The sequence below is a fragment of the Phyllobates terribilis genome, unplaced genomic scaffold (genome assembly GCF_046119375.1).
Source record: "Phyllobates terribilis strain yellow unplaced genomic scaffold, ASM4611937v1 Scaffold_7__3_contigs__length_470593459, whole genome shotgun sequence".
NCBI classification, from domain to species: Eukaryota; Metazoa; Chordata; class Amphibia; order Anura; family Dendrobatidae; genus Phyllobates; species Phyllobates terribilis.
In genome coordinates this window covers 421,778,130-422,066,487 of record NW_027362767.1, presented here as the reverse complement: position 1 = coordinate 422,066,487, position 288,358 = coordinate 421,778,130, and the positions used below count along the sequence as shown (strand labels likewise).

The window sequence follows — 288,358 nt, the reverse complement described above, 5'->3', positions numbered from 1 at the left end:
GTGTGAGGGAGTGGAGTCAGTACCCAGATGTAGTTGCTGACACCAGTCCTCCACTGGTTTCTTAGAGCCGTTACCTTCCTCTGGTTGAGATGGAGGCAAGGGTTCCACGGCCTGTACAGAATTCTGGTTTATGGTGATCAATTTAGCTAGCGTGGCATACCAGGGCAGGTGTACTTCTCTCTCACAGATATTTATGATGCGAACGGGCACCCTCCCATGGCGTACATCGACCACCCCCCGTGCTGTCAAAATGGTGGGCCTACTGTCTGAGTAGACGGGTTCTACCATTGCTTGGTAGTCTCTACCTCTTAGACCAATAGCTGCCCGGCACCAAATCATCATCTCACTTTTTGGGGGCATGGCAATAGGGAACGGGTCACACATTCTCACGCTACCTATCTCACCACCAGATAGTTCCACCTGTTGCCGCTTCATCAGTGCCCGGATCTCTTTTTGGAGCACACGCTGCTGGCCGGAACTGGCGTTCTTGGCAACCTGCTGTAAAATGAGAATCACCTCTGCAAGACAATTTTCAATTACATTGGTTCCCAGGGTGATTCTAGGGTGACTCTCATGACGGTCTATGTCCACTATAATCAGTCCTTGTGCCGCCAGTTCGACTTTACCGATTTTAATGGTCACCTCCTTGAATCCCACCTGCGGCACGGGCTGACCATTGCTGGCGATGATACTCAGGTCGTCGTCTGGGTAGCGGGTTATGTCCGAATCATTCCAGTACTGCTTGAAGAGCACGTACGGGATGGTGGTGACCTGTGACCCAGTGTCTAGTAGGGCACTCATAGGAATGCCATCCAGTACCACAGGCAAGATTGGACGTCCCCCTACGTATTTATCACGCCAGTTTGATGGGCCTGATGGTCTTATGCCTGGGGGTTGGCCCTCTACCCCAGGTTGTGCCCGTTTAAATGACAGTACCTTGCCACATGTCCGGGTTGATTGCAGCGGCGGCAAATAGGTCGTCCGTCCTCGTTGTATCGATCGCTGGGTCTTCCTCTGGCCGGTGGGATCCTCCTTGGTCGGCGCCACGGGATGTCCTCCGGTCCGGATGCCAGCTCGATCTTCCCTGCAGTAGAAACCTGTAAAGACTGCACAGTTCGGGGTTAGCGCGGCAACGCTTTTAGTTAGCTCTTGGACCTGATGGTGCAGGTCTGTAGCCGGGTCACTGTTTAAAGCCTGCGCATCAGCTCCCACAGGCCCTGCAGACAAGGGCGCCGTCTCCTGGTGATAAGTGATAGCAGGGCGCCTGTGGGTCACAGCGCCACCTGGTGCCGGTTCTCGGAGCACCCGGATGGCTCTGTCCTTGAACTGTGCAAAGTCCAGGTCAGGGTCCTGTAAGGCCATTGCCCGCAACTGGGTTCGGTGGGCATTGCACAGTAGACCCTCAATGAATTGTTCAGTCAACAGCTTATCTTCATTTCCCACGCTGTCAGGGTCTGCCTGCTTAATGGCTCTCAGGGCCTCTTGTAGGTTTAGAGCATAGTCTCTTATACTCTCATGTGCCCGTTGTTTGCACCCATAAAATCTTAGTTTTATTTCGGCTGAGGTGCGGGTGTCAAATGTGTCTTTCAGCCGGGTTAGTATGTCTCTGACAGTCCTCTTCCTCCCAGGTGGCCAGGACTTTACCTCCCTTTGGGCTGCCCCGATTAATTGGGCCACCAGGATGCTCACTTTTTGCGCCTCCGTGAGGGGATACACCTGGAAGAGGCTATCCAGCCTTTCTCTGAAGTCATTTAGAGTATGTGACTCCCCTGAGTACTGGGGTAGCCAGGCTGCCCCCGGGATATAGGGCATGGTGAAAGGCATGACCGCAGCAGCGGTGGCGCTGGCGGCGGCTGTGGCGGTGAAGCTCTCCTCCGTATCCGACATCCTCCTCCCCCCTAGTGGACCGTGGCCTACCTTGCGATGATCCTCTTCCGTAGGCCGCGGCTCCGCAGTGGATCGTCAGGGTTGAGGACCTTCCGTCGCGCTCCTGTGACGTCGGCGTCTGCTGGGCTCCTTCCAGGACCTTACGCAACGTCCGGACGTGAGGCGGGGCTTCAGTTCTCGCGGGCTTTCGGAGTCCACGCCCCTCTTCTTCCCGTGCGGCGCCCTCAGGATGGCGTCCAATGGCGGGAAAACTCCACGAATGGCGGGAAGAAGGCAGAAGATGGCGTCGGATGGCGGGAATCGGCTCCAGATGGCGGGAAACGACTCCGGACGGCGGGAAACTTCACCACAGGTAAGTATAAAAGTCTCTTTTTTCAGGTACGCAGTACCCGGTGGTTGCGGGCACGTAATCCTGCCGACTACGCCAAAGTTGACTCACCCCCTGGGCCAGTGCTGTAGTGCGGCGCGCGTGCGCGCGGGGGGATACCCGGAGCCGGATCCGATGGGGGTAGTAGTCTTCGTGTGGCGGTGTCCCGGTCCGCGCCCAGGGTGGTCAAACTAAGTGGCAGTTATTGGTATGATGGTATTAGTGTCCGACTACGCCACCCGTTGAATGCGGTTATGAAACCGCCGCTGCAGGGCAGACCGCTGAGGCCGGTGGTATAGGTGTGCAGCAATGTTGATATAACCCCCAACGGGAGAGGTATGGCCTCAGGGCAGCGGATGTGGGTGATGTTGGGAGTGATGGTGTGGATGTCCCAGCACTAACGGTGCGACAAGAAAGCACGGAGACGCGAGGGTACAGTTCAGGGCCTTTACTGATGGTACAAGGCAAATTCCCCCGGGAGTACTGGCTAGTAGTTGGGGCCTGGTTAGTCTGCGAGTAAGCCGGAGTTCCCCTGGCCAGGTGGAGTTGTAGGCCTTCCCGTTAGTCTGTACCCTTCCTGGCTACCCTGCTTTCGGCGGTTACAAGTAGCCCACGTCCCTGGGTATACCGTGTGGTGCTCACCCGTATGGCTGGTGACCTGGGGCCTCCTGTTAGCCTCCGCTCCGGGATGGCGGTGCTGGTCCCTTCGTTGTGACTGAGCCTCCGGGCTTTTATGGCCAGAGGACCTGGAATCCCCTGCCGGATGGATTCTGCTGCTGGGTATATTTTAGTCCCCACAGCCCCGGACTCCTGTGTCCGGTTTTAGTACCTTCTCCCAGGGCGAGCTCTGCACAGCTCCAGCCCCTGGCGCTTCTCCTTGGCTCCTACAGAGCTCCTGATGTCTATCTGTCCCTGTTTCTGCGTGTCCAGACCAGACTCCGTCTCTGTCTGGAACTCCTCTCTCTAACCCTGCCTCAGCCCCAGTTTATGTAGGGGAAGTTCTTCCCCTCCCAGGACTGGGCAGGAGGTGTGGCATGCTTAGGATTCCTGCCCAGGAGACCTCCCACCTGCTCACAGACGTAATACTGCTATTACTGTGGAAACCAGACCCCTGGGGTGCCACAATTACACCAAAAAGGCAGCACCTTTACAAGATCTCCTGGTAGGACAGTCCAAGAGAGGTAAAAATCCCCCATTCCAGTGGGGTAAGGAACAGGCTGAATCCTTTGCAGTAATGAAGGAAGTCATAACTGGTGAAGAAATCCTGGCTTACCCTGACTACAGCCAGCCTTTCCTGTTGTACACCGATGCCAGCAACGAGGGACTGGGAGCTGTGTTGTCCCAGAAGCAAAACGGTAGAGAAAAAGTAATTGCGTATGCCAGTAGGAAGCTTCGCCCTACTGAGAGGAACCCGGAGAATTACAGTTCCTTCAAGCTGGAGTTCCTGGCCTTGGTCTGGGCTATCACTGAAAGATTCAAGCATTACCTAGCCTCAACTAAATTCACAGCCTTTACCGACAATAATCCCTTGACGCACCTGGGGACAGCCAGGTTGGGAGCCATGGAACAGCGTTGGGTAGCCAGGTTGTCGAATTATCAGTTCACAATCAAGTACCGTGCAGGTCACAAGAATACCAATGCTGATGCCTTGTCAAGAATGCCCCACCAGTCGGACACCGAGGATGAAGTGGATGATCTCGAAGAAATTGAACTGCCTGCTTTCCACAGAAACGGAATGGTCCACAAGCAGCACGCCTCCAGAAGATGTCATGGTAGGATGCCAAACCCTCTACCTCATCACAGCTGGAAGGAGACCCAGGACAGTGACCCGATTGTCAGCCTCATCAAAAGACTGATAACCCAAGAAGGTTCTCACCTGGAGAAGGATGCTCCCCCACAAGCCAAGCACCTGTGGAATGAGAGAAGCCGGCTGTTCATCAACAGAGAGAAGCTGTGCAGAAGGTATTTCAACCCCAAGACCCATGAAATGCTGTGGCAGATTGTTGTACCTAGGACAGATATCCAGATCGTGTTAGAGGCCTACCACAACCAAGCAGGTCACTTTGGCTGGAAGAATCTGGAAACCATGCTGAAGGACCGGTTCTATTGGGTTGGAATGCGGAGTTTCATAGAAAGGCGGTGCCGGAATTGTGGACCCTGTAGCCTCAGAAGGAAAGACTACAGCAGCCAGAAAGCACCCTTGCAGTCCATCAAAACAACCCAACCCCTGGAGATTGTCGCTCTGGATCACGTCAAACTGTCACCCAGCAAATCAGGCTACTCCTATGCCCTGACCATGGTAGATCACTATTCCCCGTTTCTGGTGGTAGCCCCTGTCAAGGATCTGACAGCAGAAACTGCAGCAAGAACGTTCCAAGCCTACTTCTGTAGACCCCATGGGTACCCGGACAAGGTGCTAACAGGCCCTGCTTTTGAAGCTGAGCTATTCAAGGAATTCTGTCACCTGTATGAATGCAAGAAGATCCGGACTATGCCATATCATCCGCAAACCAACGGTATGTGCGAGAAAATGAATAACATCGTCATAGATCTGTTAAAAACCCTTCCTTTGGAAGAGAGGAACCAGTGGCCAGAAAAGCTACCTGACCTAGTGGACCTGTATAACCACATACCCGTGAGTTCTACAAATTGTACCCCAGCGTACCTTATGAGAGCAAGACCTGGAAAATTGCCCATGGACCTGGAGCTCGGAGTGGTAGAACCTACTGCAGATATGTCCATTGAAGACTGGGACACAAATCAACAAGAGCAGTGCAGGAAAGTACAGGCCTGTGTTGAAGACAGCCTAAACAGAGTAAGGGAAAGGCAAGAAGAACAGTACAATAAGCATGCACCAACAGAACCCTTGGCACCTGGAGAAATAGTGCTAAAGCGGAAAAGAAGAGGTCACAAGCTCGATCACCAGTGTGAAAGAGAGCCCTACACCATGTTAAACTCCAGATTTGACAACAGTAAAACCTGCCTGATCAGTAAGGATGGAGGTAAGATGACCGCAACAGTCTCAAGAGACCACTTGAAATTGTGCCCAAGGTCTACTGAAGACACAGGAGGAAGAAGCACCTCTTGTAATACCGGAGAAACCCGAGGAAGATGTACTTCATACAGTTCTAGGAGACTTCCCTGCGGACTGGCCTCAACTTGACGGAGCAGTTATCATACCAGTGATACACTTCTATCAGCAACCAGAAGAACCTCCACAACCAGTAGAACCTGTAAGCGCCCTAGAAGAACCTGCTCAGGAACAGTAAGAGGAGGATCACCAATTGAAGCAGAGCCTGAAGGCCCAGTAATCAGTGTACTTGCCAGTCCCATAGAGAGTGTAATGCACACGCCCGGGCTGAGCGGCGTGTGCGTGTGATTCCACTGGACCGTGCCGGAGAGTGAATGCCTAGAGGGGCGTAATTAGGTATTCACCCGATCCGACCAGGGTCGCACGACGGCATACGACGCCAGTGCACCAAGGAGGAACCGAGCAGAGGGACCAGGTGCTACTCCAGGACAGACCCCGGACACGGCTGTTGACCCACACAGGGGAATACAGGAACAGACAGGTTAGGCTGGCACACAGACTGGTGGGTATATGTGTCCTTTGGAAGAGAGGAACCAGTGGCCAGAAAAGCTACCTGACCTAGTGGAGCTGTATAACCACATACCCGTGAGTTCTACAAATTGTACCCCAGCGTACCTTATGAGAGCAAGACCTGGAAAATTGCCCATGGACCTGGAGCTCGGAGTGGTAAAACCTACTGCAGATATGTCCATTGAAGACTGGGACACAAATCAACAAGAGCAGTACAGGAAAGTACAGGCCTGTGTTGAAGACAGCCTAAACAGAGTAAGGGAATGGCAAGAAGAACAGTACAATAAGCATGCACCAACAGAACCCTTGGCACCTGGAGAAATAGTGCTAAAGCGGAAAAGAAGAGGTCACAAGCTCGATCACCAGTGTGAAAGAGAGCCCTACAGCATGTTAAACTCCAGATTTGACAACAGTAAAACCTGCCTGATCAGTAAGGATGGAGGTAAGACGACCGCAACAGTCTCAAGAGACCACTTGAAATTGTGCCCAGGTCTACTGAAGACACAGGAGGAAGAAGCACCTCTTGTAATACCGGAGAAACCCGAGGAAGATGTACTTCATACAGTTCTAGGAGACTTCCCTGCGGACTGGCCTCAACTTGACGGAGCAGTTATCATACCAGTGATACACTTCTATCAGCAACCAGAAGAACCTCCACCACCAGTAGAACCTGTAAGCGCCCTAGAAGAACCTGCTCAGGAACAGTAAGAGGAGGATCACCAATTGAAGCAGAGCCTGAAGGCCCAGTAATCAGTGTAATTGCCAGTCCCATAGAGAGTGTAATGCACACGCCTGGGCTGAGCGGCGTGTGCGTGTGATTCCACTGGACCGTGCCGGAGAGTGAATGGCTGGAGGGGCGTAACTAGGTATTCACCCGATCCGACCAGGGTCGCACGACGGCATACGACGCCAGTGCATCAAGGAGGAACCGAGCAGAGGGAACAGGTGCTACTCCAGGACAGACCCCGGACACGGCTGTTGACCCACACAGGGGAATACAGGAACAGACAGGTTAGGCTGGCACACAGACTGGTGGGTATAGGCAGGCACGACTGGTATGCAGGCAGGCGGGTATGCAGGCAGGGGGGTACAGGCAAGCACGGCTAGAGTGCAGACAGGGAGGCGCTAGCAGGAAGGAACACAGGCAGGATAGGACCCAGTACACACTGGGACTCAGGAACAGAACCACAGATGTGGCGGACAAACACAGCAGAGTGAGGCCGCCCAGAGAGGCGAGCGAGAGCAGGGCAGGACGAGACCGCCTAGAGCGGCGAGCGAGAGCAGAGCAGGACGAGGCCGCCCGGAGCGGCGAGCAAGAGCAGAGCAGGACGAGGCCGCCCGGAGCGGCGAGCAAGAGCAGAGCAGGACGAGGCCGCCCGGAGCGGCGAGCAAGAGTAGAGCAGGACAAGGCCGCCTGGAGCAGTGAGCAAAGGCAGAGCAGGCTAAAACCGCCGGAGCGGTGAGCAAAGGCAGAGCAGGCTAGAACCGCCGGAGCGGTGAGCAAAGGCAGAGCAGGCTAGAACCGCCGGAGCGGTGAGCAAAGGCAGAGCAGGGGGGACAGGGCTCAGTTCACACGGAACAGACAGGAAGGGAAAGGCAGAACCAGATACCCACAGGGTACTTGCAGTGAAGTAGCGAGTGGACCACAAACTCACAAACGGGAGTACAGTGACAATGAGCAGGAGTTAAGTACGAGTTCAGACTCTGCAGATAAAGGAAAGGTATGGACATAGAGAAACACGGGAAAACAGGCTAGAAGAGTATACAGACAAGAACAGACACAGTAGCAAGATACAGGAGCGGGTCTAGGAATGCAGCCCCTAGAAGGCGGGAGGAACAGGCCAGGAGCGTGTTCAGACAGGACAGACAAGATACAGGAGCGGGTCTAGGTAATCGGCCCCTAGAAGGCGGGAGGAACAGGCTAGGAGCGTGTTCAGACAGGACAGACTAGATACAGGAGCGGGTCTAGGAATGCAGCCCCTAGAAGGCGGGAGGAACTGGCTAGGAGCGTGTTCAGACAGGCCTGGAAATACAGCCTCCAGGATAGGCAGACAAGAGAACACAGAAGGGGACCTGGCACATTCAGAGTGAAAGACCACACTGAATGAAACACAATGCTCAGGCATGGGTTAATTGGAGCAGCTGGTTTAAATACCAGGTGACAGACAGCAATAGGCTGAGGACGCACAAGGGGTGTGTCCGCAGCAGGTACAAACAGCATGAAGTGATCGGGCGCCGCCCTTAAGCTGCAGACACAGAGGCAAACAGACAGCATGGAGGGAAGCCAGAGAGACATTCTGGATTGGAGATCAAGTGTGCGCTCTTGCACAGTGGGAGATGGACCACTATGCAAGGACGCCGCCAGGTATGTTACAGTACCCCCCCCTTATGCCCCCTCTTCTTCAGGCCTGCCAGAATGTTCCGCAGGGAATTCGGGGGCCAATCCTTCACTACAAGGAGATCACTTCCATTGTCCACCGGAAAAACTGGTCTCCGCTGGGTAGCTAGGATGCTACCTCCTATCCAGCCATCCTCAGCAACAGACGAAATGGGTGGAGTACCAGGAACAGCACACAAGGAAGTCTCTCTCCATATATTTTCAGGTGGCACCCCAGAGGGTACAGGAGACAGCTGGAAGTCCTCCACCGGGTTGGAGGGGTGCAGAGACTTGGTGGTAATCTCTGCTTCGAGGTACATCTTGTCAAACTCACAGGAAGAAATAGACGGGTTATCAGGTACAGGGTGAGAAAAAGTCACTGTCTCTTTGTTATCTGATGGTACCCTGGAGGATTCAGGAAACAACTGGAGGTCCTCCACCGGGTTAGAAGAATGCAGAAGCTCGGGGAAAACATCTGCTTCAGAGTACACTAGGTCGGACTCACTGGACGAAGCAGGCGAGGTATCGGGTGCCGAGTATAGGAAAGTCTCTGTCCATTCACCACCAGGTGGCACCCCGAAGGGTTCTGGAGATAACTGGAGGTCCTCCGCCTGGTCAGAGGGGTGTAGAGACTCATGGGTAACCTCTGCTTCAGAGTACACTAGATCGGACTCACTGGACGAAGCAAGCGAGGTATCAGATCCAGGATATTGGAAAGTCTCTGTCCATTCACCACCAGGTGGCACCCCGAAGGGTTCAGGAGACAACTGGAGGTCCTCCGCCTGGTCGGAGGGGTGTAGAGACTCGGGAGTAACCTCTGCTTCAGAGTACACTAGGTTGGACTCACTGGACGAAGCGAGCGAGGTATCAGGTACAGAGTATAGGAGAGCCTCTGTCCTTTCGCTACCAGGTAGCACCCCGAAAGGTTCTGGAGACAACTGGAGGTCCTCCGCCTGGTCAGAGGGGTGTAAAGACTCGGGAGTAACCTCTGCTTTGGAGTACACTAGGTTGGACTCACTGGACGAAGCGAGCGAGGTATCAGGTACAGAGTATAGGAGAGTCTCTGTCCTTTCGCTACCAGGTAGCACCCCGAAGGGTTCTGGAGACAACTGGAGGTCCTCCGCCTGGTCGGAGGGGTGTAGAGACTCGGGGGTAACTACTACTTTGGGGTACCCATTGTCAGCCTCACAGGACGGAGCAGACAAAGTATCGAGTACCGGGTGTAGAGAAGTCTCTCTCCATTTGTCATCGAGTGGTATCCCGGAGGATTCAGGAGGCCACAGGGGGTCCTCCGCCAGGTAGTAGAGGTGCACAGACTCGGAGGTAATCACAGCTTCGGAGCATCCTTGGACATGCACACTGGTTAAAGTGGGTGAAGTATCTGATGCCGGGTGCAGGAAGTTCTCCTGTGTGGAGTCTGGATGGGCAGTAGTCTCTTCGGGCTGTAGAACTGGTGCACTACCCACGCACAATACCAGTTGGGGCTTCTCCGGGATACAGGGAGATGAAGCTTCAGTAGGGACTTCAAGGTTGGGGTCAGGAGGTCTCAGGGAGGACAGACCCTGGCGTGACGGCTTGCCTCTACGTCTAGCACGTCTGGACTGCCTCTTGAGGTTGGGAGAAGTATTCCGGAGAGCGTAGTCACCCTGTGAGGATTCTGGGTGGGCAGTAGTCTCATTGGGCTGGAGGACTATTGCGCTACCCACACACATTACCCATCGGGGCTGCTCCGGGATATTGGGAAGTGAAGCCTCAGCAGGAGCCTCCGGGTTAGGATCATCGAAGACCATTAGAAAGGCCACCAGGAAGGCCTGAAGGTCCAGGAGGATCGGATCCTGTGCTTCCCATAGGGGGTTGATCCATTCCAAGGCATCACCCATTAGGTAAGACATCATAAATCCCACCTTAACCCGATCGGTGGGAAAACAAAGAGGGTAGAACTTGAAGTGTAGCAAGCATTGCTCCACAAATGCACGACTCTGTCTTGGATCCCCATAGTACCGTGGCGGATCCGCAGGAACGAGTGCAGAAAGCTCCATCTGGACGGGTGCGTAATTCGCCTGGAACTCAGCTGAAGAAAAAAAAAATATATATATTTTTTTAAATTTATTTTTAATGCACGTATTCACTGGAAAAACGTCTCAGAGAGCGAAGGCCGTGGGGCTCAACGGGAACCATGGCCTGAGCATGCTGTAATGCACACGCCCGGGCTGAGCGGCGTGTGCGTGTGATTCCACTGGACCGTGCCGGAGAGTGAATGCCTGGAGGGGCGTAACTAGGTATTCACCCGATCCAACCAGGGTCGCACGATGGCATACGACGCCAGTGCACCAAGGAGGAACCGAGCAGAGGGACCAGGTGCTACTCCAGGACAGACCCCGGACACGGCTGTTGACCCACACAGGGGAATACAGGAACAGACAGGTTAGGCTGGCACACAGACTGGTGGGTATAGGCAGGCACGACTGGTATGCAGGCAGGCGGGTATGCAGGCAGGGGGGTATAGGCAAGCGCGGCTAGAGTGCAGACAGGGAGGCGCTAGCAGGAAGGAACACAGGCGGGATAGGACCCAGTACACACTGGGACTCAGGAACAGAACCACAGATGTGACGGACAAACACAGCAGAGTGAGGCTGCCCAGAGAGGCGAGCGAGAGCAGGGCAGGACGAGACCGCCTAGAGCGGCGAGCGAGAGCAGAGCAGGACGAGGCCGCCCGGAGCGGCGAGCAAGAGCAGAGCAGGACGAGGCCGCCCGGAGCGGTGAGCAAGAGCAGAGCAGGACAAGGCCGCCCGGAGCGGCGAGCAAGAGTAGAGCAGGACAAGGCCGCCTGGAGCGGTGAGCAAAGGCAGAGCAGGCTAAAACCGCCGGAGCGGTGAGCAAAGGCAGAGCAGGCTAAAACCGCCGGAGCGGTGAGCAAAGGCAGAGCAGGCTAGAACCGCCGAAGCGGTGAGCAAAGGCAGAGCTGGCTAGAACCGCCGGAGCGGTGAGCAAAGGCAGAGCAGGCTAGAACCGCCGGAGCGGTGAGCAAAGGCAGAGCAGAATAGAACCGCCGGAGCGGTGAGCAAAGGCAGAGCAGGCTAGAACCGCCGGAGCGGTGAGCAAAGGCAGAGCAGGCTAGAACCGCCGGAGCGGTGAGCAAAGGCAGAGCAGGCTAGAACCGCCGGAGCGGTGAGCAAAGGCAGAGCAGGCTAGAACTGCCGGACAGGTGAGCAAAGGCAGAGCAGGCTAGAACCGCCGGAGCGGTGAGCAAAGGCAGAGCAGGCTAGAACCGCCGGAGTGGTGAGCAAAGGCAGAGCAGGCTAGAACCGCCAGAGCGGTGAGCAAAGGCAGAGCAGGCTAGAACCGCCGGAGCGGTGAGAAAAGGCAGAGCAGGCTAGAACCGCCGGAGCGGTGAGCAAAGGCAGAGCAGGCTAGAACCGCCGGAGCGGTGAGCAAAGGCAGAGCAGGGGGGACAGGGCTCAGTTCACACGGAACAGACAGGAAGGGAAAGGCAGAACCAGATACCCACAGGGTACTTGTAGTGAAGTAGCGAGTGGACCACAAACTCACAAACGGGAGTACAGTGACAACGAGCAGGAGTTAGGTACGAGTTCAGACTCTGCAGAAAAAGGAAAGGTACGGACATAGAGAAACACGGGAAAACAGGCTAGAAGAGTATACAGACAAGAACAGACACAGTAGCAAGATACAGGAGCGGGTCTAGGAATGCAGCCCCTAGAAGGCGGGAGGAACAGGCCAGGAGCGTGTTCAGACAGGACAGACAAGATACAGGAGCGGGTCTAGGTAATCAGCCCCTAGAAGGCGGGAGGAACAGGCTAGGAGCGTGTTCAGACAGGACAGACTAGATACAGGAGCGGGTCTAGGAATGCAGCCCCTAGAAGGCGGGAGGAACAGGTTAGGAGCGTGTTCAGGCAGGCCTGGAAATACAGCCTCCAGGATAGGCAGACAAGAGAACACAGAAGGGGACCTGACACATTCAGAGTGAAAGACCACACTGAATGAAACACAATGCTCAGGCATGGGTTAATTGGAGCAGCTGGTTTAAATACCAGGTGACAGACAGCAATAGGCTGAGGACGCACAAGGGGTGTGCCTGCAGCAGGTACAAACAGCAGGAAGTGATCGGGCGCCGCCCTTAAGCAGCAGACACAGAGGCAAACAGACAGCATGGAGGGAAGCCAGAGAGACATTCTGGATTGGAGATCAAGTGCGCGCTCTTGCACAGTGGGAGATGGACCACTATGCAAGAACGCCGCCAGGTATGTTACAGAGAGATTGAGGAAGTTCTATGACTTACCTACATGTAGACCTGAAAGGTTAGCAGATAGTGTATGCACAAACACCAGTACCGCCCCAGTGCTACGAAGATCCACACACAGCACACAAGGCCAAATCCCTGCCAGGTTTAGGGATTAAAATACAAAATGCCTAAAGTATAAATAGTTACCAGTTGGGTATTACCTACTGTTATTTATGTGTATGAACTGCAAATAATATGTGTGCATTAAGTTACCCGTAAGGGTATAAAGACTGTAGGTTATGGACGGTGAATAGCCGAAAAACTTTCCATTGTAAATAGTTGCACTTATCGAAGTGCCCCTTATTTGTTGCATATAAGAAGACCACAGAACAAAAACCCGTTTGGCGTGGCCGAAGACGTGGTCCAACACCTGGATCACTTATGCCCTGTAGCCACGCCCAGGGCCTACGTTGAGGGTTTTCAGGCGGGTCCCTCATGTTACCCTTGTTACACCTTCATCAGCGAAATGGACACCTGGTGGCGGGACTTATTGTAACATTGTTGTTGTAGTTATTATTGTTATTACTATTGTTACTTGTTGTTACCTGTTTAAAATGCTTCAGTCCAGGAGTACTGAATTGTACTAGGGGGAGATGTGGCACCCTGCTACCACAGGTACCACAGGACCCAAAAAGGTGCATGGATGGACTTCTCCACAAGAGGCCCTCACTACAAACAGACATCTCCACCCTTCCACCTCAAACCACCAGAAGGAGCCCAGTTAGGGATATATATATCTGGAGGGTGAAGTTAGGCAGTGAGTCTGAGAGACAGTGTGCTGGCACTTAGACCAGTGAAGAAGCAGCACGTGAGCTGCTGTGTACTGAGGGCCCCGAGTGTGGCCGGAGGCAAAGAGGAGAAAGGAGTTAAGGGGGCAGAGGAGCATCACAGGCTCACCCCAGAATACAAACTGGACAGCGGGTCCGCGCCTACAGGGTCCTCTACACCCAGTAGGGATTACCGTCATACCAGGAGGATTACAGATCCCTGTTCGACCTGAAGCTAAACCCTTTACAGGACCAGGAGCCACGAAGGCCCCAGCGTCCAGGGATAGTGGTTGCCAGAGAAAGGTCCTACTACCAAGCGACAGGTGAGAGAGCGACACGACACCTAAGCTAGGCCCAGTTGCAGGCTGGCCAGGAGCTTAGAGAGAGGGAGAAACGGACCAGGAGGCCTTATACCCGCTCACTGGGGAGAGTCCAGAAGTGTACCCTTCCTACCGAGTACCCTGGACCGTACCTGACATCTGCACCAGTAAAGGTACTGAAGTGAATCTCCTGTCTCTGTTAGTTACTCCTGCTGCGCCATCTCTTCTGCACTACAACGCCCAGCATCACCATCTGCACCTACACTGCCCTGGGGCTGTGCTCTGCCTGTGGAGAGCCGCACCAACCCAGCTGCCCTAACACCAGCCCCGGAGGTCTGCAGCAGCGCTGGTATCCATTACCAGAAACCACAGGTGGCGTCACGAGACAAAAACTGTTACCGACCAAAAAACCCTTTTTCAAGAGAGACCCCAGAGTACGGCCCGGGAGCCGACTGCCGTGACATCCTAAACGAGGTAAAAGGCCCGGGTACCGAGTAACCCCCATATCCCCTTGGGCGAGACATAAGCAGTGTTCAGTATTTACCAAAAGTGATCTAAGGAAGAAATATCAGTGAGCCAATGATAGAAATATGGGGGAAGGCTCATTCATGCATAAGGAAAGGCTAGCCAGTATGTTTCGTGCTGCGCTATGTTGACAGCTTGTCCACCACTAAACTCCTACAATTAGAATAAACATAAGAATGATTTTTTAGAATTTAGAATGATGATCAGTCCAATAATTTCTAAGTTAGGTTCTTTCTGATACAGAGATCATTATAATGCCCATGTCAATATAGAAAGCATTCTAATGTCCATTGTAATAGTTAGCTTTATAATATCCACTCTAATGTAACCAGCATTCTAATATCCACTTTAGTACAGTGAGCATTCTAATTACCTCTCTAGGTTGAAAACATTCTAATGTGCGATTAAATAGAGCGAGCATTCTATTGTCTGCTTTAATATAGTGAACAATTTACTCTACACTCTTAGAGTACATTATAATGTCCATTCTAATACAGCAAGCATTCTAATATCCACTCTAATACAGCAAGCATTCTAATATCCACTCTAATACATAAGGCATTCTAATGTCCATTGTAATACAGCTAGCTTTCTGATATCCACTTTAATGCAGCAAGCATTCTACTATACACTCTAGTAGAGTGTTCTAATGTTCCTTGTAATACTGAAAACATTCTAATGTGTGATCTAATACAGCAAGCATTTTAATGATCCACTCTAATACTCTAGTACAAAAGGCATTGTGTAGCGCCGGCGTCCCTGCCCTCTGCTAGGCAGGGACGCTGTTCCCCTCACCTCCCTGCTCCGTGCCCGGCGTCCTCCTCCCGCTCTGCTGGCAGCGCGCGCTCCTTCCCGGCCACTGTGCTTAGGGCGCGCGCGCTCTCCCTTCCTCTTAAAGGGGCCGCGCGCGCCGTCCTAAGGAGTCCCCGGCCAATGGCCGGAGGACTTCACCATAAGTAAGGCACCTCCTCCAAAATGGAGGTGCCCGAGCAATGTTGTTGCACTGTTCTACTCTGCTTCAGCCCTCAGGTCCCGTTGCCAGTTACCTGCCAGTTACCTGCCTGATTCCTGCCAGAGTCCTGCCAGTTTGCTGTCTGTTTCCTGCCTGTTATTCCTGCCTGCTTGCTAGCCTGAGGTCCGACGGTCTGCCTTTCTACTCCTGTCAGTCTGTCTATGGACCAGCTTGCCCGCTCACCTGGGAGCGCTCCTCCGCTACCTGCCTGCTTGCCTGCCCGGAGGCTCCGCCGTCACATGCTGTGACCACCAGCTATTCCAGAGACTCTTGCCCGCTCACCTGGGAGCGCTTCTCCGCTACCTGCCTGCTTGCCTGCCCGGAGGCTCCGCCGTCACGTGCTGTGACCACCAGCTATTCCAGAGACTCTTGCCCGCTCACCTGGGAGCGCTTCTCCGCTACCTGCCTGCTTGCCTACCTGGAGGCTTCGCCGTCACGTGCTGTGACCACCTGCTATTCCAGAGACTCTCGCTTGCTCACCTGGGAGCACACATCCTCCATCTGCCTTGCTAGCCTACCTGGAGGTTCAGCCATCACAGGTCGTACCTACCCTTTACCTAGAGACTGCCCCGGTCACTTGCCGTGACCTCCAGCCCGTTCACCCAGAGACTGCCCCGGTCACTTGCCGTGACCTCCAGCCCGTTCACCCAGAGACTGCCCCGGTCACTTGCCGTGACCTCCAGCCCGTTCATCCAGAGACTGTCCCGGTCACTTGCCGTGACCTCCTGCCCGTACACCCAGAGACTGTCCCGGTCACCTGCTGTGACTGCCTGCCTGGTCGCCACCCGCTCCCTTACAAGGACCGCCCCCTTGTATAGTAGCTCAGAGGTTCCGCCTCCCAGACCCGTTACACATTGTAATGTTCACTTTGATACAGCTATGGCCACTGAAATCTTTATCAACGCCCCTCGCATGTAGACTAAATAACAGCACATCAGAGGAGTAACCCGAATTTATGGACCACTGTATGAATTTTAACATGCCCCATTCTTTCATTTTCAAGGCATTCTACATGTCTAGTAGCCGCTCTTTTATCCTTCTAGCCTTTGAAAATAATGCACACTCCAGCTCCTCAGTGTATGCAGGTGTCACATGAACCAGCTGTATAAAGGTTATGCTCAGTTTAGACCCGGCAACACCATAAATTATACTAAATGTTCAAGCAGACCATTGCCCTTCCCCCATAACCTCCCTTTCCAACATCACGGAAGGAGACCTCACTTGTCTCCTCTCCAAATCACACCTCACCACTTGTGCACTCGACCCCATCCCACCTCCTCCCCAACCTCACCCCCACACTTATCCCATCCCTAACCCATCTCTTCAACCTATCACTAACTTCTGGTACCTTCCCTGCTGCCTTCAAACATGCCACAATTGCACTCATCCTCAAAAAGTCATCCCTTGACCCAACCGCATTGTCCCTGCCCCATATTGCTGCTCCCATTTGCCTCCAAACTCCTTGAGCAACACGTTCACGCTGAACTTTCCTCCCACTTCTCATCTAACTCTCTCTTCGAAAACCAACAACCTGGCTTCCGCCCCCCACCATTCCTCTGAAACTGCCCTTACCAAAATTACTAATGACTTACTTACAGCCAAAGCTAACAGACAATTCTCTATACTCCTTCTTGACTTGTCCTCTGCCTTCGACACAGTTGACCACTTGCCCTATCTTGGATCTCCTCATACCTTTCTAACCGCACATTTAGCGTCTCCCACTCCCACACTACCTCCTCACCCCGCCCCTCTCTGTTGGAGTCCCTCAAGGCTCTGTCCTAGGACCCCTACTCTTCTCAATCTACACCCTTGGCCTGGGACAGCTCATAAAATCACATGGATTCCAGTACCATCTGTACGCTGATGACACCCAGATCTACCTCTCTGGCCCAGACGTCACCTCTCTACTGTCCAGAATCCCAGCATGTCTATCAGCCATATCCTCCATCTTCTCCTCTCGCTTCCTCAAGCTCAATGTGGACAAAACTGAACTCCTCATCTTTCCACCATCTCGCATATCAACCCCATCTGATCTTTCTATCACAATAAATTACATTACACTTTCCCCTGTACCAGTAGTCCGCTGCCTCTGAGTAACCCTTGACTCTGCCCTGTCCTTCAAACCCCACATCCAAGCTCTCGCCATCTCTTGTCGCCTCCAGCTCAAAAATATTTCCAGAATCCGTCCTTTCCTCAACCCTCAATCTACTAAACTGCTTGTGCATGCCCTCATCATCTCCCGCCTCGACTACTGCAACATCCTCCTCTGTGGCCTACCTGCTAACACTCTCGCACCCCTCCAGTCCATCCTCAACTCTGCTGCGCGACTAGTTCATCTCTCGCCTCGCTACTCCTCTTCTACCCCACTTTGCAAGTCCCTTCACTGGCTCTCAATTGCCCAGCGTATCCAGTTCAAACTACTAACACTGACCTACAAAGCCATCCATAACCTTTCCCCTCCATACATCGCTGAACTAATCTCCCGATATATTCCCTTACGTAATCTCCGGTCCTCCCAAGGCCTCCTTCTCTCCTCCACACTTATTCGCTCCTCGCCCAATTGCCTCCAAGATTTCTCCCGAATATCCCCCATCCTCTGGAATTCTGTGCCACAACACATCCGGCTATCCGCCACACTTGGATCCTTCAGACGGAACCTGAAAACCCATCTCTTCAAACAAGCTTACAGCCGGCCATGACCTTGCCGCCTCCTCAACAACACCGGAGCTACCGCAACCCCTCAACCTACTGTCTCCTCCCGATCATTCTGTAGAATGTAAGCCCGTAAGGGCCGGGTCCTCTTCCCTCTGTACCAGTCTATCATTGTTAGTTTGCTTACTGTAAGTGATATCTGTATTTGGTATGTAACCCTTTCTTATGTACAGCGCCATGGAATCAATGGCACTATATAAATAAATAAATAATAACAATACAGAGAACATTCTAATGTCCACTCAAATACAGAAAGCATTCTACTGTACACTCTAATACAGAGAGCATAATAATCTCAACTCAAACACAGAGAGCATTCCAATATCTACTTTAATACCAAGAGCATTCTAATGTTCATTCTAACACAGACAGTATTCTAATGTTTTCACTTATACGGCAAGCATTCTGCTGTCCACTCTAATAAAACAATTGACCTCTGTAATAAAGAGAGCATAAATGTTCATTCTAATATAGAGAACATTTTAAAGTCACCTCTAGTACAGAAAGCATTCTAATGTCCACTTTATTACAGAGAACACTTTAATGTACACTTTAATAGAGACTATATTATTGTCCACTCTAATACAGAGAGCATTCTAATGTACACTCTAATACAGAGAACATTGTAATGTCAACACTATTACAGAAAACAGTAAAGTCTGCTCTAAAGCAAAGAGCATTCTAACAGTTACTGTAAAATGCCCCCAACACTAGAGTATATTCACACTATATAGACAGATTTTCTGCAAATATTTCTACCTCTGAAGATCATCATTCATCTCTTTGCAGTTTGTTTACTCAGCATGGATTTCTGAAAGCAAATTTCAGGTACATGGAACAGATAAAGAAATTTCTGCAACAAATCGACAGTGTGTAAATGCACTCTAAAATGCCAAGCTCATTGCAATAAATCCTCTAAAATTCAGTAGGTATCCTAATTACTTTTGAGAGAAAGAAATTACATACGAGTACGATGAGCATTCTATTACCCACTCCAAATATGGAGTGCATCATAGCAACCAATTAACATTGGTAGCATTATAATGGCGATTCTAAAGCATGGACTGTTCTGATACATGTTCTATGATATACTGAGCATTCTAGCCAGCATTCTAAAAATCATACATGAAACTTGCCAAATTTGGTGATGTAATGATTGTTGGGGAGATCAATGAGTGTGAAAATTATCTTCCCAAAACTTCACCCCCTTTCTCAGGCCACACCCCTCCTTACCTCTTTAGACTTCCTTTCCTGACTCCTGAATGTGTGTTGGGATACCGGTGATCCATCTATTGACGACGCATTGTGACATTACATACAAGAAAAAATGGGAGACATTTAGAGGCTTTAGGATGCACTTGGGAGATTTGACAGCTTTTTAAGGAGTTCTTCCCTTATTCAGGAAATTCCTGGACAAGATCTGCCAAGTTTGTCGGAAATGGAGTGAATATCCTAATAAGCACTCTAAAATTTATAGTACATTTAAAAGACCAGTCTGTTATTTAGAGAGCAGTTAGGTCAATTAAATTAGAGGGATTGTCCAGCACTCACTTAGGTCTCAATATCAGCTTTTTTAAAAAATACATTTTTTTTCATACCATGGTCTTTATTTAAAAAAACTAAATTAGTAATTTATGCAAATTTCACATACTTCCTTGTCCTTTCAGTAAGAGTTTACAGCAAGCTCATTATCCTCAGAGACAGGATTACAATAGCAGGTAACTTCTATATACTGCTGATAACACAGGATCCACCATTCACAATAGGTGATGTCACAGCTCACCTCCTCATCCTCCTGTACAATGACAGATAACACTTCTATATACAGTAGATAACACGGATCCACCATTCACAATAGGAGATGTCACAGCTTACCTCCTCCTCCTCCTGTACAATGACTGATAACACCTCTATATACTGCTGATAACACAGGATCCACCATTCACAGTAGGTGATGTCACAGCTCACCTCCTCCTCCTGTACAATGACAGATAACACTTCTATATACAGTAGATAACACAGGATCCACCATTCACAATAGGTGATGTCACAGCTCACCTCCCCCTCCTGTACAATGACTGATAACACCTCTATATACAGCAGATGACACAGGATCCACCATTCACAGTAGGTGATGTCACAGCTCACCTCCTCCTCCTGTACAATGACTGATAACACCTATATATACAGTAGATAACACAGGATCCGCCATTCACAATAGGTGATGTCACAGCTCACCTCCTCATCCTCCAGTACAATGACAGATAACACTTCTATATACGGTAGATAACACAGGATCCACCATTCACAATAGGAGATGTCACAGCTCACCTCCTCCTCCTCCTCCTGTACAATGACAGATAACACCTCTATCTACTGCTGATAACACAGGATCCACCATTCACAATAGGTGATGTCACAGCTCCCATCCTCCTCCCCCTCCTGTACAATGACTGATAACACCTCTATATGCAGTAGATGACACAGGATCCACCATTCACAGTAGGTTATGTCACAGCTCACCTCCTCCTCCTCCTGTACAATGACAGATAACACCTCTATATACAGTAGATAACACAGGATCCACCATTCACAATAGATGTCACAGCTCACCTCCTCCTCCTCCTGTACAATGACTGATAACACCTCTATATACTGCTGATAACACAGGATCCACCATTCACAGTAGGTGATGTCACAGCTCCCCTCCTCCTCCCCCACCTGTACAATGACTGATAACACCTCTATATACAGTAGATGACACAGGATCCACCATTCACAATAGGTGATGTCACAGCTCACCTCCTCCTCCTGTACAATGACAGATAACACCTCTATATACAGTAGATAACACAGGATCCACCATTCACAATAGGAGATGTCACAGCTTACCTCCTGCTCCTCCTGTATAATGACAGATAAGACCTCTATATACTGCTGATAACACAGGATCCACCATTCCCAATAGGTGATGTCACAGCTCCCCTCCTCCTCCCCCTCCTGTACAATGACTGATAATACCTCTATATAGAGTAGATGACACAGGATCCACCATTCACAATAGATGATTTCACAGCTCACCTCCTCCTCCTGTACAATGACTGATAACACCTCTATATACAGTAGATAACACAGGATCCACCGTTCACAATAGGTGATGTCACAGCTCACCCCTCCCCCTCCTGTACAATGACAGATAACACCTCTATATACAGTAGATAACACAGCATTCACCATAGGTGATGTCACAGCTCGCCTGCTCCCACTCCCTTCACAATGACCTTTGCACACACTCATTAGATCCTTCAGCACAAAACATAGGGTTGTTTCCTGAAGCAACAAGAAGATAGGGTTAAAAAAGACTGTGTGGCCAGTGTGAAAATGGCAACATTTCTATTTATTGTTAATACAGATTGTGATGAAAAAAAAACAGTGTCAAAAATAAAACAAATGCATTTAACAGAAGCCTAATTTAAACAATAGATCATTTTCTGTTGATAGCTTCCCTTAAAGATAGGTGACCTATCTGTCTTGGTGTAACACAAGACAAAGTTAAGTAACCTAAAGCTCATATACCATGTGTCCAGTCTAATACAGAGTACAGAGAGCACTCTAATGTCCTCTCTAGTACACAGAGTACTCTAATACAGAGAGCACTGTTATGTCCACTCTAATACAGAATGTACTTTTAAGCAGAAAGAACTCTAATGTGGACTCTAATACAGAGAACACTCTTATGTCCACTCTAATACAGAAAGCACTCTAATGTTCACTCTAATAGAGAGTGTAGTTTAATACAGAAAGCACTCTGATTTCCACTCTAATAGACAGTGCAGTTAAATACAGAAAGCACTCTAATTTCCACTCAAATACAGACAGCATCATAATTTCCACTATAACACAGAGAACACTCTAATGTCCACTGTTATATAAAGAGCCCTCTAATGTCCACTCAAATACAGAGTGTACTTTAATGTCCACTCTAATACAAGAAGCACTCTCATATTCACTCTAATAGTGTATTTTAATACAGAGAGCACTCTAATGTCCAATCAAATACAGAGAGCACCTTAATGTCCACTATAATACAGAGAACACTGTAATGTCCTCTCTAATGCAGAGATTACTGTAATATAGAGAACACTCTAATGTCCACTCAAATACAGAGTGCATTCTAATGTTGACTCTAATACAGAGAGTACTCTAATACAGAGAGCACTTTAATGTTCCCTCAAATACAGAGAGCACCCTAATGTCCACTGTGACGATACAGAGTAAAGTCTTAATAAGCCAGCCGTTTAGATTTGCTAATCCAAGAGAAATACCCTTTTATCTTTGCATATTTATGTCTGGCCAATAAGAACAGACCAGTATTTGTATAACCCTGAATATTGAATTTTATTCCTTTGGAAACAATCATGTTTACTAAGCTAATAACAAATTGTACTAAAAGGAACCTAGATGTTTATCTACAACAGCCCCTGTGATACCAACTATGTAAATAGATTAGCTAAAACAATGATAGCTGAGCCCTGCACCTTTACCTCTGACATGTGACTAGACCCTTGACCTGTGAATGATGGCTGCAAGGACAACTGTGATCTATAAAAAAGGGGTCTCTGCCTTTATTCTGGGTCAGTCTACAGCATGTCAGCTTCGGGGACTTTGGCCCCAGCTGGAGGACTACAGATCGGCTCAATTGTCCATTGCTGAACCCTCAGAGATGTCTTGAAGAATCCAGGTTGGGACAATCTTGTCACCTGGCCCCAGACTTCATTACTCTCGGCTAGTTTCCTAAGCTTGTCATTACTTTCTCTCTTTGGGGACCCGCCAAAAGCGGGGAGCCACTGGTGGGGATAGTCGGCCCTGGAAGCCCCGAAATCGCAGCTACACTATTCTCGGCAGGCCAGCAGAAGGGTAAGGAGTGTGTATTGTTGTACCATCTTGGGTACTTGCTGGGACTGTTCTATGTGTTTATTGTCTACTTTGTGGTTCAATAAAGTATTGCCACGCTGTTTTACCCTCATCCTGTGTTGTCTGAGTAGTGTTATCCCACGGAAGACCCCGGGTCTTCACATCCACTATACTACAGAGAGCACTCTAATGTCCACTCTAATACAGAGCACACTCTAATGTCCACTTTAATTCATAGAGCACTCTAATGTACTCTCAAATACAGAAGGCACTCTAATGTCCACTTTAATACATAGAGCACTCTAATGTACTCTCAAACACAGAAGGCACTCTAATGTCCACTTTAATACATAGAGCACTCTAATGTACTCTCAAATACAGAAGGCACTCTAATGTCCACTTTAATACATAAAGCACTCTAATGTACTCTCTAATACAGAAGGCACTCTAATGTCCACTTTAATACATAGAGCACTCTAATGTACTCTCTAATACAGAAGGCACTCTAATGTCCACTCTGATTCAGAGAGCTGCAGTTCTCCCTCCATTCTCTTTCTTCTCCCCTGTGATGTCACCAGGCCCCCTATAACTTTCACTCTTCTTTTCTCTCATTTTAATTAGGGTTTGTTACAGGAAAGACATCAATGACCTGAGGCTTAAAACCACAGTGATTCTCTGTAAGGACCCAGTAGTGAAACTCCGCAGTAGCTGTATCTTCTGCCTGGAACCACAAATTGACCGTAAACAAAAACCAGGTCAGAGAAATGACGAAATGTTAACAGTAGGTGGGAAGACTGAGAGATAGAGAGACACTGACCCATCAATGGAGAATAGTGGAAAATATTGGGCATCTCATGTCCTCATTACGAGTTTCTTGTGTGGAGGGGAAGTCCCTTGATGTGGGGCTCTTATAAGCTAAAAACAAGCAGAAAAATAACTTGCATAAACGTGTGTGGGCTCCGTGACCGTCACTGACATTTCATATGAATTCTGTCACCAGAAATACTGATAAATTGCCAAAAATATCCTCTGCTGCTCATCAGGCCAAACTGACAAAGCGTACCCCCGAAAGGTGGAGCAGACCTTGTCAGGGGCTTTATATTGTGTCAAGGAGTACAGAACACGGGTCCACCCTGCCTGTTGTCTATTGCTCTAGGTCCCAGTGTCCTGGTGGACAGTGGTGTAATGTTTTTTACTTCCCCACATTCAGTGTTTTTGGTGTCCCATTCCCTGGACTGTATTAGATTAGTGTCCCTTTCCCTGGTGTTCTATGGTTTGATATTTTTATTCCATAGATTTATTGTTTGGTGCCCCAGTCCCTGGTTTCTAGTAGTTTAGGAGCCTATTTTGTTCCCTAGCAGTTTTGCACCCGAGTCCCTGGTGTCTAGGAGTTCAGTTCAGTGTCTATTCGTTGTTGTTTAGGGTTAGTTACTACATTTTATTATTTGTTCCTTGGTCCCTGGTCTTGATCAGTTTAGTGCCCAATGCCCTGGTGTCCTGTGGGCTAGTGTTTTTTTTTAGCATTTATAATTTAAGATTTTTTCCCTAGCTCCTCACCAGGTAGTAGTCTAATATCCTATGTCCTGCTGTCTAGTGATTTAGTGTTGCTCAGCATCCAAGATCCAGTGTTTGATGCCATAGCCTCTAGAATGTATTAGTTTAGTGTCCTTTGTCTTGTTGACCTGGCATCCAGTGGTTTAGTGTTTTTCAACACTGATCATTCAATGTCTCTTTTGCCATTTAGTAGTCTAGTGTTCTATGCCCTGGTGTCTAGTGGTTTAGCGCTTTACAATATCTAGCATTCAATGTTTTTACCCTCTTCTGCGTCATGCAGTTTTATAGCATCCTATGCCCTGGTGTGCAGTGGTGCTGTGGTTTAAAGTATTTCAGCATCTAACATTGACAATCGGTGCCTTGTTCCCTGGTATCTATTATTTTAGTGTCCCCTGTTCTGGTGTCTGGTGTTTTTCTGTTTTTCCAGCAACCATTATTCAATGTTTTTACACAGTTCCTTGACACCTAACAGTTTAGTGTTCATACAGTGGGTACGGAAAGCATTCAGACCCCTTTAAATTTTTCACTCTTTGTTTCATTGCAGCCATTTGGTAATTTCGGAGAAGTTCATTTTTTTTCTCATTAAAGTACACTGTGCACCACATCTTGACTGAAAAAAACAGAAATGTAGAAATTTTTGCAAATTTATTAAAAAAGAAAAACTGAAATATCACATGGTCATAAGTATTCAGACCCTTTGCTCAGTATTGAGTAGAAGCCCCCTTTTGAGTTAGTACAGACATGAGTCTTCTTGGGAATGATGCAACAAGTTTTTCACACCTGGATTTGGGGTTCCTCTGCCATTCTTCCTTGCAGATCCTCTCCAGTTCCGTCAGGTTGGATGGTGAACGTTGGTGGACAGCCATTTTCAGGTCTCTCCAGAGATGCTCAATTGGGTTTAGGTCAGGGCTCTGGCTGGGCCAGTCAAGAATGGTCACAGAGTTGTTCTGAAGCCACTCCTTTGTTATTTTAGCTGTGTGTTTAGTGTCATTGTCTTGTTGGAATGTGAACCTTCGGCCAAATCTGAGGTCCAGAGCACTCTGGAAGAGGTTTTCATCCAGGATATCTCTGTACTTGGCCGCATTCATGTTTCCTTCAATTGCAACCAGTCGTCCTGTCCCTGCAGCTGAAAAACACCCCGATAGCATGATGCTGCCACCACCATGTTTCACTGTTGGGATTGTATTGGACATGTATTGAGCAGTGGCTGGTTTTCTCCACACATACCGCTTAGAATTATCACCAAAAAGTTCTATATTCGTCTCATCAGACCAGAGAATCTTATTTCTCATAGTCTGGGAGTTCTTCATGTGTTTTTGAGCAAATTCTATGCGGGCTTTCATATGTCTTGCACTGAAGAGAGGCTTCCGTTGGGCCACTCTGCCATAAAGGCCCGACTGGTGGAGGGCTGCAGTGATAGTTAACTTTGTGGAACTTTCTCCCATCTCCCTACTGCATCTCTGGAGATCAGCCACAGTGATCTTGGGGTTCTTCTTTACCTCTCTCACCAAGGTTCTTCTCCTACGATTGCTCAGTTTGGCTGGATGGCCAGGTTTAGGAAGACATCTGGTGGTCCCAAACATCTTCCATTTAAGGATTATAGAGGCCACTGTGCTCTTAGGAACCTTGAGTAATGCAGAAATTATTTTATAACCTTGGCCAGATCTGTGTCTTGCCACAATTCTGTCTCTGAGCTCCTTGGGCAGTTCCTTTGAGCTCATGATTCTTTGGTCTGACATGCACTGTGAGCTGTGAGGTCTTATATAGACAGGTGTTTGCCTTTCCAAATCAAGTCCTATCAATTTAATTAAACACAGCTGGACTCCAATGAAGGAGTAGAACCATCTCAAGGAGGATCACAAGGAAATGGACAGCATGTGACTTAAATATGAGTGTCTGAGCAAAGGGTCTGAATACTTATGACCATGTGATATTTCAGTTTTCCTTTTTTAATAAATTTGCAAAAATTTCTACATTTCTGTTTTTTTTCACTCAAGATGGGGTGCACAGTGTACATTAATGAGAAAAAAATGAACTTTTTTGAATTTACCAAATGGCTGCAATGAAACAAAGAGTTTTAAGGGGGTCTGAATGCTTTCCGTACCCACTGTATTCCCTGGTGTCCAGTGGTTTACCGTTTTTAAATATTTTACATTCAGTGTTTGGCACTCCAGTCACTGTTGTCTATTAGTTTAGTGTCCTATGTCTTGCTGTTCATGGATTAAAGCTTTTCAGACCCTACAATACCTTGTTTTGGGCTCTTGTCCCTGTTGTCTTTTAGTTTAGTGTCATATGTCCTGGTGTCAGATGGTTTAATGTTTTCCAGTTTGATCTTAGATTCCTCGGTCCACGGTGTTTTTGTAGTTTGATATTCTTTGTCCAGGTGGCCAGTGGTTTAGTGTTTTTCAGTTCCTAGCTGTCACGGGTGTGTCAGATGTAACAGACAGTCGCTCTGGATCTGGCTGTAGAAGGTCACTGCATTGCAGATGCCTTCTTAATCCTTCTCACTTTTGGACCCAGCAGCAACCTCCCTCCTGCTCTGATTCACACACCCTGGTCTGGGTGTTTATAAACTCTCAGTCTGCTTCAGGGAATCGCTGGTGATTTTCTTATTTTCGCTTGTGAAGACTTGGAGCAATAGCAGTTGGCTAGCTTCCCCTCTGGTGCCCTTGGAGGACGTTTGGTGTTATCCCTCTGGTGTCTGCTCAAGCTAAGTTTTCCCCTTTGTTTGTCTCCCTTGTTGTCTTTAGTTTGTAGAGGGGCATGACCAGTGTTCATCCCCCCTTTCTAGGGCCTAGTTCTAGGGATATACAGGGATTAGGTTTCCTGTTCGGCGATAGGTGAGAAACCTATATAGGGATGGTAGGACAGGTAGGGTAATATAAGATTTGCCTAAAGGTCTCCACTCCCCCTTTCCCTAGCGTTTGGGCTACCCTCCCCTCATCCCTTCGTGTTGCACTTAGTCTTTCCCACACTGTGCATGACAATAGCATCCAGTGGTTTGGTTCCCTAGTCCCTGCTATTTATTAATTTAGTGACTTATGCCCTGGTGTACTAGTGTTTAGATCACTAAATGCTCCATAAATCTGCACTGTTTCTGGAAGCATTGTCTACTCAATTTGGATGTCACGCGACAGCTGCGGCCTTTGACTGGCTGCAGTGATCTGGTGACTAGAAAAACGCGTCTTCAGAGAAACATCTGCTGACGTGCTCTTTTTGTCACTTGACCACTGCAGCTAATCATAGGCTGCAGCGGTCCTGTGATTTTCAAATTGAGCAGATAATGCTTCTGGAGCCAGAGCAGATCCCCCATAATTTCCAAGATATCTACAAAATGAAAACAAATAATAAAACCTGGTCCATGCACCTGAATCTTCAGCTCTATCAGCCAGGCCCTGACCCTTACAAACACTTCCCTCGGTCTTTTAATTGTTGTAACACATTAGACATGCAATAACAAATGTTAAGATGCAAAAACTGCAAAGCGACGAGTCTCAGTAATGCAAGATGAAAATCATACAGTTACAGTGAATCATGCTCCAGAGAGAAACAAAATTACACAAGGATCTTTCTTTTAAAGATGCACAAATGCACCCAAAATATACAGTACCCAAATAACACCTCCACACAGTGCTCAAACAGAACCACTAAATGGTGCTTAAATAATACTGCTATACAGTAATCAAGTAATATAACTACTCAGTGCAACATACAAATAAAACCACCAAACAAGGCTCTAAATAGACTCCCATACAGGAGTCAACTAATAGCGCCATACAGTGCTCCAAAAATACCTCCACGCAGTGCTCAAACAGAACCACTAAGTTGTGCTTAAATAGTACTTCTATACAGTGCTCAAATAAAATAACTACTCAATGCAATATTCAAATGATATCACCATCCTGTGCTCCAAAAATACCTCCACATCATGGTCAAACAAAAGCACTAAGTGTTGCTCAAATAATACTGCTATACAGTGCTGAAATAAATTAACTACTCAGTGCAACATCCAAATAAAACCACCATACTGATCTCCAAAAAGACTTCCATGCAGGGTACAAATAATATCACCATCCAGTGCTCAAACAGAACAACTATGTGGTTTGTAAATTATATGGCTATACAGTGCTCAAGTAATATAACTACGGTACTCTGTGCAACATGTAAACAATACCACCATCCAGTGCTCAAAAAATACTTCCATAGGTCGGTCAAATAATACCTCCACACAATGCTTAAATAGAAACACTAAGGGGTGCTCAAATAATGCAGATATACGTACTCAAAATACATAACCGCTCATTGCAACAGCCAAACAATTACACAATACAGTGCTCCAAAAAGACTTCCAAACAGTGGTCAAATAATATGTCCAAACAGTGCTCAAACGGAACCACTAAGCAGTGCTTATATAATACTGCTGTACAGTGTTTAAGTAAAATAATTACTCAGTGCTATATCCAAATAATACCTCCATTTAGTGCTCAAAGATACTTCCTTACAGTGGTCAAATAATACCTCCAATTAGTGCTCAAACAGAACCACTAAGCATTGTACAAATAATACCACTATAGAGTGCTTAAGTAATATACCGTAATTATTCAGTGCAAAATCCAAATAACACCACCACCCAGTGCTCAAAAATACTCCCATATAGTGGTAAAACAATACCTCCAAACAGTGTTCAAACAGAACCACTTAGTTGTGCTCAAATGCAGTGCTCAAGTAATACTACTCAGTGCAACATCGAAAAAATACCAAAATACAGTGTCCAAATAATACCACCATGCTGTAATCCAACAATATTTCCATACAGGGGTCAAATAATATCAATAAACAGTGAAATAATAGTACTAAACAGTAGATAGCAGGGGGGACCAGATTTTCACAGGTACAGAGACAAATTTACTGGGGAGTGCAACTGAGCTTCAACATTTTTATGGCACAAAAGACAAAAGCAGGTGGTGACCCCGACAAGATAGATTATGGTCTGTGACAACCACGGACGGCAACAACTGTGGTGTCCATACTGGTTGTGAACCCACTTTCCATAGACCCTAAATGGCATCTAAATTTGGATTATTAGGCGGAGCCTCCTCAAACATAACAAATGGTTCGTCGCTGGAAAACTAAGTGACAACTCTTAATGGCTGCCATTAGTAATTGACAGCCGGAACCTGCTGACTGTGTAGGACACATATGTCAAACTCTGGCCCTCAGGGTGAGTATATTTGGCCCGCGACGCTGGGCAGGTCCCTCAATTGCATTTCACCAGCAACGCGGGTCTCCCACCCCGGTATTGCACTTTCAACTATATTGGCATCTTAGATGCAGATACAGTGGAAAGCAATGATGGAGGAGGGAGCATCAGCTTACGCTCCCTCTCTCATCATTGGCCCTCTGCGTCTGACGTCTCAGCGCATCAGGTACGATGACGTCATTACAATACGCCCACTGTACCAAGATGTGCAGAGGATCTGAAGACACCATGAAGAGACCGGAGCATCGTCGGAACAGGCAGAGGTGAGTATTTATTTTTTAAATGCCTATTATAGTGTATGGAGGGCTTTGTGGGGATCACAGTGGGAGAATCATGCTGTGATGGGGTCAACATTCTTTGTCGGGGGATATTGAGGGAGGCCGTGTACAGTAGGGTCATCATACTGTGCGTGTGGAGGAATTCACTGTGGGGGTGTCATGCTGTGTTTGGGTGCACATTTGTTTGCATCATACTTTATTATCTGTATTATTCAAGGTTTTTTTTATCCTTTATTATATATTTAAATTAGACCATTGGGCCATATGTTTTTTACTGCTCTTACATAAAACATTACAGTGGTGTCTAAAAGTGTTTGCCCCTTTCTGGATTTCTTATTCTTTTGCATGTTTTTCACACTTAAATCTTTCAGATCACAAAACAAACTTAAATATTAGACAAAAATAATACAAGTAAACACAAAATGCAGTTTTTAAATGAAAGTCTTTATTATTAAGGGGAAAAGAAATCCAAACCTACAGGGCCCTGTGTGAAAAAGTGATTCCCCCACCCCGAGAACATAAATTAACTGTGGTTTATCCCATCTTTGGGAAGCGGAGTTCAATTTCCCTAGCCACATACAGGCCTGATTACTGCACTTTACAATTAAGTAGGAACATGTACAGACAATATAGACAATACAATGTGTCACATTTCAACAGTTACAGGAATATTAAGGGCCCTGCTCACAAGCTAACAATCTACATGGAAATGGGGGGACACAATAGGTAGAACATGGTCATCAGCCGGTATCTATCTAAGGGCAGTTACCGTGTGGTATTTGGTGCATGGAGGATGTGGAGATAGATGAATACGCAGGGGCAGATTAAGATTAACATTTAGGAGGGAACAGGGGAGAGTTTGGTTGGTGAGTTGAGGTGATAGACTGGTCTAAACAGATGTGTTTTTAAAGCATGTTGGAAGACAAGGGGGCTAGATATCAGTCGGCTCGTGCAGAACTGCGGAGTGCTTTGTGGGTGAGAGAGATGAGTTTGTATTGTATTCTGTGGTGAATGGGTAACCAGTGCAATGACTGGCACAGGATAGAGGCGTCGGTGAAGCGGCCTGATAGAAATACGACCCTGGCTGCTGCATTCAGAATGGATTGGAGAGGAGAGAGTTTGTTTAGAGGGAGACCGATTAGAAGAGAGTTGCAGTAGTCCAGACAAGATGGAATAAGAGTGACAGTAAGAGTTTTTGCAGTATCAAAGGTGAGAAAAGGTCAGATTCTGGAGATGTTTTTAAGGTGTAGGTGACATGAGCGAGTGAGTGATTGTATATGGGGAATAAAGGAAAGTTGTGTGTCAAAGATGACTCCAAGACAGCGAGCTTGCTGCTTGGGAGTTATGGTGGCATCACCCAAGGAAATTGAAAAGTCAGGTATAGGTAGGTTAGTAGAGGAGTTCAATTTTGGAGAGATTCAATTTCAGATAGAGGGAGGACATGACGTTAAAGACAGCGGACAGACAATCACTGGTATTTTGTATTAGAGTGGGGGTGATGTCAGGTGAAGAGGTGTATAGTTGGGTGTCATCAGCACAGAGATGATACTGGAAACCAAATCTGCTGATGGTTTGTCCAATAGGGGCAGTATACAAGGAGAAGAGGAGGGGACCTAGGACTGATCCTTGTGGAACCCCGATAGTAAGGGGAAGATTAGAGGAAGAAGAGTCGTCAAAAGATACCGTGAAGGAGCGGTCAGAAAGATAGGAAGAGAACCAGGAGAGAACAGTGTCCTTGAGGCCTATAGAGTGGAGCATAGTGAGCAGGAACTGGTGATCCACAGTGTCAAAAGTGGCAGAGAGATCCAGGAGAATCAGCAGGGAGCAGTGACCATCAGATTTAGCTGTTAGTAGGTCATTAGAGACTTTAGTGAGGGCAGTTTCAATAGAGTGTGAGGAGTGGAAACCGGATTGTAAAGGGTCGAGAAGAGAGTTATCTGAGAGATAGCGGATTAGATGGGAGTGGACCAGGAGTTTAGAGATAAAGGGAAGATTGGAAACCGGTCTGTAGTTAGCAGTGCAGTTCTGAACCAGGGATGGCTTTTTCAGTAAAGGGGTTATGATGGCATGTTTGAATGAAGTGGGAAAGGTACCTGAAGAAAGAGAGAGGTTAAATGTTTTAGTTAGGTGGGTAGTGACAGCTGGGAAAAGGCACTGAAAGAGATGTGAGGGAATAGAGTCACTGTTGCAGTTTGTAGAGCAGGAAGAAGCAAGGAGTCTGGTCACTTCTATTTAAGATCACTTAAATTGGACCTGCCTGACAAAGTGAAGTAGACCAAAAGATCCTCAATAACTAGATATCATGCTGCGATCCAAAGAAATTTAGGAACAAATGAGAAACAAAGTACTTGAGATCTATCAGTCTGGAAAAGGTTATAAAGCCATTTCTAAAGCTTTGGGCTCCAGCGAACCACAGTGAGAGCCAATATCCACAAATGGTGAAAACATGGAACAGTGGTGAACCTTCCCAGGAGTGGCCGGCGACCAAAATTACCCCAAAAGCGCAGCAACAACTCATCCAAGAGGTCATAAAAGACCCCACAACAACATCCAAAGATCTCCAGGCCTCTCTTGCCTCACTTAAGGTCATTGTTCATGACTCCACCATAAGAAAGAGACTGGGCAAAAATGGCATGCATAGCAGAGTTCTAAGACGAAAACCACTGCTGAGCAAAAAGCACATAAAGGCTTGTCTCAGTTTTACCAGAAAACATCTTGATGATCACCAAGACTTTTGGGAGAATACTCTGTGGACTGACAAGATAAAAGTTTAACTTTTTGGACGGTGTATATCCCATGATATCTGGCATACAAGTAACACAGCATTTCAGAAAAGGTACATCATTCCAACAGTAAAATATGGTGGTGGTAGTCTGATGGTCTGGGGCTGTTTTGCTGCTTCAGCACCTGGAAGTCTTGCTATGGTAAATGGAACCATGAATTATGCTGTCTACCAAAAAATCCTGAAGGAAAATATCCGGCCATCTGTTCGTGACCTCAAGCTGAAGCACACTTGGAATATACAGCAGGACAATGATCCAAAAACATGCAAGCAAGTCCACCTCTGAAAGGCTTAAGAAAACAAAATTTAGACTTTGGTGTGGCCTAGCCAAAGGAACACTTTGTATGGAGCTCTATGTGGGACCATTATACTGTATGGAGCACTACGTGGGGCCATTATACTGTATGGAGCTCTATGTGGGGCTATTATACAGTATGGAGCACTACGTGGGGCCATTATACTGTATGGAGCACTATGTGGGGCCATTATACTGTATGGAAGACTATGTGGGGCCCATTATTCTGTATGGAGGACTATGTGGAGCCATTATTCTGTATTGAGGACTATGTGGGGCCCATTATACTGTATGGAGGACTATGTGGGGCCATTATACTGTAGGGAGCACTATGTGGGGCCCATTATTCTGTATGGAGGACTATGTGGATCCATTATTCTGTATGGAGGACTATGTGGAGCCATTATTCTGTATGGAGGACTATGTGGGGCTCATTATACTGTATGGAGGACTATGTGGGGCCATTATTCTGTATGGAGGACTATGTGGGGCCATTATACTGTATGGAGCACTATGTGGGGCCATTATTCTGTATCGAGGACTATGTGGGGCCATTATTCTGTATGGAGCACTATGTGGGGCCATTATACTGTATGGAGCACTATGTGGGGCCATTATACTGTATGGAGCACTATGTGGGGCAATTATACTGTATGGAGCACTATATGGGGCCATTATTCTGTATCGAGGACTATGTGGGGCAATTATACTGTATGGAGCACTGTGTGGGGCCATTATACTGTATGGAGCACTATGTGGGGCCATTAGTCTGTATGGAGGACTATGTGAGGCCATTATTCTGTATGGAGGACTATGTGGGGCCCATTATTCTGTATGGAGGACCATGTGGGGCCCATTATTCTGTATGGAGGATTATGTGGGGCCTATTATATTGTATAGAGGACTGTGTGGGGCCATTATACTGTATGGAGAACTATGTGGGGCCTATTATTCTGTATGAAGGACTATGTGGGGCCCATTATTCTGTATGGAGGACTGTGTGGGGCCCATTATTCTGTATGGAGGACTATGTGGGGCCCATTATTCTGTATCGAGGACTTTGTGGGGGCCTATTATTCTGTATGGAGGACTATGTGGATCCCATTATACTGTATGGAGGACTATGTGGGGCCTATTATTCTCTATGGAAGACTATATGGGGCCAATTATTCTTTATGGAGGACTATGTGGGGCCCATTATTCTGTATGGAGGACTATGTGGGGCCCATTATTCTGTATGGAGGGCTATGTGGGGCCAATTATCCTGTATGGAGGCCTATGTGGGGCCCATTATTCTGTATGGAGGACTATGTGGGGCCATTATACTGTATGGAGGACTATGTGGGGACATTATACTGTATGGAGGACTATGTGGGGACATTATACTGTATGGAGGACTATGTGGGGCCATTATACTGTATGGAGGACATTTGTGGTGCCCATAATACTGTATGGAGGACTATGTGGAGCCCATTATACTGTATGTAAAGCAATGCAGGGCCCCATTATACTGTATGGAGCACTGTGTGGAGTGTGATAAACCACAATTAATTTATGTTTTAAGGGGGGGGGGGGGGCAATCACTTTTTCACACAGGGCCCTGTAAGTTTGGTTTTCTTTAGCAATTTGTGATTGCTTGTGTTATCTTTGTCTAATATTTAAATTTGTTTTGTGTCATGAAACATTTAAGTGCGAGAAACATGCAAAATAATAAGAAATCAGGAAGGGGGCAAACACTTTTTCCCACCACTGTATATTATACCAATATTTTATTCTAAGATCTATTAATTAAAATGTACTTTGTTTGTGGGACAACCCCATTAAGTTTATTTCCATATGAAAAAGTTCATCGTTATATTTGATGATCGGGAAAAACATTCAATTGTAGAGATTTTTTAATAAATATCAAGGTTGGCTACGACTTTGTCCAAGCTTTTAATTTTGGCCTCTGTGTATATGAGTTTGATGTCGCTGCTGTAGGAGAATGAATTCTTGAAACTTTTGAAGGTTGACTGTAAGAGGGACTTTTTCCGTTCAGGTATTCATTGGTTTCAGGATGAATGCTCGTTGCTGCATTGTGGTTATTTCGTGTTTTCCCAAAAATATCTTGTGTGGGTGGAAACAAGTCTAAGATCTCAAATGTGGAGGAGACTTTTTCTGGTTAGACCATATTGCCTTTTTTATCGATGCTTTCGTTTTCTATGGCAGTGTGCCAAGGGGAACAGACACAGTCACTTCTCCTGTCATAGGAACAGAAAGGCTTTCCCCGAGCTCAGACAGAGAATATCGGTGTCAGAGCGGAGCGAAAAGTGAGGACGTTCCATCATCAGCCATCTGCTGAAGGCTGGACCATCGATGAGACCAGTCTATTATCTATCTATTATCTATATACAGTTGTGCTCAAAAGTTTACATAGCCCGGCAGAATTTTTCCTTTCTTGGCCTTGCTCAGAGAATATGAATGATAACAAAAAAACTTTTTCTCCACTCATGGTTATTGGTTGGGTGAAGCCATTTATTGTCAAACTACTGTGTTTTCTCTTTTTAAATGTTAATGACAACCAAAAACATCTTCTTAATACTGTGTATTTCCCCCTCTAACATCAATGACAGCTTGAAGTCTTTTGTTGTAGTTCTTCTTGAGGTTCTTTATTTTCTCAGATGGTAAAGCTGCCCATTCTTCTTGGCAAAAAGCCTCCAGTTCCTGTAAATTCCTGGGCTATCTAGCATGAATTGCGCGCTTGAGATCTCCCCAGAGTGGCTCAATGATATTGAGGTCAGGAGACTGAGATGACCACTCCAGAACCTTCACTTTGTTCTGCTGTAGCCAATGACAGGTCGACTTGGCCTTGTGTTTTGGATTGTTGTCATGTTGGAACGTCCAAGTACGTCCCATGTGCAGCTTCCGGGCTGATGAGTGCAAATTTGCCTCCAGTATTTGCTGATAATGTGCTGCATTCATCTTTCCTTCAACTTTTACCAAATTTCCTGTGCCTTTGTAGCTCACACATCCCCAAAACATCAGCAATCCACCTCCATGCTTTACTGTAGGAATGGTGTTCCTTTCATCATAGGCTTTGTTGACCTCTCTCCAAATATAACATTTATGGTTGTGGCCAAAAAGTTCAATTTTGGTCCCATCACTCCAAAATTACCTTGTTCCAGAAGTTTTGAGGCTTGTCTCTGTGCTGTTTGGCATATTGTAGGCGAGATACTTTGTGGCATTTGCGTAGTAATGGCTTTCTTCTGGAAACTCGACCATGCAGCCCATTTTTCTTCAAGTGCCTCCTTATTGTGCATCTAAAAACAGCCACACCGCTAGTTTTCAGAGTCCTGAATTTCAGCTGATGTTATATGTGGGTTTTTCTTTGCATCCCGAACAATTTTACTGGCAGTTATGGCCGAAATATTTGTTGGTCTACCTGACTGCGGTTTGGTTTTTACAGAGCCTCTGATTTTCCATTTGTTAATCATAGTTTGAAAGCTGCTGACTGGCGTTATCAATTCCTTGGATGATAACAATAATAACAATAATAATAATCTTTTTATTTATCGTATTTTTCGGACCATAAGACGCACTTTTTCCCCCCAAATTTGGGAGGAAAATGGGGGGTGCATCTTATGGTCCGAATGTTGCGTACCTGCGGTGGTGGTGGAGCGGGATCTCCCTCCTTTAAGGTGGCGGCGGCAGCAAAGGAGGAGGAGGTGAGATGCTGCGGGTGTCTGGCTGGGGGCTACGAGTGTCTGGCTGGGGGCCAGCGCGGGTTGGACTGAATGCGGGCAGTGTCTGGCTGCGGGCCGGGCCGGTGAGCAGCGCAGGTTTCCGGTGTGCGTGGTCACTTCCTGAAGCTGTGATCCACAGGAAAATGGTCGCCCTAGCCGGCGCATGCGCTGACTTGTAGCTCGGGCGACCATTTTCCATTAGACCACAACCTCAGGAAGATGGCCGCGCACACCGGAAACCTGCGCCACTCACCGCCCCGGCCCGCAGCCAGACACTGCCCGCATTCAGTCTAACCCCAGCCAGACACCCGCAGTCCCCAGCCATGCATCGGGCCTCAGCCAGGCCCCGACCCTCAGCCATGCACCGGGCCTCAGCCAGGCCCCCAGCCATGCACTGGGCCTCAGCCAGGCCCCGGCCATCAGCCAGGCCCAGGGCCCGGCCCCCAGCCGTGCATCGGGCCTTAGCCAGGCCTGCAGCCATGCACTGGGTCTCAGCCAGGCCCCGGCCCCCAGCCAGGCCCCAGCCTCCAGCCTGGCATCGGGCCCCAGCCATCTCTTCTGTTGCAGCTGCCAGGTTCCTGAGGGAGGGAACGGAGGGCCCTGCAATCCTGCTCCACTGCAACTCCCTGCTGCTGGAGCACCGGATTCCTGAATGACCCTGCCTTCTGTGACCCTCGCTCCATCGCCCACCAGGTAAGATACTGTACCTATTAAAACTATAAGACGGACCCCCATCTTATAAAAATATATATTTTTTCTATATTCCACCGCAAATTCGGGGTGCGTATTATGGTCCGGTGTGTCTTATAGTCTGAAAAATACGGTATATATGGATATGGATATATATGGATATCTTTTTGTATCCCTTTCCTGTTTTATACAGTTCAACTACCTTTTCCCATAGATCTGTTGACAATTCTTTTGCTTTCCCCATGACTCACGATCCAGAAACGTCAGTGGCTGGATGAAAGATGCAAGAGTCTGTCTGGATCCCAAAAACTCACTCAGCTTTTATGCACATACACTGATTACTAGTAAACAGGTCACAGGTGAGGATGTTACCTTTAGTAGCCATTGAAACCCATTTGTGTCAAATTCTGTGCATGTTATCAGGTCAAAATCACCAGCGTATGTGAACGTTTGATCAGGGTCATTTGGATGTTTTCGGTTGTCATTAAGATTTAAAAAGAGAAAACACAGTAGTTTGACAATAAATAGCTTCACCCAACCAATAACCATGAGTGGAGAAAAAGTTTTTTTGTTATCATTCATATTCCCTGAAACAAGGCCAAGAAAGGAAAAATTCTGCCGGGGTATGTAAACTTTTGAGCACAACTGTATCTTGAATCTCTTCTATCTATCTATCTATCTATCTATCTATCTATCTATCTATCTATCTATCTATCTATCTATCTATCTATCATCATTTAGCTATCTATCTAGCTATCTATTATCTATCTATCTATAATCTATCTATTATCTATCTATTATCTATCATCTATCTATTATCTATCTATATATCATCCATCTATCATCTATCTATTATCTATCTATTATCTATCTATCATCTATGTATCTATTATCTATCTATTATCTATTATCAATTTTCTATCTATTATCTATCTATTATCTATCATCTATCATTTATCTATCTATTATCTATCTATTATCTATCATCTATCTATTATCTATCTATTATCTATCATCTATCTATTATCTATCTATTATCTATTATCTATCTATTATCTATCTATCTATTATCTATCTATCATCTATCTATTATCTATCTATCTATTATCAATTTTCTATCTATTATCTATCTATTATCTCTCTATTATCTATCTATTATCTATCTATTATCTATCATCTATCTATCATCTATCATCAATTTTCTATCTATTATCTATCTATCATCTATCTATTATCTATCTATTATCTATCTATTATCTATCATCTATCTATTATCTATCTATTATCTATCTATCTATTATCTATCTATCATCTATCTATCTATCTATCTATCTATCTATTATCTATCTATCTATCTATCTATCATCTATCTATCATCTATCTATTATCTATCTATCATCTATTATCTATCAATCTATCTATCTATCTATCTATCTATTATCTATCTATTATCTATCTATTATCTATCAATCTATCTTTGATCTACCTGCCTTTACTAAGAAAATAAATATGTAAGAAGTGACTATATTAATGTCTTTTAACAGCTAAACAGTAGGATTTTTATTTACCAGATTTTTTTGATTTTAAGAGGAAAAGTTGTTACAAAAATGTTCTACAAAATTCTAAAGAGAATAAAAAAGAAGATGATGAGATAAAGGACAGGTGCGAGAAAAGTTAAACAGAAAGTTATAAGAAACAATCTTCAGGGCCCTTTATAGTGAACTGACAGAGAACGGCGGATGTTCTTGTTGAATCAACCACAACAAACATGAAGCTCGTAGAAGAAAGTGATCAGATCAAAGCTGGATGGTGACGCGGAGAATCTGCTCTGTTAATACTGACCACACGGCGCATGTATTAGGGGAAACGATACATTCAGAGTCCAGAGTGACTTGAGTGATGAAGAAGAGGGGAGCAACGGGAATTTTTAAAATATTAAGATTTTATTTATATTCTCGAGATAAAATCAGTGGCCGACCTCAGATAAACCAGAGAGCTCGAACAATGACTCAGGGGCACGAACCAGGGACTTTTTCAGCATCACACTTTTACTGCATTCTGTCATTTAATAGCTGTGTTGGAAAAAGGGGAATTACATGTAAAATAAAACTAGGTTATAGAAGTAGAATCTGCATTTTTATTTATTCATGTTTTATGGTGATCCTGACACTCAGGAAGGTAGATATCCTACATATTTAGCCATTGCAAAGTAGTGCATCATTAGGCATGACTGCCAAAACACTTTATTACGGTGATGGCAACCCGTTGCACACCTCCGACATCATGCCACCATGCCTTATAGACTGCCTCAGGTGGTGGGTCACCACCTAAATATTCAGGTAGCTGTGGTCCATGCTGTTACAATGGACTGCTTCTGACAGCATATTCCCCCTTGAAGGTTGGTCTGAGGTCTCTTTTTAAACTCACCCTTCCTGCTATTTTCACTGCCCCTTGACAAAGGCTTGTGCCGAAACGTGCGTCGGGGTGGGCACGCTGGCACGCAGAAATCTTATTTCCTTCCCTCTGGCCGATTAATTAAGGTACATATGTTTCTTGTTACTTATCCTGTATTTCCCTTGTAACACTATCTCTTTGTACTCACATGATATGGATAGTGACTTAGGCCATATGGGGTGAGCAATATCAGCTTATGAGTAGCACTTTATTTATTTTTATCAACATTGTGATTATATGATTATTGATTAACTACAGGAGTTGATCTCTGCATGTGCGCCCATTGTTTACATGCGTGTACTATTTTACCTTCCTCCGCCCCTTGTACTTGATCGCTTTAAATAAAGATTTTTATATTATTTTTTTGCTATTGGGATGTTGGATGTTTTTTGTTTTCTTGGTCTTTGATATATTTGTGTTAGCAATTTATCCCTACTGACATCTAGTCCTATATGCTGCATATCATAGCTAGCAACTTTTTAAAGTAGATATTGAAAAAATATTATGCATTAAAAATTCCCATGAATAAATTAAAACATATTCCTCCTGCCAGGTCTCCAAGTTTTTCAGCGCAGCAGGTTGCAATGGCAACCTGCTGCGCACCTCAGACATCAAGCCCACAGGCTGCCTCAGGTGGTGGGCCACCACCTAAATATTCAGGTAACTGTTGTCTATGTTATTACCATGGACTCATTCTGACCAAGGATCTCATAACTAACTCAGCACTTCCATAAAATATGGCAACTCTGCTAGACTAGACTGAACTCTGCAACTAACCTAGCTCTGCAATATCGCTCGGAAACGCTACTATTTCACTGGTCAGTTCTGCCTTGTGCTTTGGACAAATCCAGCTCTGTGACATTGCTCGGTACTCTGCTATACAAGTTGCTGAGTTAACTTTTATATACCACTCCCAGCTCTGCAATGAACTCTGTGACAAACTCAGCTTTGCAATATCGCTCCCTGCTCTGCTTTTGGTTCTGCGACAAACTCTGTTTGCGATATTGCTGAGTTAAATCGGCCATATTGTTGTGCAACTCAGCTGTGTTCCTTTAGTTCCTCATCCTTCTGCTTTTTTGAGGACTATTGCTGTTGCTCTTAAATCAACTCTGCTTCACATGAATATTAGTTCCAAATTAACTGGGGTTGGCATTGTTATTGTTCAACAGAACCTGCTTCTGTGACTTCTGCTTTTGTCACTAGGTGCCGATGTATTCACTCTGTGGCCGGCGCTGGAGATAGAAATGTCAGAACCAGAAGCTGTGGATGGCGGGCTCTATCGAGCCACTAAGTTAGAGTAGCTGGTGCCTGTAGTGCCATCCATTCTGGCAGTATGGGTGTGTGCTTCCAGCTGAAGATATTAGCTCCCTGCTTCAGCCAACTGGAGAGCACCACACCCAAGTAAAGCTTCCAGCTTACTGCTGGAAGCTGCCAGATATAGGTTAATGTTTCCCTGGATAGGTGTGCACCTTCTGCTCCAGTTTGGTTTAGTGTATTCTTGCTTTGACCCTGGCTTTTTTCTGACTATTCTTACGGATTCTGATTTTGTCTTTGATGCTGAGCTCTCGGCTCTCACCCTGCTTGGTGACCATTCCTACCTTTGGACGGCAGCACTTCAATGCTAGCATTCCACTGAGTCCTATTGTAAAACCACATCCCTGTGGGCATTGGGATTTCTCGGGAGTCTGCCAGATGGAGTAGCTTATGCCAAGTCTGTCCGAGGAAGTCTTTTTAGCCTGTGGCCTTCAGGCAGGCATTACAGTTATTTATTCAAGGCCATTATTTTGGGGTATTTTTGAGTGTGTGAACTTTATTTCAATTGAGTATAAAATTGCGCACAATATTTCCTTGGCAATGTTTGGGAGAGGAGCTGGAAGCAGTTTAGTCACTTTATGGGTGCGCCTGGATTTTTCCTGGACTTTTGGGCTAACAGGGGGCATGGTTTATGTGAACTTGTCAAAAAATGGGCATTCCAGGTTAAGCTGGAGCATTCCCAAGAAGGGTGGAGACATTTCTGGTAAGGGTGGGGCTGGTGAGCTGACTTAATTTCCCCCCAAAATGTTGGTATCTATGACTATTTAGACTGGGCCCTAGTAATGTGCACTTAGGATGAACCCGGTAAGTGGCGTCCAGGGGACGTGGATGAGGGATGGAGTTGGTGGACGGACTTAATATTTCCCAAAAATGTTGGTAACTATGACTTTATAGACTGATGATTGGGGGCTTTCTGTCAACACATGGTTGGACCCTTGTAATTGAATTGGGAGAAGGAAGAAAATCGGAACATCCATCCAACAATAGATAAAATTTGTCAAAAATTTATTGGAAAATCTTTAAAAACATGGATTTCAAGAATGTATAAACCTTAGGTTTTTACATTCTTGGAATCCATGCTTTTCCAGGCTGCCACGGGTGATTTCACCAGAAGAGCAAATAAAACATGGAAAGATTATGGTCTATATATGCTCTGCAGCTTGTGAAGAAACGTTGGACGCCAGAAGTATTATAACATAACAGTTTCTTTTATTTTTCTACGCGTTTCAAAGTGTAACCTTTTTCTTTAGGAAATAAAAAAATATGTTTCTTCACAAGCTGGCAGCGTGAATATGGACCGCAAACTTTTCATGCTTTAGAGTACGACAAATGGCATCTGGACTGACTAAAAGGTGATGCTTGGGATGTTCAGGGCCAAGGCAGTAGTCTGAGGTCAGAGGAACCGAGAGAGAAAAGGAGGAATGTCCATGTGACTGTATGGTGTGGCAAGCCGTTGTAAAAGAGTGTGAAATGGAAGATGAAATTCCCCAGCGTTGTGCACCATTTGTGATTGGAGACGGCCACTGACTGCTCAAATGGAACCCTGCGGACCAGAAGAAAGAGGAAGTGTTGCGGGAAGAATGGGTCCAAAGAGAGCATCGGGTCAGGTGGCATCTGTGACTCAGCTTTCTGATATAAAAGGTCAGAGTGACAAGGCGGGAGTTAGTTTAGCACCAATAAATGAGGCCAGCAGGATGTGTGCTGAGAGGGACGCCACGGCAGAGTCATCAGTACAGCCCCAGGGGCATCACGCGCCAGTGAGCAAGGCCCAGACAATGACAGTCGAGACCCATGAGCCAGAAAACACTTGTCAAAACCTGAGGCCTAGCCCTGCACCAGTCAAGACCCATGACCCAGCCTATGCCTGTCAAGACCTGAAGCGTAGCCCTATGCCGGTCAAGACCCGAAAGCCAGACTTCGCCTGTCAAGATCCGAGGTCCAGCCTTCATCCGTCCTGGTTCGACAGATGACCATTTCAGGTCAAACACGTAAGATTGAGTGCTGTTACGCACACGCCCGGACTCACTGGCGTGAGCATGATTAGTGATCCCATTGGACCATGAACCGAGGAGTGCCTGGAGGGGTGTAACAAAGTATCAACTCGGTCCGACCAAGGTCACACGGCAGCTCAGTCAACTCCGTGAACCAAGGAGGAACCGAGCAGAGGGACCAGGTGCTACTCCAGGTCAGACCCCGGTCACAGCTGTTGACCCACACCGGGGAATGCAGGAACAAGCAGGTTAGGCTGGCATACAGACAGGTGGGTACTGGCAGGCACGGCTGGTATTCAGACAGGTGGGTATTGGCAGGCACGGCTGGTATGCAGACAGGTGGGCACTGGCAGGCACGGCTGGCATGCAGACAGGTGGGCACTGGCAGGCACGGCTGGCATGCAGACAAGCAGGTACTAGCAGGTAGGAACGCAGGCAGGATAGGGACCAGTACAGACTGGGACACAGGAACGGACCCGCAGGTGCGGTCGACAAGCAGAGCAGAGCAAAACCCGCAGATGCGGTAGACAAGCAGAGCAGAGCAAAACCCGCAGATGCGGTAGACAAGCAAAGCAGAGCAAAACCCGCAGGTGCAGTAGACAAGCAGAGCAGAGCAAAAGCCGCAGGTGCGGTAGACAAGCAGAGCAGAGCAAAACCCGCAGGTGCGGTAGACAAGCAGAGCAGAGCAAAACCCGCAGGTGCGGTAAACAAGCAGAGCAGAGCAAAACCCGCAGGTGCGGTAGACAAGCAGAGCAGAGCAAAACCCGCAGATGCGGTAGACAAGCAGAGCAGAGCAAAACCCGCAGGTGCGGTAGACAAGCAGAGCAGAGCAAAAGCCGCAGGTGCGGTAGACAAGCAGAGCAGAGCAAAACCCGCAGGTGCGGTAGACAAGCAGAGCAGAGCAAAACCCACAGGTGCGGTAAACAAGCAGAGCAGAACAAAACCCGCAGGTGCGGTAGACAAGCAGAGCAGAGCAAAACCCGCAGATGCGGTAGACAAGCAGAGCAGAGCAAAACCCGCAGATGCGGTAGACAAGCAGAGCAGAGCAAAACCCGCAGATGCGATAGACAAGCAGAGCAGAGCAAAACCCGCAGATGCGGTAGACAAGCAGAGCAGAGCAAAACCCGCAGGTGCGGTAGACAAGCAGAGCAGAGCAAAAGCCGCAGGTGCGGTAGACAAGCAGAGCAGAGCAAAACCCGCAGGTGCGGTAGACAAGCAGAGCAGAGCAAAACCCACAGGTGCGGTAATCAAGCAGAGCAGAGCAAAACCCGCAGGTGCGGTAGACAAGCAGAGCAGAGCAAAACCCGCAGATGCGGTAGACAAGCAGAGCAGAGCAAAACCCGCAGATGCGGTAGACAAGCAGAGCAGAGCAAAACCCGCAGATGCGATAGACAAGCAGAGCAGAGCAAAACCCGCAGGTGCGGTAGACAAGCAGAGCAGAGCAAAACCCGCAGATGTGGTAGACAAGCAGAGCAGAGTGAAACTGCAGGTGCGGTGAACAAGCTGAGCAGAGCGAAACCGCAGGTGCGATGAACAAGCTGAGCAGAGTGAAACCGCAGGTGCGGTGAACAAGCTGGGCAGAGCGAAACCGCAGGTGCGGTGAACAAGCTGAGCAGAGCGAAACCGCAGGTGCGGTGAACAAGCTGAGCAGAGCGAAACTGCCGGTGCGGTGAACAAGCAGAGCGGAGCAGAGCGAAACCGCCGGTGCGGTGGACAAGCAGAGCGGAGCGAAACCGCAGGTGCGGTGGACAAGCAGAGCAAAGCGAAACCGCAGGTGCGGTGAACAAGCAGAGCAGAGCAAAACCGCAGGTGCGGTGAACAAGCTGGGCAGAGCGAAACCGCAGGTGCGGTGAACAAGCTGAGCAGAGCGAAACCGCAGGTGCGGTGAACAAGCTGAGCAGAGCGAAACTGCCGGTGCGGTGAACAAGCAGAGCGGAGCAGAGCGAAACCGCCGGTGCGGTGGACAAGCAGAGCGGAGCGAAACCGCAGGTGCGGTGGACAAGCAGAGCAAAGCGAAACCGCAGGTGCGGTGAACAAGCAGAGCAGAGCAAAACCGCAGGTGCGGTGAACAAGCAGAGCAAAGCGAAATCGCAGGTGCGGTGAACAAGCAGGGCAGAGCAAAACCGCAGGTGCGGTGAACAAGCAGAGCAGCGCGAAACCGCAGGTGCGGTGAACAAGCAGGGCAGAGCAAAACCGCAGGTGCGGTGAACAAGCAGAACCAGAAACACACAAGGTACTTACAATGAAGTAGCGAGTGTACACAAAACTCACAAACAGAAGTTCAGAGACAATGAGTTGGAGTTAGGTGCAGGTTCAGACACTGCAGGAAAAGAGTAGGTTCGGACATAGAGAAAAACAGGTAACGGGCTAGGACACAGTACAGACAGGAACTGAACCAGGAATAAGATACAGGAACGAGCCTGGCAACTCAGCCCCCAGGGTGGCGGAGACAGACTAGAAGTCACAGATACAGGTAGCAGGCCTGGGTATACAGCCCCCAGGGGCAGAAACAGACAAGATACAGGACAGGACCTGGCAACTCAGTTGCACAGAACAAACTGAATGAAAGTGTTGCTCAGGCACCTCCTACTGGGTGGAGGGGGTTTAAGTATCCAGCGACTCACAGCAATAGGCTGGGGACGCATTAGGACTGTGCACCCTGCAGCTTTAAGAATCAGGAAGCAACAGCGACGCCGCCCTAAGCCAGAAGACAAGAGACATACAAGCAGCAGGACTGGAGCAAAGTGTGCAGCCTGGCCTGATAGGTAAGATTGCGGTCTTGGATGGTGGGAGGTGGTAAGCCATGCAAGCACGCCGCCAGGGATGGTACAAGTGCGGACTCCAATCTGGAAGTGGACATCCACTGCAGTGATCGGGTGGTGCGAGTGAGCCGGGCCGTTACTTCCAACCCTGAAGTACGATGCAGGGTTTGATCTGCGGCCATGCAGCAGACGGGATGGGGGCCGCCCAATGTGAGGAAGGCCCAGAAAGCTTTAATTGACTTTGTTAGAAACACTTGCGGTCTAGCGGGAAAACCCGGTGATCCCCATTATAGCCTGTAACTTGAGTAGAACCACTTTAATGACACCTTTATCCCTGTGAACTCTGCATCCATTAGGAATCAGATCGATAGGGAAGAGGAATTCTGCTGTACCAGTTATTTTGTGTTTGATGTCAACTTTGCCAGTATTGTATCCTGACATATTCTCTTCTCCCACGATTTATTTCCTATTCAAAACTTCCCCTCCCTATATCCGTGTAAAGGAAAATATACTGTTAAGTTGGTCATTTCCGCCCTGTCTTTATCTGCGTGCTGCATCCCTGTAACCTGCTTACACCGTCATCATTCAAGAGCTGTGCCAGGCGGGCAGATGAGTGGCGGAGGCGAACCTGACACTTGTAAGAGACTATATAACAGGGAGCCAAGTTATAGCCCTACACCCCTGATGTGACATCCCTTGTTTGCCTGACATTCACTGTAGCATTTTGTTGAAATGTCATTCATTACTAAACTGAACTCTCCCTACATATATAGCAATATCTTGCGTCATACAGGATTCTCTGATATAAAATATTTTATGACATGACACATCAGAGACCTAAAATTTAGCAAAACTTCCCTTTTTCTCATGGCTTTTTGCCATTACAAACTAATGTGTATGAGGAAGTAAATGTGCGGTCATGTTGTATTTAGATTGGCATTATTATAGTTCAGAGACTACTATACGTACTGTAGAGGCGGGCACCGCTGACCTCCGCATTATAATGTCATCATGCCCACGTGCCGTCTGCAAAGTTGACAAAAGTCCTAAATTTAGTGGGATTGTCATAATTTCTTGGAAATAATCCCCACCAACTTGGGTATGTCCCAAGGTAAAAAGCGACATGGTTTAGGTAAAGTTACCAGTCCCACCCAGTTTGGAGGTATTACTCAGTGGGAATAGGGTTGAGGTACCTAGTTAGTCAACTGCTATGTTAGTAGGTTTGCGTCTACATGGAAACACACATGACAAAACTTCCTCAGAGAAAACCATTGCAACCACATTAAATTTTTGAAAAATTGATTTGATATGCGTTATTAGCAGTAAAGTTGTGTTCTGCCCAGCCACAGATAGTTGATAGGGACAGGTAAAGTTAATGGTTGGGACTAGCCCAGACTGAGAGGAGCTAAAGTGAAGGGACAGAGGAATTTCCTGTCAGGAAGTCAGATAGGGCCTAACTTTCAGCTTGAGCAGACCTTTGGTCTGATTAGTCAGCAGAGCCGCATGAACTGTGTGTCCCTAAAGTGAGCGGAGACTGAGGCAACAGATAACATGATCCAGAATGGAGATAAGGAAAAGTGTTATCAGGAGTTAGTGATTCTCAGGAGACGAGGTTTGGGGAAGGAAGCCTAGCGTGACGGGACAGAGATATCTGACAGTCAAATTACGGAGCAGCACTGAGAAGGAAAGCGGGACAAAGAGAGAGTGCCCCGTGTAGTAATTCCAAGGTGTCACCAAGCAGAGAAGTTAGGTAACGGCCATTGTGGAAAAAGTAGCTCTCCTAAAGGGGAAAAGAATGTACAACCGTAGGTTGAAAAATAGGACTCACGCTTACTGGTTAGTGGTGCTGTTGTTGGAGGCTAGGGAAGTTCCTGAAGTGCTGCGCTTGGTGGTGGTGAAGTTAGAGAGAAAGGCTAATGGACAGAGAGCGGAGCGAGCTCAGGAAGGAACCAAATGTGTATGAAAATGTCATATGTTGTAAGAGAAACATCCTCGAAGATTTGCATCCGCTATCCACTGTACATACTGTACATCTCCCTTTGTTATTGTTCAGTAAAAGACTGTTGTTGGCTGGTGGTCTCCCTCATTGAACTTTACAACATCTGGTCCTGGTCAGTCGAAGTCACCAGCATCATTCAGTCAGCAAGGGCGTAGCATCCCTATAGCTAAAGCCCACACACCCAGCCAGAACCCCCATTTTCATGTAGTGTGCCGGCGAGTGAAGCATTAGTATCTCGCCCATGGCTACCACCCTGCGCCACGTTACAATTTGTCACCAGAGGGAACAAGGTGATTCCAAAAATGTATAAAAATAGAAGACACAGTTTATGGAAGTACCCTCTAAGCAAGTTGTGAAAATACACATATATCATGCACAAGCAATGCTCAAGGCCCCCAAAAAATCCTTTAAAAGGTGGCTTCACACTGAGTCAGTTTGACTATTTTTGCCGCCATTTTCTAAGTCTCTGAGAGAGTGGAATTGGCTGTACTCATCTTTCCTCGGCCATCCCTATACCTCTCCAGTCCTCTGATCGGCTCCTCTGTCTTCTATCTTCGGGCTTCCGGTTCAACTATCTTAGATTGGGCCCCAAGTGACCACATACAGCATAATTCCCGTCGTTAACATCATGGCACCCCATGACATAGGAAGGGGCCTAGTGAAGAGCGGCTGCGCTGGAGGGCCAGAAGATAGAGGACACCGAAGCCTTTCCAAGAATCAGCGATGGTTGAAGCGTTTTTTTCCCCCTTCCCCACATATTCAATTTGCACCGAATTCATTAGATGCAAATTGAATTTCCAGGCCGAATCTGAGTGCATCTGCCGAATTTGAATATCGAGAGACTTGATCATCTCTAATTTTGTTTGTGCAAAATAATACAATTAATAAAAAAACACTTTTAAAACATATTGTCATTGTGCTTTACAAACATTGGAAAGTGGCAAAAATAAACTTTGGGGAAGGTTTATAAAAATATTAAAAAAAAACCTGCATTGGTTGCCCATAGCAACCTATCACAGCGCAGTTTTCATTTTCAAAGACAAGTATTACAAAATTAAAGCTGCGCTCTGGTAGGTTGCTATGAGCAACCGAGACAGACTTTCTGTTAGACAGTTCCATGAATCTCACCCTATGGGATAAATTTGGCATAATTGGTACCAATTGCATATTACACATACCTTCGTACAGTCCCGGATCTAGAGGGTCAGTCCCAAACTTGGGGAGCTGTCCCATTGTCCTGGGAGGCTGGAAATTTGTCCCAACTTTAACTGTATCTGTGGCTTCGTGACACAGATACAGCTTAACAAAATGCTGGAACAGGGAATTGTCAGATCCCAACTCCAGCAATCAGTCTGGGTACTGGCTCAAAGACCCGCAAGGACCTCCAGGTCACATATCATTCTCAGGTCCCAAGACTGGCCAGCAGATCCCAGCTCATTCAGAGGAGTTCATACTATGTGGGGAGACTCTGGGGGCATCATACTATGTGGGGAAACTCTGGGGGCATCATACTGCAAGGGGAGACTCTGGGGGAAACATACTATGTGGGGAGACTCTGGGGCATCATACTGTGAGGGGAGACTCTGGGGGCAAACATACTATGTGGGGAGACTTTGCCATCATCATACTGTGTGGGGAGACTCTGGGGGCATCATACTGTGAGGGGAGACTCTGGGGGCATCATACTGTGAGGGGAGACTCTGGGGGAAACATACTATGTGGGGAGACTCTGGGGGCATCATACTGTGAGGGGAGACTCTGGGGGAAACATACTATGTGGGGAGACTCTGGCGGCATCATACTGTGAGGCAGGGCCGGCTCCAGGTTTTTCTGGGCCCCGGGCGAAAGAGTCTCAGTGGGCCCCTTTAACACATACCACGATTCATGATGCACAGATACAGCAGAGAAATATATATATATAGTACAATGCAAAGATTTCACTTCTTACATTACATGAGTGATATCTATTGTAAATTCCACAATAGCTCAGAAACCGGCGAATCGCTCCACACAGAATACTGGCCCCCATATAATGCCCCATACAGAATACTGGCCCCCATATAATGCCCCATACGGAATACTGGCCCCCATATAAGGCCCCATACGGAATACTGGCCCCCATATAAGGCCCCATACGGAATACTGGCCCCCATATAAGGCCCCATATGGAATACTGGCCCCCATATAAGGCTCCATACATAATACTGGCCCCCATATAAGGCTCCATACGGAATACTGGCCCCCATATAAGGCTCCATACGGAATACTGGCCCCCATATAAGGCTCCATACGGAATACTGGCCCCCATATAAGGCCACATACGGAATACTGGCCCCCATATAAGGCCCCATACGGAATACTGGCCCCCATATAAGGCCCCACACGGAATACTGGCCCCCATATAAGGCTCCATACGGAATACTGGCCCCCATATAAGGCTCCATACGGAATACTGGCTCCATATAAGGCTCCATACGGAATACTGGCCCCCATATAAGGCTCCATATGGAATACTGGCCCTCCATATAAGGCTCCATACGGAATACTGGCCCCCCATATAAGGCTCCATATGGAATACTGGCCCCCATATAAGGCTCCATACGGAATACTGGCCTCCACATAAGGCTCCATACGGAATACTGGCCCCCATATAAGGCCACACACGGAATACTGGCCCCCATATAAGGCCCCATACGGAATACTGGCCCCCATATAAGGCTCCATACGGAATACTGGCCCCCATATAAGGCTCCATACGGAATACTGGCTCCATATAAGGCTCCATACGGAATACTGGCCCCCATATAAGGCTCCATACGGAATACTGGCCCTCCATATAAGGCTCCATACGGAATACTGGCCCCCCATATAAGGCTCCATACGGAATACTGGCCCCCATATAAGGCTCCATACGGAATACTGGCCCCCATATAAGGCTCCATACGGAATACTGGCCCTCCATATAAGGCTCCATACGGAATACTGGCCCCCCATATAAGGCTCCATACGGAATACTGGCCCCCATATAAGGCTCCATACGGAATACTGGCCTCCATATAAGGCTCCATACGGAATACTGGTAGCCATATAAGGCTCCATACGGAATACTGGCCCCCATATAAGGCTCCATACAGAATACTGGCCTCCATATAAGGCTCCATACGGAATACTGGCAGCCATATAAGGCTCCATACGGAATACTGGCCCCCATATAAGGCTCCATACAGAATACTGTCCCCCATATAACGCTCCATACAGGATACTGGTCCCCTTATAAATCTCCATTCAGGATACTGGCCCCCATATAATGCTCCATACAGGATACTGGTCCCCTTATAAAGCTCCATACAGGATACTGGCCCCCATATAACGCTCCATACAGGATACTGGTCCCCTTATAATGCTCCATACAGGATACTGGCCCCCATATAATGCTCCATGCAGGCTGTTACCCCCCACATAATGCCCCATACAGGCTGTCCCCCCCCTTATAATGCTCCATGCAGGCTGTTAACCCCCACATAATGCCCCATACAGGCTGTCCCCCCCCTATAATGCCCCATGCAGGCTGTTCCCCCCCTTATAAGGCCTCATGCAGGCTGTCACCCCTCCTCTTTATAATGCCCCATGCAGGATGTACCCCCCCTCTTTATAAGGCACCATGCAGGATGTCACCCCCCCTCTTTATAATGCCCCATGCAGGCTGCACCCCCTCTCTCTATAATGCCCCATGCAGGCTGTCACCCCCTCTCTCTATAATGCCCATTGCAGGATGTCACCCCCTCTCTCTATAATGCCCCATGCAGGCTGTCACCCCCTCTCTCTATAATGCCCCATGCAGGCTGTCACTCCCTCTCTCTATAATGCCCCAAGCAGGATGTCACCCCCCCACCATATTATGCCCCATGCCTCCATACATTAAAAAAAAAATAAAAAAAAATCAAATACTCACCTCCCTCCTCCTCACCTGGCTGCTGCCGCTGCTCTGGTCCGGACTCTAGTGTCGCCGGCGTCTTCCCTCTCTGCGCTCCCTGTGACGGCTCAGGGGAGGGCGCGGTGGAAAGACGTCACCGCACCCTCTGACCTGAGACGTCACAGGGAGCGCACAGCAGGAAGACAGCGGATCTGTGGAGGCACGGGGAGAGGTAAGTATCCGGCTGCCGGGGCCCTGAGCAAGCGGCGGAGAAGGGCGGCCTCTGACACCGCTCTCCTCCGCCCACAGCCCGGCGGGGTGCGCGACCGCCAGTGGGCCCCCCTGCCTGCTCAGGGCCCCGGCACTTGCCCGGTGCGCCGGGTGCTGACGCCGGCCCTGCTGTGAGGGGAGACTCTGGTGGCATCATACTATGTGGGGAGACTCTGGGGGCATCATACTGTGAGGGGAGACTCTGGGGGAATCATACTATGTGGGGAGACTCTGGTGGCATCATACTATGTGGGGAGACTCTGGCGGCATCATACTGTGAGGGGCATTATAGTGTGTTGGGGGGCAATTTTGGGGCATCATAGTGTGTGAGCTTTGTGGGAAGAATTCTACTTGTGTAGGGGCATTGGTGACGTCATACTGTGTGGGGGGACGGTGGGCATCATAATATATGGGGTGCATCATACTGTGTGTTAGGGAGTAATTTTGAGGTATAATAGTGTGTGGGAGCTTTGGGAGGAATTCTACCTGTGTAGTGGCATTGGTGACATCATAATATGTTGGGGGCATCATACTGTGTGTGTTGGGCATCATACTGTGTGTGGTGGGAACTGTTGGGGCCATGTAAGGGATACTGTACTGTGTGGTAACACTATTTGGGCTTCGCAAGGAGCAATATTTCTGTGACTGTGCAAATGAAGGACTGGGTGAGACTAGGGTAATGGATTAGTATAAAATACTGTAATAATTGTCGTATGCACCATGAACGCAGCAGTATGTGTACCTCTTTCCTAAAGATTAAAGTTGTGACATATGGATTGCAAGAATGGAGACTTTTAACTATTTTTCTAGCTCACAGGGAATAAAACATTTAAGTATATCATAATAATTAAAATAAAATTCCATCATCCAAACCAAAAAAAAAAAAAATACGGAAGAAAACAACGCGTTTCAAATGCATCAGTATTGCTAATTCTCCGCCCGGCAATCCCAGGACGTCATTATCACTGTCAGGAGACATTTCTTCGTGCTGTAATATTAGGAGACATTTATAGATCTGTATCAGTTTAATCTGCTTTTCCTCTGATCTCATGAGTTATACTGAAACTATCAGATGGGTGATTATTACTGCAGGCAGATATGAGTCTGCGGGATCTCGTACACACGAGCTATTTCTACCCCGAACCATTCATGTAACTGTAAAAACTGCCGGCTGATCTGTATAGGGACCCGCCATATTGTGCGAGTCAGAAAGGAAGATCACATCAGCTACTGTAAAAGGCATGCACACATAAAAGAACCAATCTATAGACATACAATGCTCAGCATAAATGAGTACACCCCTTTGCAAAAAGTAAGATTTCAATCAATATCTCACTGAATGCAAGAATAATTTCCAAAAGTTTGACAATTCTGAGTTTCATAGACTTTTTATATTATTTATTGATAATAAATACAGCTTATATCTTACTCTAGAGGGCGTCTTATTCAAGACGTTTCATATGCCAGTCCTGATAAATTCATCCCCAGGCGTGTGCTTTATAGCTAGGGGGCCTCTTTGGACATTTCCCTTTAAGACTACACAGACTCAATACAGAAAGTAACCATCTAACACACAGAAAAAGAGGAATAAAGGCAGAAACTTTCTTCAAAGGACACAAAATTTCCAGGGACAAATCTATTAAATCTGGGACTGTCCCTGAAAAGCAAGGGTAATGAGGAACTATAATGATGGCAGCACCGAATATCTGTGTATCTCGTGTCGCACTTTCACTATCAGATAACTATTCACCCACAAACTTCATGTTCCTGTGGCGCCCCTGAGGGTTCGACCGCCACAGGGATGCTGCACTTCTGTAATGGAGTGTAGTGTTCCTCCTCTGAGGTAAGAACATGATGGTCAGGACTCCACCTCCACATTCAACACCACATTTCTCCACCAGAGGGGGCTAGTATGCACTAGGTGCTGCCCTCCTGGTTACAGGGAGACTGGAGAACCAAGAGTTAGGGGAACCATTTAGTGGATGAGGGTGGAGGACTCACATTTTTGTGACACTTAATAATTCATATTTAATAAACAGCCATCTTGGTCTTTGGTCTTTTGTCCCTTGGTCCTTTTGATGTCTTGTGATGGACCTTTGACTGAACTACTGTGATCTCCTACCCTGGACGCGGATCCTGTGTGGGCCTGCATCGGATGGAGACACAACCCTCGTACCTTGGCCTTGGGTCGAGGGACAGGCTGCAGATAATGTGTGTCTCAGCCCGGTCAAGGACCATGACCAAGAAGGCCTGGAGCTTTAGAGTGTAGCTCCACCGCAAATGGATCCCAGGGAGGATGCAGATGGAGCGGTGTACGCCACCTGTCCTCGCCAACCTGATATATTCAGAGGGAGTCCGGCTGCAAGAGGGGTGTCGGCCCCCGACACCCGACCTTGCTACTCCATGTCCTGGTCGGGAAAGCCCGGTAACCCCTGAGGATCCCACCGGGTAACGGAAGGAGAGGAGCTGCCACCCGTGCCCTTTTTCTGAGAGGAGTTCAGAGGGAGACCCGGCCTATCCACACACACAAACAGGAAAGGACTCGGTCTGTAGTTTAGGAACACTCTGGTGCGGGGTCCTGATCGAATACTGGACTTACTCGGAGGTTGTCAGATCCCCGTCCCTGGTGACCGCAGAACTCCGCGAGGAGCAGGGAGTCGCCTTCCTTCTGCCCTCTCTTATGTGAGTAAAGCTTTGGAAGTTCACCACTATGGCCTCCAGACTCTTTATTCTGCGCCACACCGCACTATGCAGACTTTCTAGACTACTACCCCTGTCTTCCTGCCTCTCTGCCCTGAGGCCTTGCTCCGCCTGTGGGGAGTAGTAACAACGATGGCCGTCATACCACCATGCCTCAGCGGACTGCAGCGGCGCTGGTGGCCTTCACCAGGTGACACAGGTGGCGTAGTCGTAATCAGCCACTCAACCCGGATAAGCCCGTACCATCCTTTTTAATGTGACGGCCCTGGGCACGGAGCGGGTCCGGGCCACGGCTGCACCCCATCTCTCCATCACAGGACCCGACTCCGAGTCCCCCATCTCCCAGGGTAAAGGGGCTTACAGGAGGCTTTGAGGCGTCACATTCCCTTCTTCAATTCAATTATTTGTGATTAAAAATGTCCTCCAATTTTTAGTATACAGCTTCTAAGAAGATCTATGTGTCTCCATGGATACAGACTACAAACAATCCTTGTGTAGTCTGACTCTGCCATCATGTGTTACTTCTTTCAATCTTCTATTTCTGCATAAATTGAGGCAAACCAAGAGACAAAACTACATTTCATCCATCCAAGCGTTTAGTGAGCCAGACAAACATCAGATTCAGATTATAATACAGTCATGGCCAAAAGTGTTGACACCCTTGAAATTGCTCCAGAAAATTACGGTAAGTATTTCGCCTAGAAAATTATTGCAATCACACATGTTTTGTTATACATGTTTATTTCCTTTGTGTGTATTGGAATTACACAAAAAAAAAAAAGAGGAAAAAAAGGCAAAGTGGACATAATTTCACACAAAACCCAAAATTGTTGTCCCTCCTCAACTTAGTATTTGGTTGCAGACCCTTTAGAATAAATAACTGTAATCAATCGCTTCCTATAATCATCAATAAGCTTCTTACTCCTCTGGAATTTTTGACCACTCTTCTTTTGTAAACTGCTCCAGGTCTCTCATATGTGAAGGCGTCTTCACCCAACAGCAATTTTAAGATCTCTCCACTGGTGTTCAATTGTATTTAGATCCAGACTCATTGCTGCCACTTCAGAACTCTCCAGCGCTTTGTTTATATCCATTTCTGGGGGCATCTTAAAGTATATTTGGGGTCATTGTCCTGCTGGAAGACCCATGATCTAGGATGCAAACCCAGCTTTCTGACACTGGGCACTACATTGTGGCCCAAAATCCTTTGGTAATCTTCAGATTTATTGATGCCTTGCACACAGTCAAGGCACCCAGTGCCAGAGGCAGCAAAACAACCTCAAAACATCTTTGAACCTCCACCATATTTGACTGTACTGTAGGTACTGTGTTCTTTTTTTTGAAGGCCTCATTCAGCTTTTAATAAACAGTAGAATGATGTGCTTTACCAGAAAACTCTATCTTGGTCTCATCTCCCACAAAACGCTTTCCCAGAAATATTTTGGCTTACTCACATACATTTTGGCAAATTGCAATATATCTTTTTTATATCTCTGTGTTAGCAGTAGGGTCCTCCTTGGTCTTCTGCCATAGTGTTTCATTTCATTCAAATGTGGACTGATAGTTCGCGCTGACACTGATGCACCCTGAGCCCGCAGGACGGCTTGAATTTCTTTAAAACTTGATTGGGACTGCTTATCCATCATCTGGACTATCCTGCGTTGCAACCTTTCATCAATGTTTCTCTGCCGTCCACGTCCAGGGAGATTAGCCACAGTGCCATGGGTTGTAAACTTCTTGATTATGTTGCGCACTGTGGACAAAGGAATATCAAGATCTTTGGAGATGGACTTGTAACCTTGAGATTGTTGCTATTGACTCGCCCTCTGGGCCGTGGGGCACCCGGAACCGGGCTTCAGTGCAATGATGGGGGTAGTAGTGGCAACCCGATCCCGTGGCTCAGGGTGGTCAGACCAAATGCTGTGGCAGTCTATTTGTAGAGTTATGAATGTCCGACTACGCCACCCGTGGATTGCGGTCAGGGATGACCGCCGCTGCTAGGCAGACCGCTGAGGGTGATGTTGGTGTGCAGCACGGGGGTAGGATAACTCCCCACGGGAAGAATGTAGCCTCAGGGCAGCGTATGTGAATGCTGGGGGTGATAGTGCAGGCCGCAGTAATAAGAGTTCAGAGTCCTCTTCAAACAGTCCAGGGTCTTTATTGTTGGTATTACTAATGACCCAACAGGAGTACCGGGCAGGAATGGGCCTGGGTGTCTGAGAGCATTTGGGCGAGCCCCACTGGTCAGGGTGAGTATGAAGGCCTACCATTCTCTCTCTGCCCTTGCTGACTATCCCCCTTTTCGTGGTGTAATAGCCCACGTCCCTGAGCTGGCCGTGTACTTCGCCTGTATGGCTTGCAACTCGGGCCTTAGGTACCTTTTGCTTCTCCGTGCTGTACTGGTCCCTCTGTGTGGCGGAGCCTCCAGGCTTCTTAGGCCAAGGGACCTGAAATCCCTCGCGGGTTGGTTCTCTGCTGCTGGGCTTGCAACCCTGACAGCCTCGGACCCCAATGTGCGGTGGTGATTCTCTCAGCCAGGACCGGCTCTCGTCGCCTCTGTCCCTGGCTCGCAGCTTCTCCTCTGCCTCCCAGACTCCTCGGCTACAGCTGAACTGTCCCTCCTTCTTTGGGACTAGTCTCAGTCCTGAGCTAGGTCGTCCAGTTCTCCCTAACCCTGCCCCCAGTACCAGCTTTTATAGGGGCAGCCAGCTAATTGTCCCTGACCAGGGAACCTCCCTCCTGCTCTCAGACACAGCCTTTAATATTTGTGGCATCCAGGCCTGGGGTGACACACTATTTTTCAACAATTGTGGTTCTCAGGTTCTCAGTCAGTTCTCTTCTCCTCTTTCTGTTCTCCATGCTTAGTGTACACACACAGGCACACAATGCAAAGATTGAGTCAACTTCTTTCCTTTTTATCTGGTTTCAGGAGTGATTTTCAAATTGCCCACACCTGTTACTTGTCACAGGTGAGTTTGAACGAGCATCACATGCTTGAAACAAAGTTGTTTACCCACATTTTTGGAAAGGTGCCAACTATTTTGTCAGGCCTGTTTTTGGGGTCTTGTTGTGTAAAATTAAGTCCAATTTGCCTTTTTTTTCTCTGTTTTTTTGTGTTGCTTCAATACACACAAAGGAAATAAATGTGTGTATAACAAAACATGTGGAATTGAAATAATTTTCTGGGAGAAATGCTTGATTTTCAGGAAAATTTTTAAGGGTGTCAGCACTTTCGGCCATGACTGTAGATCAGTGAACAGCAGCTTGCTGACAGTTTTGAGACAGATTGTTTCATATATGACAGTATGCATTAGGGTTGAGACACCTCACAACTCGCTTGGATGCCTTATCTTTTTTTTTATCTTTGCAACAAATGAGAATATTTATATTTTTTTACTATTCACTTTTAGATTGTGCAATATAGAGTAAGTCTTAAATTGCTGCCTAGAAACCATTAAGAAGGAGGCTGGCTAATGGTGATGGATCCTATTCCTATTCATAAAATCACTTGTATCCCATATTGCAGGTGTTTAGCGGTTAGCGGTCATTCACACTCAGAATAATGTATATTACACTTTGAGCACCATTACTAGTTTTATACTGATCTTCACTTACATCCTGTATTATACTACAGGGCTGCAATAGCAATTTTGCCGCCTTCAGAGCTGCACACTTCTACCATCCCCTTCTGGCCCAGTGTCTGCAACAAACTTTTGCTAATAGTTTTTATTCTGGAAGGAGCAATTTTACACCACACACTTTACAGTAATCTGATGTTGGGAATCAATAGCCCCCTGCATTATAAGAATATTACTAACCTATTCAGGGACTGCATCAGATAACAACTTTGTGACTGTTTCCAATCACAACCAGCAGAATTTCAACTACAGTTTTGTAGCATAACAGACTGGGACAGGAATGGTGCAATATAATTTAATGTACACAATGACTGCACCAGCAGAATAGTGAGTGCAGCTCTGGAGTATAATACAAGACTCAGGATCAGTACAGGATAAGTAATGTAATGTATGTACACAGTGACTGCACCAGCAGAATAGTGAGTGCAGCTCTGGAGTATAATACAGGATGTAACTCAGGATCAGCACAGGATCAGTAATGTAATGTATGTACACAGTGACTGCACCAGCAGAACAGTGAGTGCAGCTCTGGAGTATAATACAGGATGTAACTCAGGATCAATAATGTATGTACACAGTGACTGCACAAGCAGAATAGTGAGTGCAGCTCTGGAGTATAATACAGGATGTAACTCAGGATCAGTACAGGATCAGTAATGTAATGTACTGTATGTATGTAGCGCCCCGAGGGCTCGGTCGATACAGAGGTATTGCACCTCAACCAGAGGTGTGATATCCCACTCCCGGGTAAGGATGGTGTGTGGACCAGGGCTCGGTTAGCTGCATGCATCACACACACCCCATTTCCGGGGGACAGCTCAACGGTGGTCCCATTAGTGCAGTAATGCAGGCACGACAGAACATGTCCCTGGCTGGAGTGGGGAGGGGGGAGGAAAACCCAGTGATGTAGGAGCAGGAGGGGTTGGGTTTCTGGGCATAGGTAGGAGCCCATTGGTTGCAAGTCACCTGGGCTCATACACAGAGAGGGAGGTATAAGAGGTGGGCACCATCTTAGTGACTCGCCCCCTGGGCCAATGCTGTAGTGCGGCGCGCGTGCGCGCGGGGGATACCCGGAGCCGGATCCGATGGGGGTAGTAGCCTTCGTGTGGCGGTGACCCGGTCCGCGCCCAGGGTGGTCAAACTAAGTGGCAGTTATTGGTATGATGGTATTAGTGTCCGACTACGCCACCCGTTGATTTGCGGTCGCAAGGCCGCCACTGCAAAACAGTCCGCTGAGGCCGATGGTATATATGTGCAGCTATGGTGGTGTAACCCCCAACGGGAGAGGTATAGCCTCAGGGCAGCTGGTGCGGGTGAAGGGAGTGATAGTAAGAGCGTCCCGGTACCTATGGTGCTGGTGGTGCGATGGAACACAGAGACTGATTGCAGTTTTCAATGCTTTACTCACAGTTGTTATTAACGTCAGTCCTGCAGGTGATGACGACCCGAGCCACGCTGCGTCCACCAGGTACGGGGCTCGACCAACCCCCAGGCAGTTCCAGAGTGTGACCTTGAACTCCTTTCCCCGTTCCTTTCTCTGGCCGTCCCCACTAGGGACCCACCCATGTCCAGCTTCCTCGGGCCTTCTGGTGGCGAAACCTTTCTCCGGTCTCCCTGACCCTATGTGGCGTGCCTTTGTGGTGGGTGTAGTGAGTGGTCGCACCAAGACGTGGCCACGACCTCCGGTTCCTGGCTGAGGATAAGTGGCCTCCACCAGTTTGGGATCCGGTACCCTGATCTGCCAACCCTTCACCCGCTGACTCCTAGCGTGTTCGGGTTCCTTCTTGCTTCATGTCTCTGGGCCTTTCCTTATGTTTCATTCTTTCCTTGCTTCTTGTTCCTTTCTTCTTCACTCTTGCTCCCTCCAGGGGCAGCACCCAGACAGGGCTGCTGCTCCCTGTCACTCCTCTTCTCACTCTTCTTCTATCTGACTGAACTCACTCCAAAGATGGTGCCCACCTTTTATACTCCCTCTGACACCCGAGCCCAGGTGACTAGCAACCAATGGGCTCCTTCCTATGCCCAGAAACCCACTCCCATCTGCCCCTACACCACTGGAATATTCCTCCCCCCCCTCCCCACTCCAGCCAGGAACAGAAGCTGTCGTACCTGCACATCTTTCTAGTGGGAGTACCGTCGGTCTGTTCCTCGGAAATGGGGTGTGTGTGGTGCATGCAGCTAACTGAGTTCTAGTCCACACTCCATCCTTACCCGGGAGTGGAATACCACACCTCTGGTTCGAGGTGCAATACCCCTGTAGCAGCCGAGCCCTCGGGGTGCTACATTCCCCCCTGGTAAACCACAGCACGTCCTCGGGCTGAAACAGAGCAAAACAATTACTAACTTACAAAAATTTTAAAGTGCACTCATATATAAGACGTTAACCAAAAACTCATCCCTTTATGGGAGGTACTCTTTTCTTCTTTCTCTTAATGTTACTGATATCAACGCTTTTGCTAATGCCACGGGAACTCTTTTGTAGAAAACACGATATACAAAACTTCAGCATCGTTACTTTTAGCAGCATTATAAAACTTTCACATTTAGACATTTTTCATATAAAACATTTTCAACATTCTTGACTTCTTGGGATCTGGCCGCTGTGCAACTCACGACCTGATAAAGTGCAACAGTCACTGTATCTTGAGGTTGGGAAGGGTTCTTACAAAACCAATAGGGGGCGCTTTAGGAAGCGCAACTAAGTACAGGGTCGGCCGCTCTCAGTCCTCAGCCAGGTAGAGGGAAAGGATGACCGCTCTCAGTCCTCGGTCAGGTTAGGGATTAGGGCAAAACAGGCAACAGTTCTCTTTCTGTCCCAACGGGGACCACACTCTTTGTGGAAACAGTCCCACAACAGTCCTTATACCCGATCGGTAACTATTTACATCTCCTCTTTTACCGTTTACGATTTACGGTGTCCTCCACACGCTCCTTTCTCTTCCTCAGGTTCAGACCCGTCCGGGCCCTCTTTCTTCTCCTCCTGGTACGATAACTCCTCCTCCTCCTTGACCCGGTGGACATGAAGGGCGTACCATCCCTTCACTCCCTTACGCCTGGTATAGGTGACGGTATCTCCAGGCACCAGGTCCTGTCCACTGTGCCCCTCCGGTAGGTGGGACTCTACATCGCTTCTGTTTACAAACACCTGGCTCATGGTCTTCGGGTCTTAGATGATGCCCCAGCCACATGCCATGTGGAACTTAACAACAGTCCCGGTGACTCGGGGACCGTGAGCTGTATGGGGGGGTCCTGGCGGGCCCCGGCTGGGGTGCAGCGCCCACGGGCACTCGGCCTTTTAACCTGGCCGGTGACTTTCTGATCGTGCCCGATGTTGGGGAGCACGGTCCAGGGCGAGGCTCTGCTGCAGAGCTTGCTGCTGGAGGGCTGACTGCTGGTGATGGAGGCACGGCGGGTGGCGCGGCACCCAGAGCTTCGGGTTCCGCGGCGGGAGGTAGGGGCAGGTCCGCGGCCTCAGTGCCCGGAGTAACGGCGTCCCCCTTACTTGTCGTTGCGGCCTCCCCCGCGGCGTCGTCCTCGGCCTCCGATCCGCTTCTGCTGCCTCTCGGGATGGACGCGGTGCTGGATGGTGGCTGCGGCAGTGAAGCTCTCCTCCGTATCCGACATCCTCCTCCCCCCTAGTGGACCGTGGCCTACCTTGCGATCATCCTCTTCCGTAGGCCGCGGCTCCGCAGTGGATCGTCAGGGTTGAGGACCTTCCGTCGCGCTCCTGTGACGTCGGCGTCGCTGGGCTCCCTCCAGGACCCGACGCAACGTCCGGACGTGAGGCGGGGCTTCAATTCTCGCGGGCTTTCGGAGTCCACGCCCCTCTTCTTCCCGCGCGGCGTCCTCAAGATGGCGTCCAATGGCGGGAAAGCTCCACGGATGGCGGGAAGAAGGCAGAAGATGGCGTCGGATGACGGGAATCGGCTCCAGATGGCGGGAAACGACTCCGGACGGCGGGAAACTTCACCACAGGTAAGTATAAAAGTCTCTTTTTTCAGGCACGCAGTACCCGGTGGTTGCGGGCACGTAATCCTGCCGACTACGCCAAAGTTGACTCGCCCCCTGGGCCAATGCTGTAGTGCGGCGCGCGTGCGCGCGGGGGATACCCGGAGCCGGATCCGATGGGGGTAGTAGTCTTCGTGTGGCGGTGACCCGGTCCGCGCCCAGGGTGGTCAAATTAAGTGGCAGTTATTGGTATGATGGTATTAGTGTCCGAGTACGCCACCCGTTGATTTGCGGTCGCAAGGCCGCCACTGCAAAACAGTCCGCTGAGGCCGATGGTATATATGTGCAGCTATGGTGGTATAACCCCCAACGGGAGAGGTATAGCCTCAGGGCAGCTGGTGCGGGTGAAGGGAGTGATAGTAAGAGCGTCCCGGTACCTATGGTGCTGGTGGTGCGATGGAACACAGAGACTGATTGCAGTTTTCAATGCTTTACTCACAGTTGTTATTAACGTCAGTCCTGCAGGTGATGATGACCCGAGCCACGCTGCGTCCACCAGGTACGGGGCTCGACCAACCCCCAGGCAGTTCCAGAGTGTGACCTTGAACTCCTTTCCCCGTTCCTTTCTCTGGCCGTCCCCACTAGGGACCCACCCATGTCCAGCTTCCTCGGGCCTTCTGGTGGCGAAACCTTTCTCCGGTCTCCCTGACCCTATGTGGCGTGCCTTCGTGGTGAGTGTAGTGAGTGGTCGCGCCAAGACGTGGCCACGACCTCCGGTTCCTGGCTGAGGATAAGTGGCCTCCACCAGTTCGGGATCCGGTACCCTGATCTGCCAACCCTTCACCCGCTGACTCCTAGCGTGTTCGGGTTCCTTCTTGCTTCATGTCTCTGGGCCTTTCCTTATGTTTCATTCTTTCCTTGCTTCTTGTTCCTTTCTTCTTCACTCTTGCTCCCTCCAGGGGCAGCACCCAGACAGGGCTGCTGCTCCCTGTCACTCCTCTTCTCACTCTTCTTCTATCTGACTGAACTCACTCCAAAGATGGTGCCCACCTTTTATACTCCCTCTGACACCCGAGCCCAGGTGACTAGCAACCAATGGGCTCCTTCCTATGCCCAGAAACCCACTCCCATCTGCCCCTACACCACTGGGATATTCCTCCCCCCCCTCCCCACTCCAGCCAGGAACAGAAGCTGTCGTACCTGCACATCTTTCTAGTGGGAGTACCGTCGGTCTGTTCCTCGGAAATGGGGTGTGTGTGGTGCATGCAGCTAACTGAGTTCTAGTCCACACTCCATCCTTACCCGGGAGTGGAATACCACACCTCTGGTTCGAGGTGCAATACCCCTGTAGCAGCCGAGCCCTCGGGGTGCTACATTAGTTCTGGGGAGTAGAGAAGAAGGTCAGTTCAGTCAGGAGGAGAAGAGAAGAGGCGTTCAGCCAGAGAGGGCTGACAGGGAGCTGTGGCTCAGTCTGGGCCCAGCTCCACGAGGCAGGCCTAGGAGGAAGGCCAGAGCCAGAAGAAAGGAACAGAAACAGAAAGGAAAGTAAGAAGAAACAGAACACCAAGAGAGGCCCAGAGACACTGAAGCAGAAGGAACCCTAAGGACCCAGGAGATTGCGGGTGATGGGTTGGCAGAACAGGGTACCGGATCCCAAGTTGGTGGAGGCGACTAATCCTCAGCCAAGGACCGGCGGTCGTGACCATTTACTGGTGCGACCCCTCACTACACCTACTAGAAAGGCACACCACATAGGGTCAGGGAAGTGGACACCCAGTCCTCCCAGGAGAAGACCCGAGGCAGCTGGACAGAAGTAGTGTCACTGGTGGGGCACGGCTGACGAAAGGATAGAAGGGAGTCCTGTGCCACACTCCGGAATTGCCTGGGGGTTGATCGAGCCCCCTGCCTGGTGGACGCAGCACGGCTCGGGCGGTCCTACCTGCGCATAAGTGACCTGGATGAGAACTGTGAGTAAAGAACTTGAACTGCAATACCTTGTCTTTGTGCTTTCTCACCGCATACAGCACTACTAGTGCTGGGACGCCCGCACCATCACCCCCACCATCTACTACACTGCCCTGGGGCTGCACTCCTCCCGTGGGGAGTTACACGACCTCAGCTGCATACACCATCGGCCCCAGCGGTCTGCCTTGCAGCAGCGGTTCGCACTGACCGCAATCCACGGGTGGCATAGTCGGACATTAAACCATAAAAACCCCATAAAAGACTGCCACTGGTTTGACCACCCTGAGCCACGGGACCGGGTCGCCGCCACGGTGACTACAACCCCCAGCATCCCACAAAAGGGCCCTGTTCCGGGTTCCCCACGCGGCCCAGGGGGCGCGTCATGTACACAGTGACTGCACCAGCAGAATAGTGAGTGCAGCTCTGGAGTATAATACAGGATGTAACTCAGGATCAGCACAGGATCAGTAATGTAATGTATGTACACAGTGACTGCACCAGCAGAATAGTGAGTGCAGCTCTGGGGTATAATACAGGATGTAACTCAGGATCAGCACAGGATCAGTAATGTAATGTATGTACACAGTGACCGCACCAGCAGAATAGTGAGTGCAGCTCTGGGGTATAATACAGGATGTAACTCAGGATCAGCACAGGATCAGTAATGTAATGTACGTACACAGTGACTCCACCAGCAGAATAGTGAGTGCAGCTCTGGAGTATAATAAAGGATGTAACTCAGGATCAGTACAGGATCAGTAATGTAATGTATGTACACAGTGACTGCACCAGCAGAATAGTGAGTGCAGCTCTGGAGTATAATACAGGATGTAACCCAGGATCAGTAATGTAATGTATGTACACAGTGACTCCACCAGCAGAATAGTGAGTGCAGCTCTGGAGTATAATGCAGGATGTAACTCAGGATCAGTACAGGATCAGTAATGTAATGTATGTACACAGGGACTACACCAGGAGAATAGTGAATGCAGCTCTGGAGTATAATACAGTATGTAACTCAGGATCAGTACAGGATCAGTAATGTAATGTATGTACACAGTGACTGCACCAGCAGAATAGTGAGTGCAGCTCTGGAGTATAATACAGGATGTAACTCAGGATCAGTAATGTAATGTATGTACACAGTGACTGCACCAGCAGAATAGTGAGTGCAGCTCTGGAGTATAATACAAGTTGTACAGTAATTCAGTACCGGTAGAGGATAAGTAAAGTATTGTAATATTTTTACATATTTAATCAGAGTTTTTTTTATAGATTATCTCTCTACTGAACAGGGCATATAATAGCATGTTTATGTTCTGCCCTATATTAGTCTATAACTAAATGACTAGTGAATTCTAATTTAATGTCATCATAAACCACAATAGGAACTGGCTGCATCGTGGCAGTAACCCAGATGCATCAGCTGAAACATCCCCTAGTATGAGAGCGGCCAATCACCCACAGAAGACAGTAAGGAGTGGTGGTAAGAGAGCAGAGACGATGACTTCCTACCACCAGAGACACGTATGATAAAGCTTGACATGAAAAAGAATGGAAATGATGAAGGAGATGACAGAGAGGGGACAGTGGAAGAAACAAGGCCGACGTGAAAAGGAAGATACAAGGAAAGTACAAGTGACTGACAATGAAAAGTCACAGAAAGTGAAAGGAATAAATTCAGTTGAAGAACAGAAAGAGTGATGAAACATTAAGTGAAAGTTCTGTTACTGAGACTTCTCCTGTGGTTTGTGCTGTAAGCCCCAGAAAATCTTCTACACCTGATCACAACGGACTATAATGACGACGCTGACTCATATTTATATCAAATTCGGGACGTGGGGTGATGTTATGTAACGTGTTCCTCGTCTGGGCCATTCAGTCATGAACACTGGTGAACTGAAAAATGTAGAGTAAACCCAAGTCTACACATCAGTGGCGGACACAAGAAGCCAAGATGACGTACCAAGCGTCTGGTTCCGGCCAGGAATGCCTGAGAAGACCCTCAATTGCGCCAAGAATCAAGACACAATGATGGGTCTCGAAGATCAGCATTACTCCATTAGGAGGTGGCTTTGGATAATATCACATGCTACTATAGCTTCATCAAATTTTGACAGTAAAATTTGATTTGGAGCAAATTGATTAGCTACGAGTTGGAAGTTCTCCAAAGTCATCAATTGCCCTGAAAAGTCTTGTATGACTCCCAGAGGTCCGGGACTGGATTGAGCGCCTTTCAAGCTCTCTAATGCAAACACAGCCTTAGTAATGTAAAAGTGGCCCAAATATATATGGTTATGGTAAAAGGGGAGAACAGTCTGGTTCTCACACACTAATCTTCACTGCTGGGCTGTCACACACTATCGGTACAATTTGTTTAGTGCTTTAAGGCTTTCTCTTCCTATCTAAAACTTTTTGCATTGAATCGATTTGAACGTCTCTATATGATAGCATAACCCCTTTTGGAGGTGGCTTTGGAGCCAATCACTTGCCACTTGGGTTTCTTTAGCTTATAAAGATTCACAGAATCCTCTGGTGGAGTAAAAGTCTAGGGTTGGAATGGCCCATAGATTCGAGGATTCTTTGGAAATAGTTTGTGAATTTGGTTGATTATATTGGTGTATTGGCTCTCAACTTGAGTAAAACTGCTTTAAACATTTGGTTTTTTGTATGATAGTATGATTAGCATACTATCCCAGAAGGTTTGTGCTAGGGTCCCAGGGAAACAGGAGGAAACCTCCGATACTCCCGCAAGAGTTGGCCAATCTCCAGATTGTTGAAGAAATCTTCTGCAACCTCGAAGAATACAACATTTTTTATTGTCGTAAAGCCAAGCCCGAAGTTAAAAAAAACATTCAGGGGGTAGGAACTGAGTATGGATCAGGGAAAGGCCTACAAGAAAGGAGGAAGAGCAAGGCCTACAAGAAAGTAGGAGAATGAGGCCTGCAAGAAAGTGTGAGGGGTGAGGCCTACAAGAAAATAGAAGGGACGAGGCCTACAAGAAAGGATGAAGGGCGAGGCCTACTAGAAAGGAGGAAGGCTGAGGACTACAAGAAAAGAGGAAGGGTGAGTCCTACTAGAAAGGAGGAAGGCTGAGGACTACAAGAAAGAAGGAAGGGTGAGTCCTGCAAGAAAGTAGGAGGGGTGAGGCCTACAAGAAAATAGAAGGGGCGAGGCCTACAAGAAAGGAGGAAGGGTGAGGGCTACAAGAAAGTAGGAGTGATGAGGCCTACAAGAAAGGAGGAAGGGTGAGGACTACAAGAAAGTAGGAGTGATGACGCCTACAAGAAAATAGAAGGGGCGAGGCCTACAAGAAAGGAGGAAGGGCGAAGCCTACAAGAAAAGAGGAAGGGTGAGGACTACAAGAAAGTAGGAGGGGTGAGTCCTACAAGAAAGGAGGAGGAGCGAGGCTTACAAGAAAGGAGGAGGGATGATGCAACAGAAAAATTTTATGGTGATATTCTTTGTGGACAGTGTTACCCAAAATAGGGGGGTTGGCTATCAGAGTCATTCCCTATGGTGGGCTTGACAATGGCTTTTCCATTTTTTTTTTCTATGTTAGATCCCTTTAAAATTGCAAATATGGCTCCATTGGGTTTAAATATGATTTACATTTAATTCAATTCATCACCCACACAACCTCCTCAGTAGGACATTATACTGTCAAGTCGTCTGCTTTGTCTCCGACCTATTGTACTGCTTGCTATAGCATATACTGTATCTTATCTCCATATCTTCACAATGATAAAGAGAGCTCGCTAATTCATCTGCTCTGTAGCCGGCATCCCCCGCAGGCGATGTTAGTGTTACCAGGGGGGAAATAATGATTTTAATCTTTCTTCTAAGTAAAACCACTTCCCCTGCTTTATACACTGCAATTTCATGATTCACAGAGGAAAAAGAATGAATGTAGAAAGGCAAAAGATAAAAGATTGCTATAGGGACGAATATTGGAAATTCTTATTAAAGTCAGAGACTTAAAGGTCATGTCCACAGTTTTACTCTATTTTGGAGTTTTGATATTCCATTATTTATTTTGCATTGTTACAGTATGTAAATCCTGTATTATACTCCAGAGCTGCACTCACTATTCTGCTGGTGCAGTCACTGTGTACATACATTACATTACTGATCCTGTACTGATCCTGAGTTACATCCTGTATTATACCCCAGAGCTGCACTCACTATTCTGCTGGTGGATTCACTGTGTACATACATTACAATACTAATCCTGTACTGATCCTGAGTTACATCCTGTATTATACTCCAGAGCTGTACTCACTATTCTGCTGGTGCAGTCACTGTGTACATACATTACATTACTGATCCTGTACTGATCCTGAGTTACATCCTGTATTATACTCCAGAGCTGCACTCACTATTCTGCTGGTGCAGTCACTGTGTACATACATTACATAACTGATCCTGTACTGATCCTGAGTTACATCCTGTATTATACTCCAGAGCTGCACTCACTATTCTGCTGGTGCAGTCACTGTGTACATACATTACATTACTGATCCTGTACTGATCCTGAGTTACATCCTGTATTATACTCCAGAGCTGCACTCACTATTCGGTTGGTGCAGTCACTGTGTACATACATTACATTACTGATCCTGTACTGATCCTGAGTTACATCCTGTTTTATACTCCAGAGCTGCACTCACTATTCGGTTGGTGCAGTCACTGTGTACATACATTATATTACTGATCCTGTACTGATCCTGAGTTACATCCTGTATTATACCCCAGAGCTGCACTCACTATTCTGCTGGTGCAGTCACTGTGCACATACATTAAATTACTGATCCTGAGTTACATCCTGTATTATACTCCAGAGCTGCACTCACTATTCTGCTGGTGCAGTCACTGTGTACATATATTACATTACTGATCCTGAGTTACATCCTGTATTATACTCCAGAGCTGACCTCACTATTCTGCTGGTGCAGTCACTGTGTACATACATTACATTACTGATCCTGTACTGATCCTGAGTTACATCCTGTATTATACTCCAGAGCTGCACTCACTATTCGGTTGGTGCAGTCACTGTGTACATACATTACATTACTGATCCTGTACTGATCCTGAGTTACATCCTGTTTTATACTCCAGAGCTGCACTCACTATTCGGTTGGTGCAGTCACTGTGTACATACATTATATTACTGATCCTGTACTGATCCTGAGTTACATCCTGTATTATACCCCAGAGCTGCACTCACTATTCTGCTGGTGCAGTCACTGTGCACATACATTAAATTACTGATCCTGAGTTACATCCTGTATTATACTCCAGAGCTGCACTCACTATTCTGCTGGTGCAGTCACTGTGTACATATATTACATTACTGATCCTGAGTTACATCCTGTATTATACTCCAGAGCTGACCTCACTATTCTGCTGGTGCAGTCACTGTGTACATACATTACATTACTGATCCTGTTCTGATCCTGAGTTACATCCTGTATTATACTCCAGAGCTGCACTCACTATTCGGTTGGTGCAGTCACTGTGTACATACATTACATTACTGATCCTGTACTGATCCTGAGTTACATCCTGTATTATACTCCAGAGCTGCACTCCCTATTCGGTTGGTGCAGTCACTGTGTACATACATTACATTACTTATCCTGAGTTACATCCTTTATTACTCTCCAGAGATCGCACTCATGATATTATACTCCAGAGCTGTACTCAAAAATTTCCTAGTCACTCTAATTCCTACCAACTTAGCCAACATTGGAATATTTTAAGGTGTCTGATGTGATTTGTAGTTAAACCAATAATGAAAATCACCAAATAAAGCCATGTTCTAACATTAAACGAGTGCTCTGTTCTTTAACCCCTTTAAGCTATTTGCCTGCTGTCGGCTAGTAAATTACAGGCCAGTGAGCCTTGCTTCTATACCAGGAAAGATCTTTGAACTAATTATTATACAGCAAGTGTGTAAGAACTAGGATAAGAACACAGTAATTAACCAGAGCCAGCATGGGTTTGTAGCAAACAAGTCATGTCAGACTAATCTAATTTCCATCTATGATGGAATCACTGACTGAGTGGATCAGGGAAATGCTGTAGATATAGTATATCTCAACTTCAGCAAATCATTTCTTAAAGTATCTCATACTATCCTTAAAAAAAAAAGTATGGGATTGACAAGGCTACCGTTAGGTGGATTCATAACTGGCTCAGTGATCGTACTCAAAGAGTGGTAATAAATGGTTGCACATCCAATTGTAAGAGTGTTTCAAGTGGGGTACCACAAGGCTCTGTCCTGGCCCCAGTGTTGTTCAACATTTTTATAAATGATCTAGATAAGAGAACTGAAGGTAAACTAATCAAATTTGTAGACAATGCAAAGCGAGGAGGGATCACTAACTCTAGAGAAGGCAGAGAAAGGATTCAGAAGGATCTAGATAAGCTTGAACAACTGGCAGTGACTAATAGAAAGGTATTTAACAGGAAGAAATGCAAGATTCTACATCTGGGCAAGAAAAACGAAAATGACATCTACAGAATGGGAGGAATAAAACTAAGCAACAGCACGTGTGAAAAAGACTTGGCTATACTAATAGATCACAGACTGCACATGAGTCAACAGTGTGATGCAGCAGCAAAAAAGGCAAACATAGTTCTGGGATGTATTAAGAGAAGCATAGAGTCTAGATCACGAGAAGTAATTATCCCCCTCTACTCCTCCTTGGTCAGACCTCATCTGGAATACTGCGTCCAGCTCTGGGCACCACATTTTAAAATAGACATAAAAAAACTGGAGCAAGTGCAGAGAAGAGCGACCAGGATGGTGAGCGGACTGCAAACTATGTCCTACGAGAAACGGTAAAAGGATCTGGGAATGTTTAGTCTGCAAAAGATAAGACTGAGAGGAGACTTAATAGCTGTCTACAAATATCTGAAGGACTGTCACACTGTAGAGGGATCATCCTTATTCTCATTTGTACATGGAAACACGAAAAGCAATGGGATGAAACTGAAAGGGAGAAGATACAGATTAGATATTAGAAAATACTTTCTGACAGTGAGGGTGATCAATGAGTGGAACAGGCGAGAGGTGGTGAGTTCTCCTTCAATGGAAGTCTTCAAACAGAGGCTGGACAGACATCTGTCTGAGCTGGTTTAGTGAATTCTGCATTCAGCAGGGGGTTGGACACGAGGACCCTGGAGGAACCCTCCAACTCTAACATTCTAGGATTCTATGATCAAGTAGACATCAACTACAGAAGGTTGTAAGACATATCACTTTAACTCCAAAGACTTTAATATGGAGTTGGTCCCTTGGTGTATTAATGAAGCTTCTAGTCATCTGGGAAGGCTTTCTACAAAGTTTTTGAGGTGTCTGTGGGAATTTTTTCCTATTTACAGTATCTCCGCTTTAGTTAATCCCAACATGATTAGATCAGCTTGAGGTCCGGGTCTGTGTGGCCGCTCATGTTCTCCCCCTCCATGTCTATATGAACAGAAAAGGGTCTTCCCCAAACTGTTCCTAGAAAGCTGAAGCTACAATTGTGCACAAAGTTGTTGTAGAAAAGCCATCCAGCTCAACAGATGAAATCTTCAACTTTATTAGTGTAGTACTAAAACATTGTTACCACCACATGTTGTCCATAAGCAGGAACATCAACGCGTTTTAAGTAAATGTGGAACCTTTACACATAAGCGGCTTTACACCACTCCGTCCGACTCTCGGCATTGTGCTTGGTGATCTACGGCTGCATGCAGCGGCTCGGCCATGAAGCTCCCGGCGGGGGCACAGTGTTTGTGCTGATGTTAATAGCAGAGGACTCTGCAGTTATGGTGTGTGACCCACTACTCAGGTAGCGTCGGCCCTCCCTGGGAAAAGGTGTACTCGGACGGAGGGCCGGTGGAAAAAGGGAAGGGGATGCAGTCGCGGCCTTGGCCCAGTCCGTGCCCAGGGCGCACACACCAAAAATATGGGCTTCGGGATGGATGAGTGGTTATTAACGACTACGCCACCTGTGGTTTCTGGTGATCTTCCACCAGCGCTGCGTTCAGTCCTCTGAGGCGCGATGTAGTGGCAGCAGAAGATTGTACTACTCCCCACAGGCGGAGCAGGGCCTCAGGGCAGAGGAAAGGACAGGAGGAGGATGGAAGTAGTAGTGGGAGATGAGGTGCGGTGTAGTGCAGTGCCGCGCTTCAAAAAAGGACCGGAGGCCATAGGGGTAGTCTTCCAAACTTTACTCACGGTAGAATGCACAGCTGAAAGGCTTCTCCCTGCTCCTCACGGCGCGCTGCGGCCACCAGGAAAGGGGGTTCGGCACAGTCCGGATAATTCAGGTGCGCTAATCAGGACCCCAAGCACCCAGGTGTTCCTAGAATGTCCCACTAGGTCCTATCCTGTCCGTGTGTGTGTGGAAAGGCCGGGTCTCCCTCTGGACTATGCACAGAACAAGGGTACGGGTGGCGACTCTGCTTCGTCCGTTACCCGTTGGGATCCACTGAGCTTCCGGGCTTCTCCGACTAAGACTTGAAGTGACAGAGTCAGATATCGGGGGCCGGTACCCCTTTTGCAGCAGGAGTCCCTCTGGCTAGGCCAGAATAGTGAGGACAGGTGGCGTATGCCGCTCCGTCTGTATGCTCCTGGGATCCTTTTGCCTGTGGAGCTTGTCTCCTCTGCTCCCCTCCAGGCCTTCTTAGGTAGGGACCTTGACCGGGTAGAGACAACCGTTAACTCCCGCCCGCTCCTCGCCTCAAGGCCAGAGCACGAGGACCGTGTCCCCATCAACTGCAGGTTTACACAGAAAGCCACGTTCAGTGATGAAGATCACAATCAAAGACCATAAGCCCAAGATGGCTGTTTATTAAATATGAATTATCAAGTGTAACCTCTAAGTGTGTCCTCCACCCTCACCCACTACTAGGTTTCCCCTATCTTTGGTTCCCCCATCTCCTCTTATCCCGCCTGGGGCAGCACCCTGGTGCATATTAGCCCCCCTACAGGTGGGAGAGGTGTAGTGTTGAATGCAGAGGTGGGGTCCTGAAAGGCACTCCATCCTTACCTCGGAGAGGAGATACCACACCTCATTGAAGAGATGCAGTACCCTTGTGGCGACCGAACCCTCAGGGGTGCCACAATGGGGTCAGCAGAGTGGTGGTGACTTTTCTGCCCTCTGCTCCTTAATACTTTGGTGACCCTGTTCTGTAACTTTACACTGGGAACAATGGGCCTGATGGAAGATCTTGAATTCATGGATAAAGATGTGAGACCCAATAGGTCTCTCCTTATAGCTTATATATACAGTATATATTTTGAACACCTCAGTGATTCCCATATTTTGGATTATTTATTTCTTTTAGCACTATGCACTTTGCCTTTTTAAAATATTATTGAATGAATTTGAATGAGTTTATGAATTTATTCATTTAAAGGGGTCGTCCAGGCTTGGGGTACAAGGCTGCAGTCACTCTATGTGACTGCAGTCTTGTGAATCCTCACAGCGTGCAATGTGTGCACTGTCATGATTTTCCGATACCGGCACCAGGCGCGTGACCGTAAGTATGCGATTTGCAATCATGCGGTAGTGTGCCGACTAAACGTGCGTGGCCTCGCTCAGTACAAGTGAACTGAGTGTGGCTGGACACGTCTAGTCGGAATGTGTCCGGGAGTATGCAAATCGTCCTGTTCTAGAGCCGGCAGCGGAGAATCCTGACAGCGCATGGTGTGTCATTGCGTGGATTCACAAGTCTGCAGTCACATAGAGTGACTGCAGACTTGTATCCCAAGCCTGGACAACCCCTTTAAGTCCATCTACTGTGAAGCCTGCCATATACCGTACATATTTGTATTGGAACTTCTTTTTTAACCACTGACCTTTTATCCTGCCTCTCATTGGTATTGATCCTTCCCCACTTCTTAATGATTTTTATTGATTTGTAGAATAAAAATGAATGAATCTTGAATGATGTCCATAGTATGTGTTTATTTTCTTTCATTAGCTACATGTCTCACCCTCCCATGTATCTCTATGCCACTCACGATTGCCCTGAGTGAATCTTCTGCCTCAACCTTTAGGTACCTAAAAGACATCGCTTCTAACATATTGTGGCTTCTTCTGGATTATGTCACAGCTCACCTCCTCCCCCTCCCCTCACAATGAATTTTCACATGCTCATTAGATGCTTCAAAGCAAATGATATGGTCTAATTCTGTTAATTGCTGCTAATGTACATGTGTGTTTCCTGTTACAGCAGGAAGTTGGAGTCAAGAGCCCCAGTGGCCGGTGTGAAAATTGCAAGTCTTGTAATTTTTATCTTTAATACTCTAGGCATCGCACAGAGAATCAGTTTGACCCAGTGTCCCTTTTGGCACCATAAATAATTAAAAATCACTGTTCTTGCTTTCTCATATTGTTTAATATGCCTCATTTTTCCCCCTGTATATTACATGATATTGATATCATAATCACTTTATACAGTATACTCTGTTATATTGAACAACACGATGGAAATTAGTGAACGTCTAATTGTGTTTATTGCATCATAATTGTCCAGGAAATGATGTCAGGTTCCATAAAGCCTCTTGAAGCTTGAAAATATTTCATCTACAACCAGAAATAATAATAAAAAAAAAGTTACATTTCGTAATAATTTCAGTATCTCTGTTGGTCTAAGGTAGTGAAACATTTATTTGTAAATCCCTGGTGGCCTGGGGCACTAAAGTGGTAGATTTAAAGGGGTTTTCTGGTATGTTTATATTGATGGCCTATCCTTCGGCTACATCGTCAATATAAAAGTCCCAGATAACCCCTTTAAATTATGTTATAGGGTTCAGTCCCTGTACTTGATTAGACTATGTCACCATATCAAATGTTTAAGCCACTGAAAAGTGTTACTCCTGGCAAAATAATTGAGACTTATAGTACTAGGGGCGTCATAGTAAAAAAAAATTCTTCTGAAAAGTTCCCAGAAGTACCTTCAACATTTACCCAATATATTTATATAAATGAGCTTTCCTTTTCTGAATCCCACCTACCGCCACCACTAGGGGGAGCTAGTATTAAACTCAGTGGCCAATCAATGGGCATGTCCCATCGGTGGGTGACTAAAGAGGTAAGTTCTCTTTTTTTATAGCTACAATATTTTCATCTTTTTTTTCTCAATTACTAGAAAATCCCTTTATGTGCCAGTCGTCCCTCAGCTATATGCCTGGATTTTGCTTTGACAGTAGTTACCCCATTATAGTAGTTACCCCATTATTACCTCTACTCCTTCAGAAATACCACGCGGATTGACAAACAGGCCGCAAAGTGTTTAAACCTTGTGAGCTCATCGGGTTTGGCGTTGCCGGATTTAGCTGTAACAGACACAAATCAATGAACGATTAAAAAAACAGTTAAAAGTTAACTAAGGGCGGAATTATAGAGGATGTAGAGGTTCTAATTCTGAGCTTCCAACAAGAGTTGCATAAAGTTCCATGGCGATCTGATTATGTAAATAACCCGAATGTTAATGAGACAGTAGTACCATCCATGTTCCCTAATAACAGTGCTCCTAAGTAGTGTCAATGAAATGCATAGGTAACCTCAATAACAGCACCCCCTTTAATGAGGACTTGTCACTTGCCATAAATATGTAATTTTTATTACCTGGTGTAAATGCCGCTGTTCTCCTGAATCCGGCGATGTTTTCGTTTTGTTCCCACGCCTCTCCACTCCTGAGATATGGCCCTATCTTCTCTGTATAGAAAATCTAGCCTTTATAGTCAACTGGGTGTGGTACGCAAGAACACGCCCACAGAGATGAGTTGAGGAACATGACCACTTTGTTGAAAAGACAAGAAATATATATAGGGAAAACGAGGCCATATCTCACCAGATGACCCAGGAGGTCCCTTCCAACTCTACCATTCTATGATTCTATATCTGTCTGGGATGATTTAGTGAATCCTGCTTTGAGCAGGGGGTTGGACCAGATGACCCAGGAGGTCCCCTCCAACTCTACCATTCTATGATTCTATATCTGTCTGGGATGATTTAGTGAATCCTGCTTTGAGCAGGGGGTTGGACCAGATGATCCAGGAGGTCCCCTCCAACTCTACCATTCTATGATTCTATATCTGTCTGAGATGATTTAGTGAATCCTGCTTTGAGCAGGGGGTTGGACCAGATGACCCAGGAGGTCCCTTCCAACTCTACGATTCTATGATTCTATGATTCTGGAACGGAGAGGTGCAGAAACAAAAGAAAAACATCGCCGGATTCAGGAGAACAGGGGCGTTTACACCAGGTAATAAAACACATTAATGGAAAGTGACAGGTTCTCCTTAAAGGGGTTGTCCACATACTTGCAGTCATGTGACCGCCCTCTCTTGCTGTCGGCACCAGAGAATTCTGACAGCATGTGGGGCGTAGGCTGTGAGGATTCAAAAAAACTCAATGTAACTAAACATTGAAATATTAATGCCATCACCATGTGTCCTTCATCAGTACCGCCAGTACTTTCTTTTTAACCCTGTTGGTTTTCTTCCCTGAGAAGTATGACAGGTATTTATATTTACCAGAAATGTTGGTGCGATTCATTTATACGATGATCGTTTTAGTTTTTTTCCCTTTAATTGATGACATTTCATGTGTTTCTGTGAGTCACATATACAGTTACAGTTGTAATGAGTAATATCTCTGAATACACCTGAACCTTCTGGTAATGAAACCTGGATAATGACATTTAGCACAGAGATAATGTTGGGAAAAAAAATCTCTTAAAGGGAATGTGTCATCAGAAAATGACCTAATGTTTAAATCAGGTTTTTATGATAAATGTATTTTTTAAATATTTTTTAGACTTCTAGTCTTGTGCTTCTTGTTCTTTTAGGAAATCCACATTAGCAACAATAGACAAATTCAAAACCCTATTGTTTAAAAGCCCTCTCATTGTAATCCTGTCTGCCATGATAATTAGACTGCTGAAAAGTCTTCTGTTATGAACAGTAAATATGAAAAAAAACATAAAAAAATGTAAATAACATATCTATATATATAATCGTCTTATCCCGTCTGTCTGTCTGTCTGTCTGTCCTGGAAATCCCGCGTCGCTCATTGGTCCGGCAGCGGCCAATCAGCGCCGCGGGATTTCTGAAAAAAGATGGCGGCCGTTAGCGGCTCATCTGCGGGACGGAGCTCAGCGGCGATGCAGCCGGGAGATGACCGGCACGAGGCGCTCATCTCCCGGCCGGTACCAGCAGAAGGACCTCGACCGCCGGACCCATCTGCGGGATGGAGATGCAGCCGGGAGATGAGCGGCGCGAGGCGCTCATCTCCCGGCCGGTAGCAGCGGAAGGACCCTGACCGCCGGCGCCGCTGACCTTCATGCGGAAGGGAGGACCGGGGAGCGGCGCTGCGGGTCGGGATACTTCTGCTGCGAGCGCCCGCTCATGTCCCGAGTTCTCGCAGCGGAAGTACCTGCACAGGCAGCGCCGCTCCCCGGTCCTCACCAAGACGATTCGATGATTGGTCGCGGTCTTCGGACCCGACCAATCACTGATCTTACCGCAAAAGTTAAACACCGCTGTGCTGATTGGTCGCGGACGCTGCCCGCGACCAATCACCGATTTGGGCACCACATTTAAATATCGGCCGCGACCAATCACCGATCTTGGCTCCACATTTAAACACCGCTGTGCTGATTGGTCGCTGACGCCGGGCACGACCAATCACCGATTTTGGCGCCACATTTAAATAGCGTCCGCGACCAATCAGCACAGCGGTGTTTAAATGTGGAGCCAAGATCGGTGATTGGTCGAGGCCGATATTTAAATTTGGCGCCCAAATCGGTGATTGGTCACGGGCAGCGTCCGCGACCAATCAGCACAGTAGTGTTTAACTTTTGCGGCAAGATCAGTGATTGGACGCGGGCCAAGACCGCGACCAATCACCGATTTGTGCAGCACATTTAAATAGCGGCCGCGACCAATTGGATGTCAGCGCCGCTCCCCGGTCCTCCCCTCACACCCTAGGCGCATGGATGTCAGCGGCGCTGCCTGTGCGGATACTTCCGCTGCGAGAACCCGGGACATGAGCGGGCGCTCGCAGCAGAAGTATCCCGACCCGCAGCGCCGCTCCCCGGTCCTCCCTCGACACCCTAGCCGCTGATGTCCCCACAGTATCCGCATGGTGTTACAAAGGTCCGGACATTTGTGTTAAAAATCGCTGATTGGTCGCGGACGCTGCCTGCGACCAATCACCGATTTGGGCGCCAAATTTAAATATCGGCCGCGACCAATCACCGATCTTGGCTCCACATTTAAACACCGCTTTGCTGATTGGTCGCGGACGCTATTTAAATGTGGCGCCAAAATCGGTGATTGGTCGCGGTCGATATTTAAATTTGGCGCCCAAATCGGTGATTGGTCGCGGGCAGCGCCTGCGACCAATCAGCGATTTTTAACACAAATGTCCGGACCTTTGTAACACCATGCGGATACTGTGGGGACATCAGCGGCTAGTGTGTCAAGGGAGGACTGGGGAGCGGCGCTGCGGGTCGGGATACTTCTGCTGCGAGCAGTCGCTCATGTCCCGGCTTCTCGCAGCGAAAGTAGCCGCACAGGCAGCGGCGCTCCCTGGTCCTCACCAATACGATTCCGCTCCCCGGTCCTCACCAATACGATTCGCTGATTGGTCGCGCTCTCCGCCCGCGACCAATCAGTGATCTTGGCGCTAAAGTTAAATACCGCTCTGCTGATTGGTCGCGGCCGCTGCCCGCGACCAATCACCGATTTGGCCGCCACATTTAAACACTGCTGTGCTGATTGGTCTCGGACGACAGCCGCGACAAATCAGCGAGATTGGTGCCAAATTTAAACAACGCTCTGCTGATTGGTCGCGGTTGCCAGCCACGACCAATCAGCGAGATTGGCGCAAAATTTAAACAACGCTCTGCTGATTAGTCGCGGACGCCAGACGCGACCAATCAGCGAGATTGGCGCCAAATTTAAACAATGCTCTGCTGATTGGTCGCGGATGACAGCTGACCGCGACCAATCAGCGAGATTAGCGCAAAATTTAAACAACGCTCTATTGATTGGTCGCGGCCGCCAGCCGCGACCAATCAGCGAGATTGGCGCCAAATTTAAACAACGCTCTGCTGATTGGTTGCGGCCGCCAGCCGACCGCGACCAATCAGCGAGATTGGCGCCTAATTTAAACAGCGCTATGATCTCCCGACGGCAAGTGTGAACGGAGGACCGAGGAGTGGCGCTGCCGGTCGGGATGCTTCTGCTGCGAGCAGCCGCTCATCTCCCAGCTGCTCGCAGCGGAAGTACCCGCACAGGCAGCGCCGCTCCCCGGTCCTCACTAATACGACGCTGATTGGTTGCGGCCGCCGGCCCCGAGCAATCATCGATATGGGCGGCAAATTTAAACCCCACTCTGCTGATTGGTCGCAGTGGCCAGCCCCGACCAATCAGCGATTTTGGTGGCAAATTGAAACACCGCTCTGCTGATTGGTCGCTACCGCCAGCCGCGACCAATCAGCGATTTTGGCGCAAAATTTAAACAACGCTCTGCTGATTGGTCGCGGCTGGCAGACGCGACCAATCAGCGAGATTGGCGCCAAATTTAAACAATGCTCTGCTAATTGGTCGCAGTCGCCGGCCGCGAACAATCAGCAGTATTGGCGCAAAATTTAAACCCCGCTCTGCTGATTGGTCGCGACCGCCGGGCGTGACCAATCAGCGATTTTGGTGCCAAATGTAAACCCCGCTTTGCTGATTGGTCACGGTGGCCGGCCGCGACCAATCAGCAATTTTGGTGCCAAATTTAAACAACGCTCTGCTGATTGGTGGCGGTCGCCGGCCGCGACCAATCAGCAGTATTGGCGCCAAATTTAAACACCGCTCTGCTGATTAGTCGTGGTCTCCGACCGCGACCAATCAGCAGTATTGGCGCCAAATTTAAACCTCGCTCTGCTAATTAGTCGCAACCACCGGCCGTGACCAATCAGCGATATTGGCGCCAAATTTAAACACCGCTTCGCTGATTGGTCGCGGTGTTCGGCCGCGACCAATCAGCGATATTGGCGCCATATTTAAACACTGCTCTGCTCATTGGTCGCGGTTACCGGTCACGAATAACCAGCATTATTGGCGACAAATTTAAATACTGCTCTGCTGATGGGTCGCGTTCGCTGGCCGCGACCAATCAGCATTATTGGCGCCAAATTTAAACCCCGCTCTGCTGATTAGTCACGACCGCCGGCTGTGACCAATCTGCGATATAGACGCCAAATTTAAACCCCGCTCTGCTGATTAGTCGCGACCGCCGGCCGTGACCAATCAGCGATTTTGGCGCCAAATGTAAACACCGCTCTGCTGCTTGCGCCCGGTCGGCCGCATACCTATTCTAGAATACCCGATGCGTTAGAATCGGGCTACCATCTAGTATTATATATTTTAAATGAATTTTATTGGGATTTTATGTGATTCCAGCACAAAGTAGCAAGTATTTGTGTAAAGGAAACAATACATGCTTTTTTAATTATTTTAAAAATATAAATTTGAAAATTGTGAGGTGCATTTGTATTCAGCCCCCCGGAGTCTGATACCCCAAAATAATATCCTGAGTGACCAATTGAGTCCAGAAGTCACACAATTAGTAAATTGAGTCCACCTGTGTGAGATTTCTTCTCAGTATAACTACAGCTGTTCTGTGAAGGCCTCAGAGGTTTGTATGAGAACATTAGGGATCAAACAGCATCATGAAAACCAAGGAACACATCAGACAGGTCAGGGATAAAGTTGTAGAGAAAGTAGGGTTAGGTTATAAAATAATAGCATAAGCTCTTAACATCTCACGGAGCACTGTTCAATCCTTCATCCAAAAATGGAAGGAGTAGGTGCAACTGCACACCTACCAAAACATGGCCGTCCACCTAAACTGACATCCCAAGCAAGGAGAGCAAAAATTAGAGAAGTAGCCAAGAGGCCCATGGTCACTCTGGAGGAGCTGCAGAGGTCCACAGCTTAGGGGGGAGAATCTGTCCACAGGACAACAATTAGTAATAAATTCCACAAATCTGGCCTCCAAGGAATAGTGGCAGAAAGAAAGACATTTTTATAAAGCCAGAAGGAGTCACGTTTGCAGTTTGTATAATGCCATGTAGGGGATACAGCAAGCATGTTGAAGAAGGTGCTCTGGTCAGATGAGACTAAAGTAGAACTTTTTGGGCTAAATGCAAAACACTATGTGTGGCAGAAAACTAACACTGCAAATCATCCTGAAAACACCATCCCCACCATCACACATGATTGTGGCAGCATCCTTCTGTGGGTAGACTTTTCTTCAGCAGGGACAGGGAATCTGGTCAGAGTTGATGGGTAAGATGGATGGAGCTAAATACAAGGAAATCCTGGAGGAAAACATGTTAAAGGTTGCAGAAGACTTGAGACTGGGGTGTAGGTTCACCTTCCAGCAGAACAACAACCCTAAACATACTTTAGCTTCAATGGATGGTTTAGATCACAACATATTCATGTGTGTGAATGGCTCAAAGTCCAGACTTAAATCCCATTGAGAATCTGTGGCAAGACTTGAAAATTGCTGTTCACAGACGTCTCCATCCTATGTCACTGAGCGAGAGCGAGTGTGCAGAGAAGAAGGGGCAAAATGTCACCTCTACATGTGCAAAGCTGGTAGAGACAGACCCCAAAAGACTGCAGCAGTAATTACAGTGAAAGGTGGTCCTACAAAGTATTCACTCAGGTGGGCTGAATACAAATGCACATCACAATTTTCAGCACAGTTTGCTAAAAGTACAGTTCCCATTTGAGAGCATTTTTTTCCCTCCTTTACCTATGTGCTGACTGTGATACCTTAGGTTTCGTTACCAGAACCTACAGGTGTATTCTGAGATATTACTCATTATGGCTGCAACCGAACCTGTGACTCACAGGACCACATACTAAATCATCATTTACAGTGAATAAAAGCCAACGTTAGCAAAAAGGAACCTCTCCGACACTTCTGGTAAATATCAACATCAGTAATTCTGCCTGGAAATGTAGCATTGACCCTTGGATAGTCATTCTTTTCCTCTTCGTGCTCAATGTATTTTATTGCATATTCCATTTGGTTATTGGAAGTGCAGGGGATTCCTCACTTGTTTGTGTTTTTATTAATTCATATTTTTTATTACTTTTTTTTTGTATTTTGTTCCTTTTGAATAATGTAAAATGTACAGATGTGTGTTATGACATAGCTTGAATATATCCTAACTAACCTGACGGAGGAGATGACAAATGGAGCTGCCTCCTGTAATCGGCTGTGCGATCAGTACTGATTAAGATTCATAACTGGTTAAACTAAATTCTCCCACTTTTCTCTGACCCTGACTTTTAGTGCTGGTGTGTGGTTGTATTTTCTATAAAATTTCCATGGTGTATGTGTAAGCAATGCTACAGGAATCGCCTCCCACTAATGATATTTGTGTAGTCACATTACGTTAAGTGGGTAGATTGCCTATTGAATAAATTTAAAGGGCTATTCCCATCTTCATAAATGATATTTTCGGATAGTGCTGGTAAAAACAAGCATTTTTGCAATTTAATGCTTTTTAATATTTTCGGCTGCTCTTGAGATATTAATGCTTTTAGTTTCTTTTGTTTACAGTTCGATACCAAGGAGACCGACCACCTCTGCTGTCTAGATTGTAAGTACTTTGCTTAAACTGGAAGGGATTAGGGGGTAATAGTGTGCCACAGCATTCCTGGCCAACATCAAAACGGTGCTTGCAAGCTCAATAGAAAAGCGCCTGTAAGCATTGCGCATGTTCTGCTGTTTAGCAGCAGTGGTCGGTCTCCAAGACAACAAGCTGTAAACAAAGAAAAAGAAAAGTGTTAATATCACAAGAACGGCTGACCATTTTAATAAACATTTAATTGCAAAAGTGCTTATTTTGGCCAGTAGGGAATCTGCATCACATTTCCTCTCACCTGTGTCTATATGTATTGAATAAAATCTATTTCACTAATCAAAGATTCCACAGGTGATCCATATCTATCTACTCTTTACATTGGATATTCCATTTGTCTATGAACTGTTTGATACTGAACACCACAATCCAAATATTACAAGCCTGCAATTGCTAATCAGGAGAAAAAAAAGGAAAAAGTTCCAGCCACAGAGGAAATCCCCCCAAAATAGTTTCTTTTATTGAGTTAAGATACAGATGCCATAGCACATGTCCATGAAAGCAACGCGTTTCGAACGCAGATTGTGCGTTCTTTATCCAAGGGCTTGGATAAAGAACGCACAATCTGCGCTCGAAACGCGTTGTTTTTATGGACATGTGCTATGGCATCTGTATCTTAACTCAATAAAATAAACTTTTTTTTGGGATTTCCTCTGTGGCTGGAACTTTTTCCTTTTTTTCTCCTGTGTGGTCTCCGAAGTGGTTCCTCGTGTTCCGTGCCCCAGTACGCTATTACCCAGGTGAGCTGGTGATTCCTTTTTTTACCTGCAATCGCTAATACTATAATTAAAGTTGATGATGTAACAAAGGTAGTGCCAATTAATTTTTTACATGGGCTGTTACTTACACAAGAGGAACAAGGAAATCCTCTTCTCTTTGATATTCCCAATCCAGGCCATCAGGGACTCCTCCAGAGGTTCATAAAATCTCATTTCCATTACACTATCGCCTGGAAAAAACACAAAAATCTATGAGAAGAACACTGAATACCCAATGAGCTCCGGCATGTTCTGTGAAATGGTTCTTACTTTTGCCATAATGAAGTCTTCTATTTTCTACCTTTACAGCTTCTTTTGTCCTGCAACGGTATAACAATAAATACACTGTAATATGCTCCACATAACATTCAGATGAAAAAAAAATCGAAATAGTTTGAAATGCTCTATAAATTGCACAAAATTTTAATGCAATATTACCCACAGTGCGGTGATGAATGTGACAAGTATAAACCATGCCCATATATAGAAAAATCATCATGTAAATCAAGGATTTTTTTCTGGACTGCACTTGGACTTTTTTATTTGTGGTCCCAGCAGTTTTTCCATGTTGATTTTTGAACGTTGTAGGTCTATACTTTTTTCACAAAAGTGGCACCGCCATGGGGTCTTTTTTAGTGCTGCCAATTGAAAACACTGTAAAGGGTTAACTATAGCAGGGCAGAGGCATCATTTGGGCAGGGTTTCGTTCTCCCTCTGTCACAATGCTAGAATCCACCAGTGAAATAAATTAGTACTAATTGCTTGCATAAGCCTGGTTCGACATTGGCCCCACTACAGTTCCCATTAAGTTTTTTGTTTGACCAGCAGGTACATTGCTGCTGTCTACAAAGGATGTGTCTCTTACCAGATGCCATCTGTGATTGTCACTTCCTTATTATTCTTAACAGTAAATTGCATTTCATTTGGAAGCACCACATCATCTGGTGGTATATTGGAGGCAATAGCAGCAAGTTTCCATGTACCAGCAATCTGAGAAAATACAGCAGAAACACGAACAGTTGAGCTGTTCAAAATAATGCTCTAGCTAAAAATCACATTTATTTATAATGCAATCAAAGTTATATGAGAAGCTAGCTCGATGACATCACTGAACTACATCTCACATCATTTCTCGTCTTTATCTTGATAAGTAAAAAAAATTGTAGTTATTCTGGGAATTGTGATCTATCTGGCAAATTTCTGATGGCGATCACTCTCTGTGATGCAGTGAATACCCAAGAGGCAGAGAAATGCTTTATGTGAGCAGGTGGCTGAAACATTAGTCCTCTGAAAGCTAATATGGCTACTTCTTGTCTTAAAATGTTTAGATAGAAGAGGTGTGGCGCATACAGATGAACTAATCAACCACATCATGATTAAGGACCACAGTCATGTTCCTCTTGGTTAAAGGTATAAATTGTATATCCCGGTTTTATGTCTCTGAGCAAAGTCGATGTGATTGTGACATGACCCCTCTACTGTGGTGTCTGTGCAATTCCCTTGGTTGGCCTGGTGAGAGGCCCACAACGAGCCCAGGTTACAACTTTAATATAACAATATTACCTTTTCCACATCTAGAGAATGAACTTCAACAGGCATCTCTGAACATAAAAATGCTAAAAAATAAAACATGGGCAAATTTTAAAATCTGAAACGGGATGTCTCAGTCGTTGATTATATGGTTAGTCAACTGTTAGGTCATAGAACAAACAACTGATGTATTGCTCGCTTTGTCCTTCCAGTAGAAGAGAGTAGGCTCAATAATGAAACAAAAGGGCTTCTTCTTCCTAAGGCTATGTGCTCACGATGCAGAAATGCTGCATATTTTTTTTGCTTCTCCCTGGCAGGAAAAACACATGTGAATTTTACATGCGTTTTTCCCGCCAGGTAGAAGCATTTGTCAAGCGTTCTTCACACGCATTTCTGCATGCGGGTTGCAAGAGCTTTCCAAGCAATTTTAGCATCACTTGGAAAAGTGCTTGACAACTTGTTCACACTACATAAATCCATGCAACCGGCATGGATTTATAGTAATGTGACCAAGTTAGTTAAAAGAATAAGAATGGTAAAAAATAAAAAAAACAGATTATACTTACCTTCCGATGGCCCCCGGTATTTTGTGGTAGTACAAGTTTATGACCCTTGGGCTGCGTCTCCAACCTTAATTTGCTAATATAAGCTTCCCTGTGCTGAAGGAAAGTTCACACTGTCCACAGTCCAGTAGCATGTGGCAACTTAATTTGAGCCCCCCTCACTTCATGGTTGTCACACAATCTAAAGAAATAGTCTTTGGCTAATTCCAAAAGTCCAATACTCACAGGCAGGTTGACGAATCAAAATTTTGTTAAAGTCTCGACAAGTCGCGTATTTCAGAAACTGACTAATTTCACCCATGGGTGGAAAATGGTTTGCACGACCTATATTGAAAAGATATATATATAAAAATCTCATACTAATATTAATGCTATAATACTGCCCCCTATGTACAAGAATATAACTACTATAATACTGCCCCCTATGTACAAGAATATAACTACTATAATACTGCCCCTATGTACAGGAATATAACTACTATAATACTGCCACCTATGTACACGAATATGACTACTATAATACTGCTCCCTATGTACAAAAATATAACTACTATAATGCTGCTCCTATGTACAAAAATATAACTACTATAATACTGCCCCCTATGTACTAGAATATAACTACTATAATACTGCTCCTATGTATAAGAACATAACTACTATAATACTGTTATGGACAAGAATATAACTACTATAATACTGTCCCTCATGTACAAAAATATCACTACTATAATACTGCCTCCTATGTACAAGAATATATCTACTATAATAATGCCCCCTATGTACAAGAATATAAGTACTATAATACTGCCCCCTATGTACAAGAATATAACTACTATAATACTGCCCCCTGTGTACAAGAATACAACTACTATAATAGCGCTCCTATGTACAAGAATACAACTACTATAATACTGCTCCTATGTACAAGAATATAACAACTATAATACTGCTCCCTATGTACAAGAATATATCTACTATAATACTGCCCCCTATGTACAAGAAAATAACTACTATAATACTGCCCCTATGTACAATAATATAACTACTATAATACTGCCCCCTATGTACAAGAATATAACTGCTATATCTGTGTAGCAGACAGTTGGATGGTTACATACAGTTAAGAAACATGAGTGGTCCATCAGGTGAGAAGAGGATGCAGTTGGCACTGATACTATGGATGGTGGCTGAGGTCGTAAGTGGTGAATCTACAGAGAGAAAGTAAGATTCGTCAGCAATACATGTTATGTTTGGTTTATTTGCTTTCAACCATGTAAACTTATTAACCGTCCCCAAAACAAAAGAAACAGATAATATGAGTGAGGTCACTTTGATCTGCTGTGGACCCTGACCAGACTGTAATACAAACTCTAAACTTTTTAAGAAGTTCTTGAAGCAGTGAATTTACTTGGCTGAGTAATTAAAGATCTCACAAGACTCTGACAGCTGCATGGAAGATTCCCTAGGACTGCAGCTGATCTTTGGGGGTCTTGAGTATCAGGAATTAATGTCCCGGGTAACTCCGTTAACACCTACTACAACTCTCAGGTAAGCATGGTGACTATTTTGGGGGATTTACCTTTATATATAATGCGGCCAGTGCTTTCCTCCACTTCTATATCATCCAGAGTGTTGATTGCACCGTCACTGTAAATGAAACATTGAATGATTTTATAATAAGCCATTAGTCATTTATAGGGTCACACAAGTCAGTGGGACCGAGCTGCAACACCGGACACGGCCAATGGACAGGAGTGGGCTGATACACTCCTTCAAATCCACCTCCAATTTTATATCCACCCATCTCTCCCTGTTACCCACCCCCATTCCCCACCCCCATTTTGAAATCTTTTTGCATTTTCATATGGCAGCTCCTCCACTTTGGACACTTTTCAGATCTCAAGCAACAACTGTTATGAGCGATTCAGAAATCTGCTCATTCTGGCCATTGGTGGGAGTCCATCTTCCAAAACCCATCTGACCTCACCTAGTTGAGATACCACCATTGCATATGAATTTAGGCATTTTTCCCAACTTTTTTTCCAACTCAATTTCATTTCCCAAAAAAACCTTGGAAACTGAGATATAGGAAGCTGTTTGTGACTCGCCCCCTGGGCCGTGGGGCACTCGAGACCGGACTTCAGGGCAATGCTGGGAGTAGTAGTGGCGACCCGGTCCCGTGGCTCAGGGTGGTCAGACCAGTGGTAGTCTATGATGTGTTTTAGGTAATGTCCGACTACGCCACCCGTGGATTGCGGTCAGTGCAAACCGCCGCTGCCAGGCAGACCGCTGGGGCTGATGATGTAGGCAGCTGGGGTAGTGTGACTCCCCACGGGAAGAGTGCGGCCCCAGGGCAGTATAATGGAAGATGGGGGTGATGGTGTAGGGCGTCCCAGTACCGTTAGTGCTGGAGGAGCAAGGAGCACACAGACAACAGGTTGCAGTCCAGGGTCTTTACTAGAACAGATGAACCGACCCACAAACAGTCCCGGCTAAGAGGGGACCTGGATGTCTGAGAGCAAATGGGAAGCTGGCCCTGGTCAGGGTGAGGGTGTAGGCCTACCGTGCTCTCTGCGCTCCTTCTGGCTATCTCCTCCTTATACGGTAACACCTCACGTTCCCGAGCTCACCGTGTCCTATCGCCCGTATGGTTTGCAACGTGGGTCCCTTTCTACTCTCGGCCTGGTACGGCATTGCTGGTCCCTTCTGCTGTGGCGGAGCCTCCGGGCTTCTTAGGCCGAGGAACATACAGTCCCCCGCGGACTGGTTATCTGCTGTAGGACGTGGAATCCTCACAGCCTCAGACACCAAAGTCTGGTAAATTTGGTTCTTTGTCTGTCAGGACAGGCGTACTTCACCTCTTGTCCCTGGCTTGTGGCTCTCCTACTGCCACACGTCCTCTTAGTGTGCAACATAACTGTCCCTCTCTGCTCTGGGACACCTCTCAGTCCTGAGACAGGTCGTCCAGTTCTCCTTAACCCTGCCCCCAGTTCCAGCTTTTATAGGGGCAGCCTGCTCCCCCTACTGGCCTGAGACAGGAGGTATTGCATGCTAATGTTCCCCTGACTAGAGAACCTCCCCCTTGCTCTCAGACACAGCTTTATTATATTTGTGGCATCCAGGCCAGGGTGACACATTTGACATGGTCTTTTTCCCCAAAAAAATGTCATTGATTTTCAATTTTTAACAGAAAGACAAACATATACACACTATGTATATCTAAAAGGTAGGGAAGGGGATATTGGAGGGAGGGAGGAAAAAAACAAGTATTAATAGGGAGGAAAAGTGGGGAAGGATACTGTAGATCTGCTGTGTATGAGCTAACCAGTAAGTTTTTTATCCCAATTCAAGATATTACTGTCTCTGCTGGGTCAAAGGAAATCCATTATAAGAAAGTATGGCACGTAATGGATTCGGTCTTGGGCTCTTTTGTCTGTCATATTGAGTCCAAAAGCGTCCAAAAGCCACAAACTTATTACAACTTGGTAAAGGACAATGATTACATAGTATGTCCTCAGTTTTAGAAAAAACATCTTTAAAGTGGTCAGAAGAGGCAGCATCACTTCTGTGTGACATCCAGGTAGTAACATGAATCCAGTACCTCCAGTATTGCCTGGAGGTGGTAGCACATCTCTGGTGTGAAAATCAGCTACCTCCTGCTGATTACACTAGGCCTGTGCTGCCTCCTGCTGGCAATACTACAGGTGTGCTACCTCCTGCTGGTCATAGTAGAGGTGGACTAAGTCCTCCTGGTCACATTGAACAAATGTTTTGGTGTAATCTAAACCAGCAAGAGGTAGCACACTTCTAATGTGACCATCAAAAGGTAGCACACCTTTAGTGTGACCAACAGAAGGAAGCACACCTCTAGTGTGACCAGTAGAAGGTAGCACACATCTAGTGTGACCAGCAGGAGGTAGCACACCTTTAGTGTGAAGAGTAGAAAGTAGCACACCTCTAGTGTGACTAGCAGGAGGTAAAACACCCTTAGTGTGACCAGAAGGAGTTAGCACACCTCTAGTGTGACCAGCAGGAGGCAGCAAACCTTTATTGTGACCAGCAGGAGGTAACATACATTTTTATTGTGACCAACAGGAGGTAACACACCTCAAATGTGACCAGCAGAAGGTAACACATGTCCAATGTGACCAGTAGAAGGTAGCACACCTCTAGTGTGACCAGCAGAAGGTAGCAAACCTTTAAAGAGACTATAAGAAGGTGGCACACCTTTAGTGTTACACGCAGAAGGTAGCACACCTTTAGTGAGACCAGCAGGAGGTAGCACACCTCTAGTGTTACCAGCAGGAGGTAGCACACCTGCAGTATGGCCAGCAGGAGGCATCACGCCTTTAGTGTGGTCAGCTAGAGGTATTATACCTTTAGTGTGGTCAGCTGGAGGTAGCACACCTCTAGTGTGAGCAGCAAGAGGTAGCACACCTCTAGTGTGGTCAGCTGGAGGTAGCACATCTCTAGTCTAACCAACAGGAGGTAGCACATCTCTAGTGTGACCAACAGGAGGTAGCACACCTCTAGTAGGACCAGCAGGAGGCAGCACTTCTTAAGTGTGGTCAACTGGAGGTATTACACCTCTAATGTGGTCAGCTGGCGGTAGCACATCTCTAGTGTGACCAGCAGGAAATAGCACACTTCTAGTGTAACCAACATGAGGTAGCACACCTCTAGTGTGACCAGCAGAAGGTAGAACACCTTTAGAGAGACTAGCAGAAAGTAGCACACCTCTAGTGTGACCAACAGAAGGTAGCACACCTTTAGTGAGACTAGCAGAAGGTAGCACACCTCAATACACAGAAGGTAGCACACCTTTATTGAGACCAGCAGGAGGTAGCACACCTGCAGTATGGCCAGCAGGAGGAAGCACTTCTTTAGTGTGGTCAGCTAGAGGTATTACACATCTAGTGTGACCAGTTGGAGGTAGTGTAAGGGGGAAGACCGGGGTGTAAGTGCTTTCAGAGCAAGGGATCCGGAACTGCCGGGGCTGTACCTCTTGTTGCAGGGGGAAGACAGACTGCAAGCAGAGGAGTCATGTGACAGGGAAGCAGGGGGTGTGTCGAGAGAGAGAGCTGGGAGGTCAGGTGACAGAAAGACTCCTGGTGTGACTAGAGAGAGGAAGAGACGAGTACATTTTGTGTGGGAAAGCGGAGCTAGATCCGGCTCAGCAGAGCAGTGTGAGAGGGTCCAGGCTCCTGGCTCCAGGACTGGGAGCAAGTGCCGAGTGCAGTGGACCGGAGGAGTCAAGCCGACTAGAGAAGAGACGCAGGGTCGGTGGAGCCGGGCACGTGAGGTGCCGTGTTATGGACTAGGGGCTCAGCGGGTAAAACCGGAGACCGCCTGCTGCCGCCAGAAGACAAAGCATTGTTTGGGCTGGGACGCCTGAAAAATCAACACCGGCCTCAGCGTGCATCTGCCTTGTGAGGAGCGAGAGTCAGCTAAGTGAAAAAAACTGTTGATTATAACCGGTTCGACTCTGCTACATCCCGTTAAACTGTGAACTGTCAGTGATAGACTTTTACCTGCTTTTCCTTTGTCTTTCCCCCATATTTTCCCCTGATACTCCCTGCATGGAGATTTACCCTGTTATTATAAACTTCCCCTGTTTATTAACCCCATATTGGCTGCTCTGTGTTTCTGTGTCGCTGCATATAAAGTGCCCGTGTTACATTTGGCGTAGTCGGCAGGATGCAGTCGTTAGACACAGACACTGCAGAGCAGTGCATCCTGGGAGCCCCTAAATCTAGCTTGCCGCTGGGGGCCACGCTCAGCATTCTCCCAAAGTTCACAGGGGACAATATGATGCTGTGGGACTGGATTGAGAGAGTTAGGAGTATGTTACGTATGCATCCGATGACCCCAGCTATGCAAGCCGAAATAGCCTTACTGGCCCTGGACGGCGAGGCCCGACAATTCGTGATGTACCGCCCTCCCCATGACCGGGATACTGTAGAAAAAGTGGTGCGGATACTGGAGGAGATGCATGGGGATCCCACCAATGTAGGAGAGCTGAGGATATGGCTGTTTCACCAAGTGCAGCAGGAGGGGGAGACTGTGACGCGGTATGTTAATGCCTTACAGAGGGTGCATGCCTATATCACTAGAAAAGACGACATGGGGAATTTGGGAATGGGCCCCCCTGACGTGATCTTAAGGGACCAGTTTGTGGCAGGCCTCAGGGATGTGCAGCTGAAACAGGCCTTGCGGGAGCGCCTGCACGCCAACCCACGTATGACTTTTCTAGAAGTGGGGGTGGAGGCACGTGTGAGAGAGCAGGAGATGGGGGTGACGGCCCTGGCAGGGATGGTCCGGAGTAATGAGGTACCCACCCCGCCTGCAGCTGAACCGGAATGGGCTCGAGAGATGCGAAAGGAGATACAGGAGATGCGGGATGAATAGTCCAGTCTCAAAAAGACCCCTGCCCCGACACCAGAGATACTCAGATCGATTGCCACAGTTAGGGAAAGAATTGAATTCAGGATCCCCCCTGCAGGAGAGTTCCGGAGAGAAGTGAGGCAGCCCTACATAGACAGAGACACGACCTGCTGGAAGTGTGGAGGAGCAGGACATTACGCCAGGGGCTGTGCTAGCCGAGGGCGGCCCCTGTCGCGGCAGCCGTTAAACTAGCGGGCTCCGTGTTCAAGGGACACAGCACGAAGCCTGAGGAAGGGGAAAGAAAAAGAGGAAGTCCCAAGGACCTAGTTTCCAGCAGCCCGACTGTCTGGGCCGAAACAAGCGGTCGGGCTGTTCACTGCCTGATTGACACGGGATCCCAGGTGACTACGATGACAGAAGCCTGCTTCCAACAGCGATTTCCAGAGATAGTGCTGCCTGAATGGGGACCAGTAATTAGACTCATGGCAGCTAATCAATTACCCATCCCGGTCGCAGGGGTGGTGTGGATGAAGATCCGAGTGTGTGGAAAAGATGTGGGAAAAAAAGGAGTCATCCTGGTCGCAGGGGGAACCGGAAGTGGACCCCAGGTGACCCTCGGAATGAATGTGCTGAAAGAGATCGGGCAAATCCTGCTTAGTGAGCCGAAGGAGATGCCTCTAGACCAGTGGGACCCGCGAACTCCCCAAAGGAGGATCTTTCAACAACTAATCCGAGCTGCCCAGGCTCAGGAGACGTCCAGTGAAGGGAAGATCCTGGGGAAAATAATAGTGCCAGCAGCTGCGGCGCTCACCTTACCGCCCGGGCAAACTGTACTCACGTTACCCGCACGAGCCTGCACACCTCTTGAGGGGGTCGAAGTTCAGATAGAACCAACATCGATGGACAAAGTACCGCCTGGACTCTTGGTGGCTCGAACACTGGCCACCGTCCAGGGTGGCAATGTTATAGTGTGGTGTGTTAATCTGGGCGAAGATGATCTCACACTCCCTCCCAGGGCAGAAATAGCCCAGATTCTGGGAATGCCAGAGAAGTTGGTGAGACCTGATGTGGTACAGCTGTCCACTGTACGAGGAGACCCCTGGACTCTGGCGGTCACCGTGCCGCCAGAATCCCACCGGGCTAGTGTGAAGGGGGGACGAAGAATCCTAGAACGAATGCGGGCTGAATTGACGGGACTTACACCTCGACAGGTGCAGCAGGTTGAGGAGGTGCTGGAGCGGTACCAGGAAGTCTTTGCTCGCCATGAGGATGATTTTGGTTGCACCGAAGCCATTACCCACGAGATTCCCTGGACTCTGGCGGTCACCGTGCCACCAGAATCCCACCGGGCTAGTGTGAAGGGGGGACGAAGAATCCTAGAACGAATGCGGGCTGAATTGACGGGACTTACACCTCGACAGGTGCAGCAGGTTGAGGAGGTGCTGGAGCGGTACCAGGAAGTCTTTGCTCGCCATGAGGATGATTTTGGTTGCACCGAAGCCATTACCCACGAGATTCCCACGGGGAGCGCTGCCCCAGTGCGGGAGAGATACCAGCAGATACCTCCCCAGATGTATAAAGAAGTTAAGGAGATGCTAGCCCATATGTTACAGAATGGTGTGATACGGGAGAGTCAGAGTCCGTGGGCAGCCCCAATTGTCCTGGTCCGGAAGAAAGATGGGACCCTGCGGTTCTGTGTGGACTATAGACGACTGAATGCCTGTACAGTACGGGACTCTTACCCACTACCCCGAATCGAAGAGTCACTGTCGGCCTTAGGGAAGGCAAGATACTTCTCCTCTTTGGATCTGGCCAGTGGGTACTGACAGGTGCCCGTTGCCGTTTATATTACCCATGGGACTGTTCGAGTTCAATTGGATGCCCTTCGGCCTGACTAACGCCCCCGGGACATTCCAGCGTCTGATGGAGATGTGCCTGGGCGATTTGAACTTCGAGGCAACACTGATTTACCTTGACAACATAATTGTCTATACTGCCACCTTCGAGGAGCACCTCCAGCAACTAGAGCAAGTACTGAGTCGCCTACAAAGTCATGGCCTAAAGGTGAAGCCCCAGAAGTGCCACCTGTTCCGCAAACAGATCGAATATCTCGGTCATACTGTGTCCGGTGAAGGAGTCAGGCCCACCCAGGAAAAGGTGGCCGCCGTACAGGAGTGGCCTACCCTGAAGACAGTGAAGGACGTTCGGGCCTTCCTGGGACTTGCCAGGTACTACCGAAGATTCGTGAATAACTTCACTCGCATAACCAACCCATTGCTGGAGCTAATTAAGGGAGTGCCAGCGGGCTCCAAGAATCAGGCGATTCGGTGGAGAAGCAGCCAGGAAGAGGCCTTCCGTGCCCTAAAAATGGCCCTGACCGAGGCTGCAATACTTGCCTAAGCAGATTTCTCCCAACCCTTCATACTCCACACTGATGGGAGCCTACATGGTCTGGGAGCCGTGTTATCCCAAGTACAAGAGGGGAAAGAGCGCGTGATTGCTACGTCAGCCGCTCCCTTCACGACTCCGAGAGGAACCCAGATAATTATAGCTCTTTCAAATTAGAGTTGCTGGCTCTGGTTTGGGCAATGACCGAGAAGTTTGCAGAGTATTTGTCCGGGTCTGAAGTACTGGTGAGAACAGATAACAACCCGCTGGCCCACCTGGAGAATTCGAAATTGGGGGCCCTGGAGCAGCGGTGGGTGACCCGCATGGCCAGGTAGCGGTATAAGATCGCCTACCGTCCTAAGGAAGAGAACACTCACACCGACGCCCTCTCCAGAGTGACATATGAATGGCCTGATCATGACCGCGTGAAGATTTGGAGGCGGATGAGACCCCTAGCTTCCGAAGTTTCGTGGGACCGCTGGCCGCAGCGCAGGGACAGATCAGAGAGACGTCGGAAGAACAAGTGCTAGGGCGGCCAAGAGATTACTGGATCTGACTTCAACAGACTGACAGAGAAGTTGCTCAATTACGTCAATGGGTGACTTTGTGGCAAGTCCCCAGTCGAGAAGAGAGGAGTACCCTGTCCTCGGGAGCACTGAAAATGCTGGGACAATGGGAGAGACTGTGTTTGCAAGACGGGCTGCTGTACCGACGGGTGCAGCTACTGCGAGAGTTCGGGACCACCTGGCAAGTGGTGATCCCAGAGAAGTTGGTCGGAGTAGTGGCTAAGGAGGCTCATGAATGAGGGGCTCACTTCGGACCAGAGAAGACGTTTCAGTGGTTGCAAAGGCTGGTGTTTCATCCCCGACTGCGAGCAACAATAGAAGACACATATCAAAGATGTCGGAGCTGTGAGCTGGTAAAGCCCCCGGAGCAGTGGGTCCCCATACAAACTATTGTGACTTCTGCCCACTCGGAGGTGCTGATGATCGACTATTTGACTGTTGGACCGGCGCATCTCGGGTATGAACATTGCCTGGTAATGACAGACCACTTCACCAAGTTTGCGGTAGTGACCCCGACCAGAGACCAGACCGCCGAGTCAGCTGCGCAGGCCATCTGCCGAGACTTCATTCGGGTGTACGGCTGCCCAAAGAGGACTCATTCCGATCAATGCGCCTGCTTCCAAGGCCGGGTGATGGAAGAGCTGCACCAGTTGTACAAGATTGAGAAGTCACGGACTACTCCTTACCACCCTCAAGGAAATGGGGCCTGTGAACGCTTTAATCGGACACTGATCCAAATGCTCCGCACGTTGGAGGAAGATCGGAAGGTACGATGGCCTGAGTTTGTGGCCGAGCTGGTGTGGGTCTACAACAACTGAGTGAATAGTATGACGGGGTTCACTCCTTACACCTTGCTGTTCGGACGAAAGGGGCGAGAGATCACCGAGTTAGAGCTGGACCCCGAGGAGGACTACCCACGGACGGGGGTGTCTTCCTAGGTACGATAACATCGGCATCGACTGCAGACCCTCCGACGGTTGGTACAACAAAAGTTTCAGGAGCTCAAACATCATGAGACATTGCCTCTTCGAGGGACAGCTCTGAGGCCCGGGGAGCGGGTGTTGGTTCGGGACAGGCGGCCCCGGGGCAAATTGAGTAGGCGATGGGAACAGACCCCGCACCGAGTGAAGCGCAGGATTGGCGCTGAAGGACCTGTGTATGAAGTTCAAGCCGAGGGGGCTGAAGAAGCCCCTACCAGAGTGGTTCATCGTAGTATGCTGCGACCCTGTCTGTCTAAAGATGACGAGGGTGGAGAAGAATCACCTGCTTCTAGAGAGAGACCTGTCACCGTTGCCCCAAGCCACGATGTGGACGAAGAAGAGTTGTTGATTCTACCTCCGAGCCCCAGCACTCGATTACCTGCAGTCCCCAGTGCAGGCGGCGAGGGAACAACATCGGTTGAAGCCACCGGGCAGGCGGAGATTGGAGTGACCCTGCACCCCCCATCGGTCAAACTGAGTTACGCCGGTCAGAACGGACAACAGCAGGAGTGCCTCCTCACCGTTACGAACAAGATCAATTCATATGGTACCGTATCATCCAGGAAGTCCAAGAATGTGAACGTTTGATGAAGGAACTCTCGCCCGTGGAATGGCAAGTGAAAGGAGAGCGGGAGTGTAGGGGGGAAAACCGGGGTGTAAGTGCTTTCAGAGCAAGGAATCCGGAACTGCCGGGGCCGTACCTCTTGTTGCAGGGGGAAGACAGACTGCAAGCAGAGGAGTCATGTGACAGGGAAGCAGGGGGTGTGTCGAGAGAGAGAGCTGGGAGGTCAGGTGACAGAAAGACTCCTGGTGTGACGAGAGAGAGGAAGAGATGAGGACGTTTTGCGTGGGAAAGCGGCGCTAGATCTGGCTCAGCAGAGCAGCGTGAGAGGGTCCAGGCTCCTGGCTCCAGGACTGGGAGCAAGTGCCGAGTGCAGTGGACCGGAGGAGTCAAGCCGACTAGAGAAGAGACGCAGGGTCGGTGGAGCCGGGCACGTGAGGTGCCGTGTTATGGACTAGGGGCTCAGCGGGTAAAACCGGAGACCGCCTGCTGCCGCCAGAAGACAAAGCATTGTTTGGGCGGGGACGCCTGAAAAATCAACACCGGCCTCAGCGTGCATCTGCCTTGTGAGGAGCGAGAGTCAGCTAAGTGAAAAAAACTGTTGATTATAACCGGTTCGACTCTGCTACATCCAGTTAAACTGTGAACTGTCAGTGATAGACTTTTACCTGCTTTTCCCTTGTCTTTCCCCCATATTTTCCCCTGATACTCCCTGCGTGGAGATTTACCCTGTTATTATAAACTTCCCCTGTTTATTAACCCCATATTGGCTGCTCTGTGTTTCTGTGTCGCTGCATCTAAAGTGCCCGTGTTACAGTAGTACACCTCTAGAAGGACCAGCACAGGGCTACACTCCTCTAATGTGGCCAGTTAGAGGTATTATACCTGTAATCTAACCAACAGGAGGTAGCACACCTCTAGTGTGACCAACAGGAGGTAGCACACCTCTAGTAGGACCAGCAGGAGGCAGCACTCTTCTAGTGTGGTCAGCTGGAGGTATTACACCTCTAGTGCGGTCAACTGGCGGTAATACATCACTAGTGTGAGCAGCAGGCGGTAGCACACCTCTAGTAGGACCAGCAGGATGTATTACACCTCTAGTGTGGTCAAATGGAGGTACAACATGTCCAGAATGGCCTGCGGGTGATTGACTAACTCCAGGGTGGGTAGCAGATGGTAGGATATCTTCAGTTTAGTCAGCAGGTGGTAATATGCCCTCAATGTGACCATCAGGTGGCAGTATGAAAAAGATTATCAGGTTGTAAAACCAAACCCTAACCAACTGCCATATCTACAACTGCCTCATGTCAGCGGTGAGAAATTTCATCTTAACAACAGAGCATGATGGATGTCGAGGACAAGGGTAAAACATTCTGACTTTTGATCTATGTGTGGCACCCCAGGGGTCTGGTTTCCACAGTAACAGCAATGTTATGTCTGAGAGCAGGTGGGAGGTCTCTTGGTCAGGAATCCTATGCATGCCACACCTCCTGCCCAGTCCTGGGAGGGGAAGAACTTCCCCTATATAAACCTGGGGCTGAGGCAGGGTTAGAGAGTTCAGAGGGAGAGTTCAGCCAGGAGGGCTGACAGGGAGCTGTGGCTCCGGCTGGGCCCAGCTCCTGGGCCATGCCAGAAGTAGAGACAGAGAAGAGAAGCAGCTATGGGAAGAAACAACAGGAGCTCTGTGGGAGCAGTGTTACAAGGAGTCAGGGGCTGGCAGCTGCAGAGCTCGTCCTGACTGAGAAGATTGCTTACCGGACCCGGAGTCCGAGGCTGTGGGGACTAACTCCTACCCAGCAGCAGAATCCGTCAGGCAGGGGATTTCAGGTCCTCTGGCCAAGAAACCCGAAGGCACGGTCACACGCATGGGACCAGCACCGCCGTCGTGGAGCGGAAGCTACTAGAAGGCCCCGAGTCACCGGCCATACGGGTGAGCACCACACGGTACACTCAGGGACGTGGGCTACTTATACCCGCCTCTAGCAAGGTAGCCAGAAGAGTACAGTCAGTTTGGGAGGCCTACAACTCCGCCTGGCCAGGGGAGATCCCATCTGCTCAAGGACTGACCAGGCCCCAATCGCTAGCCAGTACTCCGGGAGGGTCTATCTTTGTCACCAGTAAAGACCCTGAACTACACCGTACCGTCTCCGAGTGGTTCCTGCTACCCCCATCATCCACGTCGGCTGCCCTGAGGCCATACCCCTCCCGTTGGGGGTGATACTATCACGCTGCACAATCCTACCACCGGCCTCAGCGGTCTGCCCTGCAGCGGCAGCTCCTTCGCTGCATTGAACGGGTGGCGTAGTCGTCCAACATCTACCGCTAATACAGCGCCACTTAGTCTGACTCCCTGGGCACGGACCGGGTCACCGCCACGAGACTACAACCCTCAACAGATCCGGCTCCGGGTAAGCTCCCGCGTGCGCAACGCTGCACGACACAGGCCCAGGGGTGCGTCAACTTTTGGCGTAGTCGGCAGGATTTCGTGCCCGCAACCACCGGGTACTGCGTGCCTGAAAAAGACTGTTCAAACTTACCAGTGGTGAAGATTCCCGCCATCCGGCGCCATCTTCTGTCTTCTTCCCGCCATCCGCGAAGTTTTCCCGCCATCCGGCGCCATCTTCTGCCTTCTTCCCGCCATCCGTGGAGTTTTCCTGCCGTTGGACGCCATCTTGAAGACGCCGCGCGGGAAGAAGAGGGGCGTGGACTCCGAAAGCGCGCGAGAACTGAAGCCCCGCCTCACGTCCGGACGTTGCGTAAGGTCCTGGAAGGAGCCCAGCAGACGCCGACGTCACAGGAGCGTGACGGAAGGTCCTCAACCCCGACGATCCACTGCGGAGCCGCGGCCTACGGAAGAGGATCATCGCAAGGTAGGCCACGGTCCACTAGGGGGGAGAAGGATGTCGGATACGGAGGAGAGCTTCACCGCTTCAACCCCCGCCAGCGCCACCGCTGTTGCGGTCATGCCTTTCACCATGCCCTATATCCCGGGGGCAGCCTGGCTACCCCAGTACTCAGGGGAGTCACATACCCTGCATGACTTTAGAGAAAAGCTGGATAGCCTCTTCCAGGTGTACCCCCTCACAGAGGAGCAAAAAGTGAGCATCCTGGTGGCCCAATTAACCGGGGCAGCCCAAAGGGAGGTAAAGTCCTGGCCACCTGGGAGGAGGACTGTCGCAGAGATACTAACCCAGCTAACCGAGGAGGAGCTGCAGTACTACCAATACGAGGAAAGCCAAGAGGACCCGGACGGGTCTGAGGACTACCCTCAGGAGGGAGCACAAAGAGGACATAGCTACTGAAGGGAAGTAGCGTGAATAAAGAGCTGTAAATAGTTACCCGTAAGGGTACAAGGACTGCTGCTAATTAAAATATGGTCCCCGTTGGGATTAGTGAATTGTTCCCCATGTGCCCCTATCTTAAACCAGACTGAGGACTGTGAGCAGCCATTCCTTATCCCCACTGGCCGAGGACTGAGAGCGGCCATATCTAATTATGTGTTTCTAGTTATTTATAGGAGTCCTTGGTGGATTTACCGGGAATCCTTGTACATGGTTGGAGCGTAACCTAGGAATGGACTAAAGACTGTTAAGGACTCGGGGCAGGACAGACCCCTACCTGGTTACGTCTCCCTGTTTTGGTGAAATGGACACCTTGCTTTTCTTCAAAAACTGCACCCGGTTGCGGACACGCCGTAACCATCTTTATGTGTTTTTCTTATTGTATTATTATTGTTTATACCTTGTTATGTTTTTCTAAAAAATATGTTTAGTCCCGGAGTACTAAATTTCACTAGGGGGGAATGTGGCACCCCAGGGGTCTGGTTTCCACAGTAACAGCAATGTTATGTCTGAGAGCAGGTGGGAGGTCTCTTGGTCAGGAATCCTATGCATGCCACACCTCCTGCCCACTCCTGGGAGGGGAAGAACTTCCCCTATATAAACCTGGGGCTGAGGCAGGGTTAGAGAGTTCAGAGGGAGAGTTCAGCCAGGAGGGCTGACAGGGAGCTGTGGCTCCGGCTGGGCCCAGCTCCTGGGCCATGCCAGAAGTAGAGACAGAGAAGAGAAGCAGCTATGGGAAGAAACAACAGGAGCTCTGTGGGAGCAGTGTTACAAGGAGTCAGGGGCTGGCAGCTGCAGAGCTCGCCCTGACTGAGAAGATTGCTTACCGGACCCGGAGTCCGAGGCTGTGGGGACTAACTCCTACCCAGCAGCAGAATCCGTCAGTGTCACGGGTGTGTTGCCACGAAGATCGTCACGAGTACACAGCCTGACTTCTCGCAGCTGACTTGTTGGTGCTTTGTGTTTTCTCGGCAGTGAAGGAGTTAATTCTCTCTCTCTCTGGGCTAGCTGAGGTCCAGCCTCGCCCAGCTGCAATCAATGCTTCGTTAGTGAGACTCCTTTATATTCCTGCTGGTCTGTTTGTGAGGTGTCGGTGAAAGCTTTTCATTCAGACTTACAGAGCGGATCGTGGTGTTTGGAGTTGCTGAGATAAGTGTATTTGAAAGTGTTATTTCCCTTTCCTCGCTTTATCATTTATCTCCTTTCCCGTTGGTGTTCCCTCTGTTGTAGTTTTGTTGAAGTTGTATGCAAGGTGGTTTTGGTTTTTCCCTTGTACTGTCTCGTTCGTCTAAATACTGTGTGTGGGCATATTATCGCTGGTTCCCAATTGTTGTGATCGGGGTCCTTCTCAGGACTAGATTACTGTGGTGCAGGGATCCTCAGGAGGTAGGGGTTACGCTGGCGGCCTGGACCTCTGTACCTTTAACAGTACCTCCAGGATGAGGGATTAGTCAGGGCCCCAGCTTAGGGTCAGCTTAGGCCCCCTACCTCCAGTATTCTGTGACAGTGTGACATTTTCACCGACCAACTTAGTTTTTCTCCAGCTACCATGGATCCAGTAGCCGGTCTAGCTCAGCAGTTGCAGAGTTTGTCCATGGGGCTGGCGGACGTTAGGTCCAAGGTTTTGCATCCTCTGGAGCAAGCCGGACCAGAACCTAAAGTAGCTCTCCCTGACAGGTTCACTGGGGGGCGGGACAAGTTTTTTGTTTTCCGGGAGGCATGCAAATTGTACTTTCGGCTGCGGCCTCGGTCATCGGGCAGTGAAGAACAAAGGGTGGGAATTGTCATCTCGCTCCTACAAGGGGACCCACAATCTTGGGCGTTCTCTCTTCCCCCTAGCTCCCCAGTTCTCCAGTCAGTGGATAGGTTTTTCGCTGCTTTGGGACTCGTATATGATGACCCAGATCGGATCTCCCTTGCTGAGTCTAAGTTACGTAGGATTCAGCAGGGAGATCGTCCGGCGGAGGAATTCTGTTCGGAGTTCCGTAGGTGGGCCACGGACACCCAGTGGAATGACCCGGCTCTTAGGAGCCAGTTTTGTCATGGTTTATCCGACAAATTACAGGATGTGTTGGCACAGTATGACTCTCCCGCGTCACTGGAAGCCGCTATGGCCCTTGCTATTCGCGTTGACAGACGGCTTCGGGAGAGGTGCGGGATAACTCTACCCCCTGTAATGTCTCCACCTCTTACAAGGTCCCCTCATATGGTGGTTCCCCTGGTCAGTCCGGAGGAGCCTATGCAATTAGGAGGGACATCATTTCGGGGAAGGGGACCGGTGGTGCGCCATAAGACAGGAAGGTGTTTCCTCTGCGGGAAAAAGGGACATTTTATTGGGGGGTGTCCATCCCGCCCCTTGCTGAGTAAAGAGTCGTCGAAAAAACTGTTGATCCCAGGTTGTGTGGTGGACGGCAATCTGGGAGTAGGTATTTCGTCCCTAGGTTCGTCTCAGTTTCTCGTACCGGCGGAGGTGGTGGTGGGTACGAGAACTGAGAGGATATCTGTTCTTCTGGATAGTGGGGCCGGGGCTAATCTGGTTGATGCTCGGTTTGCCCGGGTTCAAGGTATGCGATTGAGTGAGTTGGCTAAACCCATCCCCATATTCTCGATCGATGCCAGGCCTCTCGGTCAGGGAAGTTTTTTGCAAGCTGTGCATGGCGTAAAACTTCAAGTGGGGGCAATACATAAAGAACTGTTGTCTTGCTACGTGTTGGAGGGTCTTCCCACTCCTATAGTGTTGGGCCTTCCTTGGTTAGCTAAGCATAACCCTGTTATTAATTGGCAAACCAGAGAGATAAGCCAATGGAGTAAATTCTGTAATAAAAACTGCATGAACACGGTCATCGGTGCGGTTACTCCTTGGGTCTTACCTCCATTTCTGGCAGACTTTGAGGATGTATTCTCGGAGAATGGGTGTCAGGAACTACCTCCTCATCGCGAGTATGACTGTTCTGTAAAACTGCTCCCTGAGGCCAAGTTACCTAAAGCTAGGTTGTATAACCTTTCTGGTCCTGAGAGGCAGGCCATGAAGGATTATATTTCTGAAAGTCTGGCTAAGGGGCATATTCATCTTCACCGGTGGCCGCGGGGTTCTTCTTTGTTAAGAAGAAAGATGGAGGCCTACGCCCTTGCCTGGATTTCCGTGAACTTAATCGGATTACGGTCCGAGATCCGTATCCGCTCCCACTTATTCTCGATCTCTTTAATCAGATCGTGGGCGCCAAATGGTTCTCTAAGTTGGATCTCAGGGGGGCGTACAATTTGATTAGGATGAAGGAGGGGGATGAGTGGAAGACGGCTTTTAACACTCCGGAGGGGCATTATGAGAACCTTGTCATGCCATTCGGTCTGACTAATGCCCCGGCGGTGTTTCAACACTTTGTTAATGATATTTTTCGCCACCTGGTGGGACAGTTTGTTGTCATATATCTGGATGATATCTTAATTTACTCGCCGGATCTGGTGTCTCATCAGGAGCATGTTAGACAGGTGTTACAGATCTTGCGGGATAATAAACTGTATGCCAAGTGGGAAAAGTGTGTGTTCGCCGTACAGGAACTCCAGTTTTTAGGCTTCCTGGTTTCTGCGTCCGGTTTTCGTATGGACCCTGGGAAAGTGCGGGCAGTTCTTGAGTGGGATCGGCCGGAGAATCTTAAGGCACTACAACGTTTCCTGGGGTTTGCTAACTATTACCGGAAGTTCATTCGTAATTTCTCGTCCGTGGTTAAGCCTCTCACAGACATGACTAAAAAGGGGACGGATTTTTCTAGGTGGTCTGACAAGGCTTGTCAAGCATTCTCCTCCTTGAAAAAATGTTTTGCCTCGGCACCCATACTCATTCAACCTGATGCGTCTCAGCCATTCTTTGTAGAGGTAGACGCTTCCGAGGTAGGGGTGGGAGCAGTATTGTCACAGGGTTCGTCCCCTGGTAAGTGGCATCCGTGCGCCTTTTTCTCTAAAAAATTGTCGTCCGCTGAGAGGAATTACGATGTCGGCAATAGGGAACTCCTGGCCATTAAGTTAGCTTTTGAGGAGTGGCGCCATTTTTTGGAGGGGACAGTTCATCCGGTCACCGTCATCACCGATCACAAGAACCTGCTATATCTGGAGTCCGCTAAACGTCTGAATCCCAGACAAGCTAGGTGGTCATTGTTTTTTACCAGGTTTAATTTCGTCGTTACATATCGTCCTGGGTCTAAAAATGTAAAGGCGGATGCCTTATCTCGTAGTTTCCCTGGGGCCGGGAATACGGACGACCCGATTCCTGTTCTTCAGGAGGGGGTGGTGGTTTCGGCAGTATGCTCTGAGCTGGAGGAGGAGATATTGGAGGCTCAGGGGGACGCCCCTGTTGGACCTCCGGGGAGACTGTTCGTTCCAGATCAGTTGCGACAAAAGGTGATCGAGGCACACCATAACTCAGTTTTTGCAGGACACCCGGGGAGTAAAGCAACTGTGGATCTCCTCTCGCGTCGGTTTTGGTGGCCTAACTTACATAAAGAGGTGGTAACTTTTGTCGCGTCCTGTGGGGTTTGTGCGCGCTCTAAGACCTCACATACCCGTCCGTCTGGGGCCCTCTTACCTTTGAAGATCCCGGAGCGTCCTTGGACTCATCTGTCTATGGACTTTATTACGGACCTCCCTCCGTCTTCGGGTAAAACGGTCATACTCGTTGTAGTGGACAGGTTCAGCAAGATGGCACATTTTATCGCTCTTCCGGCTCTCCCTAATGCTAAAACTCTTGCGCAGGTGTTCATTGGGGAGATTGTGAGGCTTCACGGGGTACCCTCCGAGGTGGTGTCTGATCGGGGGTCTCAGTTTGTGTCCAAGTTCTGGAAGGCGTTTTGTGCACGGCGGGGGATGCATTTGTCATTCTCGTCGGCTTTTCATCCTCAGACCAATGGTCAGACGGAACGTATGAACCAGAGCTTGGAGACATATCTTCGGTGTTTTGTGTCAGAGAACCAGGAGGACTGGTCTTCTTTCCTACCTCTGGCAGAGTTTGCTCTCAATAATAGGCGAAGCGAGTCCACTGGTAAGTCCCCGTTTTTTGGGGCATATGGTTTTCACCCCCAGTTTTGTACTTTCAGTAGGGGGGGCTCTTCGGGGGTTCCGGAGGAGGAACGATTTTCCTCATCTCTCGCTTCAGTATGGAGAGGGGTGCTGAAGAATCTGAATACTATGGGGAACCGATACAAACGTATGGCTGATAGGAGGAGAGTGTCTGGTCCGGACCTAAGTGTGAACGATCAGGTATGGTTGTCTACCAGGAATATTAAACTTAAGGTTCCCTCCTGGAAACTGGGTCCCAGGTTCATCGGGCCGTACAGAATCAGTTCTGTTATTAATCCGGTGGCATTCCGTCTTGACCTCCCCCCTACGTTTAAAATTCACAACGTGTTTCACAGATCATTGCTTAAGAGGTATGTGGCGCCGGTGGTACCGTCACCTTTACCTCCCCCTCCTGTGGTTGTCAATGGTAACTTGGAGTTCCAGGTATCGAGGGTCATTGATTCACGCTTTAATCGCCGGTCCCTTCAGTACTTGGTTCATTGGAAGGGGTATGGTCCTGAGGAGAGGATGTGGGTTCCTGCGTCGGATATTAACGCAGACCGATTAGTTCGGGCCTTCCACACGACTCACCCGGATAAACCTGGCCCTGAGGGTCCGGAGGCCCCTCGTAGAAGGGGGGGTACTGTCACGGGTGTGTTGCCACGAAGATCGTCACGAGTACACAGCCTGACTTCTCGCAGCTGACTTGTTGGTGCTTTGTGTTTTCTCGGCAGTGAAGGAGTTAATTCTCTCTCTCTCTGGGCTAGCTGAGGTCCAGCCTCGCCCAGCTGCAATCAATGCTTCGTTAGTGAGACTCCTTTATATTCCTGCTGGTCTGTTTGTGAGGTGTCGGTGAAAGCTTTTCATTCAGACTTACAGAGCGGATCGTGGTGTTTGGAGTTGCTGAGATAAGTGTATTTGAAAGTGTTATTTCCCTTTCCTCGCTTTATCATTTATCTCCTTTCCCGTTGGTGTTCCCTCTGTTGTAGTTTTGTTGAAGTTGTATGCAAGGTGGTTTTGGTTTTTCCCTTGTACTGTCTCGTTCGTCTAAATACTGTGTGTGGGCATATTATCGCTGGTTCCCAATTGTTGTGATCGGGGTCCTTCTCAGGACTAGATTACTGTGGTGCAGGGATCCTCAGGAGGTAGGGGTTACGCTGGCGGCCTGGACCTCTGTACCTTTAACAGTACCTCCAGGATGAGGGATTAGTCAGGGCCCCAGCTTAGGGTCAGCTTAGGCCCCCTACCTCCAGTATTCTGTGACAGTGTGACAGTCAGGCAGGGGATTTCAGGTCCTCTGGCCAAGAAACCCGAAGGCACGGTCACATGCATGGGACCAGCACCGCCGTCGTGGAGCGGAAGCTACTAGAAGGCCCCGAGTCACCGGCCATACGGGTGAGCACCACACGGTACACTCAGGGACGTGGGCTACTTATACCCGCCTCTAGCAAGGTAGCCAGAAGAGTACAGTCAGTTTGGGAGGCCTACAACTCCGCCTGGCCAGGGGAGATCCCATCTGCTCAAGGACTGACCAGGCCCCAATCGCTAGCCAGTACTCCGGGAGGGTCTATCTTTGTCACCAGTAAAGACCCTGAACTACACCGTACCGTCTCCGAGTGGTTCCTGCTACCCCCATCATCCACGTCGGCTGCCCTAAGGCCATACCCCTCCCGTTGGGGGTGATACTATCACGCTGCACAATCCTACCACCGGCCTCAGCGGTCTGCCCTGCAGCGGCAGCTCCTTCGCTGCATTCAACGGGTGGCGTAGTCGTCCAACATCTACCGCTAATACAGCGCCACTTAGTCTGACTCCCTGGGCACGCACCGGGTCACCGCCACGAGACTACAACCCTCAACAGATCCGGCTCCGGGTAAGCTCCCGCGTGCGCAACGCTGCGCGACACAGGCCCAGGGGTGCGTCATATGTATCTGACTAATAAGATCTTTTCTCTGGTCTGGACGACCCTCTGCTGATTTCCACAATCCTAATTCACCACTTTTTTAGATACTACTACTCCCAGTAGGTCATACTCACTATATTGAAGTGTGGGACAAGTGCACTTTATCATTTACAACCACAATTTCTGTTTCTCCATAAGAAGATAAGGCGTCCTTCAGTGCTGTAGTGGTCTCTTTATGGGCTGAGACCACCAGGATCCATTTCCCTACAGACTTAAAAAAAAATTACCAATGAAATTATATTAAAAATGCAAAATTTCTACAAATATTTTGGGAGCACTTGTATCTTAGGCTAAATGATCATCAACAACTTTCATACATTCTTTGAGGATTATGATGTTTGGCCGCTACCCGTCTTTCTTTCTGTTTTTTCTATCTGAAGTATAAATAGGTTCTATCTTTCTCCATCACTTGTTCTCAGTATTCCCACCAAGGACATAATAAGATACCTCCAAATTTAGTCAAAAAAGGCTACGTGGCACTCCTCTTGTGTGGGTGCCATGGTAGGATTCCACTCCGTACATATAATTAAAAAGGAATCTGGCACTCCAAATTATGGTGAAAGGAATTGCAGAAATTTATTCACATGATCCTTAAATTTGCAAAATGTATTTGACGTTTCGGCCCCATTCGGCCTTCATCAGAACTGTAAATTAATCAACAAAACATATATGAATATATAACATATTCAAAGAGTATGCAGGTTCTTGAACATATACCAGTACCAAGGAGATGTGGAAATAGAATTAAGACACTGCAATGTCGCGAATCCTTCTGGATACATAAGATGGATACTTTAAAACCAAGGGGATTGAATAGGGATTATGACATTCTGAGTTTTATCTAATAATCTTTTTTCTTTCTTATTTTTCTAACAGAGCCGCATAAACTGACCTCTACCCTTCCACGTCACATAGACTGGTATTGTAATATTTTCTGGGTATCCCCTTTTTTAAAAATAGTTTTTATTTTTATTTTATTTTTATCTTTATTTTTTTTTTGTTTTTTTATTTTATTTTTATTATTTTTGTTTTTTACTTTTTATTTATTTTTTATTTCCATTTCATCCATTCTTACTTTGTGTCTGCAATAATAACTCAAATTTATCTCCCCTCTTTCTTTTATTTTATATATATCCTAAACTAGCAGTGTTATTCCGGGTGATTTAATTACACCCATTTTTTCATACAAGTATATTGGATTGAGATGCTGCCCCTCTATAATGTTGTACCTTTATCTCAACGCATCACTGTTTGTGATACATACTTATTTGCATACTATCTATCCACCAACATGGCGCCTGCTGGCGACACTTTTATCCCGGCGCGTCACTTCCGGTGACACGCCTGAGCGCATACCACATGAGCATACCATCCATCCACCAACATAGCGCCTGAAGGCAACACATTTCTCCCAGCGCGTCACTTCCGTTGACGAGTCTGTGTGCGCATCACGTGACCTCTCAGTACCGGATTGACGCCACAATCCGGATGCACCAATATGATACATAAGAATGCTTAGCATCCCAGTCGTACAGCACATTACCTATAGCACGGATGTGCTTTTCTCCATTTAGTGCCATTGAGCCTATGTCTCTTTCCCATGAGATTTTGGTGACTACTATACACCTGTTGAGGTCCCTTTCACATGTTCAGCATTGGGAGTATATACACAGATAGTGACCTGCATTATTACTTCTCTTACTGCACTGACAGATTATCTACACATCAACTGGGCAGCATCCTGGTAATAATGTTATGTGTAATGTTCCTTTTGTGTCTGTATTTAAGACTTTATACCTCCAATATTATATTATATGCCTGTGGACCACTGTAAATGAATTCATCCATTATTTTTCATTTACCAGTTGTTCTGGTGTTTGCCATTCTATACTCTTGTATGTACAATAAGATTATTATATCAAAACCATTTTTTGGCTTAATTAATTGTAATTCTGTATACTCTTTGAATATGTTATACAGTTAGGTCCATATATATTTGGACAGAGACAACATTTTTCTAATTTTGGTTCTAGACATTACCGCAATGAATTTTAAACAAAACAATTCAGATGCAGTTGAAGTTCTGACTTTCAGCTTTCATTTGAGGGTATCCACATTAAAACTGGATGAAGGGTTTAGGAGTTTCAGCTCTTTAACATGTGCCACCCTGTTTTTAAAGGGACCAAAAGTAACTGGACAGATTAAATAATTGTAAATAAAATGTTCATTTCTAGTACTTGGTTGAAAACCCATTGTTGGAAATGACTGCCTGAAGTCTTGAACTCATGGACATCACCAGACGCTGTGTTTCCTCCTTTTTGATGCTCTGCCAGGCCTTCACTGCGGTGGTTTTCAGTTTCTGTTTGTTTGTGGGCCTTTCTGTCTGAAGTTTAGTCTTTAACAAGTGAAATGCATGCTCAATTGGGTTGAGGTCAGGTGACTGACTTGGTCATTCAAGAATATTCCACTTCTTTGCTTTAATAAACTCCTGGGTTGCTTTGGCTTTGTTTTGGGTCATTGTCCATCTGTAGTATGACACGACGACCAATCAGTTTGGCTGCATTTGTCTGGATCTGAGCACACAGTATGGCTCCGAATACATCAGAATTCATTCGGCAACTTCTGTCCTGTGTCACATCATCAATAAACACTAGTGACCCAGTGCCACTGGCAGCCATGCATGCCCAAGCCATCACACTGCCTCCGCCGTGTTTTACAGATGATGTGGTATGCTTTGGATCATGAGCTGTACCACGCCTTCGCCATACTTTTCTCTTTCCATCATTCTGGTAGAGGTTGATCTTGGTTTCATCTGTCCAAAGAATGTTCTTCCAGAACTGTGTTGGCTTTTTTAGATGTTTTTTAGTAAAATCCAGTCTAGCCTTTTTATTCTTGATTCTTATGAGTGGCTTGCACCGTGCAGTGAACCCTCTGTATTCACTTTCATGCAGTCTTCTCTTTATGGTAGATTTGGATATTGATACGCCTACCTCCTGGAGAGTGTTCTTCACTTGGTTGGCTGTTGTGAAGGGGTTTCTCTTCACCATGGAGATTATTCTGCGATCATCCACCACTGTTGTCTTCCGCGGGCGCCCAGGTCTTTTTGCATTGATGAGTTCACCAGTGCTTTCTTTCTTTCTCAGGATGTACCAAACTGTAGATTTTGCCACTCCTAATATTGTAGCAATTTCTCGGATGGGTTTTTTCTGTTTTGCAGCTTAAGGATGGCTTGTTTCACCTGCATGGAGAGCTCCTTTGACCGCATGTTTACTTCACAGCAAAACCTTCCAAATGCAAACACCACACCTCAAATCAACTCCAGGCCTTTTATCTGCTTAATTGAGAATGACATAACGAAGGGATTGCCCACACCTGTCCATGAAATAGCCTTCAAGTCAATTGTCCAATTACTTTTGGTCCCTTTATAAACAGGGTGTCACATGTTAAGGAGCTGAAACTCCTAAACCCTTCATCCAATTTTAATGTGGATACCCTCAAATGAAAGCTGAAAGTCTGAACTTCAACTGCATCTGAATTGTTTTGTTTAAAATTCATTGTGGTAATGTCTAGAACCAAAATTAGAAAAATGTTGTCTCTGTCCAAATATATATGGACCTAACTGTATATTCATATTATATTTTGTTGATTCATTTACAGTTCTGATGAAGGCCGAATGGGGCCAAAACGTCAAATACATTTTGCAAATTTAAGGATCATGTGAATAAATTTCTGCAATTTCTTTCAGTGCCGGATTCTTTTTTAATTACCTCCAGATTTAGGACAGAAAAAAAAGCAAGACAAAGGGAAAAATGTGCAGGAACAATGCGCAGATGGTATACACTTACTTCTCGGAAATTAATGGGCACTTTTTTCTCTAGTTGATCAGCACAAGCTTCAACTCCTAAAATAAAGGAACACAATATTTGTGAAGCTAGAAGAAGGTGAAGCCACTGTCCCTTCACAGTTAGCCGTGCACACAGAGGGTACAGATAGTACTGTCTGTCTCTCCTTGTAAAATAAGTAGGTGGGTAAATAGTGCTTTCATCATGTCTACATGAAAATGCTCTAACCACAGGTGGTACTGCACTCCTTGTCTCTCCCACACATAGTCCTGTTTTCTTGCTTTCCCGTATAAATTATGTAATCACAGAAAGTGCTGCATCCTGGTCTCTTACTGTAAATAATTTAAATACAGATAATACTCTCTTCCTATTTCTTCCTGTTAATCATATAATCACAGAAAGTACTATATTTTTGCTTCTTCTTGTAAGTAATGTAATCACAGATAGTACTGCACCCTGGTCTCTTCCTGTAAATAATTTAAACACTGATAGTACTGCCTTTCTGTCTCATCCTGTTAATCATGTAGTAACAGAAAGTGCTTCCTCCCTGCAGATGAGAGAAATGCTTTACATTCTCACTCACCCTTCCCTGCATTTGCCTGTAAATTCTATAATCACAGATCATATGGCACATCCAATTTCTCCCTGTGAATTATGTAGATGCAGATAATGCTGTCTGCCTGTTTCTCTCTGTAAATGATATAGGGACAGATAGTACTACCTCCTTTATCTCACTGTAAATGATGCAGGTACAAATAGCACTGTCTCCTTGTCTCTTGCTCTACGTAATGTAGATATAGATCGCAACACCTTCCTGTATTTCACTGTAAATAATGTGATCATTTATCCTACTGCCTACCCAATCTCTCCCTGAGATTTATCTAGATGCAGATAGTACTGCCTTCCTGTCTCAAGCTGTAAATGTTATAGGCACAGATAGTACAGTCTCCCTGTCTTTTATTGTGCATCATATAGACACAGACTGCACTGCCTTCCTGTATCTCACTGTAAATGTTATAGGCACAGATAGTACAGTCTCCCTGTCTTTTATTGCGCATCATGTAGACACAGACTGCACTGCCTTCTTGTATCTCACTGTGAATGTTATAGGCACAGATAGTACAGTCTCCCTGTCTTTTATTGTGCATCATATAGACACAGACTGCACTGCCTTCTTGTATCTCACTGTGAATGTTATAGGCACAGATAGTACAGTCTCCCTGTCTTTTATTGTGCATCATATAGACACAGACTGCACTGCCTTCTTGTATCTCACTGAATGTTATAGGCACAGATAGTACAGTCTCCCTGTCTTTTATTGTGCATCATATAGACACAGACTGCACTGCCTTCCTCTATCTCACTGTAAATGTTATAGGCACAGATAGTACAGTCTCCCTGTCTTTTATTGCGCATCATGTAGACACAGACTGCACTGCCTTCCTCTATCTCACTGTAAATGTTATAGGCACAGATAGTACAGTCTCCCTTTCTTTTATTGTGCATCATATAGACACAGACTGCACTGCCTTCTTGTATCTTACTGTGAATGTTATAGGCACAGATAGTACAGTCTCCCTGTCTTTTATTGTGCATCATATAGACACAGACTGCACTGCCTTCTTGTATCTCACTGAATGTTATAGGCACAGATAGTACAGTCTCCCTGTCATTTATTGTGCATCATATAGACACAGACTGCACTGCCTTCTTGTATCTTACTGTGAATGTTATAGGCACAGATAGTACAGTCTCCCTGTCTTTTATTGTGCATCATATAGACACAGACTGCACTGCCTTCCTCTATCTCACTGTAAATGTTATAGGCACAGATAGTACAGTCTCCCTGTCTTTTATTGCGCATCATGTAGACACAGACTGCACTGCCTTCCTCTATCTCACTGTAAATGTTCTAACTACAGATACCATTGCCACCTGTAAATAATCTAAACAAAGGTACTTTTCCTGTAAATCATTTAGGTAGAGATAGTGCAGCCCCTTCCCCTCCATGTAAACTGAATACCAGATGGTACTATCCCCTCTACTTCTCTCTTTAAATAATATAGGCACATATATTACTGGCTTACAATTTTTCCTTTAATTTGAGGACAGTTTTGTCTCAATTTCTCCATGTAAATAATGTAGACAGAAATAGCTGTAATTAAACTAAGTATTGATAGTGCTACTTACCTGTCTCTCCCTTTAAGCTATGTCAGTAGAGTTAGTACTGCCATCCTGACTGTCTCTTTAATTTATGTAGACATACAGTACAGACCAAAAGTTTGGACACACCTTCTCATTTAAAGATTTTTCCGTGTTTTCATGACTATGAAAATTGTACATTCACACTGAAGGCATCAAAACTATGAATTAACACATGTGGAATTATATACTTAACAAAAAAATGTGAAACAACTGAAAATATGTCTTATATTCTAGGTTCTTCAAAGTAGCCACCTTTTGCTTTGATGACTGCTTTGCACACTCTTGGCATTCTCTTGATGAGCTTCAAGAGGTAGTCACCGGAAATGGTTTTCACTTCACAAGTGTGCCCTGTCAGGTTTAATAAGTGGGATTTCTTGCCTTATAAATGGGGTTGGGACCATCAGTTGTGTTGTGCAGAAGTCAGGTGGATACACAGCTGATAGTCCTACTGAATAGACTGTTAGAATTTGTATTATGGCAAGAAAAAAGCAGCTAAGTAAAGAAAAACGAGTGGCCATCATTACTTTAAGAAATGAAGGTCAGTCAGTCCGAAAAATTGGGCAAACTTTGAAAGTGTCCCCAAGTGCAGTTGCAAAAACCATCAAGCGCTACAAAGAAACTGGCTCACATGAGGACCGCCCCAGTAAAGGAAGACCAAGAGTCACCTCTGCTTCTGAGGATAAGTTTATCAGAGTCACCAGACTCAGAAATCGCAGGTTAACAGCAGCTCAGATTAGAGAGCAGGTCAATGCCACACAGAGTTCTAGCAGCAGACACATCTCTACAACAACTGTTAAGAGGAGACTTTGTGCAGCAGGCCTTCATGGTAAAATAGCTGCTAGGAAACCACTGCTAAGGACAGGCAACAAGCAGAAGAGACTTGTTTGGGCTAAAGAACACAAGGAATGCACATTAGACCAGTGGAAATCTGTGCTTTGGTCTGATGAGTCCAAATTTGAGATCTTTGGTTCCAAACACCGTGTCTTTGTGCGACGCAGAAAAGGTGAACGGATGGACTCTACATGCCTGGTTCCCACCGTGAAGCATGGAGAAGGAGGTGTGATGGTGTGGGGGTGCTTTGCTGGTGACATTGTTGGGGATTTATTCAAAATTGAAGGCATACTGAACCAGCATGGCAACAACATGCATCTTGCAGCGGCATACTATTCAATCCGGTTTGCGTTTAGTTGGACCATCATTTATTTTTCAACAGGACAATGACCCCAAACACACCTCCAGGCTGTGTAAGGGCTATTTGACCAGGAAGGAGAGTGATGGGGTGCTACACCAGTTGACCCGGCCTCCACAGTCACTAGACCTGAACTCAATCGAGATGGTTTGGCGTGAGCTGGACCACAGAGTGAAGGCAAAAGGGCCAACAAGTGCTAAGCATCTCTGGGAACTCCTTCAAGATTGTTGGAAGACCATTTCCGGTGACTACCTCTTGAAGCTCATCAAGAGAATGCCAAGAGTGTGCAAAGCAGTCATCAAAGCAAAAGGTGGCTACTTTGAACAACCTAGAATATAAGACATATTTTCAGTTGTTTCACACTTTTTTGTTAAGTATATAATTCCACATGTGTTAATTCATAGTTTTGATGCCTTCAGTGTGAATGTACAATTTTCATAGTCATGAAAATACAGAAAAATCTATAAATGAGAAGGTGTGTCCAAACTTTTGGTCTGTACTGTATATTATACAGTCTTCCTGTAAATATTGTAGACACATGTAGTACTGCTTCCCTGTCTCTCCCTGTAAATCATGTAGATCCCAGACAGTAAGCAGTTATTCATGTTTTCTCTCTGTGACGACACAGCATTTATTCTTTATTATCCAGACGTCTAAAATCAGTATGCCAGGAGAAATACGCTATTATCTTTATGTTGACTTTTGAATTTATTTGTTTTTCTTTGGTTGGTAAAAAAGGACAGACTGTTATTTGTATAAGCTTGAATGTTGACACTTGAGTTAATATTTACTGCAGTTTATAGTCTGTTATCTCTGGAGGACTGGAACTGAGGGTCATGGAACAATGATGTTTGCTAATATGCTGATTACATATTAGGAAGGTTCAACTTGATGGACCTAGGTCTTTATACAACCTACGTTACTATGTTATTGTACTATTGAAGCAGGCCAGCTAGTTTGCTGATCTGCAGAGCAATGGATGACAAACTATGCAAATTGATTAAAAGCTCAATCAGATATGAACCCCTGCCACCTTCTCCCTTGCCCAGTGAATGATGAGAAATATCTTTACAAAATCTCAGCCAAGAGAGACTCTTAGATTGAGAGTAAATTGCCAGAGCAGCAGCTAGGACACATGGCTCCATACAGAGGGACACTGATTTGGATTCTACAGAATGCCAGCTTAAGGGACCGTGGCGCTGGCTGGAGGAATGCAGATCTGCTCCATTGACTATCACAGAACCTATGAATACACTTGGGGAAACCAGGTTGGGACAATCCGGTCACCTAGAACCCAAGGATACGCTTGAAGAAAGCCAGGTTGGGACCCACCGGTCACCTGGTTCCATGGATATGTTCGGGGAAGTCAGGTTGGGATCTTCGGGTCTCCTGGCCATGTACCTCAATGGACTGTCAGCTTCCTAAGCTTGCCACTACCTCCTCTCTGTGGGTGCCCGTCAAAAGTGGGGGGCCACTCGTTGTGATAGTTGGCCTTGGAAGCCTTGAAATCGCAGCTGCTCAAATCTCAGCGTGCCAGCAGAAGGGTGACTGTAATTTTGCACTATCTTGGGTATTTGATGGGACTCTTCGATATGTTTATTGTCTGTTTTACAGTTCAATAAAGTATTTCCACACTGTTTTACCCTCACCCTGTGTTGTCTGAGTAGTATTATGCCCATGGGAGACCCCCGTGTCTCCACGTTATGGTGGCAGCGGTGGGATACTACTATTCAACCCGATGGATCCGGGGGAACTGCAGGAGACTGGTGTTCGCTGACACGGTCCAAGGGCTCCACAACCAGGGAGGCATATAGACGGACCCAGCAGACCATAGGTGAGGCATATGTGACACCCCAGGGGTCTGTTTGCCACAGTGATAGAGATATTACGTCTGAGAGCAGGTGGGAGGTCTCTTGGTCAGGAATCCTGTGCATGCCACACCTCCTGCCCAGTCCTGGGAGGGGAAGAACTTCCCCTATATAAAACTGGGGCTGAGGCAGGGTGAGTTAGTTGAGAAGAGTAGAGTTAAGAAGAGGAGAAGCAGCTATAGGAAAGAGAGATCAGGAGCTCTGGGGAAGTCGTGCTAAAAGGAATCAGGGGCTGGCAGCTGTAGAGCTCGCCCTGATTGAAGCGTTACCACCGGACCCGGAGTCCGAGGCTGTGGGGACTAATCCTTACCCAGCAGCAGAAACCGACCGGCAGGGGATTTCAGGTCCTCTGGCCAAGAAACCCGAAGGCACGGTCACACGCGTGGGACCAGCACCCCCGTCGTGGAGCGGAAGCCACTAGAAGGCCCCGAGTCACCGGCCATATGGGTGAGCACCACACGGTACACTCAGGGACGTGGGCTACTTTTACCCGCCTCTAGCAAGGTAGCCAGAAGAGTACAATTAGTTGGGGAGGCCTACAACTCCGCCTGGCCAGGGGAAATCCCATCTGCTCAAAGACTGACCAGGCCCCGATCGCTAGCCAGTACTCCGGGAGGGTCTATTTTTGTCACCAGTAAAGACCCTGAACTACACCGCATCGTCTCTGAGTGGTTCCTGCTACCCCCATCATCCACGTCGGCTGCCCTGAGGCCATACCCCTCCCGTTGGGGGTTATACCATCCACGCTGCACAATCCTTCCACCGGCCTCAGCGGTCTGCCCTGCAGCGGCAGCTCCATAGCTGCATTCAACGGGTGGCGTAGTCGTCCAACATCTACTGCTAATATACTGCCACTCAGTTTGACTCCCTGGGCACGGACCGGGTCACCGCCACGAGACTACTACCCCCAACAGGCCCGGCTCCGGGTAGTCCCCGCGTGCGCAACGCTACACCAAGTAGGCCCAGGGGCGCGTCAACTTTTGGCGTAGTCGGCAGGATTTCGTGCCCGCAACCACCGGGTACTGCGTGCCTGAAAGAGACTGTTCAAACTTACCAGTGGTGAAGATTCCCGCCATCCGTGGAGGTTTCCCGCCATCCGGCGCCATCTTCTACCTTCTTCCCGCCATCCGCGAAGTTTTCCCGCCATCCGGCGCCATCTTCTGCCTTCTTCCCGCCATCCGTGGAGTTTTCCCGCCGTTGGACGCCATCTTGAAGACGCCGCGCGGGAAGAAGAGGGGCATGGACTCTGAAAGCGCGCGAGAACTGAAGCCCCGCCTCACGTCCGGACGTTGCGTAAGGTCCTGGAAGGAGCCCAGCAGACGCCGACGTCACAGGAGCGCGACGGAAGGTCCTCGACCCTGACGATCCACTGCGGAGCCGCGGCCTACGGAAGAGGATCATCGCAAGGTAGGCCACGGTCCACTAGGGGGGGAGAAAGATGTCGGATACGGAGGAGAGCTTCACTGCCTCAACCCCCGCCAGCGCCACCGCTGCTGCAGTCATGCCTTTCACCATGCCCTATATCCCGGGAGCAGCCTGGCTACCCCAGTACTCAGGGGAGTCACATACCCTGAATGACTTTAAAGAAAAGCTGGATAGCCTCTTCCAGAAGAGCAAAAAGTGAGCATCCTGGTGGCCCAACTAACCGGGGCAGCCCAAAGGGAGGTAAAGTCCTGGCCACCTGGGAGGAGGACTGTCGCAGGGATACTAACCCGGCTGAGGGACACCTTTGATACCCGCACCTCAGCCGAGATTAAGCTTAGATTCTATGGGTGCAAGCAGCGAGCACATGAGAGTATAAGGGACTATGCACTAAACCTACAAGAGGCCCTGAGAGCCATTAAGCAGACCGACCCTGACAGCGTGGGAAACGAGGACAGGCTGTTGACAGAGCAATTTATACAGGGACTATATTGCAATGTCCACCGAACCCAGTTGCGGGCCATAGCCTTACAGGATCCTCATCTGGACTTTGCACAGTTCAAGGACAGAGCCATCCGGGTGCTCCGAGAACCGGCACCGGGTGGCGTTGTGACCCACAGGCGCCCTACTACCACTTACCACCAGGAGGCGGCGCCCTTGTCGGCAGGGCCTGTGGGGGCTGATGCGCAGGCTTTGAACAATGACCCGGCTCCGGACCTGCACCATCAGGTCCAAGAGCTAGCTAAAAGCGTTGCTGCGCTAACCCGAACTGTGCAGTCTTTACAGGTTTCCACTCCAGGGAAGATCCAGCTGGCATCCGGACCGGAGGACATCCCGTGGCGTCGACCAAGGAGGACCCCACCGGCCAGAGGAAGACCCAGCGACCGGTACAACGAGGACGGACAACCTATCTGCCGCCGCTGCAATCTACCTTGACATATGGCAAGGTACTGTCCTTTAAACTGGCACAATCTGGGGTAGAGTGCCAACCCCCAGGAAAAAGATCACCAGGCCCATCGAACTGGCGCGACAAATATGTGGGAGGACGTCCAGTCTTGCCTGTGGTACTGGATGGCATCCCTATGAGTGCCTTGCTGGACACCGGGTCACAGGTCACCACCATCCCGTACGTGCTCTTCAAGCAGTACTGGAATGACTCGGATATAACCCGCTATCCAGACGACGACTTGAGTATCATCGCCAGTAATGGTCAGCCCGTGCCACAGATCGGATTTAAAGAAATGACCATTAAAATCGGTAGAGTCGAACTGGCAGCACAGGGACTGATCATTGTAGACATTGACAAGCGCGAGAGTCACCCAAAGATAACTCTAGGAACTAATGTGATTGAAAATTGTCTTGCAGAGGTGATTTTCATTTTACAGCAGGTTGCCAAGAACGCCAGCGCTGGCCAGCAGCGAGTGCTCCAGAAAGAGATCCGGGCACTGATGCGACGGCAACAGGTGGAACTCTCCGGTGGTGAGATTGGTAGCGTAAGAATGTGTGACCCTTTCCCTATTGCCATGCCCCCGAAAAGTGAAATGATGATTTGGTGCCGGGCAGCTATTGGTCTGAGAGGTAGAGATTACCAGGCCATGGTAGAACCAGTCTACTCAGACAGTAGGCCCACCATTTTGACAGCACGGGGGGTAGTTGATGTACGCCATGGGAGGGTGCCCGTTCGTATAATAAATATCGGGAAAAGGGAAGTATACCTGCCCCGGTATGCTACGCTAGCCAAATTATATACTATCAACCAAAATTCTATACAGTCTGTGGAACCCTTGCCTCCATCTCACCCGTAGGAAGGTAACGGCTCTACGAAAATAATGGAGGATTGGTGTCAGCAACTACATTTGGGTACTGACTCCACTCCCTCCCACCAGAAACAGGGAGTCTACCGGGTGGTTCGAGAGTACGAGAGAGTGTTTAGTAAACACCCGTTAGACTTCGGGCGAGTCAAGGGGGTAGAACACCACATTCCCACGGGAGACCATCCTCCCATAAAAGAGAGGTATCGACCCGTACCCCCTACACACTAGCAACACGCCAAGGGGATGCTTAGAGACATGAAGGAGGCTGGGGTAATCAGGGATAGCTGTAGCCCCTGGGCAGCTCCACTAGTCTTGGTCAAAAAGAAAGACAACACCATGAGAATGTGTGTAGATTACCGGAAAATTAACCGTATCACACACAAAGATGCGTACCCCTTACCAAGAATAGAGGAGTCTTTGGCTGCTTTAAAATCTGCTAACTTCTTCTCCACCTTGGATCTCACTAGCGGGTACTGGCATGTTCCTGTAGCAGAGGCGGACCGGGAGAAGACCGCATTCACCACCCCGATGGGACTTAGCGAGTTTACCTGCATGCCGTTCGGACTCTGCAACGCACCAGGAACCTTCCAGCGATTGATGGAATGCTGTCTGGGACACCGAAACTTTGAGACGGTCCTGTTATACCTGGACGATGTCATCGTCTATTCCAAGACCTACGAGGACCACCTGAAACACCTGGCGGAAGTGTTCGAAGCTCTGGCAAGTTACGGCCTAAAGGTGAAACCCTCCAAGTGTCACCTCCTGAAGCCAAAGGTGCAGTACCTGGGACACGTGGTGAGTGCTGACGGAGTGGCCCCCGACCCTGATAAGATCACCGCAATTAAGGAATGGCCAAGCCCCTCCAGCGTAAAGGAAGTGAGGCAGTTCCTCGGGTTGGTAGGCTACTACCGAAGGTTCATTCCCGGTTTCACCAAAAAGGCAGCTCCTATGCAGGACCTCCTGATAGGCCAGTCCAGGAAGGCCAAGAACCAGAAGCCACCCTTCAGATGGGAGAAGCTGGAAGAAGAGTCCTTCTGCCAGCTGAAGATGGCCCTCACGGGGGATGAAATCCTGGCGTACCCTGATTATAGCCAGCCCTTTATCCTCTACACCGACGCCAGTAACATCGGGCTAGGAGCCGTACTGTCCCAGATCCAGCAGGGGAAGGAACGGGTAATTGCTTACGCCAGCCGAAAACTGCGACCCACCGAAAGAAACCCTGAGAATTACAGCTCATTTAAGCTAGAGTTCCTGGCAGTGGTGTGGGCAGTCACCGAACGCTTTAAGCACTACCTCGCTGCTTCCCGGTTCACCGTGTACACGGATAACAACCCGTTGACACACCTGGACACTGCAAGACTCGGTGCCCTAGAGCAGAGATGGATGGCCCGCTTGTCCAACTATGAGTTTACAATCAAATACCGGGCAGGACGCTCCAATACCAACGTGGACGCCCTGTCCAGGGTGCCGAACCTAACGGACGTAGGGGAAGATTCAGAGGAACTGGAAGAAGTTGAACTCCCCGCGTTCCACCGTCATGGGACTATCCAGTATTCCCACCGTGTAAGGAGTAAGCAATTCGCTACGTTCAACCCATTACCTCATTACAACTGGGCGGAAACGCAAGACAGTGACCCTGCCGTCCGACTGGTAAAGGAGATGCTGACTCGGCCAGATGCACGCCTTGACCCAGACGCTCCGGAGGAAGCCAAGCAACTGTGGGCTGAGAAGAGTCGACTGTTCCTTTACAAGGGGAAGTTGTGCCGCAGAATGGTTAACTCCCGGACGCATGAACTAATCTGGCAAGTAGTGGTGCCAAGAAGAGACGCAGCTATGGTGATGGAGGCATACCACGACGGAGCTGGGCACTTCGGATGGAAGAAGCTGGAGTTCCTGCTGCGCGGGCGGTTCCATTGGGTAGGCATGAGAGGAACCATCGAGAGGTGGTGCAGAGACTGTGGCCCATGCAACCTAAGAAGGAGGGACCGTGCCAGCCAGAAGACTCCCCTGCAGTCCATCATCACCAGACAGCCGTTGGAACTGGTAGCCTTGGATCATGTAAAACTGACCCCAAGCAGAAGTGGCTACGTCTACGCATTAACCATCGTGGATCACTACTCCCGGTTCTTGGTTGTCGTCCCCGTCAAGGACTTAACGGCTCAAACAGCAGCTAGAGCCTTCCAGCAGCACTTCTGCCGTCCGCACGGATACCCGGAGCAGGTGCTGACAGACCAGGGGCCTGCCTTTGAAGCGGAAGTCTTCCAGGAGTTCTGCACCCTGTATGGCTGCCGGAAGATTAGAACAACACCCTATCACCCGCAAACTAATGGACTTTGTGAGAAAATGAACCAGGTGGTGATAGATCTTCTGAAAACATTGCCCCTGGAAGAACGTAGTCTGTGGCCTGAAAAGCTGCCCGACCTGGTGGACCTATACAACCACATCCCTGTAGGTTCCACCAACTGTACCCCGGCTTACCTAATGAGGGCAAGACCTGGTAAGCTTCCTGTTGATCTGGAGATGGGAGTCCTGACACCCGAGGACACTTCACCAGAAGCAGACTGGGACACAGAGAGGCAGCAGCAGTACCGGAAAGTACAGGAGAGCGTGGAGCGAAGTCTCTGTCAAGCTAGGGAAAGACAAGAGAAAACTTACAACCAGTATGCTCCCGCTGTTCCCCTGGTGCCCGGAGAGCAGGTCTTAAAGAGGAAAAGACGGCTCCACAAGTTGGACGACCAGTGGGAGAAGGACCCGTACACCGTACTGCCCTCAAGCCACGACAACCCAAAGATCTGTACAATCAGTAAAGACGGAGGGGAAACCACAGCCATTGTATCCCGGGATCACCTGAAGAAGTGTCCTGAACAGCTACGGAACCCTGAAGAGGAACAAGAAGACCCTCGACCCGTAGAGGAAAGGGAAGATATGGTTAGTACTGTGCTCGGAGACTTCCCTCGGTCTTGGACTCAAGTCAATGGTGCTGTTGTGGTACCCGTCCTCACGTTCCTCCAACCAGCATCCCAAGTGCCTACGGAGACACAGGTAGAGCTGGAAGAACAGCCGGTCCAGGAGGCAGAAGACCCCACACAAGCAGACCAGGAGAATCAACCCTCTGCTTATAGTGAGCCTGCCATACCCCTAGTGAGCCAAAGAGTCCGTAGACGGCTGCCCAGTTTACCCTTGACAGCTCCTATACCCTGTAGCTCAGGACCAGTCAGCCAGCTCCGTAGGTCCACTAGGGTCACTAGAGGCCAGTTGCCCATACGGTGGAGGATCTAAATGTTCAAGCTATTTTATTAATGTTTACCTGTTTATTGTTGTTTGTGTATAATTATGTGTTTCTAGTTATTTGTAGGAGTCTTTGGTGGATTTACCGGGAATCCTTTTTGCATATAGTTGGAGCGTAACCCAGGATGGACTAAAAGACTGATAAGGACTCGGGGCAGGACAGACCCCTACCTGGTTACGTCTCCCTGTTTTGGTGAAATGGACACCTTTGTTTTCTTCAAAAACTGCACCCGGTTGCGGACACGCCGTGACCATCCTAATGTTTTTTTTTATTGCGTTGTTTCTGTTTGTAATTTGTTATGTTACAAAAGTATGTTTAGTCCCGGAGTACTAAAATTCACTAGGGGGGAATGTGACACCCCAGGGGTCTGGTTGCCACAGTGATAGAGATATTACGTCTGAGAGCAGGTGGGAGGTCTCTTGGTCAGGAATCCTGTGCATGCCACACCTCCTGCCCAGTCCTGGGAGGGGAAGAACTTCCCCTATATAAAACTGGGGCTGAGGCAGGGTGAGTTAGTTGAGAAGAGTAGAGTTAAGAAGAGGAGAAGCAGCTATAGGAAAGAGAGATCAGGAGCTCTGGGGAAGTCGTGCTAAAAGGAATCAGGGGCTGGCAGCTGTAGAGCTCACCCTGATTGAAGCGTTACCACCGGACCCGGAGTCCGAGGCTGTGGGGACTAATCCTTACCCAGCAGCAGAAACCGACCGGCAGGGGATTTCAGGTCCTCTGGCCAAGAAACCCGAAGGCACGGTCACACGCGTGGGACCAGCACCGCCGTCGTGGAGCGGAAGCCACTAGAAGGCCCCGAGTCACCGGCCATACGGGTGAGCACCACACGGTACACTCAGGGACGTGGGCTACTTTTACCTGCCTCTAGCAAGGTAGCCAGAAGAGTACAATTAGTTGGGGAGGCCTACAACTCCGCCTGGCCAGGGGAAATCCCATCTGCTCAAAGACTGACCAGGCCCCGATCGCTAGCCAGTACTCCGGGAGGGTCTATTTTTGTCACCAGTAAAGACCCTGAACTACACCGCATCGTCTCTGAGTGGTTCCTGCTACCCCCATCATCCACGTCGGCTGCCCTGAGGCCATACCCCTCCCGTTGGGGGTTATACCATCCACGCTGCACAATCCTTCCACCGGCCTCAGCGGTCTGCCCTGCAGCGGCAGCTCCATAGCTGCATTCAACGGGTGGCGTAGTCGTCCAACATCTACTGCTAATATACTGCCACTCAGTTTGACTCCCTGGGCACGGACCGGGTCACCGCCACGAGACTACTACCCCCAACAGGCCCGGCTCCGGGTAGTCCCCGCGTGCGCAACGCTACACCAAGTAGGCCCAGGGGCGCGTCACATACACAGCAGATTTCAGACTCTACCATGTCCAACCCCACCAGCTCGGCTTTGGGAGGAAGACCGGAGAGTATATACAGCCGCAACAAGAAACGGCAACTACAGGAGCTGTGCCAGCTTCAACTGATTGAATACCAGGCGACTAACACTCATCAGATGTAATTCAGGAATCACGGGATCCGTAGGACTCCATGTGTGAACAAAATGGTTACTAGTCGGTTCTCGTCAATTACATGTGGACTTTATTAGCAAGGAAGACATGAAGACATGATATACAGTGGGTACGGAAAGTATTCAGACCCCTTTAAATTTTTCACTCTTTATTTCATTGCAGCCATTTGGTAAATTCTAAAAAGTTCATTTTTTTCTCATGAAAGTACACTCTGCACCCCATCTTGACTGAAAAAAACAGAAATGTAGAATTTTTTCAAATTTATTAACAAACTAAAACTGAAATATCCTGAAATATCACATGGTCATAAGTATTCAGACCCTTTGCGCAGACACTCATATTTAAGTCACATGCTGTTCATTTCCTTGTGATCCTCCTTGAGATGGTTCTACTCCTTCATTGGAGTCCATCTGTGTTTAATTAAATTGATAGGATTTGATTTGGAAAGGCACACACCTGTCTATATAAGACCTCACAGCTCACAGTGCATGTCAGACCAAATGAGAATCATGAGCTCAAGGGCACTGCCCAAGGAGCTCAGAGACAGAATTGTGGCAAGGCACAGATCTGGCCAAGGTTACAAAAGAATTTCTTTATTACTCAAGGTTCCTAAGAGCACAATAGCCTCCATAATCCTTAAATGGAAGATGTTTGGACCACCAGAAGTCTTCCTAGACCTGGCCATCCAGTCAAACTGAGCAATCATGGGAGAAGAGCCTTGGTGAGAGAGGTAAAGAAGAACCCCAAGATCACTGTGGCTGAGCTCCAGAGATGCAGTAGGGAGATGGGAGAAAGTTCCACAAAGTTAACTATAACTGCAGCCCTCCACCAATCGGGCCTTTATGACAGAGAGGCCCGACAGAAGCCTCTCCTCAGTGCAAGACATATGAAAACCCGCATAGGGTTTACTCAAAAACACATGAAGGACTCCCAGACTATGAGAAATAAGATTCTCTGGTCTGATGAGACAAAGACAGAACTTTTTGGTGATAATTCTAAGCAGTATGTGTGGAGAAAACCAGGCACTGCTCATCACCTGACCAATACAATCCCAACAGTGAAACATGGTGGTGGCAGCATCATGCTATGGGGGTGTTTTCCAGCTGCAGGGACAGGTTGACTGGTTGAAATTGAAGGAAACACAGCTGCAGGGACAGGTTGACTGGTTGAAATTGAAGGAAACATGAATGCGGCCAATTACAGAGATATCCTGGATGAAAACCTCTCCCAGAGTGATCTGGACCTCAGACTTGGCCGAAGGTTCACCTTACAACAAGACAATGACCCTAAGCACACAGCTAAAATAACAAAGGAGTGGCTTCAGAACAACTCTGTGACCATTCTTCACTGGCCCAGCCAGAGCCCTGACCTAAACCCAATTGAGCATCTCTGGAGGGACCTGAAAATGGCTGACCATCAACGTTCACCATCCAACCTGACGGATTTGGAGAGGATCTGCAAGGAAGAAAGGCAGAGGATCCCCAAATCCAGGTGTGAAAAACTTGTTGCATCATTCCCAAGAAGACTCATGGCTGTACTAGCTCAAAAGGGGGCTTCTACTCAATACTGAGCAAAGGGTCTGAATATTTATGACCATGTGATATTTCAGTTTTTCTTTTTTAATAAATTTGCATAAATTTCTACATTTCTGTTTTTTTTTCAGTCAAGATGGGGTGCAGAGTGGACTTTAATGAGAAAAAGATGAACTTTTTAGAATTTACCAAATTCCTGCAATGAACCAAAGAGTGAAAAATTTAAAGGGGTCTGAATACTTTCCATACCCACTGTATGTGTAGATCATACTGTCTCCTTTTAAATGATATTGGTAGTGAAAGTACTGACATCCTGTTTTTCTCTTTAAGTGATATTGGCAAAGATAGTACTACTTCCCTTCCTGGTTTCTCCCTACGGAAGAAAGTAAATGGATTCAAAAATAAATTACAGCAATCCTGTTTCTCTCTTTAAATGATATTGGCACAGATAGTACTGCCTGTAAAAAATATATGTATAGATAATACTGTCTCCTTTTAAATGATATTGATAGTGAAAGAACTGCATTCTGATTTTTTCTTTAAATGATATAGGCACAGATAGTACTACTTCCTGGTTTCTCCCTACAGCAGAAAGTAAGTAGATTAAAAAATAAATTACAGCAATCCTGTTTCTCTTTTTACATGATATTGGTACAGATAGCACTGCCTTTGTCCACCTGTAAATAATATATGTATAGATAATACTGTCTCCTTTTAAATGATATTGGCACAGATAGTACTGCCTTTGTCTACCTGTAAATAATATATGTATAGATAAAACTGTCTCCTTTTAAATGATATTGGCACAGATAGTACTGCCTTTGTCTACCTGTAAATAATATATGTATAGATAAAACTGTCTCCTTTTAAATTATATTTGTAGTGAACGTGCTGCCATCCTGTTTTTCTCTTTAAATGATATAGGCACAGATTGTACTGCTTCCCTGTCTCTCTCTACTGGAGAAAGTAAGTGGGCTCAATAATAAATTATTATTATTAAAGCATGTATCTTCTTTGTCTTTAGATTCTTACCATCATCGTCTTCCCTGATGCTCCCTGGTACGAAGTAATTATATTTAGTTTCAAAGCAAAGTGTCTGGTCCTTGAATTTCTTGATGTCAAACTGGCTTGCCGTTGGGGTTTTGGCTACAAGACATAAAAAAGGAGAATATTCAGCTATTGCATTGACTCGGTGATCAAGAATGTGATTATTTTGTATATACAGATCACATCTACTTTTCATTGCCTTTGACTGATCTCACGATACAGTATCAGCTTTTTCTTCATCTTTTCTAAACACCACATGCATTGTGAACGGATGCTGCATAAAACCACACACGGCCATGACCCAGAAAAAGAAGATTAATGTGTGTGCGGGTTTCAATTGAAAAAAAAACTACATTTTTTTCTATGGTTTTATCTTTGTATAGAAGGAAAAATGCAAAAAAAAAAATATAATAAAAAGCCAAAAATTAAATCAAAATACCCCTCTAGGATCAATGCACAATACTGGATAGGTAAGAAGGGCATTTGCCCCAGGACTGCCACTTTCTTGAGAAGCTTAATGTTGTAATATTTGATTACCATTTTATATTAAATCGTCCTTGTTTTTTCTATAACCACTGCAATGATTTATTTACTCCAAATAATGCTCTCAGCTCTAAAAACTCGCTCCAAAGCACCTGCCACTAGATGGCTCCCTTCTGCCTGACTTACTGTCCGCTGCCTGTTGTAAAGTGCAATCCGTGTGTAGTAGCAGTGATGTTGAGACAGATTACAGGAAGTGCAGACAGGTCCTTGTTCCTCTACAGTAAAATGGGATGGGGGGAGGGGGGCGGGAAACTTGTTTAAACGCTCCTGCTCCTCTGTCTGAGCACAGAGGTATAATCGAGATGAGAGCTTTCAGTTCAGGGCAGACAGGCCAATGGATATTTGCAGTAGCAATCCTCATTAGGAAGTGGGGTAAAAACAGTAACAGCACCTATCGTGCTGGCAGAATAATAGTGAAGAAGAATCATCCTTTTAGAATGAGTAAATGTCAAGTTTTAGTGAATTTTCTTTACATATTAGACTGATATATGTATCAAAGTCAGCTTGTTGGGCAGCAAGAGCATACTTTTACTCTGGTTTTGGGTGAAATGGCAGATACGGCTTAAATACAAATTTTCATAATTTCTTCTGCATTCAGGCAAATTAAGAAAATGCATTCAGATGTGGGATTTATGCAAACTAAATGGTGATTTATGACATTTTTTTTTTATTTAATTGAAAAAGCTTTTCACTGACTTCCTGAATCATATTTTTTAAGAGCAAACCTTGTGGTCAGGCATGGTATTGCCCCTAAATCTCCAATTACAGCTGACGGCATGGCTTTCCCAGCAGTCAAATACAAACAGAAGTGTTTCAGCTCTCATTGGATGAAGCTTTTAATGATTCTCAGCATGGAAATCCCACTCCTGCCCCTTGTGGCCAAAGACTGCATAAGAAATAGAAGCTTTTTCCAGCCAATTCTTGATTAAAATATTTCAAAATCTTTTTATCTGTATCATAAAAATTGACACTCACAATAAATCCAAGCATGATTTAGTTTCTTACGTGTTTCAGACTTAAAAAATTGAGGACTTTTTTTTTAGTCTGAAACAGGTAGGAAACTACACCCTGCTTGGATTTATTGTGAGTGCCAATTTTTTTAAAATATTTTAATCAAAAATCGACTGGAAAATCTTCTATTTGTTATGTATTCCCAAAAATCAATAATAGGCGGGGTCAATGGCTTTGTCATGTGGTTTGATCATTGCACCGGCAATGGTGATCCCCTATTTATAGCAGGTCTTGGGTGATAGCTGGTTACTAGTGTTGAGCGAACATGCTCGACACTGCTCGGTACTCGCCCGAGCATCTCACTACTCGGGATGTTCGGCGAGCACCGAGCATTTCCGGGTTACTCGGGCGGGAGCTCGGGTCTCCGCCCTGCATGTTTGGCGCTCTTTACAGAGCCAATAAACATGCAGGGATTGCCAGCCAGTCACTGTAATGCCGCAGCCATGTTGGTTGTGGGCATTACAGTGATTGGCTGGCCGCACAGCGTCACCTCGAGTATTTAAAACCGGGCGCCGCCATCTTGGACACAGTCGCCCGGGATCAGACAGTGTAGGGACAGCGCTGCTGAGTTAGGGAGGGATATATAGTGCGAAATAGTTAGTGTAGGGTCTCTAAAGCCTGCAAAATCAAACAAACAGTCCTTCTCAGGACTAATATCCATCCCAGATACCAGGCAGGCAGGCTGTATAGGAGACGCAGTGGTTATACCAGCAAACGCTGCATTACAGTCCTGTGTGCTGCTGCTGCTCAAATTGCTAGACTTATCCCCCGGTTTCAGGGGCCAGGAAAAATCCTTTTTTTTTCATCTATATTCTGTATTTTTTTTTCCTCAGTCAGACTGTACAAATACGCATCTTATTAACCTTTTGGTATCCCTCCCCCCCCCCCCCCAAAAAAAAAAATTGAGTGTGTCTGTGAGTGTTCAGACACCAATATATCTGTTTAAAAGATTCTGGTGTAGACCAGATAACTAGAACTGTGGTTTTGCAGTTCCACGGTTCAAATCTCTGTATTATCCTGCTTTTGGCATTTTTTCCGTAAAAAAACCCAGCAATAGTGTCTCCCTTACTGTTCAGACACAAATATATCTGTTTAAAAGATTCCGGTGTAGGCCAGATAACTAGAACTGTGGTTTTGCAGTTCCACGGTTCAAATCTCTGTATTATCCAGCTTTTGACCTTTTTTCGGTAAAAAAAACAGTAATAGTCTCTCCCTGACTGTTCAGACACAAATATATCTGTTTAAAAGATTCTGTTGTAGGCCAGAGAAATAGAACTGTGGTTTTCCTTTTCCACAGTTCTAATCTCCTTTTTATTACCCTTTTTCCATTGATAGTGCGAGTGTAAGCTATTTTACTTAATTTACAATGGGCAAGGCGCGTGGCAAGGGACGTGGAACTGGACGTTCTGGTGATGGTGCGTGTAGAGGACGGGGCCGTGGCCAAGGTGAAAATGTGCCACAACCAACAACCACATCTTCTCACTCCCACTTCTTGACCGAATTACTAGGGAAGCACACTACAACATCAGTATTGCGAACTGATCAGTGTGAACAGGTTATTAATTGGATAGCAGATAATACTTCCAGTTACCTGGGCACCACCACCTCCGGTCTGTCTTCCACACGGTCAAGTTTTAGTAGCTGTGAGTCTCGACCGCATACTCCTCCTCACCCTGATGCTCCTTCCTCCCACCATGCCGAGTGTGGTCAGACAGCAACTGATCCCACACTTGGACACTCTGAAGAGCTGTTCACTGGTCCATTTCCATATTTGTGCCCCTCGCCTGCTCCGCTTTAAGTGGTGGAAGAGGAGATCCCATGTAGCGATGCCCAAATATTTGAACAGCCACGGCCAGAGGAAGTCGACGCTGGCAGTTTGTCACAAGAGGTGGATGACGACGAGACACAATTGCCACGAAGTGAGGAGGAGGATCGTGGTGCGCAAGTGGAAGAAGAGGAGGTGGTGGATGATCTAGTAACTGACCCAACTTGGCAGGAGGACAAGCAGAGCGAGGCCAGCAGCACATAGGGGGAGGAAGGCAGAGTACCCCAACAGGCAGGAAGAAGCAGTGTGGTGGCCACACACAGAAGGCGGGCAACAGTTCCGCGTAACACCAACACGAGGGACGTTGCCAGTACAACCGGTAGGTCTTCCAGAGTCTGGAATTTTTTTAAAGACTCTGCTGATAACCCCAAAAAGGTCATTTGTACCACCTGCCATGCCAGCATCAGCAATGGTGACAAAACTACCAGCCTGACCACCACCAGCATGATCAGGCACATGGCAGCAAAGCACCCGACTTTGTGGGGCGAACCCCAGGGTCCACGACCAGTGTCAGCGGGTGTCACCGCTGCTTCTTCCGCTGTTGTGCGTGTAAGAGAACCCCCTCTTGTGCGTGCAAGGCAATCCCCTGTCCATACTGCATGCAAAGATGCCCCCTCCTCTCAGTCTTCACTTGTTATGGCATTTTCTCAAGAAACAGCATCAACGTCCACGTCCACGTCCCACCGCAGCGTTCAATTGTCCATATCCCAGACCTTTGAACGAAAACGCAAATTCGCAGCCAACGCCCCACAGGCCAGTCCTAAATTCGCACATTTCACGACTGCTTGCATTGGAAATGCTGCCTTTTAGGCTGGTGGAGGCGGAATCCTTCCGCAACTTTATGGCGGTGGCCATCCATCGGTACTCGGTCCCCAGCCGACACTATTTTGCCCGGTGTGCCATTCCCGCACTACACAAGCACGTGTCCCAAAACATCTGTCGTGCCCTCAACAACGCAGTTACTGGGAGAGTCCACCTGACAACGGACACGTGGACAAGTGCTTGTGGCTAGGGACGGTACATCTCCCTGACGGCACACTGGGTAAACATAGTGGAAGCCGGGACCCATTCGGACCTTGGGACGGAACACATCCTCCCCACACCGAGGATTGCGGGCCCTATGTCAGTCAGAGTTGCCCCCACAGTGTACAGCTCCTGCGCATCCTCCTCTTCCTCCTTCTCATGTTCAGCCTCCATCTCAGATATCACCACATCAGTTACAAGCTGGAAGCACTGCAGTACTGCCTCAGCCAAGCGGCAACAGGCTGTGCTGAAACTCATAAGCTTAGGTGATAAACCTCACACTGCTTGTGAGTTGTGGACAGCTGTGAAAGAGCAGGCAGATCTGTGGCTGACAATGCTGAACCTACATCCGGCATGGTCGTGTGTGACAATGGCCGTAACCTGGTGGCGGCTCTGAGGCGAGGAAAGATCACACACGTACCATGCCTGGCTCATGTGCTTAACCTAGTGGTTCAGCGGTTTCTTAAATCGTACCCCGAGTTGCCAGATCTGCTCGTGAAAGTACGCCGCCTGTCAGCTCATTTTCGCAAGTCAGCTACAGCTTCTGCCGCCCTTGCTGTGTTGCAGCAGCGCTTGCAGCTTCCTGCACACCGACTGGTGTGTGATGTCCCCACATGTTGGAACTCTACCCTCCACATGTTGCAAAGGATTTGTGAGCAGAAGAGAGCAGTTGTGGAGTACCAGCTGCAACAAGGCCGTCGACAACAGGTCAGACTCCACACATAAGACCTCAGGAGTGGACCTGGATGTCTGACATATGTACCATCCTGACAAACTTTGAGGAGTCCACCAAGATGATGAGTGGTGATGACGCCATCATTAGCATCAGCATCCCACTTGTCTGTCTTTTGCAATGCTCTCTGCAGAGAATTAAAGAGGAGGCATTGCAGCCAGAGTATGATGAGATGGATCAAGAAGCCTTAACGGGCGATTACACACAGCCTAGCCTCATCTCATCCCAACGTGCATTGGGGGACAATGAGGGATAGGTGGAGGAGGAAGAACAGGAGCTGCTTTCATGCGCTGTAGACGGTAGTACCTGTACAACTGTCATACCGTCAGTTCAGCGTGGGTGGCCTGAGGACAGGGGGGAGGAGGAGGAGAGCATGGTCAGTCGTCATCTTGGTGAGGACACGGAAGTCTTGCCGCCCGTTACCAGTCTGGCACGCATGACTGACTTTATGTTACGCTGCCTTAACTGTGACCCTCGCGTTGTCAAAATGTTGGGTGACAGTCATTACTGGCTGGCGACACTTTTAAACCCCCGCTACAAGGAGAACTTTCACTCTCTTATTCCTGAGGTGGAGAGGTCTACAAAAATGTGGCAGTACCAGAAGGCCCTTGCTGCAGAACTGTTAAAAAAATTCCCATGTGAACACGCTAGCAGCAGAGGTCACAGTTCGTTGACCAACCAAGGCGTAGAGGCGAGAGAGACGCAACTCCAATCCAGCAGAGGCAGGGGAACGCTGTCAATATTTTCCGACAGTTTTCTGAGACCCACCCAGCTTACAGGCCCTGAGGCGCGGGGTACTCTCACAAGGAGTGGAAACTTTCAAAAGATGGTGAGGCAGTACCTTGCCGACCATACCAGTGTCCTCTGTGATTCCTCTGTGCCTTTTAATTATTGGGTATCCAAGCTGGAGACTTGGAATGAACTCGCTCTGTACGCCTTGGAGGTCCTGGCCTGCCCTGCCGCTAGCGTGTTATCGGAGCGTGTTTTTAGTGCCGCTGGGGGAATTATAACTGGCAATGCTGACAAGCTGACCCTTATCAAAGTGAACAAGGGCTGGATTGGGCCAGACTTCTCATCACCACCAAATGACAGCAGAGTAACATAAAGTCAAATCCACTGTGTTATTTCGGAAGGTGTATTCCCATGCACCGCTTCACACCCACACATGGGTATATGCTTCCTCATTTCAGCTGTCTTTTGCTCTTCTCCTTATCCTCAGCCTCCACCATCACTATACCACCAGGGTGACCGTGGTCCGTGTTGCCAGCATTGCAAGTTCCTCCGTCCTAATTTTTGGCAGCTTTTGCTTGGAAGGCATAGGCAAAGACTTTGGGAGACCCACTCCCCAATAATGGGAATAATGTTTTGAATATGCTGTACTGCATGGCTCTTGTTTGCCAGCATTGCAAGTTCCTCCGTCCTAATTTTTGGCAGCTTTTGCTTGGAAGGCATAGGCAAAGACTATGGGAGACCCACTCCCCAATAATGGGAATAATGTTTTGAATATGCTGTACTGCATGGCTCTTGTTTGCCAGCATTGCAAGTTCCTCGTCCTAATTTTTGGCAGCTTTTGCTTGGAAGGCATAGGCAAAGACTATGGGAGACCCACTCCCCAATAATGGGAATAATGTTTTGAATATGCTGTACTGCATGGCTCTTGTTTGCCAGCATTGCAAGTTCCTCCGTCCTAATTTTTGGCAGCTTTTGCTTGTAAAGCATAGGCAAAGACTATGGGAGACCCACTCCCCAATAATGGAAATAATGTTTTGAAAATCCTGTACTGCATGGCTCTTGTAAGGGGCATTAAAATAGTCTTGCTAAGCTACTGTGACCTCCACCACCCTTCCAAGGGGCATTCATATTGTCTTTTTATTCCACTGTGACCTCCACGTCTCTTCCAAGGGGCATTAAAACTGTCTTGTTAAGCTACTGTGACCTCCACGTCTCTTCAAAGGGGAATTAAAACCGTCTTGTTAAGCTACTGCGACCTCCACCACTCTTCCAAGGGGCATTGATATTGTCTTTTTTTTCCACTGTGACCGCCACGTCTCATCCAAGGGGCATTAAAACTGTCTTGTTAAGCTACTGCGACCTCCACCACTTTACGAAGGGGCATCAAAACCGTCTTGTTAAGCTACTGCGACCTCCACCAATCAACTAAGGGGCATTGATATTGTCTTTTTATTCCACTGTGACCTCCACGTCTCTTCCAAGGGGCATTAAAAGCATCTTGTTAAGCTACTGCGACCTCCACCACTCTTCCAAGGGGCATCAAAACCGTCTTGTTAAGCTACTGCGACCTCCACCACTCTTCCAAGGGGCATTAAAACCGTCTTCTTAAGCTACTGTGACCTCCACATCTCTTCCAAGGGGCATTAAAACCGTCTTGTTAAACCACTCTGAACTCCACGTCTCTTCCAAGGGGCATTAAAACCGTCTTGTTAAGCTACTGTGAACTCCACGTCTCTTCCAAGGGGCATTAAAACCGTCTTGTTAAACCACTCTGACCTCCACATCTCTTCCAAGGGGCATTAAAATCATCTTGTTAAACTACTGTGACCTCCACGTCTCTTCCAAGGGGCATTAAAACCATCTTGTTAAGCTACTGCGACCTCCACCACTCTTCCAAGGGGCACTAAAACCATCTTGTTAAGCTACTTCGACCTCCACCACTCTTCCAAGGGGCATTAAAATCATCTTGTTAAGCTACTGCGACCTCCACCACTCAACTAAGGGGCATTGATATTGTCTTTTTATTCCACTATGACCTCCATGTCCCTTCCAAGGGGCATTAAACCGTCTTGTTAAGCTACTGCGACCTCCACCACTCTCCCAAGGGGCACTAAAAGCGTCTTGTTAAGCTACTGCGACCTCCACCACTCTTCCAAGGGGCATTAAAACCATCTTGTTAAGCTACTGCGACCTCCACCACTCTTCCAAGGGGCATTAAAACCGTCTTCTTAAGCTACTGTGACCTCCACATCTGTTCCAAGGGGCATTAAAACCGTCTTGTTAAACCACTCTGAACTCCACGTCTCTTCCAAGGGGCATTAAAACCGTCTTGTTAAGCTACTGTGACCTCCACGTCTCTTCCAAGGGGCATTAAAACCGTCTTGTTAAACCACTCTGACCTCCACATCTCTTCCAAGGGGCATTAAAATCATCTTGTTAAACTACTGTGACCTCCACGTCTCTTCCAAGGGGCATTAAAACCATCTTGTTAAGCTACTGCGACCTCCACCACTCTTCCAAGGGGCACTAAAACCATCTTGTTAAGCTACTTCGACCTCCACCACTCTTCCAAGGGGCATTAAAATCATCTTGTTAAGCTACTGCGACCTCCACCACTCAACTAAGGGGCATTGATATTGTCTTTTTATTCCACTGTGACCTCCATGTCCCTTCCAAGGGGCATTAAAACCGTCTTGTTAAGCTACTGCGACCTCCACCACTCTCCCAAGGGGCACTAAAAGCGTCTTGTTAAGCTACTGCGACCTCCACCACTCTTCCAAGGGGCATTAAAACCATCTTGTTAAGCTACTGCAACCTCCACCACTCTTCCAAGGGGCATTAAAACCGTCTTCTTAAGCTAATGTGACCTCCACGTCTCTTCCAAGGGGCATTAAAACCATCTTATTAAACCACTCTGAACTCCACGTCTCTTCCAAGTGGCATTAAAACCGTCTTGTTAAGCTACTGTGACCTCCATGTCTCTTCCAAGGGGCATTAAAACCGTCTTGTTAAGCTACTGTGACCTCCATGTCTCTTCCAAGGGGCATTAAAACCATCTTGTTAAACCACTCTGACCTCCACGTCTCTTCCAAGGGGCATTAAAACCGTCTTGTTAAACAATTCTGACCTCCACGTCTCTTCCAAGGGGCATGAAAACCATCTTGTTAAGCTACTGTGACCTCCACGTCCCTTCCAAGGGGCATTAAAACCGTCTTGTTAAACTACTGTGACCTCCACGTCTCTACCAAGTGGTATTAAAACCGTCTTGTTAAGCTACTGCGACCTCCACCACTTTTCCAAGGGGCATTAAAACTGTCTTGTTAAGCTACTGCGACCTCCACCACTTTTCCAAGGGGCATTAAAAGCGTCTTGTTAAGCTACTGCGACCTCCACCACTCTTCCAAGGGGCAATAAAACCGTCTTGTTAAGCTACTGCGACGTCCACCACTTTTCCAAGGGGCATTAAAACCATCTTGTTAAGCTACTGCGACCTCCACCTCTCTTCCAAGGGGCATTGATATTGTCCTTCCATTCCACTCTGACCTCCACGTCTCTTCCAAGGGGCTTTAAAACTGTCTTGTTAAGCTACTGCGACCTACACCACTCTTCCAAGGGGCATTAAAACTGTCTTGTTAAGCTACTGTGACCTTCAAGTCTCTTCCAAGGGGCATTAAAACCGTCTTGTTAAACCACTCTGAACTCCACGTCTCTTCCAAGGTGCATTAAAACCGTCTTGTTAAGCTACTGTGACCTCCATGTCTTTTCCAAGGGGCATTAAAACCGTCTTGTTAAACCACTCTGACCTCCACGTCTCTTCCAAGGAGCATTAAAACCGTCTTGTTAAACCACTCTGAACTCCACGTCTCTTCCAAGGGGCATTAAAACCATCTTGTTAAACCACTCTGAACTCTACGTCTCTTCCAAGGGGCATTAAAACCGTCTTGTTAAACCACTCTGAGCTCCACGTCTCTTCCAAGGGGCATTAAAACCGTCTTGTTAAGCTACTGTGACTTCCACCACTCTTCCAAGGGGCATTAAAACTGTCTTGTTAAGCTACTGCGATCTCCACCACTCTTCCAAAGGGTATTAAAACCATCTTGTTAAGCTACTGTGACCTCCACCACTCTTCCAAGGGGCATTGGTATTGTCTTTTTTTTCCTCTGTGACCTCCACGTCTCTTCCAAGGGGCATTAAAACCGTCTTGTTAAGCTACTGCGACCTCCACCACTCTTCCAAGGGGCATTAAAACCGTCTTGTTAAGCTACTGCGACCTCCACCACTCTTCCAAGGGGCATTGATATTGTGTTTTTATTCCACTGTGACCTCCACGTCTCTTCCAAGAGGCTTTAAAACCGTTTTTTTAAGCTACTGCAACTTCCACCACTCTTCCAAGGGGCATTAAAACCGTCTTGTTAAGCTACTGTGACCTCCACGTCTGTTCCAAGGGGCATTAAAACCGTCTTGTTAAACCACTCTGAACTCCACGTCTCTTCCAAGTGGCATTAAAATACGTCTTGTTAAGCTACTGTGACCTCCACGTCTCTTCCACAGGGCATTAAAACCATCTTGTTAAACCACTCTGAACTCCACGTCTCTTCCAAGGGGCATTAAAACTGTCTTGTTAAACCACTCTGACCTCCACGTCTCTTCCAAGGGGCATTAAAACCGTCTTGTTAAACCACTCTGAACTCCACGTCTCTTCCAAGGGACATTAAAACCGTCTTTTTAAACCACTCTGAACTCTACGTCTCTTCCAAGGGGCATTTAAACCATCTTGTTAAGCTACTGCGACCTCCACCACTCTTCCAAGGGGCATTAAAACCGTCTTGTTAAGCTACTGCGACCTCCACCACTCTTCCAAGGGGCAGTAAAACCGTCTTGTTAAGCTACTGCGACCTCCACCACTCTTCCAAAGGGCATTAAAACCATCTTGTTAAGCTACTGTGACCTCCACCACTCTTCCAAGGGGCATTAAAAGCGTCTTGTTAAACCACTCTGAACTCCACAGCTCTTCCAAGGGGCATTGAAATGTTGTTTTTAATTACCTCTAACCTCCATGACTCTTCCAATGGACATTGCATTTCCTCCTAATTTTAGTCAGCTTTTGCTGTTCAATGCATAGGCGAACACTAAGGGAGACCCACTCCCCAATAATGGGTAGAAGATTTTTAGTATGCTGTAATCCACGTCTGTTTCAATGGGCATTGCATTTACTCATAATTTTTGGAAAGCCTTCCATTCACTGCTTAGGCCAACAGTGTACAGGAGAACCAGTTGCTATAAATGGAAAAAATGGTTTAGTTAAGGCCCTCTGACCTCCATGTCACTTCCAAGGGGCATTGGAGAGCCTCGAAATTTTTGGTAGGCATTGCACTCACTGTATGCCCTATAACTGTGTAGCCGAACCGCTCCTTTTGGTACAGAAACATATCCTACAAGACATGTGTGGTTGATTGGCCTGATATTGATGTGAATGGTCCCTGTTTCTCCTGCTCTTTCTCCTTTGCCACCACCTCATCCATCATTCATCACCTGAAACTTTGTTTTAACGGGAGTCATAGAACTGGGATAGTAGCAGGAAAACATCCAGCAACCCTCGGAGGAGGTAGGATATGCGCCAAAACGCTGACCACCTCAGGCCTAGCCGCTACTACATACATGCGCTTGCATTCCAAGGAACAGAAAGCTAAGGAGATGGATGGCCTCATGATCATGAATAATTTACTCGTTTTGTAGGAGGTCGACCACTGCTGCTGTCTACCTTCTGAACTTTGTGTTGAAGTCTGATTGACCCAGGACCCGCAATCCTCTACGTCTGGAGGACGTGTTGCATCTCAGTGTCCAACTGTGTCCCGGCTTCCACAATATTAACCCAGTGTGACGGCGTCAGTCAGATGGAACATCCCTGGCCACATTCGCTTGTCCACATGTTTGTGGTTAGGCTGTCCTTCAAATAGGGGTGGCTGGGGACCGTTTATGGACACCCGGCCGCCCCCAGGCGGCTGGGAACCATGTGTGGGCACCCGGCCGCGGGGCGGCTGGGGACCGAGTATGGACACCCGGCCGCCCCCTGGCGGCTGGGGACCGTGTGTGGACACCCGGCCGCGGGGCGGTTGGGGACCAAGTGTGGATACCCGGCCGACCCCTGGCGGCTGGGGACCGAGCGTGGACACCCGGCCGCTGGTCGGCTGGGAACTGAGTATGGATACCTCGCTGCCGAAGCAGCCATGAAGTAGTGGCCAGCTTCGGCCTCCTCAAAACTAAAAGGCCCCATTTCAAGTGCAAGCTAGCAGTATGGTATTGCAGCCTGGGAGTGGGTGGGTGGTTGGCTGCATATTTGCGCTTGCATTGCAAGGAATGGGGAAGGTACAATTGAACACTGCCCTGGGACAAGGACTTGCACGGGGATAGTGGCAAGTCTGCATCTTCTGATGCAGCAAGGATCACTTCTGATGGGCACACTTTTAGACAGTGACCTGGGTGTCAGAGATGCTTCCAGGGGTCTTCCCCATGCTGTTCCCATGTTTTTTCAGCAGTGTATGCATGTGTCACACAGCACATAGCCAGATAAGGTTGTAAAATGTTAAAATGACATTTCCCGGTGAATGCATTTGTCACGGTTGAAAGCAATACAAAAGTGCAAAAACGCATAAAAAATGCTACTTGTGAACATAGCCCAAGTTGTGGAGGAGTATTTTTTTGGGGGGTTATTTATTTTACCTTATACAGAAGTCTTTACCATGGAAAGGATGTTCCTTAACATATTTCACAGGAAAGCAGTTTCAGTTTCGTTTTTCAACGTTTTATTGTGAGCCCGTAAAAGTGGCTTAATACCTCTGACCACGTTGTTGACAGCAGTGACCTGGGGGTCAGTAATGCTTCCTGGGGCGATGCCCATGCTGTCCCCATGTAATTTGAGCACAGTCACTATCGTTTTGGGCACTTTTTAGGCTTTCTACAGACTGCTGGGGGTGCCGCCGCAAAAATGCTCGAGTCTCCCATAGACTAACATTGGGCTCATTGCTCGGGTCGAGCACCCGAGTATCACGGTGAGCTCGGCCCGTGCTTCGAGCACCTGAGCATTTTAGTGCTCGCTCAACACTACTGGTTACCACTTGAGAAAGGTTTGTGCCGAAACGCGTGTTGGGGTGATGTGCTCAGTGTGGAGTTCCGGCAATGGTCACCAGCTACTCTAGGTAATACATTATGCCTTAGGCATTACTAGTACTTGGATGCATGGTTTGCCAGGGATGATTTTGCATGCTAGTGCAGCATCTCTAATGCTATAGGAGCCCTCTGCATATACACTTATTGCTGGTGTGACTTAATTATAGGGTTTTTCCACTGTACTGCGCAGTCTTTTCTTGATTTTATTTTGTGTATTTGTCCCATGTATATTTTTGCTCCCTAACCTTTTTTGTATAGATGTAATTAATAAAGTTTGCTACTTTTTGATGAATATGGACTATTTTCGTCGTCTTCTTTGGCTGTTGTGCCACCTTTCTTTCATTCCCAACACTCAATCTGGGATCAAATGGATTGTCCCCAATTTTCTTTGGATCTTTGGATTTTTTTTTATACTGCCAGTAAAGTCCCCCAACGCAAGTGGAGTCATATAATCCTATGGTAAAATGTTATCTGCCTGCACCCACCACTAGGGTGTACATATGTATACAGTTCCCAAATACATATATCACTAGCTCCCCCTAGTGGTGGCAGACAGCAGCCTTTGCAGGAGATCTCCCTCCTGGGCCAGTGGTTTGGAAACTCCTATTTCGGCAGAGTAGTATGGCTATAATGTATTGTATCTTGACCATAACATTTACGTGTTAGTGATAAGGAAAAACGTCTACATATTTATATATAATCTGTAGAATATTTCACCATCATATACTTACAAGCAAGATATAAACTGGTTCTGGTTGTAGTTCGCACCCCCAAAAGCAGCAAACCGTTCTTAATTTTGAAACTCATGACTGCAACATCATCTAGTAAGAAAATGATGAAAGACTTAAAGACACGGAGGTGTAAGCCCAGGATCGGCAGGCATCAGATCCATATCTAGTCGTATATACTATATATTATTTTCTTTGGCTGTACCTTGATTAGACTTGCCAAACTTCAGCTCTAGGAGATTGGAGTCAATAGGTCTAGGGAAGAAAGTAGAGAGAATATTTCGTAAGAACAGACTTCAGCATTTGAGATGTTTCCATTTTTTCTTTTTATTGTACTTTTAGAAATTGTCTCTTTGTTATTTTTATATATCATGATTAGTGATGAGCGAGCATTAAAATGCTCGGGTGCTCGTTGCTCGGGTCGAGAAAAAATTGGAATGCTCGAGTGCTCAACCCGAGCAACGAGCCCAATGTAAGTCTATGGGAAACTCGAACATTTTTCAGGCGGCTCCCCCCGGCGGTCTGCAGAGGGCCTAAAAATTGCCCAAATTGATGGGAACAGTGCTTAAATGACATGGGGACAGCATGGGGAAGACCCCTGGAAGCATTTCTGACTCCCAGGTCACTTCTGTCAACAATGTTGTCAGAGTATTATGCCACGTTTAAAATAAAACATACAAAAACAAAATGGATTTTCCTGGGAAATATGTTAAGGAACATCCTTTCCAGGGTAATGACTTTTATATAAAGCAAAATAAATATACGAAATCAAAAATGCTCCTCCACACCTTGGGCTATGTTCACACGTAGCGTTTTTGATGCGTTTTTGCACTTTTGCATTGCTTTCAACAGTGACAAATGCATTCACCGTGAAATGTCATTTTAACATTTTACTACCTTATCTGGCCATGTGGTGTGTGACACATCATCAGACACATGCATACAGTGCTGAAAAGACATGGGAACAGCATGGGTAAGACCTCTGGTAGCATCTCTGACTCCCAGGTCACTGCCTAAACTGGTCATCTCATCAGACGTGATCCTATATTATTGCGGTAATAATACAGACATTTTTGGCAAAGTGACAAATCTTAAACTCCATTTAAAATGGGCAAGGTGTGTGTCAAGGGACGGGGAAGTGGACGTTATGGTGATGGTGATGGTGCACGCAGAGGCCGTGGGCAAGATGAAACTGTGCCTGCTGAGGGAGCACAACAAGCACCCATTACATGTCAAACTACCTTCCTGTCCCAATTACTAGGGGGCCACAGAACACCACTATTGAAGCCAGAGCAGTGTGAAAAAGTTGTTGGTTGGATAGCAGATAAAGCTTCCAGTCAGTTTGCCACCTCCACCACCCTGTGTTCCACATTGTCCAGTCTCAGTAGCTGTGAGTCTGGACCACAAAATTATTATTACTTTATTGCCATTTATTCCATGGCGCTTTACATGTGATAAAGGGGTATACATTGCAAAAACAATAATTTTGAGCAAAAATGTGACAGCAACTGGTAAAGGGGAGGAGAGGACCCTGCCCGCAAGGGCTCACAGTCTACAAGGGATGGGTGAGGATACAGTAGGTGAAGGTAGAGCTGGTCACGCAGCGGAATGGTGGAGTGAGGGTTACTGCAGGTTGTAGGCTTGTCGCAAGAGGTGGGTCTTCAGGTGCTTTTTGAAGGTTTCAACAGTAGGCGAGAGTCAGAAATGGTGGGGTAGAGAGTTCCAGAGTAGGGGGGATGCACAGGAGAATCTTGTATGCGATTGTGGGAAGAGGAGATGAGAGGGGAGTAGAGAAGGAGATCTTGTGAGGATCGGAGGTTGCGTGCTGGTAAGTACCGGGAGACTAGGTCACAGATGTATGGAGGAGGCAGGTTGTGGATGGCTTTGCATGCCAAGGTTAGGGTTCTGAACTGGAGTCTCTGGGCAGTGGGAAGCCAGTAAAGGGATTGACAGAGAGGAGAGCCCAGGAATAGCGAGGGGACAGGTGGATGAGTCGGGCAACAAAGTTTAGGATAGATTGGAGGAATGCGAGAGCGTTAGAAGGGAGGCCACAGAGCAGGAGGTTGCAGTCGTCGAGAAGGGAGATGATCATCACCAGCTACAGATGAGTGTTCATTCTGGTCACATAAATGTCTTCCACAGTCCATAACTTTATTTATTTTAATTAATTTGGCCTTATATACAAGTCATTACCCTGGAAAGAATGTTTCTTAACATGTTTTCCGTTTTAGCTTGTTTTTTGTATGTTTATTTTTGTCAGTCCATAAAAGTGGCGTAATATTCTGGCAACATTGTTCACAGATATGATATTTGTCAGCGGCCAACTGAGAGTAGGTTTGAACCCTCAACTGCAATACTTTAAATGGAGTGTAATATTTGACACGCTCACAATGATTGCTGAATTATTAGGGCAGTCATATGCGATAACATCTGATGGCCACGGTTTCAGGCAGTCGCCTAAAAGTATGGTATTTGTCAGTGATCAAGTGTCAGTTGGTTCAACAAAACACAGGTGGCTGACTTTAATAGGAGTGGAATATTTGGCACACTCCACAATTTCTGTATTATTACGGCAGTCATATGGATCACGTGCGTCTGATCATTGAAAAAAGTTTCCACAATACAGTAATATGAATAAAACTAAAAAAAAAACTGGCTGTATTCTGCAAACAAGCAAATGGAGCTGTAAAATGGTGTACACTGACACACTGCTACAATCTATAAATGGAGGACAATATTGTACACGTTCACTACAAATGGCTGGATTTGAACCACAGTTATATGTGATACGTGTGACGGAGAACCACGGTTTTAAATAGCGGGCTTGTAGTTTACTAATACTATTCTTCACAAAGACCTAGTGTGAATAGCTTGACCGACACACTGCAAAAAAATGGAGAAGGAGGCCAATAGTTTCCACATTCAGTTCAAATTTCTGGATTGTTATCGCTGTAATATGGAAAAGATCTGGCTGTATTTTGCAGTGCTAACAAGCAAATGGAGCAAAAAAATGGTGTATTCTGGATAGCTTTTTAAGCAAATAACCAGGATTAAGATAAAAAAAATTTGCCCTGGCCCCTGATACCTGGGGCTATGTGTACAAATATTTGTCACAGCAGGATCAGTCAGAAGTTGAACATGCAATGGACCCTCTTGTGCTGTATGATGCACTGCAGTCTGTCACATATCCTGCCTGCCTTGGTTTTTAAGCAAATAACCAGGAATAAGATAAAAAATAATTGCCCTGGCCCCTGATACCTGGGGCTATGTCTACAAATATCTGTAAGAACAGCAGCAGCAGGAACGTTCAATGGACCCTCTTGTGCTCTATCATGCACTGCAGTCTGCCACATACACTGCCTCCCTGCCTAACTCCTGCTATCATCACTGAATATATGCAGCTGGATTAGTCCTCAGAAGAACTGTTAGTTCAGATGGAGATACTGTATATACACTGCTCAAAAAAATAAAGGGAACACTCAAATAACACATCCTAGATCCGAATGAATAAAATATTCTCATTGAATACTTTGTCCTGTACAAAGTTGAATGTGCTGACAACAAAATCACACAAAAATCATCAATGGAAATCAAATTTATTAACCAATGGAGGCCTGGATTTGCAGTCACCCCCCAAATTAAAGTGGAAAAACACACAACAGGCTGATCCAACTTTGATGTAATGTCCTTAAAACTAGAGATGAGCGTTGTTCGACTCAAACTGTTCGCCAATCTCAAATTCGAGCTGTTTTGGGCGGTGTTCGAGCCGTTCGGCGAACACGAACAATTTGAGAAAAATTCGGCTGTTCGAGGTTATGTTCGATAACTGTTTGTGCACCAAAATCATAACTGGATTTTTTCTCAGTAATGCTGAAAATGAATGTTAATACGCAGTTTGAGTGTACAGCGGGGCGGGGGGAGGGGCAGGGGATGGATCTCTGCAGAAATAATGAAGATCTCCATTTTTTTTTCTCTTTCCCGCATTTACAGTGGGGAGGTGCAATCTGTCAGCCTATCAGCAGCGCACACACGGAGCGAAGTGCTTTTTTTCACACAAGCAAGGGCACGTGTCATTGGCAGTGTATGTCACATGTTCTTGCCCTATAAGACCCAGCCATTTTCCCCGTCACCACCATTTTCTCACTGCTGCAGCTGCGTGTTAGACGGCACCGCTGTTGCTGTGTGCGCTATACCTTGTTAATTTCAAGCCAATTTTCGCACAAATCTACAGATAGCTTGGGAGTAGGGAAGAGTTGTGATTGCAGTCCTTTTAAGGACTAGGTTACAGCATTTCCTACGACTTTTATCAGGCAGGTCTGTGCTCTTAAATAGATAGGTTGGGAGTAAAGACTAATTGTAATTGCAGTCCTTTTCAGGACTAAGTTACATCAGTTCCTATCAGTTTTTGCCAGGCAGGTCTGTGCCAGTGCTGTGCAAGTTTTTTTCACAGCATTTAGCTAAATCTAGCAAAGCTAATCCTTTTTGGCCTATTGCAGAGTGTGTTAGTCAGTGGAGTAGCCTATCTGTGTTGCAAGCTACACCACCTGTGTATAGAATACACATTTTTTTACTGCACCTAGTGAAGTAAAACCTTTTGGGCATAGCATCATTCTATTAGTCCACCTATACTGACCTCCATCAGGTTGCAAATTTAATATAATTTTTTTCTGCATCTAGCTCTGAAAAAATATTTGGGCTTCTAGCAGTGTGTGGGACTTGGTCTATTAGTCCATCTATACTGACCTCCATCAGGTTGCAAATTGAATATAATTTTTTTCTGCATCTAGCTCTGAAAAAATATTTGGGCTTCTAGCAGTGTGTGGGACTTGGTCTATTAGTCCATCTATACTGACCTCCATCAGGTTGCAAATTAAAAATATTTTTTTTCTGCATCTAGCTCTGAAAAAATATTTGGGCTTCTAGCAGTGTGTGGGACTTGGTCTATTAGTCCATCTATACTGACCTCCATCAGGTTGCAAATTGAATATAATTTTTTTCTGCATCTAGCTCTGAAAAAATATTTGGGCTTCTAGCAGTGTGTGGGACTTGGTCTATTAGTCCATCTATACTGACCTCCATCAGGTTGCAAATTAAAAATCATTTTTATCTGCATCTAGCTCTGAAAAAATATTTGGGTTTCTAGCAGTGTGTGGGACTTGGTCTATTAGTCCATCTATACTGACCTCCATCAGGTTGCAAATTGAATATAATTTTTTTCTGCATCTAGCTCTGAAAAAATATTTGGGCTTCTAGCAGTGTGTGGGACTTGGTCTATTGGTCCATCTATACTGACCTCCATCAGGTTGCAAATTAAAAATAATTTTTATCTGCATCTAGCTCTGAAAAAATTTTTGGGCTTCTAGCAGTGTGTGGGACTTGGTCTATTAGTCCATCTATACTGACCTCTGTAACATACCTGGCGGCGTCCTTGCATGGTGGTCCATCTCCCACTGTGCAAGAGCGCGCACTTGATCTCCAGTCCAGAATGTCTCTCTGGCTTCCCTCCTTGCTGTCTGTTTGTCTGTTTTGGCTGCATAGGGCGACACCCGCTGAACTTCCTGTTTCTTGTACCTGCTGCGGACACGCCCCTGTTGCACCTTCAGCCTATTGCTGTCCATCTTTGGGTATTTATACCACCTTCTTCCTCAAGATGGCGCCTGAGCATTGTGTCCTGTCAGTCGGCTTTTTTGTCTCTGACATGCCAGGTCCTATCCTGTTTTCCTGCCTGTTTTCCAGTTCTGTGTCTGAACTGTGGTCTGTTCTTGTGAACACGCTTCTTGCCTGTTCTTTCGCCTTCTAGGGGCCGTATTCCTAGATCTGCCTGTCTGTGCCTTGCGGTATCTGTTCCTGTCTGAACAGAGTCCTGTTTGTGTCCCTGCCTTGCGGTATCTGTTCCTGTCTGAACTGAGTCCTGTCTATTTCTCCTGTCTTGCAGTATCTGTTCCCGTGTCTGAACTTAGTCCTGTCTGTGTACTCTTGCCTGCTGCCTTTCCTGGAGGCCGTATTTCCAGGCCTGTCTGAACACGCTCCTAGCCTGTTCCTCCTGCCTTCTAGGGGCCGATTACCTAGATCCGTTCCTGTATCTTGTCTGTCCTGTCTGAACACACTCCTTGCCTGTTCGTCCCGCCTCTCTGGGGGCCGTATTCCCAGACCCGCTCCTGTATCCCGCTGCAGTGTCGGTCTCTTCCGTACACTCAGTTCCAGTCTGAACTCTCTCCTATCCTTTACCTGTTTTGCCTCTATGTCCGTTCCTTTCCTTTTTCTGCAGAGTCTGAACTCGTACCTAACTCCTGCTTGTTGTCTCTGTACTCCCGTTTGTGAGTTTGTGGTCCCCTCGCTACTTCACTGCAAGTACCCTGTGGGTATCTGGCTCTGCCTTTCCCTTCCTGTCTGTTCCGTGTGAACAGAGCCCTGTCCATCCTGCTCTGACTCCTTGCTCACTGCTCCGGCAGCCTTGCTCCGCTCTTACCCTTTTGCTCACTGCTCCGGCAGTCCTGTCCTGCCCTGCTTCTGCCCGCTGCTCCGGCAGTCCTGTCCTGCCCTGCTTCTGCCCGCTGCTCCGGCAGTCCTGTCCTGCCCTGCTTCTGCCCGCTGCTCCGGCAGTCCTGTCCTGCCCTGCTTCTGCCCGCTGCTCCGGCAGTCCTGTCCTGCCCTGCTTCTGCCCGCTGCTCCGGCAGTCCTGTCCTGCCCTGCTTCTGCCCGCTGCTCCGGCAGTCCTGTCCTGCCCTGCTTGTGTTCGCTGCTCCGGCAGCCCCGTCCTGCTCTGTTCTTGCCCACCGCTTTGGGCGTTCCCTCTCTGCTGTGGTTGTCTACCGCATCTGCGGTTCTGTGACCCAGTCTGTACTGGGTCTTAACCTTTCTGTGCTCCAGCCCGTCCTTTCGGCCAGTACCTCCCTGCCTGCATACTCGCCTGTATCCACCCCTCTGCATACCTGCCGTGTTTGCTTACATCCACCAGTCTGTGCCAGCCTAACCTGCCTGTTCCAGTAATTCCAGTGTGGGTCAACCCCCGTGTCCGGAGTTTGACCTGGAGTAGCACCTGGTCCCTCTGCCCGGTTTCTCCCTGGTGCACTGGCGTCGTATGCCGTCGTGCCACCTTGGTCGGATCGGCCAGATACTTAGTCACGCCCCTCCAGGCACTCTCCGGTCCATGGTCCAGTGGAACCACAACACCCGCACACGCCAGTCAGTCCGGGCGTGTGCATAACAACCTACATCAGGTTGCAAATTGAATATAATTTTTTCTGCATCTAGCTCTGAAATAATATTTGGGATTCTAGCAGTGTGTGGGACTTGGTCTATTAGTCCATCTATACTGACCTCCATCAGGTTGCAAATTAAAAATATTTTTTTTCTGCATCTAGCTCTGAAAAAATATTTGGGCTTCTAGCAGTGTGTGGGACTTGGTCTATTAGTCCATCTATACTGACCTCCATCAGGCTGCAAATTAAAAATAATTTTTTTCTGCATCTAGCTCTGAAAAAATATTTGGGTTTCTAGCAGTGTGTGGGACTTGGTCTATTAGTCCAACTATACTGACCTCCATCAGGTTGCAAATTGAATATAATTTTTTTCTGCATCTAACCCAGCCAATAGTTTTGGCCTAATACCACAGTTTGGCCTCTCAGCTCTGCTCGGTTCCCATCCATTGTTTTTTTGTGCAAACAACTCCAGAGTTGTGAATTAGTTAACCACCAAAATGAGTGGAAAAAGACCTGCTGCTGGTGGAAAGGGGAATAGGCGTGTTGGGAAGGAGAAAAAAGGTTGTGTCCGTGGGGTAGGTGTTAAAGCAACAGTAACATCTGCAGAAGAAAGACCATCTTCCAGCCAAACTAAAATGTCTACTTCTTTTAGCGGACAATGTGATAAGATCCCTTTCTTACGGCCACGCCAATCGCTACAAATTCCAGATGAGGCACAAAAACAGCAGGTGCTTCAACGGATATCAAATGCTCCTTTAAGTGGGCTCTCCTCCACATCAACTTCAACATCACAAATACTCCAGTCCTCAGAGGTGTGTCACCCCAATCGCACTTGCTTCCTCACAGCTCCCAAATCTCCAGCTGCCCGTCTGAGTATGAGGTAGAACAGATGGTTGAGTCTGCAGAGCTGTTTACTCATACTATAGCCTGGGAATCAGAGGTCGGCTCCAGTGCTTCTGTGAATCCAGACGAGGAAATGATCTGCACTGATGCCCAGAATCTTTATGAGTCGGATCTAGGACCAGACGCAGAAGGTTCTGATCATAATGTAGACCCTCATTCCCAAACTGTAACTCCTGTTGGTGGAGACAATGAGGAAGACGATGATGAGACTCAAATACCTGATTGGAGCGACAACTTTAGTTTTTTGTCAGGGCAGGAACAGGTTGGCTCTGAGGACGACGGGTGTGATAACACACAGGGTGATGATGATGAGGTTGGAGATCCCACTTACTGTCAACCCACAGTCAGCCAAGAGATGAGGTCAGCAGAGGAGGTGGAGGAGAATGCTAGTGACGACGAGGTCAGGTTGCGCCTTCCTGGACAGAGACGTAGCACTGGAAGCACGTCAACAACTGCATCCTCAGACACAACTCTGCCTCTCACCACAAGTCGTGGTGGCTCTTCGGGTCGCATGGGTGCTAAGCCTTGCATAGCCTGGGCATTTTTTCAGATCGATAAAGATGACCCAACTCGTGTTATCTGTAACATTTGTCAGCAAAAGCTAAGTAGAGGCCAAAAAATACATAGTTTGAGTACTTCATGCATGAACCGGCACATGGACATGAAGCATAAGTTGCAGTGGGAAGCTCACTGTGCTACAATGCGTCCTAGCCGGCCGGGCCAACCACCGTCTGCCACATCTTGTGCATCCGCAGCCTCTTCATCCTCTGTGACTGGGGGTCAGCAGTCACACCTGTTTTGGGACGCAGACTTGCCACCTCTTTACCCGCAACAGCCAGCGTGATTGGCAGGTCATCATTTTCTTTGGAGGTGGTAACACCAGCTGGTGTTGAGCGCTGTCCGACATCGATAGCACCACCTTTGGATCAAGGCAACCTAACATGTCCACCTGCATCTTCCTCACAGACCGGCAGTTTGCCGGGGACACCCTTATCAACCCCGTCTAAGCACAACAGCCAGCCCTCGGTCCCTCAGATGTGGACAAGTAAAAGACCATTTCCTCCTAGCCATGAGAAAGATAAGAGGTTGAATTTCACCATCTGCAAGCTCTTGGCTACAGAAATGCTGCCTTTCCGCCTGGTGGACACAGAGGATTTTCGAGACCTTATGTCCATCGCAGTGCCCCAGTACCAGATGCCCAGTCGGCACTACTTCTCAAAGAAAGGTGTGCCTGCGCTCCACCAGCATGTCGCACACAACATCACCGCTTCTTTGAGAAACTCTGTGTGTGACGGTGCATTTCACCACAGACACTTGGATGAGTAGGCATGGACAGGGCGTTACATGTCGCTGACTGGGCACTGGGTAACTATGGTGACAGCAGGACAAGGGGCTGCTGTCCAAGTCTTGCCGTCCGCACGTTTATCGTCAATCCTCTTTATCTCAAAGTTCCTCCACTGCTTCTGCCTCCTCAACCTCCTCTCGGTCCTCCACCTGCACCCAAAGCCTGTCTGGTCATGCCACAAGCTTTCTAACTGCGCAGAAGGGATCCTGCACACCTCCTTACTATGCTGGCAGTAGGGCTCAATGTCATCAGGCGGTTTTTACTTTGAAATGTCTGGGAAATGTGAGTCACACAGCTGAGGAGTTGTGGTCAGCTCTGGAGAACCAATTTCATGACTGGTTGTCTCCACTGGACCTTAAACCAGGGAAGGCTGTGTGCGACAATGCTGCAAACCTGGGTGCGGCCCTTCGCCGGGGCAATGTCACGCACGTGCCTTGTATGGCTCACGTGTTGAACCTGGTTGTCCAGCAATTTTTAGCCCACTATCCCGGACTAGATGGCCTTCTGCAGAGGGCACGGTCGCTGTGTGCTCACTTCCGCCGTTTGCATCCCGCAGCTCAGCGACTTACATCTCTACAGAAGTCGTTGGGCCTGCCACTTCACCGACTAAAATGCGATGTGCCTACCCGGTGGAATTCAACTCTGCACATGTTGCAGCGACTGTGGCAGCACCGACAAGCCCTGGTGCAATACGTTCTGACGTATAGCCTGGGCCAACGAGATCCAGAGGTGGGGCAAATCACGCTGGAGGAGTGGTCTCAGATCAGGGACCTATGCACCCTTCTGCACAGTTTTAAAATGGCGATGAAGATGTTTAGTGCTGACGATGCCATTATTAGCATGACTATTCCGGTGATTTACATGCTGGAGCACATGTTAAACAGAATTCGGAGTCAGGTGGTGGCACAAGAGGAGGTGGAGGAAGTAGAGGAGGAGGAGTTGTATGCGGAAGGGCTAACATCTGCAAGGTCCAGACGGTCGGCAGCACCAAGGCGGCAGGCATGTGAGGGTTGGGGAGATGGTTTTACCAGGGCGCATGGTAGCAGCCAAACTAGTGAGGAAGGTGCAGGAGCCCAGGAAGAAGTGGAGGACAAACTGATGGAAGTCTCATCAGATGAGGGAGACCTTGATCACATTTCTGTTGTGCTAGGTTGGGGGGAGAGGACAGAGGAAGGAAGCATGATTGTTACCTCGCCACCAACACAACAGAGACTTGGTGCTCCTGGATGCGCAAGACACATGAGTGCCTTCTTGCTGCACTACCTGCAACATGACCCTCGAATTGTGAGAATTAGAAATAATCCTGACTACTGGGTTGCCACACTGTTAGATCCCCGGTACAAAAGTAAATTTGCAGAAATTATTCCTGCCATAGAAAGGGATGCACGCATGCAGGAGTATCAGCAGAGACTGTTGCAGAATCTTACATGTGCTTTTCCACAAAACACCAGTGGTGCACGTAGTGAATCTCACAGTTCCAACTTGCCAACCGTGGGACCGTCGAGTGTTCAGCACTCAAACCGTAACATAAACACAGTATCTGCTGGTAACATCAATTTTGCGGAATCATTTCACCACTTTTTTAGCCCATCCTTTGCAAAGCCACAGGAGACAAGAAGTCTGACACATAGTCAACGCCTAGAGACGATGGTACAGGAGTATCTCCAAGTAAACATTGAAGCCATGACTGTGTCACTGGACCCTTGCTCTTTTTGGGCTTCCAATCTGGATAAATGGCCGGAGCTCGCCACTTACGCCTTGGAGATCTTGTCATGCCCCGCAGCCAGCGTTCTGTCTGAACGTGTGTTCAGCGCTGCTGGTGGTGTGCTGACAGATAAGCGCACGCGGCTCTCCACTGATAATGTAGACAGACTCACGTACATAAAGATGAACAAATCATGGATCCGAAACGACTTTTCTACCCCTGTGTCATCCTGGGGAGAGTAAAAGCTTGATGATTGGTTAAAATTACCTCACCAACCGTTTTAAGCTTTCAAATTACTAATCATGTTTATCTGTATCTTGGCTGGAAAATAATTTGGGCTTTGTAGCAGTGTGCAGTACTGATTCTATTAGGCCATCTATACTAAGCTCCACCAGATTTAAAATTACTAATCATGTTTATCTGTATCTTGGCTGGAAAATAATTTGGGCTTTGTAGCAGTGTGCAGTACTGATTCTATTAGGCCATCTATACTAAGCTCCACCAGATTTAAAATTACTAACCATGTTTATCTGTATCTTGGCTGGAAAATAATTTGGGCTTTGTAGCAGTGTGCAGCACTGATTCTATTAGACCATCTATACTAAGCTCCACCAGATTTAAAATTACTAATCATGTTTAACTGTATCTTGGCTGGAAAATAATTTGGGCTTTTTCTTTCCCATTTTGGCAGAAAATGTAGGCTGCTTAATAATGTGGGACAGCCTTCTTAAGTAGTCTTCCCTTTCATTGGACACACCTGCCAAACTAATTAGCACAGATGTCTGCAATTGCTTACAGTGATATAAAGAGCCCTGACATACATCACCATCAATGAGTGTAACTGACAAACAAACAAATTCTTCCCTTATCACTCCTAAACACTTTTTGCATAATAATTTGGAACACAGTGTACATGTGCTTTTCCACAAAACACCAGTGGTTCACGTAGTGAATCTTACAGTTCTAACTTGCCAACCGTGGTCTGTATGGAGTTGTTCAATAAAGGGCCCAAAATTAAGATAACATAGACGGGAGAGGTCTCTATGAATAGGAATTCCTAAGTATTTGATACCCTGTGAGGGCCAGGCAAAGGGAAAGTTGGACTGGATGGAATCCTGTATGGATTTGGGGAGGGAGACATCGAGGGCCTCAGACTTCGCTGCATGGATATATGTGATTGAGTGATATATACTAGGACATCATCAGCAAATAGAGAGCACTTGTACTCGGTGCCTCCCACCTCAATCCACCTAATATTGGGGTTATGGCGAATTGATGAGAGCAGGTGCTCCGTCACTAGGATGTATAAGAGAGGGGACAGAGGACATCCCTGCCTTGTCCCATTGGTGATTATGAAAGGTGATGAAAATGTTCTGACGCGCCCCCTGGGCCTTGGGACGCCCGGAGCCAGACCCTTTTTGGTGGATGCTGGTGGTTGTAGTCTCCGTGGCGGCGACCCGGTTCCGTGGCTCAGGTCGGTCAAACCAGTGGCGGAACTATTTATGTGGTTTTGATGTTTAAATGTCCGACTACGCCACCCGTGGATTGCGGTCAGAGTGAACCGCCGCTGCAGGGCAGACTGCTGAGGCTGGTGTTGTGGGTGCAGCAGAGCGTAGCATAACTCCCCACGGGAGGAGTATAGCCTCAAGGCAGTGTATGCGGAGGATGGGGGTGATGGTGCAGGGCAGCAGCAGTAACGACACGGAGTCAGTGATGCAGTCCAGGGCCTTTACTCACAGTTCTTATTATCCAGACCACTTCTGCAGGTAAAGGCTGCCCACGTCGTACTGTGCTCACCAGGTGAGGGGCTCAGACAACTCCCAGATAACTTTGGAGCGCTTCACAGGACCCCCTTTGTGTGTCCTTTGTCTGGCCTTTCTTACCAACCCTTCTGTCTGGCTGCCTCGGGCCTGCTCTTGGTAAACTTGGAGCCAGTTTCCCTGACCCTATGTGGTGCCTTCCTAGCGGGTGTAGCGATGGGCTGCGCCACATAAAATGTCACAGCCTCCGGTTTCTAGCTGAGGGTCGTTTCCCGCCTCCACTAGTTTCGGGGACCGGTCTCCCCCTTTGGCCTGACCCCTCCACGCAGGTGGATCCGGGCGTGCGGTGGCGACTCGCCCGTCCGCACCCCTGGGATCCCTTCATTCCTCGTTCCTGGAGCCTTCTCCGCTCCTCTTCCTTCCTTCTCCCTCTTCCAGGCCTGGGCCTCTGTTACTAGGCCCGCCTCCGGAGCAGAGCTCATGCAGAGCCCCTGCTCCCTGTCACTTCTGCTCAGACTTCTCTGCACTGAGCTAAGATGGTGCCCACCTTTTATACTCCCTTCTCAATGCACCCAGGAACTGCTTCCTCCCTGCTCCTGCACTACAGGGTTCCCCTTCCTCAGTGTTCCCTCCCCCCACTCCAGCCAGGGACAGGGACTGTCGTGCCCATCTCAGGGGCATATTGGTCGCCCTGCCCCACGGCAATGTGGTGTAATGCATGCAGGTGTCGGGTCCTGATCCACACTCCATCCTTACCTGAGAGTGAGATATCACACCTCTGGGTGAGGTGCAATACCTCTGTAGCAACCGAGCCCTCATGGTGCTACAGTTCCATTTATCTTCAGCCTAGGTGACGTATTGCGATACAGGGCCGTGATTTTGGCTATAAAAGGGTCCCCTAGACCCCTACCCCAAGCTTTTTAAGAGATTAATATATGGCGTGCCAGGAGACTCTATGGAATGCTTTCTCAGAATCCAACGAGAGTATCCGTGTCGTTACTGCTGCTGCCCTGCACCATCACCCCCATCCTCCGCATATGTGGCACCCCAGGGGTCTGGTTTTCCACAGTAACAGCAATGTTATGTCTGAGAGCAGGTGGGAGGTCTCTTGGTCAGGGATCCTATGCATGCCACACCTCCTGCCCAGTCCTGGGAGGGGAAGAACTTCCCCTATATAAACCTAGGGCTGAGGCAGGGTGAGTGAGTAGAGAAGAAGCAGAGAAAAGAAGCAAATATAGGAAGAAACAACAGGAGCTCTGTGGGAGCAGTGTTACAAGGAGTCAGGGGCTGGCAGCTGCAGAGCTCGCCCTGACTGAGAAGTTATCACCGGACCCGGAGTCCGAGGCTGTGGGGACTAACTCCTATCCAGCAGCAGAAACCGACCGGCAGGGGATTGCAGGTCCTCTGGCCCAGAAACCCGAAGGCCCCGAGTCACCGGCCATACGGGTGAGCACCACACGGTACACTCAGGGACGTGGGCTACTTATACCCGCCTCTAGCAAGGTAGCCAGAAGAGTATCGTTAGTTTGGGAGGCCTACAACTCCGCCTGGCCAGGGGAGATCCCATCTGCTCAAGGACTGACCAGGCCCCAATCGCTAGCCAGTACTCCGGGAGGGTCTATCTTTGTCACCAGTAAAGACCCTGAACTACACAGTTCCGTCTCCGAGTGGTTCCTGCTACCCCCATCATCCACGTCGGCTGCCCTGAGGCCATACCCCTCCCGTTGGGGGTTATACTATCACGCTGCACAATCCTACCACCGGCCTCAGCGGTCTGCCCTGCAGCAGCAGCTCCTTAGCTGTACTCAACGGGTGGCGTAGTCATCCAACATCTACTGCTAATACAGCGCCACTTAGTCTGACTCCCTGGGCACGGACCGGATCACCGCCACGAGACTACAACCCTCAACAGATCCGGCTCCGGGTAAGCTCCCGCGTGCGCAACGCAGCGCGGCACAGGCCCAGGGGCGCGTCAACTTTTGGCGTAGTCGGCAGGATCTCATGCCCGCAACCACCGGGTACTGCGTGCCTGAAAAAGACTGTGAAAACTTACCCGTGGTGAAGATTCCCGCCATCCGGCGCCATCTTCCGCTTTCTTCCCGCCATCGGTGGAGTTTTCCCGCCATCCGGCGCCATCTTCGGCCTTCTTCCCGCCATCCGTGGAGTTTTCCCGCCATTGGACGCCATCTTGAGGACGCCGCGCGGGAAGAAGAGGGGTGTGGACTCCGAAAACGCGCGAGAACTGAAGCCCCGCCTCACGTCCGGACGTTGCGTAAGGTCCTGGAAGGAGCCCAGCAGACGCCGACGTCACAGGAGCGCGACGGAAGGTCCTCAACCCTGACGATCCACTGCGGAGCCGCGGCCTACGGAAGAGGATCATCGCAAGGTAGGCCACGGTCCACTAGGGGGGAGAAGGATGATACGGAGGAGAGCTTCACCGCTCCAACCCCTGCCAGCGCCACCGCTGTTGCGGTCATGCCTTTCACCATGCCCTATATCCCGGGGGCAGCCTGGCTACCCCAGTACTCAGGGGAGTCACATACCCTGCAGGACTTTAGAGAAAAACTGGATAGCCTCTTCCAGGTGTACCCCCTCACAGAAGAGCAAAAAAGTAAGCATCCTGGTGGCCCAATTAACCGGGGCAGCCCAAAGGGAGGTAAAGTCCTGGCCACCTGGGGGGAGGACTGTCGCAGGGATACTAACCCGGCTGAGGGACACCTTTGATACCCGCACCTCAGCCGAGATCAAGCTTAGATTCTACGGGTGCAAACAGCGGGCACATGAGAGTATAAGGGACTATGCCCTGAACCTACAAGAGGCCCTGAGAGCCATTAAGCAGACCGACCCTGACGGCGTGGGAGACGAGGACAGGCTGTTAACTGAACAATTTATAGAGGGTTTATATTGCAATGCCCACCGAACCCAGTTGCGGGCAATGGCCTTACAGGACCCTCATCTGGGATTTGCATAGTTCAAGGACAGAGCCATCCGGGTGCTCCGAGAACCGGCACCAGGTGGCGTTGTGACCCACAGACGCCCCACTACCACCTACCACCAGGAGGCGGCGCCCTTGTCGGCAGGGCCTGTGGGAGCTGATGCGCAGGCTTTGAACAATGACTCGGCTCCAGACCTGCACCATCAGGTCCAAGAGCTAGCTAAAAGCGTTGCTGCGCTAACCCGAACTGTGCAGTCTTTACAGGTTTCCACTCCAGGGAAGATCCAGCTGGCATCCGGACCGGAGGAAATCCCGTGGCGTCGACCAAGGAGGACCCCACCGGCCAGAGGAAGACCCAGCGACCGATACAACGAGGACGGACGACCCATCTGCCGCCGCTGTAATCAACCCGGACATATGGCAAGGTACTGTCCTTTAAACTGGCACAACCTAGGGTAGAGGGCCAACCCCTAGGAAAAAGATCATCAGGCCCATCAAACTGGCGCGACAAATATGTGGGAGGACGTCCAGTCTTGCCTGTGGTACTGGATGGCATTCCACCGCCAGCTCTCTGTCCAGGTAGACTCCATTTCTATACTATATGGTTACAGACATGGGTATTTTGTTATATAGTTACCATAGCATGATGGTATTTTAAGATATTTTTTATGTACGTTGTGCACTGTTTTTGTCAATTTATGTGATGTATTTTTCTTATATCATATATTTATTAAAAGTTATATTTTATGATCAACTACCTGCTGTGTAGCTTCGATCGCATTTTTTTTTCGCTGTATATGTATGTTTAGCGATTTGCCTACAGTAAATGTCATTAGGTGCTAGCCATGGAGCTTTAATTATTAGTTAATATGCACCTGCTGAGAAACCTTGATTATATACATTTGGGTACTGACTCCACTCCCTCACATCAGAAACAGGGAGTCTATCGGGTGGTTCAAGAGTACGAGAGAGTGTTTAGTAAACACCCGTTACACTTCGGGCGAGTCAAGGGGGTAGAACACCACATCCCCACGGGAAACATCCTCCCATAAAAGAGAGGTATCGACCCGTACCCCCTGCACACTACCAACACGCCAAGGGGATGCTTAGAGACATGAAGGAGGCCGGGGTTATCAGGGATAGCTGTAGCCCCTGGGCAGCTCCACTAGTCTTAGTCAAAAAGAAAGACAACACCATGAGGATGTGTGTAGATTACCGGAAAATCAACTGTATCACACACAAGGATGCGTACCCCTTACCAAGGATAGAGGAGTCTTTGGCTGCTTTAAGATCTGCTAACTTCTTCTCTACCTTGGATCTCACTAGTGGGTACTGGCAGGTTCCTGTAGCAGAGGCGGACCGGGAGAAGACCGCATTCACCACCCCGATGGGACTTAGCGAGTTTACCTGCATGCCGTTCGAACTCTGCAACGCACCAGGAACCTTCCAACGATTAATGGAGTGCTGTCTGGGCCATAGAAACTTCGAGACGGTCCTGTTGTACCTGGACGATGTCATCGTATATTCTAAGACTTATGAGGACCACCTGAAACACCTGGCGGAAGTGTTCGAAGCTCTGGCAAGCTACGGCCTAAAGGTGAAACCCTCCAAGTGTCACCTCCTGAAACCAAAGGTGCAGTACCTGGGACACGTGGTGAGCGCTGACGGAGTGGCTCCCGACCCTGATAAGATCACCGCAATTAAGGAATGGCCAAGTCCCTCCAGTGTAAAGGAAGTGCGGCAGTTCCTCGGGTTGGTAGGCTACTACCGCAGGTTCATCCCCGGTTTCACCAAAAAGGCAGCTCCTATGCAGGACCTCCTGATAGGCCAGTCCCGGAAGGCCAAGAACCAGAAGCCGCCCTTCAGATGGGAGAAGTTGGAAGAGGAGTCCTTCCGCCAGCTGAAGATGGCCCTCACGGGGGATGAAATCCTGGCGTACCCGGATTACAGCCAGCCCTTTATCCTCTACACCGACGCAAGTAACATCGGGCTAGGAGCCGTGCTGTCCCAGATCCAGCAGGGGAAAGAACGAGTAATCGCTTACGCCAGCCGAAAACTGCGACCCACCGAGAGAAACCCTGAGAATTACAGCTCATTTAAGCTAGAGTTCCTGGCAGTGGTGTGGGCAGTCACCGAACGCTTTAAGCACTACCTCGCTTCTTCCCGGTTCGTCGTGTACACGGATAACAACCCGTTGACACACCTGGACACAGCAAGACTCGGTGCCCTAGAGCAGAGATGGATGGCCCGTCTGTCCAACTACGAGTTCACAATCAAATACCGGGCAGGACGCTCCAATACCAACGCGGACGCCCTGTCCAGGATGCCAAACCTACCGGACGTAGGAGAAGATCCAGAGGGACTGGAAGAAGTCGAACTCCCTGCGTTCCACCGGCATGGGACTATCCAGTATTCCCACCGGGTAAGGAGTAAGCAAGCCGCTACGTTTAACCCCTTGCCTCACTACAACTGGGAGGAAACGCAAGACAGTGACCCTGCCGTCCGACTGGTGAAGGAGATGCTGACTCGGCCAGAGGCTCGCCTTGACCCAGACGCTCCGGAGGAAGCCAAGCAACTGTGGGCTGAGAAGAGTCGACTGTTCCTTTATAAGGGGAAGTTGTGCCGCAGAATGGTTAACTCCCGGACGCATGAACTAATCTGGCAAGTAGTGGTGCCACGAAGAGACGCAGCTATGGTGATGGAGGCATACCACGACGGGGCTGGACACTTCGGATGGAAGAAGCTGGAGTTCCTGCTGCGCGAGCGGTTCCACTGGGTAGGCATGAGGGGAACCATCGAGAGGTGGTGCAGAGACTGTGGCCCGTGCAACCTAAGAAGGAAGGACCGTGCCAGCCAGACGACTCCCCTGCAGTCCATCGTCACCCGGCAGCCGTTGGAACTGGTAGCCTTGGATCATGTAAAACTGACCCCAAGCAGAAGTGGCTACGTCTACGCACTAACCATCGTGGATCACTACTCCCGGTTCTTGGTTGTCGTCCCCGTCAAGGACTTAACAGCTCGAACAGCAGCGAGAGCCTTCCAGCAGCATTTCTGCCGTCCACACGGGTACCCGGACCAAGTGTTGACAGACCAGGGACCTGCCTTTGAAGCGGAGGTCTTCCAAGAATTCTGCACTCTGTATGGCTGCCGGAAGATAAGGACGACACCCTATCATCCGCAAACTAATGGACTTTGTGAGAAAATGAACCAGGTGGTAATGGATCTTCTGAAAACGTTGCCCCTGGAAGAACGCAGTCTGTGGCCTGAGAAGCTGCCCGATCTGGTGGACCTATACAACCACATCCCGGTAGGTTCCACCAACTGTACCCCGGCTTACCTAATGAGGGCGAGACCTGGTAAGTTACCTGTTGACCTGGAAATGGGAGTCCTGACACCTGAGGACACTTCACCAGAAGCAGACTGGGACACAGAGAGGCAGCAGCAGTACAGGAGAGTACAGGAGAGCGTGGAGCGAAGTCTCTGTCAGGCTAGGGAAAGACAAGAGAAAACTTACAACCAGTATGCTCCCGCTGTTCCCCTGGTACCCGGAGAGCAGGTCTTGAAGAGAAAAAGACGGCTCCACAAGTTGGACGACCAGTGGGAGAAGGACCCGTACACCGTACTGCCCTCAAGCCACGACAACCCAAAGGTCTGTACCATCAGTAAAGACGGAGGGGAAACCACAACCATTGTATCCCGGGATCACCTGAAGAAGTGTCCCGAACAGCTACGGAACCCTGAAGAGGAACAAGAAGACCCTCGACCCGTAGAGGAAAGGGAAGACATGGTTAATACTGTGCTCGGAGACTTCCCTCGGTCTTGGACTCAAGTCAATGGTGCAGTTGTGGTACCCGTACTCACCTTCCTCCAACCAGCATCCCAAGCACCTACGGAGCAACAGGTAGAGCTGGAAGAACAGCCAGTCCAGGAGGCAGAAGACCCCACACCAGCAGACCAGGAGGATCAACCCTCTGCTTGCAGTGAGCCTGCCATATCCCTAGTGAGCCAAAGGGCCCGTAGACCGCTGCCCAGTTTTCCCTTAACAGCTCCTACACCCTGTAGTTCAGGGCCAGACAGTCAGCTCCGTAGGTCCACTAGGGCCACTAGGGGCCAGTTACCCGCACGTTGGAGGATTTGAAGTGTATAAATTGTTTTATTTGTGGTTACCTGTTTATTGTTGCTTGTGTATAATTATGTGTTTCTAGTTATTTTTAGGAGTCCTTGGTGGATTTACCGGGAATCCTTTGTACATAGTTGGAGCGTAACCCAGGACGGACTAAAGACTATTAAGGACTCGGGGCAGGACAGACCCCTACCTGGTTACGTCTCCCTGTTTTGGTGAAATGGACACCTTGCTTTCTTCAAAGACTGCACCCGGTTACGGACATGCCGTGACCACCTTTATGTGTTTCCTTATTGTTATTGTTATATCTTGTTATGTTTTTCTAAAATATGTTTAGTCCCGGAGTACTAAATTTCACTAGGGGGGAATGTGGCACCCCAGGGGTCTGGTTTTCCACAGTAACAGCAATGTTATGTCTGAGAGCAGGTGGGAGGTCTCTTGGTCAGGGATCCTATGCATGCCACACCTCCTGCCCAGTCCTGGGAGGGGAAGAACTTCCCCTATATAAACCTAGGGCTGAGGCAGGGTGAGTGAGTAGAGAAGAAGCAGAGAAAAGAAGCAAATATAGGAAGAAACAACAGGAGCTCTGTGGGAGCAGTGTTACAAGGAGTCAGGGGCTGGCAGCTGCAGAGCTCGCCTTGACTGAGAAGTTATCACCGGACCCGGAGTCCGAGGCTGTGGGGACTAACTCCTATCCAGCAGCAGAAACCGACCGGCAGGGGATTGCAGGTCCTCTGGCCCAGAAACCCGAAGGCCCCGAGTCACCGGCCATACGGGTGAGCACCACACGGTACACTCAGGGACGTGGGCTACTTATACCCGCCTCTAGCAAGGTAGCCAGAAGAGTATCGTTAGTTTGGGAGGCCTACAACTCCGCCTGGCCAGGGGAGATCCCATCTGCTCAAGGACTGACCAGGCCCCAATCGCTAGCCAGTACTCCGGGAGGGTCTATCTTTGTCACCAGTAAAGACCCTGAACTACACAGTACCGTCTCCGAGTGGTTCCTGCTACCCCCATCATCCACGTCGGCTGCCCTGAGGCCATACCCCTCCCGTTGGGGGTTATACTATCACGCTGCACAATCCTACCACCGGCCTCAGCGGTCTGCCCTGCAGCAGCAGCTCCTCAGCTGTACTCAACGGGTGGCGTAGTCATCCAACATCTACTGCTAATACAGCGCCACTTAGTCTGACTCCCTGGGCACGGACCGGATCACCGCCACGAGACTACAACCCTCAACAGATCCGGCTCCGGGTAAGCACGGCACAGGCCCAGGGGCGCGTCACATACACTGCCCAGAGGCTATACTCCTCCCATGGGGAGTTATGCTACGCTCTGCTGCACCCACAACACCAGCCTCAGCGGTCTGCCCTGCAGCGGCGGTTCACTCTGACCGCAATCCACGGGTGGCGTAGTCGGACATTTAAACATCAAAACCACATAAATAGTTCCGCCACTGGTTTGACCGCCCTGAGCCACGGAACCGGGTCGCCGCCACGGAGACTACAACCACCAGCATCCACCAAAAAGGGTCTGGCTCCGGGTGTCCCAAGGCCCAGGGGGCGCGTCAGAACATTTTCATCACCTTTCATAATCACCAATGGGACAAGGCAGGGATGTCCTCTGTCCCCTCTCTTATACATCCTAGTGACGGAGCACCTGCTCTCATCAATTCGCCATAACCCCAATATTAGGTGGATTGAGGTGGGAGGCACCGAGTACAAGTGCTCACTATTTGCTGATGATGTCCTAGTATATATCACTCAATCACATATATCCATCCCTGCTGTTATGGCTGAAATAGATCACTTTGTTACATGGTCAAATTTTAAAATCAATGCAGCGAAGTCTGAGGCCCTCGATGTCTCCCTCCCCAAATCCATACAGGATTCCATCCAGTCCAACTTTCCCTTTGCCTGGCCCTCACAGGGTATCAAATACTTAGGAATTCCTATTCATAGAGACCTCTCCCGTCTATGTTATCTTTATTTTGGGCCCTTTATTGAACAACTCCATACAGACCACGGTTGGCAAGTTAGAACTGTAAGATTCACTACGTGAACCACTGGTGTTTTGTGGAAAAGCACATGTACACTGTGTTCCAAATTATTATGCAAAAGGTGTTTAGGAGTGATAAGGGAAGAATTTGTTTGTTTGTCAGTTAAACTCATTGATGGTGATGTGTGTCAGGGCTCTTTATATCACTGTAAGCAATTGCAGACATCTGTGCTAATTAGTTTGGCAGGTGTGTCCAATGAAAGGCAAGACTACTTAAGAAGGCTGTCCCACATTATTAAGCAGCCTACATTTTCTGCCAAAATGGGAAAGAAAAAGGATGCGTCGGCTACTGAGAAGCAACAAATTGTGGAGTGTTTAGGTCAAGGCATGACTACAATCAACATTGTGCGATGATCAGGATGAAGTGTCTTGGCAATCAAGAAGTATGTAGCTGATTCACAGTATACACGTGTGCGTGCTGATAAGGGCAAATTGAGGACTCTCTCCTACAGGCAATTACGTCAGGTTAAAAGAGCAGCGGCATAAAAGCCTTGTATAGCAGCAGACAAGTTTTTGAAGCTGCTGGTGCCTCCAACGTCCCCCGAACAACAAGATGCAGGGTCCTTCAGAGGTTTGCAGCTGTGCGTACGCCATCCTGTCGACCTCCTCTATCCACTGCACACAAGCAGAAACGGCTCCAGTGGGTCAAACAATACATGAAGACTGATTTCAAAACTGTTTTGTTCACGGATGAGTGCTGTGCAACGCTCGATGGTCCAGATGGCTGGAGTGGAGGATGGCTGGTTGATGGACACCCCACGCAAACACGGCTACAGCGCCAACAAGGAGGAGGTGGAGTAATGTTTTGGACTGGAATCATGGGGAGAGAGATTGTCGGCCCCTTTAGGATCCCTGAAGGGGTAAAGATGAACTCCATAATGTATGTGGAGTTTCTCAAACAGCACTTCCTGCCATGGTTCAAGAAGAAGAACCGTGTATTCCACAGCAAGATCATTTTCATGCATGATAATGCACCGTCTCATGCTGCACATAACACATCTGCATCTCTGGCTGATATGGGCATAAAAGGGGACAAACTTATGGTGTGACCCCATGCTCCCCTGACCTCTACCCCATTCAGAACCTCTGGAGCATCATCAAAAGGAGTGTCTATGATGGCGGGAGGCAGTTCACATCTAAGCAACAGCTCTGGGAGGGTATTCTGTCCTCATGCAAAACAATTGAAGCAGAAACCATCCAAAACCTGACAAATTCAATGGACGAGAGAGTTCAGAAGCTCCTTTCGAACAAGGGGTTCTATGTGCAAATGTAACATCACCTAGAATAAAGTTTTGAGTTGAAAACTGTTTGATTTCAGTTTCTAATAACCTGCTAATGCTTATAATTTCAAAAATGACCATTTTTTGGTCTTTATTAAAATGAAAAGGTTGATCGAACAGTGTGGGGGATCTAAGAGTGTGGCAACCCAGTAGTCAGGATTACTTTGAATTCTGACAATCTGAGGGTCATGTTGCAGGTAGTACAGCAAGAAGGCACTTATGGGTCTTGCGCATCTCGGAGCCCCAAAATTATTCTCCGGGCTAGATGCAGCTAAAAATTATTATTAATTTTAAATCTGGTGGAGCTTAGTATAGATGGCCTAATAGATTCAGTACAGCACACTGCTACAAAGCCCAAATTATTTTCCAGCCAAGATACAGATAAACTTGATTAGTCATTTTAAATCTGGTGGAGCTTAATATAGATGGCCTAATAGAATCAGTGCTGCACACTGCTACAAAGCCCAAATTATTTTCCAGCCAAGATACAGATAAACATGATTAGTAATTTTAAATCTAGTGGAGCTTAGTATAGATGGCCTAATAGAATCAGTACTGCAGACTGCTACAAAGCCCAAATTATTTTCCAGCCAAGATACAGATAAACATGATTAGTAATTTTAAATCTGGTGGAGCTTAGTATAGTAGGCCTAATAGAATCAGTACTGCACACTGCTACAAAGCCCAAATTATTTTCCAGCCAAGATACAGATAAACATGATTAGCAATTGGAAAGGTTAAAACGGTTGGTGAGGTGATTTTAACCAATCATCAAGCTTTTACTCTCCCCAGGATGACACAGGGGTAGAAAAGTTGTTTCGAATCCATGATTTGTTCATCTTTATGTACGTGAGTCTGTCTACATTATCAGTGGAGAGCCGCGTGCGCTTATCTGTCAGCACACCACCAGCAGCGCTGAACACACGTTCAGACTGAACGCTGGCTGCGGGGCATGACAAGATCTCCAAGGCGTAAGTGGCGAGCTCCGGCCATTTATCCAGATTGGAAGCCCAAAAAGAGCAAGGGTCCAGTGACACAGTCATGGCTTCAATATTTACTTGGAGATACTCCTGTACCATCGTCTCTAGGCGTTGACTATGTGTCAGACTTCTTGTCTCCTGTGGCCTTGCAAAGGATGGGCTAAAAAAGTGGTGAAATGATTCCGCAAAATTGATGTTACCAGCAGATACTGTGTTTCTGTTACGGTTTGAGTGCTGAACACTCGACGGTCCCACGGTTGGCAAGTTGGAACTGTGAGATTCACTACGTGCACCACTGGTGTTTTGTGGAAAAGCACATGTAAGATTCTGCAACAGTCTCTTCTGATACTCCTGCATGCGTGCATCCCTTTCTATGGCAGGAATAATTTCTGCAAATTTACTTTTGTACCGGGGATCTAACAGTGCGGCAACCCAGTAGTCAGGATTATTTCTAATTCTCACAATTCGAGGGTCATGTTGCAGGTAGTGCAGCAAGAAGGCACTCGTGTGTCTTGCGCATCCAGGAGCACCAAGTCCCTGTTGTGTTGGTGGCGAGGTAACAATCATGCTTCCTTCCTCTGTCCTCTCCCCCCAACCTCGCACAACAGAAATGTGATCAAGGTCTTCCTCATCTGATGAGTCTTCCATCAGTTCGTCCTCCACCTCTTCCTGGGCTCCTGCACCTTCCTCACTAGTTTGGCTGCTACCATGCGCCCTGGTAAAATCATCTCCCCCACCCTCACATGCCTGCCGCCTTGGTGCTGCCGACCGTCTGGACCTTACAGATGTTAGCCCTTCCGCATACAACTCCTCCTCCTCTACTTCCTCCACCTCCTCTTGTGCCACCACCTGACTCCGAATTCTGTTTAACATGTGCTCCAGCATGTAAATCACCGGAATAGTCATGCTGATAATGGCATCGTCAGCACAAAACATCTTCGTTGCCATTTCAAAACTGTGCAGAAGGGTGCATAGGTCCCTGATCTGAGACCACTCCTCCAGCGTGATTTGCCCCACCTCTGGATCTCGTTGGCCCAGGCTATACGTCAGAACGTATTGCACCAGGGCTTGTCGGTGCTGCCACAGTCGCTGCAACATGTGCAGAGTTGAATTCCACCGGGTAGGCACATCGCATTTTAGCCGGTGAAGTGGCAGGCCCAACGACTTCTGTAGAGATGTAAGTCGCTGAGCTGCGGGATGCGAATGGCGGAAGTGAGCACACAGCGACCGTGCCCTCTGCAGAAGGCCATCTAGTCTGGGATAGTGGGCTAAAAATTGCTGGACAACCAGGTTCAACACGTGAGCCATACAAGGCACGTGTGTGACATTGCCCCGGCGAAGGGCCGCACCCAGGTTTGCAGCATTGTCGCACACGGCCTTCCCTGGTTTCAGGTCCAGTGGAGACAACCATTTATGAAATTGGTTCTCCAGAGCTGACCACAACTCCTCAGCTGTGTGACTCACATTTCCCAGACATTTCAAAGTAAAAACCGCCTGATGACGTTGAGCCCTACTGCCAGCATAGTAAGGAGGCGTGCAGGATCCCTTCTGCGCAGTTAGAAAGCTTGTGGCATGACCAGACAGGCTTTGGGTGCAGGTGGAGGACCGAGAGGAGGTTGAGGAGGCAGAAGCAGTGGAGGAACTTTGAGATAAAGAGGATTGACGCACAACTCGTGGGGGCGGCAAGACTTGGACAGCAGCCCCTTGTCCTGCTCTCACCATAGTTACCCAGTGCCCAGTCAGCGACATGTGACGCCCCTGTCCATGCCTACTCGTCCAAGTGTCTGTGGTGAAATGCACCCTGTCACACACAGAGTTTCTCAAAGAAGCGGTGATGTTGTGTGCGACATGCTGGTGGAGCGCAGGCACACCTTTCTTTGAGAAGTAGTGCCGACTGGGCATCTGGTACTGGGGCACTGCGACGGACATAAGATCTCGAAAATCCTCTGTGTCCACCAGGCGGAAACGCAGCAATTCTGTAGCCAAGAGCTTGCAGATGGTGAAATTCAAACTCTTAGCTTTCTCATGGCTAGGAGGAAATGGTCTTTTACTTGTCCACATCTGAGGGACCGAGGGCTGGCAGTTGTGCTTAGACAGGGTTGATAAGGGTGTCCCCGGCAAACTTCCGGTCTGTGAGGAAGATGCAGGTGGACATGTTAGGTTGCCTTGATCCAAAGGTGGTGCTATCGATGTCGGACAGCGCTCAACACCAGCTGGTGTTACCACCTCCAAAGAAAATGATGACCTGCCAATCACGCTGGCTGTTGCGGGTAAAGAGGTGGCAGGTCTGCGTCCCAAAACAGGTGTGGCTGCTGTCCCCCCAGTCACAGAGGATGAAGAGGCCGCGGATGCACAAGATGTGCAGACGGTGGTTGGCCCGGCCGGCTAGGCCGCATTGTAGCACAGTGAGCTTCCCACTGCAACTTATGCTTCATGTCCATGTGCCGGTTCATGCATGAAGTACTCAAACTATGTATTTTTTGGCCTCTACTTAGCTTTTGCTGACAAATGTTACAGATAACACAAGTTGGGTCATCTTTATCGATCTGAAAAAATGCCCAGGCTATGCAAGGCTTAGCACCCATGCGACCTGAAGAGCCACCACGCCTTGTGGTGAGAGGCAGAGTTGTGTTTGAGGATGCAGTTGTTGACGTGCTTCCAGTACTACGTCTCTGTCCAGGAAGGCGCAACCTGACCTCATCGTCACTAGCATTCTCCTCCACCTCCTCTGCTGACCTCATCTCTTGGCTGACTGTGGGTTGACAGTAAGTGGGATCTCCAACCTCATCATCATCACCCTGTGTGTTATCATACCCGTCGTCCTCAGAGCCAACCTGTTCCTGCCCTGACAAAAAACTAAAGTTGTCGCTCCAATCAGGTATTTGAGTCTCATCATCGTCTTCCTCATTGTCTCCACCAACAGGAGTTACAGTTTGGGAATGAGGGTCTACATTATGATCAGAACCTTCTGCGTCTGGTCCTGGATCCGACTCATAAAGATTCTGGGCATCAGTGCAGATCATTTCCTCGTCTGGATTCACAGAAGCGCTGGAGCCGACCTCTGATTCCCAGGCTATAGTATGAGTAAACAGCTCTGCAGACTCAACCATCTGTTCTACCTCATACTCAGACGGGCAGCTGGAGATTTGGGAGCTGTGAGGAAGCAAGTGCGATTGGGGTGACACCTCTGAGGATTGGAGTATTTGTGATGTTGAAGTTGATGTGGAGGAGAGCCCACTTAAAGGAGCACTTGATATCCGTTGAAGCACCTGCTGTTTTTGTGCCTCATCTGGAATTTGTAGCGATTGGCGTGGCCGTAAGAAAGGGATCTTATCACATTGTCCGCTAAAAGAAGTAGACATTTTAGTTTGGCTGGAAGATGGTCTTTCTTCTGCAGATGTTACTGTTGCTTTAACACCTACCCCACGGACACAACCTTTTTTCCCCTTCCCAACACGCCTATTCCCCTTTCCACCAGCAGCAGGCCTTTTTCCACTCATTTTGGTGGTTAACTAATTCACAACTCTGGAGTTGTTTGCACAAAAAAACAATGGATGGGAACCGAGCAGAGCTGAGTGGCCAAACTGTGGTATTAGGCCAAAACTATTGGCTGGGTTAGATGCAGAAAAAAATTATATTCAATTTGCAACCTGATGGAGGTCAGTATAGATGGACTAATAGACCAAGTCCCACACACAGCTAGAAGCCCAAATATTTTTTCAGAGCTAGATGCAGAAAAAAATTATATTCAATTTGCAACCTGAAGGAGGTCAGTATAGATGGACTAATAGACCAAGTCCCACACACTGCTAGAAGCCCAAATATTTTTTCAGAGCTAGATGCAGAAAAAAATTGTATTCACTTTGCAACCTGATGGAGGTCAGTATAGATGGACTAATAGAACAAGTCCCACACACTGCTACAAGCCCAAATATTTTTTCAGAGCCAGATGCAGAAAAAAATTGTATTCAATTTGCAACCTGATGGAGGTCAGTATAGATGGACTAATAGACCAAGTCCCACACACTGCTAGAAGCCCAAATATTTTTTCAGAGCTAGATGCAGAAAAAAAATATTTTTAATTTGCAACCTGATGGAGGTCAGTATAGATGGACTAATAGACCAAGTCCCACACACTGCTAGAAGCCCAAATATTTTTTCAGAGCTAGATGCAGAAAAAAATTATATTCAATTTGCAACCTGATGGAGGTCAGTATAGATGGACTAATAGAACAAGTCCCACACACAGCTAGAAGGCCAAATATTTTTTCAGAGCTAGATGCAGAAAAAAATTATATTCAATTTGCAACCTGATGGAGGTCAGTATAGATGGACTAATAGACCAAGTCCCACACACTGCTAGAAGCCCAAATATTTTTTCAGAGCTAGATGCAGAAAAAAATTATATTAAATTTGCAACCTGGTGGAGGTCAGTATAGATGGACTAATAGACCAAGTCCCACACACTGCTAGAAGCCCAAATATTTTTTCAGAGCTAGATGCAGAAAAAAATTATATTAAATTTGCAACCTGATGGAGGTCAGTATAGGTGGACTAATAGAATGATGCTATGCCCAAAAGGTTTTACTTCACTAGGTGCAGTAAAAAAATTGGTATTCTATACACAGGTGGTGTAGCTTGCAACACAGATAGGCTACTCCACTGACTAACACACTCTGCAATAGGCCAAAAAGGATTAGCTTGCTAGATTTAGCCAAATGCTGTGAAAAAAACTTGCACAGCACTGGCACAGACCTGCCTGGCAAAAACTGATAGGAACTGATGTAACTTAGTCCTGAAAAGGACTGCAATTACAATTAGTCTTTACTTTCACAACCTATCTATTTAAGAGCACAGACCTGCCTGATAAAAGTCGTAGGAAATGCTGTAACCTAGTCCTTAAAAGGACTGCAATCACAACTATTCCCTACTCCCAAGCTATCTGTAGATTTGTTCGAAAATTGGCTTGAAATGAACAAGGTATAGCGCACACAGCATCAGCGGTGCCGTCTAACACGCAGCTGCAGCAGTGAGAAAATGGTGGCGACGGGGAAAATGGCTGGGTCTTATAGGGGAAGGACATGTGACATACACTGCCAATGACACATGCCCTTGCTTGTGTGAAAAAAAGCACTTCGCTCCGTGTGTGCGCTGCTGATAGGCTGACAGACTGCACCTCCCCACTGTAAATGCGGGAAAGAGAAAAAAAATGGAGATCTTCATTATTCCTGCAGAGATCCATCCCCTGCCCCTCCCCCCGCCCCGCTGTACACTCAAACTGCGTATTAACATTAATTTTCATCATTACTGAGAAAAAATCCAGTTATGATTTTGGTGCACGAACAGTTATCGAACATAACCTCGAACAGCCGAATTTTTTTCAAATCGTTCGTGTTCGCCGAACGGCTCGAACACCGCCCAAAACAGCTCGAATTTGAGATTGGCGAACAGTTCGAGTCGAACAACGCTCATCTCTACTGCTGACACACTCCAACCACATGAGGTCTGGCATTGTCCTGCATTAGGAGAAACCCAGGGCTAACCGCACCAGCATATGGTCTCACAAGAGGTCTGAGGATCTCATCTCGGTACCTAATCACAGTCAGGCTACCTCTGGTGAGCACATGGAGGGCTGTGCGGCCCTCCAAAGAAATGCCACCCCATACCATTACTGACCCACTGCCAAACCGGTCATGCTGAACGATGTTGCAGGCAGCAGATCGCTCTCCACGGCGTCTCCAGACTCTGTCACGTCTGTCACATGTGCTCAGTGTGAACCTGCTTTCATCTGTGAAGAGCACAGGGCGCCAGTGGCGACTCTGCCAATCCTGGTGTTCTGTGGCAAATGCAAAGCGTCCTGCACGGTGTTGGGCTGTGAGCACAACCCCAATCTGTGGACGTCGGGCCCTCATACCACCCTCATGGAGTCGGTTTTTAACCGTTTGTGCAGACACATGCACATTTGTGGGGTCATTTTGCAGGGCTCTGGCAGTGCTCCTCCTGTTCCTCCTTGCACAAAGGCGGAGGTAGCTGTCCTGCTGCTGGGTAGTTGCCCTCCTACGGCCCCCTCCACGTCTCCTGGTGTACTGGCCTGTCTCCTGGTAGCGCCTCCAGCCTCTGGACACTACGCTGACAGACACAGCAAACCTTCTTGCCACAGCTCGCATTGATGTGCCATCCTGGATGAGCTGCACTACCTGAGCAACTTCTGTGGATTGTAGAGTCCGTCTCATGCTACCACGAGTGTGAAAGCACAACTAACATCAAAAGTGACCAAAACATCAGCCAGAAAGCATTGGTACTGAGATGTGGTCTGTAGTCCCCACCTGCTGAACCACTCCTTTATTGAGGGTGTCTTGATAATTGCCAATAATTTCCATCTATTGTCTATTCCATTTGCACAACAGCATGTGAAATTGATTGTCAAACAGTGTTGCTTCTGACGCGCCCCTGAGCCGTGGGGATACCCGGAGCCGGGCCTTGCAGATGCTGGGGGTTGTAGTCACCGTGGCGGCGACCCGGTCTGTGACCCAGGGCGGTCAAACCAAGGGGGTAGTCTAAGTGTACAAATGTTAATGTCCGACTACGCCACCTGTGGAATACGGTTATTAGTAACTGCTGCTGCGGAGCAGTCCGCTGAAGCTGGTGGTATGTGCAGCAAGGTGATGTAACTCCTCACAGTAGGAGTGTAGCTTCAGGGCAGCGTGACTGGATGATGGTGGTGATTGTGCAGGGCGTTCTAGTGCTGTGAGTGCTGGCGCCGCAAGGAACACAGAAACAAGATAGTGCAGTCCCAGGGTCTTTACTCACTGTTGTTGTAGTTCAGATTACAGGTATCAAGCAATCTTCCCCCGTCTTGCTGTGCGTACTCAGTGAGGGGTTCAGTCCACCCTCAGGTATTTCCAGAGCACTTATCAGGACCCCATTCTGTGTACCTTCCTCTGGCCTCTTCCTGCACCTCACACCCAGCGCCACTTCTATCCGGTACCCTCGGGCCTTGGCGGGCGATGTATGTTCCGTCCCCTGGGTCCTATGTGGCTACCTTCTTAGTGCGACTGGTGTGGACTTGTGGCTACAGCACTTGAAACACTGCAGCCTCCGGTTTCTAGTTAAGCATTTGCGGTTTCTCTACTAGTTGAGGGACCCGGTTCCCTGCTTTGGCCTGACCCCTCTACCTCCTGGTAACAACGGGCGTACGGGTGGCATTCTGCACGGCCCGTACCCCTAGGGTCCCTTCACTCCTCATTCCTGAAGCCGTCCTGCTCCCTCTCCTCTCTCTCAGGCTCAGGCCTCCTAACTTGGCCCGCCTGTGGAGCAGAGCTCGTGCAGAGCCTCTGCTCCCTGACTTCTCCTCAGTCTGTCTGAGTGGAACTCCACACACTGACTGACTTCTTGAACCAAGATGGTTCCTTCCCTTTCTAGCTCCTACTGAAGTGTTCCCAGGATCTACGTCCTCCACCCCATCCACTACATAGTTCCCCCTCTCTAGGTGGTTCCCCCCACTCCAGCAAGGGACCAGGGACTGTGCTCTCCCGTAGGAGCAATCTCGCCCTGTCCCCCGGAAATGTGGTGTAGTGAATGCAGGTGTTAGGGTCCTGAGCCATACTCCTTCTTTACCTGAGAGTGAGATACCACACCTCTGGGTGAGATGCAGTACCTCTGTGGCGACCGAACCCCCAGGGGCGCCACACACCCCCCTGGTAAAACACAGCACTTCCGCGGGCTGGAACAGAGCAAAATACAGAGTAAATTAGGACATGCAAATTTTTGGATGCATCACATTATATAACATTATGGATACTTTTTAAAGGACATTTCTCTTCACACTTATAAAATATTTCTTCATACATATAAGACATTTTTAATAAAAACATTCTTCATATCAACACATTTTCAAGTAAAACTTTTGGTCAACCGGTAATGCCTGCAACCAGGTGTCCATTCTTCGGTAAAGTGCAACTTGCGAACACAAATATGGGGGACCCATCCCAAACCCTCAATGGAGGCCCTGGGGTGGCTGCAGGGCTGAGACGATCCAGATGCTGGACCTCGTCTTCGGCCACCTCCAACGGGTTTTTGTTCTGAGGTCACTCGTTGTGGTTCTTATAAAACCAATAAGGGGCACCTCAAGAGGAGCAACTATTTACAAGAAAGTGGCTGCTCCCAGTCCTCAGCCGAATAGTCTCTGGACCCTTTCCGGGTAGCTAAGCAACCTGGTAAAAACACAAATGGTGAACCTGCAGTGTCTATTCTGCTGTACGGATACTGATTACTACTGGCAGTCCTTAGTAGTATTGCTCCCTCCGGGGAGGCTCTAGTTCATCATAAGCTGACCCAGCCGGGTCTTCAGCTTCATACTGGTAGAAGCCGTGCTCTTCTTCCACCTTGTGGACATTTAAGGCGTACCAGCCTCTGACTCCTTTGTGACGGGTATAGGTCACGATGTCTCTGGGGTAGAGGTCCCTATCAGGGTGACCTGCTTTTAGGCTGGACTCCACGTCCCTCCTGTTGACGAACAGATCAATGTCCGTCTGCGGGTCCCGGATGAATCCCCACCCGGCATCCAAATTGAATTTCACTACGGTCCCCTCTTCTCTGGGACCGTGGGTGGCTTTGTTGGACTGACGGGCCCGGGTTTTCTCCTGCATATTCTGGGCCTCTAATTTCTCCAACCGCATGCGCCGTGAGCTGCGCTCTTTTTCAAATTGGACCAGCTGCTGGTGGCAGAACTCTTTGCAACGGGCTGCGGCTGCCCTGGTCTCTTGGGAGAACCCCATCAGATCCTCCCCAGAGTGATCCCACTCAAACTGGACCTCGTCCTCCAATATTTGGGAGACGACGGTCGGCTGCGAGGCGGGCAGGAGCGAGGGGCACTGGTCTTCTACCTCCGCGGACCAGTCCCACCGGCAGCGGCGGTACATCCACTCGGCTGGCGGGGGAGACGGCTCCTGCAGGGGGCCCAGAAGCTGGCTGGATGCTTCCGGGATCTGGGGAGAATGCTGGGCGGACGTGCCCGTGGCTTGTAGGCTTTACGGCGGGGCCTGGAGAGGGCCGCTGCTGATGACGCCCGGGGTCAGAGGGCGCGGGCTGGTGGTGGCAGTGCCCGGGGTTAGAGGACTTGGCTGTGGGGCTTGCTGCGGGGTCAGGAACAGGCCGGTGTCGGTAGCGCCCGAGATCGGCGGCTCCACCAGGGGGCCCAGGAGCAGGTCGACGCTGGCGGCGCCTGGGACAGGGAGACTCCTCCTACCTTCTCCCGCGGGCGCTCCTGCATCACGCATCGCCTCCTGGTGCTGGTCGGGGTCCGCGACGGCTGGGGCACTGCCAGTGCTGGGCAGCGTCCTCTGCTGCCGGTCCGCCATCCTCTGCTCCATCTCCCACTTCCATCCCGCGATGGCGTCGCGCTGGGCCTTCTCCATCCTCCGGCCCAGGTCTTCCATCCCGGAGTGGAGGAACTCTGAGTCCTCCTGGGGCAGCTTTGCCACGAGCTCCTCCAGGGTGTAGGGTGCTGCAGGCTGCAGCAGGCCGCTGGCTGGAGCTCCGGTACTGCCGTCCTCCATCTTCTCCACCGGGTGCAGTTTGTCTAGACTGATCCAGACCACACCCTGTCTGCCAGTTTTCCTCTCTCCCCTCCCCTGCTGGGGGAGGTCCCAGGGCAAGTTGCTGCGGTCCCATGGCAGCCTGCTGTCGGTCACCTTCAGGGTCAGCCCCCCCACCTTGATGGACACACTTGCATACATGACCACTGCTGTTTGGGGCGGGCTCCGCTTCTGGCGCCATTCTGGGACCTGGCCCACAATGGGAGGTGGTTTCTTGTCGTCTTTTAGCACTCACATAATGGCGCCCGTTCTTCTGGGGCGGGTGCCACATTCAGTACAGTGAAACAGTCTCTAGGCGCGCGATACCCAGTGATAACGGGTTGGTTGCATATCCTGCCGACTACGCCAAAGTTGACGCGCCCCCTGAGCCGTGGGGATACCCGGAGCCGGGCCTTGTAGATACTGGGGGTTGTAGTCACCGTGGCGGCGACCCGGTCCGTGACCCAGGACGGTCAAACCAAGGGGGTAGTCTAAGTGTGCAAATGTTAATGTCCGACTACGCCACCTGTGGAATGCGGTTATTAGTAACTGCCGCTGCGGAGCAGTCCGCTGAAGCTGGTGGTATGTGCAGCAAGGTGATGTGACTCCCCACAAGAGGAGTGTAGCTTCAGGGCAGCGTGACTGGATGATGGTGGTGATTGTGCAGGGCGTTCTAGTGCTGTGAGTGCTGGCGCCGCAAGGAACACAGAAACAAGATAGTGCAGTCCCAGGGTCTTTACTCACTGTTGTTGTAGTTCAGATTACAGGTATCAAGCAATCTTCCCCTGTCGTGCTGTGCGTACTCAGTGAGGGGTTCAGTCCACCCTCAGGTATTTCCAGAGCACTTATCAAGACCCTGTTCTGTGTACCTTCCTCTGGCCTCTTCCTGCACCTCACACCCAGCGCCACTTCTATCCGGTACCCTCGGGCCTTGGCGGGCGATGTATGTTCGGTCCCCCTGGGTCCTATGTGGCTACCTTCTTAGTGCGACTGGTGTGGACTTGTGGCTACAGCACTTGCAACACTGCAGCCTCCGGTTTCTAGTTAAGCATTTGCGGTTTCTCTACTAGTTGAGGGACCCGGTTCCCTGTTCTGGCCTGACCCCTCTACCTCCTGGTAGCAACGGGCGTACGGGTGGCATTCTGCACGGCCCGTACCCATAGGGTCCCTTCACTCCTCATTCCTGGAGCCATCCTGCTCCCTCTCCTCTCTCTCAGGCTCAGGCCTCCTAACTTGGCCTGCCTGTGGAGCAGAGCTTGTGCAGAGCCTCTGCTCCCTGACTTCTCCTCAGTCTGTCTGAGTGGAACTCCACACACTGACTGACTTCTTGAACCAAGATGGTTCCTTCCTTTTATATCTCCTACTGATGTGCTCCCAGGATCTACGTCCTCCACCCCATCCACTACATAGTTCCCCCTCTCTAGGTGGTTCCCCCCACTCCAGCCAGGGACTGTGCTCTCCCGTAGGAGCAATCTCGCCCTGTCCCCCGGAAATGTGGTGTAGTGAATGCAGGTGTTAGGGTCCTGAGCCATACTCCTTCTTTACCTGAGAGTGAGATACCACACCTCTGGGTGAGATGCAGTACCTCTGTGGCGACCGAACCCTGAGGGGTGCCACACTTCCTTAGTGGACAGTTTGAATTCACAGAAGTTTGATTTACTTGGAGTTATATTTTGTTGTTTAAGTGTTCCCTTTATTTTTTTGAGCAGTGTATATATGTTGTGGTATACCTATACTAACTATAAACAAGCAAATCTCTCCCAAACTCAGCAGCAGCTCTCCCTACTCTGCCTGTTTCCGGTGTAGACTGTGACGAGCATAGCGGCGCCCAGTCTTATATAGACCTGATGACGCTGTGCGGCCAGTCAATCACTGTAATGCCCACAACCAACATGGGTACGGAATTAAAGTGCATGACAGGCAATCCCTGCATGGTCAATGGCTCTCTAAAGAGTGCCAAACATGCAGGGCGGTGACCCGTGTTCCCGCCCAATCAACCCGGAAATACTCGCTGAGCTTGTCGAGCACAGTGATGCTCGGACGAGTACCGCACACTGGCAAGCACGTTCACTCATCACTAATCATGTTTGTTTTTTGGCATGGATGTAGCTGTAACAAAATGAGATGATAATAGTATGAGTTAACATCCCCGTGTGGACTTGTATGTGGATGTTCTTACCTTGGTGTAGGTAGGAATTGATGGCTGTAGCATTTAACATTCACAAAGTTGGCAAAAAAACACAATTATATCTGGTTTTCTATTCCTCAAATGTTTACTTGGGTGCCATCTAATGACAGAACGTCTTGGGGTGAAGCATAAGAAACCTGGACGTTCTGCTTTGCAGGAGGCTTTGAGGAGCTTTTGGTGGTGAATTGGGAGGTCTCCTCTTTTTTTTGGACATTCTGGGACACTTGGCATGTGTGACAAACATGTTAGCTGTATAGCAATGGATGATGAGTTGGACATACTGTATATACTTGTATACAGGTTGACTATGGGTGATTCTAAGTAGCCTCTAAAATTGGGATTAAGAAGGAAAAATTAAGGTCTTTGGAAATAGAAATTCTGATATGAAAAAATGAATGTGGATAAAGTCAACTGTCGCGGGTGTGTCAGAGGTGACAGACAGTTGCCCTACATTGGGTTGCAGGAGATCTCTACATTTGGCATTGCAGACAGCTTCTTAGATAAGAGACTGTCTTTAGGACCGAGCAGCTACCTCTCTCTTGCTAATTAGCTCTGTGGCCTGGGTGTATATGTCTATATATACTTGGTGTGTCTGACAGGGAGTCGCCGGCTATATTAATTTATACTTGTGAGGCTTAGCAGGAGCAGTAGTACTTCGTCCTCTCTGGAGCTTGAGGCCATGTGCATATTTGGAGTCATCTAAAGCTAAGCAATTTCCCACTGTTTTTTCTTCCCTTGTTGCCTATAGTGTTTAGTGGAGGTTGACTAGTGCTCATCTCCTTCCATCCCTAGCCGTAGGCTTACGCCAGGGAAAGTAGGGCGAGGCACGCGTGCGGCAATTGCTGAAGAGGCAATATAGGGATGGTAGCTGAGAGAGGGTGACGCTAGACCAGACTAGGAGGTCTCCACTTCCCCCTTTCCCTAGCATCTGGGCTCCTTTTCCCTCTGTGTGTCATGGGTGTGCCGCCACGAAGATCGTCGCGACTACACAGCCTGACTTCTCGCAGCTGAGTTCTTGGTGCTTTGTGTTTTGGTAGTGAGGGAGTTAATTCTCTCCCTCTGTGCTTGACGAGGCTCAGCCTCGCCCAGCTGCAGTTAATGCTGCTGGATTGGGATTCCTTCAAATACCTGCTGGTCTGATAGGGAAGTTGTCGGTGAAAGCATTTCTTGCAGACCTTCAGAGCGGATCGGTGTTTGGTGGAGTTCGGAGCGAAGAGTATACGGTGTGGTTTGTTCCCTTCCTCCCTTTATCATTTATCTCCTAACCTGTTGTTGTTCCCTCTGTAATTGTGGTGTTAGTTTTTGTATGCAAGGTGGTTTTTGGTTTTCCCCTTGTACTGTCTCGTTTGTCTAGTACTGTGTTTTGGGCATTTTCTATCCTGTTTCCCATTGTTGTTATCGGGGTCCTTCTCAGGACTAGATTACTTAGGTTCAGGGATATTCAGGAGTTTAGGGTTACGCTGGCGGCCTGGACCTCTGTACCATTAACAGTACCTCCAGGTTGAGGGATTAGTCAGGGCCCCCGTCTAGGGTCAGCTTAGGCCCCTGACCCCCCTGTACGCTGAGACAGCGTGACATTTTCACCGACCGACCAAAAAAAAAAAAAAAATTTTTTTTCCAACCACCATGGATCCAGTAGCCAGTCTAGCTCGGCAGTTGCAGAGTTTGTCCATGGAGTTGGCGGACGTTAAGTCCAAGGTTTTGTGTCCTCTGGAGCAAGCCGGACCAGAACCTAAAGTAGCTCTCCCTGACAGGTTCACTGGGGGGCGGGACAAGTTTTTTGTTTTCCGGGAGGCATGCAAGTTGTACTTTCAGCTGCGGCCTCGGTCATCGGGGAGTGAGGAGCAAAGGGTGGGAATTGTCATCTCGCTCCTACAAGGGGACCCACAATCTTGGGCGTTCTCTCTTCCCCCGGGCTCCCCGGCTCTTCAGTCAGTGGATAGGTTTTTCGCTGCTCTGGGACTCGTATATGATGACCCAGATCGGATCTCCCTTGCTGAATCTAAGTTACGTAGGATCCACCAGGGAGATCGTCCGGCGGAGGAATTCTGTTCGGAGTTCCGTAGGTGGGCCACGGACACTCAGTGGAATGACCCGGCTCTTAGGAGTCAGTTTTGTCAAGGGTTATCTGACAAATTAAAGGATGTGTTGGCACAGTATGACCCTCCCGCCTCACTGGAAGCCGCTATTCGCACTGACAGACGGCTTCGGGAGAGGTGCGGGATAACTCCGCCCCCTGGGATGACTACACCTCCTACAAGGTCCCCTCATATGGAGGTTCCCCTGGTCAGTCCAGAGGAGCCTATGCAGTTAGGAGGGACATCTTTCTGGGGGAGGGGACCGGCGGTGCACCACAAGACTGGAAGGTGCTTCTTCTGCGGGAGAAAGGGACATTTTATTGGGGGGTGTCCATCCCGTCCTTTGCAGAGTAAAGAGTCGTCGGAAAACTACTGATCCCAGGTTGTGTGGTGGACGGCAATCTGGGAGTAGGTATTTCGTCCCTAGGTTCGTCTCAGTTTCTCGTACCAGCGGAGGTGGTGGTGGGTACGAGAACTGAGAGGATATCTATTCTTCTAGATAGTGGGGCCGGGGCTAATCTTGTGGACGCTCGGTTTGCCCGGGTTCAAGGTATGCTATTGAATATGTTGGCTAAACCCATCCCCATATTTTCGATCGACGCCAGGCCTCTCGGTCAGGGAAGTTTTTTGCAAGTGGTGCATAACGTAAATCTTCAAGTGGGGGCGATACATAAAGAACTGTTGTCTTGTTACGTGTTGGAGGGTCTTCCCACTCCAATTGTGTTGGGCCTTCTAAGCATAATCCGGTTATTAATTGGCAATCCAGGGAGATAAGCCAATGAAGTGAATTCTGTAATAAAAACTGCATGAATACGGTCATCGGTGCTGTCACTCCTAGGGTCTTACCTCCATTTCTGGCGGACTTTGAGGATGTATTCTCGGAGAAAGGGTGTCAGGAACTACCTCCTCATCGCGTGTATGACTGTTCTGTAAAAGTGCTCCCTGGGGCCAAGTTACCTAAATCTAGGTTGTATAACCTATCTGGTCCGGAGAGGTAGGCCATGAAGGATTATATTTCTGAGAGTCTGGCTAAGGGGCATATTAGACCTTCATCTTCCCCGGTAGCCGCGGGGTTCTTCTTTGTGAAGAAGAAAGATGGAGGCCTACGCCCTTGCCTGGATTTCCGTGAACTTAATCGGATTACGGTCCGAGATCCGTATCCACTCCCACTTATCCCCGATCTCTTTAATCAGATCGTGGGCGCCAAATGGTTCTCTAAGTTGGATCTCAGGGGGGCGTACAATCTGATTAGGATAAAGGAGGGGGATTAGTGGAAGACGGCATTTAACACTCCGGAGGGGCATTATGAGAACCTTGTCATGCCATTCGGTCTGACTAATGCCCCGGCGGTTTTCCAACACTTTGTTAATGACATTTTTTGCCGCCTGGTGGGTCAGTTTGTGGTCATATATCTGGATGACATCTTAATTTACTCGCCTGATCTTGTGTCTCATCAAGAGCATGTTAGGCAGGTGTTACAGATCTTGCGGGATAATAAACTGTACGCCAAATGGGAGAAGTGTGTGTTCGCCATACAGGAACTCCAGTTTTTAGGTTTCCTGGTGTCAGCGTCCGGTTTTCGTATGGACCCAGGGAAAGTGCGGGCAGTTCTTGAGTGGGATCTGCCAGAGAATCTTAAGGCACTACAACGTTTCCTGGGGTTTGCTAATTATTACCGGAAATTCATTCGTAATTTCTCATCCATGGTCAAACCTCTCACAGACATGACAAAAAAGGGGACGGATTTTTCTAGGTGGTCTGACAAGGCTTGTCAAGCATTCTCCTTGAAAAAATGTTTTGCCTCAGCACCCATACTCATTCAACCTGATGCGTCACAGCCGTTCATTGTAGAGGTAGACGCTTCTGAGGTAGGGGTGGGAGCAGTTTTGTCACAAGGTTCGTCCCCTGGTAAGTGGCATCCGTGCGCATTTTTCTCCAAAAAATTGTCGTCCGCTGAGAGGAATTACGATGTCGGCAATAGGGAACTCTTGGCTATTAAGTTAGCTTTTGAGGAGTGGCGCCATTTTTTGGAGGGGGCAGTCCATCCGGTCACCGTCATCACTGATCACAAGAACCTGCTTTATCTGGAGTCCGCAAAACGTCTGAATCCCAGACAAGCCAGGTGGTCGTTGTTTTTTACCAGGTTTAATTTTGTCGTTACATATCGTCCTGAGGAGAGAATGTGGGTTCCTTTGTCAGATATTAACGCAGACCGGTTAATTCGGGCCTTCCACACGACTCACCCGGAAAAACCTGGCCCTGAGGGTCCGGAGGCCCCTCGTAGAAGGGGGGTACTGTCATGGGTGTGTCGCCACGAAGATCGTCGCGACTACACAGCCTGACTTCTCGCAGCTGAGTTTTTGGTGCTTTGTGTTTTTTGGTTGTGAGGGAGTTAATTCTCTCTCTCTGTGCTTGACGAGGCTCAGCCTCACCCAGCTGCAGTTAATGCTGCAGTATTGGGATTCCTTCAAATACCTGCTGGTCTGTTAGGGAAGTTGTCGGTGAAAACATTTCTTGCAGACCTTCAGAGTGGATCGTTGTTTGGTGGAGTTCGGAGCGAGGAGTATGCGGTGTGGTTTGTTCCCTTCCTCCCTTTATCATTTATCTCCTAACCTGTTGTTGTTCCCTCTGTAATTGTGGTGTTAGTTTTTGTATGCAAGGTGGTTTTTGGTTTTCCCCTTGTACTGTCTCGTTTGTCTAGTACTGTGTTTTGGGCATTTTCTATCCTGTTTCCCATTGTTGTGATCGGGGTCCTTCTCAGGACTAGATTACTTAGGTTCAGGGATATTCAGGAGTTTAGGGTTACGCTGGCGGCCTGGACCTCTGTACCATTAACAGTACCTCCAGGTTGAGGGATTAGTCAGGGCCCCCGTCTAGGGTCAGCTCAGGCCCCTGACCCCCCTGTACGCTGAGACAGCTTGACACTGTGTTACACTAACACCTGGCGTGACTCCAAAACAGTTATTGGGGGATAGTTAAGATTAGGGGTGAACGTACGTGGAGATGATCTCTTTCAAAGTATATTCTCCTTCTTTCTTACTGATCTCCAGCCGGGCAGTGTAGAAGATTCTCATGTAATAATGGAGGTCCATAGAACTGGTAGACTTAGCCACAAGATGCCAAGAAGTAAACTTGTCCTACAGAAGTGGAAAGAGCAGGAGAAAAAGTCAATATTGTCTATGTGGCCTAAGTATTCTGGCAATTATATTTTATTTCTGGGTTCTAACCTCTGGGGTATCCATAAATTAATAGAATGGAGATGTTGACTGCTTATCTCAACCTAGGGCAGAAGGGTTGAGAGAGGAACGCAAGCCAAGCAAGACGGCTCTTTTTATTGCTCCCTATAGACTTCCACAATGGTCTTCTCCTTTTTTTTTGCCCTGGGTTTGGACTTAGGTTGAGACCCCCCGCCATTGAAAGAATTATGGCATGTCCCAAGGATGCCTCTTGTAGGAATCCTCTCTTCAAATCTTAAATTCACTTAGAACATCAATTTACATCCCATGTAAAAATCATGAGAGTCCATGAAGCTGAGCTAGGTGGAGCTGTATGTAGCACTGCTGTGATTTTTCATCATTTGGCATTAATGAAACAGTATCAATAAATTAAGTAATGGCGTAAACCACATCAGAATGTTTGCTTTGGAAACAAGTCGTGGATTATTGGATGCTGTTTGTTAAACACAAACCTCAGTTTCCTCCATAAATGCTTCTTGTTGGAAAAGTCCGTAACATTTCTGTGCTAAAGAGAAGAATATCCATTATAGTAAAGCGGAATAATCAATAAAATATTAATATACGGTATATACTTACTGTATATATATATATATATATAAGTCAGGAGTGGATCTATCAAAGAGTAAGGCTATGTTCACACAGGGCTTTTTTCAGCAGTATTTTTTCTGCAGCATAACCTGATCTCTTGGAAGTAAAGAAGCTGCAGAAAAAAGCAGGTTTTTCTTGCATTTTTTGCTACGTTTTTTTTGCTGCGTTTTTGTCATGTTACATTTGTCTCTTGTGCTATTTCATCAGGTTTTGGCACAAAAAACGCTGCAAAACCTGACACCTGCGATTTTTGCAGCATTTTTTCACAAACCCATTGCTTTCAATGGGTGAAAAATGCTGAAAGAAGTGACATGCTCTATTATGCAAAAATACACAAAATACCGAGGAGAAAAAAAAACAACGTGTGTGCATGAGATTTCTGAAATCTCATAGACTTAGCTGTACTGTAAAAAGCAGCTGAAAATTTGCATTAAAAAACGATGAAAAAAATGCAGAAAAAAAGCTTACTGTGAACATACCCTTAAAGTCTTATTCTGACTTTGTTTAAAAAAAGATGCCACCAAATACTGCATCTAAGATTATGGCTATGATGGTCTCTTTATCGGTCTTCCATGAAGTTTCCAGACTCGAGCTACTATTGTGCCAAAGACAAACACGGGACTCATCAGCAAAGAGGACAGACCTCCATTCCAGCCTCCATTGCCGTCTTGCTCTGCCCCATGAAAGCATTCGAGAGCGGTGGCGTGAGGTCAATGGACCCTTCACAAGGGACCGTCACAAATGGTGGCATAATGTACGATGCCGGACCCCTCCAGGCTTCTTTCCAGGTGCCTTACCAGCTTGGCGTCACATTGGTTGTGGAGCCAGTGGTTCTCATTCTCTCTCATCCACACTCGTTCTTTCTCTCTGTCTCTCGTCATGCACTTATTCTTCATCTACCAGAACTGTTTTTGTTGTCACCGTTCCACATTCTTAGCTATAATTTTATTTTATTTATTTACGCATTTTGCCACACACAAACATTAGTGTTACATTTATATGAACCTGTGTACATTGCAATTTTCTTTCGCACCTTTATTTTTAGGGTAACTTTATGCAAAAATCTCCAACTTTTACTTTTCTGCGTTTTCTTTTTCTTACTTCTAATATTTTGGATATAGAGATAAATGGTATCTGTAAATTTCAGTGCGTTATGTCTGCAAGGAAGAATTCTCCAGATGTTTTTAGGCAGAGAAAATTCTCTCAAACTCACGGGCTCACTTAGGGTTTCTGCCTTCCATACTACTGAGTTTGAGACCTTGCCGAGATGAGTTACACAAGCAGCTGAGAATTCATTAAAGGGGTTGGTTACTTCATGTTAAGGACAGCCATAGGTTTTCTTTTCGACTTGGTCACTGTTGGCTAAGGGCTTATATGGCGGTCTCCTTGCTACACCCCTTTTACTAGTAGTCCCCAACTCATGGACCACCATAGATGATAGATATCTTCTGGAATCTTGGAAGACGTCAAGAAAGTAGTTACACCCAATCTGCTGCCATCATCAGTGACCCATCTATTAACGATCTCCCTTCTCAACAAAGCAAAACATTGCAAATTAAAGGAGACTTATCACCATGACCCCAACGATAAGAATTTTCTTACCATAATCAGTGATGTTGAACTCCTTATGAATGGTCAGTTCTTTGCATTTGTACCAATCTTTGAAATGTTCCAGCTCTGATTCTGGATATGTAGACGATCTCACTAGAGACAGAACTTGATATTACGAAATTGCCATATGGAGAAGGTATAAAACACTATAATAACTCTATAAATAAAATTGTCGAAAGAAGTCACGCATATACAGTAACACATATACATTGCTTCTTAATGTTAATGCCTACAAATAATACATCCATACATTCTAATACTTAATGCCCAAAGAATGCTGAATTTTGGAGACCAAATAAAAAACATCGCAAAGTAAAGAAACATATAAAAACACATCAAATAAATACAGAGTGCACATAGTACTGCACACAAAGTCCCCATAATACCATCATACAGTACCAAAATAATACCGCTCACATAATATCGTCATATGTATTATATGTGCCCAAATAGTATCCTAATAAAATTACAATTCAGCTCTACAATAATACCACCATTCACTGCTAAATAATAGGTGGTCTTAATGATAGTCTCATTTAGTGCTGAACATTAATGGTAACAGACAGTGGATTGGAGTGTTTTTTATTTTTACTCCACTCATAGAAAAATTCATGGCTTTGGGCCACAACTTTAAAAAACAAACAAACATTAAACCAGCCCTGATTCTAAGGGACCCCGACCAATTGTCTGTATTTTTTTATGATTGCACTGCCCCTAGTGGTGTATGATGGGGCAGGCAGGAAACCACTGGTCGCTTCTTGTTATTGCACATGTAAATCTACGTAGTAAATAATGTGAACACTGCTCTGTACTACATACAGTACATATATATATATATATATATTTACACAGTACTTACCAAATAAGATTGATGTTTTAATTAATTCACTGGATTGATAGTTTATGATTAACACGTCGGAATGAACTTGCAAAAACGTCAGCAGCAACCCGCTTTCTGGATGCAAAAGAGAATAAAGACATCACATTTAGGAAATCTCCAATCAGGTTGTCATATTATTATAATGCATTCAGAGGGGTAACGTAACCCTTTCCCTGCCAAGGAATCTTATAAGTCCTTACAAGGTGGCAACTCAGTAGGCAAGTACTTATGAGATACAGTATGTCCTGGGCCCTGGCTACTAGTGGCCCCTAGAAATCGTGGGGTTAAAGTGAAATGTGTCTCTTTCATCCGTACTATTTTGGGCCAGGTCATGAGGACAGGGACGATTCTGGTCTCATATTGAAGCTGATAATCTCAAAATGAGTCCTGGATCACTGCTGTAGCTGCCACCCAAACTGTTAAAATGGCTTACCCCCATTTATAAAAACCAAATATTTGACATCGCCATGTCTGTAACCACCCAAACTATAAGACTGGCTTGTTACTTAGCTTAGCTCTTTATGCCATAAAAAAGAAGCCAGAATTGCTATTTTTTAGTCTCTTCACATAGAAAAAAAATGAATAGAAAGCCATCAAAAAGTCACGATCCCCAAAATTACACGCGCTAAAATCATAGCTTGTTTCAAAGAAAATGACCCCTGACGCTAAAAAAAATAAAAATATGAATATGATGTCACACAATCTTTTTTTAATGGGATTTTATTGTGAGATGGTAATAAATTATATTACATATCACCATGTCCAGAATGACCCAATCTCTAAAACGAGCACACTATTTACCCTGCCCAAAAATACTATAAAAAACAAAGCCAAAAATATTGATTTCCCATTAGTTTGCCTAATTTCTTAAATAATTTAATAAAAATCAATCAAAAAGTCACATATGCCCTAAAATGATATCAATAAAAAGTACAACTTTTCTTGCTCAAAATAAGCTGACACACGGTTTTGTCAACCAGCTAAATTTGCACTCCAAAAGCAAAATGGCGCTGCTCCAATCCGGAGCCATGCCGTGCGCCCAAACTGTAGAATACAAACTTTTTTTTTTCTCCTATTGCTCCTTGTAAAAATGAAAAATTTGAGGTTAAAGCTACATTTTAAGGGGGGAAAAATACATTTTCATTTATTCTGAAGGGTTGAGACATTTTCAAAATACTATTTTGAATTTTTAAAATAGGGTGATTTGCATGTAGCTTCTAATATATTGACCCCTCGAGGGCAATCGAGAACTGAATTGACCCATAAAAACTTTCTGAAAGTTTCTTAAAAATGTGAAAAAAATCTGCTACACTTATACAAGTCAAATGTCCCCTAGAAATAAATAATTAAAAAAGAGGCCACTCTATCTGGATTGAAGACAAGGGCAAGATTGAATTCTTTTCGGCACAGAAAGCCAAGTTATTCTGTAATCGGTTGGCTTGGCTTGACAGTGGATCAACCTTGATTTTGGAGAACATCAGAAATGACCATTTTTCATAATGTGCTGCTTATTTCCAAAAAAAAGGGCGACATCTGTCCATGAGTTGGGTTCCCTACTGTAGCTCAGCTCCATTATGGAAATTAAAGGTGGGCTACAATACCATATCCAGCTTGTGTCAAGGTATGGTGCTGTTTTCGGAAGAAAGTGTGACGCTCGCAGCCCACCCTGGGAGATGGGGGTACTCGGAGCCGGGTCAGATGTTTAGGGGGAGGTAGTAGCCGTGGCCTGGACCTGTTCCGTGCCCAGGGCCGTCACAATAAAAGATGTAATGGGCTTTCAGGTTTTGGTGTTAATCGAGTGGTTCTATTGACTATGCCACCTGTGGTTTCTGGTGATCCTCCACCAGCACTGCGTTCAGTCCTCTGAGGCGGGATGTAGTGGCAGCAGCAGATTGTACTACTCCCCACAGGCGGAGCAGGACCTCAGGGCTGAGGGAACAGGAGGATGGGAATTGTAGTGGGAGCTGTGGTGCGGTGTCGTGCAGTGCCGCGTTGCAATAAGAAACCGGAGGCCATAGGTGTAGTCTTCCAAGCTTTACTCACAGTAGAATGCACAGCTGCAAGGCTTCTCCCTGCTCCTCACGGCGCGCTGCGGCCACCAGGACCGGGGGTCCGACAACCTCCGAGTAGTTCAGGTGCTTTGGTCAGGACCCCGCACCAGAGTGTTCCTAGACGTTCCCACTAGGTCCTCTCCTGTCCGTATGTGGTGCATGTGTAGCACCCCGAGGACTCGGCTGCTACAGGGGTATTGCACCTCGAACCAGAGGTGTGATATTCCACTCCCGGGTAAGGATGGAGCGTGGAACAGAGCTCAGTTAGCTGCATGCACCACACTCACCCCATTTCCGGGGGACAGATCAACGGTACTCCCACCAGATAGATGTGCAGGTACGACAGCTTCTGTCCCTGGCTGGAGTGGGGAGGGGGGAGGAACATCCCAGTGGTGTAGGAGCAGAGAGGGGAGGGACTCTGGGCATAGGTAGGAGCCCATTGGGTGCTGGTCACCTGGGCTCGGGTGTCAGAAGGGAGTATAAAAGGTGGGCACCATCTTGGATTAGGGAGTTGAGTTCAGGCAGGAGGAGAAGAGGAGAGGAGCTCAGCCATAGAGGGCTGACAGGGAGCTGTGGCTCAGTCCGGGCCCAGCTCCAGAGCCAGGCCTGAAGTGGAGGCCTGAAGCAGAGAGAGAAGTAACAGGAAGAAGGAACAGAAACACCAGGAAAGGCCCAGAGACGCAAGTAAAGAGGGAACCCTGAGATCCCACGGAATAACGGGTGAAGGGTTGGCAGAACAGGGTACCGGATCCCAAACTGGTGGAGGCCAATTATCCTCAGCCAGGAACCGGAGGTCGTGGTCAAGTCTTGGCGCGACCCCTCACCATATCCACCAGGAAGGCACACCATATAGGGTCAGGGAAGCCGGGAAAGGTTTCACCACTAGAAGGCCCGAGGGAGCCGGACAAAGGTGGGTCCCTGGTGGGGACGGCCAGTAGAAAGGAAGAGAGGGGAGCCCTGGACCACGCTCCGGAATTGCCTGGGAGTTAGTCGAGTCCCTCACTTGGTGGGCGCAGCACGGCTCGGGTGGTCCTTACTGCGCACAAGTGACCTGATAAAGAACTGTGAGTAAAGCTGTGAAAACTGCAACCGCACGTCTCAGTGATTCCTTGCCACATTACCACTACCACCATCAGACCTCCCTGCCTTTCCAGCTGCCCTGAGGCTATACCCCTCCCGTTGGGGGTTATACCATCCACGCTGCACCACCGTACCACCGGCCTCAGCGGTCTGCCCTGCAGCGGCGGCTTCATAGCCGCAATCAACGGGTGGCGTAGTCGAACAAAACAACATCTTATGCCAAGCACCGCCACTTAGTTTGACACCCTGGGCACGGACCGGGTCACCGCCACGAGGACTACTACCCCTATCGGATCCGGCTCCGGGTATTCCCCGCTATGCGCAACGCTGCACAACATGGCCCAGGGGGTGAGTCACATGTACTAAGGCCGGGTCTCCCTCTGGTCTATGCACAGAACAAGGGTACGGGTGGCGACTCCGCTCCGTCCGTTACCCGGTGGGATCCACTGAGCCTCCGGGCTTCTCCGACTAAGACTTAAAGTGACAGAATAGTGAGGACAGGTGGCGTATGCCGCTCCGTCTGCATCCCCCTGGGATCCTTTTGCCTGCGGAGCTTTACTCCTCCGCTCCCCTCCAGGCCTTCTTAGGTACGGACCTTGACCGGGTAGAGACAGCCGTTAACCCTTGCCTGCTCCTTGACTCAAGGCCAGAATACGAGGACCGTATCCCCATCAACTGCAGGTTCACACAGAAAGCCACGTTCAGTGATGAAGATCACAATCAAAAGACCCTGAATTTAAGATGGCTGGCTATTAAATATGAATTATTAAGTGTAACCTAAATGTGCGTCCTCCACCCTCACCCACTACTAGGTTCCCCCTAACTTTGGTTCCCCCATCTCCTCTTATCCCGGCTGGGGCAGCACCCTGGTGCATATAAGTACCCCACAGGTGGGAGAGGTGTGGTGATGAATGCAGAGGTGGGGTCCTGACAGTTACACCATCCTTACCTCGAAGGAGAAATACCACACCTCATTAAAGAGATGCAGTACCCCTGCGGCGACCGAACCCTCAGGGGCGCCACAAAAGCAGCCTTCTTGTTCTAAACCTTGGATAACATTTTTAAGTTGGCCGTTTTTGGAAAGTCGCACCCCCCAGGGTATAATATATCAGCATGCAGATATCTTACCTTTCTGAAAAACATTTTTGTAAGCTAGAGTCTCTTTCCCATCGCTCACTCGCTCTAAATCAAATGGTCCACTAACCATACGCTCCGATATTCTGCAATTATTAAGGCAAAGTTATTTTGTTAGTGATACATGAGCTCGAAAATTTAAAGAATAACCGTTGTTTAGGTTTTTTTTCATAAATCAATCGTACATGTGAAAATAAGTAACTCTAATATATCTTATCAGAGAAATCAGCTACTTTCTCCTCCTGGACTGATCGTTCATTCTCAATATTCTCAATACTGTCTTCCATGAGGACATATTTTCCCATCGCCGAGATAGGAAATGATGACAGTTGGTGCTGATAAAGTTCTATGGAGAACTGTAACTGTCATGTATAGTAGTTTTATTGACCTAATAAAGGTATTTTTATTATTTCCTCTTCACCATCCATTCCTTGGCGTTCCATAGACCGCGGCTCTGTCCTTCATCTGCTCTGTATTTGTCCCTCTCTGAGGGTCCGCGGCAGGAGCTGCCTTTCCCTTGGCAGTCTAGTTTGCTTGAGGACCTGCGCCTCAGGAGGACCTGCTGTGACATTACTGCCGGTCATGTGACCACCCAAGCTGCAGCAGCACCACGGCACTGTGGACCTCCACTCTACAGGCTATTCCCGGGTTTGTGCAGGGGTACACAATCCGGTCAGGTGAGCAGTTTTCTCGCCCCATCCCTGTCCTTAATCCCCAGGTTTCACCCAGAGCGCCCCTTTTCTCTATCTATCTTTTTCATGTGTAGTAGAATGTCTGTCTCCGCCTCTAGCTCCTCCCCTCTCCATGGAATTTTAAAAGCACCAACTGTCATCTCCTATCTCAGTAACCGGAAAATCTGTCTTCACTGAACACAGATTTTACCCATAAATTTAGAATGAAAGATCAGTCCAGGAGGGGAAAGAAGCAGATTTCTCTGCTAAGATTTATTACAAAGTTTTTTTTATTGACTTATGAAAGAAAAATTAAAAGGAAGGTTACACTTTAAGCTCCATACATGACAATAGTCTCTTCCTTATTGTTCATAAAGTTCTGAAGATGTACTAGTTCTTATTCAGGAGATCCAGCTGGTGTACAAAGTCGTACAAGCAATGTGACATGGGAAACAAGTATGCAAATTAGCTCTCCTCCAGAAGATAGAAAACTGTTTCTGGAGTGCCACCATAATAATGTTGGTTCTAATCAAACAATATTAATGGATAATGTTAAGTTATGAGTTAGATGACTCCATCAATAATTTCCAATACTCGGAGAGAAGACACTTACGGATTGAAGAATTGCGTTAACGTTCCTCCCTTCTCTCCTACAGATATTTTGACATAAGCATAATTCAAATCTTCCAGAGCACTCAGCGTGTCGCGGGATGCTATGGATTTTATGTTCCACAGGCCATTAATCTGTAGAGATAGGACGTATAAAACATAAAGGTAGATCATGCACAGAACTATTTCCTTGATTTGCCGATTCCAGAAAGTGATTGCATATTGTTAAGACCACTGAGCCCCTCATGACCCTGAGAATGAAGGGGTTGCAGTCTTGGTTTAAGGCTTTGCTATCTGTAGGAAAGGTCATTAATATTAGATTGGTGGGAGACCGGATCACACTAATGATGGGGCCGTGAGCAGGGGTGTAACGATCTCGGTGGTAGAGAGTGTGATCGCGACCAGGCCCGTGCAAGGAGGAAGGCTCACCGACGCCAACGTCTACCTCAACTGGATGTGCATCGTTGAACGCACATTCAGCTAAAGTGTATTGGCCTATGCTGCAATACACTCCACCGGCCAATCAGAGGTCGGCAACTGGTGGAGTGCCAGTCACAAGCGGTGCATGGCAGTGACATCATGCGCTGCCCGTGCCGGCACGCTGAAGTCAGCCGCCCACTACAGAAGAGGAGTCCACACATATTGGGAGCTCAGGAAGGTAAGAAGAATCGTTAATTTTTTATGTCTTGGAAAGAAGAATGGACAATTTACCAGGAAGGGCCTAGGATGGGAGTCGTTACCCCAGACTGTTATCCAGGATGGGGGTTATTATACAAAGCATTATTATACCAGATCCTTCTACTAGAATGGGGTCCCAGAAGGTATTCATTATACCCAAACAAGGTGCAGGATGGGGGTCATTATACCTGGAAGGGGACTAGGATGGGGGACATTATACCAAATAGTGGACATTATTACAGGAAGGGGCCAAGATGAGGGACATTATTACAATAAGGGGCCAAGGACACAGGAAAATATATCAGGAAGGGGACCAGAATGGGTGATATTATTACTTAAAGGGGCTCAGGATGGGGGACATTACACCAGGAAAGAGTCCATGGGGGGGGCATTATACCAGGAAGGGGACCAGGAGAGAGGATATGATAACAGAAAGGGAGCTAGGTTGAAAGACATTATTACTGGATGGGCGCCAGGACTGGGGACATTATTATAGAACGGGGCTAAGACGGGGGACATTATTACAAAAAGAGGCCCAGGATGGGAGATATTGCTGCAGAAAGGGGACATTATTACAGGAAGGTGCCAGGTTACACTTAGAAGTATGTCTTTATAGGATCTAGAAGGCTACAAAGGCCCTTACATCTGACAAATATAGAGGTGGCAGTGCAGATAAAAATTTTGCACCAGGGCCCATGGAACTAGTTACGCCACTGGCTGTGAGATAACAGGACAGATACAATACATTGTGTTGTGGGGCTCAATGATACTGCAGCTCTCATTCAGAATAAAGGAGAATAGTATTACACAATGCACCAAGCTCTGCCATTTTCCTGTGCCTCTGGAAATCTCCTTTAAAGAGGACCTGTCACTCACTTTAAATATGCAGTTTTTTTTAACCTGGTGTAAATGTGGCTGTAATCTGGTTAAAGAAGTTAATTAGACTGAGCTGCAAGTGTGGTGCTATTCTTGCTTTTATGCTTTTTTTGATCAAAAACAGTGTTTACTAAGAACCCTATGTTATTTAAATGCACTTTTGCTTTTTTACTTATTTAGTTATAGCAGGGTTTATGCTCATTTTGGTTTTTTTTTGTAGGTCTAGTCTTGCAAGACAGCAGTGATACTTTTCTAATCTTGTACAACAACTTAAATTGGACCTGTGTAACTTGCCATAAATATGTACTTTATTTATATAATGTAAATGTCGCTGTCCTCCTGAATCCGACGATGTTTTTCTTGTGTTCGTGTGCCTCTCCGATCTTGAGATATGGCCTCTTCTTCCTTGTACGTAAATCTAGTCTTTTAAGCCAAGTGGGTGTGGTCCTCAATTCTTTCCTGTCAGTGTATTCTTTAGAACTACGCCTACTTGGCTGCCAAGACTAGATTTATACGCAGTGAAGAGGAGGCCATATCTCAGGAACGGAGAGGCACAGGAACAAAAGAAAAACATCGCCGGATTCAGGAGAACAGCGGCTTTCAAACAAGGTAAAACAAATTACATTTTTTTGGGCAAGTGACAGGTCCTCTTTAGTCCCAGAAAAATCCTTTAAGCATAATTTTCCCAACAGAATAACTGGATTATGTGGGTGCCTGGGGCAAAATCTGGGACAATAAGCTGAGGTCACATTTTAAAAGATGTCTGTTAGGGGGCAACCCATTTAAGACTAGTAGATAGCCTGTTGGGAAGGTATATAACATAGGGATTTATGGCACACAATAGAGAGAATTCTGTATTTCTCTCTTCCATTTAGAGATTTTATAAGCAGAGCAACAGGAAAGTTGAGTAGAGGGAACCCTTTTATATTGTTAGGCGGCAGAACTTTGGAAAATACCATATTACTATCCAATAATACTAGTTAAAGGAACGCGGAGTTATTTTGACCATTAATAAATAAAACAACGTAACATAATAGGGATCCTATAGTAATGGAGACTTAAAAAAGTTTAAAAAAAATAGATACACAACATAAAAAAGGCAGCTAATAGCATCAGGAGAAATTCAGAAGAAGATAAAAACAAATTAAAAGTCTTCTATCCTGACTACTTACCTGGGTGAAATCGATGGGTAGTGTCTTCATTTCTGGGCAAGAATCTGAGGAGCTCACCCAGGTTACATGAAGGAGAGAAACAAGGATCAGTCGGAGGGTGGTTGAGATCTTCATGGTTGACGAGACGCGTGAAAAGAGACCTGGTTTTCTTTTTTGAGCAAACTATGAAATAACCTTCTAATTACTCAACAGAGCAAAAAAAAAGCTGTATCCTGCACTAGAGGTCAAGGATTAGAGATGAAGAAACAAGCTAAATATTGACTCAGGTCATGCAATGAGGAAAACAGAAACTTTAACACTTGGCTAACAAAGCTTTCAACCTTTTATCAATAGATTTTTTTCATATTTTACAAAGAAAACCCCATTTATTTGGATGTGTCATACATGTAGAGGATAGGTGGCCTCATAGGGAAGAGAACATGAAGTCCACCTTCCTGGTGTTTGTTCTCATCATTGCTCCCTATTTAAAGGAAAGGGCCCCTTGGTACAACCACTGGTTGTCTTCTTCTCCTTACTTCCTTCATTACATGGAGAAAAGTATCAGGGACACGTCTTAATCATTGAATTCAGTTTTTTCCTTCCGTCTTAGTTCATCTTATTTGCTGATAGGCAAAGGGGAAATCATGTGAAGAATCATCTTTTTCATGATACTAAGAAAATCTGGTACTAAGGTAGTACCTCTCATGGAGACCTCCATGGGAGACAGAGAGGCACCAGAACTTACGCCTGCTATGGGACCTGTGGTGAAAGAACGGCACTGTTAGCAAGCAAGGGGATGTGGGATTGGACCAAGGGTCAAGAAATTATTGTAAGAAGGGAACCAACACAATTCTTTTGAGTTCTAGGTGGCAAAACCCAGCCCCTTTAATGGTTGCCCCATTTAGATGTTTACTGTGGAGCCTCTTTTATTATACAGTATGTAGTCTACTGTCCAACTATGGCAGAGATCCATTGATGTAACTCAACTCTTCCAGTGGTGGCTCATCTCACCCAGTCTTGTTTAGTATGGGGACGAGTGGCCACAGTTAAGTAGTTTATTTCTTTCAATGACATTTTTGAGCATCCATTACGAACTGAATCTTACCTGATAGATACTAACATTTTTGTGTTATGTAAAAAAGAATCCCAAAAAGGCACACTCGCACTATTAATTTCCAGTATGATTAGGGTTACAAAGTGTAAAAAAAAAGCACTTAACAAAATATTTCTAAAATAAAATAACCAGAACGTAAGAGTCTTGGGACCAATTAAACCCAAAATTGGACTCTGATGAAAAGTCTAAAAATCAATAATAACGTATGAAACATTGCTGTAAGAAACTCTCTGTCTTCTTGCCTTGAGGAATACATTATTCCCAAATTGGTTGTTTAGTTTATCCTCACGTAACCCGAGCAGACATTTCATATTATAACTATTTCTGAGGACAAATGTTCTCAAATATTAATAATTACAGATGAGTTTATTGATTTGATGTCAAATTTTTAGGATTTTGCTGAGCTTTGAGCTCACAAAGTGCACACAGCAGTATTTGCAGAACTTCATGTCCAGACCTGTTTATTGAGATCATGTTGAAATGCTACGCGCATAAGTGCCAGAGAATATAGGAAAACCATTGACACTACAGTAAATCTCAAAGTTTGCATTACTTTTTATTTTTTAATTTTTAGCACAATTGTATTCTATGTAGTCAGTTACCTCGTGGATACAGTCAAAAAGCTGCGGCCAATGGATCTTTTCTTTATTTTGTGCCTTAACCTCAACTCCACTTTAATACCCATGCAGTCCTATGTACTATGCTGTTGCGACTCTTTGATGTACATGTCAGTCACAAGAAGGAGGTAATCATTAACCCCTTCCCGATATTTGCAGTATATATACGTCATGGTCGGGAAGTACGTGGTGTCAGCTCCTGGCACTTTAACCCACTTTAACTTTAATCATGACAACATCCGGGTCACCAGGCACTAGTAATTTAGTTAGATCATGCACAGTGCATGGGCTAACTAACTTGCGTCAGTGCAGCACTGACAGTTATCAGGCATAGCAGTGCTCCTGCATTGCTATGCCTTATAACTGTGATCAGAGTGCTAAAAGTAAAAGTCCCATAGTTGGACTAAGTAAAAAAGTAAAATAAAAGTTAAAAAAAATTTGCACAAATATTTTTTTTTTAAAAATCACAAAATAAAAAAAAATATACAGGTATATACTGTACCCATAAATAAATATTTTTATGGGGAAAAAAAAGTACATGTTTGATATCGCTGCGTCCGGTACGACCCGCCCTATAAAAATGTTCCACTAGTTAACCCCTTCAGTGAACACTGTAAAAAATAAAAATAAAAACCGAGGCAAAAATACGATGCTTTATCATCCTACCGCCAAACAAAACATGGAATAAAACGCGATAAAAAGGCAAATGTAAATAAAAATGGTATCACTGAAAAAAATATCTTGTCTCGCAAAAAACAAATTGCCATACAGCTCCATGAGCTGAAAAATAAAAAAGTTATAGCTCTCAGAATAAAGCGATGCAAAAATAATTATTTTTTCTATGAAATAGTTTTTATCAATTTTACCACTTGTGGAACGGCATGAAAAAAACCTAAAAAGACAATTCTTGAATTGTTGGTTTTTGTTCATTCTGCCTCCCAAAAATCAGAATAGAAAGCGATCAAAAAAAGTCACGTGCCCGAAAATGGTACTAATAAAAACGTCAACTTTTCTCACAAAAAACAAGCCATCACATGACGATGTCAGCCGAAATATGGAAAAATTATAGCTCTCAAAATATGGCGATGCAAAAACTAATTTTTGCAAATAAAAGCATCTTTTAGTGTGTGACAGCTGCCAAACATAAAAACTCAATATAAATCTGAAATCGCTGTAATCGCACCGACCCGAAGAATAAAGTTGCCTAATCACTTATACTGCACGAGGAGCGGTATAAAAAATAAATAAAACCAATTCTTCACCTGCTGTTGATTTGTTTATTTTGCCTCTCAAAGATCACAGTAAGGCTTGGCTCACAGTTATCCTGTGCTCTACGCTGAAAGCTTACATTGGGGGATTCAGTGTAAATCTATGAAATACGTGATTCAGACGGAACCCCCGGCAGAAAATTCCCTATAATAAGGCAGATAGAGGCACTGTGGATGCCGTTTGGACTATGATCTGGCTCTGTCCGTCTTTTTAGGTGTGTATAAAAGTGCCATCGGCCACAGTTTTGTGCACTTCTGAAAAGAATGACAACACTGAATAGAGGACAGACAGAGTCCAGAGTTACTCTTCTGCCTCATTATAGTGAATGGATCCCTCGGGGGTTTCATCTGAATTACGCCACTTGGAGATTTAGATGGAAACCTTGATATAAGTGCTCATCGTAGAGCACAGGATAAATGTGATCCCAAATGTTATGTAAAATGTTCCCAATAAAAGCTTCAACTTCATTCACAAAAAAAGCAAGTCCCCACTCAGGTCCATCATCTGTCTGTTAATGGAAATATAGGGGCTTCCATGTTACTAGTAGCAAAAAGGCTCTGGAAAAGCGAAATGGCTTCTCACCCTCCAAAAGAAATCCAGCGAATTCTGCACTCACAAATACAAATGCCCCCTGTTACGCTAGCGCCCGGACTGACTGGCGTGAGCGTGATTAGTGATCCCACTGTACCATGAACCGAGGAGTGCCTGGAGGGGCGTAACTAAGTATCAACCCGATCCGACCAAGGTCGCACGGCGGCTTAGTCGACTCCGTGGACCAAGGAGGAACCGAGCAGAGGGACCAGGTGCGACTCCAGGTCAGACCCCGGTCACAGTTGTTGACCCACACCGGGGAATGCAGGAACAGGCAGGTTAGACTGGCATACAGGCAGGTGGGTATTGGCAAGTACGGCTGGTATGCAGACAGGTGGGCACCGGCAAGCACGGCTGGTATGCAGACAGGTGGGTACTGGCAAGCACGGCTGGTATGCAGACAGGGAGATACTGTCAAGCATGGCTTGAGTGCAGACAGGGAGGTACTAGCAGGTTGGAGCGCAGGCTGGATAGGGTCCAGTACAGACTGGGAGACAGGTACAGAGCCGCAGATGCGGTAGACAAGCAGAGTAAAGTGAAACCGCCGGAGTGGAGGACAAGGCAGAGCAGAGAGGAACTGCAGGTGTGGTGAGCAAGCAGAGCGGAGCGAAAACCGCAGGTGCGGTGGACAAGGCAGAGCAGAGCAGAACCGCCAGAGCGGTGGGCAAGACAGAGCAGAGAGAAGCCGCCGGAGCGGTGGGCAAGGCAGAGCAGAGAGAAACCGCAGGTGTGGTGGACAAGGCAGAGCAGACCGGAACCGCCGGAGCGGTGGGCAAGGCAGAGCAGAGAGAAGCCACCGGAGCAGTGGACAAGGCAGAGCAGAGAGAAGCCGCCGGAGCGGTGGGTAAGTCAGAGCAGAGAGAAACCGCTGGTGCGGTGAGCAAGGCAGAGCAGAGAGAAGCCGCCGGAGCCGTGGGCAAGTAGAGCCGAACAGGGCTGAAGGTGCAGGCAGAGAGGACAGGGCTCTGTTCACATGGAACAGACTGGAAAATACAGGAGGATGGCTAGAACACAGGAGGAAGATACGGAGGAAGGGAAAAGGGACAAGCAGAACCAGATACACACAATTTACTTCCTTTGAAGTAGTGAGTGGACACAAAACTCACAAACAGAAGTACAGAGACAACGAGTTGGAGTTAGGTGCAGGTTCAGATACTGCAGGAAAAGGGAAGGTACGGACATAGAGACAAACAGGTAACAGGCTAGGATACAGTTCAGACAGGAACTGCTACTGCAATGAGATACAAGAACGAGCCTGGGTATACAGCCCCCAGAGTGGCAGAAACAGACTAGAAGTCACAGGTAACAGGCCTGGGTATACAGCCCCCAGAGTGGCGGAAACAGACTAGAAACAGGACAGGACCTGGCAATTCAGCAGCAAAGACTAACTGAGTGAAGGTGTTGCTCAGGCACCTCCTTCTGGGTGGAGGGGGTTTAAATATCCAGTGACTCACAGCAATAGGCTGGAGACGCATTAGGGGTGCGCCCACAGCAGCTATAAGAATCAGGAAGTTACCGGGCCCCCACCATAAGCAGTCAGTCAAGAGACATGCACACAGCATGAACCGGAGCAAGGTTTGTAGGCTGGACTGACAGGTAAGATTGCAGTCTTGCATAGTGGGAGGTGGTGCACTATGCAAGCACGCCGCCAGGGATGTTACAGTACCCCCCCCTTTACGCCCCCTCTTCTTCAAGCCTGCAAGGTTCTTCTGCAGAGAATTTGGAGGCCAATCTTTCTCTTCAAGAGGATTACCTCTTCTGTCCATTAGAGGAAACAAAACTGGTCTCATCATCTTGGTGACTAGGATGCTTCCTCCTATCAAGCCATCCTCAGCAACAGATGAAGTGGGTGAAGTACCAGGAACAGCACACAGAAAAGTCTCTCTCCATTTGTTATCAGGTAGCACCCTGGTGGATTCAGGAGACAACTGGAGGTCCTCCGCCTGGTTGGAGGAGTGCAGAGACTCGGGGGTAATCACTGCTTTGAAGTACACTTTGCCAGGCTTACTGGATGAAGTGGGCGAAGTACCAGGTACAGGGTGTAGGAAAGTCTCTCTCCATTTGTTATCAGGTAGCACTCCGGAGGATTCAGGAGACAACAGGAGATCCTCCGCCTGGTTGGAGGGGTGCAGAGACTCGGGGGTGATTACTGCTTCGAAGTACACTTTGCCAAGCTTACTGGATGAAGTGGGCGAAGTACTAGGTACAGGGTGTAGGAAAGTCTCTCTCCCTTTGCTATCAGGTAGCACCCCAGAGGATTCAGGAGACAACTGTAGGTCCTCCGCCTGGTTGGAGGGGTGCAGAGACTCGGGGGTAAACACCGCCTTGATGGACGTAAGACCAGATTTATTAGAGACGGAGGGTCCTTGCTTTAGGACCATCTTCAGACTGGTTTCAGAGATGACATGTCTGTAAGGCGGGACGGTACCTGAAGCCAGATCATTGGTACAATCGTCGAGACTGTGTGGGGACATCGCCTCCGCTTCTCTTCCTTTGGAGACTTCAGCGCACAGCGAGTCAGCGACTAGCAGATCTGGTGAAGAAGAATAAGAAACTGCTGACTGTCTTGAAGATGTGGGGACTGGACACCCCTTGTACCTTAGCAGTCCCCCAGGATACACCATGCAGGATCTCCAGACCTGAGCGGGCCCTAGATCTCTCGGCTCTGGACGACCTGTGGGTAAGCCAGTCATCACCTGGAATGTGAACTTCTTCATGTGTAATGATCCAATCTGAAGCTTAATTTGTACAGACATATTTTGACTGTTTCTGAGTAGGGCTGATCCTTCTGCTGACAATGCCCAAACCGGCTTCTGGAGTTGTCGTACGGGAATCAGACACCAACTCTTCAAGGCTTTAAGCCCGAAACTTCCGGTTAATCCGAGGCCTTCACTTGCCACGGAGACAGTCATGGTCATCTGTGGAGAGGAAACACTAACGACAAGGGCAGCCTCTCCTACAGGCCTAATATCTTGGGATTCTCCAACCTTCGCTGGACAAAGACCGTCAGGGGGTCCCAAACCACCGCAGCGGGACCGTAATCCGATTTTGTGACTGAGTTCTGGCTTCTGCTTTGCCTGACGAACATAGTCATCCTTCATGGATTCTGTGCGGAAAGCTGCCTCTACAGGCTGGGGAACAGGAGGTCTTTGGGAGAACAGAACCTGGTGTGACGGTTTACCTCTACGCCTTGCACATCTGGACTGCCTCTTGAGGTTGGGAAGAGAAGTATTCTGTGGAGCATAGTCATCCTGTGTGGATTCTGGGTGGGCAGCAGTCTCTTCGGGCTGGTAGGCTACCAACACACATTACCCATCGGGGCGGCTCCGGGATATTGGATATTGGGAAGGGAAGCTTTAGCAGAGGCTTCAGGATTAGGGTCATCGAAGACCATTAGAAAGGCCACCAGGAAGGCCTGCAGGTCAAAGATGATAGGATCCCATGCTTCCCATAGGGGGGTGATCCATTTCAAGGCATCACCCGCTAGGTAGGACATCATAAATGCTACTTTAGCCCGATCAGTAGGAAAATAGTGAGCATAGAACTTGAAATGTAGCATGCATTGCTCCACAAATGCACGGCTTCGTTTTGGATCCCCATAGTACCGTGGGGGATCTGCAGGAACGAGTGCTGATAGATCCATTTGGGCTGGTGCGTAAATCGCCTGGGCCATAGCTTGAGAAAAAAAATTTTTTTGGTGCACGTATTCGCCAGACAAGGATTCAAAATGTCTCTGAGAGCGAAAGGCCGTGGGGCTCAACGGGAACCTTGGCCTGAGCAAACTGTTACGCTCACGCCCAGACTGACTGGCCTGAGCGTGATTAGTGATCCCACTGTACCATGAACCGAGGAGTGCCTGGAGGGGCGTAACTAAGTATCAACCCGATCCAACCAAGGTCGCACGGCGGCTTAGTCGACTCCGTGGACCAAGTAAGAACTGAGCAGAGGGACCAGGTGCGACTCCAGGTCAGACCCCAGTGACAGTTGTTGACCCACACCGGGGAATGCAGGAACAGGCAGGTTAGACTGGCATACAGGCAGGTGGGTATTGGCAAGTACGGCTGGAATGCAGACAGGTGGGCACTGGCAAGCACGGCTGGTATGCAGACAGGTGGGTACTGGCAAGCACGGCTGGTATGCAGACAGGGAGATACTGGCAAGCACGGCTGGAGTGCAGACAGGGAGGTACTAGCAGGTTGGAATGCAGGCTGGATAGGGTCCAGTACTGACTGGGAGACAGGTACAGAGAAGCAGATGCAGTAGACAAGCAGAGTAAAGCGAAACCGCCAGAGCGGAGGACAAGGCAGAGCAGAGAGGAACTGCTGGTGCGGTGAGCAAGCAGAGCGGAGCGAAAACAGCAGGTGCGGTGGGCAAGGCAGAGTAGAGCGGAACCGCCAGAGCGGTGGGCAATGCAGAGCAGACCGAAACCGCAGGTGCGGTGGACAAGCCAGAGCAGAGCGGAACCGCCGGAGCGGTGGGCAAGTCAGAGCAGAGAGAAGCCGCCGGAGCGGTGGACAAGGCAGAGCAGAGAGAAGCCGCCGGAGCGGTGGGTAAGTCAGAGCAGAGAGAAACCACTGGTGCGGTGAGCAAGGCAGAGCAGAGAGAAGCCGCCGGAGCGGTGGGCAATTAGAGCCGAGCAGGGCTGAAGGTGCAGGCAGAGAGGACAGGGCTCTGTTCACATGGAACAGATTGGAAAATACAGGAGGATGGCTAGAACACAGGAGGAAGATACGGAGGAAGGGAAAAGGGACAAGCAGAACCAGATACACACAAGGTACTTCCTATGAAGTACTGAGTGGACACAAAAATCACAAACAGAAGTACAGAGACAACGAGTTGGAGTTAGGTGCAGGTTCAGATACTGCAGGAAAAGGGAAGGTACGGACATAGAGACAAACAGGTAACAGGCTAGGATACAGTTCAGACAGGAACTGCTACTGCAATGAGATACAAGAACGAGCCTGGGTATACAGCCCCCAGAGTGGCAGAAACAGACTAGAAGTCACAGGTAACAGGCCTGGGTATGCAGCCCCCAGAGTGGCGGAAACAGAGTAGAAACAGGACAGGACCTGGCAATTCAGCAGCAAAGACTAACTGAGTGAAGGTGTTGCTCAGGCACCTCCTTCTGGGTGGAGGGGGTTTAAATATCCAGTGACTCACAGCAATAGGCTGGAGACGCATTAGGGGTGTGCCCACAGCAGCTATAAGAATCAGGAAGTTACAGGGCCGCCGCCCTAAGCAGTCAGTCAAGAGACATGCACACAGCATGAACTGGAGCAAGGTTTGTAGGCTGTACTGACAGGTAAGATTGCGGTCTTGCATAGTGGGAGGTGGTGCACTATGCAAGCACGCCGCCAGGGATGTTACACCCTCTCACTTCTAAGCCCCAGTGTGGCCGAACTGCATTTAGCGTCCACATGTTTGGCATTTCTGTAGTGATGAGAGCCCGCTTAATTTACAGGTCTATGTCTCCAAAAACATGAGCTGGGCATAATGTACGGGCACTGCAATGAACTGGTCACTACAATGGCAGTTTGCAATTTTCACTCAGCAACATCCACTGCTGCTTGTTTCAGGAAAACACCCATGGAGTCAAAATCGTCACTACACCTGTGGATAAATTCCCAAAGGGGTAGAATTTCCAAAATGGGGTCACTTGAGGGGGGGGATTCTGCTCTTCTAGCACTTAGGGGCTCTGTATATGGAGTTCGCAAACTATTCTAGGAAAATCTGCACTCCAGGAGGCAAATAGCTCTCCATCCCTGCCGAGTCTCAAATATGACTAAGCAGTGCTGTACAGCCACAATAGTATAAAATGCTGTGACCCACCTGTTGTTTCAATATGATCACTACACCCCTAGATGAATTCATTGAGAGGTGTACTTTGTAAAATGTGGTCACTGCTGTTCTGGCACCTCAGGGACTCTGCCAATATGACACCAATATGGCTCTTCTTCCCTTCTGAGCTTTGCACTGTGCCTGAAAAGTAGTTTTCGACCACATATGGGGTATCGGCGTACTCAGAAGAAATTGCGCAACATATTTTGGGGTCCATTCTCTCCTGCTATCCTCGTGAAAATGAAGGCTAAAACAAAATTTTGGTGGGAAAAATATATTTTTTGCATTTTCACAGGTCAACATTTTATTCTGTGAAGCACCTGTGGGTTCAAGGTGCTCACCACGAATCTAGATAAATTAATTTAGTTTCCAAAATGGGGTCACTTGTGGGGGTTTCCACTATTTAGGCACATCAGTGGCTCTCGAAACGCGACATTACACCCGCAGACCATTCCATAAAAGGCTTGATTCCAAAACATCACTCCTTTCTGAGCCCTGCTGTGCGTCCAAACAGTAGTTTCCCCCCCCCCGCATATGGGGTATCTGCAAACTCAGGAGAAATTGCAAAACTAATTTTGGGGTCCATTTTCTTCTGTTACTCTTGTGAAAATGCAAAATTTGAGGCTAAAATAAAATTTTTATGGGAAAAATGTGATATTTTTTACCTTCACGGCTCAACATTATAAACTTCTGTGAAGCACCTGGGGGTTCAAGGTGCTCATCACACATCTAGATAAGTTCCCTGAGGTGTCTATTTTCTAGAATGACATGCAGAAAATGAGGAATACTTTGGTTCAGAGTCCGCGCTGCCCAAAGTTCAAAAGGTGCAGTCACACATGAGGATTAAGCATGAATGGGGTTTATTGTGTCAACGCATTTCAAGGTCTCCAAACCTCTTCATCAGGACCAAACCACAATGATATCATCATGGATAGATGAGACCAATATAGAGTTTTTTGTTAAAGCACATCATTCATCTGTTTACTGTAAATGGAATGAGGCCTACAAATAAAAGCACTGAATGCCTTGACTGTGTGCAAGGCATAATGAAACTTGAAGATTCCCAAAGAATTTTGGGTTGCAATGTACTGCCCTGTATTAGAAAGATGGTTTGCATCCTAGGTCATGGGTCTTCCAGCAGGAAAATGACCCCAAACATACTTCAAGAAGCACCAAGAAATGGATAGAAACCAAGCACTGGAGAGTTCTGAAGTGGTAATTCCAGATCCAGTAACGTAAAGTCTCCAACCACTACCTGTTACATACAGAAGCTACAGAGAAACTGCGAATGGACACATTAAATCAATTAATTTTGCCTGCTTTGATGAATTTCTGAGTACAGATCACTTTAAAAATCAGGAATCTGTCAATGAGTTTTTTGATAAAAGCAATCAAGTTATAGACAGTGTAAGAGAAGTATGTGACCAGAATGAACTCTCATTTCGAGCAGATGATGCCTAACACCTGTCCCTATACTAAGTGCAGCTAACAGCAGTATTAATAGGGAATAGAATAGAATTTTTTTTTGCTTGGTTGCAGCCGCAAGGACTATAAGGCAATAATCCCTGACTAGATATAAGGCAATAATCCCTGACTAGATGCCTGTAATACGCTATCCCTAGTGCGATAGCTCATCCGTACACGAATTGCAGATAAGAGAGGTCATATTGTAGAATAAAAAATAGATTTGAATCAGCCTTGAAAATAGTTGTTTTGCTGTACATAGCAGCACTGTTATTCCATCAACCCTGCTGGGGAACACAGTGGAGCATTTCGCATCTACTCAGCCTGATATGGAGGAGACCAGGATCTTCTGTGCTTACTGTACAAAGTTTCCTGTCCCGGATGTGAGATCCTGTACGTAGTGTGAGAAGTCCCTATGTGACGACCACCTGACAGCCCACAACGAGGCACTAGATTATATACTAGATAATATCTATAAAAAGAATGTTAGAGGTGGCCCTCTAAAAATTATTAATGGGGGCATGATAAACACCCTTAAAAAGTGCATAGTGAGGGTAGCATAATCACTAGTGATGGGCGAGCACTAAAATGCTCAGGTTCTCGTTGCTCAGGTGAAGCACATTGGAATATTTGGGTGCTCGTCCCGAGCAACGAATCCAATGTAAGTCTATGGGAAACTCGAGCATTTTTCAGGCGGCTTCCCCAGGCGGTTTGCAGAGGGCCTACAATTTGCCCAAATCGATGGGAACAGTGCTCAAATGGCATGGGAACAGCATGGGGAAGACCCCTGGAAGCATTTCTGACTCCCAGATCACTGCTATCAACAATGTTGTCAGAGATATTACTCCACTTTTACGGACTCACAATAAAACATACAAAAACTAAACCAAAATGGATTTTCCTGGGAAATATGTTAAGGAACATCCTTTCCAAGGTAATGACTTGTATATAAGGCAAAATAAATAACCAAAAACAAAAATACTCCTCCACACCATAGGCTATGTTCACACGTAGCGTTTTTGATGCGTTTTTGCACTTTTGTATTGTTTTCAACCATGACAAATGCATTCACCGGGAAATGTAATTTTAACATTTTACAACCTTATCTGGCCATGTGGTGTGTGAGACATGATCAGACACATCCTGTTTCATTTATTAAGGAGGGACTCTTAAAGTCACAAAGCCTATTTTTATAGGGCCATCGGCGGCCTTTACTATTTTTAAAGGGCCAGCAGTCGGCCCTCACTATTCTTAGAGAGCAATCAGCCCGCTATGCTTTGTTGTTCCCATTACTAAAGAGTGGGTCTCCTATACTGTTATTGCATATGCAGCTAGTGGCAGGACTGCCCAAAATTTGGATTCACCCCAATACCCCTTTGAAAATTTGGATGCACCCCAATACACCTTTGAAGAGACTTAGAGGAGGGTCTCCTGAAAAAATGTTCCCATTATTAGGAAGTTGGTCTCCCATTATGTTTGCCTATGCAGTGAATGCAAGGGTTGCCAAAAATTTGGAGGCACTCCAATGCCCCTTGGAAGAAACGTGGAGGTCAGAGGGCCTCCTGAAACAATGTTCCCATTATTAGGAAGTGGGTGTTCCATTGTGTTTGCCTATGCAGTGAATGCAAGTGTTGCCGAAAATTTGGAGGCACTCCAATGCCCATTGGAAGAGACATGGAGGTCAGAGGGCCTCATAAAAACAATGTTCCCATTATTAGGAAGTGGGTCTCCCATTGTGTTTGCCTATGCAGTGAATGCAAGCGTTGCCGAAAATTTGGAGGCACTCCAATGCCCATTGGAAGAGACATGGAGGTCAGAGGGCCTCATAAAAACAATGTTCCCATTATTAGGAAGTGGGTCTCCCATTGTGTTTGCCTATGCAGTGAATGTAAGGGCTGCCAAAAATTGGGAGGCACTCCAATGCACCTTGGAAGAGACGTAGAGGGCCTCATGAAAAAATTTCCCATTATTAGGAAGTGGGTCTCCCATAGTGTTGGCCTATGGAGTGAATGCAGGGGTTGCCAAAAATTGGGAAGCCCTCCAATGCCCTTTGGAAGAGACGTAGAGGGCCTCATGAAAAAATTTCCCATTATTAGGAAGTGGGTCTCCCATAGTGTTGGACTATGCAGTGAATGCAAGGGCTGCCAAAAATTTGGAGGCACTCCAATGCCCCTTGGAAGAGACGTGGAGGTCAGAGGGCCTCATGAAAACAATGTTCCCATTATTAGGAAGTAGGTCTCCCATTGTGTTTGCCTATGCAGTGAATGCAAGCATTGCCAAAAATTTGGAGGCACTCCAATGCCCCTTGGAAGAGACGCGAAGGTCAGAGGACCTCCTGAAAACAATGCTCCCATTATTAGGAAGTGGGTCTCCCATTGTGTTTCCCTATGCAGTGAAGGCAAGGGCTGCCAAAAATTGGGAGGTACTCCAATGTACCTTGGAAAAGACGTGGAGGAGGGCCTCATAAAAAAATGTTCCCATTAGAAAGGAGCGGGTCTCCTATACTTGTAATGCCCATGCTCTAAGTGTATGGGCTGGAAAACATTTACCCCTGGGGGGTATACATGAACATACTGTATAAAAAAATTTTTTTTACGGGCATCATAAACACTCTTTAAAAAATTATGTGGGTGTTGCACCATGGACCACGGTCACCCTGGTGATAAGGTGTTGGAGGATGAGGATGAGGAGAAGGAGGAGCAAAAGAGCAAATAGCCAAAATCAGGAAGCGTATACCCATGTGTGGGTGTGAAAAGGTGCATGAGAATACACCTCCCAAAAAAAGACACTGGATTTAGGTTTATGTTACGCTGTTATCATTCGGTGGTGTTGAGAAGTCTGGCCCAATCCAGCCCTTGTTCATTTTTATAAGAGTCAGCCTGTCAGCATTTTCAGTTGACAGGCGCATGCGCTTATTAGTTATAATTCCACCAGCGGCACTAAAAACCTGCTCTGATAAAACGCTAGGCGTAGAGAGCCAGTTCATTCCTCATGTCCAGCTTGGATACTCAATAATTATAAGGCACAGAGAAATCACAGAGGACGTTGGTACGGTCGCCAATCTTACCATCTCAATCTTACAATCTCAGCATCTTACCAAACTTTGCACTCCTTGTGAGAGTACCCACGCCTCAGGGCCTGTGCGATGGGAGGGGCTGAGAAAACTCTCCCAGAACTTTGACAGTGTTCCACTGCCTCTGCTGGATTGGAGTTTTGTCTCTCTTGGCTGTACTCCTTGGTTGTCCAACGAACTGTGACCTCTGCCGCCAGCGTTTTCAGATGAGAATTTTTTTAATAGTTCCGCAACAAGGGCCTTCTGGTACTGCTCCATTTTTGTAGACCGGTCTGCCTAAGGAATAAGAGATATAAAGTTCTCCTTGTAGCGTGTGCCTAGAAGTGTCACCAACCAGTAATAACTGTCACCCAAAATTTTGAGAATGTGAGGGACACAGGAAAGGCAGCGCAATGTAAACTCAGTCATGTGTGCCAGACTGCTAACAGGCAAGACTTCCGAGTCCTCACCAAGAGGACGACTGACCATGCTCTCCTCCTCCCCCTCGCTGTCCTCAGGCCATCCACGCTGAACAAACGGTATGACAGTTGTGCAGGTAGTAACGTCTATAGTGCATGAAACTAGCTCCTGTTCTTCCACCTCCTCTTCCTCATTGTCACCCAATCCACGTTGTGATGAGCTGGGGCTGGGCTGTGTGTAATCACCCTGTATGGTTCCTTGCTCCATCTCATCGTGCTCCACCTGCAATGTATCCTCTTTGATTGTGAGCAGAGAGCGTTTCAGAAGACAGAGAAGCGGGATGGTAACGCTAATTATGGCGTCATCGCTGCTCACCATGTTGGTGGGGTCCTCAAAGTTTTGGAGGATGGTACAGATGTCTGACATCCATGTCCACTCCTGAGATCTTATGTGTGGAGTCTGAACTGAATACCGACTGCCTTGTTGATGCTGGTAGTCAACAACTGCCCTCTTCTGTTCACAAATCCTTCCCAACATCTGCAGTGTAGAGTTCCAACATGTGGGGACATCACACACCAGTCTGTGAGCCGGAAGATGCAAACGCTGCTGAAGCACGGCAAGCGCGGCGGAAGCTATAGCTGACTTTCTAAAATAGGCACACAGGCAGTGTACTTTGACAAGCAGATCTGGCAGCGTTTTTTTTATGTTTTGAAAAAACGCTGAACCACGAGGTTAAGTACGTTGGTCAGGCATGGTACATGTGTGAGCTCGCCTCGCCTCCGAGCTGCCACCAGGTTCCGGCCTTTCTCACACATGACCATGCCTGGCTGTAGGTTCAGCGGTGTCAGCCACAGATCTGCCTGCTCTTTCAGAGCTGTCCACAACTCTTCAGCATTGTGCGGTTTGTCACCTAAGCATATTAGCTTCAGCACAGCATGTTGCCTCTTGGCCTAGGCAGTGCTGCAGTGCTTCCAGCTTGTGACTGATGTGGTCATTTTGGAGATGGAGGCTGAAGAGGAGGAGGAGGAGGCTGAGTAAGATGAGGTGCAGGAGCTGTAGACTGTGGGGGCGACCCTGATTGACCTAGGGCCCGCAATCCTCTGCGTCGGGAGGACATGTTCCGTCCCAAGGTCCTACTGGGTCCCGGCTTCCACTATGTTAACCCAGTGTGCCATCAGCGAGATGTACCGTCCCTGCCCACAAGCACTTGTCCACGGTTAGGTGGACTTTCTCTATAACTGCATTGTTGAGGGCACGGCTAATGTTGTGGGACACGTGCTTGTGTGCACCATACCACTGCACGACCAGCTCTACCCTCACCTACTGTATCCTCACCCATCCCTTGTAGATTATGTGCCCTCATGGGCAGGCTCCTCTCTCCTCCTGTACCAATTGGTGGCTCGTTTTTGTTCATGATTATTGTACTTGTTGTTTGCTATGTATACTCCTTTTCACATGTAAAGCTCCATGGAATAAATGACACTATAATAAAAATAATAATAATTATACTATTTGTACTCTGGATCAATTGATGCCACTTTTCCTGGTGTCTGTCCCTAGTTTAAGCTGTTTTGGCAGCTTTTGTACCCCCCCTGAAGATGTTATCTATGTGTTTGGTCTCGCCTCTTATTGAATTCAATGGGGTTCAGTTATGTTCGGCGAACTGTTGGGCGAACATCGGGATGTTCGCCGATCCGAACCGAATCTTGAAAGGTTCGCGCATCTCTGGTGATGGGTGCGCAAAATTCAGAAGATGAAGAGGATAATGATGCCCTCTCTGTTGTCTGTGGTCGACGGGAGGAGTTGGAGGAAACTTGCTTGAGAGTTATCCCACCACTAATACACCATGGACTTGGACCTCATGGAAGCGCCCAACACATGAGCGCCTACTTGTTGCACTATCGGCAACATGATGCCCGTATTGTTAGGATTAGAAATAGTGCTGACTGCTGGGTTGAAACTCCCATGGTACAAGAGTAAATTTTGCCAGATGCTTCCCCCCCTGGAATATCGAAACATGGTAGTAGACAATCTTAAGAGTGGTTTTCCCCAAGACAGCAGTGAGGTACACAATGTGCATCGCAGTTCTAGACTTCCAACCCCGGGAACGTTGAGTCGTTAACGCAAAACCATTAGCAGCAGCAGCAGCAGCAGTGTAAGTGGCATAAGAAATTTCTGTGAGTTGTTTCACACATTTTTTAGACCAGCACATGCTCCTGCAGAACGGAGAACAAGTCTGACACCTAGTGAACGACTGGAGGAGGATGGTGCAGGCCTGCACTTACTTTCAGTCAACTACCTGTGTTACTATCCTTAAATTGTTCTAACAATAGTAGTCTACAAAGCTGATATTTGTGCAACCAGAGTGTGGCTGAGCAGAAAAGCAGTTTGAGCTGTTGCTGTTATGATCTGCAACATGTACTAAGGAAAGATAGGGGAAAACTGTCCCTACAGTAAGACTAAGCTGAATCTCTACGATGTAGCAGGCTGCCTGTTCCTAGCGAACAGACCCGCCTTAGTCCTCGGCTAGTCTGAACGAAGACCTATAGCATAAGGGAGGGGTTCCTAAAAGAACTAAGGACTGGGACAAAAATAAGACACCTCCTAAACAGAGAAGTTGTTGCAGAACACAAAAAGACAAACTGACAAAAAGGTACTAAAGGTCCCAGAAGGACCAAGCGAACTGACAGAGAAAGGCACCAAAGCACCTGGCTAGAGAGACAGTCAAACACTGAAGTCCAGCACAGCCAAAAGGGCGGAGCTGGAATATAAAGGCAGATGGTCACATGACCGCAAAACACAAGATGGAAAAAAACAAACAGGAGGTTTCTAGCAGTATCCCCTCTTTTATGAGGATCCTCCGGATCCTCCAGGCCCAGGCCTATCCGGAAACCTCTTGTGGAAAGCTTTAACAAACCTAGGAGCAGACACATCATCCGTCCTTACCCAGGAGTTGTCTTCGGGACCGAAACTCTTCCAGGAGACAAGATACTGTAATCTCCCTCTATGCTATCTAGAATTCAAGATACGAGAAATTTCATATTCGCCGTCTTCCACCACAGGAGGAACTGTGACAGTGGCATCCCTATCTGGCACATCAGCCTTTTTCAACAAGGAAACATGAAATACAGGATTAATCTTCCAGGAAGTAGGGACATCCAACCTAACAGCAGACGGGTTAACAACCTGAAGCACTTTAAATGGACCTACAAACTTAGGACCCAGTTTTTTAGAGGGAATCCTCAACCGCAGGTTCTTTGAGGACAACCAAACCATGTCACCCACAGTAAACAAAACCTCCTTACGTTTCCTGTCAAAATCATTCTTGGACTTCTTGTTAGCCTCTTGAAGGTTGCAACGTACATTAGTCCAAACTCTCTCCAAATCACCGGAAAAATTCTCCTCCTCCGGCACCACCGACCCCAGTTTGGAGAACGAACCAAAAGACAGATGTCTGCCAGTACAACAAAGAAAAGGAGAACACCCAGCAGAGGAGGATGTATGGTTGTTAAGAGCAAATTCTGCGAGAGGCAGAAACTCAGACCACACCTCTTGATTGTCTGCCACAAAACAACGCAAAAACTGTTCAACATCCTGATTCTTTCTTTCAGTCTGTCCATTAGACTCAGGATGATACCCAGACGAAAATGACAAATGGACTCCCAACCTGTCACAAAAAGCACGCCAAAAGCGAGCCACAAACTGAGGTCCTCTATCACAAACAATATCCGTGGGAACGCCATGGAGCTTGACAATCTCCTTAACAAACACCTTAGCGAGTGTCTTGGTGCAGGGCAACTTAATGAATGGAACCAAATGACACATCTTATTAAAACGGTCCACGACCACCCAGATGACAGTAAAACCCTTGGACACAGGAAGATCAGTAATAAAATCAATTGTGAGATGCATCCAAGACACACTAGGAACCTCCAGAGGGAAAAGCAACCCCGCAGCAGGAGTATGTGAAGCCTTTGACCTAGCACACACAGTACACTGACGCACCCACTTGATGACTTCCTTCTGCCACCCTGGCCACCAAAAACTGCGACTGATCAGTCTCTTAGTCTCAGAAATTCCTGGATGACCTGCCAAGTGAGACTCATGACACTCCACAAACAAATCTCTCCTAAAGGTTCTAGGCACGAACAACCTCCCATGGGGAGTGTTAGATGGGGCATCATCTTGAGCTTTCAGAATCCCATCCTCCAAAACGGAGTCCAATGCCGCCACCACAACTCCTTTCTGTAAAATGCTCTCCTCCTCCTCGGAACCGACCGTAGGAGAGAAGCTGCGAGATAAAGCATCGGCTTTAACATTCTTAGTACCAGGGATATAGGTAACAGAAAAATGTAATAGAGAAAAAAAAAAGTGCCCACCTAGCTTGACGGGCATTCAAGCGCTTGGCAGCATCCAGATAGATCAAATTCTTATGATCTGTGAAAACCTGAATAGGAAATCTAGCGCCTTCCAAAAAATGACGCCAATGTTCAAACGCGAGTTTAATAGCCAGCAACTCCCGATTTCCAACATCATAATTCAGTTCGGTTTCCAAAATTTTTTTCGAAAAAAGAAGGCACAAGGATGTACTCCATCTCTGTTCTCCTGAGACAAAACTGCTCTGACAATGAAGCATCGACCTCGACCAAAAAAGGCTTGGCCTCATCAGGCTGCATAAGGATAGGGGCAGAACTGAACCTCTCTTTGAGATACTTAAACGCTTCAATGGCCTCAGTAGTCCACTGGACCGTATTTGCACCTTTCCTGGTGAGATCGGTTAGAGGTTTAACAATTACAGAAAAATTCTTAATGAATTTCCTGTAATAATTGGCAAAACCCAAAAATCTCTGTATAGATTTCAAACCAATAGGCCTAGGCCATTCCTGCACAGCCTGAACCTTCACAGGGTTCATCTCAAAGCCCTCGCTGGAGACAATGTAGCCCAAAAAACTAATTTTCTGCACAGCAAACTCACATTTCTCCAGCTTAGCAAAGAGTGAGTTATCACTCAATAACTGCAAAACTTCACGCACACTCTGCCAATGGAATTCTAGATCTGGTGAATAAATCAAAATGTCATCCAAATATGTGGCGCCCCTGACGGTTCAGTCGCCACAGAGGTACTGCACCTCACCCAGAGGTGTGGTGTCTCCTTCTCTCAGGTAAGGAGGGAGTGCTGCCCGGAACCCCAACACCCGCATTCAACACTACACTACTGCAGGCCGGCTGGAGGGGCAAGATGCATTATGTTCCTGCTGAGCCCTGTCCCTGGATGGAGTGGGGGGAACCAAAGAGAGGGGAAACCAGTAGTGGGTGTGGATAGAGGATGTAGAGTAGGGGAGCACCATTATAGGAGGTATATATAGGGAAGCCATCTTAGTTTGTAGGGAGTTGAGAGTTATGGTCAGCCAGTGAGGAGTAAGGAGAGGAGGGGAGCAGAGTCTCTTCAGGAGCTCTGCTCCATGACTGGGGCCTAGTAAGAGAGGCCCAGGAGGGGAGCAGAGGAGAAAGGCTCCGTTTTACAGAATGGATCTCAGGGGGTACGGTGAGTGCAGGACGGCACCCGTACACCCCGAACCTACCAAGTGTCAAAGGGATCGCCGCTCCTTCTCTAGTTGTAGGAGCTCCCGTTTGCAGAACTCCTTTCTTGCCAGCGCCTGGGCTTGGGTCTCCTGAGGGAACCCCATCAGGTCCCCCCCTGGTTGCCCCACCTAAACTCTTCTCCTCCTGGGAAGGCAATCAGGGGCACTGGTGTCGGGAGTAGTGGACACTGTTGTTGGTCCTCAAACCTGGCGGACCAGACGAAAGAGGGCGCTCCGTACACCCACTCGGGTGCCGGATGTGGCGGTTCCAGGAGAGAGCCGAGTAACAGTCGCGCGGAGTCAGCGCCCAGTGGTGGAGGTTCCGGGCTTAGCAGCTGCTCCAAGGTATATGTGGCTGAGTACAGCGGGTGCTGCTGTTGGAGGCCCAGGAGCAGGTCGGCGCTTGCAGCGCCCGGGATAGGGGAACTCTTCCTACCTGCTCCTGTGCTGCACATGGCCTCCTGGCGCTCATCTGGCTCCGCCTGGGCTGGGGTGCCGCCGATGGTACCCGGCGCTGACTGTCGCCGAGCTGCTATCTTCGCCAGTAGCTCTTTCTTCCATCTGGCGACCGCTGCTTGCGGGGCCCATTCCACCTGCTGGCTCAGCTCCTGGATCTCACTCTGGAGGAATTCAGCATCCTCCGGGGACAGTTTGATGTCAGTTCCCTCCAGGGTGAGGGGGGTCGTCAGCTCTTGCGGGCCAGAAGCGGAGGTTTGGTCCTGACCTCCTTCCATTCTGGCTGCCGGGTGCGGTCTGTCTAGACTGGCAAGACCACACCCTGTCTCCTTTCCTTCTCTCCTCCTCCCCTCCCTTTTCGGGGGTGGTTCCATGGCAGCCTGCTGTCGGTCACTCCCTGGGACGTCCTCCCCGCCTTGACGGACACATCTATGCGGACAGTCACAGTTGAAAGGGGCGGGTTGTGCTTTTGGCGCCATTCTGGGACCCACCCCATGATGGGAGGTTCCATATTGTTGTTTTTGATCACACACATAATGGTGCCCGTTCTTCTGGGGCGGGCGCCACATTCAGTGTAGAAAAATAGTTCTTTAGGCACACAATACCCACCGATAATGGGTTGGTCACGTATCCTGTTTGTGATGCCAAAGATGGCGCGCCCCCAGGGCCGTGGGGTACTCGGCAACCGGGCTGGTGGGGGATATCACGGTGGCTGGCCCGGTCCGTGGCACAGGGCAGTCAACAAAAAGGGGAAAGTTATTTGTAAGGGGTTTGTAGTTTTAGGAAGTGTTTGTGACGCCAACTGTGGAATGCGGCTAAAGGGAGCCGCCGCTGCGGAGCAGTCCTCTGAAGCTGATGTTACTGCCGCAGGGATGGTATAGCTCTCCACAGGAAGAGCTAGCTCCAGGGCAGTGTCGGGGTTGTTGGTTGCGCTGGGCGTTGTAGTGCAGGGGGAAAGATGACGCAGCTGAAATGATGAACGGAGGCAGTGCGGCGCAGTCATCCGAGTCTTTACTCACAGTTCTCATGTACGTTCCACTGATACACTGCGCGGGTGCCAGACTCCCTCGCCGCACTGCGTTCACCAGACCGGGGATTCAGCTCTTCCTCAGGTAGGTTAGGAGCACCTGACGGAACCCCGCTTTCTTATGTTCCTCTCTAGACCGACTTCATGCTGGGTCTTCTCCCTCCTGCCCTGCGCTTCCCCACTCACAGTCCCGCTCGGGTGCTCTGAAGTCCCTCCTGTCTAACTGGAGTTCCCGGACCTGCTTGACCCTCACGGTGATTGGAATGAGGCTTTGGCAACTGAACTATGAAAGCCAGAAGCCTCCGGTTTTTCCAGCCGAGACTTGAAGTAACACGACTGGTCCAGGGGCCGGTCCCCTTCTTGTGCCGTCCTGCACTCGCCGTACCCCCTGGGATCTTTTCAACAGAACGGAGCCTTCCTCCTCTGGCTCCCCTCCTGGACCTCTAGCACTAGGCCCTACTTGTGGGGCAGAGCTCCTAAGGAGACTCTGCTCCCAGACTGTCTTCACTCTCTCATCTATTCGACTCTTCTACTAACCTGCCACCCTAAGATGGCTTCCCTTTATATACCTCCTTCTATGGTGCTCCCCTAAACTGCTTCCTCCACCCACACCCACTACTGGTTCCCCCTACCTTTGGGTTCCCCCCACTCCAGCCAGGGACAGGGCTCAGCACTGTGCAAATGCATCTTGCCCTTCCTGCCGGCCTGGGGCAGTGTAGTGTTGGATGCAGGTGTTGGGGTTCCGGGAAGCACTCCCTCCTTACCTGAGAGAAGGAGACACCACACCTCTGGGGGAGGTGCAGTACCTCTATGGCGACTGAACCCTCAGGGGCGCCACACGTCCACCAGACCAGAGGTTCAGCACTTTCTCACATACAGTTATATGAAAAAGTTTGGGCACCCCTATTAATCTTAAGCTTAATGTTTTTAAAAAATTGGTGTTTTTGCAACAGCTATTTCAGTTTGATATATGTAATAACTGTTGGACACAGTAATGTTTCTGCCTTGAAATGAGGTTTATTGTACTAACAGAAAATGTGCACTCTGCATTCAAACAAAATTTGACAGGTGCATAAGTATGGGCGCCCTTATCATTTTCTTGTTTTAAATACTCCTACCTACTTTTTACTGACGTACTAAAGCACTTTTTTGGTTTTGTAACCTCATTGAGCTTTGAACTTCATAGCCAGGTGTATGCAATCATGAGAAAAGCTACTTAAAGTGGCCACTTGCAAGTTGTTCTCCTGTTTGAATCTCCTCTGAAGAGTGGCATCATGGGCTCCTCAAAACAACTGTCAAATGATCTGAAAACAAAGATTATTCAACATAGTTGTTCAGGGGAAGGATACAAAAAGCTGTCTCAGAGATTTAACCTGTCAGTTTCCACTGTGAGGAACATAGTAAGGAAATGGAAGAACACAGGGACAGTTCTTGTTAAGGCCAGAAGTGGCAGGCCAAGAAAAACATCAGAAAGGCAGAGAAGAAGAATGGTGAGATCAGTCAAGGACAATCCTCAGACCACCTCCAGAGAGCTGCAGCATCAACTTGCTGCAGATGGTGTCCCTGTGCATTGGTCAACTATACAACGCACTTTGCACAAGGAGAAGCTGTATGGGAGAGTGATGCGAAAGAAGCCGTTTCTGCAAGCACGCCACAGAGTCAGCAGAGGTATGCAAAAGCACATTTGGAGAAGCCAATTTCTTTTTGGAAGAAGGTCCTGTGGACTGATGAAACCAAGATTGAGTTGTTTGGTCATACAAAAAGGCGTTATGCATAGCAGCAAAAAAACCCGGCATTCTAAGAAAAACACTTGCTACCCACAGTAAAATTTGGTGGAGGTTCCATCATGCTTTGGGGCTGTGTGGCTAATGCCGGCACCGGGAATCTTGTTAAAGTTGAGGGACGCATGGATTCCACTCAGTATCAGCAGATTCTTGACAATAATGTTCAAGAATCAGTGATAAAGTTGAAGTTACGCAGGGGATGGATCTTTCAGCAAAGACAATGATCCAAAACACCGCTCCAAATCTACTCAGGCATTCATGCAGAGGAACAATTACAATGTTCTGGAATGGCCATCCCAGTCCCCAGTCCTGAATATCATTGAACATCTGTGGGATCATTTGAAGAGGGCTGTCCATGCTCGGCGACCATCAAACTTAACTGAACTGGAATTGTTTTGTAAAGAGGAATGGTCAAAAATACCTTCATTCAGGATCCAGGAACTCATTAAAAGCTACAGGAAGCGACTAGAGGCTGTTAGTTTTGCAATAGGAGGATCTACTAAATATTAATGTCACTTTTCTGGTGAGGTGCCCATACTTATGCACCTGTCAAATTTTGTTTGAATGCAGATTGCACATTTTCTGTTAGTACAATAAACCTCATTTCAAGGCAGAAACATTACTGTGTCCAACAGTTATTACATATATCAAACTGAAATAGCTGTTGCAAAAACACCAATTTTTAAAAAACATTAAGCTTAAGATTAATAGGGGTGCCCAAAGTTTTTCATATAACTGTATATCAGGAGCACTTGACGGAACCCTGCTTTCTTTATGTTCCTCGGATGACTGCACTGCACTGCCTCTGTCAGTTATTTCCGCTGCGCCATCTCGTCTGCACTACAAGCCCCAGCATCACCACCATCTGCACCCACACTGCCCTGCCCCGGGGGCCTGCTCCGCCAGTGGGGAGCAAGAATATCCCAGCTGCCATCCCATCACCCCCGGAGGTCTGCAGCAGCGCCGGTAACCATTACCGGAAACCACAGATGGCGTCACGAGACAAACTGTATACTAAAATCCCTTTTTAAAGAGAGACCCAGTGTACAGGCCCGGGAGCCGACTGCCGTAACTTCCTAAACAAGGTAAAAGGCCCGGGTACTAAGTCCCCTATATTCCCCCTGGGTGACACAAATACACAACCACATTCTTACCAATTAAAGGTCTCAGGATGTCATTAATAAGGTTCTGAAAAAATGCAGGTGCATTGGTAAGACCAAAAGGCATCACCAGATTCTCAAAATGACCTACCGGAGTGTTAAAAGCAGTTTTCCATTCATCACCCTCCTTCACTCGTAACAAATTGTATGCCCCCCGGAGATCAATTTTGGAGAACCACTTGGCCCCCACTAACTGGTTAAACAAGTCAGTAATTAACGGCAATGGGTAGGAATTGCGTACGGTAATCTTAATAATTTCACGAAAATCCAGACATGGACGTAAACCACCGTCCTTTTTTTTAACAAAGAAAACTCCAACTGCCACAGGCGACTTAGAAGGTCTAATGTGACCAGCAGCCAGGCTAGTCTGTATGTACTCCTCCAAGGACTTTCTTTCAGAGATAGTCAGATTAAACAAGCGACTCTTGGGAAGAGTAGCTCCCGGAACAAACTCAATGGCACAATCATAATCCCTATGAGGAGGTAAAACTTGCGACGCCTCCTCCGAAAAAAAACTCCAAAAATCTTGAATAGGTACTGGTAATTCCCCTTTTAACACAGCCGCAATGCGACCATTACAACATTTATCATAGCACTTCGGACTCCAAGACTTAATCACATTAGTAGACCAGTCCAGTAAAGGATTGTGCAGTTTTAACTAAGGCAAAGCTAGAACGACTGGAGAGGGCAAATTATCCAAAACAACCAAGTCCAAAATTTCTTGGTGAACTCCATTGATAGTGAGGGGAAATGCAGCAACCTTGTGAGTAATACATTTCAAGGGAGTGTTATCAATTGCAATCACAGAAATAGGTGATGACAAAGGTTTGGATTTCAAGTTAAGTTTTTCCAAAAACCCTTTATCAATCACATTAAGTGTTGAACCACAATCCAAAAATACCTGAAATTCAATCAAATCTCCCTGCAAAGTTGTACTCCCAGAAAGAAATACTCCTGCAGAGCGTAAACAAGCAATATGGGCGTAACTGACCTTTTTTTTCTTTACTTAAACAAAGCTCACAATACTTAATCAAATGGTCAGCTTTACCACTATAAAGACACAATCCCTCAGCGAACCTCCGGTCTCTTTCCTGAGAGCAGAGTGACATCGCCCCAACCTCCATCAGTTCCCCACCATCTGAGTAGATTTTCTAGGGACTAGGACCTGACATTACAGGAGTCTTTACCTCATTCAACCTGAACCTCAGCCTCCTGTCCACACAAACAGCTAATTGCATGGCATCCTGCAGAGTCTCAGGTGCAGGGAATGCAATTAGCAGATTCTTAACCCTTTCACTCAGACCAGTAAGAAATAAACATTTCAGCGCAGGATCATTCCATTTGACTTCTGAAGCCTATCTTCTGAAGTGTGTGCAATAATTTTCAACATCACCTGACCCCTGATTCAAACGCCTGAGTTCTGCCTCAGAAGAGGAGATTCTATCAGGATCATCATATAATAGACTCATAGCAGAGAAAAATTCTTCTACAGACCTTAAGCATGGATCATTAGGTTGGAGAGAAAAGTCCCACCCCTGTGGTTCATTGCGCAAAAGTGACATAATAAAACCAATGCGCTGTGATTCATTCCCAGAGGACCTTGGTCTCAAACGAAAATATAACAAGCAATCATTTTTAAAGGAAAAAAAGTCTTGCTGTTTACCAGAAAAAATATCAGGCAGTCCTACCTTGGGTTCCACAAAATGCGCTCCAGAACAGCTACTCACTAGTGTTGAGCGAGCAGTAAAATGCTCGGGTGCTCGAAGCTCGGGCCGAGCTCGCCATGATACTCGGGTGCTCGACCCGAGCAACGAGCCCAATGTTAGTCTATGGGAGACCCGAGCATTTTTGCGGCGGCACCCCCAGCAGTCTGTAGAAAGCCTAAAAAGTGCCTAAAACGATAGTGACAGTGCTCAAATGACATGGAGACAGCATGGGGATTGCCCCAGGAACCATTTCTGACCCCCAGGTCACTGCTGTCAACAACGTGGTCAGAGGTATTAAGCCACTTTTACGGGCTCACAATAAAACGTTCAAAAATGAAACTGAAACTGCTTTCCTGTGAAATATGTTAAGGAGCTTCCTTTCCAGGTTAAAGACTTGTGTATAATACTCCTCCACACCTTGGGCTATGTTCACAAGTAGCATTTTTTAAATGCGTTTTTGCACTTTTGTATTGCTTTCAACCGTGACAAATGCATTCACTGGGAAATGTCATTTTAACATTTTACAACCTTATCTGGCCATGTGCTGTGTGACACATGCATACAGTGCTGAAAAGACATGGGAACAGCATGGGGAAGACACCTGGAAGCATCTCTGACACCCAGGTCACTGCCTAAAAGTGTGCCCATCAGAAGTGATCCTTGCCACATAAGAAGATGCAGACTTGCAACTATCACAGTGCAAGTCCTTGTCCCAGGGCAGTGTTAAACTGTACCTCCCCCATTCCTTGCAATGCAAGCACAAATATACAGCCAACCACCCACCCACCCGCAGGCAGCAATACTATACTGCTAGCTTGCACTTGAAATGGGGCCTTTTAGTTTGGAGGAGGCCGAAGCTGGCCACTACCTCATGGCTGCGTCGGCGGCGAGGTCTCCATATTCAGTCCCCAGCAAGTCCTTGTCCCAGGGCAGTGTTCAATTGTACCTCCCCCATTCCTTGCAATGCATGCGCAAGTATGCAGCCTGCCACCCACCCACCCCCAGGCTGCAATACCATACTACTTGCTTGCTTGCACTTGAAATTCGGCCTTTTAGGCATGTGGAGGCGGAATCTGGCCACCACGTCATGGCTGCGTCGGCGGCCTGGTATCCATACTCGGTCACCAGCCGCCCAACGGCCGGGTGCCCACACACGGTCCCCAGCCGCCTGGGGGCGGCCGGGTGTCCATTAACGGTCCCCAGCTGCCCCTATTTGTCCCGCTGTGCCTTATACACAAGCGCGCATACCAAAACATTACCTGTGCCCTCCCCAGTGCATTTAGTGGGAAGGACAGCATAACCACAAACGGGTGGACAAGTGAATGTGGCCAGGGATGGCCATCTCACTGACGCCTTCACACTGGGTTAATATTGTGGAAGCCGGGACACAGTTCGACACTGGGATGTAACACGTCCTCCAGACATAGAGGATTGCGGGTCCTGGGTCAATCAGGCTTCAACACAGTTCAGAAGGTAGACAGCAGCAGTGATCTGCCTCCTACACAACGAGTAAATTATTCATGATCATGAGGCCATCCATCTCCTTAGCTTTCTGTTCTTTGGAATGCAAGTGCATGTATGTAGTAGCGGCTAGGCCTGAGGTGGTCAGCGTTTTGGCGCATATCCTACCTCCTCCGAGGATTGCTGGATGTTTTCCTGCTACTATCCCAGTTCTATGAGTCCCATTAAAACAAAGCTTCAGGTGATGAATGATGGATGAGGTGGTGGCAAAGGAGAAAGAGCAGGAGGAACAGGGACCATTCACATCAATATCAGGCCAGTTAACAACACATGTCTTGTAGGATATGTTTCTGTACCAAAAGGAGCGATTCGGCTACACAGTTATAGGGCATACAGTGAGTGCAATGCCTAACAAAAATTTTGAGGCACTCCAATGCCCCTTGGAAGTGACATGGAGGTCAGAGGGCCTTAACTAAACTGTTTTTTCCATTTATAGCAATTGGGTCTCCTGTACACTGTTGGCCTAAGCAGTGAATGGAAGGCTTTCCAAAAATTATGAGGAACTGCAATGCCCCTTGAAACAGACGTGGATTACAGCGTACTAAAAACCTTATAAACCCATTATAGCATTGAAAAGCAAAAGCTGACAAAAATTAGGAGGAAATGCAATGCCCGTTGGAAGAGTCGTGGAGGTTAGAGGTAATTAAAAACAACATTTCAAAGCCCCTTGGAAGAGATGTGGAGTTCAGAGTGGTTTAACAAGATGGTTTTAATGCCCCTTGGAAGAGACGTGGAGGTCACAGTAGCTTAACAAGACGGTTTTAATGCCCTTTGGAAGAGACGTGAAGTTCAGAGTGGTTTAACAAGACGGTTTTAATGCCCCTTGGAAGATATGTGGAGTTCAGAGTGGTTTAACAAGATGGTTTTAATGCCCCTTGGAAGAGACGTGGAGTTCAGAGTGGTTTAACAAGACAGTTTTACTGCCCCTTGGAAGAGACATGGAGTTCAGAGTGGTTTAGCAAGACGGTTTTAATGCCCCTTAGAAGAGACGTGGAGGTCACAGTAGCTTAACAAGACGGTTTTAATGCCCCTTGGAAGAGACGTGGAGTTCAGAGTGGTCTAACAAGACGGTTTTAATGCCCCTTGGAAGAGACGTGGAGTTCAGAGTGGTCTAACAAGATGGTTTTAATGCCCCTTGGAAGAGACGTGGAGTTCAGAGTGGTTTAACAAGACGTTTTTAATGCCCCTTGGAAGAGACGTGGCGTTCACTGTGGTTTAACAAGACGGTTTTAATGCCCCTTGGAAGAGACGTGGAGGTCACAGTAGCTTAACAAGATGGTTTTAATGCCCCTTGGAAAAGACGTGGTGGTCACACTAGCTTAACAAGACGGTTTTAATGCCCCTTGGAAGAGACATGGAGTTCAGAGTGATCTAACAAGACGGTTTTAATGCCCCTTGGAAGAGACATGGAGGTCACAGTAGCTCAACAAGACGGTTTTAATGCCCCTTGGAAGAGACGTGGAGGTCAGAGTGGTTTAACAAGATGGTTTTAAAGCCCCTTGGAAGAGACGTAGAGGTCACAGTGGTTTAAAAAGACAATGTCAATGCCCCTTGGAAGAGTGGTGGAGGTTACAATGGAATAAAAAGACAATATCAATGGCCCTTGGAAGAGTGGTGGAGGTCACAGTGGAATAAAAATACAATATCAATGCCCCTTGTAAGAGACGTGGAGGTCACAGTAGCTTAACAAGACAGTTTTAATGCCCCTTGAAAGAGACGTGGAGGTCAGAGGGGTTTAACATGACGGTTTTAATGCACCTGGGAAGAGACGTGGAGGTCACAGTAGCTTAACAAGATGGTTTTAATGCCCCTTGGAAGAGACGTGGAGGTCACAGTGGAATAAAAAGACAATATCAATCCCCTTGGAAGAGTGGTGGAGGTTACAGTGGAATAAAAAAACAATATCATTGCCCCTTGGAAGAGACGTGAAGGTCACAGTAGCTTAACAAGAGGGTTTTAAAGCCCTTTGGAAGAGACGTGGAGTTCAGAGTGGTTAAACAAGATGGTTTTAATGCCCCTTGGAAGAGACGTGGAGGTCACAGTAGCTTAACAAGACAGTTTTAATGCCCCTTGGAATAGACGTGGAGGTCAGAGTTGTTTGACAAGACACTTTTAATACCCATTGGAAGAGACGTGGAAGTCAGAGTGGTTTACCAAGGCGATTTTAATGCCCCTTGGAAGAGACGTGGAGGTCACAGTAGCTTAACAAGACGGTTTTAATGCCCCTTTGAATAGACGTGGAGGTCACAGTGGAATAAAAAGACAACAACAATGAACCTTGGAAGAGTGGTGGAGGTTACAGGGGAATAAAAAGACAATATCAATGTCCCTTGGAAGAGTGGTGGAGGTCACTGTGGAATAAAAAGACAATATCAATACCCCTTGGAAGAGACGTGGATGTCACAGTAGCTTAACAAGACGGTTTTAATGCCCCTTGGAAGAGAGGTGGAGGTCACAGTAGCTTAACAAGACGGTTTTAATGCCCCTTGGAAGAGACGTTGAGTTCAGAGTGGTTTAACAAGACGGTTTTAATGCCCCTTGGAAGAGACGTGTAGGTCACAGTAGCTTAACAAGACCGTTTTAATGCCCCTTGGAAGAGACGTGGAGGTCAGAGTGGCTTAACAAGACGGTTTTAATGCCCCGTGGAAGAGACGTGGAGGTCAGAATGGTTTAACAAGACGGTTTTAATGCACCTTGGAAGAGACGTGGAGATCACAGTAGCTTAACAAACAAGACGGTTTTAATGCCCCTTGGAAGAGACGTGGAGGTCACAGTGGTTTAACAAGATGGTTTTAGTTCCCCTTGGAAGAGACGTGGAGGTCACGGTAGCTTAACAAGACGGTTTTAATGTCCCTTGGAAGAGACATGGAGGTCACAGTGGAATAAAAAGGCAATATCAGTGTCCCTTGGAAGAGTGGTGGAGGTCGCAGGGAAAAAAAAGACAATATCAATGCCCCTTGGAAGAGACGTGGAGGTCACAGTAGCTTAACAAGACGGTTTTAATGCCCCTTGGAAGAGACGTGGAGGTCACAGTAGCTTAACAAGACGGTTTTAATGCCCCTTGGAAGAGACGTGGAGTTCAGAGTGGTTTATCAAGACGGTTTTAATGCCCCTTGGATGAGACGTGGAGTTCAGAGTGGTTTAACAAGACGGTTTTAATGCCCCTTGGAAGAGACGTGGAGGTCACAGTAGCTTAACAAGACAGTTTTAATGCCCCTTGGAAGAGACGTGGAGGTCAGAGTGGTTTAACAAGACAGTTTTAATGCCCATTGGAAGAGACGTGGAGGTCACAGTACCTTAACAAGACGGTAATAATGCCCCTTGGAGGAGACGTGGAGGTCAGAGTGGTTTAACAAGACGGTTTTAATGCCCCTTGGAAGAGACGTGGAGGTCACAGTACCTTAACATGATGGTTTAAGTGCCCCTTGGAAGAGATGTGGAGATTACAGTGGAATAAAAAGACAATATCAATGCCCCTTAGAAGAGTGGTGGAGGTTACAGTGGAATAAAAAGACAATTTCAATGGCCCTTGGAAGAGTTGTTGAGGTCTCAGTGAAATAAAAAGTCAATATCAATGCCCCTTGGAAGAGACGTGGAGGTCACAGTAGCTTAACAAGACGGTTTTAGTGCCCATTGGAAGAGACATGGAGTTCAAATTGGTTTAACAAGACGGTTTTAATGCCCCTTGGAAGAGACGTGGAGTTCAGAGTGGTTTAACAAGACGGTTTTAATGCCTCTTGGAAGAGACGTGGAGGTCACAGTAGCTTAACAAGACGGTTTTAATGCCCCTTGGAAGAGACGTGGAGGTCAGAGTGGTTTAACAGGATGGTTTTAATGCCCCTTGGAAAAGACGTGGAGGGCAGAGTGGTTTAACAAGACGGTTTTAATGCCCCTTGGAAGAGACGTGGAGGTCACAGTAGCTTAACAAGACGGTTTTAATGCCCCTTGGAAGAGACGTGGAGGTCACAGTAGCTTAACAAGACGGTTTTAATGCCCCTTTCAAGAGCCATGCAGTACAGCATATTAAAAACATTACTCCCATTAATGGGGAGTGGGTCTCCCATAGTCTTTGCCTATGCCTTCCAAGCAAAAGCTGCCAAAAATTAGGACGGAGGAACTTTCAATGCTGGCAACACAGACCATGATCACCCTGGTGGTATTGTGGTGGTGGAGGCTGAGGATAAGGAGAAGAGCAAAAAACAGCCGAAATAAGGAAGCGTATACCCATGTGTGGGTGTGAAGCGGTGCATGGGAATACACCTCCCAAAATAACACAGTGGATTTGACTTTATGTTACTCTGCTGTCATTTGGTGGTGATGAGAAGTCTGGCCCAATCCAGCCCTTGTTCATTTTGATAAGGGTCAGCTTGTCAGCATTGTCAGTTGACAGGCGAGTGCGCTTATCAGTTATAATTCCCCCAGCGGCACTAAAAACACGCTCCGATAACACGCTAGCGGCAGGGCAGGCCAGGACCTCCAAGGTGTACAGAGCGAGTTCATTCCAAGTGTCCAGCTTGGATACCTAATAATTTAAAGGCACAGAGGAATCACGGAGGACGCTGGTACGGTCGGCAAGGTACTCCCTCACCATCTTTTGAAACTTTCCACTCCTTGTGAGAGTACCGCGCACCTCAGGGCCTGTAATCTGGGCGGGTCTCAGAAAACTGTCCTAGAAAGTTGACAGTGTTCCCCTGCCTGTGCTGGATTGGAGTTGCGTCTCTCTTGCCTGTACGCCTTGGTTGGGCAATGAACTGTGACCTCTGCTGCTAGCGTGTTCAGATGGGAATTTTTTTAACAGTTCTGCAGCAAGGGCCTTCTGGTACTGCCCCATTTTTGTAGACCTCTCCACCTCAGGAATAAGAGAGTGAAAGTTCTCCTTGTAGCGTGGGTCTAAAAGTGTCACCAACCAGTAATGACTGTCACCCAACATTTTGACAACGCAAGGGTCACGGTTAAGGCAGCGCAACATAAAGTCAGCCATGCGTGCCAGACTGGTAACGGGCAAGACTTCCGTGTCCTCACCAAGATGACGACTGACCATGCTCTCTGGACGTGGACGTTGATGCTGTTTCTTGAGAAACTGCCATAACAAGTGAAAACTGAGAGGAGGGGGCATCTTTGCATGCAGTATGGACAGGGGATTGCCTTGCACGCACAACAGGGGGTTCGCTTACACGCACAACAGCAGAAGAAGCAGTGGTGACACCCGCTAACACTGGTCGTGGACCCTGGGGTTCGCCCCACAAAGTTGGGTGCTTTGCTGACATGTGCCTTATCATGCTGGTGGTGGTCATGCTGGTAGTTTTGTCACCCCTGCTGATGCTGGCCTGGCAGGTGGTACAAATGGCCTTTTTGGGGTTATCAGCAGAGTCTTTAAAAAAATTCCAGACTCTGGAAGACCTATAGGTTGTACTGGCAACGTCCCTCGTGTTGGTGTTACGGGTAACGGTTGCCCGCCTTCTGTCTGTGGCCTCCACACTGCTTCTTCCTGCCTGTTGGGGTACTCTGCCTCCCTCCCCCTGCTGGCCTCGCTCTACATGTCCTACTGCCACGTTGGGTCAGTTACTATATCATCCACCACCTCCTCCTCTTCCACTTCCGCACCACGGTCCTCCTCCTCACTTCGTGGCAATTGTGTCTCATCATCGTCCACCTCTTGTGACAAATTGCCAGCGTCGCCTTCCTGTGGCCGTGTCTGTTCAAATATTTGGCCATCGCTACATGGGATCTCCTCTTCCACCACTTCAAGCGGAGCAGGCGAGGGGCCCAAATATGGAAATGGACCTGTGAACAGCTCTTCAGAGTGTCCAACTGTGGGATCAGTTGCTGTCTGACGACACTCGGCATGGTGGGAGGAAGGAGCATCAGGGTGAGGAGGAGTATGCAGTTGAGACTCACGGCTACTAACACTTGACAGTGTGGAAGACAGACCGGAAGTGGTGGTGCCCAGGTGAGTGGAAGTATTATCTATAATCCAATTAGTTACCTGTTCACACTGATCAGTTCGCAATACTGGTGCTGTAGTGTGCTTCCCTAGTAATTTGGTCAAGAACTGGGAGCGAGAAGATGTGGTTCTTGGTTGTGGCACATTTTCACCTTGGCCACGGCCCCGTCCTTTACACGCACCATCACCAGAACGTCCAGTTCCACGTCCCTTGCCACGCACCTTGCCCATTGTAAATGAAGTTAAATAGCTTACACTCGCACTATCAATGGCAAAAGGGTAATGAAAAGGAGATTAGAACCGTGGAAGAGGAAAACCACAGTTCTATTTCTCTGGCCTACACCAGAATCTTTTAAACAGATATATTTGTGTCTGAACAGTCAGCGAGACACTCAAAATGTTTTTTTTTTTCAAAAAGGTGGATTACACCCAGATTTGAACCGTGGAAGAGGAAAACCACAGTTCTAGTTATCTGGCCAACACCAAAATCTTTTAAACAGATATATTTGTGTCTGAACAGTCAGCGAGACACTCAAATTGTTTTTTTTTATTGAAAAAAGGCAAAAAAGTGGATAATACAGAGATTTGAACCGTGGAACTGCAAAACCACAGTTCTAGTTATCTGGCCTACAAAAGAATCTTTTAAACAGATATGTTTGTGTCTGAACAGTCAGCGAGACACTCAAAATGTTTTTTTTTTATGCAAAAAGGTGGCTTACACTCAGATTTAAACTGTGGAAGAGGAAAACCACAGTTCTAGTTATCTGGCCTACACCAGAATCTTTAAAACAGATATATTTGTGTCTGAACAGTCAGCGAGACACTCAAATGTTTTTTTTTATTGAAAAAAAGGCAAAAAAGTAGACAATACAGAGATTTGAACAGTGGAACTGCAAAACCACAGTTCTAGTTATCTGGCCTACACCAGAATCTTTTAAACAGATATATTTGTGTCTGAACAGTCAGCGAGACACTCAAAATGTTTTTTTTTATGCAAAAAGGTGGATTACACCCAGATTTGAACCGTGGAAGAGGAAAACCACAGTTCTAGTTATCTGGTCTACCCCAAAATCTTTTAAACAGATATATTTGTGTCTGAACAGTCAGTGAGACACTCAAAATGTTTTTTGTTATTGAAAAAAGGCAAAAAAGTGGATAATACAGATATTTGAACCGTGGAAGAGGAAAACCACAGTTCTAGTTATCTGGCCTACACCAGAATCTTTTAAACAGATATATTTGTGTCTGAACAGTCAGCGAGACACTCAAAATGTTTTTTTTTTATGCAAAAAGGTGGCTTACACCCAGATTTAAACTGTGGAAGAGGAAAACCACAGTTCTAGTTATCTGGCCTACACCAGAATCTTTAAAACAGATATATTTGTGTCTGAACAGTCAGCGAGACACTCAAATGTTTTTTTTTATTGAAAAAAAGGCAAAAAAGTAGACAATACAGAGATTTGAACAGTGGAACTGCAAAACCACAGTTCTAGTTATCTGGCCTACAAAAGAATCTTTTAAACAGATATGTTTGTGTCTGAACAGTCAGCGAGACACTCAAAATGTTTTTTTTTTATGCAAAAAGGTGGCTTACACCCAGATTTAAACTGTGGAAGAGGAAAACCACAGTTCTAGTTATCTGGCCTACACCAGAATCTTTAAAACAGATATATTTGTGTCTGAACAGTCAGCGAGACACTCAAATGTTTTTTTTTATTGAAAAAAAGGCAAAAAAGTAGACAATACAGAGATTTGAACAGTGGAACTGCAAAACCACAGTTCTAGTTATCTGGCCTACACCAGAATCTTTTAAACATATATATTTGTGTCTGAACAGTCAGCGAGACACTCAAAATGTTTTTTTTTATGCAAAAAGGTGGATTACACCCAGATTTGAACCGTGGAAGAGGAAAACCACAGTTCTAGTTATCTGGTCTACCCCAAAATCTTTTAAACAGATATATTTGTGTCTGAACAGTCAGCGAGACACTCAAAATGTTTTTTGTTATTGAAAAAAGGCAAAAAAGTGGATAATACAGATATTTGAACCGTGGAAGAGGAAAACCACAGTTCTAGTTATCTGGCCTACACCAGAATCTTTTAAACAGATATATTTGTGTCTGAACAGTCAGCGAGACACTCAAAATGTTTTTTTTTTATGCAAAAAGGTGGCTTACACCCAGATTTAAACTGTGGAAGAGGAAAACCACAGTTCTAGTTATCTGGCCTACACCAGAATCTTTAAAACAGATATATTTGTGTCTGAACAGTCAGCGAGACACTCAAATGTTTTTTTTTATTGAAAAAAAGGCAAAAAAGTAGACAATACAGAGATTTGAACAGTGGAACTGCAAAACCACAGTTCTAGTTATCTGGCCTACACCAGAATCTTTTAAACAGATATATTTGTGTCTGAACAGTCAGCGAGACACTCAAAATGTTTTTTTTTATGCAAAAAGGTGGATTACACCCAGATTTGAACCGTGGAAGAGGAAAACCACAGTTCTAGTTATCTGGTCTACCCCAAAATCTTTTAAACAGATATATTTGTGTCTGAACAGTCAGCGAGACACTCAAAATGTTTTTTGTTATTGAAAAAAGGCAAAAAAGTGGATAATACAGATATTTGAACCGTGGAACTGCAAAACCACAGTTCTAGTTATCTGGCCTACACCAGAATCTTTTAAACAGATATATTTGTGTCTGAACACTCACAGACACACTCAATTTTTTTTTTGGGGGGGGGGGAATACCAAAAGGTTAATAAGACGGGTATTTGTACAATCTGACTGAGGGAAAAAAAAGAAGAGGATTTAGATGAAAAAAAAGGATTTTTCCTGGCCCCTGAGACCTGGGGCTAAGTCTAGCAATTTGAAAAGCGGCACACAGGACTGTAATGCAGTGTTTGTTGGTATAACCACTGCATCTCCTATACAGCCTGCCTGCCTGCCTGCCTGATATCTGGGAAGGATATTAGTCCTGAGAAGGACTGTTTGTTTGATTTTGCAGGCTTTAGAGACCCTACACTACCTATTTCGCAGTATAAATCTCTCCCTGACTCAGCAGCACTCTCCCTACACCGTCTGATCCGGAGCGACTGTGTCTAAGATGGCGGCGCCCGGTTTTAAATACTCGAGGTGACGCTGTGCGGCCAGCCAATCACTGTAATGCCCACAACCAACATGGCTGTGGCATTACAGTGACTGGCTGGCAATCCCTGCATGTTCATTGGCTCTGTAAAGAGCGCCAAACATTCAGGGCGGAGACCCGAGCTCCCGCCCGAGTAACCCGGAAATGCTCGGTGCTCGCCGAACATCCCGAGTAGTGAGATGCTCGGGCGAGTACCGAGCAGTGTCGAGCATGCTCGCTCAACACTACTACTCACGTGTTGCTATAGCTCGGCCACCTCCAGAGACAATCCCTGCAAGCGTTGAGCTAAATCCTGGACGGAAACCATTCTGATCCCCAAATTTCTTTCCTTTTAGTTTTTTGGCCTGCACTTACTGTTATGATCAGCAACATGTACTAAGGAAAGATAGGGGAAAGCTGTCCCTACAGTAAGACTAAGCTGAATCCCTACGATGTAGCAGGCTGTCTGTTCCTAGCGAATAGACCCACCTTAGTTCTCGACTAGTCTGAACGAAGACCTATAGCATAAGGAGAGGCGTCCCTAAAAGAACTAAGGACTGAGACAAAAATGGGACACCTAAACAGAGAAGTTGTTGCAGAACACAAAAAGACAAACTGACAAAAAGGTACTAGAGGTCCCAGAAGGACCAAGCGAACTGACAGAGAAAGGCACCGAAGCACCTGGCTAGAGAGACAGTCAAACACTGAAGTCCAGCACAGCCAAAAGGGTGGAGCTGGAATATAAAGGCAGATAGTCACGTGACCGCAAAACACAAGATGGAAAAAAACAAACAGGAGGGTTCTAACAGTTGCATGAGTTATCAGCACAGCAGGCCTACACCGGTCCCTCACCCACCTCTTAATTTGAACTTAAATTCAAAGCTGTAAAATGCTACACAGACCCTATCTCAAGCATGGTCCATGCCTGACTGCTGCTGTGCCATTATAAAATTTCTATTGTTGGTCAATTGATACCACTTTTCCTGGTGTCTGCATCAAATTTTTGGAAATGTTTGGGTCTCCTTCATATGTGTTGCCTGAATTTGGCAGGGCTCTCAGAGCATAAGGCCTACACCTGTCACTCATCCACCTGTTACTGATCAATATGAAAGCTAGAAATGCTGGTCCAAGCCCTGCCCCAGGCCCTGAAATGTGGATTGCTGACTGGACCACACAATAAGCACAATCGATTTAGATGCTGAAAAGTATAATGCTGACTGGACCACACTATTAGCACAAAGGATTTAGATGCTGAAATGTGGACTGCTGTCTGGACCACACAACTACCACAAAGGATTTAGATGCTGGAATGTGGACTCATGTCTGGACCACACAATTAATACAAAGGATTTAGATTCTGAATTGTATACTGCTGGCTGGACCACACAATTAGCACCAAGGATTTAGATGCTTAAATGTATACTGCTGCCTGGATCACACAATTAGCACAAAGGATTTAAATGCTGAAATGTGGACTGGTTTCTGAAACACAGTATTAGCAGAAACTATTTAGATTCTGAAATGTGGCCTGGTTTATGAACCACACTATTAGCAGAAAGTATTTAGATTCTGAAATGTGGCCTGGTTTCTGGACCATGCTATTAGCACAAAGAATTTAGATTCTGAAATGTGGACTCTTGGCTGGACAAAAATATTAGTACAAAAGATTAATATGCAGAAATTTGGCCTTGTTTCTGGACCACACTATTAGCACAAAGAATTTAGATTCTGAACTGTGGACTCCTGGCTGCACAAAAATATTAGCACAAAAGATTTATATGCTGAAATGTGGCCTGGTTTCTGGACCACACTATTAGCACAAATAATTTAGATTCTGAAATGTGGACTTGTGGCTGGACAAAAATATTAGTACTAAAGATTTATATGCTGAAATGTGGCCTGGTGTCTGGACCACGCTATTAGCACAAAGAATTTAGATTCTGAAATGTGGACTCCTGGCTCGACCAAAATATTAGCACAAAAGATTTATATGCTGAAATGTGGCCTGTTTTCTGGACTACGCTAATAGCACAAAGAATTTAGATTCTGAAATGTGGACCCCTGGCTGGAGCACAATGTTAGCACAAAAGATTTATATGCTGAAATGTGACCTGGTTCCTGGACCGAAGTATTAGCACAAAGAATTTCTATTCTGAAATGTGGACTCCTGGTTGGACAAAAATATTAGCACAAAAGAATAATATGCTGAAATGTGGCCTGATTTCTGAATCACGCTGTAACGGGTCTGGGAGGCGGAACCTCTGGGCTACAATACAAGGGGGCGGTCCTTGTAAGGGAGCGGGTGGCGACCAGGCAGGCAGTCACAGGAGGTGACCAGGACAGTCTCTGGGTGTACGGGCAGGAGGACACGGCAAGTGATCGGGGCAGTCTCTGGATAAAGGGTAGGTACGACCTGAGATGGCTGAACCTCCAGGTAGGCTAGCAAGGCAGATGGGGAGTGTGTGCTCCCAGGTGAGCAAGCGAGAGTCTCTGGAATAGCAGGTGGTCACAGCACGTGATGGCGGAGCCTCCAGGTAGGCAAGCAGGCAGGTAACGGAGAAGCGCTCCCAGGTGAGCGGGCAAGAGTCTCAGGAATAGCTGGTGGTCACAGCACGTGACAGCGGAGCCTCCGGGCAGGCAAGCAGGCAGGTAGCGGAGAAGCGCTCCCAGGTGAGCGGGCAAGAGTCTCTGGAATAGCTGGTGGTCACAGCACGTGACAGCGGAGCCTCCTGGTAGGCAAGCGGGCAGGTAGCGGAGAAGCGCTCCCAGGTGAGCGGGCAAGAGTCTGGAGTGGCTGGTGGTCACAGCAAGTGACAGCGGAGCCTCCGGGCTGGTAAGCAGGCAGGTAACGGAGAAGCGCTCCCAGGTGAGCGGGCAAGCTGGTCCATAGACAGACTGACCGGAGTTGTAAGGCAGACCGTCGGACCTCAGGCAAGCAGGCAGGTAGCTGATGTGCGCTCCCAGGTGAGCGGGCAGGCTGGTCCTTAGACAGACTGACAGGAGTAGTAAGGCAGACCGTCGGACCTCAGACTAGCAGACAGGTAGCAAGTAATCAGGCAGGAATCTGACAGGTAACTGGCAGGTAACTGGCAACGGGACCTGAGGGCTGAAGCACAGGTGAGACACAGGTGCAAACAACATTGCTCGGGCACCTCCATTTTGGAGGAGGTGCCTTATATATGATGAAGTCCTCCGGCCATTGGCCGGGGACTCCTTAGGACGGCGCGCGCGGCCCCTTTAAGAGGAGGGGAGCGCGCGCGCGCCCTAAGCACAGGGGCCGGGAAGGAGCGCGCGCTGAGAGCAGAGCGGGAGGAGGACGCCGGGAAGGAGCGCGCGCTGACAGCAGAGCGGGAGAGGGACGCCGGGCACAGGGCAGAGCGGTGAGGGGAGCAGCGTCCCTGCCTAGCAGAGGGCAGGGACGCCGGCACTACACACGCTATTAGCACAAATATTTTAGATTCTGAAATGTGGACTCCTGACTGGAGAACAATATTAGCACAAAAGATTTATATGCTGAAATGTGGCCTGGTTTCTGGACCACGCTATTAGCACAAAGAAAATAGATTCTGAAATGTGGACTCCTGGCTGGAGCACAATATTATCACAAAAGATGTATATGCTGAAATGTAGCCTGGTGTCTGGACCACACAATTCACACATTGTGGATTGATATGCTGTAAGGTCGATTTGACACAGGATCCTATCTATGTAAACTAGCTGACAATAAACCATCTAGCTAACTATCTGACTACTTGCAGCAGCAGCCTTTCTGCTCTGTTGCACTGACAAACTGGCACCAAAACAACATGTCCGCTCCTTATAAGGAGAGGGGCATGTGACTTTGGCAGCCAATGACACAAGCCCTTGTGTCTGGACATTGTTTATGGTTTCTGCACCCTGATTGACTGCCAGAATCTCCACACATTAAGTTAATGAAAAAAAATAAATGAATAAAGAATAACAGTCCGCTGCTCCTCTGACCTCTACCCGCACCCTGCCCTCATCAAACAAGTCCCTCCCCGCTCATTATACAGCACCACTATCCTAGCCAAAGTCCTAACAAACACATTAGTGGAAACTCGATCATTTACCAAACTTTGGCTGAATTTTGCCGATTTGAGGAAAATGCTCAGGGATCTGAACACGAATCCGAATGTGCAATGTTCGTGCCGACTTTGAGATTGGCGAACGTTTTCTGCACAAGTTCGCTCATCTCTACTAAGCAGTTCTATCACATATGGGGTATTTCTACATTCAGTAGAAATTGTGGGAAAAATTTTAGTGCCATTTTTACCCATTTCTCAGTGTGAAAATATAAAATGTAGGGCGAAAATAAAATTTTGGTAGTAAAAATGTAATTATTTTTTCTTCACTGCCCAATGGTATAAAATGCTATGACCCACCTGTGGTGTCAATATGATCACTGAACCTCTAGATGAATTCATTGAGAGGTGTAGTTTGTAAAATGGGGTCACTTATGGGGGGTTCTGCTGTTCTGGCACTTCAGGGGCTCTGCCAATGCGACATGGCACCCTCAAACCAGGCCAGCAAAATCTCAACTCCAATATGGCGCCCCTTCCCTTCCGAGTGCCCTGCTGTGCACCCAAGCAGTAGTTTTCCTCCACATATTGGGTATTCAGGAGAAATTGCACAACATATTTTATGGTGCAAGATCTCCTGTTACCTGTTATGTTCTGCAACTTAGAACTAAGGAATAGGAGGGAAAAGCTGTCCCTGCACTGAGACTCAGTTTAACCCTACACTGGGGTGGGTGCACTATTCCTTGTGAATAGCCCCACCGACACTCCTGCACTAAACTCAAACAAACACCTGAAGGAAGGGGAAAGGGGTCCCTAAAAGATCTAAGGACTGGGAGCAAAAGCAGGAGACCTCTTAACAGAAAAGTTAGTTGCAGAAACGTAGATTAAAGGGAACAAAACTGGTAGAACAAGAAGTCCCAGGATATCCATTGTCCAAAGCACAAATAACTTAACAAGGCAACTTAGCCAGAGCTCAAGCGTAACCACACTGATGTCCAGTGGGGAATGGGAGACAGATGCTGAGTAATAAAGAGTGAAGAGATCACGTGACCAAGACACCCAGCACCAGAGGAAAAGACTAGAAGCCAGCAAACCACAACAAGATGGCCAATAGCAAAACAACATAGATTCTAACAGTACCTCCCCTTTTACGAGGATCCTCCGGATCCTCTAGACCGAGCCTTACCAGGAAATCTCCTGTGAAAAGCCTTAATTAGCCTTGAGGCCGAGACGTCTTTGACCTTCACCCAGGAATTATCCTCAGGGCCGAAACCTCTCCAGGACACTAGATACTGTAATCTTCCTCTATACCACCTGGAATCCAAAATGCGAGAAATCTCAAATTCACCGTCCTTATCAACAGGAGGAACAGTATACTGCTTATCAAGCGTGTCCGCCTTCTTAAGTAACGACACATGAAACACAGAATTAATCCTCAAGGACGAAGGAATGCCCAACCTCACTGCTGCCGAGTTGACAATCTGAACCCTTTTGAAAGGACCCACAAATTTAGACCCCAGTTCTTTAGAAGGAATTTTCAAACGAAGATTCCTAGAGGACAACCAAATCTTATCCCCAAAAGCAAACAAGGACTTCTTTCTCTTTTTGTTAAAATACCTTTTTGATCTCCTGTTAGCCTCTTTAAGGTTCAGGCATACACTGGTCCAAACCCTCTCCAAATCACAAGAAAAATTTTCCTCCTCCGGTACAGCCGCCCCAACTTTGGAAAATGGACCAAAAGATGGATACCTGCCAGTACAACAAAATAAAGGAGAACAACCAGCCGAGGAAGAAGTATGGTTATTAAGGGCAAACTCCGCAAGTGGTAGAAATTCTGACCACATTTCCTGATTGTCTGCCACAAAACATCTCAAAAACTGCTTGACATCCTGGTTCTTCCTTTCAGTCTGTCCATTGGACTCTGGATGATACCCCAACGAGAATGACAAATTAATTTTCAATCTGTCACAAAAAGCACGCCAAAAGCGAGCCACAAACTGTGGTCCTCTATCAGAAACAATGTCCGTGGGAACACCATGGAACCTGACAATCTTCTTCACAAAAGCCTTAGCAAGAGTCTTGGCGCAAGGTAACTTGTTGAACGGAACCAGATGACACATTTTACTACACCGGTCCACAACAACCCAGATGACAGAAAAACCCTCAGATAAAGGCAGATCGGTGATAAAATCCATGGCAAGGTGCGTCCATGGTGAACTAGGAACTTCCAAGGGGCACAGCAACCCCGCAGCCAGAGCGTGAGAGGCCTTCGACCTAATGCACTCAGAACACTGACGCATCCACTTGATGACTTCCCTTTGCCACCCTGGCCACCAGAAACTCCGACCGATAGACTTCCTAGTTTCCGAAATCCCTGGGTGACCCGCCAACCAAGACTCATGACATTCAGCAAACAACGCTGTCCTCAAGGCTCTAGGCACAAACAATTTACCACACGGAGTGTTAGCTGGTGCCACACTCTGAGCTCCTAGGATGCTATTCTCCAACTCAGAATCCAATGCGGTCACCACCATGCATCTCTGCAAAATACACTCCTCCCTCTCAGCATTCACCGCTGGAGAGAAACTACGAGACAAAGCGTCAGCCTTAACATTCTTTGTCTCCGGGACAAAGGTTACGGAAAAATTGAACTGGGCAAAAAACAGTGCCCACCTAGCCTGACGGGCATTCAAATGTTTAGCTGCGTCCAGATACAGTAAATCAAATTCTTATGATCAGTGAAAACCTGTATAGGATGTTGAGCCCCCTCCAAAAAATGTCGCCAATGCTCGAATGCGAGTTTAATAGCCTACAACTCACGATTCCCAACATCATAGTTTCAATTTTTTTGAAAAGAATGCATAGGGATGCACCCCATCCTCACCCTCCTGGGACAGAACTGCCCCTACGCCAATAGATGAGGCATCCACCTTAACCAAAAATGGCTTGGTCTTATCCGTCTGGATAAGAACAGGAGCAGAGCTGAGCCTCTCCTTGAGATATTACAAAAGCTTCAATAGCCTCAGTGGACCATTGGACTGTATTAGCATCCTTCTTGGTGAGATCAGTAATGGGTTTAGCGATGACAGAGAAATTCTTTATGAATTTCTTGTAATAATTGGCAAACCCCAAAAACCTCTGTACGGACTTCAAACCCTCAGGCCTTGGCCACTCCAGCACATCCTGAACTTTCACTGGGTTCATCTCAAAACCATCACAAGAGACAAAGTAACCCAAAAAACTAATTTTCAGGACAGCAAACTGACACTTCTCCATATCTCTCAGTATCTGAAGAACTTCGCGGATTCTCTGCCAATGAGACTCAAGATCCGATGAATAATTCAAAATTTCATCCAGATAAACAATAACACTCCTACCGATAAAGGGTCTCAGATTGTCATTGATGAAATTTTGAAAAAATGCAGGGGCGTTAGTAAGCCCAAAATGCATCACCAAACACTCAAAATGACCTTCCGGGGTGTTAAAAACTGTCTTCCATTCATCTCCGTCCTTCACCCGCAGCAAATTATATGCCCCATGAAGGTCAATCTTAGAAAACCATTTAGCTCCGGTCAATTGGTTAAACAAATCCGGAATAAGTGGTAACGGGTAAGGATTGCGCACAGTGATCTTATTAATCTCCCGAAAATCCAGACATGGCCTAAGACCCCCACCCTTCTTTTTGACAAAAAAGAACCCAACTGCCACAGAAGACTTTGAGAGTCTTATGTGACCCGCAGCTAAACTAGTCTGAAGGTACTCCTTCAAAGCCTCCCTCTCGGGAATTGTCAGATTAAACAACCGACTCTTAGGGAGCTTAACATCAGGGACGAAGTCAATAGCGCAATCGTAATCTCTATGAGGTGGTAAAGCTTTTGACTCCACGTCCGAAAAAACCCTCCAAAAATCCTGAATGGGTTTAGGTAACTCCCCCTTCACAACAGCCACAACGTGAACATTACAACACTTACCATGACATCCCTGACCCCAGGATCTTATGGAACCAGACGACCAGTCCAGCAAAGAATTATGCACTTTTAACCAGGGCAACCCCAGGACGACCGGGGAAGGCAACTTTGCAAGTACAAATAAGTCAATCTGCTCCTAATGTTCCATATTCATAGTAAGCGGAAACCCAGTGACCTTTCGAAGAATGCTCCCATGCTCCAGGGGAGTATTATCAATCTCCACCCCAGGAAAAGGAGACGACAAAGGTTCAGAATCAAATTTATACTTTTCAAGAAATTGTTGATCAATCAAATTAAGTGCAGAATCACAAACCAACATAACCTGAAGCTCAATCGAACGACCCTGACAGGTGGTATTACCAGGAAAAAACACCCCAGCAGAACGTAAAAACGCAATGCGAATGGGAGTGTTATTTCTACTGACCATTTTTTTTTCTTTCCTTAAGCGAACCTTTCATTGCTTGAAAAAATGATCAGCCTTACCGCAATACAAGCAAAGTCCCTCAGAGAACCTCCTGTCCCTCTCTTTGGAACGGAATGACATTGCCCCCACCTGCATGGGTTCCCCAGTGTCGGCAGGAATATCTTGAGAAACAGAATCCAGCAATACAGGAAACTTCTCCTTATTCTGTCTAGCCCTCAACCTTCTATCCACACGGATAGCTAACTGCATGGCAACTTGCAGAGTATCAGGTGCAGGGAATGCAATGAGCAAATCTTTAACCCTTTCACTCAAGCCTGCCGGAAACTGAAACTTGAGTGCAGGGCTGTTCCACCTGACCTCTGCAGACCATCGTCTGAACAGGGTGCAATAACTCTCAGCATCAAGAGAACCCTGTTTGAGCTCTGCCTCAGCTGATGTAACCCGATCAGGATCATCATACAGCAAACCCATGGCATCAAAAAATGCCTTCACAGACCTCAAACAATGATCATCAGGAGACAAGGAAAACGCCCAGATTTGAGGTTCTTTACGCAATAGAGACATAATAATCTCTACACACTGTAGTTCACTCCCTGTAGTTTCTCCGAGAAACACTCAGGTAATCCTACCTTAGGTTCTTCATAGCGTTCTGCAGGGTATTTACTCACGTACTGCTGAAGACCGGCAACCTCCAGAGTCAACCCTTGCAAGCGTTGAGCAAGCTCCTGGATGGTACCTATACTGAAGAAAACCCAGGAAGAGGAGAGGAGAAAAAAAAAAAAAAACTTTTTTTTTTTTAAACGAGGCTGGACATACTGTTATGTTCTGCAACTTAGAACTAAGGAATAGGAGGGAAAAGCTGTCCCTGCACTGAGACTCAGCTTAACCCTACGATGGGGTGGGTGCCCTATTCCTTGTGAATAGCCCCACCGACACTCCTGCACTGAACTCAAACGAACACCTGAAGGAAGGGGAAAGGGGTCCCTAAAAGATCTAAAGACTGGGAGCAAAAACAGGAGACCTCCTAACTAGAGATGAGCGTTGTTCTACTCGAACTGTTCGCCAATCTCAAATTCGAGCTGTTTTGGGCGGTGTTCGAGCCGTTCGGCGAACACGAACAATTTGAGAAAAATTCGGCTGTTCGAGGTTATGTTCGATAACTGTTCGTGCACCAAAATCATAACTGGATTTTTTCTCAGTAATGATGAAAATTAATGTTAATACGCAGTTTGAGTGTACAGCGGGGTGGGGGGAGGGGCAGGGGATGGATCTCTGCAGGAACAATGAAGATCTCCATTTTTTTTTCTCTTTCCCGCATTTGCAGTGGGGAGGTGCAATCTGTCAGCCTATCAGCAGCGCACACACGGAGCGAAGTGCTTATTTTCACACAAGCAAGGGCATGTGTCATTGGCAGTGTATGTCACATGTCCTTGCCCTATAAGACCAAGCCATTTTCCCCGTCGCCACCATTTTCTCACTGCTGCAGCTGCGTGTTAGACGGCACCGCTGTTGCTGTGTGCGCTATACCTTGTTAATTTCAAGCCAATTTTCGCACAAATATACAGATAGCTTGGGAGTAGGGAATAGTTGTGATTGCAGTCCTTTTAAGGACTAGGTTACAGCATTTCCTACGACTTTTATCAGGGAGGTCTGTGCTCTTAAATAGATAGGTTGTGGGAGTAAAGACTAATTGTAATTGGAGTCCTTTTCAGGACTAGGTTACATCAGTTCCTATCAGTTTTTGCCAGGCAGGTCTGTGCCAGTGCTGTGCAAGTTTTTTTCACAGCATTTGGCTGAATCTAGCAAAGCTAATCCTTTTTGGCCTATTGCAGAGTGTGTTAGTCAGTGGAGTAGCCTATCTGTGTTGCAAGATATAACACCTGTGTATAGAATACCAATTTTTTTACTGCACCTAGTGAAGTAAAATCTTTTGGGCATAGCATCATTCTATTAGTCCATCTATACTGACCTCCATCAGGTTGCAAACTGAATATAATTTTTTTCTGCATCTAGCTCTGAAAAAATATTTGGGCTTCTAGCAGTGTGTGGGACTTGGTCTATTAGTCCATCTATACTGACCTCCATCAGGTTGCAAATTAAAAATAATTTTTTTCTTCATTTAGCTCTGAAAAAATATTTGGGCTTCTAGCAGTGTGTGGGACTTGTTCTATTAGTCCTTCTATACTGACCTCCAGCAGGTTGCAAATTGAATATAATTTTTTTCTGCATCTAGCTCTGAAAAAATAGTTGGGCTTCTAGCGGTGTGTGGGACTTGGTCTATTAGTCCATCTATACTGACCTCCATCAGGTTGCAAATTAAAAATAATTTTTTTCTGCATCTAGCTCTGAAAAAATATTTGGGCTTCTAGCAGTGTGTGGGACTTGGTCTATTAGTCCATCTATACTGACCTCCATCAGGTTGCAAATTAAAAATAATTTTTTTCTTCATTTAGCTCTGAAAAAATATTTGGGCTTCTAGCAGTGTGTGGGACTTGTTCTATTAGTCCTTCTATACTGACCTCCAGCAGGTTGCAAATTGAATATAATTTTTTTCTGCATCTAGCTCTGAAAAAATAGTTGGGCTTCTAGCGGTGTGTGGGACTTGGTCTATTAGTCCATCTATACTGACCTCCATCAGGTTGCAAATTAAAAATAATTTTTTTCTGCATCTAGCTCTGAAAAAATATTTGGGCTTCTAGCAGTGTGTGGGACTTGGTCTATTAGTCCATCTATACTGACCTCCATCAGGTTGCAAATTAAAAATAATTTTTTTCTGCATCTAGCTCTGAAAAAATATTTGGGCTTCTAGCGGTGTGTGGGACTTGGTCTATTAGTCCATCTAAACTGACCTCCATCAGGTTGCAAATTAAAAATATTTTTTTTCTGCATCTAGCTCTGAAAAAATATTTGGGCTTCTAGCAGTGTGTGGGACTTGGTCTATTAGTCCATCTATACTGACCTCCATCAGGTTGCAAATTAAAAATAATTTTTTTCTGCATCTAGCTCTGAAAAAATATTTGGGCTTCTAGCGGTGTGTGGGACTTCGTCTATTAGTCCATCTATACTGACCTCCATCAGGTTGCAAATTAAAAATAATTTTTTTCTGCATCTAGCTCTGAAAAAATATTTGGGCTTCTAGCAGTGTGTGGGACTTGGTCTATTAGTCCATCTATACTGACCTCCATCAGGTTGCAAATTAAAAATAATTTTTTTCTGCATCTAGCTCTGAAAAAATATTTGGGCTTCTAGCGGTGTGTGGGACTTGGTCTATTAGTCCATCTATACTGACCTCCATCAGGTTGCAAATTAAAAATAATTTTTTTCTGCATCTAGCTCTGAAAAAATATTTGGGCTTCTAGCAGTGTGTGGGACTTGGTCTATTAGTCCATCTATACTGACCTCCATCAGGTTGCAAATTAAAAATAATTTTTTTCTTCATTTAGCTCTGAAAAAATATTTGGGCTTCTAGCAGTGTGTGGGACTTGTTCTATTAGTCCTTCTATACTGACCTCCAGCAGGTTGCAAATTGAATATAATTTTTTTCTGCATCTAGCTCTGAAAAAATAGTTGGGCTTCTAGCGGTGTGTGGGACTTGGTCTATTAGTCCATCTATACTGACCTCCATCAGGTTGCAAATTAAAAATAATTTTTTTCTGCATCTAGCTCTGAAAAAATATTTGGGCTTCTAGCAGTGTGTGGGACTTGGTCTATTAGTCCATCTATACTGACCTCCATCAGGTTGCAAATTAAAAATAATTTTTTTCTTCATTTAGCTCTGAAAAAATATTTGGGCTTCTAGCAGTGTGTGGGACTTGTTCTATTAGTCCTTCTATACTGACCTCCAGCAGGTTGCAAATTGAATATAATTTTTTTCTGCATCTAGCTCTGAAAAAATAGTTGGGCTTCTAGCGGTGTGTGGGACTTGGTCTATTAGTCCATCTATACTGACCTCCATCAGGTTGCAAATTAAAAATAATTTTTTTCTGCATCTAGCTCTGAAAAAATATTTGGGCTTCTAGCAGTGTATGGGACTTGGTCTATTAGTCCATCTATACTGACCTCCATCAGGTTGCAAATTAAAAATAATTTTTATCTGCATCTACAGTACCTCTGAAAAAATATTTGGGCTTCTAGCAGTGTGTGGGACTATTTGTATTAGTCCATCTATACTGACCTCCATCAGGTTGCAAATTCAAAATAATTTTTTTCTGCATCTAACCCAGCCAATAGTTTTGGCCTAATACCACAGTTTGGCCACTCAGCTCTGCTCGGTTACCATCCATTGTTTTTTTGTGCAAACAACTCCAGAGTTGTGAATTAGTTAACCACCAAAATGAGTGGAAAAAGGCCTGCTGCTGGTGGAAAGGGGAATAGGCGTGTTGGGAAGGGGAAAAAAGGTTGTGTCCGTGGGGTAGGTGTTAAAGCAACAGTAACATCTGCAGAAGAAAGACCATCTTCCAGCCAAACTAAAATGTCTACTTCTTTTAGCGGACAATGTGATAAGATCCCTTTCTTACGGCCACGCCAATCGCTACAAATTCCAGATGAGGCACAAAAACAGCAGGTGCTTCAACGGATATCAAGTGCTCCTTTAAGTGGGCTCTCCTCCACATCAACTTCAACATCACAAATACTCCAGTCCTCAAAGGTGTCACCCAAATCGCACTTGCTTCCTCACAGCTCCCAAATCTCCAGCTGCCCGTCTGAGTATGAGGTAGAACAGATGGTTGAGTCTGCAGAGCTGTTTACTCATACTATAGCCTGGGAATCAGAGGTCGACTCCAGCGCTTCTGTGAATCCAGACGAGGAAATGATCTGCACTGATGCCCAGAATCTTTATGAGTCGGATCCAGGACCAGACGCAGAAGGTTCTGACCATAATGTAGACCCTCATTCCCAAACTGTAACTCCTGTTGGTGGAGACAATGAGCAAGACGATGATAAGACTCAAATACCTGATTGGAGCGACAACTTTAGTTTTTTGTCAGGGCAGGAACAGGTTGGCTCTGAGGACGACGGGTGTGATAACGCACAGGGTGATGATGATGAGGTCGGAGATCCCACTTACTGTCAACCCACAGTCAGCCAAGAGATGAGGTCAGCAGAGGAGGTGGAGGAAGATGCTAGTGACAACGAGGTCAGGTTGCGCCTTCCTGGACAGAGACGTAGTACTGGAAGCACGTCAACAACTGCATCCTCAAACACAACTCTGCCTCTCACCACAAGTCGTGGTGGCTCTTCAGGTCGCATGGGTGCTAAGCCTTGCATAGCCTGGGCATTTTTTCAGATCGATAAAGATGACCCAACTCGTGTTATCTGTAACATTTGTCAGCAAAAGCTAAGTAGAGGCCAAAAAATACATAGTTTGAGTACTTCATGCATGAACCGGCACATGGACATGAAGCATAAGTTGCAGTGGGAAGCTCAGTGTGCTACAATGCGGCCTAGCCGGCCGGGCCAATCACCGTCTGCCATATCTTGTGCATCCGCGGCCTCTTCATCCTCTGTGACTGGGGGGACAGCAGTCACACCTGTTTTGGGGCGCAGACCTGCCACCTCTTTACCCGCAACAGCCAGCGTGATTGGCAGGTCATCATTTTCTTTGGAGGTGGTAACACCAGCTGGTGTTGAGCGCTGTCCGACATCGATAGCACCACCTTTGGATCAAGGCAACCTAACATGTCCGCCTGCATCTTCCTCACAGACCGGCAGTTTGCCGGGGACACCCTTATCAACCCCGTCTAAGCACAATAGCCAGCCCTCGGTCCCTCAGATGTGGACAAGTAAAAGACCATTTCCTCCTAGCCATGAGAAAGCTAAGAGGTTGAATTTCACCATCTGCAAGCTCTTGGCTACAGAAATGCTGCCTTTCCGCCTGGTGGACACAGAGGATTTTCGAGACCTTATGTCCGTCGCAGTGCCCCAGTACCAGATGCCCAGTCGGCACTACTTCTCAAAGAAAGGTGTGCCTGCGCTCCACCAGCATGTCGCACACAACATCACCGCTTCTTTGAGAAACTCTGTGTGTGACAGGGTGCATTTCACCACAGACACTTGGACGAGTAGGCATGGACAGGGGCGTTACATGTCGCTGACTGGGCACTGGGTAACTATGGTGACAGCAGGACAAGGGGCTGCTGTCCAAGTCTTGCCGTCCCCACGAGTTGTGCGTCAATCCTCTTTATGTCAAAGTTCCTCCACTGCTTCTGCCTCCTCAACCTCCTCTCGGTCTTCCACCTGCACCCAAAGCCTGTCTGGTCATGCCACAAGCTTTCTAACTGCGCAGAAGGGATCCTGCACACCTCCTTACTATGCTGGCAGTAGGGCTCAACGTCATCAGGCGGTTTTTACATTGAAATGTCTGGGAAATGTGAGTCACACAGCTGAGGAGTTGTGGTCAGCTCTGGAGAACCAATTTCATGAATGGTTGTCTCCACTGGACCTGAAACCAGGGAAGGCCGTGTGCGACAATGCTGCAAACCTGGGTGCGGCCCTTCGCCGGGGCAATGTCACACACGTGCCTTGTATGGCTCACGTGTTGAACCTGGTTGTCCAGCAATTTTTAGCCCACTATCCCAGACTAGATGGCCTTCTGCAGAGGGCACGGTCGCTGTGTGCTCACTTCCGCCGTTCGCATCCCGCAGCTCAGCGACTTACATCTCTACAGAAGTCGTTGGGCCTGCCACTTCACCGGCTAAAATGCGATGTGCCTACCCGGTGGAATTCAACTCTGCACATGTTGCAGCGACTGTGGCAGCACCGACAAGCCCTGGTGCAATACGTTCTGACGTATAGCCTGGGCCAACGAGATTCAGAGGTGGGGCAAATCACGCTGGAGGAGTGGTCTCAGATCAGGAACCTATGCACCCTTCTGCACAGTTTTGAAATGGCGACGAAGATGTTTAGTGCTGACGATGCCATTATCAGCATGACTATTCCGGTGATTTACATGCTGGAGCACATGTTAAACAGAATTCGGAGTCAGGTGGTGGCACAAGAGGAGGTGGAGGAAGTAGAGGAGGAGGAGTTGTATGCGGAAGGGCTAACATCTGCAAGGTCCAGACGGTCGGCAGCACCAAGGCGGCAGGCATGTGAGGGTGGGGGAGATGGTTTTACCAGGGCGCATGGTAGCAGCCAAACTAGTGAGGAAGGTGCAGGAGCCCAGGAAGAAGTGGAGGACGAACTGATGGAAGACTCATCAGATGAGGGAGACCTTGATCACATTTCTGTTGTGCGAGGTTGGGGGGAGAGGACAGAGGAAGGAAGCATGATTGTTACCTCGCCACCAACACAACAGGGACTTGGTGCTCCTGGATGCGCAACACACATGAGTGCCTTCTTGCTGCACTACCTGCAACATGACCCTCGAATTGTGAGAATTAGAAATAATCCTGACTACTGGGTTGCCACACTGTTAGATCCCCGGTACAAAAGTAAATTTGCAGAAATTATTCCTGCCATAGAAAGGGATGCACGCATGCAGGAGTATCAGCAGAGACTGTTGCAGAATCTTACATGTGCTTTTCCACAAAATACCAGTGGTGCACGTAGTGAATCTCACAGTTCCAACTTGCCAACCGTGGGACCGTCAAGTGTTCAGCACTCAAACCGTAACAGAACCACAGTATCTGCTGGTAACATCAATTTTGCGGAATCATTTCACCACTTTTTTAGCCCATCCTTTGCAAGGCCACAGGAGACAAGAAGTCTGACACATAGTCAACGCCTAGAGACGATGGTACAGGAGTATCTCCAAGTAAACATTGAAGCCACGACTGTGTCACTGGACCCTTGCTCTTTTTGGGCTTCCAATCTGGATAAATGGCCGGAGCTAGCCACTTACGCCTTGGAGATCTTGTCATGCCCCGCAGCCAGCGTTCTGTCTGAACGTGTGTTCAGCGCTGCTGGTGGTGTGCTGACAGATAAGCGCACGCGGCTCTCCACTGATAATGTAGACAGACTCACGTTCATAAAGATGAACAAATCATGGATCCGAAACGACTTTTCTACCCCTGTGTCATCCTGGGGAGAGTAAAAGCTTGATGATTGGTTAAAATCACCCTACCAACCGTTTTAAGCTTTCAAATTACTAATCATGTTTATCTGTATCTTGACTGGAAAATAATTTGGGCTTTGTAGCAGTGTGCAGCACTGATCCTATTAGGCCATCTATACTAAAGCTTCACCAGATTTAAAATTAAAAATAATTTTTAGCTGCATCTAGCCCGGAAAATAATTTTGGGGCTCCGAGATGCGCAAGGCACATAAGTGCCTTCTTGCTGCACTACCTGCAGCATGACCCTCATATTGTCAGAATTCGAAGTAATCATGACTACTGGGTTGCCACACTCTTAGATCCCCCAAACTTTTCGATCAACCTTTTCATTTTAATAAAGACCAAAAAAATGGTCATTTTTGAAATTATAAGCATTAGCAGGTTGTTAGAAACTGAAATCAAACAGTTTTCAACTCAAAACTTTATTCTAGGTGATGTTACATTTTCACATAGGACCCCTTGTTCGAAAGGAGCTTCTGAACTCTCTCGTCCATTGAATTTGTCAGGTTTTGGATGGTTTCTGCTTCAATTGTTTTGCATGAGGACAGAATACCCTCCCAGATCTGTTGCTTAGATGTGAACTGCCTCCCGCCATCATAGACACTCCTTTTAATGATGCTCCAAAGGTTCTGAATGGGGTAGAGGTCAGGGGAGCATGGGGGTCACACCATAAGTTTGTCCCCTTTTATGCCCATATCAGCCAGAGATGCAGATGTTTTATGTGCAGCATGAGATGGTGCATTATCATGCAGAAAAATGATCTTGCTGTGAAATACACGGTTCTTCTTCTTGAACCATGGCAGGAAGTGCTGTTTGAGAAAATCCACATACATTATGGAGTTCATCTTTAGTGCCTTCAGGGATCCTAAAGGGGCCGACAATCTCTCTCCCCATGATTCCAGCCCAAAACATTACTCCACCTCCTCCTTGTTGGCGCTGTAGCCGTGTTTGCGTGGGGTGTCCATCAACCAGCCATCCTCCACTCCATCCATCTGGACCATCGAGCGCTGCACGGCACTCATCCGTGAACAAAACAGTTTTGAAATCAGTCTTCATGTAATGTTTGGCCCACTGGAGCCGTTTTTGCTTGTGTGAAGTGGATAGAGGAGGTCGACAGGATGGCGCATGCACAGCTGCAAACCTCTGAAGGACCCTGCATCTTGTTGTTCGGGGGACGTTGGAGGCACAAGCAGCTTCAAAAACTTGTCTGCTGCTATGACAAGGCTTTTTTGCCGCTGCTCTTTCAACCTGACGTAATTGCCTGTAGGAAAGAGTCCTCAATTTGCCCTTATCAGCACGCACACGTGTGTACTGTGAATCAGCTACATACTTCTTGATTGCCAAGACACTTCATCCTGATCATCGCACAATGTTGATTGTAGTCATGCCTTGACCTAAACACTCCACAATTTGTTGCTTCTCAGCAGCCGACACATCCTTTTTCTTTCCCATTTTGGCAGAAAATGTAGGCTGCTTAATAATGTGAGAGAGCCTTCTTAAGTAGTCTTGCCTTTCATTGGACACACCTGCCAAACTAATTAGCACAGGTGTCTGCAATTGCTTACAGTGATATAAAGAGCCCTGACACACATCACCATCAATGAGTTTAACTGACAAACAAACAAATTCTTCCCTTATCACTCCTAAACACTTTTTGTATAATAATTTGGAACGCAGTGTACATGTGCTTTTCCACAAAACACCAGTGGTTCACGTAGTGAATCTTACAGTTCTAACTTGCCAACCGTGGTCTGTATGGAGTTGTTCAATAAAGGGCCCAAAATTAAGATAACATAGATGGGAGAGGTCTCTATGAATAGGAATTCCTAAGTATTTGATACCCTGTGAGGGCCAGGCAAAGGGAAAGTTGGACTGGATGGAATCCTATATGGATTTGGGGAGGGAGACATCGAGGGCCTCAGACTTCGCTGCATTGATTTTAAAATTTTACCATGTAACAAAGTGATCTATTTCAGCCATAACAGCATGGATGGATATATGTGATTGAGTGATATATACTAGGACATCATCAGCAAATAGAGAGCACTTGTACTCGGTGCCTCCCACCTCAATCCACCTAATATTGGGGTTATGGCGAATTGATGAGAGCAGGTGCTCCGTCACTAGGATGTATAAGAGAGGGGACAGAGGACATCACTGCCTTGTCCCATTGGTGATTGTGAAAGGTGATGAAAATGTTCTGACGCACCCCCTGGGCCTTGGGACACCCGAAGCCGGACCCTTTTTGGTGGATGCTGGTGGTTGTAGTCTTCGTGGCGGCGACCCAGTTCCGTGGCTCAGGGCGGTCAAACCAGTGGCGGAACTATTTATGTGGTTTTCATGTTTAAATGTCCGACTACGCCACCCGTGGATTGCGGTCAGAGTGAACCGCCGCTACAGGGCAGACCACTGAGGCTGGTGTTGTGGGTGCAGCAGAGCGTAGCATAACTCCCCACGGGAGGAGTATAGCCTCAGGGCAGTGTATGCGGAGGATGGGGGTGATGGTGCAGGGCAGCAGCAGTAACGACACGGAGTCAGTGATGCAGTTCAGGGCCTTTACTCACAGTTCTTATTATCCAGACCACGTCTGCAGGTAACGGCTGCCCACGTCGTACTGTGCTCACCAGGTGAGGGGCTCAGACAACTCCCAGATAACTTTGGAGCACTTCACAGGACCCCCTTTGTGTGTCCTTTGTCTGGCCTTTCTTACCAACACTTCTGTCCGGCTGCCTCGGGCCTCCTCTTGGTAAACTTGGCGCCAGTTTCCCTGACCCTATGTGGTGCCTTCCTAGCGGGTGTAGCGAGGGGCTGCGCCACATAAAATGTCAGAGCCTCCGGTTTCTAGCTGAGGGTCGTTTCCTGCCTCCACTAGTTCGGGGACCGGTCTCCCCCTTTGGCCTGACCCCTCCACGCAGGTGGATTCGGGCGTGCGGTGGCGACTCGCCCGTCCGCACCCCTGGGATCCCTTCATTCCTCGTTCCTGGAGCCTTCTCCGCTCCTCTTCCTTCCTTCTCCCTCTTCCAGGCCTGGGCCTCTGTTACTAGGCCCGCCTCCAGAGCAGAGCTCATGCAGAGCCCCTGCTCCCTGCCACTTCTGCTCAGACTTCTCTGCACTGAACTAAGATGGTGCCCACCTTTTATACTCCCTTCTCAATGCACCCAGGAACTGCTTCCTCCCTGCTCCTGCACTACAGGGTTCCCCTTCCTCAGTGTTCCCTCCCCCCACTCCAGCCAGGGACAGGGACTGTCGTGCCCATCTCAGGGGCATATTGGTCGCCCTGCCCCACGGCAATGTGGTGTAATGCATGCAGGTGTCGGGTCCTGATCCACACTCCATCCTTACCTGAGAGTGAGATATCACACCTCTGGGTGAGGTGCAATACGTCTGTAGCAACCGAGCCCTCAGGGTGCTACAGTTCCATTTATCTTCAGCCTAGGTGACGTATTGCGATACAGGGCCGTGATTTTGGCTATAAAAGGGTCCCCTAGAACCCTACCCCAAGCTTTTTAAGAGAATCATATATGGTGTGCCAGGAGACTCTATGGAATGCTTTCTCAGCATCCAACGAGAGTATCTAATTACAAATTTTTAACTGCATCTAGCCCAGGAAATACTTTGTGCCTAGTAGCAGTGTCTGCTAGTGAGCGGATTATCCCGGCTGTTAAGCAAGCTGCACCACCTGTAGTTTAGACACTTAATTTTTTCAAAGGAAATGCTTCGGGACCACGGGATACTTAGTGAAGAGCATCAGGAGGCACCCCAAGGCATAGGGGCTGGGACTGGCAGTAGGATGCCTTGCGGTGGACAGCCGAGCTCGATCCTTATAAAAGCTTTTTAACTGCAGCAGCTTTAGTGGACGCTACTGGAGCTGGAATTACCGCGGCTGCTGGCATGAGACTTGCCCTCCAATAGATCCTTGTAAATGGATTTAAAGTGTATTCATTCAAATTAGAGAGACAATTTAAATTAAAAAGCTTACAGTTGCCTCCACCACAGGGGGGCTCGCTCGACCCACCAGCGGACAGGCACCAGTATTGGGAGAGGGGGGCTGGCCGTCAGGGTTCACCGCGGCTCTGGCACAAACCCGGCGACACGGAGGTGGCACGGGCAGGAGCGGACTGGCCGTGTCGGCTTCTCACTTTTTGGATTTTAGAAGGGCATGACATGCCTATATCTGTGTCTCCCCCTCCTTTTACTCCTCCACCTCTTTTCTTTTCGCATGACTATATGTACTTGTCACTTTTCCATGTGTTAGTTGTGTCTTCTGAGCAGTTTGTCAGCTTTTGGACACCTTTGAAGGTGTTTTCTATGTGTTTCTATGTGTTTTTGTTTGCCTGCCATTGGTTTTAACGGTGTTCGAAGGTGTTCGACGAACAGTTCGACGAACAGTTCGGCGAACACACGGGTGTTCGACGAACCGAACCGAACTCGAACACTACGGGGGTGGCTCAACACTACTCCTAACAGAAAAGTTAGTTGCAGAAACGTAGATTAAAGGAAACAAAACTGGTGGAACAAGAAGTTCCAGGATATCCATTGTCCAAAGCACAAATAACTTAACAAGGCAACTTAGCCAGAGCTCAAGCGTAACAACACTGATGTCCAGCGGGGAAAGGGAGACAGGTGCTGAGGAATAAAGAGTGAAGAGATCACGTGACCAAGACACCCAGCACCAGAGGAAAAGACTGGAAGCCACCAAACCACAACAAGATGGCCGATAGTAAACAACATAGATTCTAACATTACCCTTATGAAAATGCAAAATTTGGGCCAAAAACACATTTTTGTGGGAAAATGTGATTTTTTTATTTCGACAGCTCAATGTTATAAACTTCTGTGAAGCACCTTGGGGTTAAAGGTACTCACCACACATCTAGACAAGTTCCCTGAGGGGTCTAGTTTCCAAAATGGTGTCACTTGTTGGCAGTTTCCACTGTTTCGGCATATCAAGGGCTCTACAAACGGGACATGGAGTCTGATATTTATTCCAGCAAATTTTACATTCAAAAAGTCAAATGGAGTTCCTTCCCTTCCGAGCCCTGCTGTGTACCCAAACAGTAGTTTTCCCCACATATGGGGTATCAGTATGCTCAGGAGAAATTGCACAACAAATTTTGGGGTCAATTTTTTCCAGTTATTCTTGCGAAAATAAAAAAATTTGGGTCTAAGTTAAAATTTTTGTGAAAAAAAGTTAAATGTTCATTGTTTTCTTCCACATTTCAAAAATTCATGTGAAGCACTTGAAGGGTTAATAAACTTCTTGAATATGGTTTTGAGCACCTTAAGGGGTGCAGGTTTTAGAATTGTGTCACTTTTGTGTATATAGACCCCTCAAAGTCACTTCAAATATGATGTGGTCCCTGAAAAAAACAGTTTTGTATACTTTGTTGGAAAAATGAGAAATTGCTTGTCAATTTTTAACCCTTCTAACTTCCTAACAAAAAAAAAAGATTTTTCAAAAATTGTGCTGATGTGTAGACATGTGGGAAATGTTATTTCTGAACTATTCTGTGTGACATAAACTCTCTGATTTAAGGGCATAAAAATTAAAAGTTTGAAAATTGCAAAATTTTCTCCAAATTTCTGTTTTTATTCACTGCTTGCTTTAAGAGAACCTCTAAAGGGCCAAAGAAAGCCATGTAAGATCCCTGCCAAGAACTGTTGAACTAAGACTCCTGCCTCGTCTCCTACAGGTTGCTTGCATCAGACTTAGGGTCAGCATGTTTGGCTCCATCCTCCAGACCAATCTCGACTCCCCCTGACTCTTCTGTTGCTGCTGTACATGCTGATCCACCATTCACTCCTGCCTCTTTTTATTGTTGACTGAAAAGACAACAATAGCACCACTTTTACGGTGCTACCCCTTGGACAGCTGCTTCTTCTCCATCATCACTTCTCTCTACTTCTACCACATCACAGTGTAAGCATTTATCCATTCTACAGCATCATCAGGACTTTCCTCAACTCTAGAAGCGTTTTGGAGTTTCCATGTATTCATCAATATCCTGCTTCTTTTAATACATTTATTTATTTTATAGTCTGATATGAAAAAAAAATCTACAAGGACAATCGCATAAATTCTTGTATTTATTTTGTATCATTATTTTGTATAATCATTTTCTTAATATCGAATGCCATAATCATGCCTACTGAGAAACGCAATTCTCTAGTGTTTGGAGGCCCTAAAGGCTCTTTATTATTTCAATATCAAACATTGCACAAATGCAGAGGACGGATAATATATTTAAGGGGAGAGAGACACTAACATATACAGGTAACTGAGCAGGTAAGTGAGCGACACGGAGCATGTACTTACTCCATAGAGAAGAGCAACAAAATTATCTGAAGTTTTCCTGAAAAGAAGAAATACTGTAAATGCTGCTGAAATGCACATTTTGTTCGACTTGTGGGCAGTAGGAACATAAAGTAAATAGTACACAATTCATTATTTTATCTTGTATGAATTTTTACAAATTTCTTTTAGGACTGATGACCTCCTCTAACCAGACGTCAGGGATGTACTTCATTCTATCTGGTATTTCTAATCTCCCAGAGCTGCAGCTTCCAGTATTCCTTCTGGCTTTTCTTACGTACCTCATCACCCTTGTTGGTAACATGACTATTTTTCTTCTGGTCTGCTTGGATCATCACCTCCACACGCCGATGTATTTCTTCCTCTGCAATTTGTCTATTCTGGACATGTCCTCCTCCACTGTCACAATGCACAGGGTGTTCTTCAGCTTCATTACAGGAGATACCACCATATCTTTCTTTGCTTGCATGGCCCAAATGTATATTTTTGCATCGTTAACTAGCGACGAGCTTCTTCTTTTAACAATAATGAGTTATGACCGGTATGTGGCCATCTGCTGCCCCTTACGCTACCACACTGTGATGTGTCTTAAGTTCTGCAGCAGGTTGACTGCTATCTGTTGGGCAATTGGGTTCCTACAGGTGTTTCCACTTGTTGTCATGCTCTCAAAGATCACTTGTTTTAAGACCGTTGAGATCAACCACTTCTTTTGTGATATCATGCCCCTTATAAGACTTCCTTGCGATAAAACCTTCACTTTGGAACTTTACAACTTCATCAATGGACTAATCCTGGCCGTATTTCCATTCTTCCTCACGTTCATCCCTTATATATTTATTGTTAAAGCCATTCTAAAAATTAGTTCTTCCAGAGGGAGACGTAAAACTTTCTACACTTGCTCCTCACACCTCACAGTCATTATCCTTCTATATACTTCTCTGGTTTGCCAGTATCTCCAACCAGATTCAACAGCTAGTAAAGACTCCAATAAACTTTACTCTCTTTTTAACACCGCAGCTGTTCCCTTACTCAACCCCCTAATTTACAGCTTAAAAAATAAAGAAGTTAAGGCAGCTTTGAAAAGGAGACAGAGACTAATGTCTTGAGCCAATGGGTTGTTTTTCACCATATACCATATTTTATGGGCTATAAGACACTCCGGACCATAAGACGCACCTAGGTTTTAGAGGAGGAAAAAAATATTTAAGCAAAAAATGTGGTCATGATCCACTGTTATGGGGAAGGGGGTCTACTGCTAACACTGTTATAGGGATAATGTCCCCCAATTCTGTACTAATATCCCCCATCCTGGTATATATAGCCCCCCTTCCTGTTATACGTAGCCCCTATCTCCATCCTGGTATGCATGGCACCACTCATTCCCATCCTTATATGCATGGCACCCCTCGTCCCTATCCTGGTATGCATGGCACCCCAATCCCCCATCCTGGTATGCATGGCACCCCTCATCCTGGTATGCACGGCACCCCTCATCCTGGTATGCATGGCACCCCTTATCCTGATATGCTTGGAACCCTTCATCCTGGTATGCATGGCACCCCTCATCCTGGTATGTATGTGTGACACCCCTGCGGGTCCAGTTGCCACAGAGGTACTGCATCTCATCCAGAGGTGTGGTACCCCCCTCTCAGGTAAGGAGGGAGCACTACCCGGGACTCAGCCACTCACATCCAACACTACAGCACTTCATAAGGGAAGGTCCAGATAGCTCCTAAGGGAGAGTGTGTCACCCAGGGGAAATATAGGGGACTCGGTACCCGGGCCTTTTACCTTGTTTAGGAGGTCACGGCAGTCGGCTCCCGGGCCCATACTCTGGGTCTCTCTTTAAAAAGGTGTTTTAGTGTACAGTTTGTCTCGTGACGCCACCTGTGGTTTCCGGTAATGGTTACCGGCGCTGCTGCAGACCTCCGGGGGGATTATGGGATGGCAGCTGGGATGTTTCTGCTCCCCACAGGCGGTGCGGGCCCCCCGGGGCAGTGTAGGTGCAAATGTTGGTGATGCTGGGACTTGCAGTGCAGGAGAGATGGCGCAGCAGAAATAACTGACGGAGGCAGTGCAGTGCAGTCATCCGAGTTTTACTCACAGTTCTTGTTCAAGTTTCTCAGGTACACTGTATGGGTGTCAGCCTCCCGCGTCTTACTGCATCTACCAGATAAGGGGTCCAGCACTTTCTCAAGTATATCAGGAGCGCTTGACGGAACCCTGCTTTCTTTATGTTCCTTACTAGACCGACTTCTCGCGCTGGGTCTTCTCCCTCCTGCCCTGCGCTTTCCCACACACAGTCCCGATTGGGTGCTCTGAAGTCCCTCTGGGCAACCTGGAGTTCCCGGACCTACTTGATGCCCTTCACGGTGACTAGGGTGAGACTGTGGCAACTGCACCATGGAAGTGCAGAAGCCTCCGGTTTTCCAGCCGAGACCTGGAGTAACACGGCTGGTCCAGGGACCGGTTCCCTTCTTGCGGCCTGATCCCTCTGACACCAGGCAGATTCGGGTGTACGGGTGCCGTCCTGCACTCACCGTACCCCCTGGGATCCCTTCTGTCGACGGGGCCTTCCACCTCTGCTCCCCTCCTGGGCCTCTAAAACTAGGCCTCACTTTCTGGAGCAGAACTCCTGAAGAGACTCTGCTCCCCTCCTCTCCTCACTGACTATCTGACTTCTGTCCTTACTCTCTCCTGCCACCCAAGATGACTTCCCTTTATATACCTCCTATTATGGTGCTCCCCTGCTCTACATCCTCCACCCACACCCACTACTGGTTCCCCCTCTCTTTGGTTCCCCCCACTCCAGCCAGGGACAGGGCTCAGCAGAAACACAGTGCATCTTGCCCTTCCAGCCGACCTGGAGTAGTGTAGTGTGAATGCTGGTGTTGGGGTTCCGGGCAGCACTCCCTCCTTACCTAAAGAGAAGGAGACACCACACCTCTGGGTGAGGTGGAGTACCTCTGTGGCGACTGAACCCTCAGGGGCGCCACACTCCCCCCTGGTAAAACACAGCAAGTCCGCGGACTGGAAATGAGCAAAAACACGGTATTTTAGACATACAAAATTTTTAGATGCATCACTTAGAAGATTATAAAACTTTTTCTTCCCTTTATGGGAGGCACATTTCTTGAACGTTACAGGTTAACATTATCAAGAGCAATATAAAACTATTCACTTAAATATACATATTTTCTCTTGTACAACATTTTTTAAGCAAATGTATTGAGATCCCAAACTGGTAAAGGTGCAAATCGAGCGGCATGAGGGACCCGTCCGAAAACCCTCAACGTAGGCCCTGGGCGTGGCTGCAGGGCACAGACGATCCAGGTCCTGGACTTCATCTTCGGCCACGCCAAACGGGTTTTTGTTCTGAGGTCTGTGGTTGTAAATATTAAACCAATAGAGGGCACTTTAAGAAGTGCAAACTATATACAAAATCAGTTCTTGGCTGCTCACAGTCCTCAGCCTGAAGTCTGTATACCCTTATCAGGTAATTATGCACACAAAACTTTTTAGCTTACTCAAACAAGATGTACCCTTACGGGTCACTATTTACAGTTCTTAGTCCCATCTACTTTTACACTTGTAGTGGTATCCCCACTGGGGATGTTCCTGGTGGTCGCCGACTGACCTGGCCGGGTCATCAGCCTCAGGCTGCAGGGGCATGTCTTCGTCTTCTTTAAACACCCGGTGGACTCGGAGGGCGTACCACCCGCGTTCCCCATGGTGCCTGATGTAGGAGACATAGTCACCAGGATATAAGTTCCAGTCAGGGTGTCCTTGCTCTAGGTGGGACTCGACATCCCGCTTGTTCACAAAACTGTCCCAGTCAAATTCTGGATCACATATGAAGCCCCATCCAGCTTCCTGGTTGAATTTGACTATTAGTCCCTCCTGCCAGGGACTAGGCCAAAGGGGTCTCGTTTTGACGCTCCTGTGCCTTGGCGGCCTTGTTTCTGACCTCTAATTGCTCCGTGTGCACCCTCCGGGTGCGCCGCTCTTTTGACAGTTGTTGGAGCTCCCACCTGCAGAACTCCTCCCTCTGCAGGGCTTGGGCCTGGGTCTCCTGCAGAAACCCCATCAGGTCGGTCCCCCCGGTTGTCCCACCTATACTCTTCTCCTTCATGGCGGGCAGCCGGGGGCGCTGGTACAGGGAGTAGAGGGCGGTGTTGCTGGTCCTCGAATTTGGCCAACCAGTTGAACGAGGGCGCTCCGTACACCCACTTGGGTGTCGGGGCTGGTGGTTCCGGGAGGGAACCGAGCAGGAGGTCTGCGGAGTCAGCGCCCGGGGGTAGAGGTTCCGGGCTTAGCAGCTGCTCCTAGGTGTACGTGGCCGGGGATGGAGGGTGCTGTGGGAGGCCCAGGAGCAGGTCGGCGCTGGCAGAGCCCGGGACAGGGGAACTTCTTCTACCTGCTCCTGTGCTGGACGCGGCCTCCTGGCGCTCTTCATGCTCCGCCGGGGCCGGAGTGCTGCAGGTGGCACGCAGCGCTGACTGCCGCCGGGCAGTGATTTTCTCCAGCAGCTCCGTCTTCCACCTGGCGATTGTTGCTTGCTGGGCTTTTTCCAGCTGCTGGCTCAGCTCCATTACTTCGCCCTGGAGGAATTCGGTCTCCTCCGGGGTCAGCTTCACTATTGCCTCCTCCAGGGTGAGAGGGGTTGCCAGCTCCTGCAGGCCAGAGGCAGAGGGTTGTTCCTGACCTCCTTCCATTCTGGCTGCCGGGTGCGGTCTGTCTAGGCTGGTCAAGACCACACCCTGTCTCCATTCCTTCTCTCCTCCTCCCCTCCCTTTTTGGGGGTGGTTCCATGGCAGCCTGCTGTCGGTCACTCCCAGGGACGTCCTCCCCGCCTTGACGGACACATATATGTGGACGGTCACAGTTGCAAGGGGCAGGTTGTGCTTTTGGCGCCATTCTGGGACCTGGCCCACAATGGGGGGGTTCCATATTGTCGTCCTTGATCATGCACATAATGGCACCCGTTCTTCTGGGGCGGGCGCCACATTCAGTAGAGAAAAATAGTTCAAATAAGGCACACAGTACCCGGTGGCAACGGGCACGAAATCCTGTTTGTGACGCCAGGAAAGAGAGCTTTGTCACCCAGGGGGAATATAGGGGACTCGGTACCCGGGCCTTTTACCTTGTGTAGGAGGTCACGGCAGTCGGCTCCCGAGCCCGTACTCCGGGTCTCTCTTTAAAAAGGGGTTTTAGTGTACAGTTTGTCTCGTGACGCCACCTGTGGTTTCTGGTAATGGTTACCGGCGCTGCTGCCGACCTCCGGGGGGGTGATGGGATGGCAGCTGGGATGTTTCTGCTCCCCACAGGTGGAGCGGCCCCCTGGTGCAGTGTAGGTGCAAATAGTGGTGATGCTGGGGCTTGCAGTGCAGGAGAGATGGCGCAGCAGAAATAACTGACGGAGGCAGTGCAGTGCAGTCATCCGAGTTTTACTCACAGTTCTTGTTCAAGTTTCTCAGGTACACTGTACGGGTGTCAGACTCCCGCGTCGCACTGCGTCTACCAGATAAGGGGTCCAGCACTTTCTCAAGTATATCAGGAGCGCTTGACGGAACCCCGCTTTCTTTATGTTCCTTACTAGACCGACTTCTCACGCCGGGTCTTCTCCATCCTGCCTTGCGCTTTCCCACACACAGTCCCGATCGGGTGCTCTGAAGTCCCTCTGGGCAACCTGGAGTTCCCGGACCTACTTGATGCCCTTCACGGTGACTAGAGTGAGACTGTGGCAACTGCACCATGGAAGTGCAGAAGCCTCCGGTTTTCCAGCCGAGACCTGGAGTAACACGGCTGGTCCAGGGACCGGTTCCCTTCTTGCGGCCTGATCCCTCTGACACCTGGCAGATTCGGGCGTAGGGGTGCGTAACTAGGCCCCACTTTCTGGAGCAGAACTCCTGAAGAGACTCTGCTCCCCTCCTCTCCTCACTGACTGTCTGACTTCTGTCCTTACTCTCTCCTGCCACCCAAGATGGCTTCCCTTTATATACCTCCTATTATGATGCTCCCCTACTCTACATCCTCCACCCGCACCCACTACTGGTTCCCCCTCTCTTTGGTTCCCCCCACTCCAGCCAGGGACAGGGCTCAGCAGAAACACAGTGCATCTTGCCCTTCCAGCCAGCCTGGAGTAGTGTAGTGTTGAATTCAGGTGTTGGGGTTCCGGGCAGCACTCCCTCCTTATCTGAGAGAAGGAGACACCACACCTCTGGGTGAGGTGCAGTACCTCTGTGGCAACTGAACCCTCAGGGGCGCCACAAGAGCACAGGCCTGGTCCCTGTCAAGGGGGTGGAACTAAGTAGAGGAGGTGGGTGGAGGAAGTAGTTTAGGGGAGCACTGACAGAAGAGTATAAAAAGAAGGGTGGAAACATCTAGAAGGAGTTCTTTTCTGTGGAGTGAGTTCAGTGAGTGAGGACCATGTGGAGTACGGTCCTGACGGCGAGGGGCCCAGTCAAAGGGGCCCAGGAGGAGAGTAGGAGAGTCAGGAGAGAACACTGGAGCAGTGAGGAAGGCTCCAGAGATAGAAGGGATCCTAGGGGCACGGCGAGTGCTGTATGCCACCTGTGCGCCCGATTTCACGTTGATCGTGGAGGGATCAAGGCCGCAGGAGGGGACCGGCCCCAGACTAGTGGAGTACTTTAAGGCTCAACTAACAAATCGGAGGTTGAGGTATCTTCATGTGCCGTAGCCAAAACCCACACATAATCGTTGAAAGGTGGCCATATACAACCAAAGGGACAGACAGGACATCGCCCGACAAGGCCCGCGGCCACTGGCTTGGGGCACTGTGTGTGAGTCGCAGGGCAGGAGGGAGAGAGCCAGCGCAGAGAGATGACCTGGAGAGGCACACAGAAAGGGGTCCCGTTCAAGTGCACCCAAGTTATCTGAGAGTTGGCTGGATCACTTCCCCGGAGGACACAGGAAGATGTGGGTGGTTATAATCTGGCCATTGTAACCTGGAGCATCTTGATAACTGTGAGAAAATACTTGAAGATTGCACCCCACCGTGTCCTTGACTTACTTGCTGTGCCACCAGCCTTGCACAACACCGACAACATCTAAATCACTATATACTGACCTGGAGCTTAGCTCTGCCCGTGGAGAGCTGAACCATCTTTGCTGCGTCACCATCAGCCCCAGTGGACCTGAATAGCAGTGGCGGCCACATCTAGCCGCATACCACGGGTGGTGTCACAAACTTTATTCCCCAAATTGACTTTCCCTTTTCTTTATTTGACTGCCCTGGGTCATGGACCGGGTCACTGCCACCGTGATTACCCCAATAGAACCGACAGGCCCGACTGCCGAGTACCCCACGGCCCCAGGGGGGAGCGTCAACTTTGGCATCACAAACAGGATCTAACGACCCATTAACCGGGTCGTGAGTGCCCCAAAGACTGTGTACAACTGTATAAACCGCAGCCATTACTGTAGCACATGTGGAGTTAATGATATGTGGGGTGTCCCATCGTGGGCGGAGCCTCGGAAACTGCGCTAAAATAGGCCCCTCCCACTTGCATAGACTGTACTAGAGTTGTCTGTCACTCAGTCAGAAAGGTGCCAGCTTTCCCCTTTGCATCAGACTGAGGGGGGAGATTGTCGCCTCTCCCTGCAGAGGGCTGTGTGATCCCATCAATCCATCCATCCATCCCAGCTGCTGCAGCTCTGTGCTGTGTGATCCCATCCATCCAGCCGCTGCTGCCCTGTGCTGTGTGCTCCCATCCATCCAGCTGCTGCAGCCCTGTGCTGTGTGATCCCATCCATCCATCCCAGCTGCTGCAGGTCAGTGAATACAACACAAGTGTGAGAATGCTGGGCACCATAGTAAAATTTGAACTACGAAAGGGCTGGGGTTTCATCAGAGAGCCCAATGCAGCCCAGGATCTCTTTGTTACCAGGAGGGACGTGGAGTCCCACCTACAACAGGGACACCCGGGACGGGATCTGTACCCCGTGGACAGAGTCACCTACACCTGTCACCGTGAATAACATGGGTGGTACGCCATAAATGTATACAGGGTGGTACTGGAGGAGGATGTACCCTTGCCCTCAGAAGCTGATGACCTGGCAGGGCCATCCAGTGGTAGACAAATGCTTCCCCGGAGGGAGCACCACTACTGAACTGAACTTATGATTAAGAAAACTGTAAATATTTACCCGGAAGGGTATTGGTATGATCCTTGTGTGTTTAAAGGAAAGTTCTTGTTTGTTTTGTGTGTACCCGGTTAAAGAAAAGAGACACTGCTTTTAAAGACGGTGATTAACCCAAAAACTTTTATTGTAAAAAGTTAGCACTTCTAAAGGTGCTTCTTGTTGGTTTTATTGACCACTGAACAAAATCCTGTTTGGCGTGGCCGAAGACCTGGTACAACGAGTGGATCAGCTATGCCCTGCAGCTACGCCCAGGGCCTACGTTGTTTTTTTTTTGTGGACGGGTCCCCCCACATTGCACTTACACCAGTGAGATGGACACCCTGATAAGGATCTCACTACAGACTGCTGAACTTATTTGAAAAAGTGATAAAATGCTTTATGTTTGATAAAATGTTATTTAAAATGATCTTATATTGATTTATATACCCAGTAGTTATATGTAACGTTTAAGAAAAAAATGCCTCCCATAAAGGGAATAAAAGTTATTTATTTACTGTTTTTTATCTGTTAGAGCATTCTAAAAAATTTTTTGCATGTCTTAAATTCTTGTTTTTGTTTTACTCTGTTCCTGCGGGTCCAGTCGCCACAGAGGTACTGCATCTCAGCCAGAGGTGTGGTACCCCACTCTCGGGTAAGGAGGGAGCACTACCCGGGACCCACATACCCACATCCAACACCACATCACTCCAGTAGGGAAGGGCAAGATTGCTCCTGAGGGAGAGCACAGTCCCTGTCCCGAGGGGGGGAACTAGGTAGAGGAGGTGGGTGGAGGAAGTAGTTTAGGGGAGCACTGAAGGAAGGACTGAAGGTAGAGGGGACCACGTAGAGTGACAGTTGGTGATGTGGGTCACATGACAGGTAGTATAAAAGGAAAGGTAGAAAGATCTAGAAAGTCAGTTAGTCAGTCAGAGCAGTTGGTGACAGGAGTCTGTCACAGGGAGTGAAGAGAGAAGGGGTCCTAGGAGCAAGAGCGCAGTGAGTGAGGACCGTTGAAGAGTGAGGGCCCAGTCAGAGGGGCCCAGTAAGAGAAAGAACAAGAGAGAAGGGCTCCAGAGACAGAGAAAGGATCTTAGGGGCACGGGAAATGCGGAGTCCACCAGTGCGCCCGAGTTCACGCCAACCGTGAAGGGATCAGGTCGCAGTAGGGGACCGGCCCCAGACTAGTGGAGGACTGCAAGTGTGGCGCCCTGCTGCGCACAGGTGCCACAGAACCCAGTAGGGTGCATGGATGGACTTCTCCACAAGAGGCCCTCACACATTCACACACCTCCACCCTACTAACTCAGACCACCAGAGGGAGCACTGAAAGGGATATATGTAGGGAGGGTGGAGCCAGGCAGGGGAGTGAGTTCAGAGAGTGTGCTGACGCTAGGAGATCAGTGAAGACGCAGCACGCTGGCTGCTGTGCTTAGGCGAGCCAAGGCCTACAGCACGAGTAGAGGCCTGAGGGGCCCCGAGTGTGGCCGGAGGCAAGAAGCAGAGGAGGTAAGTAATGAGGGGGCAGAGGAGCGTACCAGGCTCACCCCGAACCATACACCGGACACCGGGTCCACGCCTACAGGGTCCCTTTATACCCAGTAGGGATTACCGGATACCTGGAGGACTACAAGTCCCAGGTCGAGCAATGCTGACTACCGTACAAGGGATAGGAGTCAAGGAGGCCCCAGCGTCCAGGGAGAGTGATCTCCAAGAGAAGGCCCTACCACCAGGTCAGCAGGTGCAAGAGAGAGACACAGTAATTAAGCCAGGCCTAGCTCCAGGCAGGTCAGAAGCTTAGCAAGTGAAAGCAATGGGTGAGGAGGCCCTATACCCGCTCACTGGGGAGAGTCCAGAAGTGCACCCTTCCTACCGAGTACCCTGGACCATACCTGCATCTACACCAGTAAAGGTAACGAAGCGAACCCCGTGTGAGTGTCTGTCATTTCTCCCTGAACCGTCCTGGCAGTCTCTCACCTGTACCACCATCCATTCCCCCACGCTGCCCTGAGGCCCGCTCCACCTGTGGGGAGCCGTTCCATCATAAGCTGCCCTAACATCTGCCTCAGAGGACTGTCGCAGCGCTGGTAGTCCTTACTAGGCACCACAGGTGGCGTCACAAACTATTCCAAAACCCCATATAAACCCAATTTCCCCTTTCTTTTCGTTGACCGCCCTGGGCCACGGACCGGGCCAGCCACCGTGATATCCCCCACCGGCATCCAGAGGCCCGGCTGCCGAGTACCCCACGGTTCTGGGGGCGCGTCACAAGACTCAGCTAGCAAACCGGAGGCTGCGGTATCTCTAAGTGCCGAAGCCAAAACAACACACATTCGCTGAAAATGTGGCCATATAGGACCAAGGGGACAGAGAGGACGTCGCCTGGCAAGGCCCACGGCCACTGGCTCGGGACACTGTGTGTGAGGCACATGGCAGGAGGGCGAGAGCCAGCGCAGAGAGACGACCCGGGAAGATACACAAGAAGGGGGTACCGATCAAGTGCACCCAAGTTATCCGAGAGTTGGCTGGATCACTTCCCCGGAGGACACAGGACTCGGTGGGCTGTTATAACCTGCTGGCAGTTGTAACCTGGAGCACTGTAAGAACTGTGAGTAAAAACTTGAAGACTGCACCCCGCTGTGTCCTTTACTTAATTACTGCGTCACCTGCCTTGCACTACACCAACAACATCTAAAATCAACTATTTAACTGTCCTGGGGCCTAACTCTTCCCGTGGAGAGCTGAACCAACTCTGCAGCATCACCAACAGCCCCAGTGGATCTGAACAGCAGCGGCGACCACCTATAGCCGCATACCACGGGTGGCGTCATGAAACTTTATCCCCAAAACTTTATTCCCCTCTTTTCCTTTGTTATTGACCGCCCGGGGCCACGGACCGGGTCATGCCGCCGTGACTATCCTAAAAGAACCGACCGGCCCGGCTACCGAGTACCCCATGGCCCCAGGGGGCGTGTCATATGGCACCCCTTATCCTGGTATGCATGGCACCCCTCATCCCCATCACACTGCACAAAAAAAATAAACAATACTACTCACCTTCCTTCCCTTTGCTCCAGCGCTGCGTCCTGCTCTGCTGCTAGCAGCTGATCTCACTGTGTGAGCCGCTCCTGACGTCACAGCCATTCGCGCTCAGATAAGTGTTTTTGTAAATACCTTCTACTGTGCGCCTTGCCTGTGAGTGGCGCTATTGCTGACCACTCACAGGCATCACGTGACCTCTGGCTGCAGCGGGCTCTGGCATCCCCTGATGTCACATCAAGTTCTGGCTGCAGCCAGGCGTGACTCAGTGACATGCTCCCCCCTGATTGATGGGCTGTGGGTGGGGTTTCCCCCGCACGTCACAGCCCAGTATCCACCGCGCGCTTTCCCAATGAATGCAGGAGAGGGAAAAAACTGTACTGCTACATTGCCATAAAAGAAATGCTGGAATGACAAAAAATAATAGATCCTTAGGGCCAAAATTTTAAGCCTTGATGTTTTTAATAATGGATGGATAGTGATGATTTGGGAGGAAAGAATATTATAACTGATATAGAACTGACTAAACAACAACAAACATTTGTGATGCACTTTTTCTTACAATGGACTCAAAGCTAGACCACGGGGGCGGTGGGGTTCGTAACTCTATTCTGATTTGTAACCACATGAAAGTTGACCTGAACATTGGTGAGGTCATAAATTAGCTGAGAAGACTTCACGAAAGGAAAGTTAAGACTGAGGGCTCATTCACACGTCAGTTTTTCACATACAAGTGCTATCTATTTTTTCACGGTCTATGAGGCTGTACACATGTCTGATTTTTTGTGGACAGAGTGCTCCATGAAAAATTGCAGTGACATGTCTCATATTAATCCAAGAGTTGGATCAAACTCAGAAATGAAAGTCTATGGGTGCATGAAAAACTCTGACAGTGCCAGATGCCATCCGTGTGCTGTCCAATTTTCACTAACTGATAGGAGAAGGTGGAGAAACTTTTTTCTTTTTCATCAGTAAAATAAACTGATGAAACTCTGACCAAACTCTGATGATGTTCTAATGAATATCTGATGAACCACGGTCAATTTTTCTCGTACGTCAAGAAAACCCTTGACGTCTGAATGAGGCCTTACAAGTAGTGATGAGCGATCACTAAAATGCTCGGGTACTCGACCCGAGCAATGAGCCCAATGTAAGTCTATGGGAAACTCGAGCATTTTTCAGGCGGCCCCCCCCGGCGGTCTGCAGAGGGCCTAAAAATTGCCCAAATTGATGGGAACCGTGCTCAAATGACATGGCAACAGCATGGGGAAGACCCCTGGAAGCATTTCTGACTCCCAGGTCACTGTTCTTAACAACGTTGTCAGAGTATTACGCCACTTTTACGGACTCACAATAAAACATACAAAAACAAAAACAAAATGGATTTTCCTGGGAAATATGTTAAGGAACATCCTTTCCAGGGTAATGACTTGTATATAAGGCAAAATCAATAACCAAAAACAAAAATACTCCTCCACACCTTGGGCTATGTTCACACGTTGCGTTTTTGATGCGTTTTTACACTTTTGCATTGCTTTCAACCAAGACAAATGCATTCACCAGGAAATGTAATTTTAACATTTTACAACCTTATCTGGCCATGTGGTGTGTGACACATCATCAGACACATGCATACAGTGCTGAAAAGACATAGGAACAGCATGGGGAAGACCTCTGGAAGCATCTCTGACTCCCAGGTCACTGCCTAAAAGTGTGCCCATCATAAGTGATACTTGGCGCATGCGAAGATGCCTCCCGCCGTGCACCTGTCGTTGCAGACTTGCAACAATCACCGTCCACGTCCTTGTCCCACTGCAGCGTTCAGTTGTCCCTACCCCATTCCTTGGAATGCAAGCTCAAGTATGCAGGCAGAAAGCCACCCACCCACCCACAGGCTGCAATACTATACTGCCAAATTTTTGACAGCTGCTTGCACTTGAAATGTGGCCTATTAAGCTCGTGGAGGCGGAAGCTTTTCACAACCTCATGCGGGCGGTGGCCAAGTGTCCATACTCGGTCCCCAGCCGCCACTATATTTCCCGGTATCGCCTCCGCCTTCCACAAGCACGGGTCCCACAACATTACCCGTGCCCTCCCCAGTGCATTTACTGGGAAGGACCGCCTAACCACAAACACGTGAACAGGTGAATGTGGCCAGGAACGGTACGGAGCCAGTCCACAACTTTTTTGCTGACAATTGTATTTAGCTCGGTGAAAGGACTGGCATAGAGGGAAACCCTATCTACCTACCCTATCTACCCTATCTTACAGGAAGTCCTGTAATGCAGCTTGTTGCAGAAGCAATGGCAGCCCGTCCAACATCAACTCGCCCTTGTCGGTGGTGCTTTGACACACACACACACATCTTTCTTTGCGCATTTAATTTCTTGAATACAGAGTTGGACAATGGCCTGATCTGTAATGCGGTTTGAGAAATAGCATGCATAAGCATGTCCGATCCACATTAAAAAAGCAGCTATAGAGTGTCCAGGAACCTTCCCCCAGGGCTGCTTCTTGGCAGGGTTGGACGGGCCCACCAGAGAATCCTCTGGTGTGCCTTGGCTTCTACCTCAGGAAAGTTCATGATAGCGCTAACTTTGCAGCTGCTATGGGGCTCTTGAGCGGGGGAGAAAGGTTAGCCCTCAGAATCAAATCCTCTGGTGGGTACAATGTTTTTCAATCTGAAACAGTTTCTCAGTGGAAGTTGTATTTCACCACAGCCATATTCTTTAGCTCGGTGAAAGGAATGGCATAGAGGGAAACCGTATCTACCCCGGCTGTCATTTCACCATCACCAGGTTCCGCCCATTGTCACACACGACCATGCCTGGCTGTATGTTCAGTGGTGAGAGCCACAGATAAGGCTGCTGTGTTACAGCTTTCAACAACTCTGCAGTGCTGGGCGGTTTGACAATTAAGCATTAAGCATGTTATCTTCAGCACAGCCTGTTGCCGCTTGGCCAAGGCAGTGCTGCAGTGCTGTCAGCTTGTGACTGATGTGGTAATTTCGGAGATGGAGGAGGAGGTGCATGAGCTTAACAATGTGATTACATTGTTGTTAAATTGGTGACGCTGTTTTTTATACTAAAGAAAGATCCTATTATTTTGGGGTTTTTTACTTTTTTTTTTAAGACAAATGCATTCACCGGGAAATGTCATTTAAACATTTTACAACCTTATCTGGCAATGTGGTGTGTGACACATCATCAGACACATCCTGTTTTATTTATGATGGAGGGACTCTGAAAGTCATAAAGCCTATTTTTATAAGGACATCAGATTATTCTTAAAAGGCCAGCAGTTGGCCCTAGCTATTGTTAGAGAGCCATCAGCCGGCTATGCTTTGGTGTTCCCATTATTAACAAGTGGGTCTCCAATACTGTTATTGCATATCCAGTGACTGCAAGGGCTGCCAAAAATTTGGACGCAACCCAATACCCCTTTGAAGAGACATAGAGGAGGGTCTCAGTAAAAAAAATGTTCCCATTATAAAGTAGCGGGTCTCCTATAGTGGTAATGCTCATGCTGTGACTGCAAGGGCTGCCAAAATTTGGGAAAAACCCCACTAAGAATTTAAAGACACATAGAGCAGGGCCACAGTAACAAGGTACGACATGTTCAAATTAGAAAGAAGAGGGTCTGCTATACAGTTATAGGGTATGCAGTGAGTCCAACGGCTGACCAATTTTAGGAAGAACCCCACTAAGAATTTAAAGACACATAGAGCAGGGCCACAGTAACAAGGTACGACATGTTCCCATTAGAAAGGAGAGAGTCTGATATACAGTTATAGGGTATGCAGTGAGTCCAACGGCTGACAATTTTAGGAAAAACCCCACTAAGAATTTAAAGACACATAGAGCAGGGCCACAGTAACAAGGTACGACATGTTCCCTATAGAAAGGAGAGAGTCTGCTATACAGTTATAGGGTATGCAGTGAATCCAACGGCTGACAATTTTAGGAAAAACCCCACTAAGAATTTAAAGATATACAGAGCAGGGCCACAGTAACAAGGTACGACATGTTCCCATTAGAAAGGAGAGAGTCTGCTATACAGTTATAGGGTATGCAGTGAGTCCAACGGCTGACAATTTTAGGAAAAACCCCACTAAGAATTTAAAGACACATAGAGCAGGGCCACAGTAACGACAAATTCCCATTAGAATGGAGAGAGTCTCCCATAGTGTTGGCCTATGCAGTGAATGCAAGGGCTGCCAAAAATTTGGAGGCACTTCAATGCCCCTTGGAAGAGACTTGGAGGAGGGCTTCATAAAAAAATGTTCCCATTAGAAAGGAGCGGGCCTCTTATACTTGTAATGCCCATGCACTAAGTGTATGGGCTGACAAACATTTACCCCTGGGGGTATACATGAACATACTGTATAAAAATTGTTTTTTACGGGCATCATAAACACCCTTTAAAAAAATTAGGTGGGTGTTGCATCACGGACCACGGCCACCCTGGTGATATAGTGGTGGATGATGAGGAGAAGGAGGAGGACAAGGGAAAATAGCCAAAATTAGGAAGCGTATACCCATGTGTGGGTGTGAAAAGGTGCATGGGAATACACCTCCCAAGAAAAGACATTGGATTGGAGTTTATGTTACGTTGCTATCATTCGGTGGTGATGAGAAGTCTGTCCCAATCCAGCCCTTGTTCATTTTTATAAGTCAGCCTGTCAGCATTTTCAGTTGGCAGGCGGATGCACTTATCAGTTATAATTCCACCAGCGGCACTAAAAGCCCGCTCTGGTAAAACGCTGGAGGCAGGGCAGGCCAGGACCTCCAAGGCATAAAGAGCCAGTTCATTCCACGTATCCAGCTTGGATACCCAATAATTATAAGGCACAGCGGAATCACGGAGGACGTTGGTACGGTCGGCAAGGTACTCCCTCAGCATCTTCCCAAAGTTTGCACTCCTTGTGAAAGTACCCCGCGCCTCAGGGCCTGTCCGATGGGATGGTCTGAGAAAACTCTCCCAGAACTTTGACAGTGCTCCCATGCCTCTGCTGGATTGAAGTTGTGTCTCTCTCGCCTGTACTCCTTGATTGTCCAACGAAGTGTACCCTCTGCCACCAGCGTTTTCAGATGGGAATTTTTTTAATAGTTCCGCAACAAGGGCCTTTTGGTACAGCCCCATTTTTGTAGACCTGTCTGCCTCAGGAATAAGAGATATAAAGTTCTCCTTGTAGCGTGGGTCTAGAAGTGTCACCAACCAGTAATGGCTGTCACCCAAAATTTTGAGAACGCGAGGGTCATGGGAAAGGCAGCGTAACATAAACTCAGCCATGTGTGCCAGACTACTAAAAGGCAAGACTTCCGTGTCCTCACCAAGAGGATGACTGACCATGCTCTCCTCCTCCTCTCTGTCCTCTGGCCATCCACGCTGAACAGACGGTAAGACAGCTGTGCAGGTAGTACCGTCTATAGTGCATGAAACTAGCTCCTGTCCTTCCTCCTCCTCCTCCTCCTCTTCCTCATTTTCACCCAATCCACGTTGGGATAAGATGAGGCTTGGCTGTGTGTAATCACCCTGTAAGGTTCCTTGCTCCATCTCATCGTGCTCCGCCTGCAATGCATCCTCTTTGATTGTGAGCAGAGAGCGTTTCAGAAGACAAAGAAGCGGGATGTTGATGCTAATTATGGGGTCATCGCCGCTCACCATCTTGGTGGAGTCCTCAAAGTTTTGGAGGATGGTACATATGTCTGACATCCATGTCCACTCCTGAGGTCTTATGTGTGGAGTCTGAACTGAATACCGACGGCCTTGTTGATGCTGGTACTCAACAGCTGCCCTCTTCTGCTCACAAATCCTTCCCAACATCTGCAGTGTATAGTTCCAATGCGTGGGGACATCACACACCAATCTGTGAGCCGGAAGCTGCAAACGCTGCTGAAACACTGCAAGGGCAGCGGAAGCTGTAGCTGACTTTCTAAAAAGGGCACACAGGCGGCGTACTTTAACAAGCAGATCCGGCAGCTCCGGGTAGAATTTGAGAAACCGCTGAACCACGAGGTTAAGCACATGGGCCAGGCATGGTACATGTGTGAGCTCACCTCGCCTCAGAGCCGCCACCAGGTTCTGGCCATTGTCACACACGACCTGCCTGGCTGTAGGTTCAGCAGTGTGAGCCACAGATCTGCCTGCTCTTTCAGAGCTGTCCACAACTCTTCAGCATTGTGCGTTTTTTCACCTAAGCATATTAGCTTCAACACAGCCTGTTGCCGCTTGGCCGAGGCAGTGCTGCAGTGCTTCCAGCTTGTGACTGATGTGGTCATTTCAGAGATGGAGGCTGAAGAGGAGGAGGAGTCTGAGGAGGATGAGGTGCAGGAGCTGTAGACCATGGGGGCAACCCTGATTGACCTAGGGCCCGCAATCCTTGGCGTCGGGAGGACGTGTTCCATCCCAATGTCCGACTGGGTCCCGGCTTCCACTATGTTAACCCAGTGTGCCATCAGCGAGATGTACCGTCCCTGCCCACAAGCACTTGTCCACGTGGTTAGGTGGACTTTACCGGTAACTGCGTTGCTGAGAGCACGGCTATTGTTTTGGGACAGGTGCTTGTGTAATGCGGGGACGGCACACCGGGAGAAATAGTGGCGACTGGTGACCGAAAACCGAGGGACGGCCGCCGTCATCAGTTTGCGGAATGCTTCCGTCTCCACGAGCCTAAAAGGCAACATTTAGAGCGCAAGCAGTCGTGAAATGTGAGAATTTAGTAGTGTGGCCTGTGGGGTGTTGGCTGCATATTTGCACTTGCGTTCCAAGGACTGTGGTATGGACAACTGAACGCTGCGCTGGGACAAGGACATGGATGTGCTTCCTGATGCTGCTACTTGAGAGTGTGCAACGACAGGTGCAGGGCAGGAGGCATCTTCGCATGCACCATGGACAGGGGATTGGTTTGCATCCACAACAGCGGAAGAAGCAATGGTGCCACCCGTAGACACTGTTCCTGGACCCTGGAGTTCGGCCCACAAAGTCGGGTGCTTTGCTGCCATGTGCCTGATCATGCTGGTGGTGGTCAGGCTGGTCGTTTTGCCACCCCTGCTGATGATGGCCTGGCAGGTGGTGCAAATGGCCTTTTTGGGATTATCAGCAGAGTCTTTAAAAAACAACCAGACACGGGAAGACCTAACAGTTGTACTGGCAACTTCCTTCGTGTTGGTGTTACGGGGAACGGTTGCCTGCCTTCTGTCTGCGGCCACCACACTGCTTCTTCCTGCCTGTTGGGGTGCTCTGCCTCCCTCTCCCTCTGTGCTGCTGTCCTCGCTCTGCATGTCCTCCTGCCCGGTTGGGTCAGTTACTATATCGTCCACCACCTCTTCTTCCACTTCCGCACCCTGGTCCTCCTCCTGACTTTCTGGCAATTGTGTCTCATCATCGTCCACCTCTTGTGACACTTTCCCACTGTCGCCTTCGTGTGAACGTGGCTGCTGAAATATTTGGGCATCGCTAATCGCGATCTCCTCTTGCCCCGCTTCAAGTGGACCGGGCGAGAGACCCGAATCTATAAATGGAAAAGTGAACAGCTCTTCAGAGTGTCCAAGTGTGGGATCAGTTGTCTTTGGGTACTCGGCATGGTGGGAGGAAGGAGGATCAGGGTGAGGAATATGCGGTCCAGACTCACGGCTACTGAGACTTGACCGTGTGGAAGACAGGGTGGTGGTGGTGGTGGCTAAGTCACTGGATGCATTATCCGCTATCCAACCAACAACCTTTTGACACTGCTCTGGGTTCAATAGTGGTGTGCTGCGGTTGTTAGAACTCTCCTGTTGGTTTTTTTCTAGTTTGCTGGTCACATGACCTTTTTTGCCTATTTAATCCGGCTCCGCCCTCCTGGCCTTGCTGGACTTCATTGTATTACTACTCTTGAGCTAGCTTGGTGCTCTGTTACCTTTCTCTGTTAGTTTTGCTAGGTCTTCTGACCTCTATGTTCCATGTTGTGTGTTTGTCTTTTACTGCTACAATTTCTGCTAGGAGGTGTCCAACTTCATCCCAGTCCCTAGATCTTGTAGGGATCCCTCCCTTGCATCTATAGGTCATCGTACAGACTAGCTGAGGACTTTAGCGGGTCTGATCGCAGGATCAGGTTCCCCGTTACATCGTAGGGTTCCAGTTTAGTTCTATTGTAGGGACAGATCTCCTGTCTTTCCTTAGTGCTTGTAGCAGATCATAACAGTAAGTCCAGCCTAAAAAAAAAAAATTTCTCTAAGGAAAGACCTCCAGTTTCCATCATGGTCTCGGTTCAAGATTTGGCTCAACGCTTGCAGGGACTCTCTCTGGAGGTGGCCGAGCTCCAGCAACACGTGAGTAGCTGTTCTGGAGCACATTTTGTGGAGCCAAAGGTACGTCTGCCTGATCTATTTTTTGGTGAACAACAAGATTTTTTTTCTTTTAAAAATGCTTGTTTACTGTATTTTTGTTTAAGACCCAGATCCTCTGGTGATGAATCACAGAGCATAGGGTTCATAATGTCACTTTTGCGCAAAGATCCTCAGGGATGGGCCTTTTCTCTCCAACCTAGTGATCCGTGCTTTAGATCAGTGGATATTTTTTTTTCTGCTTTGGGTTTGTTGTACAATGATCCTGATCGTGTCTCATCTGCTGAGGCTGAATTGAGACATCTGAGGCAGGGCTCAGGTAATGTGGAAAAATATTGTTCTCACTTCCGTCGGTGGTCTGCCCAGGTGGGGTGGAACGATTCAGCTTTGAAAAGTTTGTTTCTTGCAGGGCTAGGTGAAAGGGTTAAGGATTTGCTGATTGCTTATCCCACACCTGGAAACTTGCAGGAGGCAATGCAATTAGCTATACGGGTGGACAGGAGACTGCGTGCAAGGGTTAATGAGAGTAAATCCTCTGCCATGTCAGCTCCGAGTCTTGAGAGGGTCTGTGCTGACAAAGGAGAGCCGATGGAGATTGGGGCGATGGCACCCCGCTCTCAGGAAAAAGACCGCAGGCTTTCCGGAGGTTTGTGCTTCTATTGCGGAAATTCTGGTCATTTCATTAAGAACTGTCTGCTTCGTATGAACAAAATAAAAAAAATGGTCAGTCATGCACGTATAGCCTGTTTAAATATTAAGGGAGTATTCCTATCTGCTACCACCGCTGCTCAGGAAGAATTACTTGAATTTTGGGTATTTGTGGATTGTGGTTCTACTCTGAATGTGATTGATGGGGGATTCTTGGAAAAACTTAAATTAAAACCTAAACCTTTGTCATCCCCTATTGCTGTGGTTTCTGTTGATGGCTCTCCCTTGAAGAGTGTTACTCACAAGGTCTGTGAATTTCCCCTCACTATTAATGGTATTCATCAAGAGAATTTGGATTTGGTAGTATTAAATAATTTGCCTTCTCCAGTAATTTTGGGGTTGCCCTGGGTAAAATTGCACAATCCTGTACTGGATTGGTCTACCAATGAAATTAAGTCCTGGAGACCCTAAGTGTTATGACAAGTGTTGTAACGGACGTATTGCTGCGGTGGAAAAAGGGGAATTACCTGTACCTATTCAGGATTTTTGGAGAGTTTTTTCTGAGCAGGAGTCACAAATTTTGCCTCCCCATAGAGACTATGATTGTGCCATTGAATTTGTCCCTGGAGCGACTCTTCCTAAAAGTTTTTTATTTAATCTTACTATTCCTGAGAGAAAGGCTTTGGAGGAATACATACAGACAAGCTTGGCCGCTGGTCACAATAGGCCTTCCAAGTCTCTTGTGGCTGTTGGAATTTTTGTTGTAAAAAAAAAAAGATGGCGGTTTACGTCCTTGTCTGGACTTTTGTGAGATTAATAAAATTACAGTACGCAATCCTTACCCACTGCCATTGATTCCTGATTTGTTTAACCAGTTAGTGGGGGCCAAGTGGTTCTCTAAAATTGATCTCCAGGGGGCATACAATTTGTTGCGCGTGAAGGAGGGTGATGAATGGAAGACTGCTTTTAACACTCCTGTGGGTCATTTTGAGAATCTGATTATGCCTTTTGGTCTTACCAATGCTCCAGCATTTTTTCAGAATCTTATTAATGACATCCTTAGACCTTTGATCGGCAAAAATGTCGTTGTGTATTTGGATGACATTCTGATTTATTCGCCTGATCTGGAGTCTCATTGGCGGAGCATACGTGAGGTTTTACAGTTATTAATGGACAATTCGCTTTTTGCTAAGCTAGAGAAATGTGAGTTCGCTGTACAGAGAATTAGTTTTTTGGGTTACATTATCTCCAGTGAAGGTTTTGAGATGGACCCGGTTAAAGTTCAAGCTGTGCAGGAATGGCCTAGGCCTATTGGTTTGAAATCGATACAGAGGTTTTTGGGCTTCGCCAATTATTACAGAAAATTCATAAAAAATGTTTCTATTATTGTCAAACCGCTGACCGATCTCACCAGGAAAGGTGCTAATGCGGTTCAGTGGACTTCTGAGGCCATTGAAGCTTTTGTGTTTCTAAAGGAGAGGTTCACCTCTGCTCCCATCCTTATGCAGCCTGATGTGACTAAGCCGTTTTTGGTTGAGGTTGATGCTTCTTCTGTTGGGGGTCGGTGCGGTGTTGTCTCAGGAAAGCAAGGATGGAGTACATCCCTGTGCCTTTTTTTCAAAAAAATTTTCTGAGACTGAACTTAATTACGATATTGGTAATCTGGAATTGCTGGCTATTAAACTCGCATTCGAACACTGGCATCATCTCTTGGAAGGTGCTGAATTTCCCATTCAGGTTTTCACTGATCATAAAAATCTGATGCTGCAAAGCGCTTGAATGCCCGTCAGGCTAGGTGGGCACTTTTTTTCTCGCGGTTTAATTTTTCCGTTACTTACATCCCGGGTACCAAGAAAGTTAAAGCGGATGCTTTGTCTCGCAGCTTTTCTCCCATGGTCGTTGCTGAGGAGGAGGAGGAGAGAATTTTACAAGAAGGTGTTGTGATTGCTGCTTTGGACTCCGTTTTGGAGGATGAGATTCTTAAAGCTCAGGAGAATGCCCCATCTAACACTCCCCATGGGAGGTTGTTTGTGCCTAGGACTTTTAGGAGAGATTTGTTTGTTGAGTGTCATGAGTCTCGGTTGGCAGGTCATCCAGGAATTTCTGAGACCAAGAGACTTGTGGGTCGCAGTTTTTGGTGGCCTGGATGGCAGAAGGAAGTCATTAAGTGGGTGCGTCAATGTACTGTGTGTGCTAGATCTAAGTCTTCGCATGCTCCTGCTGCGGGGTTGCTTTGCCCTCTGAAGGTTCCTAGTGCACCTTGGACACATCTGGCTATGGACTTTATTACTGACCTTCCCCACTCTGAGGGTTTCACGGTCATCTGGGTGGTCGTGGACCGTTTTAGCAAGATGTGTCAGCGGAGGACTTTATGTCTCAACTAGAAACCCGGAGGCTGCAGCATTTCAAGTCCTGCAGCCAACAGTCCATATCAGTCTCACCAAGAAGGTAGCCATAGAGGACCCAGGGGACGGAACAGACGTCGCCCGACAAGGCCCGCGGGTACCGGATTGGGACACTAGGTATGAGGTGCAGGGAGACGGCCAGAGAGAGAGAACACACAGAAGGGGGTCCCGCTAAGTACTCCGGAGATATCTGAGGGTTAACTGAACCCCTCCCTGAGTAAGCGCAGCACGACGAGGGAAGTTACACTGATACCTGTAACTTGGACTGCAACAACCATGAGTAAAGACCCTGAAGACTGCACCCCACCGTCTCTGTGATTATTATCTGTGCCATCATCCCTGCACTACAACGCCCAGCATCACCTATAATATCTACAATATCTCTACACTGCCCTGGAGTTAAGCTCTGCCTGTGGAGAGCTGAACCAATCCTGCTGCACCAACATCAGCTTCAGAGGTTCTGCACAGCAGCGGCAGCTCCATATAGCCGCATACCACAGGTGGCGTCACAAACTATATATTTAAAACTATAAAATCCTCTGCAAATATTCCCCTTTGGAATGACCACCCTGGGTCATGGACCGGGTCACCGCCACTGTGACATCTCCCCAAGCAACGACCGGCCCGGCACTGAGTACCCCACGGCCCAGGGGGCGCGTCACATGCACAAGGCTGGGATGGGCTACAGGACAATAGACAAGAAGCTTGGTGAGAAGGCAACAACTGTTGGCACAATTTAGAAAATGGAAGAAACAAGATGACTGTCAATCTTCCTCGGTCTGGGGCTCAAGGCAAGATTTCGCCTCGTGGGGTAAGGATGATTCTAAAAAAGGTCAGGAATCAGCCCAGAACTACACAGGAGGATGTGGTAAATGACCTGCAGAGAGTTGGGACCACAGTCTCAAACATTACCATTAGTAACACACTACGACGTCATGGATTACAATCCTGCAGGGCATGCAAGGTCCCCCTGCTCACGGCAGCACATGTCCAAGCCCATTTGAAGTTTGCCAATTACCATCTGGATGATCCAGAGGAGGCATGGGAGAAGGTCATGTGGTCAGATGAGACCAAAATAGAACTTTTTTGGTATGAACTCCACTAGCCGTGTTTGGAGGAAGTTGAAGGATGAGTACAACCCCAAGAACACCGTCCCAACTGTGAAGCATGATGGGGGAAACATCATACCTTGGGGGTGCTTTTCTGCAAGGGGAACATGACGACTGCACCATATTGAAGGAAGATGGATGGGGTCTTGTATTGCAAGATTTTGGCCAACAACCTCCTTCCCACAGTAAGAGCATTGAAGATGGGTTGTGGTTGGGTCTTCCTGCATGACAATGACCAGAAACACACAGCCAGGGCAACTAAGGAGTGGCTGTGTAAGAATTTCACGGTCCTTGAGTGGCCTAGGCAGTCTCCAGACCTAAAACCAATAGGAAATCTTTGGAGGGAGCTGAAACTCAATGTTGCCCAGCGACAGCCCCGAAACCTGAAAGATCTGGAGAAGATCTGTATGGAGGAGAGGGCCAAAATCCCTGCTGAAGTGTGTGCAAACCTGGTGAAGAACTACAGGAAACGTCTGACCTCTGTAATTGTAACAAAGGTTTCAATACCAAATATTAAGTTCTGTTTTTCTATTGTATCAAATACATATTTCATGGAACAAAATGGAAATTAATTATGTAAAAATCATACAATGTGATTTTCTGGATTTTTTTAGATTCTGTCTCTCACCGTTGAAGTGTACCTACGATAAAAATTACAGACCTGTCCCTTATTTTCCCTACTGTATGTACAGTGATGCACAGAGTATGTACAGACCAATGGTGAAAATTTTTTATCCAAAAATATACTCATTTAAGTAAAATAGAAATAAATATATTAGTAATACATTTTAGAATTTTATCACTGAAAACAAAAAAATATTCACAAAAAACGTCAGCACTATTCCTACATTTTAATAATTTTTATTATAAAAAAGATGTGTTGAAGGGATTTGATATCAAGGTTGTAGCTATGGGAGATGGAGGGGTAGCAGCTGCACCAAGACCTTGGTTTTGATTAAGAAATCTCCTTCCGGTTTTGCTATACAGCTTCATCACCTACCTACACTAAGGCTATGTTCCCACGTGTTGTGTTTTTTTCAGTCAGAAATCTGCAGCAAAACTGATCTCTGGCAGGAAATCAGCTGCGTCAAATCTGCAGGTTTTGCTGGTTTTTTTTATACGTTTTCTCAGCGTTTTTTTCACTGTCCATCTATCTCTATTTATGCATGTACATAAAGTTCTATGTTGCCTTAAAAAACGCTGAAAAAATTTACCTGCGTTTTTTCAGCGTTTTTTTTTTCACTTCCCATTACTTCCTATGTGTGAAAAAACGCTGAAAGAAATGACATGCTCTATTTTCCAAGAACACAACCAAGGCACAAAATACTCAGCAAAAAAAAACCACAAGATGTGGGAGCAGAGAATTCTGGTTTCTCATAGACTTTGCTGGTACTGCAAAACGCAGCTGAAAATTTGCATAAAAATCGGCAGCAAAATACGCTGAAAAACCCAACGTGTGAGAACATAGCCTAAGTGTTAATGTCTCTACATACTATTGTGCAGTCACATCACAGTGATTGGACCTTCATCATTTATACACTGTCGGTATACCCTCCCCTCTGTTATCAATGTGTTTAATGAGACCCACTCAAGAGTGTTTAACCCCTTAGTGACCGGACCAATTTTTTGAAATCTGACAGTGTCACTTTATGTATTAATAACTCTGGAACGCTTCAACATATCCCTTTGATTTTAAGACTGTTTTTTTTTGTGACACATGATACTTTATAATAATGGTAAATTTAGGTTGATATGATTTGCGCTTATTTATAAAAATATCAGAAATTTGACAAAAATGTTTTAAAAATTGCAATTTTCAAACTTTGAATGACTGTCCCTTTAATTCCAATAGTCATACCACACAAAAACATTACTAAATAACGTTTCCCTCATGTCTGTTTTACATCAGCATCATTTGTAAAGCGTTGTTTTATTTTGTTAGCATTTTAGAAGGTTTAAAAATGTAGCAGTAATTTTTAATTTTTTTCAAGGAAATTTACAAAACTTATTTTTATAGGGACCTGCTCAGTTTTGAAATGACTTTGGGGGTCCTATATATTCGAAACCACCCAAAAGTCATACCATTTTAAAAACTGAACACCTCAACGTATTTAAAATTGCTTTCAGGTAGTTCATTAACCCTCCTGGTTCTTTTCAGGAAGTAATGGAAAGAGGCATGACAAGAATGAAAAAGTTTATTTTTACCACCTGAATTTTGATAACTTCTGAACAGGCCGCTATAACCAGCAGACTGTAAGTTATTTGGCCATGAACTGCCATGGCAAACACCAGGAGCACACAATCAAGATCTCAGGGTGCCGATGAGGTTAAAGAGGGAGCCCCCACACTCTAACTATTTAGATTCTGTAGTCACTATTGACAGCAGAATCTAAGGGGTTAAACGTCCATGGTCGGTGCCAACATTGATCGTGCCTGATGCGGCAAGTTGTCAGCTATAGTGTACAGGTGACAGCTACAGGATAGTCACCTAGCGGGGAAGGCTAGTCTCTTATATCGCAGGTCAGTAAAAAGATGTTTATTGGTCACTAACGGGTTAAGGTCACTATGTTATGCTTCCTGTAGTTAAAGCTTATGGGAATCCACCATTATGGACTGACTGAGCACTTGGACTGGATCTGGATGCATAAATGAGATCTAAGTGTCGTCTACCTGACTTGATTATAGTTTGGTATACTGTGATACATTTTGAGGTGATGCATTTCTTCTACATGATGAACACCCCTCAACCCACTTATTACAATATATCTATTGGCATTACTTGTTGTGGTAGATACCTTCACTTAGTTTATTTCAGTGGATTCCAGGCATGACCAGTGCTGGGAGAGAACATGGACCTTGTTCATTAACTAGGCTTGACTTCTTCACTGGTGATATAGTGGCTAAGATTAACAGTCTAGACTAGAACCCTTACCTGGTGGTCCAGTGTTTAGGATTAACAGCCTTGCGTAAGACCCTTCCCTGGTGATGTAGTGGCTAAGATTAGCAGCCTGGACAAGAACCCTTACCTGGTGGTCCAGTGTCTATGATTAACAGCCTACCTTAAGACCCTTCCCTGGTGGTCTATTGGCTAATGTTAACAGGCAAGCCTAGAATCCTTCCCTGGTGGAAACTAAAACACTTCTCTGGTGGTCTAGTAGTTAGGATTTAGGATTAACAGCCTAACCTAGAACTCTTCCCTAGTGGCTAGGATTAACAGCCTTTTGTAATGCACACGCCCGGGCTGAGTGGCCTGTGCGTGTATATGTAGTGATTCCACTGGACCGTGCCGGAGAGTGAATGCCTGGAGAGGCGTAACTAAGTATCCACCCGATCCGACCAGGGTCGCACGACGGCATACGACGCCAGTGCACCAAGGAGGAACCGAGCAGACGGACCAGGTGCTACTCCAGGACAGACCCCGGACACGGCTGTTGACCCACACAGGGGAATACAGGAACAGGCAGGTTAGGCTGGCACACAGACTGCTGGGTATAGGCAGACACGGCTGGTATGCAGATTGGCGGATGCTGGTAAGCACGACTGGTATGCAGGCAGGGAGGTACTGGTAGGTACGACAGGTTGGAGCACCGAGTGGATAGGACCCAGTACAGACTGGGACTCAGGAACAGAACCGCAGATGCGGTGGACAAACAGCAGAGTGAGGCCGCCCAGAGCGGCGAGCAAGAGCCGATCAAGACGAGCCCGCCTGGAGCGGTGAGCAAGAGAAAAGCAGGACAAGGCCGCCTGGAGCGGTGAGCGAGAGAGGAGCAGGACGAGACTGCCGAAGCAGCGAGCAAAGGGTCAGAGCAGAGCGAGACTGCCGGAGCAGCGAGCAAAGGGTCAGAGCAGAGCGAGACTGCCGGAGCAGCGAGCAAAAGGTCAGAGCAGAGCGAGACTGCCGGAGCAGCGAGCAAAAGGTCAGAGCAGAATGAGACCGCAGACGCGGTAGACAGGGCTGAGCAGAGCAGAACCGCAGACGCGGTAGACAAAGCTGAGCAGAGCAGAACCGCAGACGCGGTGGACAAGGCTGAGCAGAGCAAAACCGCAGATGCGGTAGACAAGGCTGAGCAGAGCAAAACCGCAGACGCGGTAGACAAGGCTGAGCAGAGCAGAACCGCAGACGTGGTAGACAAGGCTGAGCAGAGCAGAACCGCAGACGCGGTGGACAAGGCTGAGCAGAGCAAAACCGCAGACGCGGTAGACAAGGCTGAGCAGAGCGAAACCGCAGACGCGGTGGACAGGGCTGAGATAAATCGCCGAAGAGGTAAACAAAGACAAAGCAAAGGGGACAGGGCTCTGTACACACTGAACAGAAAGAAAGGCAGAACCAAATACACACTAGATACTTGCAAAGAAGTAGCGAGAGGACTCCAACTCACAAACGGAAGTACAGCGACAACGAGAAGGAGTTAGGTGCAGGTTCAGACACTACAGAAAAAGGGAGCAAACGGACATAAAGGCAAAACAGATAAGAAACTAGGAGACAGTTCAGGCAAGAACAGTTACTGCAACAAAATGCAGGAACGAGCCTAGGTAAAGCCAAGTGCTGGTTCAGACACTGCAGAAAAAGGGAACAAACGGACATAAAGACAAAACAGGTAGGAAGCTAGAAGACAGTTCAGACAGGAACTGTACTGCAACAAATACAGGAACGAGTCTGGGTATGTGGCCCCCAGAGGGCGAGACGAACAGGCTAGGAGCGTGTGCAGACAGGCCTGGAAATACAGCCTCAGGAAGGCAGACAGACAGCTGGCTAGAGGGCACAGACAGGACACAGTTCAGACACGGGAACTGATACCGATAAGCAGGAAACATAGACGGGACCTGGCATGTCAGCGACCAGAAGCCAACTGACAGAACACAATGCTCAGGCATGGATTTCAGGGAGGAGCTGGGTTAAATACCAGGTGACAGACAGCAATAGGCTGAGGATGCACAAGGGGTGTGCCTGCAGCAGCTACAAGAAGCAGGAAGTGATCAGGCGCCGCCCTTAAGCAGCAGAAACAGAGGCAAGCAGACAGCATGGAGGGAAGCCAGGCTAGCAGACTGGACTGGAGATCAAGTGCACGCTCTTGCACAGTGGGAGATGGACCACTATGCAAGGACGCCGCCAGGTATGTTACACCTTTCACTGCTTTAGGACATCTCTAGACTCTACACAAGATGGCCACACTTCCCTCTTCCTGTGACTCATGAGTCAGACAGTAACCCCTTCTTTGACACTTCCATATGAATTACACAGTCTTTCAACAATACTTAGACAACAGCGACATCTTGTGGCCAGATAATATCATCATTGTAAAGAAGCAAAATCTAAAGTACGGTGTTACACTGGTATGAATACAGGGATACACAACTATATAACCGAGATGGATTGACACACATCTCACACAATGTCAGGATTTGCTGTCCACTTTGCTTCATGTGTTATCATCACCTCCACTAAGGGGTATGATATGCTGGGAAGGGCGAACAACTAAGAAACTAATGGCTAAAAAAGTCAACATTATGAACAGTTCTTCAATCTCATGCTGGACCCCCCCCCTATTCATTTACTTGTAGGGCAGATTTGAGATGACTAAATTTATGGATTTCCAATACCCTCCTGTCTCCTTCCTTGCTGATGGATATTTTCTAATCAATCTCAAAATCCTGTCTTCTCTTTAATTTTTGCTGAGCCTATAGTAAAAAGCTTAAAATTCGGTTAAGCAAATCCTGTGATGTTCTCCATCTGTCAAAACTTTTCCATATTTGAATACTACTACTTTAGAGATCACCTCCTGTTCTCTACCAGCCTGGAGCTGAAGAACCTGCTGGCCATGCGCGCTGGACAACCGTATATCACTGGCACAAGTTGCTGAGTTAGAAATGTGGCACCCCAGGTCTGGTCGAAACAGTGGCAGCAATGTCATGTCTGAGAGCAGGTGGGAGGTTCACTGGTTGGGGACAATTAGCATGCAGCACCTCCTGCCTCAGTCCAGGGAGGAGAGAAACCTGCCCTTTATAAACTGGATCTGGGGCGGGGTTAGAGAGACAAGTTCCAGACCAGGTTCCAGTGAAGTTGCAGATAGGGACAGGTCAGCAGCCGGCTGAGGAGTCCCTGTAGGCAGAGGAGGAACACGAGGCCAGGAGGGGAGCTAGCAGAGCTCGTCCTGGCTAGAGACTTACAAAGCCGGACACTGGAGTCCGAGGCTGTGAGGGTTATAAGCCCAGCAGCAGAAAACCACCATGCAGGGGACTTCAAGTCCTCTGGCCCAAGGAAGCCTGGAGGCTCAGCCACACGAGAGGGACCACTACTGCCCCGGAGGGGTGAGAAGTACGGAAGCCAGTCATACGGGTGAGAGCAACACGGTACACTCAGAGATGTGGGCTACCACTACACTACAGCGGGATAGCCAAGAAAGAGTGAAGTCAGCACGGTAGGCCCACAAACTCCCCCTGACCAGCAGGATTTCCCAGTTGCTCTCAGACTGACCAGGCCTCGATTGTTAACCTATATTCCGGACTGGTCCTTTAATACAGCCAACAGTAAAGACCCTGAATTGCATGACAAACTCCGTGTGGTTACTGCTGCTCCCGCGCACCATCACCACCAATATCCCTATTAACTGCCCTGAGGCTATACTCCTCCCATGGGGAGTTGTACTACCCTCTGCTGCACCCACAACACCAGCCTTAGCGGTCTGCCCTGCAGCGGCGGTTCACTCTGACCGCAATCCACGGGTGGCGTAGTCGGACATTTAATCACAAAACCCTATAAATAGACCGCCATTTGGGTTCACCACCCTGAGCCACAGGACCGGGTCCCCGCCACGCAAGGACTACAGCCCCTAGCATCCACAAAAGGTCTGGTTCCGGGTATCCACACACACACACGGCCCAGGGGGCGCGTCAACTTTTTGGCGTAGTCGGCAGGATTTCGTGCCTGCCACCAACGGGTACTGCGTGCCTTAAGAAAGACTGTAATACTTACCTTGGTGGAGTTTCCCGCCATCCGCAGCCGTTTCCCGCCATCCGCAGCCATTTTCCCGCCATCGGGCGCCATCTTTGGGACGCCGCGCGGGAAGAAGAGGGGCGTGGACGACGAAAGCGCACGAGAACTAGAGCCCCGCCTTACGCACGGACGCTGCGCAAGGTCCTGAAAGGAGCCGAGCGGACGCTGACGTCACCAGGACGCGACGCAAGGTCCTCAACCCCGACGGTCGCCTGCGGAGCCGTGGCCTACATAAGAAAAGCAACGGAAGGTAGGCCACGGTTGACTAGGGGGGAAGAAGATGTCGGAAGCGGAGGGAACTGCCACCGCCAGCGCGGCCGCTGCCGCAGTAATGCCGTTCACGATGCCTTATATCCCCGGAGCGGCCTGGTTGCCCCAGTACTCAGGGGAGTCGAATACCCTGAGCGACTTTAAAGAGAGACTGTATAGCCTATTCAAAGTGTACCCCCTGACGGAGGAACAAAAAGTGAGCATACTGATAGGCCAGTTAACCGGCGCGGCCCAACGCGAAGTAAAGTCCTGGTCAGTCAGGGACAAGGGAACCGTGAAGGAGATTTTAGCCCGTCTAAAGGACACTTTTGATACCCGCACCTCAGCAGAGATCAAAATGAGATTTTATGGGTGCAAGCAGCGGGCCCAAGACAGTATAAGAGACTATGCTTTGAATTTGTAAGAGGCCTTGAGAGCCATTAAGCAGGCAGACCCTGACAGTGTGCGGAATGCAGATAAACTGCTGACTGAACAATTCATTGAGGGTCTGCTGTCCAGCGCCCACCGAACCCAGTTACAGGGTCACAGGTAACCACCATCCCCTATGTACTTTTCAAGCGGTACTGGAATGACACGGATATTACCCGCTACCCAGATAATGACTTAATCATCATCGCCAGCATTGGTCAGCCCGTGCCACAGGTGGGGTTCAAGGAGGTGACCATCAAAATTGGTAAAGTCGAACTGACGGCGCAAGGACTGATTATTGTGGACATTAACCATTGTGAAAGTCACCCTAAAATAACCTCGGGTACTAACGTTATTGAAAATTGTCTTTCAGAGATAATTGGTATATTACAGCAGGTTGCAATGTATTCTGTCCTCACACGATAGCACGGTGTGCAGTGAGACATATAGCTAAACCCCCTGTCTTCTTTAAGAAAAAGAGAGGCTGTGAACTTGTAACCTTCTTTTATTGACTGTAGATTTGACAGGAAAGGGTGAAACTATAGGATGTAATAACAAGGTATTCAGAACATATACTGTACAATACATAGATACAGGTAATCTGCAATACAGTATAACATGAGGTAATACAAACTGATGACACCTATTTAATACATCAACATACTTCTAATGTGCATTGTACCTCTTACACTGCATACTAACACATAGATAGTATCTTACCAACTATGCTTAGGACAGGCTGTTTGAGGAGCATAAGACAGGAGATGAGTGGTCTGATACCTCTTCAAGAGAATGCAGGAAATGGCTGCTGGTATTTCTGCAGTGTCATAATATCAAGTCCATAATGCATTGCAATATTCCCAGAATGCCTCAGAAACTCCCAAAATACATTGCAAACTGAAACTAAAACGTTTACATTAAAGGGTCAGCAGATGGTGCTGTTACCAAACAAAGTTCAATGCATAAGAATGTGTAATGAACATAAACATGTATTTTAATAGCCTGGCTTTATTGTCAGGACAGGACACTCCCCGCTTGACGTCAACCGACGTCACTATTGAGTTTATCAGACGAGAACAAGATGACGAGTTCCCCTACTGGCCTGAGGAACAATTTTGCCTCGCCTTGTTTCCCTGTTTTAACTTCAACTTTACGAACAACTCCGTCTTTACTCGGGAACGTTTGGGTAATGAGACCTAACGGCCATTCGTTTCTTCGAGACTAACAGTCCTTCATTAGTACTACATCGCCGGGCTGGAGGTTAGGCTTGCTGGTTTGCCACTTTCTCCTCGGTTGCAGAGTAGGAAGGTACTGTTTCCTCCACTTGGTCCAAAAGGCGTTGGAGAGATTCTGTACTTGTCTCCATTGACTCTTGTAACGGTCTTTAACATTAAATTCTCCGGGTGGAGAGCAATTAGGTTCAGTCTTTTGGGTAAGCAACATGGCTGGGGTGAGAACAGTTGGGTCATCAGGATCATTGGACATCGGAGTTAATGGTCTGGCATTTATGAAGAAGTGATTTTCACACGGTTGAAGGAGAGATGGACGTCCATTCTCAAGCGTACTGGTAAGCATGCTGTTGACCGTTGTTGGTTTGTGTGCACCTCTTAAACAGACTCCTCCTACGATGACCCATCCTAGGTCAAGTCTCTGGGCATATGGAGCATTGTGAGGGCCATTGATCTGCTGTCTAACCTTGTGAATTTGTAGGATATCTCTCCCAAGGAGTAAGACTATCTGAGCCTCTGAATCAAGGTTGGGAATCAGGCGTTCTATACGCTTCAGATGAGGATGATGCGATGCTACTTGAGGCGTAGGTATTTCAGACCTATTGTCGGGAATCTGATTACATTCCAGTATGGTTGGCAAGGGCAGACACATTTTGCCATCCAAAGACTCGACTACGTAACCTGTTGCTCTTCTACCAGCTGTCTCTACAATACCGGCACAAGTCTTCAGAGAGTAGGGGGCACTGGGTCCTCTGACGTTAAAGCTATCAAAGAAGGCAGACTTTGCTAACGACTTGTTACTCTGATCGTCTAAAATCGCGTATACTTTGACGGCTTTGTCTTTTCTGTTTGCTGGGTAAACTCTCAGTAAGGAAATTTTAGAGCAGGACTTGCCTCCTATAAGGTTTCCGCAAACTTCTGTCCACTTAGAAGTAATTGCTGGAGCATCGGTATTCGTTTCCTTTAGCTCCCCGCTATGCTCTTGGACTTGGGGCAGAGTCCCTGTTGGTGGTCCAGGGTGTAGAGCTGTGTTATGTCCGGAACTGTCACATTCGACACACTTTGCACTAACCTCACAGTCCCTGGCGAAGTGGAATGTTGAAGAACAGCATTTGTAGCAGATGTGGTTCTCCTTCAGGAAGGCCTTCCGTTCTTCCAATGGCTTTTCTCTGATAGCTCTGCACTTAAGTAAGGAATGTGGCTTCTTGTGTAGGAGACACTGTCTGCTTGGGTCCTTGGATTTATCTTCTCCTTGACGGGAACTGAACTCTTTGTGAACAGAACCTGTGGAGGATATGTTAGTTTTGTGGACCTCTATAGTTGCTCTACGAGGTTTACTTACAGAGGTACCGGCACATGACAGCGTGAAATCAAAGCTAGGATCATTCCTAATTCTTGCTTGTTCAGAGACAAAATCTACAAACACATCGAATGGAGGAAATGGTACATTGTTAATTTGTTTATATCTAGAACCATGCATAAGCCACTTGTTTTGCAAGTTGTCTGGGAGCTTTTGAACTATGGGGTTCACACCTCTAGCAGTGTCAAGAAATGTCAACCCCATAAGATCCCCTTGTGTTTTTGCTACATACAACTCCATTAGCAAGTCAGTTAACTCTCTAAGCTTTGAATAGTCCTTGCTAGCTATTTTAGGAAAGTCTTCTACTCTCTTAAACAAGGCACTTTCTATAACCTCTACGGAGCCGTAGCATTCATCAAGTCTATTCCAAATTCTTTTGAGTCCGACATCTGGACAATTTACATCAATGTCTCTGATTCTCTTTGCGTGCTCGGCAGACTCACTTCCTAGCCATTTTACCAGGAGATCCATTTCTTCGCTACTTGATAGACCTATGTCTCTGATGGCGTTTTGGAAGGAGGCTCGCCACGCTCTGTAATTTTCAGCGCGATCACTGAACTTTACAAGTCCTTAGTGACCAACTCATGTCGAGCAAGGAACTTTGCAAAGTCTATTGTAGATCGGTTGGCATTGATACCAGTTGATGGTGTGTTGTCAGAGTGCATGTGTGCTGTGCGGTCATACCTGTTAGACGTCTCTGATTTAGTCCAACTGGTGTAGTACCTTTCTGAGGCAAAGGGAGTCTCTCTAAGTTGGGGCTGATTCTGGATCCTCTGCTCTGGAGAAAGATTATTGTATTCAGTCTTACCCCTATATGTACTCTCTTGTCCATGGCAGGGCAACTGATAGCTGGCTTTCTGGCGGTCAGGATAATCGGGCTGGCTTGTCTTGTTGACAAAATGTACTCACTCCGGCTTTAGGTCTGGGTAGCCGTCTGCTTTGGAATGTTGCTGGACGTACTCTGAAGTGCACTGCAATGAATCGTGAGGGTCTTGCTGTGGACCTAATACACTGCTGCGTCCGCTGTGTTCGCTGTCAAAAGATATGGCATCCTCTAATGCTTCAGCTTCTGCTATGGCTGCTGCTGTTTCTTTCTCGATAGCAAGCCTCTCTAACGTTGCTTCTAAGCGTGGCTTTTCTATTGCTCTTTGTGCATCCAGGGAAGCTTGTTGGCGTGCTCTTTCTGCTTCCAGGGATGCTCGTTCTGCCTCCAGGGATGCTCGTTCCGCCTCCAGGTAAGCTTGTTGGCGTGCTCTTTCTGCCTCCAGGGAAGCTTGTTGGCATGCTCTTTCTGCATCCAGGGATGCTCGCTGTAGTTTCAGTGGGATCTCTTCCTCAGCAAAAGCGGCTCGTGATTTCGCTGCTTCTGCTTTTGCGCGGGCGATGGTGGCGGCATTGCTGACGGATGATGCCTTTGAGGAACCAACTTGTGATCTCATCTTGGTAGATGATGCTCGTCCTTCAGACATGATGTGACCGTTAGTAGACAGCTGCGATATCCGTTGCGGGCTCCACGTGGATAATGGCGGGCTTCATATAGTCAGATCATCTGAGCTTATTCTTAGCAGTTGTTTCACTATTCTGTCCTCACACGATAGCACGGTGTGCAGTGAGACATATAGCTAAACCTCCT

The 288,358-nt window shown here is 47.6% G+C and overlaps 2 protein-coding genes across 2 annotated transcripts; one reads left to right on the top strand and one right to left on the bottom strand.

Moving 5' to 3' along the window:
• Nucleotides 1-74,696: 74,696 nt before the first annotated feature.
• LOC141155136 (uncharacterized) lies at nucleotides 74,697-193,529 on the bottom strand. Its single transcript, XM_073641813.1, has 21 exons — nucleotides 193,341-193,529; nucleotides 190,619-190,749; nucleotides 189,329-189,420; nucleotides 185,049-185,144; nucleotides 184,181-184,282; nucleotides 182,443-182,495; nucleotides 181,752-181,891; nucleotides 140,828-140,877; nucleotides 140,626-140,715; nucleotides 126,846-126,959; nucleotides 110,976-111,031; nucleotides 107,205-107,341; nucleotides 87,477-87,544; nucleotides 87,016-87,105; nucleotides 86,123-86,221; nucleotides 85,368-85,420; nucleotides 84,670-84,794; nucleotides 84,075-84,124; nucleotides 83,894-83,995; nucleotides 75,565-75,658; nucleotides 74,697-74,906 (listed from the first exon to the last, which is right to left on the bottom strand). The coding sequence occupies exons 1-20, from the start codon at nucleotides 193,452-193,454 to the stop codon at nucleotides 75,567-75,569; spliced, it is 1,854 nt and encodes a 617-aa protein (XP_073497914.1). The 5' UTR covers nucleotides 193,455-193,529; the 3' UTR covers nucleotides 74,697-74,906; nucleotides 75,565-75,566.
• Nucleotides 193,530-252,970: 59,441 nt separating this feature from the next.
• Nucleotides 252,971-253,900, top strand: LOC141153364 (olfactory receptor 8A1-like). The gene has a single exon (XM_073638072.1). It carries the CDS (start codon nucleotides 252,971-252,973, stop codon nucleotides 253,898-253,900), a length of 930 nt encoding a protein of 309 aa, XP_073494173.1.
• The last annotated feature ends 34,458 nt before the right edge of the window (nucleotides 253,901-288,358 follow it).

Excerpts from the sequence above, each read along its gene's own strand:
- LOC141153364 (XM_073638072.1), top strand. The coding sequence starts at position 252,971 with ATGACCTCCTCTAACCAGACGTCAGGGATGTACTTCATTCTATCTGGT.
- LOC141155136 (XM_073641813.1), bottom strand. The coding sequence starts at position 193,454 with ATGAAGATCTCAACCACCCTCCGACTGATCCTTGTTTCTCTCCTTCAT. Across the intron at positions 111,032-126,845 it reads CATCAGGGAAGACGATGATG|GAGTTGAAGCTTGTGCTGAT; the intron begins GTAAGAATCTAA and ends CCTTTATTTTAG. Across the intron at positions 86,222-87,015 it reads ACCACTCATGTTTCTTAACT|GTCGTGCAAACCATTTTCCA; the intron begins GTATGTAACCAT and ends TTTTCAATATAG.